This window comes from Symphalangus syndactylus, chromosome 5, assembly GCF_028878055.3.
Source record: "Symphalangus syndactylus isolate Jambi chromosome 5, NHGRI_mSymSyn1-v2.1_pri, whole genome shotgun sequence".
NCBI lineage: Eukaryota > Metazoa > Chordata > Mammalia > Primates > Hylobatidae > Symphalangus > Symphalangus syndactylus.
The window spans coordinates 55,841,126-56,129,483 of NC_072427.2; the positions used below are offsets into that span (position 1 = coordinate 55,841,126).

General features: G+C 41.6%; 1 protein-coding gene and 2 long non-coding RNA genes across 5 annotated transcripts; 2 read left to right on the plus strand and 1 right to left on the minus strand.

Annotated features, from left to right (window-relative positions):
* Positions 1-23,491: 23,491 nt before the first annotated feature.
* LOC129482547 (uncharacterized) lies at positions 23,492-66,143 on the plus strand. Its single transcript, XR_010120739.1, has 6 exons — positions 23,492-23,664; positions 40,699-40,905; positions 41,559-41,644; positions 42,489-42,631; positions 61,075-61,138; positions 63,801-66,143. It is a non-coding gene; the product is annotated as an uncharacterized lncRNA (long non-coding RNA).
* A 9,500-nt stretch (positions 66,144-75,643) lies between these two features.
* On the minus strand, positions 75,644-220,711 carry CHRNA7 (cholinergic receptor nicotinic alpha 7 subunit). 3 transcript variants are annotated; one of them, XM_055278527.2, is made up of 10 exons: positions 220,574-220,711; positions 220,186-220,325; positions 150,041-150,085; positions 139,511-139,620; positions 97,742-97,821; positions 92,835-93,002; positions 91,994-92,188; positions 90,941-91,027; positions 87,246-87,355; positions 75,644-77,894 (listed from the first exon to the last, which is right to left on the minus strand). In XM_055278527.2, the coding sequence occupies exons 1-10, from the start codon at positions 220,626-220,628 to the stop codon at positions 77,376-77,378; spliced, it is 1,509 nt and encodes a 502-aa protein (XP_055134502.1). In that variant the 5' UTR covers positions 220,629-220,711; the 3' UTR covers positions 75,644-77,375. The 3 variants fall into 3 exon arrangements, with proteins under 3 accessions (XP_055134502.1, XP_055134501.1, XP_063495126.1); XM_055278526.2 differs by having other exon boundaries at positions 220,487-220,711; XM_063639056.1 differs by lacking the exons at positions 97,742-97,821; positions 150,041-150,085; positions 220,186-220,325; positions 220,574-220,711 and having other exon boundaries at positions 139,511-139,707.
* Positions 77,903-94,625, plus strand: LOC129482548 (uncharacterized). The gene is made up of 3 exons (XR_008657769.2): positions 77,903-81,050; positions 88,676-88,876; positions 92,699-94,625. It is a non-coding gene; the product is annotated as an uncharacterized lncRNA (long non-coding RNA).
* Positions 220,712-288,358: the final 67,647 nt, after the last annotated feature.

The window sequence follows — 288,358 nt, forward strand, 5'->3', positions numbered from 1 at the left end:
TGACGAGTTAATGGGTGCAGTACACCAACATGGCACATGGATACATATGTAACAAACCTGCACATTGTGCACATGTACCCTAAAACTTAAAGTATAATAATAATAACAAAATAAAAAAAAAAGAAATACAGGGGACTCCATGTTCATAGTGGCGTTATTCGCAATAGCCAAAAAGTGAAGTCACCCAAGTGTCCTTGCGTGGATGAATGGATAAGCAAAATGTGGTCCATGTGTATAATGAAACATTACCCAACCTCAAAAAGGAAGGACATCTTGCTATATGCCAGAACATGGATGAACCTTGAGGACATTATGCTGAGTGAAATAAGCCAGGCACAAAAGAACAGACTCTGTGTGATTCCACTTATATGAGGTGTCTGGAGTGCTCAGTCTCATGGAGACAGAAAATAGGATGGTGGTTGCCAGGGGACAAGGAGTTGGGGATAGCATGTTTGTATTTAATAGGTACAAAATTTCATTTTAAGAAGATGAAAGTTTTATAGATTGTTGGTTGTGATAGTTGCACAAAAAGGTGAATGCATTTAATGCCACTGGACTATATACTTAGAAATTACTAAGATGATGAGTTTTCATGTGTATTCACAACTTAAAAATAATTTTTAAAAAAGAAAGGAAAGGCACTGACCCCAACCCACACACTCAACAGTTTTTGAATCCAGATTTTCTGGAAATGATATAAAATGTCTTTTGATCCAATCACTCAGGAAGGTCAAGAGAAAACCCTGAACTTTTATTGGGAAGAATAGCCTCAAAGCAGGAGCATTGTTTAAAACCTGTCTGTGTGCATCTTCAGTAAACACTTGAGTAATAAATCACTGTTGCACTTGAAGGAAGGTCTCCAGGTTCTGGTGGTAGGTATGGGGTTGGCAAGAGTGCAGCTTTAAGGTGTGAGCTCCGGGATTTCTCACTGAGGATAAGTTCATCTTTCTACCAGTTCTGCACAGTTGAGTCTAAGCACAGGTGGTGGTGGGGAGGTAAACATGGAGATGACCAAGGAAACACACTCTGACCCATCCCTGATTGCAAAATGAAAGGGTGTTGGATCCAGAATGTGATTGGTGCTTGATAGGTGCACTGTCCCTGACCAAAACAGGGCAGAGGGGTGACCTACACACTCCTATTTCTCATCTCCAGTTTGTTCCTTATCAACTACCACTTTCTCTTCCTGCCTCTCCTAAGTCTTGAAGTTTGTAAAGTCTGGTCTGGCTTACTCCTCATAGGTATCCAGCATTTAGTTCTGAAACATATCAACCCTTGTACAAATGGCAGTTAGGGTGACTGTTACAAAAAAGGAAATCTAATACACTGTTCCTCCACTTGAAATCCTCCATGTCTCCCCATTCCCTGAGGCACATGATTGAAGCCCAAAGAACGCATGCCCCACCTGCTCCCTGCCCACTGGTCCAGCTGCCACCCCGACAAGGTCTGGCACCAGATCCATATTCAGCAGTGCTGGCCCTGCAGCCTCCACTAACGGTGCTCACCATCCTGCAGCCTCGGCTCCTCCATACTTACCTGCCCACCACTACCAGCTCAGCCTACAACCTTAGCCAACTCCTTAGCCTCCAGGAAGACCTCCAGGTGGTTCCTCAAGTTAGGTGTCTCTTCTAACCTTAATCCTGGAAGTTGACTTGCTGGTTGCATTATGATTCCGAAGCCCCAGCTGTGGAGGGAGAGTCCCTGGAAGATGGGACAATGTCTTTGCCCCTGAACTTCCATCCCTGGTATAGTGCCAGCTTTTTCATGGCATTCAGTAAGCACTGCATGTGAAATGCATTGTGCCAAGTTCTTTTGCCTCTTGTTTAACTCTTGAAAAGCAGGCTTCTTCTGTGCAGACCAGGCTCAAATCCATGCTTCCAGGTGCCCTGTGAGGTGCCACCACAGTGTATTACACAGACCTGCACGTGCCTACATGGCATTGATTCCAGGCCTTGGTTTCCTCTTTGGGAAGATAAAGTAACTGTACTAAATGCAGAGAGAAATTACTTAACCTTATCACTTGCTTTTAGAATGATTCTTGAAATATGAAGAAAAAATATAAATTTCTGGCTTATTTTGGATTTTCTTTTCCTAGAGTAACTGAATTTTAAAAAATCAAGCAATGCAAGGAGGAATAAAAACAAATTCAGGTTCACATTTATGAGATTGGCAGCACAATACAACTAACCTCTGCTAGTTGGTGACTAACAGTTAGAAATCCATCCTGGAAGTTCCCAAGCACATTGGTGTTGCAGAGGACCTTGAAAGCACAGTAAATGGGTGAGCACACATTATTAAATTTTTATTAGGTTGTCAGCCTTGTGTATCTCTTTCAAAAACATGTAGCTCATAAAAACATTCTTCACTTATCTTCAGCTGATTTGATGCAATTTTCTTCAATGGTGCTTAGTTATATTTAATGCCTGTGCCATACTTACGTCCAAAAAAATGGGAAATAATGCAAAGCAGGCCATATTCTAAAATGAAAAGCGTTAAATTGAGGTTCTAGGTTCCCTCAAAAAGAGCAAAGCAGAGTGGACCTCACCTTATATAGCATCTATCTCTAAACTTTGCATTTTATTTCAAAACTTTGCAAAGCAATAAAAAACTCATTAACTTTTATAGCCAGTCAAAAAGGTAATAGCATCTGTAGCAAGGGAGATGTAATTAGGCTTTTATTTAAATGTGGCAGGGAGTTTGTTCTCATTACAGGAAATAAATGAACAACCACAAATCACCAGTGGATTCATGCTCCCTACAGTGCTGGTGCAAGTGGCCCAGGAACTTGCCCAGTGCTGCTTCCTTATGTGGCAACAGAGCCTGTGAGCCCCAGAGCCAGGGCTGGATGGAAACCAGCTTTCTGCAGGTTGAATAGTCACAGCAATTATATTAATGATTATAATCATGACAGAAAAGATTCTCCGTCCCCATTATTGTGTTAAAACCGAAAAAGAAAAAAAAATTTTGCAGATCATAAATGCAATTCTTAACTTGGTCATAGAAAAACACCAAATTTGATCACCCCCTTGTCTCTGCTGTAGCTAAGCTGCTTTCCTGGCCTCCAATTCCTGTTTCCTTCCCAATACAGCAACTTTCTTCTATCCATATTATCTCCTTGCCCAATTAGATAGCCTCAGAAAAACATGGGGAAGAACCAATTTGAAAAGTCTCAGTGGGTTTCATCAGGTTCCTAACAGATAATAAATGCTGAGCTAAGGGCCCTATGTTCTTCCAAAAAATGATGATATTAAAGCTCTACATCCTCTTTTTGAAAGTATGTAAAACTACTTTAGTGGTTTTGATTCATTTTAATCTTATGTCAGCTATATTATTATGTAAGGGAAATTCAAAGATGAGGATAGAAATTTACTCAGAAAAAGCATAAATTGATTTCTTCTTAAAGATGATTTTGCTTAATCTCATCTCTCAAAACCCACAAATATGTATGTATTACTGGGTATATATATATGCACACATGTGCATGTACATTTTTTGTTGTTGATTTGTTTGTGTATATGTATGTGAATGTATACACATATGTATATATACACACATATTTATACACTCATGTACATACACACAAATCAACAATAAAAAATAGAGGGCAAAAAATCCAATTTATGTATAACAAGAAAATGGCTACACTCATCTTGACTGGAGCTCGAGAGCAAATAAAAAGTTGATCTCTGCCACCTGAGACCTTGGGCCAGCATAGATGTGCTCTTAAAAGGACAGGTTCCGTGTTCACTTGTATGTTCCAGCCCCAGCTGCTTTCCCTAATGGAAGGGGGCCAGAGGGACACAGTGGGAAAGTGGAGAAGCTGGAAGGGCTTAAGAGTCTAAGTCTGGGAAAGGTGAATGAGTGTCCCCAGGGTGAAGAAAGAGCAGGTTTGTTGGAGGGCACTCAAGAACACACCCACGTGAAAGCCATAGATGGGCTTTCCCTATCCCACATCCCGCCAAACTCCCATCCCACCCCTCGGCAGTACTAGCACAGTCCCTTTTCCAAGATGAGTCATATTGAGAAGAACGGCCTGGGCCCATGGAGAACAACTGCCATCAAACAATCAATTGGCAGCATCCATCAAATACCTGATGGAGGGAAAAAAGGAAAGACAGAGGCACATCGGGACAGATACCACAAAAGACAGTTTTCAAGGACACAGAGAGGGATTCTCACCAACAGTGCTTCATTCTGCCCAAAGATTATATGCAGCAGGCAGCATTTTCTGCACCTGAAATGAGAACTATCATGGAAGAGTCAGAATATTCAAGTAAGAGGCTGTGTAACAGTGGGAGAGGATGTGAACAGAGCTGTCAGAGTCCATTAGGACATGGAAAGGAGGAAGAACACTGCAGAAATAAAAAAATCATATGAAGCGACAACAAAGGAAAAACAAGACAGATGATATCATCAGGTCTTGACAAATAGACCTGGGAAAATCTCATAAACTACGTATTAAAGAGAACCACAGAACTTAAAAATGCTTTTAACAAAACGATGGCCAGGAGAGGGCAAGATAGACAAGGACAGCACGGCTCTGAGTAGGTGCTTCTAACCCTCTCACTGTCTCCGCCGCGAGCCCTGGGGGAAGAAAACTGTGTTTTTGTTTTTGTTTTTACTACAGATTCTTAATTATTTTAAATTTTGGACCATAGATATATGTTTCCATTTTAGCATTAATCAATAAAATGGCTGTTGGAAACTCAGTGAAGAACAATACAAGAAATGTGATAAACCCCGCAACGTTTGGGTATACGGCCATCTTTCATCAATTTTACAGCTGCTACTGCTCACCCCTCAGTGCCCGTCAGTCTCTCACAGGAATGCACCAAGAGAAGAGAATCTCCAGCAGGAGGCCCAGAGGTGGAAGAAGCAAGGACGCAAAGAAGCAGAGGAGGCCGGAAGGAACTGGGCAAGAAGTGGGGACAGCGGGAGCGTAAGTGAGAGCCAGTGAGGCTGCTCACGCAGGGCACCCAGCCAGGTGAAAACCTTTAGAATTTGCTTCAAAAGTCAGTGAAGTGCTCTAAGCAGCACAGTGTCAAAATCAGATTTAAAGTTGTCAAAGGGCATTCTTAATGCAAAAAGCAACAGACTTGGCAAAAGTGTTTTTAATATGTATAACCAAAAAAGAGAGTTAAAAACTAGTGTTTTTTTCAAAATGTTTCCAGAAATAACATAAATAAAATTAGTTAGAAAACAAACCAGGCAATTAAAAGAAAAAGAGATACAATTAGTTGATAAATCTATGAAAAGATGGTCACTGTATTGTAAGGCCTGAAATTTCATTTCCCACCTTAACACCTTCGACCCTCACAAGGCCCCAAGGGTCTAATCCTAAGTCCCTATGCTCACACCAGACGTTTATCCCTGCCAGTGGGAAAGGCTACTTGCCTGGCCAGTTCCACATTAGCTGGACTAGTTTCACTTAACCTGATCTTCACTCTAACGGGCTTCACTTCCCTGCCAGCTCGTGAAATTATTTAAAAAAGCTAGTCACATCCTCACATGGGGCCTGGGGGCACCTCAGCATCTTGTTAGTTGAAAGCCTGCCTCCTTTTCAGTAGAGTCCCTTCAGGCTCTCTCTGTTCCCATGTGCAAGTCCCTTATGGCCCTGTGTAAAATGCAATGTCCTCCTCCCCAAGGCCTTGAGCATATGTAAGCAACAAACCGCTATGAGCTTATCTGTCCAGTCCCACAGGGTGGATGCAAGTGGTCAGAACAGTCACCTCATTTGTAATCAGAGAAACATCAACTGAAACAGCAAGGATACGGAATATTTTTACCCAATGGATTCATAAAATTACGAACAAGTATTAACTACCTGTGTTGGCAGTGGTTTGCATGGGAATATATATTGGTGGTTTTTCAGGGGATATCTATTAAAATATACAAATCCTGTGACCTCTAATTTACCTTCTAGAAACATTTACTTAGATGCACTGTTGGTAAGAGAGAAAAAATTGGATAGAGCTTAAATAGCCACTAAAAAACAATAGTTAAATGAGTTTTGATATGATAACTGATAGGCAATTTTGTGGACTGGCTCATCATCATCATTTCCAATCTTCTTCCCTTGTGTCTCCCTGGACTGCAGAGACCAGAAAGCCAGAAACTACATTTGCTAAGCTCCCTGGATTACAGGCAGGACTTAGCTCTGCCAATGAGATGTACTTATGTGTGATTTGACTTTGGATCTGTTTTAAGTGAGGTAGAAATAGCATAAAGCAGTGTTTTAAAAAATACTTTATTGTTTAGAATGGTGTTAAATTTACAGAAAATTGTGAAGCTACAGAGATCTTCCATATGCCAGCATAACCTTTTCCCCCTATTATTAACATCTTACATTCTTAAAGTTAATGGATCAATAGTGATATATGATTGTTATTAAGTAAATACCACAGTTTATTCAGATTTCCATTTATTTATTTAGAGACAGAGTTTTGCTCTTGTTGCCCAGGCTGGAGTGCAATGGCACGATCTTGGCTCACTGCAACCTCTGCCTCCCAGGTTCAAGAAATTCTCCTTCCTCAGTCTTCTGAGTAGCTGGGATTACAGGCATGCACCACCATGCCGGGCTAATTTTGTATTTTTAGTAGAGACAGAGTTTCTCCCTGTTGGTCAGGCTGGTCTCGAACTCCCAACCTCAGATGATCCGCCCGCCTCGGCCTCCCAAATTGCTGGGATTACAGGCATGAGCCACCGCACCTGGCCCAGATTTCCTTATTTTTTGTAGAACGTCTTTTTCTGTTCCAGGTTCCCGTTCATAACTCCACACTGCTCTTACCTCTCATGGCTCCTTAGGCTCTCTTGGTGGTGACAGATTCTCAAACTTTTCTTGTTTTTGATGACACTGATAAATTTGAGGAGTAATGGTCATACTTCGTAAGATGTCCCTCAAATGGAATTGATGTGAATTTTTTCTCTGATTAGGCGGGGGCTATGGGTTACTCGGGATGACCACTGAGGTCATGTGCCATTGTCATCACATCACGTCAAGAGTACACGTGCTGCCAGCATGGCCCACCACTGCTGATGTGGACCTTGGTCACCTGGCTCAGGGAGTGTTTGTCAGGCTTCTTCACATAAAGTTGCTCTTTTTTTCCCACTTTCCACACTGTACTCTTTGGAACGAAGCACCTTGTGCTTAATGAGTGGGGATTTAAGCCCACTAGGATAGTTTCAGCACTCAAAAAACTTGTGCTTTCAGAAAGACAAGCATCACATGTTTTCACTTATTTGTGGGACCTAAAAATCAAAACACATGGAGATAGAGAGTAGAAGGATGGTTACCAGAGGCTGGGAAGGGGAGTGGGGTGGGGGGCGGAGGGGAAGTGGTGAAAGTTAATGGATACGAAAAATAGAATAAATGAATAAGGCCTAGCATCCGATAGCACAACAGGGTGACTATAATCAATAATTCAATTGTACATTTTAAAATAACTAAAATAGTATAACTGGATTGTGTGTAACACAAAGGATAAATTCTTGAGGGGATGGATACCCCATTCCCCATGATGCCATTGTTATTTATTGCATGCCTGTATCAAAACATCTCATACACCTCATAAATATATATACCTACTATGTACCAACAAAAATAAAAAATAAAAATCCTGTGCTTTACCTGTTTACCCCTACCATCCCCCCTGGCAACAACTGACTGTTTTTACTGACTCTATAGTTTTGCATTTCTTTGAACCCCATATAGCTGGAATCAAATGGTATGTAGCCTTTTCAAATTGGCTTCTTTTACTTAGTAATATGTATTTAAAATTTAACCATGTCTTTTCATGGCTTGATGGCTCATTTCTTTTTATGGCTGAATAACAGTCCCTTGTGTGGATGCTCTCTAGTTTGTTTACCTAGGTTGCTTTCAGTTTTGTAGTTTATGAATGAAGCTGCTAAAACACACTTTCATGCAGCTTTTTGTGAGAATATAAGTTTTCAAATCAATTCTTACTAGGAACTTGATTGCTAGATCACATAGTAAGACTATGTTTAGCTTTGCAAGAAACTGCCAAACTATCTTCCAATGACTGCACCATTTTTCATTCACACCAGCAGCAAAAGAGAGTTCCTCCATACTGAATCCTCTCCTGCATGTGGTGGTGCAATTTTTGCAGATTTTATCTACTCTAATGCATGTCTACTGGTATGTGGTTTCAATTTGCAATTCCCAATTGAGAAATGATTTCAAAAATTATTTTAGGTTGCCATTTGTATATTTTCATTGCTGAGTTTTCTGTTCAGATCTTTTAACTTCGTTTTAATTGAGTTGTTTGCTTTCTTATTGTTTAACTGTAAAAGTTCTTTGTAAGCTTCAGATGTAAGTTCTTTATCAGACATATGTTTTGCAAATATTTTCTTCAAGTCTGAGGCTTATTTTTTTATTTTTTATTATCTTGTAATGTCTTTGGCAGAGCATAAGCTTTTAATTTTAATAAAGTTTAACTTACCTATTTTTCTTTCATCCATCATGTTTTTGATGTTGTGTTGAAAAACTCATTGCTAAACCCAAGGTTACCTACATTTTCTTCTCTATTTTCCTCTAAAAGTTTCAAAGTGTTGCTATTTACATTTAGGTTTATGATTCATTTTGAGTTACTTTTTTTCTTTCTTTCAGCTATATTGAACTATAACTGACAAATAAAAATCATATCTATTCAAGATGTACAATGTTATGTACATATACTATACAGGTTCATTGTGTAATGGTTACCACCATCAAATTAATCAACCTATCCATCACCACAGAGTTACCCTTTGTGTGTGTGTGTTGTGATAACACTTGATACTTTTTCTTAGCAAATTTCTAGTAAATAATATAATATTAACTATAATTATCATGTTGTGCATTAGATACTCAGCAATTATTTATCTTATAACTGAAAGTGTGTACCCTTAAATCAACATCTCCCCATTTTTCCCACCCCTCAGACACTGGCATGCACTGTTCCACTCCTTGCTTCTATGAGTTGCACTTTTTAGATTCATATATAAGACAGATCATATAGTATTTGCCTTTCTGTGTCTGGCTTATTCCACATAGCATAATGTCTTCCAGATTCATTTATGTTGTCACAAATGGCAGGATTTTCTTCTTTTATTATGGCTGGATAATATTTCATTGTATATATGTGTGTATATATACATCATATATATGTATATACATACATCATATATATGTGTATATATACATTATATATGTATATATACACATTGTATATATGTGTGTATATATACATTATATATATGTGTATATATACACATATGTATGTGAATATAGACAATAGTTTCTTGATCCACTCATCTGTCAATGGACACAGGTTATTCCATGTCTTCCCTATTGTAAATAATGCTGCAATAAACATGAGGGTGTGGATAGCACTTCAAGATATTTTATTTCCTTTTCATATCCTTTTCCTTTTCTTTGGATATGTACCTAGGTGTAGGATTGTTGGATTATATAGTAGTTCTATTTTTAATAGTTTGCAGAACAATGTTTTCTATATAAATTGACTCTATCCATTTATATACCCACTGACAGTGTACAAGGATTCTCTTTTCTCCACATCCGCACCAACACCTGTTAGTTCTTGTCTTTTGGATAATACCCATCCTTACAGGTGTGAGGTGATGTCTCAGTCTCACTGTGGTTCTGAGTTGCATTTCCCTGATGATTCATGATGTTGAGCAGCTTTTCATACACCTGTTGGACAGTTGTATGTCTTCTTTGAAAAAATGTCTGTTCAGGTCATTTGCCCATTTTTTAATATGTTACTATCATCATCGTCATTATTATTAATTTGCTATTGAGTTGTATGTGTATTCAGTATTTTGAATATTAACCCATTATCAGATATATAGTTTGTAAATATGTTCTCCTATTCTGTAGCTTGGCTTTTTGTTTTGTTGATTGTTTTCTTTGCTGTGCACAAGATTTTTAGTGTGATGTATTCCCATTTATTTATTTTTGCTTTCATGCTATGTGCTTTTGGTGTTATATCCAAAAAATATTGCCAAGGCCAATGTACAGAAACTTTTTCTCTCTTTTTTCTTCTAGGAATTTTATGGTTTCAGGTCTTACATATAAGTTTTTTGTTTGTTTGTTTTTGTTTTTTTTGAGATGAAGTTTCCCTCTTGTTGCCCAGGCTGGAGTGCCATCGTGCGATCTCGGCTCACCACAACCTCTGCCTCCCAGGTTCAAGTGATTCTCTTGCCTCAGCCTCCTGAGTAGCGGGGATTACAGGCATTACAGGCATGCACCACCATGCCTGGCTAATTTTGTTTTTTTTTTTTTTTTTCAGTAGAGATGGGGTTTCACCATGTTGGTCAGGCTAGTCTCGAACTTCCGACCTCAGGTGATCCACCCGCCTCGGCCTCCCAAGATGCTGGGATTACAGGCATGAGCCACTGCACATGGCCCATATAAATTTTTAATCCTATTTCAAGTTAACTTTTGCATTTGATATAAAATAATGGTTCAATTTTATTCTTTTGCATGTGGCTATAGAGTTTTCCCATCATTTATTAAAGAGAGTATCCTTTACCCATCGTGTATTCTTAGGACTCTTCTCAAAGGCATTTAATTTGGGGCTCTCTATTCTGTTCTAAGGGCCTGTTTTTATGCTAGTATCATACTGTTTTTATTAGTGTACCTTGGCAATATAGTTTGAAATCAGGAAGTATAATTCTTAACAGCTTTGTTGCTCATTCTCAAAATTGCTTTGCCTATTCAGAGTCTTCTGTGATCCTGTACAAATTTTAGGATTGTTTCTTCTATTTCTGTGAGAAATGTCATTGGATTTTTGATAGAGATTACATCAAATCTATATATCACTTTGGGTAGTATGGATCTATTTGCGATATTAATTCTTTCAATTAGTGAACATGAGCTATCTTTCCAGTTATGTGTGTCTCCTTTAATTTCTTTCATCAGTGTTTTACACATTTCAGCAAACATATCTAGATATTTCACATGCATGATTAAATGTATTTCTAACTATTTTATCATTTTTGATGCTATTGTAAATGGGACTGTTTTCTTAATTTTTTGGATAGTTGGTTGTTGATGTATAGAAAACTCACTGATTTTTGTATGTTGATTTTGTATCCTGAAATTTTACTGAATTTAGTTATTAGTTCTAGCAGTTTTTTCATGGAGTCTTTGGAGTTTTCAATATTTAAGATCATGTCATCTTCAAACCGAGACAATTTAATGTCTTTCTTTCCAATTTGTGTTCCTTTTACTTACGTTTCTTTCTTAATTGCTGTGGCTAAGACTTCCAGTACTATGTTGAACAGAAGTGGCAAGAGTGGGCATCTTTTTCTTGTACCTGAGCTTAGAAGAAAAGCTTTCAGCTATCATCACTGAGTATGATGTTAGCTGTGGGATGGTCATATAGGGCCTTTCTTGTATTGAGGTACAGTTCTTCTACATGTAATTTGTGAAGTTTATATCATGAAATTATGTTGAATTTTGTAAAATGCTTTTATTGAATCTATGGAGGTGATCATATGATTGTTATCCTTTATTTTGTTAATGTGGTATATCATGATTATTGTTTTGCACATTATGAAACATCCTTGCATCCCAGGATAAATCCTACTTGATTGTTGAATTTGGTTTGCTAGCATTTTGTTGAGGAGTTTTGCATCTATGTTCATCAGTATTTTGTCCTGTAATGTTCTTTTCTTATAGTGTTCTTAGTTAGCTTTGGTATAAAGATAATGCTGGCCTGATAAAATTAGTTTGGAAGTCCTTCCCACTCTTCAATTTCTTGGAAGATTTTGAGGAGAATTGTCATGAATTCTTCTTTAAATATTTGATAGAATTCACCTTGAAGCCATCTAGTCCTGAGATTTTCTTTTCTTTGAGGTTTTAGATTACAGGTTTAATCTCCTTTCTCATTATTGTTCTGTTCGTATTTTCTGTTTCTTCATGATTAAGTTTTTGCAGGTTGTATGTTTCTAGGAATTTATCCATTTCTTCTAGTTTATTCAATTTGTTGGTGTATAGTTGTTCATAGTGGTCTCTTATAATCCTTTGTATTTCTGTGGTATCAGTGGTAATGCCTCCTCTTTCATTACATTTTCTTTATTGTGAGCCATCTCTTTTGTTCTTGGTTACTCTAACTACAGTTTTCTCAACTTTGCTTATCTTTTCAAAAACACAACTTTAGTTTTGTCGATATTTCCTATCGTGTTTCTAGTCTCTATTTTATTTCTTTCTGTTCTAATATAGATTTTTTAATTTTCTGACTTTGGACTGAGTTTGTGCTGCTTTTCTTTTTTTGGGGCTAAGTAACTTGTATATTTGAGATTATACTTATTTCTTAATGTAGGCATTTATTGCTATAATGTTTGTTCTTAAAACTGCGTTTCCTGCATCCTATACGTTTTGGTATGTTGTGTCTCTATTTTCACTTGTCTCAAGATATTTTAAATTTCTCTTTTGATTTCTTCTTTGAGCCATTGATTTCAGGAGTATGCTGTTTAATTTGTACATATTTGTGAATTTCCCAAAATCTCTTGTGTTATTGATTTCTAATTTCATACAACTGTGGTCAGAAAAGATACTTGATATGATTTCAACACTCTTAAATTTGCTAAGAATTGTCTTATATCCCAGCATACGATCTATCTTAAAGAATGTTCCATGTGTTCTGGAGAAGAGTAAGTATGCTACTGCTGTTAAACAGAAGGTCAAGACCTTCTGTTGGGTCCCTAGGCTAATGGGATTACTTCTGAGATTGCTGTCAAGTGGAGTCAGAGCTGAGTTACAACTGTTGCTGGGCCCACAGTGGGGACCATGTTTAGTGGGCCTCTTCCCAGGTGCTCAAGCTGGCATGGATTATACCTCCATGACTTTGGTCAGTAGGGCTGGTGATGTGACAAGTGTCTATCTACTCAGGGTCCACAGTTGATTGTTACCAGGTGTGTATACAGGTGCAGATCCTTCTAGGTCCTTGGGATAGCTCCACCTGGGTCACTGGGTAAGTCCCTGGGCAGGCATGACTTGCACAGGTAAGAGTGGCTGGAGAAGAGTTACAGGGCCATTTTGGAGTCTACTGTGGTATCAAGGTAAACAAGCCTGCCTCCCTGGGTGTGAAAGATTGAGCATGCCTCCTGGGGGGTCTTTGAGTGGGAAAAACTGCTCTCAGATCACAGATGAGAAGGCCTAGAGCCAAGTTATAAAACTATTACAGGACCTTCTGTGGGTCTGAGATTGGTAGACCTTCTCTGAATGCACAGATAGATGTATCTCCTGGCAAGACTGTGCCTGGGCAAGAATGCTCTCAAAACACAATTGAGAGGGTCTATGGCTGAGTTACAGGACTGCTTCAGAGTCCACTGCCCAGGCTGAGGTCAGCGAGCCCATCACCAGAGGGATCAGTGCCCGTGACTCCACCCCAGTCCTTTGGCAGATGATTGTGGTGGCAGGATTAAGGCTAAACAGGCTTGTAGCAGAGCCCACAAGGAGATGAGGCTGATTCCAGGCCTATTGCCTGCACCAACAGTCAGCAAGCCTGCCACCTAGATGCAGGCCTCCCCTTTCCTCAACCTCCTAGGTTTTAAGCCAGACCAGGGTTTCACAACCTCCCACCTGGATCCCAAAGGCTCTTTTGTCTAAATAAAGTTCTCAATGTATTTAAATCTTCTTTGATTCCTGTCATCAGAGTTTAGGAGTTTCCTGAATATAGATTTTGTACATATTATGTTAGCTTTTTACCTAAGAATGTCATTTTTGGTGCTATTGTAAATGTTTTTTTGAGTATAATTTCGAATTCCAAATGCCCATAGTTGGTGTATGAAAAACAAATGACTGTTGCATATTGACCTTTTATCCTGTGATCTTGCTATAATCACATCAATACCAGGACTTTGTTTTGACCATTTCTTAGGATTTTATACGTAAATAATCATGTCATCTATGTATGCAATAGACTGAATAATAATTACCAAAGCTAACCAAGTCCTAATATTTGGAACCAGTGAACATTATGTTACATGGCAAAAGGGATATTGCACATGTGGTTAAAAGATGGGGAGATTATCTTAGATTGTCCAGAGTGCCTGAAATATAATTGCAAGTGTCCTTATAAAAGGGGTGCAGAAGTAGCTTTGATTATGGGTAGGAGAAGGCAATGTGATGAGAGAAATGGGGATTGGAGAAATGTGGCCACACTTCAGGGGATGCAAACAGCCACCAGAAGCAGAAAGAAGCAAGGAACAGACTCCACTCTGCAAGTGACCAACCCCAATAACACCTTGATTTTAGTCCTATGTCTTAGTCTGTTTTGGGTTGCTATAATAAAATACCATAAACTGAGTAATTTATAAAGAACAGAAATTATATTTCTCACAGTTCTGGATGCTTGGAAGTACAATATCAAGGTGACAGTGTCTGGTAAGGGCCTTCTGGCTATGTCACCCATGGCAGAAGGCAAAAGGTGAGAGATGGTGAGAGAGCTAAGAGGAAGGCCAAACTCATCATTTCATCAGGAACCCACTCCCACAATAACTAACCCACTCCCACAATAATGGCACTAATTCATTCATAAGGGAAGAGCCCTCATGACCTAATCACCTCCTAAAGTTCCCACCTCTCAGCATTGTTGCATTGGGGAATAAGTTTCCAACACATGAACTTTGGGGTACACATTCAAGTCATGACATCCTATATGACTAATTTTGGACTTTTAGCCTCCAGAAATGTAATAGAATAAGGATGTATCATTTTAAACCGTGAACTTTGTGATAATTTGCTACATCAGCAATAAGAAACTAACACAATCAATAAAGACAGATTTATTTCTTCCCTCTGTACCTACACAATTTTTACTTCCTTTCTTGTCTTATTGTATTAGCTATGACTTATAGTATAATGTTAAATGGGAGTGGAGGGAAAAGATCTCCCTGCCTTGTCTCTGAACTTAGGGGGAAAGCTTCCAGTTTCTTACCACTAAGTAGTATGATGTTAGCTGTAGGTTTTTTGCAGATGTTCCTTGTCAAGTTGAAGATGTTATCCTCTATTCCTATTTGCTGAAAGTTTATATCAAGGATGGGTACTGGACTTTGTCTAGTGCTTTTTCTGCATCAATAGATATTGTATTAGTTCATTCACACACTGCTATAAAGAACTACCTTAGACTGGGTAATTTATGAAGAAAAGAGATTTCGTTGACTCACAGTTCTGCAGGCCTAACAGAAAGCATGGCTGGGAGGCCTCAGGAAACTTAAAAACATGGCAGAAGGAGAAGAGGAAGCAGGCACGTCTTACCATGGCAACCCTATGATCCAATCACTATCAGGCCCCTCCTCCAATTTGACATGAGATTTGGGCAGGGACACAAATCCAAACCCTATTATTCTGCCCCTGGCCCCTCCCAAATCTCATGTCCTTTTCACATTTCAAAATACAATTATCCCTTCTCAACAGTCCCCCAGTATTAACTTATTTCAACATTAACTCAAAAGTACGACGTCCAAAGTCTCATCTGAGACAAGGTAAGTCCTTTCCACCTATGAGCCTGTAAAAATAAAATAAAATAATTAGTTACTTCCAAGATACAATGAGGGTACAGGCATTGGGTAAATTCTCCCATTCCAAATGGGAGATATTGGCCAAAACAAAGGGGCTACAGGCCTTATGCAAGTCCAAAACCCAGCAGGGTAGTCATTAAATCTTGAAACTCCAAAATAATCTCCTTGGACTCCATGTCTCACATCCAGGATACACTGATGCAAGGGGTGGGTTCCCAAAGCCTTGGGCAGTTCCACCCCTGGGGAGGAGCTGTGCAGGGTACAGCCTCTGTGGCTGCTTTCATGGGCTGGTGTTGAGGGCCTTTGGTTTTCATAGGTGCACAGTGCAAGCTGTTGGTAGAGCTATCATTCTGGGATCTGGAGGATGGTGGCCCTATTCTCACAACTCCACTAGGCAGTGCCCCAGTGGGGACTCTGTGTAAGGGCTCCAACCCCACATTTCCCCTCTGCACTGCCCCAGTGGAGATTCTCCATGAGGATTCCACCTCTGCAGCAGACTTCTGCCTGCACACCAGGTGTTTCCATACATCCTCTGAAATCGAGGCAAATGTTCTCAAACCTCAATTCTTGTCTTTGGCACACATGCAGGCTCGATACCACATGGAAGCTGCCAAGGCTTGGGGTTTGCACCTTCTGAAGCCACTGCCTGAGTTGTGCCTTGGTCCCTTTTAGCCATGGCTGGAGCTGGAGTGGCTGGGATGCAGGGTTCCATGTCCCAAGGCTGCACAGAGAAGCTAGGCCCTGGGCCTGGCCCATTAAATCATTTTTCCCTTCTAGGCCTCCAGGCCTGTGATGGGAGGGGTTGCTGTAAAGGTCTCTGAAATGCCTTGGAGACATTTTCCCCATTCTTGGCTATTAACATTTGGCTCCTCTTTACATATGCAAATTTCTGCAGCAGGCTTGAATTTCTCCCCAGAAAATGGGTTTTTCTTTTCTATCACATGGTCAGTCTGCAAATTTTACAAACTTCTGTGCTGTTTCCCTTTTAAATGTAAGTTCCAGTTTCAAATAATCTCTTTGTTCATGCATATGACTGCACATGTTTAGAAACAGCCAGGTCACCTCTTGAATGCTTTGCTGCTTAGAAATTTCTTCCACCAGATACCCTAAATCATCTCTCTCAAGTTCAAAGTTCCACAGGTCTCTAGAGAAGGGGCAAAATACCACCAGTCTCTTTGCTAAAGCATAGCAACAGTGACCTTTACTCCAGTTCCCAATAAGTTCTTCATCTCCATGTGAGATCACCTCCACCTCGACTTCATTGTTCATATCACTATCAGCATTTTGGTCAAAACCATTCAACAAGTCTCTAGGAAGTTCCAAACCTTCCCACATCTTCCTTTCTTCTTCTGAGCCCTTCAAACTGTTCCAACCTCTGCTCTTTACCCAGTTCCAAAGCCACTTCCACATTTTCAGGTATCTTTATAGCAATGCCCCACTCCTAGTACCAATTTTCTGTATTAGTCTGTTCTCACACTGCTATAAAGAACTACCTGAGACTGGGTAATTTATGAAGACAAGAAGTTTAATTGACTCACAGTTCTGCAGGCTTAACAGGAAGCATGGTAAGGAGGCCTCAGGAAACTTATAATCATGGCAGAAGGCCAAGGGGAAGAAAGCATGTCTTACCGTGGTGACGGGAGAGACAGAGAGAGAGCAAAGGGGAAAGTGCCACACACCCCTAGACCATCAGATCTCATGAGAACTCACTTTTATCACAAAACAAGCATGGGGGAAATCTGCCCCCATGATCCAATCACCTCCCACCAGGCCCCTCCTCAAATTTGACATGTGATTTGAGTAGGGACACAAATCCAAACCATATCAGATATGGTCATATAAATGTTATTTTTTCACCTGTTGATGTGGTAGATAGCATTGTTTTCCAGGGTTGAACCAGCTTTGCATATCTGAAATAAATTGGTTGTGGAATACAACTCTTTTATACCTTGTTGGATTCAAGTTACAAATATTTTTTTGAGGATTTGCGTATTTGTTCCTGAGAGATATTAGTCTATAGTTTTTGTTACTCTTACTAATAATGATTTATCTGATTTTAGTATCAGAGAAGTGCTGGCCTCATAGAATGCGTTAGAAAGTGTTCCCTCTGCTTCTATTTTCCAGAAGAGATTGTAGAGAATTATTATATTTTCTGTCTTAAATGTGTGATACAATGCACCAGTGAAACTATCTGATCCTTCTGACGTTCTTGGAAGGTTATTAACTCCTGATTTATTTTTTATACATATTGACCTGTAATGATTATCTATTTCTTCTTCTATGAGTTTGGTAGTTTGCATTTTGCAAGTAATTGGCCCATTTCATATAAGTTATCAAATTTGGGGTCATGGAGTTATTCATCATATTATTTTACTATCTTTTCACAACCAAGGAATTCCTGCTGATGACATATCTTAAATGTCTGATATTAATAATTTTGGTCTTCTCTGTATTTTTCTTAGTCTGACTAGAAGTTTATCAATTATATTGATCTCTTTAAAGAACTAGCTTCTGATTTTGTTTATTTTCTCTTGTTTTCCAGTTTTTATGTTCATTGACTTCTGCTCTAATTTTGCTTATTTGTTTGCTTTAGGCTTAAGTTTTTTTTTTTCTGTTCATAGTTCCCAAATGTGGAAGCTTAGATTATTGATTTTAAATCTTCTTCCTTTGTAATATATGCATTTAATGCTATAAATTTTTCTCTAAGTATTATTTTCACTGCATTCTACATTTTTTTTTTTTTTTTTTGAGACAGAGTCTCGCTCTGTTGCCCATGCTGGAGTGCAGTGGCGTGATCTCGGCTCACTGCAAGCTCCGCCTCCCGGGTTCACGCCATTCTCCTGCCTCAGCCTCTCCGAGTAGCTGGGACTACAGGCGCCCGCCACCATGCCCGGCTAATTTTTTGTATTTTTAGTAGAGACGGGGTTTCACTATGGTCTCGATCTCCTGACCTCGTGATCCACCCGCCTCGGCCTCCCAAAGTGCTGGGATTACAAGCGTGAGCCACTGCGCCGGGCCTAAATGATATTTTTCTTTCTTTTTTTTTTTTTTTTTTTTTTGGTTGGAGTCTCGCTCTGTTGCCCAGGCTGGAGTGCAGTGGCGTGATCTCGGCTCACTGCAAGCTCCGCCTCCCGGGTTCACGCCATTCTCCTGCCTCAGCCTCTCCGAGTAGCTGGGACTACAAGCACCCGCCACCATGCCCGGCTAATTTTTTGTATTTTTAGTAGAGACGGGGTTTCACCGTGGTCTGGATCTCCTGACCTCGTGATCCGCCCACCTCGGCCTCCCAAAGTGCTGGGATTACAAGCGTGAGCCACCGTGCCCGGCCCATTCTACATATTTTGATAATTTGAATTCTTATTTTCAGTTAGGTCAAAATATTTTCTAAAAATTTTTCTTGAGGCTCCTCCTTGACCCATGTGTTATTTGAGGTTAATTTATAAGCATTTTAAGATTTTTGTGGTATATTTCTGTTGTTAATTTCTATTTTAATTCTATTGTCATTTGAGTTTATATTTTATATTTAATTTCTATTTAAACAAATATGTTAAATATATTAAGGTGTGTTTTATGGCCAAACATGTGGTCTTTGTGAGTGTTTCAATGTGAGCTTGAGAAGAATGTATATTCTTCTCAATTCTGCTGTCATTCAATGAATTATTCTACAAATGTTAATTAGATTCAGTTGATTGATGGTTCAGTTCAGTTCAACTTACATCTTGTTGGAGAATTAGCCTCATCAATCTTTATGTAAGTCTCTGCTTTATCCCTGCTAATTTTTTTCTTCTGAAGCCTGCTTTGTCTTAAGTTAATAGCTGCCCTGAGAGCATCCTGAAAGTTGGAATGGGTATGTGGGGCAAGACTCTGATGAAGCTGGGATCGTTAAGCCCCTACATTCTGATGAATCTTCTTTGTCAGTAGAAACAACTCTCCAGCCCAGTGGGAATGGCCATGATGAACCTATTTGGGGCAATTAACACTGCATAGCCTGAGGTGACTGCAATGGGCCCCCTGAGGTAGTTGCCATGCAAAACACTGCTGATTTTTTTCAGGACCCACCCCGTAACTACATTCACATCACAACAGGCTGTAAAGGCGAGGTAGAAAGTGTGACCCATGAAGAGGCATGACACACTCCAAGGGAATTAGTTGTGTTTTCTTATTTATACAGACAAAAATCCAGGCTATATGTGCAGAAATGGATAGTAAGTGTGTGGGCTAATGAGACAAAGTTAGATCAGGGTAAGTTTATTGATATGGGCCCACTAAGCAGAGACTCTGCATTTAATATTGTAGCTTGGGAAGTCAGAAAGGACTCTAACAGTTTGGTTGGTGGACCCAAACAGGGATCAAAAGGTGGCCCACAGCAAGGGAGTTATAATATAAATGCCAGGTGTGCCTTGGTTTAATGTCAAAGAAGGGATTAAAGGCTTAAAGACATTGGGATGTTAGAGTGGATTTTCCATTCAAGACCTACTTATATGCCCTGGGAGGCTTCAAAAGACATACCTTTCACCAAAATGGTGAGAAATAAATTTTTGAGGAGAGCCTCAGCATCCTTGACGTGTTTGTTCTCTACAGGCAAGATCTTTTAGTGGAAACTAGAGTCACTGAATTGGGAAAACTAAATGTAATGGGAGTAACTGGATCCCAGGGTGGCAGGAGCCAAGTACCAGCCACCAAAATCCAGGTGGGCCTAGCTGACATAGTGGACAGCAATGTCACAGCAGCCACTAGAATAGTCTCACTCGTGTAGACCTATGGCATTGGCCAGTTGATCATGGTGCTCCTAGAAGTGAAATAGATAGGAAGCCAACTGAATTCTTACTTGATCTGTATAAGCAGAAAAAGTTGTAGGTCAGGTGAATAAAAGTCTAACTCTAATACTAAAAAACAGAGAATCATGGTCCCTCAATCAATTATCAGGGGCAAAGTAAGGCCTTTATTCTTCCTGTAAGGGATAAAGGCCAAGTCCCCTTGAGGAAGAAGCCCATGACACTGCCAAAAATTTATAATGTTAATCTCTTTCTCAGCCTTCCCCAGAGGAGCTATGGCCTTTTAACAAGATGACTAAGCATTAGGGAAAAGTAAATAATCAGACATTTTGGTGACTGCTGGACACTGGCTCTGAATTGACTCTAATTCCTGGTGGCACTGAATACCACTGTGGCTCAACAGTCAGAGTAGGGGTTATGCAGATCAGGTGATCAGTGGAGTTTTAGCTCATCTTACAGTAGATACAGGTAATCTCTGAACCCATCCTGTGGTTATTTCCCAGTTCCAGAGTGCGTAATTGGAATGGACATATTCAGCAACTATCAGAATCCCCACATTGGTTCTCTGACCTGTGGAGTGAGGGCCATTATCATAGGAACTGCCTGTACCTAAACAGTGTAAACCAAAACCATACTGCATTCTTGGAGAGATTACAGAGATTAGTGCTACTGTCAAGGACTTGAAAGATGCAGGGGTGGCAGTTGCTACCATATCCACATTCAATTGTGCTATTTGGACTGTGCAGAAGACAGATGGACCTTAGAGAGTGACAGTGGATTCATGAGCTTAATCAAGTATTAACTTTAATTGTAGCTGCTTTAGCAGATGTGGTTTCATTACTTAAGCAAATTAACACATCCCCTGGTACCTGGTATCTGAGATTGATCTGGCAAATGCCTTTTTTTTTTCTGTATCTGTTTTGAAAGGCCATTAGAAGCAGTTTGCTTTCAACCTGCAAGGCCAACAATACAAATTGAGTGTCCTGTCCCAGGGGTATATCAGCTCTCCAGCCCTGTGTCATAAATTCAGTTCATACAGAACTTGAGGCCTTTTCCTTCCACCAGATACCATGCTGTTCCATTACCTTAATGACATTATACTGATTTAACCTAGTGAGTGTGAAGTAGCAACCACTCTGAACTTATTGGTAAGACATTTGCATGTCAGAGGGTAGGAAATAAATCCAACTAAAATGCAAGCGCATTCTACCTCAGTGAAGTTTCTAGGGGCCTAGTGCTATGGGGTGTGTCAAAATATCCCTTGTAAGGTGGAAGAGAGTTGCAAATATCCTGTCCCTCCTATAACCAAGAAAGAGGCTCAAGGCCTAGAGGCCTCTTAGTATTTTGGAGGCAACGTATTCCTCATTTGGGTGCTCCAACCCATTTACAAAGTGAACTAAAAAGCTGCGAGTTTTGAGTGGAGCCTAGAAAAGAGAAGGTTCTGCAAAAGGCCTATGTTACTGTGCAGCTGCTGTGCCCCTTGAGCCACATGAGCCATCAGATCCAATGGTACTTGAAGTGTCAGTGGCTGGGAGAAGCACTGTGTGGAGCCTTTGGCAGGCCCTTTTAAGTGAATCGCAGTGCAGACATAGGACTCTGGAGAAAGGCTCTGCCATCCTCTGTGAATACTGTCTTTCTGAGGAACAGCTTTTGGCCTATTGCTGGGTCCTTTTAGAGCCTGAACACTTAATCCTGGTCCATCAAATTACCATGCAAGCTGAGCTGGCCATTATGAACTGGATATTTTCTTACCCACCAAGAGTTAGATGTGCACAATAACAATCTATCATCAAATGGAAGTAGTATATGTAAGATTGAGCGTGAGCAGGCCCTAATAGCACAGTTAAGTTACATGAAGAAATGACACAAGTGTCCATGCCTTCTGTAGAAGGCCTGAGCCTATGGCCTCATGAAGAGTTCCCTATGATCAATTGTAGAGGAAAAGAATCTCAAGCTTGGTTTACAGATAGTTCTGCAGAATATGCAGACACTACCCAAAAGTGGACAGCTGCAGCACTGCAGCCCCTCTCTGGATCATTCCTGAAGAACACTGATAAAGAAAAAGTCCTCTCCATGGGCAAAACTTCAAGCAGCACACCTGGTTGTTCACTTCATTTACAAGGAGAAATGGCCAGCAATGAGATTCTATACTGATTTATGAGCTGTGGCAAATGGTTTGGCTTAATGATCAGGTCCTTGGAAGGAACAATATAGGAGTATTGGTGAAAACGAAGTATGGAGAAGAGTTGTGTGAACAGACCTCTTTGAATGGGAGAAAAACATGAAGATATCTGTGTCCCATGTGAATGCTTACGAAGACTTTAGTAATAAAATGGATAGAATGACTCATTCTGTGGATACAGTCAGTTTCTTTCCCCATCAACATTTGTCATAGTCCAATGGGCTCTTTGCCATTTTGGCAAAGATGGGGATTATGCATGGGCTTAGCAACACAGACTTTCACTCACCAAGGTTGACCTGACTATGACCACTGTTGAATGCTCAATCAGCCAGCAGAAGAAACAGCACTGATTACTTGATACAGGATCATTCTTCAAGATGATCAGTCAGTAACCTGGGGCGGGTTGATTACATTCTATTGCTTCCATTATGGGAAAAGCAGGGTTTTGTTTCTACTAGACGAGGCACTTACCCTGAATATGTATTTTCCTTCCTTGCATGCAATGCTTCTACTAAGACTACAATCTGTGGACTTACAGAACGCATTAGTCACTGTTACGTTATTCCACACAGCATTGTTGCTGATCAAGGAACTCACTTCACAACAAACAAAGTGCAGCAACGGGCTCATGCTCATGGAATTCATTGGCCTTACTATGTTCCCCACCATCCTAAGAAAGCAGGCTTGATAAGATAGTGGAATGGCTCTTTGAAGACTCAGTCACAGTGTCAGCTAGATGGCAATACCTTGCATGGCTGGGACAAAGTTCTCCAGAAGGCTGAATATGCTTTGAATCAGTGTCTAATATATGGTTCTGTTTCTCCCATGGCCAAATTCATAGGTCCAAGAATCAAGGGGTAGATATGGGAGTGACACCACTCACCATTACCCCTAGTGACCACTAGTGGAATGTTTGCTTCCTGTTCCCATGACTTTATACTCTGCTGGCCTAGGGGTCTTAGTTCCAAAGGGAGGAATACTTCCACCAGGAAACAAAATGATTCCATTGAACTTGAAGTTAAGAGTGCCACCCAGTCATTTGGGGCTCCTCATGCCTCTAAATTAACTGCCAAAGAAAGTTATCATGCTGGCTTGAATGGTTGATACTGGTCTGGCTGGATTATCAAGGAGAAATTAGACTGCTACTCCACAATGGAGGTAAGGAAAAGTATATCTAGAATTCAGAAGATCCCTTAGGGAATCTCTTAGTATTACCATGCCCTGTGATTAAAATCAGAAGAAAACTACAACCCAATCTAATGTTTCAGATGACTCTCCAGGAATGAATGTTTGAGTCATCCCCCCCAAAAAAAGAGCTACAACCAGTTGTGCTTGCTGAAGGCAAAGTAATACAGAATCGGTAGTGGAGGAAGGTAGCTATAAACACTAGCTACGACCACATGACCAGTTATAGAAACAAGGACTGTAAGGACTGTAATTGTCATGAGTATTTCTTTTCTTTTTCTTTTCTTTTTTTTTTTTTTTTGAGACAGAGTCCCACTCTGTAGCTCAGGCTGGAGTGCAGTGGCACAATCTAGGCTCACTGCAACCTCCGCCTCCCAGGTTCAAGCAGTTCTCCTGCCTCAGCCTCCTGAGTAGCCAGGATTACAGGTGTGCGCTGCCATGCCCGGCTAATTTTTGTACTTTTAGTAGAGTTCCACTATGTTGGCCAGGCTGGTCTTGAACTCCTGACATCAGGTGATCCACCCGCCTGGGTCTTCCAAAGTGCTGGGATTATAGGCATAAGCCACCATGCCTGGCTGAGTATTTCTTTCTTAATTTGTTATTTATATATCTGTGTGTGTCTCTGTGTGTGTGTGTATATCTTTTGTTCTCTCTCTTATTCCCTTATTATGTAACATAACAAGTATTGACTTTTTTTTTTTTTTTTGAGATGGAGTCTTGCTCTGTCGCCCAGGCTAGAGTGCAGTGGCGCGATCTCCCTTCACTGCAAGTTCCACCTCCCGGGTTCATGCCATTCTCCTGCCTCAGCCTCCCGAGTAGCTGGCACTACAGGCACCCACCACCACGCCTGGCTAATTTTTTATATTTTTAGTAGAGATGAGGTTTCACCATGTTAGCCAGGATGGTCTCAATCTCCTGACCTCATGATCCGCCCGCCTCAGCCTCCCAAAGTGCTGGGATTACAGGCATGAGCCACCGCGCCTGGCCAACTTTCTTTCATAGTAGTTAAATATTGTAATTTTACAACATGATATTTAAGTTTTGGGATATAAACGAAAAATATAAACATCATCCAATTATTTTGCTTATTTTTCTGGGGAAATATTTAGTGTGTTTTTGGTTGTACACAGGATGTTTGCACCATGTTAGGCAGAAGTATGACCTTGTTATTATCTCTGCAAGATGTACATGGTTGTCAAGTTGATAAGGGATGCTTATGATGATTAATTTTGTATCAACTTAACTGGGCCATAGGGTGCCCAGATAATAATAATTAAACATTATTCTGGGTGTTTCTATGAGGGTGTTTGGAGATGACAGTTAACATTTCAATTGGTAAAGTGTATTGCCCTCCATAATGTAGTTGGGCCTCATCGAATCATTTGAATTCCTGAACAAAAGGCAAACCATCCCTTGAGTAACGGATAATTTTCCAAAAGAGTGCTTTTGGGCTTCATCTGTACCATCCATTCTCCTGGATCTTACTTCAGATTTGAACTTTGAACTTGCCAGTTTCCAAAATTGTGCAAGCCAAATCCTTATTACGTATAACATATGTAATATATTGTATATTATACACACACACATATATGTGTGTGTATTTTATGTGTATTTCTCTCTCTCTCTCTCTATATATATATATATGCATAGCAAACAACGACAAACATCAAAAGGCATACAAAGGAGGAGAGTATGGCCTATTCACACACAAAAAAGAAAAAACAGAAACCATCAAATATATATATATATAGAGAGAGAGGGAGAGAGAGAGAGAGAGAAAGAGAGAGAGAGACAGAGAGAGAGAGATGTGTGTAATACTCTTGGGAGAACTGTGACTAATACAAGTGGCCTAATGTTAAGTCCAAAGAAGCAACTCTCCTGGGCTTTTAGTGGTGCAGGCTGTCTTTGGGTGTCATTTCTAGACATTAAATCCAGCTGTCTCAGTCCTGTCATGGATTAAGCAATTTAATGCCTTGTGCAAAGTCCTTCTCTGCTTAAATTAGTTAGCCAGGAGCCTTTTATCTGTGAATACATTTTCACTGACACACAGAGGGATTATCATGAAGTCATTACAAATATTGTGATTGGTTCATGTCCTTCAACACATAGTAAGTGGCAAGAAATGGGCTGCAAAAACATTACATATATAATGATAAGAATAAAGGGAAAAATAAAATTAAAATTACATATTATAAGAATGTGTTTGTGTGTATATATATATAATCTATGTATATCTCCGATCCTCCCTCTGACCTATGTACTATTTTTATACACTATAATTTTACATATGCTTTAGACACAAAATCTGTTATTATTTTTGCTTTAAATAGTAAGACTTTAGAGAAATCAAAAATGGGAAAGCCAATAAATTTTATGTTACCTTTGTTCATTTCTACTGCTCTTCATTTTAAAAGATTAGGAGTGTGGTTACACGATAGGGCTAGTTAAGTAGGGAGCTCCAAGAATTGGTTCCTCCACTGAAGCCACCATTAATCTTAGAAAAACTGGCAGAATCCACTTTTACTAAAACTCTGCAATCTAATTCAACACTTACAATAATCAGAGAGTATCTATTGAAAAAAGAGAAAGCTGGATTTTAGTAAGAAAAAATTGTGGCTTTTTTCTGACCCACTGACAATTCTTGATTCCCTAGATCAGCAGTGGCCCTGGGAATCACAACATGAATTTATGATGTAGCTTGCTGGTGCCACTGCCTGGGTGGTAGGTGGCAGAATATAGACCTTGTTCTGAAAATAAATTGTAGTTGCAGGTTTTGACTTATGTGGCAGTTCCCTGAGAGACCAGCACAGAGGCTGACCATTGTTTCTTCTTTCTGCTGGAGTGGCCTTTCAGGTATCATCTCATGAAAGTGTTTGGAGTGCTACCCATAGCCACCTAAGACAAGTGATGGAGGATGGAGCAGATACCAGATGGGCCTAAAGGTCTGGGAATGAGGTGGCTACTGAGGTAGACTCTTGAGGAAGTACAGGCACTGCACATAATGAGTAACCCGGAGTGTAAAGTCTATGCCCAAAGATAAATACATTCTCATAAAAAGAACCGACAGTGCCCTAGACTTGCAACTCTGGGTATCTTTGGGCATGGAGCTTCATGAAAGCTAAGGCTGAGTTATAGGTGGCCCGTCTAAACAATAAAGTACTGTACCAGCTCAGGGCCAATATGAAAAGACCAAAATCTTTTTTTTGTTGTTTTTTGTTTTGGCTCCAGGCATTTAAGGAAATTTCTGTCAGGTCACAGGTCAAATGAGGAAATAATGAAACAGATTGCAAGACTATGTACAATAAAGAATGCAGTCTTCATAAAAATAGTTTGCAAAAATCAAAAAGAATGCAGTTCTTTACTATCACCATCAACAAACCGTGGGGAGAGGGAAGGATCTGATTATCATAGTTACAATATTTAATATTCACAGTGTCAAATTTTCAACATCAACAACAAACATCAAAGGCATACAAAGGAGGAAAGTATGGCCTATTCACACACAAAAAAGAAAAAACAGACAGAAACCATCAATGATAAAGCCCTAACATTGGATTCATTAAACAAAGAAATTAAATTAACCATCTAAAATATGCTCAAAGAGCTAAAGTAAATTGTGAACAAAGGAAACTGTGAACAGGAGAATTACATATGAAAAAATAGAGAATAGCAACAAAGCAATAGATATTATAAAAAATGAATGAAGTAGACATTCTGAGCCTGAAAAGCGTGATAACTGAAATAAATAATTAACTTGGAGAGGTTCACTAGTAGATTTGAGCAGGCATGAGAGAATCAGTGAATTTGAAGCTAGGACAATTGAAATTATCCAGTCTGGAGAGCAGAAAGAAAAAATAATAAAGAAAAATTAATAGAACCTAAGGGATAAGAAATTGTGGAGGGCAAAATGCAGTGGGATGACATATCTAAAGAGCTTAAAATAAAATTAAACTGTCAACCAAGAATTCTATGTCCAGCAAGCTATCATTCTCAAAGAAATGAGACATTAATACTTTCCCACATAAACAAAAGCTGAGGAAGTGTATCACTAGGAGGCCTGACCTATAAGAAACGCTGAATAGAATCCTTCAGGCTGAAATAAAAGGAAACTAGGCAGGAATTTGAACACATATGAAGAAATAAGAGCTCTGGTAAAGGTAACTATACAGGTAAATATATAAGCCAGTATTATTAAATTTTTGATGTATATCTCCTCTTTTTATTTTCTATTTTATTTTAAAAACAAATGCATAAATAGTACTTATTTTTAACATAAATGTGTTAATAATCATGCAATGTTTAAAAATGTTATTTGTGACAACATTAAGGGGGATACTGAACTGTACAAGAACAGAGTTTTTACATGCTCGAAGCTAATTTGATATCAATTCACACTAGATTATTTTAAATTTCAGATTTAAATGTAATCCCCATGGTAACCACTAAGAAAATATCTAAAAATATACATAAAAGGAAATGAGGTGGGAATTAAAATGACAAACTAGAAAAAAAATCAATCTAACACAAAAGAAAGCAGTATTGGAGGTTATCAGTGAGCAAAGAGATACAAGACATGCAAGAACTAAATTAAAAAATGGCAGAAGTAAACTTTTTCTCACCAGTAATCACTTTAAAGGCAAACGGATTGAACCCACTAGTTAAAAGACAGAGACTGGCAGAATAGATTTTGTTTAAATGGTCCAGCTACATGCTGTCTAAAAGAGACTCATTTTAAAGCCAAAGACACAAATATTATAGGTTGAAAATGAAAGGATATAAGAAGATAGTCCATGCAAATAGAGCTAGAGTGGCTACATTAATATTTGATAAAACAGACTTTAATTCAAAAATTGTTGCAAGAGACAAAAAGGTATTAAATATTGATTTAAAAGATCAATTCACCAAGGAGATATAACAATTGAAAATACATAGGTACCAAACAATAGAGCCCCAAAAGATATGAAACAAATATTGACAGAATTAAGGGAAGAAATAGACAGTTCTACAAAAATAGTTGGAGACTTTGTACTAGTTTTCTAGGGCTGCTATAACAAGCTGTTTTGAATTGAGTGGCTTAAAACAAAATAAATTTATTATCTCTCAGTTCTAAAGACGAGAAGTCTGAAATCAAATTGTTGGCAGGTCCATGCTCCCTCTGAAGTTCCTAGAGAAGAATTATTTCTTGCCTCCTCCAATTCCTGATGGTTGAAAGCCATCCTTAACATTCCCTGCTTTGTAGCACCATGACTCCAATCTCTGCCTCCATCTTTACATGGCCTTCTTTCCTGTTTATGTCTTCACATTTCTCTCATCTTATAAGAACAAAAGTTTTTGGATTTAGGGATTTAGGATTTGGATTTTAATACAGTAAAAACTCATCTTAGTTTAATTATATCGAGTTATGGCTTCAACATATTTTTGGTGGGACACAATTCAACCAACAACTGTGGTAATAGACATGTAAAATATGGTGAATGCATGATACTGACAAGGTGTGCACACAGCAACAAGGATATCTTAAAAACACTTATCTGAGGGAAAAAGGAAGAAGCAAAATTGCATTTACGTAATTTAAAATGTATGCATACAAAACAGGTCTACACATTTTATGATGTCATCTACAAGGAAAGAATGCATACCAACTATTACATTAAATTAAATTAAAATGAAACCTGTGCTCAGGGGTAGAATGAAGCAGGAGATGGGGACTGATAAGGTTTGGATCTGTGTCTCTGCCCAAACCTCATGTCGAACTGTAATTCCCAATGTCGGAGGTGAGGCCTGCGGGAAGGTGATTGGATCATGGGGGTGGTTGCTCATGAATGGTTTAGCACTCTCCCCTTGGTGCTGTTCCTATGACAGTGAGTGAGTACTTGCAAGATCTGGTTGTTGAAAACTGTATGGCACCTCCCCCTTCACTCTCTCTCTCTTCTTCCTGCTCTGGCCATGTGATGTGCCTGCTTCCCCTTCACCACCTGCCGTGATTTTAAGTTGCCTTAGGCTTCCCCGGAAGCTGAGCAGATGCTCAGCTATGTACTCAGCACCATGCCTTCTGCACAGCCTGCAGAACGGTGAGCCAATTAAACCACTTTTCTTTATAAATTACCCAGCCTCAGGTATTTCTTCATAGCAACGGGAGAACAGAATAATACAGGAACAAAACATATAAAATGAAAGAGAGGCTGTTCTCAAGTTAATGAGGAGCCTTGATCTGAGTGGTGTGCTTGAGTCCTGTGCACCTGAGATCCAAAAAAGAATTGATAATAAAATAAACACATAGAAATAATAGTCAACACTTTTTTAGCACTTACCGTGTGTCAGGTACTGTGCTAGCTCTTACAGACATACAAAGTAGGTACTAGAAATACCTCCAGTTTACAAATGAGGAAACTGAGGCTCAAAATGGGAAGGCAAGTCATCCTAGGCAAGGCCACACAGCTGGTGCAGCCAGGAATTGAATTTAAAAATCTGGCTCCAGAGCCCTATTCTCAGCCATGCATGAGAAAGTTATCATGCATGCTATATGTCTATATGTTTATATACAGTCCTGCATTATTTAATCATGAGGAGACATTCTGATAAATGCAATGTTAGGCAATTTTGTCATTGTGTGAATGTCACAGAGTGTACTTACACAAACCTAGATGATGTATATGCATATTATTATATGTATTATATATATTTATAATATTATATACTTATAATATATATTTATAATATTATATACTTATTATATATATATATTTATTTTCATATGGAAAATCATATGAAAATGGTTTCCCAGCATCATTACTAAATATCATTACTAAATATCAGTCATTTCCCCTACTTGATGTGCAATGCCAATAACAAGTGCCATAAGTTAGGTTTCTATATATGCTCCATTATAATCTTATGGGACCACCATCATATATGTGGTCCATTGTTGGTTGAAATGTTGTTATGTGGTACATGTCTATATATTCTATCTATCTATCTATCTACCTATCTATCTATCTATCTATCTATCATCTATCTATCTAATCAATGTCTAACTAACACAGTAAAAGTATTCTTAACAACTTTATTTCTTGTTTGAGCTCTTAAATGGTATGTTGAAATGTTGTAATATCAATCAATATAAACTTATAGAAATATTAATCATTGAGATTAAAGCAAACCAAGTCTCTAGGCCAAATCCCTAGCAATCTCTTTAAGAAGAATATCTGATGGTGGTTTGTTCTGCATTTGTGATTATCTTAAAGTAGTATGTAATGTAATATAGGAGAGAAAAATCATGAGTATTGAGTTTTCCTTTTGTTTGGAAAATGGCTAAATTGTATCTTATTGAAACCTGATACTATAGATTGATTCCCTTTTCAAATTCCCTTGGATATGGATTTTGTTTGATCTTGATTCTACATTCTCAATACTTAAAGTTTTCTTTGATGCCAGACATCTGGGGGTCATTTAACGAATGAAACAGCAGGGACTCATTTAAGTACCCAAACCTACCTTAGGTCCTAGAGATTGCAGCTGCCCCAGATCTGTATAAATCTGAAGGCACAGAATAAGGACTGCAAGATTATCAACAAAAGAATTAAAGTAGGTATGGATTTTACTCACTGCCACTTGACTTCCTTAGAGAGAGATGGCTTGTAGGAGATGTGGCATTTTCTATCTGTCCCCAGAGACACAGTGGGGACTCTGTTTAGTCCTCGAAGGGCACTGTTGATAATATGAAAATGTGTTTCTAGGAAGATTTCCTGTGGCTACCACTTTTTCAGATGACCTGGTGCCATATTAATAAAATGTTAAACCCACAAACTCCTGATGAGTCAATAAATAATGCAGGCTAAAATCACTAAATATTATGTCTCTGGGGGTTGTTCCATTGAAATGTACTGATTCAACACTTTTCTGAGGAAGTTCTGCCTCATTCAGCATTCCTGCTGTGGAGTTTGCCAATCTGAATACCAAGGCCCTGGAAGGCTGCTGTCACCTTTCTCAGCACATAAATGATGGGGATGTAAGGCTGGTGCTCATGGAATTGCAATTGCCTCTTGTCTTTAAAGGCAGTTCATTTCTTCCAGTTTCTGAGTCTGTGGAAGGAAAGCAGACAAGGTCTCTGCTTGACTAGTAGATTTTGCTCTTCCCCACCCTCATCATAAAGTTCAAAGGCACAAACTGAAAAGATTTTGAAAGCTGACTCAAAGCCTTTTTCTTCTGTTAACAAAAAGTTAGAGTATTTTGCTTGGGAGGATCAGTTTCATAATTGTATCAGTGCTCCTATTCTAGAATTTCTAGAGCCAATTCTTCAGTAATGGACATCTCAAGCAAGCACATGCAAGTTGTATGTTTATTAACAATTTTTTTTTAAACTGGCAGCGCTTCTCATGTTCCCTTACAGAGGGAGGAAGTCATATCTGGAGAGACTGTGCAAAGAGCAGGAGAAAACATAAACCGATTGCACCCACAGAGCAATTGCTGATGGAACATGAAGGATGCTTTAGGGAAAGCACCCTGATGTTTCACATTCAAATTGCCTCATCATGTGTTTTTAAGGTGCTGCCTGTCTCCAGGCACAGAGGTGCCTGGAACTAAAACCTTAGTGTTTGTCCTCTCTGTATTATCCTTAGCTCCAGAGCAAGGAGAGAGTTCCAGGACAGGTGTGTACAGTGTTTGCAGGTGAATCTGCATGTTGGTCTGTGCACTCATTTCTCCTTTCCACCCCAGCAGTCAGTGGTGATTTATAAGCATCCTTCTGCATGCCCTTGTGATGCGAGGGAAAGAGCAGAAACATTTGGTTTAGAAAATAAATGGAGTCTAAGTAAGACCTTGAGCCTTTAGTGGGTTAGTTGTCAGCTTTTGGGCAGATCCCTTTACCTTCTTACCCTTAGCTTTCTCCCCTATGAAATGGGGCCATGATCTTGTAAAAGGATGAAAATGACATGAGTAATTGCAAATAATTATAAACATCAGGGAAAATTCAATCTACATCTACTACGACTTCCATTCCTTTTCAACTATGTTACATATTTCTTTTAACTTTAGCTATTCTTGGTGCAAGGGATCTTCCAGATCCCTAGGAAGCGAATTCAAAGACTGACATTAGAAAGCTTTATAGAAAAAAAAATTAAAGAGTTGCAGGCATGGGTGCAAAGAGCAACATAGCTGCTAAAGGAAGCTTGAAATCTTTGTCTAGTCCTGGGGACCCAGTTGGAGTTGTCAGGAATCAGCAGAGCAGGTGTTAAGCTGAGGTTTGGAAGAATTCTTAGCTCATTGAAATACTTTATGGGACGGGCATGGTGGCTCACACCTGTAATCCCAGCACTTTGGGAGGCCAAGGTGGGTGGATCACGAGGTCAGGAGATCAAGACCATCCTGGCTAACATGATGAAACCTTGTTGCTACTAAAAAATACAAAAAGATTAGCTGGGCATGGTGGCGGGCACCTGTAGTCCCAGCTACTCGGAAGGCTGAGGCAGGAGAATGGCATGAACCTGGGAGGCGGAGCTTGCAGTGAGCCGAGATCGCGCCACTGCACTCCAGCCTGGGCAACAGAGCGAGACTCCATCTCAAAAAACAAAGCAAAACAAAAAAACTTTATAAAGGCCGGACACGGCGGCTTACGCCTGTAATCCCAGCATTTTGGAAGGCTGAGGTGGGCGGATCACTTGAGGTCAGGAGTTCAAGACCAGCCTGGCCAACATGACAAAACCCTGTCTCTACTAAAAATACAAAAGTTAGCCGGGCATGGTGGCGGGCACCTGTAATCCCAGCTACCTGGGAAGCTGAGGCAGGAGAATCTGGTGAGCCTGGGAGGCGAAGGTGGCAGCGAGCTGAGATCACACCACTGCCCTCCAGCCTGGGCAATAAAGCGAAACGCTGTCTCAAAAAAAAAAAAACTTCATAAAAATGCTAAAATATTTATCCAGAATGCTAATTTATTTCTAGGATGAGGTTTACGCATTTCATCATGCAAAAAGTTCTGTTCAGGTCAGGACTAGAACAAATATTAATATATATTTACAAATGTTTGCAATGTACAAAAGGCTCTGTTAGTGATCTGCTGTAAAGAAAAAGAAAGGCTTCATCAGCCTTTGAAGTTTTGTTTGCCTTTGAAGCTGGAGGAAGTCATATTGCCTGAGTGCTGCTCTTCACATTAAGAAGGTAGGGCCACTTGAGGGACAGCACCCAACAGGCTGCAATCTAGGAGAGACCTACAGGGTTCAAAAGGCTCAGTGTGCTAATTTCTGAAACAGGATAGAACCACCCATCACCTCAGAGCAATGGGAGGACAGGCAGGCCTTGGCGAGCCTCACTTCATCTCCACCCTCTTCATGAAGCCCCTGACTTTTAGTTCTCTGCCTAACAGTCCAGAAGGGACTGGCCATTTCCAGCTAAAGGTCAGGCTATCTTAGGCATAGTTGAAGTAACGGAATCATCCTCATTGCTGGTTGCATATTTCACTTTTATTTCTTTATTTCCTCTTCTCTTGGGGCTTTAGAGGCACATTTTGGTGAGAGAAAATAAGTCTAAACATTTACAGATTAGAAATATTGGCTTCTGGCATCCTTGTGCCGATTGTGTGGGAATCTATTTCTTAATAAGATCACAATTTAGGAGCAGGGTTGCAGATTGTGACTGTGTTTACAGGGGCCACTGAACTTGGCCTGTAAATAATGAACAAAGTCATAAAAACTATCCAGAGGATAAAAGGTGCATCCTACAATGAAGCCCTAAGAGACCCTAGTCCCCAGGCTGGCTGGAGAGCAGCACAGTAGCCATTCTGCTGCAGCGGGAAGGGTTTGAGGAGATGTCACAGAGTCTGAGTGGCAGGGCTAGGGCCAGATCCAGCCCAGGAGGTCACAGGCTGAGGAGTTTCTCAGTTTCGGAGCCACAGGCACAGCCCAACCCCAGGACTGAAAAATGCCAGTTACTCATCCAGTCCCCAAGGAGTTCCTGCCGCTGATCTTTGAGAGAGAAGACCCCAGGGAACAAGCCTTTCACCAGAAGGGGGAAACTGGAGCTTGAGTAGCTGACATTAAATACTCATGTTGTCTTTGGTTATAGATTTAATCTCCCTGACTCTGTTTACTTTTCGTTTTTGTCTTTCATCACGAGTATGTGGTCCTAAAGCAGTGAATCTCAAACTATGTTTCTAAAGCATCTGAACCTGCTGGGAAATGAAAAGTTATCCACTATTTAATATAAATATACATGCATATACACATACACGTACAAATGCATATACAAATACATATGCAAATACATGCACAAGTGCATATACATGAGCATATATCCATGCATATCATACACATGTACACATACACATACATACATATACACGTATAGACACATGCATATACATAGACAAAAGTATAGCTGTTTTGGCTGAAGCTCTGGCCTCACTCACTCCCTCACACTCACCCTCTCCCTCATCTGGCCTTCATAGTGACACCTAAGCACCCTCACAAAAAGCCTAGGCTCTGCCCAACTCCACTTTAAAACCACTGAGCTTTGATTCAGTCAAAAGTATGTCCCCACCAACCAGCTTGCCAGTGAATCTGAAAATGGGGAACTTTGAGCGAGTCAGTGCTTTCTGACATCAAAATCTCTTGAAGAGGATCGTTCCTCTGTTTTAAAGATTGAATTTGGCAAAAAATAAAAAAAAAAAAAAGAACTTTGTTTAAGGAACAGGACACTTCAGTGAGCTCTCTATGGGAAAATCGCTTAACTTCCATAAGCCTGTTTCCAAAAGCCTCAGTTTTCTATAAGTAAAATGAGAATAAGGATAACCCTTCTCTCACGAGGTCTCAGTGAGGATTAAATGGTGGAAATGATGCATGACAAGTACTTAGTGCAGGGTCTGGAGCCTAGTAAGGACTTATCGTGTGTCCTCATCTTTGCAATTACGGGTAGCAGCTCTTGCAATTGTAGAACTAATGCTAGCAGCAGCAGTAAGAATCACAGTACATAGCAATAAGAATATTTGGGGGAAAAGCAAATATGACTTAGTAACTTATCAACTTTAGTGGGAAAAGGAGAAAGAAGTAAGAATTTCAAACCAGATGGAAAAAATCTTTAGGGCTAAACAAAATCTCATAAAATGAATGGGGAGGAATTAAGCATAAACTATGTGATTTTAATGGGTTAGAGATGTGCAGAAGTTTAGGGAAGATATTATACATGAGCAGAACATTTAGAGATTGATGGGTTTCTGGATAAGTGGAGGGAAGCAGTGTAGGAGGAAAAAGCCATGGGTAAAATCAAAGTTCCTGATGATCACAGATGTCACAGGATGGGAGGAGTTTGTGCTATAAAGGGGAGAGGGCTTGTAGTTGAGATAATGAGAAGATGAGAGAGACTCGTAGGAGCCTCATTATGGAATCTACGGAGGGCTGATAAGGGCGGGGCTGATCGTGTCACTCAGATAGGATGTAGAACGCTACCTCTGAGTGGGACAAGAACTCCGCCAGGCTGGTTCAGGACCGGGTGAGTGACGGTGAGGTCTTGCTCAGCATTTGCAATGAGTGGGCCAATCAGTGGCTCTATGAAAATGGTAGAGATTCCTTCCTTGTTCCCTGTTGGATAGTCACCTGGTAAAATTGATGCTAATTTCTGACACCTGCTCATGAAATATGCCTGCGTTTTCCCATGCCAAACATTTGCAAACCCTCTATTCGAAAAGTTTAAATGGACACTGTTAACTGAAAAAAAAAATCCACAATTTTTAAATTTAGAAACAGAAAGGAGACTTTATTTCTTATAAAGGGTTACATCCTGCAAGGTGGCCATCCTGCAGGCTGGGAAGCATGCCTCTGGCTGAAGCCCGGAGACAGGCACTTTGAAGGAGAAGGGGTTGCGTTGTAAAAGCTTCATTCTGAATAGGTTGACTAAACACGTATATTCAACAAGTTACAGGAGGAGCTATAAATATTCATGAAGGTGGTCCTGACACATGCCTAGTGAACAAACATGCATGTAACATACAACCCATATTCACCTTGGGGTGGAGACTTACCGTTTAAATTTGTTACAGTTGAGCCCTATATGTCAATGGGTTTTATCAGGAGACAAAGGCACTTAAGTGCACAACCTCTGTAAACCAGCCAGAACCAGTCCATGATTGGTGGGCTCTTATCAGGAGAAAGTTACTGAAATCAGTCTCTTGTCTGATCGAAGCTGTAACTGTGGCTGGTGGAACAGGAGTTTAGTGAGTGAGTGTCTGTCTGTGAGCTGGATGGACTGTGATTGTTTTAGTATTGCTTACCTTGAGGCTAGGGCTTGTTTAGCTGCTAGAGAAAAAGAAAAAGCTGTGAGAACATAGTTTATCCTTTCAGTGTAGGGGTGTGTGACTTACCTCTTGCCTGGCATGGTAGGTCCTGTTTATAATTTGGTATCTTATGTTGGTATCTTATGGCCACAAAGAGTCTGTTCTGTCATTCTTACGGTCTCTGTTTTAACATTAATGCTGGCTGTTGTGACTAAACCATAAAAGGGAGGGGGCGTAACAAGGCATGTCTGACGTCCCATACTGTAACGGCCGGGAACTCAGTTTTCAGGTTTCTCTGGGATCTCCTTGGCCACAAGGGGGTCTGTTCAATAGGTGGGAGATTCTGGATTTTATATTTATTTATTTAGACAGAATCTCTGTCTGTCACCTAGGCTGGAGTGCAGTGGCATGATCTCGGCTCACTGCAACCTTCGCCTCCCCAGTTCAAGCGATCCTCGTGCCTCAGCCTCCCAAGTTGCTGGGACTACAGGTGTGAACCACAACACCTAGGTTTTTTTTTTTTAAGTATTTTTAGTAGAAATGAGGTTTCCCCATGTTGGTTAGGCTGGTCTCAAACTCCTCAGGTGATCCTCAGGTGATCCACCTGCCTCGGCCTCCCAAAGTGTTGGGATTACAGGTGTGAGCCACTGTGCCCAGCTTGGATTTTATTTTTAGTTTACAACATGCATGCCCACACATGCACATATATGCACACGTGTGTACACGCATATTTATAAGGAAGGAAATATGGCTAGCTGCTACAGTCTTCATTTCTGGCCACAGTATCTTAGCTAATATTTAACTCAACTAGTTGGGGATCCTTTTTCTGGTCGAGTGACCCAAACCTTAATTCCCGAAGGACCTGAGTCCTTAGCAGTCCTGCCTTTGTGGGGTTGCTATTATTGTCCATATCTATTTCCAAAGGCTGACAAAATAAATTACCACAAACTGGGTAGTGGCTTAAAAAACAAACTGATTTTGTCACAGTTCTAGAGGCTGGAAGTCCAAAATCAAGATGTCAGCAGAATGCATTCCTTCTGGAGGTTCTGAAAGAAAAGCCACCCTAGGCCCCTCTCCTAGCTCTGATGCTGCTGGCATGTCCTGGTCATTTCTTGGCTTGTTGCTTCATCATTCCAGTCTCTGCCTCCATTGTCACATGGCACTCTTTCTGTGTGTGTCTGTGTCTCTTCTCTGTTTCTTTCTTTCTTTTTTTTTAAGACGGAGTCTCGCTGTCTCCCAGGCTGGAGTGCAGTGGTGCGATCTCCGCTCACTGCAAGCTCCACCTCCTGGGTTCACGCCATTCTCCTGCCTCAGCCTCCTGAGTAGCTGGGACCATAGGCGCCTGCCACCACACCTGGATAATTTTTTGTATTTTTAATAGAGAAGGGGTTTCACCGTGTTAGCCAGGATGGTCTTGATCTCCTGACCTCGTGATCCGCCCGCCTTGGTCTCCCAAAGTGCTGGGATTACAGGCGTGAGCCATCGCGCCCGGCCTTCTCTGTTTCTTATAAGGACGATAGTCACACAGACTAGAGCCCACCCTTATCCAGCTCATCTACACTTGATTACATTTGCAAAGACTGTACTCCCAAATAACATCACGTTCACAGGTATTGGGGGTTAGGACTTCAACATAGCTTTTTCGGGGGACACAATCTAGCCCACAAAATTGTCCACTAACATTTTCTATTATACATGGCAGAGCCAAGAGGCACTCAAGAGCATCCCCTGGGTTTTTAGGGGGACATGGTCCTTCCTACCTCCCTTGTGAGCAGAAACCCAATTTCTGCTTAGGGATCAGCCAGGACAGTTACTCTATTCTTTATAGTGGAATAAGAAGCCTCAAATGACAGAATAAAGCCTCAGTATCCCATTCAATGGATACAGCCTTATTTTCTCCAGCAGAAGCACTTCTCCCTTTGGAACTAGAATCTCCAAACCAGCAAAGCACAAGATTCTGGAGGGAGAAGCAAAAATCCTGCAGAAGGAATATGAGAAGAGCCATTTCCAATTATGCCTCTTTGATTTCCAGACTCCTGTATTCTGTTGATTGATTGCTGCTTCAAAGCATATACCACTTCCAGAATGCTGTCACTTGATCGGCACTGTAACTGAGTATTCTCAGGCCATTGTACCATTATATCAGGACAAGGCAGAAATTGGTGGAGATCAGTGTTGCAATCTGCTTGCCGTATCATGTAGCTGAGTGGTTCCCCTGGGAAGTTAATGCTGCTGAACCCTTGAGTGGCTTCTACCACCACTTCCTTAGCCACTTTGTACCTGGACCTATTGAGCAAACACCCCAGAGCCTTCCAGCACACCCACTGAATGTGTCATCAGATCCCCCTGATCTCCTGTGTAGCAGATGACCTTCAGGGAACATTCACATGGGACACCGGTATGCCCCACCCTGTGTCCCTTCTGAGAAGTCTGTTTACACATCTCTTCTTCAGTCTGTCACTAGTTATTCAATGCCATTCTTTCCCAGTCTCTGAGCATCTACTCAAAGCACCGCACATGAATTTGTGTAGATCTGTACTTCTGGCCATCTGTTATGCAGACAAAATGAAAACCTAACTTTACTGCTTCAAGTTTTGTCCACTGGGAAGCTATCCTTTTCCCTTTGTTCTTCAGCGCTACCCTTGAGTGAGACAGTAGCATTGGCAGCAATCCACTTATGGCTGATGCCAGCATATCAGAACCATCTGCAAACCAGCCGCCATAGGCAACTCCCAATGAGGTCCTAAGTGTACATTATGGGAAGAAAAGATGGAGAAGAAGGAAAAGAAGCAATCGGAGTCCTTGGCAGTCACCTGCTCATGAAACCTGTTTCTGGACTTGCCGAATCTTATTCTCCTCCCACCTTATGGCCTAGTGTGTCGGTGTATAGCCAATTCATGATGAACAGTGGTCATGGAGTTCTCATTTTGTCTTGACAAAGCTCAGTAGCATAGCAAGATAAGAGTTGATTCTTAAAATAATAATTATATGCAGAATAGAACATGGCTTTTCTCCAAAGCCCTAGATATTTGCATTGCGATTCTCATTTGGGCTTGCCAGAAGCTCCTGAAAACAGATCTTCAATTATGCTTTTATGTATGTATGTATGTATTTATTTATTTATTTTGAGATGGAGTCTCACTCTGTTGCCCAAGCTGGAATGCAGTGGTGAGATCTCAGCTCACTGCAACCTCTGCCTCCTGTGTTCAAGCGATTCTCCTCCCTCAGCCTCCCAAGTAGCTGGGACTACTGGCACCCACCATCAGGCCTGATTAATTTTTGTATTTTTAGTAGAGATGGGGTTTCACTATATTGGCCAGGCTGGTCTTGAACTCCTGACCTTGTGATCCACCTGCCTTGGCCTCCCAAAGTGCTGGGATTACAGTTGTGAGCCACCATGCCCTGCCTTCAATTATGCTTTTATGTGTATCCACATGGCCCCAGACGCTTACCTTGGAGCTTTTTTGGTTACTTAATAAATGGGTTGGGACAGCACTCTCAAATGTGGTATTTGTTGCCTCCAAAGACATTTTCTCAACACCGTGCCCATTTTTTAGTGGTAGGTAATAGATGAAATAACAACTTCTCTTTCACTTTGAAAGAAATGCCCAAACATGCTTCAGACCACAGGGCCAGGAGAAACCTTCCCAAGGCATGGGCCTCAAGATTTCATGGGGTTTATTGTTCACTCTTTGCCACACATGTGTCTCATTAAGACATTTAGGGTTCTTGCTGTGCTCGCTCACCAGGTTCAACCAAGATGGTGTCCTGGGTATAGTGGAAGAGGATGTTCTCTGGGATGCAGAGATTTCCCTGAACAAGTCCATCACAGAGAGCAGGAGAGTCTGGCCTCTTCAGATGTGAGCCATCATTAAGTTCAAATTCACTCCACCATCCACGCAAACTGTGAGAGCTGCTCCATGGTGCCCAGATCAGCACATTCAGCTAGAATCTCTGTAAGTGCTCTCACATGGATGGGGTCAGCCTTATTTAGTGTTGAACTCTGTGCTCTGTGGTGTAATGTTCTTAGGATTCATGCACTACATTTACCCATGTTTCTGGTACTTTGAATTGGTGAGTATTGCCCTTTTTATCATTTTTCTTCCCTCTCTCTTTTTTTTCTGTCTCTCCTATAAGCCATGTCCTTCTGGATTGGACTTTGCCTTTCTCCCTGTGGAACATACTTGACATTTGTGACCCTAATTATGGGTCTTATGCACTAACAGGTGATGGGAGTGAGCCCTGAGAGTCTTAGATATCACCTTACCAGGGAGCTCAAGCATGTGAAGTTATTGAAAGGTCTTCAAATAAGGGAAGATTCTACAGGCAGGGAGAGGAGGCTGCTTCCTCCAGCAAGGATGGCTCAGAGAGACTTTGGGTGTAAATTTCCCAGCTTTTCTTGAATCCACACAGATAACCCAATTCCAAGTCTTGGAGAGCCCCCTGCTACAATCAAAGCCTAACTTTTACACAAATGTATTGGTGAGTCTGAGGATTGAACTTACACTGTAATTTTGTACCTACTCAATTAAATTCTGCATCTATTTTATACAGCTCTATCTGCCTTGCTGCTTGTAAGTAAAACAAAGATGTTTTGCCTTTGTTTTAGTGTCACTGGAGAAGCTGTCTGATTCTCTGAACATGACGCAAGCCTTGCAGTCACCACCACCATGAAGGTCAGATACAGCACCCAAGGTACTTGCTGCAATAGGCCTTTCTTCCCCTGAAACTGAGGTGATAATTGAATCATAAAACCACTGCACGCCTTGGGTTATAGGAATCCCATTTCCCACTCAGCATTGCATTCAAGACAAAGGACATACCAAGTCAACCCTAACATCTCACATCAGATGTTCATAAATGGCTCACATTGTCTGTACTTTATGCATATTTTTTTACTCATAAAAGAGTCAAGGGGAAACAGCTTTGAAGAAGGAGCCCAAACGATATTAGAGTTCATACGTATTTTTAGACTTCAAAAAGATAGGTATCTAAACACTACTTACTGGATAAATGTAGGGGTATATTTTAGCCATTGTAGATTTCCTAACAGTAATTATTAACTATACAACCATACAAACTCATTATTAAGTACTTAGTGTGCTTTTGACATCAGCCCCATCTCGATGTCTTTGAATTGCATGAGCTGTTTTGTAGGACAGTACACATCTGTCCTGGAAGTGTCCCAGAGAGCCAGCAAACCCCTCACCTGCTGGATTGTGGCTGTGTTGGGAACCTGTCTATGTTTAAAACTCCAGTGCTTTTACTGAGTGGTATTGGCTGGATAAAATCTGTGGTCTTTGTGAGCTCTACAAGGGCAAAGCTGGTTAACTTGTTCATTTCAAAGGAGTAATCTTAACATTGTTAATGTGGCTTGTGGCATCAATGTTATTAGAATTTAAGGACTTAATAGATTTCTCCATCTACTACATCAATGGTAATTGCAGAAATTAGCTAAAATGCACTACTGCTTAAATGCAATGGAAAAATATTTTTCTTCCTTTCAAGACCTTAAGAGTTCTGAAATGTTTTTGTCCAGGCCCTTGCACCTCTGCCACCACCGTGAGAAGTACGTATCCTGGCCAGCCTGCTGACTCAGGAGGTTGAGAATCAGGTGCAGCATACCAGAGCACTGCTTCAGTGTCAGGGTAGAGCTGCTCCATGACCCAGAGATTCATAAGAGTAAGTTATTTTTCTCAAGACCAGTGAGTTTGTTAAACAACAGAATTGTGGCCATACCCAACCAATACACAGCATGAATCTTTTCCATTATGTTACTATACAATTATGCAATTGATCATTCTATATGCATTGTTTTGTTAAACTGCATGTCTTAGGGATCCTCCAAGGTTAGTACCTATAAGCCAAACTTACTCTTTTTAATGGCTGCAGAGTATTCTGCAGTATGGCTATAGTAAAACTTATTTATTCATTCCCCTGTTGATGAATATCTAACTTCCCAATCTCTCCTTAAATCAACAAGGCTAAAATGAACATTTTTATGTATATATGACTTTTCACACTTGGGCATCATATTTAAGATAGATTCCTGGTGTAAAGTTTATGAATCAAAATATGTACATATTTAAATTTTGAGAATTACTGCCACTTTTTCTGAAAGGCTACACATTTGGACTCCCAAAAATGGTGAATGAGAACATTGATTACCCTGCGTCTTCTAAATTAATCCCAGTCTAATAGATGAGGAAAAAGTCTCATGGTTGTAACATACTATGTCTTGATTTTTGAGTAAGTTTAACACATTTTCATATGCTTACTATGTTTGACTCTTCTGAGAGTGTATGTTCATGGTCTAAATTTTTCTATTAAAATGTTTTTCTTTCTTATCAATTTTAGGATCTCTTTATATATTATTGATATTCATCCGTATTGATTAAATATGTTACAAATATTATCTACCGATCTACCACTTGCCTATTAACTTTACAGTGTTTTGTTTTTTCACTAAAGAAGATTTTAGGTTTTTATGAAGACAAATGTTTCATTAGATTTACGTAGGACTTTTGATTTTTGCACATTGCTTAGAAATACTTGTACTTCACTTCAATGTAATGAAACCACTCTGTATATTTTCTTTTACTAAATTTACAATCTTAACTTTTATCTGACATTTATACCACTGCAATATTATGAAAACACTCCATAATGTTTTCTCCTAATAAGTTTACAGTTCTGTTTTATATCTGAACATTTTTTATAATGTAAGAAAAAATTTTTCCTATAGATATCTAATTATCTCCAAATTATTTATTGAATGAGCTATTCATTTACTATTGACTTTAAACACCATTATCTTTCTCATAAGCTACTATCTCATTAACAGAAGAGTATGTTAATTTTTAAAGAGTTTTAAAAATTTTATAGCAAAAACACATAAAAATTTACATCTTAATTGTTTTTAAGTGTACCGTTTAGTAGTATTAAGTACATTCACATTGTTGTGCAATCGTGACCAACATCTATCTCTAGAACTTTTTTAATTTGCAAAACTGAACCATGTACCCATTAAAAAATAACTCATCATTTCACCCTCAAAAGGGTGAAAAGCCTGGAAAGCCTGGAAACTGCCAGTTTACTTTCTGTCTCCATGAGTTTGACTACTCTAGGTATCTCATATAAGTAAAATCATGCAGCATTCTTTTTTTTTTTTTTAGCAGTTCTAGTATTATTTTTATTTTTACATTATCTTTATGTAAAACTCAAATGTATATTTAAAGTCTTCAGTCAGTGGTGGTAGAATTACATATTTTTTTCACACCTTAGATAAAATTCAGGACATAAAATGTGATGATATTGATAATCAAAATGCTCGAAATAAAGAAAAGAGGGTTTCTATAAAGCAAGGGGAACTTTACAATTCATTCAGAAATTACATAATGCAATTGTAACTTTTAGGTATATGGTACACTATGATGAGTTATACTCAAATTGTCAGAAACAGAAGCAGTTATGAATAAGGCAGGAAAACAATGGGCTGATTTTTTCCTTCATAGCTTAGGATCTGAATGGTGTGTGCTTAGATGCTTTACATATTAATAGTAAGTGTTCATATTAGTAAAGTTTACTAAAGAGCGGTCATAAAACCAATTAATATGGTTTAAATATTTGTCCCTGCCCAAATCTCATGTTGAATTGTAATCCCCAATGTTGGAGGTGGGGCCTGATGGGAGGTGTTTGGGTCATATCCATCATGGCTTGGTGCTGTCCTCTTGATAGAGAGTTCTTGCAAGATCTGGTCATTTAAAAGTGTGTGGCACCTTCCACCCTGCCTTGCTTCTGCTCTGCCAAGTGAGATGCTGGCTCCTCCTCTGCCTTCTGCCATGAGTAAATACTTCCTGAGGCCCCACCAGAAACCAAGCAGATGTCAGTACCATTCTTTCGGTACAACCTGAAGAACTATAAGCCAATTAAACCTCCTTTCTTTATAAATTGCCCAGTCCCAGGTGTTTCTTTATAGCAATGCAAGAAAAGCAGTACCAGAAGTGAAGTGGGGTATTGCAATAAAGATACTTGAAAATGTGGAAGCAGCTTTGGAATTGGATAATGGACAAAGGTTGGAGGAGTTTGGAGGGCTTACAAGAAGAGAGAAAGATGAGAGAAAGTTTGGAACTTCTTAGAGACTGGTTAAATGGTTGTGACCAGTACACTGATAGTAATATGGACAGTGAAGTCCAGACTGATGAGACCTCAGATGGAAATGAGGCTCTTATTGGGAACAAGAGCAAAGGTCATCTTTGTTATGCTTTAGCAAAGAGCTTGGTTGTATTGTGTCCATGCCCTAGTGATTTGTGGGAGTTTGCACATGAGAGTGATGATCTAGAGTATCTGGCAGAAGAAATTTCTAAGCAGCAAAGCATTCCAGATTTGGCCTGGCTGCTTCTGACAGCCTAAGAAATGACTTAAAGTTGGAACTTACATTTAAACGGGAAGCAGAGTGTAAAAGTTTGGAAAATTTGCAGCCTACCATGTGGCAATAAAAGAAAAAGCGTTTCAAGCCAGAAATTCAAGCAAGCTGTGGAGGAACCACTTGCTAGAGATATTGGCATAACTAAAAGGGAGCCAGGTGCTAACATCCAAGACAAAGGGAAAAGGACCTCAAAGGCATTTTGGAGACCTTTGCAGCAGCCCCTCTCATTACACGTTCAGAGGTCTAAGAGGGATAAATGGTTTTGTGGGCCAGGACCAGGGCCCCACTGCCCTGTGCAGCCTCAGGACACTGCTCCCCACATCCCTACTGCTCCAGCTCTAGCCATGGCTCAAAGGGGCCCAGGTACACCTCCAGCTGCTACTTAAGAGAATGCAAGCCATAAGCTTGGGCAGCTTCCATGTGTCATTAAGCCTGCAGGTGCTTAACTGTGGGTACCAGAGTGAAGGTTTAGCAGCTTCTGCCTGGATTTCAGAGGATGTATGAGAAAGCCTGAGTGCCCAGGCAGAAGCCTGCAGCATTCTTTTTATGACCAGCTTCTTTCACTTAGCATAGTGGCTTCAAGATTTATCCATGTTGTAGCATGTGACAGGATTTCCTTCCTTTTTTAAGGGTGAGTAATAGTAAGGATGTATTTCTAAAACCTTGAGCCTGTTTATCTGCTTTATTTTTCTACTTTGGTACAATACTACAATGTTTTAAATACAACAGATCTATAGTGATAAGAAAAAGCTGGTATAGTTGGATATTTGTCCCCTCCAGATCTCATGCCGAATTTGATCTCCAGTGTTGGAGGTGGGGGCTAGTGGAAGGTGCTTGGGTCACGAGGGCAGATCCCTCGTAAATGGCTTGGTGATATCTGCTTGGCAGTGAGTGAGACCTTTTTCTAATAGTTCATGAGAGAGTTGGTTGATTAAAAGAGCCTGAGACCCCTTTCCCTCTCTCACCCTCTCTCTCGCTCTCTCTCTCACCACAACATAAACCTGCTCCCCTTCACCTTCCACTGGCGGTGGAAGCAGCCTGAAGCCCTCACCAGAAGCAAATGCTGACACCATGCTTCTTGTACAGCCTGCAGAACCATGAGCCAAAGAAACTGCTTTTCTTTATAAATTACCCAGCCCTAGGTATTCCTTTATGGGAACACAAAATGGAATGAAATACAAGTAAATTTGCCATCTTATTGTTCTCTTTGTAAAAATGAATTAGACATTCTCCACTGCTGTGGTCTGAATGTGTCCCCCAAAATTCATATGTTGGAAACATAATGCCCAATGCAACAGTGTTGGGACATGGGGCATTTTGAGAGATGTTTAGGTTTCTTCAAATTGATATCATTATAAAAGGGCTTGAAGGAGAAAGTCTGGCCCCATTTCACCCTTCCTTCCTGATATGGTTTGGCTGTGTCCCCACCTGAATCTCATCTTGAATTCCCATATACTGTGAGAGGGAACCGGTGGGAGGTAATTGAATCATGGAGGCAGATCTTTTCCGTGCTGTTCTCGTGATAGTGACTAAGTCTCACGAGATCTGATGGTTTTAAAAATGGGAGTCTCCCTGCAAAAGCCTCTTCTAGTCTGCTGCCGTGTGAGACATGCATTTCACCTTCTGCCATAATTGTGAGGCCTCCCCAGCCATGTGAAACCGTAAGTCGAGTAAACCTCTTTATTTTGTAAATTGCCCAGTCTCGGATATGCCTTTGTCAGCAGCATGGAAACCGACTAATACACTTTTCTTCTGCCATGTGAGGACACAGCATTTGTCCCTTCTGGAAGATGCAGCATCCAAGGCACCACCTTGGAAGCAGAGAACAGCCGTTACCTGATAGTTAAGCCAGCCAGCACCTCAGTTGGACTTAGGCTGTAGAACGGTCAGAGATAAATTTCTGTTCTGTATTAATTACCTAGTCTCAGATATTCAGTTATAGCAGCACAAAACTGACCAAAACATCTGCCATATGAATTTTGAAAACCTTTTATCAAGTTCGTAAAACTTTCAGTTAAATTGAAAATTTTCTTTTTTTTGGGGGGGGTTTATTATTTTATTATTTTTATTTTTTTATTATACTTTAAGTTTTAGAGTACATGTGCACAATGTGCAGGTTTGTTACATATGTATACATGTGCCATGTTGGTGTGCTGCACCCAGTAACTCGTCATTTAATATTAGGTATATCTCCAAATGCTATCCTTCCCCACTCCCCCTACCCCACAACAGGCCCCGGTGTGTGATGTTCCCCTTCCTGTGTCCATGTGTTCTCATTGTTCAATTCCCACCTATGAGTGAGAACATGTGGTGTTTGGTTTTTTGTCCTTGTGATAGTTTGCTGAGAATGATAGTTTCCACCTTCGTCCATGTCCCTACAAAGGACATGAACTCATCATTTTTTATAGCTGCATAGTATCCCACGGTGTATATGTGCCAGATTTTCTTAATCCAGTCTATCATTGTTGGACATTTGGGTTGGTTCCAAGTCTTTGCTTTGTGAATAGTGCCGCAATAAACATACGTGTGCATGTGTCTTTATAGCAGCATGATTTATAATCCTTTGGGTATATACCCAGTAATGGGATGGCTGGGTCAAATGGTATTTCTAGTTCTAGATCCCTGAGGAATCACCACACTGACTTCCACAATGGTTGAACTAGTTTACAGTCCCACCAACAGTGTAAAAGTGTTCCTATTTCTCCACATCCTCTCCAGCACCTGTTGTTTCCTGACTTTTTAATGATCGCCATTCTAACTGGTGTGAGATGGTATCTCATTGTGGTTTTGATTTGCATTTCTCTGATGGCCAGTGATGATGAGCATTTTTTCATGTGTCTTTTGGCTGCATAAATGTCTTCTTTTGAGAAGTGTCTGTTCATATCCTTTGCCTACTTTTTGATGGGGTTGTTTGTTTTTTTCTTGTAAATTTGCTTGAGTTCATTGTAGATTTTGGATATTAGCCCTTTGTCAGATGAGTAGACTGAAAACATTTTCTCCTATTCTGTAGGTTGCCTGTTCACTCTGATGGTAGTTTCTTTTGCTGTGCAGAAGCTGTTTAGTTTAATTAGATCCCATTTGTCAATTTTGGCTTTTGTTGCCATTGCTTTTGGTGTTTTAGTCATGAAGTCCTTGTCCATGCCTATGTCCTGAATGGTATTGCGTAGGTTTTATTCTAGGGTTTTTATGGCTTTGGGTCTAACATTTAAGTCTTTAATCCATCTTGAATTAATTTTTGTATAAGGGGTAAGGAAGGGATCCAGTTTTTCATGAGATGTATAGATTAACCTGGAGATAATTTACATTTTCCATGACTGTATCTTTCAGTGTAGGTATAGGGTATGTCTCCTCTTACTTATTTTTTTTAACATTCTTCAACAAAGTTTACAATTTTATTCACATCAGGCTTGTATACTCTTTTTCAGGTTTATGGTAGAATTTGCTGGCAACTCTTCAAAATTTAATCAACCTTTTCTTTGTGCAAGCAGTTAGATTCCCTTCCAGCTTCCCTTGCAATTAGTTGGGGTCATATGACTGAGGTCATAGCTAGTGGAATTTGAGCAGAAGGGATGGATGTTACTTCCAAGCCAGGACCTTAAAACCATCCCACACTTTGTCTAAGCTCTCTTTCCTTCCTGCCTTGGATGACAGCTCCCAGGGTGATCTTGGGAGAAATCTGTGGAAGGTGACAGAACCCCTGCATCCCTGAATGATGCAGTGGAGCAGAGTCCCAACCACCCTCTCTGGACTGCTGCCCTGGGCTGTTAGATGAGTGAAACATGAACTGCTCTTGGATGGAGTTGTTACATGTTTGAGTCTGTTACCACAGCTCGTTCTACCCTAATCAGTATCAAACCAGTGATCTTAAGAAGGTGTGATGCCATAGATGGGCCCTGAAATACATGGCCTAATGTAGTGGTTGGGCAATGGGCACTACACTAAAGAAGAGCTGGAAACAGGGAGGCCTGCCTTAGTCCAATCAGGCTGCTATCACAAAAATATCACAAACTGAGTGCCTTATCAACAACAGAAATTTGCTTCTCACAGTTCTGTAGGCGAAGTCCAAAATCAGTGTGCCCACATATTCAGTGTCTGGTGAGGGCCTGATTGCTGATTCATAGATGGCCTTTTCCCCATAACCTCACATGGTGGAAGCAGGAAGGGGTCTCTGGGCTGTCTTTTTCTAAGGGCAATAATCATAAAATGAGGGCTCCAGCTTCATGACTTAATCACTTCTCAAAGGCCCCACTTCCTAATACCATCCCAGTTGGGAATTAGGTTTCAACATATTAATTTGGGGTGGACATGAAGATTCAGTCTAGAGAAGGGCCCCAGCCACACAGGGTCAGACATTTGGACAGGCTCTCCATGATAACTTTAGGGTTGGCAAATCTGCCAAATAAAAAAATATAGTACATCTCATTAAATATAAATTTCAGATAAACAATGAATAGGTTTTACAAGTATGTGTACGCTTGTTGGCATGTAAAATTCACTACTAGACAATGGATAAGCATCCTACTAAGTTTTTGAGGAAATCGTATTACCAAAGAATGCATAAACCTAAGAAAACCTGAAGATGTACAAAAAGCTTTGGGCTCCTAAATTGACAACAGCAGGAAAACTGCTACAAAAACCATATAGCCCTCCCCATGCCTGCCATATTCTCTAATGCTCACTTCAAATAGTGTCATGAAGGAAAATGGAGAGAAAACGTCTCCCCAAAGGGAGGATCCAGATGTAACTGAGAAATGTGGGCAAAGCAGATTCTCCTGGAGCTCAGATTCAATGTCTAATCAAAGCCCTTCTTCCAAGATTCTGGCCCAGCTAGCTGGTCCTGGTACCCTATAGGTAGGGACAGGTGATTGCTGTGTGTGTCCTGGTATTTCCTGCTGGACAACTCCTTCTGAATGGTAGGTTTTACCGGGGTTACTCTTAGGCCTTCTCCGCCAGGGCAGGTCATTCACAGCAGCTGCATGATGAGGATCCATATCCACCAGGTTGGAGAAGACAGGCCAACACCCAAAGATCCCAGACTTTGAGCCAGTTGAGACTCGGGGTCTATCTCCAGGGGAAGGGCTTGAGTGAGCTCCATAGATGGGAAGGAGGATGCAGACAGTTTTTCATCCCTTGGGGAGATTATGACAGAGATGCCTGACTGTTAAAAATCTATTCCCCCTTTGTTTCCAAGCCCCTCTTGCAATTACTTGTGCAAACTGCAACACACAATTTCAATGTTTCCTGTAGTTAGGTGGAGTTGATAATTTACTTGTGGCCATGCGATTGAGGGCTTACCAGTGGAACATGAATGCCACTTCCAGGCCACCCCATAACAACCTTCCATACACACTCTTCCATGCTTTCCTCCTCTCTGGCTAACCAGGATTGCAACTCCACAATGGCCTTGGAAGCAATGTATAAAAGATGCTAGAGTCGCTGCTCACCTGTGCACCCAGAGCCTCCACACCTGCCTGGAACCACCTGGAACCTCTCATTGCCAAGGGAGTTGTTAGATATTGGGGTCTCTGTAATGCTAGAAGAGGTTCCATTTAGATAATAAAAGTTCTTCCTTGGGATGTTGTGTGCATTTAAACAATTGGTAATGGCATTTGTTTCTTTCTATCATGTTTTCTAATTGGTTATTGTTAGTAAGCATTTTTAAATGTTTATATCAGACCACCTTACTAGTTAATATAGTTTATCAGTTAATTTTGTGAAATTTTGGGGTAGATTATCAGATAAAACTTTTTAAATGGCAGTTTTGTCTTTTCTTCATGCTGTCTGTACAGTTTTTCTGTATTTATTGCTAAGATTTCTTATTCACTGTTGCATAAAAGTGGTGCTAGTAGGTGTCCTTTTCTTGAGTATAATTTTAACATGAATATTTATATTTTGCCATTAGCCATGATGTTTGCTCCAGTTTTCTAGATCTCTCTTATACAAAGTTAAGAAAGTTTTCTTTTATTTCTAACTTCACTGTTTTGCTTTGTTTACATTTTTATCAGAAATATAATCAGGATGTTGATTTTAGCAAATGCTTTCTTGATATTGATTGAGATGATCTTGTTTTCCTCTTTTAATCTGAAGACATACAGAACTGAATTAATAGATTTTGAAACTGTTGAATCATGTTTGCATATCTAAGTCTTGATTTTACAAGACACACACATTTTTAAAAGTCATTATTCTGTGAAATTTGCTAAGTTTTTTTGGGTTTAATTTCTATACCTCTCTGTGTTAGTGAGATTGGCTGATCTCATTTAGTTTTGTGTCAGTTTTGTCTAGTTGTGGTGTTAGTTTTATACTAGCCTCACAGAATAAGGTGGCAGGCTTCCCATATTGTTTTATGCTACAGCGAAGTCTGTATTGCACAGGGATAATCTAATCTATGAGCTAAAGTTTCATAAAATTTATTAACTCAAGAAAATCCCTGAACTTGGTTTCATTATTATGGATAGATTTTTTCTTTTTATCTTCTTTTAAATTTGGTTTAGATGCTTTTGACTGTTTGAATTTTGTTTCTTATGAAGTTAAAAATGATAATTTATAGTTTTCTCAAAAATTGTCCATTTAATCTAAACATTGAAATACACTAATATATTTTAAATATCTTCTTATATTTTAAATATATTTATATATTTATACCAACTTTCTTTTAAAATTATACTTGTATTTACATTATATTACAAAATATTTTTAAATATCTGCTCTTTTCATTGCAAAGAACTGTCTTTATTTTAGTGATGAAATCTGTGAATTTTAGTTAGCTGCTAAATCATTTTGTTTAAATCTTATTATATTGCTTCTACTTTCTTTAGGTTCTTTTTTCTTTGATTTGATTACATTTTTCAATTATGGAAAATTTTCAGCTGTTAGCTCAAAATACTTCCTTCTCTCCATTCTTTCTCTCCTAGAACTCTTACAGATTGTGCATTCTATCATTAATTCCTCCTAAATGATCATTTACAGTCGCCATTTTTTATATATCTGCTGTAATCTAAGTGATTTCTCAGTGCTAATGTCTACCTCACTGATTCTCTCTGTTGCTATTTCTATCTAATCTATTGAAAACTGCATCTATTGATAAATTATTTTCTTTTTTGCTATCCTTTCATTATTTTTAGTTTCTTTGTTTTATGGAAGGAAATATGGCTTGTATCATTTTTGCTTTTAGGAATGTGCATAGCTTCTCTTTGCAGCCAGACACATAATCTATTTTTGTGCCTATCTGGGTAGGGAGGATTTCAAAAGCACCTAGAGGCAAGAATAGGGAGCATTAACTGCCTTAAAACCAGGATCAGTCCTGGCTTCCCAGGGGCTCAGCTCATTGGCTCCAGACAAGAGTTCTGGTCTGAACATCTGAGTTAAGAAAAAAGACCTCATGTGTCTTCCTGCACCATCCTGCTGGAGCAAGAGCCAGGAGACCTACAGGAGCACTGCTTCCTCCTCCCTTTTATGCACTTGTCTCAAGTCTCTTTTGGAGGTCATTGCGAAGGTGCTGCCTGCCTGCAGGAGCCAGCCCTCTGGGCATGTGGAGGGAAGGGCACACTGACTAAGCTGCCCACAGGAGGGAAGCGGGACCAAGGAAGTGAGAGGAAGCTCACATGGTAACTATGGGGCATAAGGCATTTTGAGAAAAGCAAGACTTTGAGGAGGAATTTTTAGGACTAAAGAATAGCATGAGTGTCTGGAAATCCTAGGGTAGAAGAGCAACTCATAAGGAGAAAAAGAAGGGTGGGAGAGCTCTGAGGCAAAAGTCTATCCTTACCTGTGCCCTGGACTGGCCCTTCCCTACCCCATTTCCTAGACACTGAGATAGAATTTCATGCTGCTCACAGTGTCTGGACTGCAACACACACTTTCTGTGTTTCCTGTAGTTAGGTGGAGTTGATAATTTAAGTAACAGACAAAACGAAGATACCCCCTGGCCCGTCTCAGGCAGCAAGCACAGTGTGTGCCCTTTATTATTTTATTTTATTTATTTATGTTTTTTGAGAAGGAGTCTCACTGTGTCACCCAGGCTGGAGTGCAGTGGTGGGATCTCGGCTCACTGCAAGCTCTGCCTCCCGGGTTCATGCCACTCTCCTGCCTCAGCCTCCTGAGTAGCTAGGACTACAGGCACCCCCCACCACGCCCAGCTAATTTTTTTTTTTTTTAGTAGAGACAGGGTTTCACTGTGTTAGCCAGGATGGCCTCGATCTCCTGACCTCGTGATCCACCCTCCTCAGCCTCTGAAAGTGCTGAGATTACAGGCGTGAGCCACCGCGCCTGGCCGTGTGTGCCTTTATACTAGTAATAGGCACATGTGAATTTTGTCCACACTTACGCAGAAATGGAGAAAGAAGAGCTGCAGTAAACATATAAGAAACAGCAATCAGAAAGGTTGTGGGCAAAGCTCGATATTCAGATGTGTCCTGGACTCCCCTCCAGGATCATTTTAATTACTAATCATCCATATGGAAACCTGGAGACTGTTTTAACTTTCCTTTTCAGTTTTTAGTTATATCTTACATCTTATATCATTTTCTAAAATTGAATAACCTGGAGATTAATTTATTTGCTTGTCACTTTTCCATTAGAAGCTTGAATTCATTTCTGTTTTCATTACCAGTACACAGTGGCTTGTCCCAAATTATCTTCACCCAAATCCTACCTGGATGAACTTACAGCATTTTAATAAAAATGGTTATTTGCTCTGGGAGAAAATTGTAATGGGTAAAATAAATCTCCTTATCTTTGAAGTAGTTTGAATGTGAGATCACAGTATGTCCTTTCTGTTAATACTTGGCTGCAGGATAATCCATGATTCCTTCTTTAAAAAAATTCAATACTAAAGTTGTTATGCAACATTTTATTAGAAGATAAAGTGCTCCCATTCTTCATATATACTCCATAAACTGCTGAGATGTCAAAGTGCTCCATAAATAATACAAGCTTCTTGCCCATCATTAACAAAAGATGCTGCTAAGTGGACAGAAAATTCAGTAATTCCCTTTTATGGAGATCATAGTACATAGACTTAGCCCAATTTGCTGACCCCGCCATCAAAAATTACTGTCTGCAGAAACCCTGGCCTGGATTTTTTCACACTGAAAAATGGAGAGCTGGGGATTCTAATGGAAGATGCTGAACACTGGTTAAAATTCTGCCTTCAATTGAGAACTGGTCCACTGAGAAAAAATTGTAACTATTGCTTCCCTTCCACTGAGGACACACTCTTCTAGCAAAGGCATTCTGAGCCAGGAATCTGAGCTCTTTCAAGAAATCAGCTTATAGTAAGGCCAAATGAACTGCTAAGTCAGATCTCAGTGTGATGATACGCATATTCTCATTTATGATATGTCATGAATCATGGCTCATGCCTCTTGATTGCACTGTGATAAATACGCCACTCAAGCAGGTTCATCGTACATCAGAGCCAGGGAAGGCAGCTTGGGAAATGCACAGGGTAACAGGCAACTTGGAAAGTGTGCAAATCCAGACAAGGCAGGTGCCTGCAGGACAAATCAGCCAAAGCCAACCAGATGTCTGGGCACCTGGTATGGACATGCTCTCCCCTAGCCCAGATTTAGTTTCAATGCATCATGTCTCTGTGTTCCAAGCAGCAAATAACCTCAAGTCTGCACTAACGTCTGTGGTGAGTTTACGGCCTCTGGTTCCTGTCTACTCTCTGATTTAGGATATTCTTCCGCAGCAGGTTGATCCTACATTCTGGCAAGTGCAGTTACATGGATCGTAATGTGCAAGTCCCATGACCCCTCAGTCTTACTTTCCAGCTGATGCACAAGTTAGACTCTAGTCCTCTTCAGAGGTTTCATCTCACAATATGAAATCCACCTTTCACTTGTTTCTCTCACACAAATCAGAGCCAGATTACCAAACTTCTTCACCTGACCTAATCGGCCAAAAAACCAGAAAGCAGTATTTGCTGTTTTCCAATGATGTGGTCCACCATGATTAACTTCCATAACACACAAACATGTTCTTCAAAACGAAAGGCCAATGCTACATTCTAGAGAAAATGTATTACCCCTTGATATGGTTTGACTCTGTGTCCCCACCCAAATCTCATCTCGAATTGTAATCCCCACGTGTCGAGGGAGAGAGGTGATTGGATCACTTCCAGTGCTGTTCTTGTGATAGTGAGTGAGTTCTCATGAGATCTGATTTTAAAAGTGGCAGTTTCCCCTGTGCTCTCTCTCTCCTGCTGCCTTGTGAAGAAGGTGCTTACTTCCCCTTTGCTTTCTGCAGAATTTTAAGTTTCCTGAGGCCTCCCCAGCCATGTGGAACTGTGAGTCAATTAAACCCCTTTTGTTTATAAATTACCCAGTCTCAGGTAGTATCTTTACAGCAGTGTGAGAAAGAATGAATGCACCCCTCTCACCCTTTCTTTCCTGTTAAATTGTTTCAAATCTAGCTTTGGGGCATGTTAAAAATGTAGATGCGCCAGGCAGGTAACTCACACCTGTAATCCCAGCACTTTGGGAGGGTGAATCACCAGGTCAGGAGATCGAGACCATCCTGGCTAACACAGTGAAACCCCATCTGTATTAAAAATACAAAAAGTTAGCTGGACATGGTGGCATGCACCTGTAGTCCCAGCTACTGGGGGGCTGAGGTGGGAGAATCACTTGAACCTAGAGGCGGAGGTTTCAGTGAGCTGAGATCGCACCACTGTACTCCAGCCTGGGTGATGGAGCAAGATTCCGTGTCACAAAAAAAAAAAAAAAAATGATGCCTGGGCCTCACTGCAGACCTATTAAATTAAAATTTCTGGGAAGGGGGCTTACAGACTTTTGTTTTTTTATAAGCAGCCAGATAGTTCTGTGCATTGTAGTTTGAGAAGTTATTTGGGGTAGGTTTTCTCTGAGATGCCTTTCTGCCCTGATATTGTGTAGTTCTAGAAGCATTCAAAGAAAACTGTCAGTGCACACCCCAAAGGCACACCCATGGGTCTCCTGCAGCACCAGCCACCATTCTCAAACCACTGCAGGACTGTGCAGAGGGAGTGATGGACAGGGCAAAATGGGACAGGGAAGAGCTAAGGGTTGGAAATCACAGGTCTGCTTTAAACTTCAATACCTTTACTTCTGACTCTGCAGTCTTAGATCAATTACATGACCTCACTAATTTCAGGTTTTCTAATTTCCAAGACCTGCAGTCTTAGATCAATTACATGACCTCACTATTTCAGGTTTTCTACTTTCAAAATAGGAGTAAAAACAGATACTTCCCAGAGGGCAGGAGGGTCAAATGAAGCAATAATGGGGCTGTATATAGCAGTGTTTAACTAAAATTTGAATTCTTTAAATCTGTAAATGTTAGTTTTCTTCCCAATTTCCCATTTGTAAATGATCCCTGGTTTGTGGGTTATTCTGAAGATCACCTTAGATGTATATGAGAGAGACTCTCTATGGATGATGTTGTGAAGAGCAGAGACCCTGAATCCCTTTACCTGTCAGGGAAGAGGGACAGACAAGGCCACCAGTTCAATCTGAGAAAAGGGCAGTGTGGTTCACTGAATGGCGGCCCCCCAGGACATCCACCATCTGGTCCCTGGAACCTGTGATATGTTAACTTGGAGGGCAAAAGGGATTCTGCAGATGTGATTAAGTTAAGAACTTTGAGTTGGGGAGATTATCTTGGGCCATCCAGGGGGGCCCTAAATGTAATAATAAATTTTCATATAAGAGAAAGGCACAGGGGACTTGATGCCCGTGGGGAAAGGGCAGTATGATGACACAGTCAGGGGAAAGGTGATGTGATGCAAGGAAGGGGCCAGGAGCCACGGAACGCAGGCGGCTCTGGAAGCTGAAAAGGGAAGGAAGTGATTCTCCCTTAGAGCCTCAGGTAGAACCAGCCCTGCCCTGCAGACTCCTCGGTTTTGTCCCCATAAGACTCAGTTTAGACTTCTGACTACCACAACTATGAGGGAATAGATTCCCACTGTTTGAAGCCACCGAGTTCGTGGTAACTTTTACAGTAGCCATAGTAAAGGAATGCAGGTATATGTAAAAGCAACACTACTGCTAAGAAAGTAAGGAGCACATTTTCATAATTTACAGATGACAAGTATCTGAAACTTCAAGGGTAGTTTGAACTCACATGTTTCCCCCACCAGCACTTACAGGGCACTCACTCAGTGCCTGGCCTTGTGCAGCTCTGTATCAGTCTGACAACCTAAAGTTTAGGCTGCTCCAGCCACTTTGCCCCACCTGAAGCATCTCAGGGGTGGGGGTTTGGGATGCTAAATTCTTCTCCATGCTGCAGGCCCAGGGTGCACTCAAGCTGGCACCGTGTTCCCCAGAGCTGGTCTCAGTATCTCCAGAGTGGGCAACCTGGAATCCTCTCAGCCTGGGAGGTTCTCAGGGTGGCTCGAGCAGCCCTGTCCTCCCAGGGCCTGCCCAGGTCAGGAGACCCATGGAGGGAAGGGTAGGGACTTTCCTCCCAATCCCTAGAAGTCACTCCACCCACTGTCCCAACCTTGCTTCCTTTTGGCCCCATTTGTCCTCTTGTCCTCACTTTGTCTGCCAGAATCATACTTCTGACCTATTGTAAAGGGTGGTTTTGCAGTAAAAATGAAGCTGATACAACCAGTTCAATGCACAGAGGCCCCTGGGCTAAGAATAGGACGAGTGTGTAATTTCTCATCCACACGGCGACACTGCTGGACTTGGCAAGCTCCCACCACAGACGGCACAGCCACGAACCACAGGACTCAGGCCAGGGCAGGGAAAATAAGAGGAGGCAGGCCCCTCTGTCAACCTCCATCTTCCCTTATCCACAACGGGTGCTGCAGGCCTGCAGCTGCAGTAGGCTTCCAGGAGAGCCCTCCAGAAGATGCAATGGCTGAGCAGAGTCCTCCGGGTGGAGGAGCAGGACACAGGCCTTTTATTTCCCTTTTCTTCCAGAACACCACCTGGATTAGAGAGAGCCACCTTTCCCAGGCGGGGCATTTGGCTCCATTGACTGGCCCAGACTCATGATTATTCAAGGCTCTTGCCTGTAACTAGATCTTCCTAAGGAATCAGCGACTCTCTAGAACCCATCAGCAGAGGATCTTCTGCCATGTACACTGTTATCCATGTCTCTTTTAGCCATCCATGAAGTTTCTATTTTCCAAGAGAGATGCCCAAGGCCTCCAAGCCACTTGCAGGGCAGTCAGGAATCACACACTTTGGATCCTATTACAGAGCAAGCCTTCCTTAATGTAGAACACCCTTTCCCCTGCCCAGCTTTTCAGGTTCTTTTGTGATGACCTTCCCACTCTACTTCCTCTCAGGTGGGCAGATAACACTGGATACACAGTGACAATTTTGAATTTCAAATAAGCAACTTAAGTTTTTTAGTTTCTTTCTTTTTTAAAAATACCTATTGCCCTACCTTTTCCCAAGCCCCTCCACCAAATCTGAAGAACATAGTTTCCAGAACCCTATCACAATTTTATCATATCAAAAATACACACTTAAAGGCTTTTTAAATTTATTGACGTGTGAAGTAGTTAAAGTGGCAATTATATAATTACACAATAATTTGGTGGAGATGATATTTCAAATTATAGGATGCATAAAGGAAAGGTAATAATAGGGTCTTAGGCTAAAGGCCTTCAAATTTGTCATATACAAAGAGCGCAGACCACAGCCATGAAGTCCAGGAGGGCCGGATCTTGCACTGGTAGAAAGTGCACAATCAGGCTGGGCGTGGTGGCTCACGCCTTTGGGAGACTGAGGTGGGCGGATCACCTGAGGTCAGGAGTTTGAGACCAGCCTGGCCAACATGGTGAAACCCCATCTGTACTAAAAGTACAAAAAATTTGCTGGGTGTGGTGGTGGGCACCTGAAATCCCAGCTACTCGGGAGGCTGAGGCAGGAGAATCATTTGAACTTGGGAGGCGGAGGTTGCAGTGAGCCAAGATCGTGCCACTATACTCCAGCCTGGGTGACAGAGTGAGACTGTCTCAAAAAGAAAGAAAGAAAGTGCATGCTCAGATGATGTCTCCTCCCAGCCTCACACTCTCAGGAAGGAAAAACAGAACAGCTGTGCAGATCCCACAGTCTCTTCCTGAAGCTTCCCTAACTCCAGCACCAGTTCTAGATGGGACAGCCCGTAGGCTGCTCAGGCAGTGTGTGTCAAAGGCTCACCTGATGTGCCAAGGCTTTCTGGCTTGGAAGCCCCTTTCAGTGCCATTTTGTTAAAACTCTGTAACCAGAAATTTAGAGTAAATTTTACCTATTTATTTATTATTTTGTTTTATGCTAATATGCATGTGAAGTTAACAATTTTGGGGCCGTTCTATGAACATACGAGTGGTAAATACCCCTTATAATGTCTCTTTTTGTTTTCTGAAAAATGTTCTTTCAATGCAGATAAATAGTCATTGAAAATCAGTAGAGTGTGTGTCTTTTGGTCAAACAGCAGGAGAGCTGGGAAGGGAAGTTGAAAGGCCTGGGTAGTTTTCATTTGTCACTAGTGAAATCATCAGATTAATGAATGAAGAATGCATGATTTCCACCTTCATGAAGTCACTGCTAGTCTTAACCAGACACCACAAAAAACGCAAGGATGTTCTGAGCTGGAAAGTTAAAATCCTGAGTGTTCCAGAATCATAGACTTTAAATCCTGGGGTTTAATCCTGACGTTATGCCATCAGGAGCCTGGTGGCCAGGTAAGGTGGAAAATGTAAACTATTTTACCAATTTCAAAAGAGCTCTGGAAATTAGCACCTGAATCCTATAAGTGAAAATGTCCTCCAGCCAAAGACCTCAGGATCAGGCCTGTAGTTGAACGAGTTGGATTTACTATTTGTTAGAGGGACACCCCAGCAGGAACTGTGGGGTGTCTCAGGCAGAGGGGGTTTGCCAGGACTCATTACAGAACTGGGGCATGTTGGGTGATCTGGGGAGAGCATTCAGGGAAGTGGGGCTTTGCTCTAGATTTGGTGGTGTTTGGAAGAAGGGGATGCTATGCGACGCATGGGTTAATCTTATCTGGAAGAAGACAGACCAGAGCCAGGCAGCAGGCTTTTAACTATAAAGCAGCAGCACTCACTAGCATGAGCTGGGAGAGGGGGATATGAAGTCATTTTTATGGTTTGAACCATGTTCTTGCCTTGTCTGTGTTCAGAGCTAATGACATAGTGGTCTTGTTCTTTTTTTTGAGACAGTCTCACTCTGTCGCCCAGGCTGGAGTGCAGTGGCATGATCTCAGCTCACTGCAAGCTCCGCCTCCCAGGTTCATGCCATTCTCCTGCCTCAGCCTCCCGAGTAGCTGGGACTACAGGCGCCCACCACCACACCCAGCTAATTTTTTTGTAATTTTAGTAGAGATGGGGTTTCACCGTGTTAGGCAGGATGGTCTCGATCTCCTGACCTTGTGATCCACCCGCCTCGGCCTCCCAAAGTACTGGGATTACAGATGTGAGCCGCCGCACCCAGCCAGTCTTGTTCTTGTCTTAATCCATCACACTCACCAAGTGGCTTCCCTGACCGTTCATGTTCAGTGAACTCTTTATGTTCATCAGGAGAGACCAAGGCCCAGCTGTGGGCACCGGGCCAGCTCTTGCATATCAGGGGCCACCTTTGTCTTTCTTAAAACAGAGCAATAATAACTGATGAACACCAGGACTAAGTTAGCACTGTGTGTTCTTGTTTACTGTGGGCTTTTACTGAATAATGTTTCATTACATTTCTTTCTCCAGAAATGCTGGGAAGGAATAATTTGGTGGAGACAATATTTCATATTATAGGATGCATAAAGGAAAGGTAATAAAAGGGTCTTGGGCTAAAGGCATTCAAGTCTTGCAGTATTCAAGTGTGCAATGATGTGTTGTAGCCACTGAGCCAAATCCTGCGAGACCACAGGAGGCTGATTGTGTCTGTCCCCATCGGTATCCAGGAAACTCACTTCCCCCAAACACACCTACAGCGAAGTAGTTCCCTAAGTTAGGCAGCCTCTATCCACAAGCTGCACCTGTATCTCTCCAGTACCTGAACACTTCCTTCATTCCACAAGCATTTCCAGACAGCCCACCTTCCCCTCACACTGCATCCTTCTCCTCAGGGACACAGAAATCCGCTCTCACTACTGGTCCCAATTAGATGGGCAGGCCCCTCCCTGCTGCTCAAAGCATGACCAGAAACTGGGCTCAGAGGCAACCAGAACTCCGAAAGGTGTTCAGAGGAAGGCGGGCTGGTTTGGGGACCCCAGGGGGAGAAGGAAGGCACAGCAACAGGGTGCTTTATGGCCCCAAGACCAACAGAAGGTGACCCCAGCCCAGCACCCATGGCGGCCAGCTAGGCTTGCTCCCGCTCTGATGGAACAGGGCCCTCTGGCAATACCAGGCCAGCCTGACACCACCTGACGGAGGAGGGACCTGAAGCCCTGTCCGCATAAGTGGCCCCAGGGTGGCTCCCCTCCTTGTGTACTGACAGCCCCTCCTCCCCACCCAGAAATATCTAGTTGGTGGGCACCTGCAGGGGATTCAAGCCTCTTCTTCAGACAGCCTGAGCCTTGGGCCCCACTGGGAGACACTCAGGGCACAGCCTGGGGAAACTCCATCTGCCCCTCAGACTGCATCAGGAGGGATCCTGAGAGCCACAAGGACCCTAGATAAACCAAGCAGGAGAAAACAACACAGCAGCGACTCTGGAAATTAGATGCCAGTAGAACCACAGCCTGCATGGACCCACATGCCAAACCTAAAGAGTTCTAAAGCAAAAGAGTCACAGGGGACCCAGGCCACCTAACATGACAGGCAGAACGTCCACCAAACAACTGAAAACTCACTATCCTTCCAAGAGTGCAGAGATCACCACCAGCATGAGAACCATGATCAGCTGCTGCCAAGACCCAAGTATCAGATGTTGGAATTATCTGACAAGGGCTCTAAAGTATCTGCCATTAAAAATGCTTCAGCAATGACAGGTTCTCTTGAAATAAACAATGGAAAATCTCAGCCCTTTCCTCACTGCCCCAGGGCTGGCAGCCACTTGCCATGGTTGCCTGTTACACCTGATAGCCCTCTTTGACTTTTTAGGGGCGGGTGCCTTTGCCGGTGTAACCACTGTTCATAGGAAAGTGTCCCCATTCACATGACTCCAGTGGTTTCTGCCACCCGTCTGCACCGACTGAGTGACTGAAGGGCTCTGCAGGACTAGCAAACATTCACCTGGGGTGATAGAGAAGATACTTTAGATCATACTCTCCTGGAAAATGCCTTGAAACCCTCTTTCAACATTTCTTCTTCCTAGTCCTTCTGTCCCAGGCTTTGATCAGGTTATTCCCTCATCAGCCACGTCCTGTCGGCTGCCATTTTCCGTCTCATATCTGACCTATAAATCACATCCTACATCTCACCTTAAGACTGGAGGGAGATCCAGCTCCCACTGCCACACCTGGTCAGCCTCCCAGCATATAGGACTCAACAAAGTTTAGGGCAGAAGTAGAAAGAATATGCTGTAGCTCCCAGCTCTTTTTCCAGAATCTAAAGACAACTGAATTATACCACTCTCTGGCCCAGAGCCTTCAGTCGCCCCTCCCGCTCTTAGGGAAAGCACTAGGGAATCCCGAAGACCCCCATCTCCCATCCCAGACAGTGCCATCTCCCACCCTCACTCCTCCTGCCCACCGCCGCCCTGCCCACCCTGGCCCTCTCTGGTGTTCCTCTCACGCATACCTCTCAAGGTGCACCAGGCGGCTGCCTCTGGGTACTTGCCCAGTCCTGTCCCCTCTGCTCCCCTCTCGCAGGCCATCCCACCACACTCATCCCACCCGGCTTGCATCAATGTTCCATTACTAGTTCACCAGCTGCCCACGCACCTCCAGCTCCACATCATGAGTGTTTCTCTCCCTTCTCATCTCATGTCCTAAAAGCATTCAACAAATACTTACTCGGTAAATGGTCTCTGCCGCTTTCCATGTGTAATGACTCCTCCCTAATGACCTCACCAGATGCCTCCTGGACCCACTGCCAAAGCCCCTGTATTTCTTTCTATTTATTTATTTATTTATTTATTTATTTATTTATATTATTTTGAGACATAGTCTCGCTCTGTTGCCCAGGCTGGAGTGCAATGGCACAATCTTGGCTCACAGCAACCTCCGCCTCCTGGGTTTAAGTGATTCCCCTGCCTCGGCCTCCCAAGTAGCTGGGATTACAGGGATGTACCACAATGCCTGGCTAATTTTTGTATTTTTAGTAGAGATGGGGTTTGTCCGTGTTGTCCAGGCTGGTCTCGAACTCCTGACCTCAGGTGATCTGCCCACCTCAGCCTCTCAAAGTGTTGGGATTACAGGCGTGAGCCACTGCGCCCGGCCTAGGCCTTGTGTTTCTGAGGTGTGCTTTTTGGTATTTGGGTCCTGGGAAATATCACTTAGGAAGAGATAACTGACAATGTCTTTCTAAACTTTCCTTTTTCTCACCAGAGAATGTGTTGCTAGACGTCATTGTCATGGTGGCAGGAGGAATTTGTTAAACTTCAAAGGAATGCCTGTTTGTCATAAAGCCTTTAAAACAAGATGGCATCTCCTATGTGGGAGGAGTGAGGTTTGATCCTGTGGAAAATAAACTTAGCTGACATTTTCAAGTGCTTCTTGTGTTCTTGGCTGTCCTTGAGACAGTGTCTTGGCAGGTAGTACTATAATCACTCCATGAACATGGGGACACCCGAGTTTGGATAAGGTGAGCAGTGTGCTCGAGGTCAGTCGGCAGAGGGCAGAGTTGGATTTGAAGGTGAGGTCGTGTTTGTGGGGCCACTATTTTTAATCACTGTACTAGAGGCACCACAGAGAGTGTAGAGAAAACAGAACTGCAAGGCCTGAGTGCCTTAAAGAGAGGTTTTCAGAATCAGGACCCAGCACGCTTATTCTTGCTGCAGTGCCTTAACACAGCGGTAAAACATCCCATGGGAAACTGTGACTGCAAGACCCGGGGGATGTTCCTTCTCAGCCCATGCCCTGCCCATGCCCCAAGTAAAAGCAGTTTTAGGGAAGACTAGTGTCCCAGGAATCATGGTATTAAAGAGTTGTTGGGCGTGGTGGCTCATGCCTGTAATCCCAGCTGCTCTGGAGGCTGAGGCAGGAGAATCGCTGGAACCCAGGAGGCAGAGGTTGCGGTGAGCCGAGATCGTGCCATTGCACTCCAGCCTGGACAACAAGAGCCAAATTCCATCTCAAAAAAAAAAAAAAAAAAAAAAATTAACCTTTCAAAGCAAGATGGTTTTAGCCATAAATTTTCATAGCAACAGAGGACAGCACATACCAGTGACAGAACCGATACTTTGAATCAAGCCAGCCAGAGGGGTCTACACCCCCTTCCACTGCAGACACCAAAACACAGGACGCCATTCTCCATTTCCTGCCATTTCCAAAGAAGAATGGACAAAGTAAGCTTGAGGTTAATGAAAGCAGCCTCAGGACGTTGAGTTCCTAGTCTCAGTTCAAACAGCTATTTGTGTGAGGCTGGGCAAGTCGCTGGGGTGGGCCTCAATCCCCTCATCTGATTTTACCTGAGGTGCCACCAACTCTAGGAAGTCTCCCATGATTGTCCAAAGCTGGGATCCCTCCCTGTGTGGCCCTTACTATCTATTTACCTAATTCCCTTCCTGAGAACGAGCTCCTTCCAGCTAAGAGAAGCTTTCTCATGACTGTGCCACCTGTGTCTGGCAGAGGGGACAGCACCTGACAGATGCCTGTCTTAGTGGCTGGGGCTGCCACAACAAAGAATCACAGCCTGGGGGGCTTAAACACAGACATGCATTTCCTCACAGTTCTGGAGGCTGGAAGTCTAAGATCAAGGTGGGCAGGGCTGGCTTCTCCTGCGGCCTCTCTCTTCGGCTCGTAGACGGCTGTCTTTTCCCTGTGCCTCAGACACTCACCCCTCTGACTGTGTCTGTAACGTAACTTCATCTTCTTATAAGGACACCAGTCAGAATGGATTAAGGTTCACCCTCATGGCCTCATTTTAACTCAATTACCTCTTTAAAGGCCCTCTCCAAATAAGATCACAGTCTGAGGTACGGTGGTTGGGCTTCAACATATAAATTTGAAGAATCTTAATTTAGACCACAAGGGGGTCTCACATGTTTCAGGTGAATGGACTGAATCTCAGCCTGCAGTTCAATGGGGTCACATCGATGTGAAAGATGAATTTCAGCTGTGGGTTGGCCTCAGCTAGTTGGCTTTGGCTCTCCTCTGCCCACTTATTTCCAAGAGTCTGGAAGAATCTCAGGAGAGCTCAGGGAACCTGGAACAAACACCTACTGCTGGCCCCCACTGCTGCCACTCCTGCTCCCTCCTGATGGCAGGGTCCCCGTCTCCCCCAGTCATAGACACGCGGATGAGCCCCCATCTCCCTGGCTGACCCACTGCCTCCTGAGCCCAAGTCTCTTTGGCTGAGGCCCCAGTACATACCAACAGCATTTTCAAAATGACTCCTTCACAATTTCTCTTTAACGCCAGACACCAAAGTCCCCCAGACCTGTCTCTGGAACAAATACTCTTACCTTTTCTACTTGAACTAAACTTTCAAAAAAAAAAAAAAAAAAAAATTTGGAACCTGATGCCATAGACAAGCTCTGAGCTTCTGTATATTTGGAAATTCTGAATCTAATTGAATAGCATGAACTTGTCTTTTCCACAAAGGATTTGAGGCACTGTGTTTTTAAGTGACTAAGCCCACGTCCCTCTCCAGACACCACCTGGGGCTTGGCAATGAGGATGCTGGTGGGGGTTTAATATGGTCACACAGAAGCCAGAGAACCAACAAGGTTGACCAGGGCACAGGGGCATGCTGAAGTATGGCTGGGACTACAGAAAATTCTAATTCCAAGTGGATGGTAATTTCTTGAGCATTATGATGTTTGAAAAATACAACAGAAGTCTATTTTGTAATGTATTGCCTTCTTATCCACAGGGATATGTTCCAAGACCCACAGTAGATGCTTGAAACCTTGGGTAGTAGTGAACCCTACATATGTTTTTTCTCTGATATATACATACCTATGATAAAATTTAATTTATAAATTAGGCACAGTAAGAAATTAACAGCAGTTACTAACAAGAAAATAGGATAACCATAACCATATACTGTAATGAAAGTTATGTGAACGTGGTCTCTGTCACAAAACATCTTATTGTCTTCGCCTAATTTTCTGACTGTGGTTGACCACAGATAACTGAAGCCGCAGAAACGAACACCACAGGACGGGTGCGGTGGCTCACGCCTGTAATCCCAGCACTTTGGGAGGCTGAGCTGGGTGGATCATCTGAGGTCAGGAGTTTGAGACCAGCCTGGCCAACATGGTGAAACCCCAGCTCTACTAAAAATATAAAAATTAGCTGGGCGTGGTGGCAGGCACCTGTAGTCCCAGCTACTTGGGAGGCTGAGGCAGGAGAATGGCGTGAACCCAGGAGTCAGAGCTTGCAGTGAGCCGAGATCGCGCCACTGCACTCCAGCCTGGGTGACGGAGCAAGACTGTCTAAAAAAGAGAAAAGAAAAGAAAGTAACGCCACAGATGGGGGTGGCTGTATGGTAATTACCAAAATGTGCAGGAGAAAAGCATTATACTCACTTTAACCCTGACATATTGATTTCACCAAGACTATCTTTATCTTAAATGACAGCTTAAAATAATGGGTTTGAAAAACAACTACACTATTAATACAAAGATACTAAATGGTGAATTCTTGGCCATTTTCATTTACCACAGAAAGAAAAGGGGGCAAATATAGTTGGAAAAAGATTAAACTCTGCAGCTTCATAAGGTCCTTTAATGTAAAGATGAATAGCTTCAACATGAAGTGAAAAGCATCTGCCGCAATCTTCTAAAATCACTGGGAATATAATTTACCAGCAGCCTTGGTGCTGAGACGTAACACACTCTCTCCATTGTTACCCATTGCCCTGAATATGTGGTCGGTGACTATCAACGCGTTGCGAGTGGAGGAAGGCAGGATCAGAGATGTCGCTGCCCAAAAGAGCAACAATAGCAAACAGCAGCAGCAACTCAGAATGATGGAGCCTCCTGCCACACTCTTCAAAGCGCTGCAGCCAGGAGGACACAGAGAAGAAGGTGGTGTGGACCTGCAAAGGACAGACTCTGAATCAGTGCGACCCACCTCGCGTGTTCCTCCAACCCAAATAGCGGATCCCTCTCCCCACCCTATGCTGCCAGTCTCGAGTGAGGCTCATTGAGAAGGGAAGTTTTAAGTTGGAGGGAAAAAGTTTTAAGAGAGCCCATGAGTGCAGAAGCCCTGTCTCTCACCAAGGATCTCAGCAGATGCAGGAAAGCCATGGGCAGGAGGTCTTCAGGTGTCTTCCCTATGGGCAGGAAGGAAAGGGGATGTGACTATAACCAAATTCCTGCTCCCACCAGCCCTCCAACTACCAGCTCTAACAGCCAAATCCATGGACATTTTATCTGTCCTGACTGGAGGTTGAAGGGTGTAAGGAGAGAGGTTGGGAAATTTCACCAGGAGTACGTGGCTAACTGAGAAAGCTGAATAAGAGCTCTCTTACCCCGAAGACCCAGAATTTCATGAATTAGAGCAGTAAATAATGATATAAATCTCCTCCCAGGGCAATGCCTAAAATGTAATGGAGCACCAACAGACCAACATCAACAGCAACAAGGTAAAGACAAAAACGCCCAGGCTGTCCATCCTAGGGGCTGGCCTTCCTCTCAGAACCCCAGGCCAGGAAAGCAGGAAGAAGGGGGAGCACAGAGTCTGAAAGGGGCTGAGACCGGCTCCTTCAGAGGAATTTAAATATCCACATGGAGCTGCCCTAATTAAGCAAAAGAGTAAAATAAATGGCAAGGCATTCCTGCAAACACACTGCAGGAGAACAGTGAACACAGTGTGGACCATGGTCTGTAAAGAAAGACAAAGATTTCATTCTACAGCAAAATATATAACTGAATCCATGCAAGAAAGTTCTCCAAAATGTTGTGTAAGAAGTTAGTAAGAAATTGATTTCAATAAAAAAGAGCTAAAAGATAGAAAAGCAAAATGAAAGCTAAATTGCAGAGTTTTGGAAACAAATTGAACAGCAAAAACTTATTTCAGAACAGGAAAAAAAAAAAAAAACCCCACCCAAACTGTAAATAGCAGGAATCAGAATAGACAATGCCAAAAATAACAAAGCTACCATCATAGAGGAAGAATTTCAGATCTCCAAAGGGAATAAGAGGAATAAAACACATCATTGCATATTCAAGCCAAAATGAGGAAAAAGAAGGAAAATTCATTTTGCATAAATAAATATACCATGTATGTGATGGCAGGAAATTAATTTCAGAAACTAAATGTTATAACTCGTGAATTTGTAAAAATAACAAAGATAATTGCACTATGAAAATTAGGTAAAAGGGAAGATTACCACAAAATGAATGAATTGCCCATCCTATTAAACATCTTTCAATTTTCCCTCAATAGTAGTCAACAGATACTCTTCTGAATTGATAAATATTAAAACATATCACAGAGTGTTGTATAAGGAACCTGCAGAAAACCTAAAAACAAGAAGATAACTAATGATATATTGGGGTTTGAAGTGAGAAGTGGAGAATTAATAGAAACTGTCAGGTTGATAAATCATGAACTATAGGTTGAATTGTGTAAAATTATATAGGTAACCACTTAAACATATAAAAGCAATAAATCTTTCATTTTAACAAAAGGATTGCATATAATCAGAAGGAAAGGGGAAATAAAATCCAAAAGGGAATGCAAAAGAAATATTAATTACAGATATTGAAAAAATATTAAACCAAATACATCAGCAATATGTATTAAAAATATAAGTGCAGATCCAAGATAAATAAACCTAAAACAAAGTGCCTCAAAAAGGTTAAACATAAAATTGAGTATAAAATAATAAGAAATACATATTGGTCTGTGTCTCCAGTTTCTGACACAGAGCTCCTAATACCCTTGTGATTTCCTGAGTGATGGGGTAGTGGGATCATCTTTTGTTCTAATATTGGTTGGGAGCATCTTTGGGTTCCTGGTACAGAGCTTCCAATCCCTTGGAATTTCCTGGGTGATAGGAGCATCTTTTGTTCTAATGAATGACTCTTGGTGGAATCCTAGATGAGGGCTGGTCACCAGCAAGACCAACCCATGGTTAGAAGCTTGGAACTTTCAGCCCCACACCCCATCCTCTAGGGAGGAAAGAGGAGTTGGAGACTGAATCAATACTCAATCATGCCTACATGATGAAGCCTCCTTAAAAATTCCTAAGTACAGGTGCGGGAGCTTCAGGGTTGGGGAACATGTGGTGGTGCTCCTGGAGAGGCCATGGCAGCTCCATACCCACCCCCACCATATCTTTTCTTATATTTCTCTCCCATTTGGCTGTATTCTTTATAGTAAGTGGATAAACATAGTAAAGTGTCGCCCTGGGTTCTCTGAGCTGTTCCACCAAATGACTGGACCTAAGAAGGGGGTCGTGGGAACCTCCGATTTATAGTCAAGTTGGACAGAAGCTGTGGGTGACCTGCAGACCCTCCACTTACAAATGGCATCTGGAGCAGGGCAGTCCTGGGATCTAAGCCCCTCCCCTGTGGGGCTGGCGCTAACTCCAGTTAGTGTCAGAGTTGAGCTGAACTGTAGGACACCCAGCTGATGCTGGAGAATGGGTTGGTGTGGGGAAAAAACCCCACACATGTGGAGACGGGAGGTGTTGCGTGAGTGTAAGAACGAACGAGGGAGGCATCTCAGCATAAGAAATCAGTGGGGCTGATTTTAAAAGCAGACAAATGTGAATTCAAGGTAAGTATTGAAAATAGAATGAAAATCAGGTATTAATCATTAAACATCCTGTGGTAAATTGAAGGATGATTGAAAGAGGAATGCTGCTGACAGGGAGCGAGGCCCCAGCCAGGCCAGTGAGCAAAGCCACGGGTGGAACTCCCAGACACCCACCCAGGTCGTTCTCAGAGAGGGACCCATTCACAGGCACTGATCATACAAACCCCTCAAAAACACCTCAGCACATTACAAATATTAGAAATAGAACAAAAGGCATTTTGCTTAAAGCATAAGGTGATGTAACTAGAAATTAATTTTTAAGTTAAAAAATGTGGAAATTTTAAAACACTCAACAAAACTCAGTTCGGGCTAGTCTGAGTGCAGTGGGGTGTACAAGGAATTTATTACAACAGTTACAGCTTTCTTTGCTCCTTTTCCATTTCCACTGCTGCTTCACTTGACTAGCCTTTATTAAAAAAGCCAGTTTGAAGAAGGTACAACAATTCAACTTATAGAATATCCAGAAAATACAAATGAAAACATTGCATATAAAGACGTATGGACTGCTGTTAAAGCTTTGATCGGAATAAAATGCAGAGCCGAAAATACTTATCTGATTAAATAAAAATAATTGGAAACACATGAATTAGGCATCTACTGAGTAACTTAGAAAAACAACAACAAAATAAAAGTAGAAGAGAACAGGCTGGGCGCGGTGGTGGCTCATGCTGGTAATCCCAGCACTTTGGGAGGCTGAGGCGGGTAGATCAACTGAGGTCAGGAGTTTGAGACCAGCCTGGCCAACACGGTGAAACCTCTAATAAAAAAAAAAAAAAAAAAAATTAGCCAGGAGTGGTAGCGGGTGCCTGTAATCCCAGCTACTCAGGAGGCTAAGGCAGGAGAATTGCTTGAACTCGGGAGGTGGAGGTTGCAGTGAGCCAAGATGATGCCATTGCACTCCAGCCTGGGCAACAGTGCGAGACTTCCTCTCAAAAAAAAAAAAAAAAAGTAAAAGGATCATGGCTGAATCCTGAGGATATCTCATTTCATGTTAAGTGAAATAAGTCAGTCACAAAAGGACAAATACTATATGAATCCACTTGTATCAGGTACCTAGCCAAATTTATAAAGACCAAAAGGAGGCCAGGTGTGGTGGCTCATGCCTGTAATCCCAGCACTTTGGGAGGCGGAGGCAGGCAGATCACTTGAGGCCAGGAGTTTGAGGCCAGCCTGGCCAACATGCTGAAACCCCATCTCTACTAAAAATATAAAAAATTAGCTGGGATTGATGGTGCGCTCTGGTAATCCCAGCGACTCTGGAGGCTGAGGCACGAGAATCGCTTGAACCCAGGAGGCAGAGGTTGCAGTGAGCAGAGATTGCACCACTGCACTCTAGCCTGGGCGATAGAATGAGACTCTGTCTCAAAAAAAAGAAAAAAAAAAAAAAAAAAGGACCAAAACAAGAATGGTTGATGTTTGATAGAGACAGGGTTTCAATTTGGGAAGATGAAAAGAGTTCTGGGAATATATGGTTGTGAAGATTGTACAACAAAGTGAATGTATTTAATGCCACTGAATGGTACACTTAAAACTGGTTAAAATGATAAATTTTACGTTATGTATATTTTACCAAAATTTTAAAATATACAATAATTTTTAAAAAGTAAAATAGAATGAAAATATTAAAAATAAAAGCAGAAAACTAAGAATTACAAAACATACCTGCAGAATTTGTTGATGGGAAGTATTAATCAGAAGGTGAACACACAGAACTGTAACACAGCAGCAGAGGAAATGGTAGGAAGGCCATTGGCAGAAAAAAAGGAAATTTAGAAAGCAGTGCAAAATGTTACATGTGACTGTGGAGAGAAGACAAGAAAGAGCGTAGAACTGCAGCGCTGCAGAAAGGTGGCATTCCCGAAACGGACTGTGTGCAGACACGGGGGCGTCTCGTCACAAAGAGTTTGAGAAAGACAGAATCTGTGGGCCACATCCCCAGGGGCAATAACTTCGAGACCCTTTCTCCAACTCAGGACAAGCTATGGCATTAGAAGGTCAAACGCATACGAAGTAAACAGTAATTAGAAAAGGAGCCATCCATGGTGAGGTCAGAAACACTTTGATGGATGAAGGTCTAGGGAGGCTGGGAAGGGTTTGTGCCACATAAAAAATGAAGGAATGAGAAAAAGTTAAATTACGTAAGAGTTCCTTCCTGAGGCGTGCACCTCCAGGGCGCTCTGCTTAAATCTTCTGTCAGTCTTTTCTCCAACTCACTGGGGTCCCCGTGAGTGCAATGACCAGCTACATCTAACCCCCCCGTGCTGCCTTGACTAGTTTGTCCCACAGGCTCCCAGGGCCCAGGGGAAGAAGGGCTGAACAGTGTCTTGGGCCCAGCACTGGCTGGAGAAGCACCTGCAACAACTGTGGCTTGTGCTGTGCTGGCCCACTGCTGTCACCTGGCAGAGCTGGGTCAGTGCAGGGACCCCCAAGACCCTGCAGACAGGTCCTCAGACTGCAAAGTCTAAGGGTCCGATGTCTAAAAATATAAACCAATAAAACTCATGGCAAGCTAAATCAATAGGCACAGGAGAAAGGAGAAATGCACACAATTACAAATGGAAAAAGGAGAAAAAACCACAAATACAGAGGAAAGAAAACACCTGAAGTGCCTATATTACAAAACTACGCAACTATGTTGAAAAGTGGATGGAATTAATTTTATTTTTAAAAATGTCATTAAAATGGACTCTAGAAGGGCTCGAGGACCTAACCTGCCTGATGAGCAAAATCCAGAAATATACCACAGCAGGCCCAGACAGCCCCAGCTAGTTCTTCTACACTTAAGCAGAAAATAATTCAAAACCAATAGATGGTTGTAGAATATAGAGGTTTTTGTTTTATAATATTTCTTTAAGTCAGCATAAAGTTAAATCTGGACAAAAAAATACATAAAAGCAAGCTGTAGAATGATGAATCTTAATTATAAATATTGATAACCAAAGTCATGATACTAATAAGTAAAGAACATCTCAGGAATACACTAATGATTTGGTCTTAAGTATTCTATCAATATAGTTAAACATACTACTAGAGCAAAGGAAAAGACCTTCTGATAATCCCTCTGGACGCTGAGAAGACTTTGACAGAAATCTAACATCTACGTTTTCCCCAGAGAGTCTTAATAGTTTGAGAACACACAGATACTTTTTTATTATGGCAAGGAAAATACATGTCTTCATACAAGTTAAACGTTGAGACATTAAAACGTCCCACTGATGTCACGAACAAGATAAGCATGCCACCTGAATCACTGTGACTCAACACTGATCTCAAATCAACTAGATACAAGAAAGAAATAAGAGACACATTGGAAAGGAGAAGTCAAAAGTAAATCTTAGAAACAAGTAGGAATCACAATTTGTGGCTGATTATAACATTCATACATAAAAACCAACTACTTTCTTATACAATGGGATAAAATAGAAAATAAAGTGGAATAAATCATTCCATTGAAAATGATAGCCAAATGATAAAACATCTAGAAATAAACAACTATAAATTCAAAGCACCTTAGTGAACAAAATCATAAAACACTAAGTTACATAAAATTAGACTTAAACACAAGATTTCATGCTTTTGAATAGGAAGACTCAATCTGTAAATTCATTGTGACTCTAATTGAAAAAAGATTCATATGAGACAGATTCAGAGTTGAAGGGAGTGTTGACTTGAAAATACTGATATTAGTAGGAATAATGCTTTAGAAATTAAAGGCATTCATAGAGAGATAAATAGAACAGAAATAGAACCAAACACTTAAAGAAATTTAGTTTACAAATAAGGCTGCATTTTGAACAACTGGGGAAAACACTGCGACTGTATTTTCGAAATGCATTATTACATATTTATTGATACCACTGCCCACCATTTCAAGGAAAAAGTATGGATTTTTCCCTCATGTCCTGCAACAAATGAATTCCAGAGAGTCCGAAGATGTGCAGGTAAACCAATAAAACCATAAAGTTTCAGAAGAAAATGCGAGCAAGTTTATTTGTAATCTCAGAATGAGGAAGGCTTTTAAAAACTGGAAACAAATCCCACGATCGACAAAGAAAAATACTCACAAATTGACAACATAAAAATTTAAACTCTATGCCAATAAATAAGGAAATCAACAAGTAACATCGAAAGACAAATGATAAAAATATTTTAAAGACGTAAGACAAAAATGTCCCAAAGTGCATGAGCAAATTAATTAAGAAAAAGCCAAATAACGCAATTAGGAACTGGGTAAAATATATAAATGTATCAAAATTAAAATTACAAAAAAATTTTAAAAGATGTCCCATTTTATACACAAACCAAAATCAGAGTAATATTTTAAATATCATGTTTCACCAATTATATTGGGAAAAACATTAAGTTTGAAAATACCCAGTGCTATTATAGAAAGCTGAGAAATTGGGCCTTTTATTGTACTCTTGATAGAGTTCATCCTTCAATCAGTTTCTAGAAGATAATCTGGCAATAGCTATCAAAATTTTAAATGTAACCTTAAACCCAGCAATTCCATTTCTAAGTTGGAATTTATACCGTTTCAGTCACAAAACTATGTCAAGATGTATGTACAAGTATGCCAATTATAGATTTGTATATAAAAATAAAAACTGGAAATATCCATATGTTCACCAATAAAAGGCTATTCAAATAAATGATAGTCCGCTGAGACAATGGAATGCTAAGCAGCTATGAGGGGGAATGAGGTAGATCTTTATATGTTATTATGGGACGACCTCTAAGACAAAACACCACGTGAAGAATGCAAGGTGCAGCGCCCTTCACAGAGCGTTAGTGCTGGAAAGGGAACGTCTCTCTCCATAACCCCCGTCCCTCCTTCTTTGGCCTCTTATCTTCTTTTCTTCCTTTCTAGAAATGCCCTTAGAAGCTCATTAGTGGTCCCCTCTGAGATAGAAAACAGGCAGTATGGGAGGCTGTTGTTTTTAACCACTCATACTTCTCTATGTGCACATCTATTCCTTATTTTTACTTTATTAAAGGACAGAGTAGTTATTTGAGAGTCCAAAATATGCACAACTTCTGTTTGCATTTTATGTGTTCCTGTATAAATACAAAACCAAAAAGGTTTCTTTTTAAAGCAAAAATGTGGGAGGGATCAATTTCGGGACAATGAAAAGAAATGAAGCATTCCTTTTATATATCAAAACACTTCTACTTGTTTCTAAAGACACTGTAACAGAAAAAAAAAATGAAAATCTTGTGCATGGTTCATCCATAGCATGTGGAAGGAGTGCCTGTTGAGGAATGATCCTGCTCCAAGCTGCCTGAGGCTGGAATGTCCTGATCCACCAACTTTCTCATAAGTGAGGTCTCTTCTCTTGTCACACAAAAGGTACCTCACACTTAAACACACACACACACACTGAACACACGCAAGCTTCCATCTTCCTCCAGTGCAAACAAAGTCATGTGCATTACCCAGAAATGAGTAAGCCAGATGGCTGGAAAAGCACATACAATTTATTTAACTCTGAAAATCAAATCTTCCCTCATGACGTTCCCATCTCAGGGATTAAAAGCAAATTAAAAATCTCTAGGGGCTCAGAAGACTTCTACAATTTTGAGCTCTGAGCAGTTGTTGGATGACACAATGGAACAGGAGAGGTCCTTCTTAGTGAATTACCCTCTGATCTCATTAAAGAATAAGAATGAGACCATCCTGGCTAACATGATGAAACCCTATCTCTACTAAAAATACAAAAAATTAGCCGGGCATGGTGGCGGGCGCCTGTATTCCCAGCTACTTGGGGGGAGGCTGAGGCAGAAGAATGGCGTGAACCCAGGAGGTGGAGCTTGCAGTGAGCTGAGATCATGCCACTGCACTCCAGCCTGGGCGATAATCTAAGGGAAGAGCTGTATCATCACTTAGGTTTAAAAATTAAAGTTTCTCTTGTTTTAAGTTGCCCATCTCCAGTGAATCCACCCAAGGACTTTGAGCCAGCTTTCGGGGCTGCAGCTGGGATGGACGGGCTTGGAGCCGGCAGACTCCCAAAGGCCAGAACCCAGAATTGCTGGCTTGTCAGTCACTGAGGGTTGGCCAGCTCCTCCCTGCTGCCTGCCACTGGCCAGGTATCCAGAGAAGGGATGGGCCACACCATCCCCTCCCTGGCGCCTGCCATACTGGGGACCAGAAAAGTTCCCAGCCCCTACTTCCTGGCCCTGACACATGCAGAAAGGGCCTAGCAATATGTTCACTTTATGTTGTGCATTTGTATGGATGCACACATTTCTAAGACTAGTTAACTCCAGTGCATGTGAATCAGCTAACACATTATTTTTTTAAAGCCCGCATAAGTGGCTTCACTTAGCTTTAGCTACTCTTTTGGGCTGTTAATTCTAGTAGAACTCTTATTTGTCCTGTGGGTTCTGCAGAATAGAACAGATTTGCTCAACTCCTCAATGTCTGAGAGCAGCACCTAGGAGTTATCTGGGATCCACCAAAGACACTCCGTGGGGCCCGGCCCTTGTTCAGAATAAACAGAAACCTGTGTCCCTTTGATCTCCTTGACAGGGTAGGTTTGCAGAAGTCAGGCAGACTGGTAAAAACATCCTTAGTAAGACCAACAGTCCGTCTTTTGTTTTTTGTTTTTTTTTTTAATGTAGAAACAGCATCAAGCTGCTTCTCTCTACCGTCTTTGATAGAAAAAAATAAAAAGCTGAATTGCAGAAAAGCTAACAGATAGGTTTTTAGTTTTAGTTTTTTGTTTTCCTTCCACCAGTCAATTATCGGAATGGATTTAGTGAGTCTGGTTTATTTTAGCTTCAATCTGGGTTTGTACACAAGCAAAAAGCAAATGTTGAATTTTCAGGTAGACCTTCATGCAGACATGCAAAACCAACTGTCCCGGCGGTGAGGAGCCACTGGGAGCTCTCCGAAGGGCTTTCCAGGCAGTGGGCTAATGGGCAAAATGATTTCTCAGTGGCCCTGCTGACCGACAGTACGGATGTGCCAAGGATATCTATCAATCAGCCCATCTGAGAGTATGAAACAAAGTGCTGAGATCCTACTACCTAAAGTAACAAAGAAACCGTAAGCAACACGACTGACAGCCAGAAGGGAACACTGGAGTTGTGGCGTTTAATGCTGTCCTGGATTAGCAACCCCAAATCTCGCCAAGCCAAAGGCCTTGCCCATCTGTGAGTTTTCCACATGTACAGAACCAGGTGTGGTTACGCAAAGTCTTTGGACACGGCCTCCACGAAGTTGGGAGCCGACATCAGGATGCCGATGGTGCAGATGATGGTGAAGACGGAGAAGGCCATGAGGCACAGGCGGTCCACCACGCAGGCGGCGAACTTCCACTCGCTGCAGACCGCCTCGCTTTCGTCCTGGCAGCGGAAGCGGTTGGCGATGTAGCGGACCTCCTCCAGGATCTTGGCCAGGTCCGGGTCCCCCTCGGGGGGCTGCCCACCGTGCAGGAGGTGCTCATCGTGCGTGGGGGAGCAGGCCATGCGGCCACACACCACCCCGGAGTCGGGGGTCGGGGCGCAGTGCACGCTGTCCAGGCCGCGGAAGCCGATGTACAGCAGGTTCCCGTTGCTGGCAGGCGGCGGCGCCACGGCGCTCATCTCCACGCTGGCCAGGCTGCAGCGCCGCTGCTTGTGCTGGCAGGCCGGGCGCACCTTGTCCTCCCCGGGCCTCTTCATGCGCAGGAACCACGCGCACCAGTTCAGAAGGATGACTCTGGTCTGGGGAGACAACACAACGTTAAGAGCAGCCCTGAGGCGGGCATCGGCTGATCCCAACAGCAGTGAGATCCTACAATACAAACCCTATTCATTGGTCCTGGGGGTAGCAGGCTCCACTGCCTCCCGGATGATTTTAGCAGGCAAGCAGTGCTTGCGCATGACAAGCAGTTGAGTTCAACGTGAGGCGAGACTAAAACTGATGCACCCTGGGAACAAGCTAAATTGTTCTCCTGGGCAGGCACACTGCTATCTCAGGGAAGACAGCTTCGTGGAAGGGGAAGGTTATCTGAGCTGTGTAAAGAGGGAAAGTCAATTTCCCTCTCTGATCCTTCCTCATCTGTAACCCGGGGGACCTTCAGACCTAACTCTGGCTCCCACACTACCTGTTAGGTGCCCTGGAAGGCCACTGCAAATTCGCAAAGAGTGCCTGGGAGGTTGTACATTTTCAAATGCAATCCCAGGACATCCATGAGACACCAGGTGAACTTGAAGCTTGAAGCAGTTCAGGCTTCCAACATCAGATTACCACATCTCTTGTGATGATGTGACCACTTTGCAAAGCTGTTTTTCAGAGTACCCTGATAAAAAGCAAACACCAAGGAACTTCATGTGAAACAGAAACTAGGTTAGTGGTCTCCAATCTGATCCCAAGATTTGAGAGGTGGTGCTGTGCCCCATAGGTGTTACATTGTTAAGGCATAAATACGTATTAAAGTGTTTTGATCTATTTAAAAAGAGAGGCTTGGGTATTATTTCTTTTGGCGAGGGGCTCTGTGAAAAATTTCCTGAGATACTAACGTGCTACGAACCAAGGAAGTTTCGGAACCTCTAACCTAACTCAGTAGGCTTCAATGAAGACCGAATAAGATGATGTCTGGGAGAGTACTTCGAAAAGTTGAAGGCAGAAGTTGGCAAACTTTCTGTAAAGGGCCAGGCAACTACTCACTTCTGTTGATGTAGCATGCATTGAAGGCGTCAAATGGATGGGCATGTTTGCTAAAATAACTTATTTACAAAAACAGTTGGTGGACTGGATTTGGCCACCTAGGTCATAGTTTGCTAACTTCTGGTCTAAAGTGTGTCCTAGAGTGCATGAAAGAAGCTGGAGAAAAATCACCATGGAGTTTAATCCTGGTTTTGCCTCTCATGGAAAGAAGAGAGACAACTAAAGCCTCAATCCAGGTAAAGAAGCATTCTTGCAAGTCCATCCATGTAAGTATGTGAAAAGTGGGCCCTTTCCCTGAAATTATCCAGATCCTGATTTCATTTACATTTTGTTTTATGATTTTGGGGAAATTCCATCAGTAACCTAGCAGGTTTATTTCCTATCTTTAGGAAATATACAGATAGTAAATTGTGCAGTTCGTATCTGCAGAGCTTTCATTCTTGGTCATCTTTTTATAACATCTTATCAAAGATAACTGCAACAAACAGGTCTGGGGACAAGAACAGGGAAGCATAAGACCAGTTTCATTGCAGCTATAAAAATAACCCTTTGTTTCCCATTGTACTTTGCAAGCAGGCGGCACTCTGCATGTCCTGGAAAGGTTGGGTCTGCTGACCTTGGAGGGTTTTTTATGATCAGTAAGGAGCAGGGACATATATGGCCCCCGGTGAAACCTTGGGTGAGCTGGGCCCTCCATACAAGGCTCATGAGACAAGTCATCTCACTTGGGCCTTGCAGGGTCCGGTGAAATGAGTGTAATCCCCCCACTTTACAGACCAACAAACTGAGGTTCAAAGAGGCTAATAAACTGGCCCAAGGACGTACAATGAGTAAGTGGTTATGTCACTTCACATGTTTAGCCTTTCCCAGTATCATCTGTCAAAGGGTCTACAAGATTCTCTTCAAAACTTGCACAACCCCACCCCTCTGGGAAGGCACCAGAAAGCCTGAGCCAGCTCTCCTGGGAAGCTGCAGGACACTGAGTGTGCCTGCATCCAGTGGCAGCAGTGCACAGGGTGAGCGAGCAGCACCAGGCACTTCTCCCTCCATGGCAGGGTCTACACGTCCCCCAGTGCACATCTCAAGCTCATACGATACACACTGCCAAGTCCATTTTGAATTCCATGGCCTGAATCATTAACTTTCAAAGCCAAAGCATTTAAAAGATAAAATTATCCTCTTGGCACTTCTCCAACTGCGCTCTTGACCTCCTCTGTTAGGCTACAGTTTTGTTTCTGGCTGTGCAAATGTCACATAATGCCACTGCACCCGGCAGTATCTTCCTCATAGCAACAGATCATAATAAAAGTCCCTCGGAGGCTGTTTGTGTTTCAAATACACATGGAATGAAAGAAAAATGCAGTGTGCTATATAAAGCGAGAGAAATGCATAAGCTTCATCTTTCATTTGCAGCCAATTTGTTTTAATAAGCTTTTATGCTGAGAGGTGAATAATTAGCATATGTTCTTAATTAAGATTGTTCTAGAGGAGTAGAGTGCTCCAGGTCATTAAAAATGGTTTTGTGTCTCAATGTCTTAATTCTCTTATCCTCTCATCAGTCAAAATACTTACAAGAAATGAGAATAGGTGTTTAGATTTTTGTATTTGCATAAATAAATATTGGAAGGAAAAATAAGGAATTCATTAAAATGGTTATCAGCACTGATGGTAGACGCAGGGTAAAGGGGAAGGAATGGGATCAGGATTTCCTTATGTATAATTTTAATTTTGACTTTAGAAACAGGTAAATGTATTACCTGCTTCAAACTGATGGATGGATAGACAGAAAGAGCAGCAAACCAACAAGCCTGCAGCTCTCAGGCCTCCCACCTCTGGCCTTGCATTTTCTTAAGTGTGTCAGGGTTATAAGGAAATCAGACAAAAATACAGGTAAATGTGTGCAGATGCTCCCCCATGTTTTAAGGGGGGCCCTTCACAAAATAAGCCTCAGGGAACGTAGTGATGTGGTCTGTGTGTGAGACGTCACCATGTAGGCTGAGCTGACATTACCCTTGTGTAATGAGCTACAAGTGAGTCTTTTTTTTTTTTTTTTTTTTAGAGATGGAGTTTTGCTCTGTCACCCAGGCTGGAGGGCAATGACACCATCATGGGTCACTGGAGCCTGGAGCTCCTGGGCTCACATGATCCTTCCACCTCAGCCTCCCAGGGAGCTGGGACTACAGGCACACACCAATATGGTGGGCTCACAAGTAAGTCTTTACTAAATAGTGTGTAAGGGGAATGGGTCATGTGGGTGAAACTCTGAGAAGAAACAGTAATTTTGTAAAGCATTTTTTTTTCTTTTTTTATTATTATTATACCTTAAGTTCTAGGGTACATGTGCACAATGTGCAGGTTTGTTACATATGTATCCATGTGCCATGGTGGTGTGCTACACCCATTAACTCATCATTTAGCATTAGGTATATCTCCTAATGCTGTCCCTCCCCCCTCCCCCCACCCCACAACAGTCCCCAGAGTGTGATGTTCCCCTTCCTGTGTCCATGTGTTCTCACTGTTCAATTCCCACCTATGAGTGAGAACATGCGATGTTTGGTTTTTTGTCCTTGCGATAGTTTACTGAGAATGATGGTTTCCAGTTTCATCTATGTCCCTACAAAGGACATGAACTCATTATTTTTTATGGCTGCATAGTATTCCATGGTGTATATGTGCCACATTTTCTTAATCCAGTCTATCGTTGTTGGACATTTGGGTTGGTTCCAACTCTTTGCTATTGTGAATAGTGCCGCAATAAACATACGTGTGCATGTGTCTTTATAGCAGCATGATTTATAGTCCTTTGGGTATATACCCAGTAATGGGATGGCTGGGTCAAATGGTATTTCTAGTTCTAGATCCCTGAGGAATTGCCACACTGACTTCCACAATGGTTGAACTAGTTTACAGTCCCACCAACAGTGTAAAAGTGTTCCTATTTCTCCACATCCTCTCCAGCACCTGTTGTTTCCTGACTTTTTAATGATCGCCATTCTAACTGGTGTGAGATGGTATCTCATTGTGGTTTTGATTTGCATTTCTCTGATGGCCAGTGATGATGAGCATTTTTCATGTGTTTTTTGGCTGCATAAATGTCTTCTTTTGAGAAGTGCCTGTTCATGTCCTTTGCCCACTTTTTGATGGGGTTGTTTGTTTTTTTCTTGTAAATTTGTTTGAGTTCATTGTAGATTCTGGATATTAGCCCTTTGTCAGATGAGTAGGTTGCAAAAATTTTCTCCCATTTTGTAGGTTGCCTGTTCACTCTGATGGTAGTTTCTTTTGCTGTGCAGAAGCTCTTTAGTTTAATGAGATCCCATTTGTCAATTTTGGCTTTTGTTGCCATTGCTTTTGGTGTTTTAGACATGAAGTCCTTCCCCATGCCTATGTCCTGAATGGTATTGCCTAGGTTTTCTTCTAGGGTTTTTATGGTTTTAGGTCGAACATATAAGTCTTTAATCCATCTTGAATTAATTTTTGTATAAGGTGTAAGGAAGGGATCCAGTTTCAGCTTTCTACATATGGCTAGCCAGTTTTCCCAGCACCATTTATTAAATAGGGAATCCTTTTCCAATTGCTTGTTTTTGTCAGGTTTGTCAAAGACCAGATAGTTGTAGATATGTGGCATTATTTCTGAGGGCTCTGTTCTGTTCCATTGATCTATGTCTCTGTTGTGGTACCAGTACCATGCTGTTTTGCTTACTGTAGCCTTGTAGTATAGTTTGAAGTCAGGTAGTGTGATGCCTCCAGCTTTGTTCTTTTGGCTTAGGATTGACTGGGCGATGTGGGCTCTTTTTTGGTTCCATATGAACTTTAAAGTAGTTTTTTCCAATTCTGTGAAGAAAGTCATTGGTAGCTTGATGGGGATGGCATTGAATCTATAAATTACCTTGGGCAGTATGGCCATTTTCACAATATTGATTCTTCCAACCCATGAGCATGGAATGTTCTTCCATTTGTTTGTATCCTCTTTTATTTCATTGAGCAGTGGTTTGTAGTTCTCCTTGAAGAGGTCCTTCACATCCCTTGTAACTTGGATTCCTAGGTATTTTATTCTGTTTGAAGCAATTGTGAATGGGAGTTCACTCACGATTTGGCTCTCTGTTTGTCTGTGATTGGTGTACAAGAATGCTTGTGATTTTTGTACATTGATTTTGTATCCTGAGACTTTGCTGAAGTTGCTTATCAGCTTAAGGAGATTTTGGGCTGAGACAATGGGGTTTTCTAGATATACAATCATATCATCTGCAAACAGGGACAATTTGACTTCTTCTTTTCCTAATTGAATACCCTTTATTTCCTTCTCCTGCCTGATTGCCCTGGCCAGAACTTCCAGCACTATGTTGAATAGGAGTGGTGAGAGAGGGCATCCCTGTCTTGTGCCAGTTTTCAAAGGGAATGCTTCCAGTTTTTGCCCATTCAGTATGATATTGTCTGTGGGTTTGTCATAGATAGCTCTTATTATTTTGAGATATGTCCCATCAATACCTAATTTATTGAGAGTTTTTAGCATGAAGGTTGTTGAATTTTGTCAAAGGCCTTTTCTGCATCTATTGAGATAATCATGTGGTTTTTGTCTTTGGTTCTGTTTATATGCTGGATTACATTTATTGATTTGCATATGTTGAACCAGCCTTCCATCCCAGGGATGAAGCCCACTTGATCATGGTGGATAAGCTTTTTGATGTGCTGCTGGATTCAGTTTGCCAGTATTTTATTGAGGATTTTTGCATCAATGTTCATCAAGGATATTGGTCTGAAATTCTCTTTTATGGTTGTGTCTCTGCCAGGCTTTGGTATCAGGATGATGCTGGCCTCATAAAATGATTTAGGGAGGATTCCCTCTTTTTCTATTGATTGGAATAGTTTCAGAAGGAATGGTACCAGTTCCTCCTTGTACCTCTGGTAGAATTCGGCTGTGAATCCATCAGGTCCTGGACTCTTTTTGATTGGTAAGCTATTGATTATTGCCACAATTTCACACCCTGTTATTGGTCTATTCAGAGATTCAACTTCTTCCTGGTTTAGTCTTGGGAGGATGTATTTGTCGAGGAATTTATCTATTTCTTCTAGATTTTCTAGTTTATTTGCGTAGAGGTGTTGGTAGTATTCTCTGATGGTAGATTGTATTTCTGTGGGATCGGTGGTGACATCCCCTTTATCATTTTTTATTGCATCTATTTGATTTTTCTCTCTTTTCTTCTTTATTAGTCTTGCTAGTGGTCTATCAATTTTGTTGATCTTTTCAAAAAACCAGCTCCTGGATTCATTAATTTTTTGAAGGGCTTTTTGTGTCTCTATTTCCTTCAGTTCTGCTCTGATTTTAGTTATTTCTTGCCTTCTGCTAGCTTTTGAATGTGTTTGCTCTTGCATTTCTAGTTCTTTTAATTGTGATGTTAGGGTGTCAATTTTGGATCTTTCCTGCTTTCTCTTGTGGGCATTTAGTGCTATAAATTTCCCTCTACACACTGCTTTGAATGTGTCCCAGAGATTCTGGTATGTTGTGTCTTTGTTCTCGTTGGTTTCAAAGAACATCTTTATTTCTGCCTTCATTTCATTATGTACCCAATAGTCATTCAGGAGCAGGTTGTTCAGTTTCCATGTAGTTGAGTGGTTTTGAGTGAGTTTCTTAATCCTGAGTTCTAGTTTGATTGCACTGTGGTCTGAGAGACAGTTTGTTATAATTTCTGTTCTTTTACATTTGCTGAGGAGAGCTTTACTTCCAACTATGTGGTCAATTTTGGAATAGGTGTGGTGTGGTGCTGAAAAAAATGTATATTCTGTTGATTTGGGGTGGAGAGTTCTGTAGATGTCTATTTGGTCCACTTGGTGCAGAGCTGAGTTCAATTCCTGGGTATCCTTGTTAACTTTCTGTCTCGTTGATCTGTCTAATGTTGACAGTGGGGTGTTAAAATCTCCCATTATTATTGTGTGGGAGTTTAAGTCTCTTTGTAGGTCACTCAGGACTTGCTTTATGAATCTGGGTGCTCCTGTGTTGGGTGCATATATATTTAGGATAGTTAGCTCTTCTTGTTGAATTGATCCCTTTACCATTATGTAATGGCTTTGTCTCTTTTGATCTTTGTTGGTTTAAAGTCTATCTTATCAGAGACTAGGATTGCAACCCCTGCCTTTTTTTGTTTCCCATTTGCTTGGTAGATCTTCCTCCATCCCTTTATTTTGAGGCTATGTGTGTCTCTGCACGTGAGATGGGCTTCCTGAATACAGCACACTGATGGGTCTTGACTCCTTATCCAATTTGCCAGTCTGTGTCTTTTAATTGGAGAATTTAGCCCATTTACATTTAAAGTTAATATTGTTATGTGTGAATTTGATCCTGTCATTATGATGTTAGTTGGTTATTTTGCTCGTTAGTTGATGCAGTTTCTTCCTAGCCTCGATGGTCTTTACAATTTGGCATGTTTTTGCAGTGGCTGGTACTGGTTGTTCCTTGCAAGGCCGGTGGACCCCGCCCCGCCCCCTGGTGGGGACGGGGGGGGGGCCGCCGGGGGCCTCCCACTTATTCTACACCTCTCATGTCTCTTCACCGTGCCAGACTTGAGTCAAGCTCAACAGGGTCTTCTTTCCCCACTGATTCCACCAAGCCCGTTCCCTTGGCTGTGGTTTCGCTGGATAGTAGGTAGAGACAGTGGGAATCTTGTTCATCCATTCATGCGCGTCACTAGATGAGGAGGCATTTGGCTACCTTAACAGAGTCATAGTTACTCCCGCCGTTTACCCGCGCTTCATTGAATTTCTTCACTTTGACATTCAGAGCACTGGGCAGAAATCACATCGCGTCAACACCTGCCGGGGGTCTTCGCGATGCTTTGTTTTAATTAAACAGTCGGATTCCCCTGGTCCGCACCAGTTCTAAGTTGACTGCTAGGCGCTGGCTGAGGGGAGGCGCCGCGCGGAACCGCGGCACCGGGGGCGGACCCGGCGGGGGGGACTGGCCCGCGGCCCCGCCGCCGCCGCCGCCGCCACGGCGAGGAGAGGGGAGAAGGGGTTTGTTTTTTTTTTAAATTTTATTTTATTATTATACTTTAAGTTTTAGGGTACATGTATTTTTTAAGTAGTCTTTGCTAAGTGAGCATTCGGGTAACTAAACTACTGCACAATGAATGCTTCAGGAGGCCCAGCAATCTCCTATTCCTGGAGGGTACCTGAGGGCATCTCACCCCCTACAGCTGCATTTAGCTTGTTGGTGATTCCTAGATTCCCTTCTGAACTGGGACACAAGTGCTCTCCAAAGACAGACAGCTTTTGGGATGTGGGGGCCTTTTTAGCTCCCCAAATCCTTAGGCCAGGCTCTCTGGACAGGAGGACAGGGAAGCTTTACAAAGCCCACATGAAGGGGGGAAGAAGCTCAGGCCGTCCCTAGGCCCTCATCAAGGTTTCCTGACTGCCAGGCGAGGGTGGATGCAGAGCTCCGGACACCAGATCCTGCAGGAGAGGATCCCTGGGTGGGTGAGCATCTGCAGATGTGGCTGGGCACGGTGCCAGCAGCTGGGGCAGGAGTGGTATGGCCCAGGCTAAGCTGACAGGCTGTGGGATGCAATCGTTTCTGTTTTCTTCCATTTCCTTTTATCCCTTTCCCCTTCTGCGCTGGTGACGATTAGTCTTTGTTTCATAGACTTCTGGTTGGATGATATCCCTATACGTACTGAACGTACATATTTGTACATAGCTGATTCTGTTTCTTACTCTTTGCTCCTCATTCTGTTGTGAAGCCTCAACCATGTTGCTACGCATCTGTCTCATCTGTCGCTTCCAACTGCAGCACAGTGCTTCACGGCATGCATCAAAAAACAAACTAGCTTCTCAAAACACCGTGCTGATAGAACACACAGGGCAGCCAGTTTGAGAGCCTTATTCTGCAGAGTCAGATCAGACAGCAGTGCCACAGGGCATCTGGGAACATGCGCACCATGACTGCACACTACACAAAGACACGTCAATAGGTGACGAAATACAAAAACAAAGCTATTTCTGGCTGGGCACGATGGCTCACACCTGTAATCCCAGCACTTTGAGAGGCTGAGGTGGGCAGATCACGAGGTCAGGAGTTCGAGACCAGCCTGGCCAACATAGTGAAACCCTATCTCTACTAAAAATACAAAAAATTGGCCTGGTGTGGTGGCAGATGCCTGTAGTCCCAGCTACTTGGGAGGCTGAGGCAGGAGAATCACTTGAATCCAGGAGGTGGAGGTTGCAGTGAGCCGAGATTACGCCACTGCACTCCAGCCTGGGTGACAGAGTGAGACTGTCTCAAAAAACTAACAAACAAAAAACCCAAAGCTATTTCTTTAGGAATGCCCGTTTTTTGTGTGATTTTAAAAATAAACCCTAGGAGGAGCCTCCTTCAGGGAGGGGCTCCGACTCCATCGGGAGTGGGAGGAACGTACCCACTTGGGCATCTTGCCCCCGTCGGGGTCGTGGTGGTGGTACTGCAGCACGATCACCGTCACCACCACCGAGAGGCCCACGATGATCATGGTGCTGGCGAAGTACTGGGCTGTGGAGAGAACAGATGCAGGGTGAGACCCGGGGCTCCCACGGCACTGAACGTCACAGGACAGGCACACCCTGACCAGGTTCTCTGACCGTCAGGGCCTCAGGGTGCCGTGATGCCCATGTGCTGGGCAGATGGCCTCCTGCCACCAGCCAGGCCTGCAGCCCATATTCTGGGTGGGCAAAACCAGCCAGCATGGTCTGACTTCCCGCCCACGGAGTGGCCTTCCCTCACTTCATTGCACTTCCATGCACTCTGGCCTCCTTGTCAGTCAATAAGAGCTAGCATCTCCTGGTAGGATGGTGATAAGGTTGTTCCTGTGAGTAAATACTGGATGTGAGGGCATGGGAACCATCCAGTGTTTACAATGCAGGCCTCTACTGTGCTCCAGGGGCATAATGAGGGCAAACCTGCACACCACCTGGCTGCCAGCTGTCCAGCCTGAGGAAGGGGTCAGTGGCAGGGACTTTTCAGGACGAGAACTTCAGTCTCAGCTTTGGCTCTAATGGGCCATGGGTGTCCTTCCACGTGGGCCCAGCTGAGAGGCAGCATGGAGCATCTGAGTGCTTCCACCCTGGTCCACTAGTTACTGGCTGTGAGTTTGGAGTGGATGCTCAGCCTTTTTGTGCCTCAGCTCTCCAATGGGGGTGGTGCAAAGGATGATGTTTGTGTCCCCACAAAGTCCATGTGTTAAAACCCTAGTCCTAACTGGGATGGTATCTGGAGGTGGGGCTTTGGGAGGTATGAGATTGTGATTTATAATAAGAAATACGTATTTGGTTTTCCTCCCATTTCCTGGCACACAGCTCCTAAAACCTTTGAATCTCTGAAGTCATCAGTGTCTTTTTATATGCTAATGAGATGATTTATGGCTGAGGTTCCTGGATACCCTCAGATGGGGTTTGGCTCCCAGGGGAACCAGCCAAGTAATTAGAGAGTTGGAACCTTCAAGCCCTGTCCTCTCTCCCAACCCTTGACCCCTGGGGAGGAAAGAGGTACTGAGGGTTGAGTTGATCACCAGTGGCCAATGATGTAATCAATCATGCCTATGTAGTGAAGCCTCCATAAAAACCCAAAAGGATGGGGTTCTTTGGAGACATTCCCAGTGCTGAACATGTGGAGGTGTTTGGGGGGTGATGTGCCCATCTCCATGCCCCTTCTCAAATACTTTGCCCTATGCATTTCTTTCATTTGATTGTTCATCTGTGCTTTATAATTAATGAATAAATATCAGTAAAATGTTTCCCTGAGTTTACTAGAGTGAGTCACTCTAGTAAATGGCTGAACTCAAAGATGTGCTTTTCGGAACTCCCCGATTTCCAGACACTTGGTCGGAAGCATCGGAAGCCGGAACTTCTAACTGGCATCTCAAGTGGAAGTGGTCTTGTGCGCCTTAATCTGTGAGTGCTGTGCCAACTCCAGGTGGTGTCAGGACTGAAGTGAACTAACTGTAGGACGCCCAGCTGGTTTCCAAGAATTGGTCGATGTGGGAGAAACGCCCCGCTTTGGTGTCAGAAGTGTTGTGTAAGTAGAGAAATGGTGAGTGATTTTCTCAAGGGCCTTGAACAGGTCCTGAGGGTGCAGCCCTCATGAATGGGATTAGAGTCCTTCATAAAAAGAGGCTAAAGAGCTAATTCACTCTCTTTTTGCCATGCAAGGCCACAGCGAGAAGAGGGCCAGCTGTAAACCAGGGAGTGACCCCTCACCAGAGCCCTGCTGCCACCCTTATCTAGGACTTGCAGCCTTGCAGAACTGTGAGAAATAAATGTCTGTTGTTTAGGCCCCCAGTCTATGGCAATTTGTTACGGTAGCCTCCATTAAAACAGGAACCCCTTCCTTGCAGGATTTGTGCAATGATGAGCAATTACACAGGCCAAGATGTCTAGGAGAAATGAGGGGGCATTCTTTAGTGGGCAGCTCTGATTATTAAACCTTTGGTGTGGCTGTCTGCTCGAGGGGCTGAGCTCTAAGCAGAAAGCATCAGGGTGCAGGAGGCTAAGCATTCAGCTAGCCCTCACTGGCCCTCACGCCAGGAAGGAACTCACTGCCTTCCTACAAAGACCAAGAGGTACCTGGGAGGAGCTTTGCCAGAGGTGGAAGTTCGAGACCTAAAGTTAGCGTCAGGGCCCCTGAGAAAAGGAAGGAGACTGGAGCAAACCGTGACCCTTATGAGCTGAATGATGCTTCCCCCTAGAATTCATATGTTGAAGCCCTAACCCCTAGTACCCTAGAATGTGACTGTACTTGGAGATAGGGTCTTTAGGGAGGTAATTAAGTACAATTAGGTCATCAGGGTAAGCCCTAATCCAATCTGACTGGTGTTCTTTTAATGAAGAAGAGGAAATTTGGACACACAGAGAGACACCAGCGATGCAGGTGCACAGAGGAACTACCAGGCGAGGACAAAGCATTGTGAAAGTGGTTGTCTGCAAGCCAGGGGGAGAGGTCTCAGGTTAAACCATCCCTGATAGCCCCTTGGTCTTGGATTTTCAGCAGTGCAACTGTGAGAAAATAAATTTCTGTTATTTAAGCCCCTAAGTCCACAGTATTTTGTCATGGCAGCCTGAGCAGACCAACCACCTCTGGAGAGATGGGGGTCAAAGGATTGCCCAGACTGAAATTCCATCAACAGAGGGCAGCAAAGCTGATGTGCCTGGGGCCATCAACATCCCATCCTTCTAGATGTGGGCTATGCACCAACCAAGCCTTTCCCAGCGGGTAATCAGTCCAGAGAAGGCCTGACAACTGCCCCAGGAAGGGTGGCTGCAAATCTCTACTGAAAGCAGTGTGCTGGAAGGTAGAAAGAATGGAGTCAGAATCAGGTGGAAAGGTGGTTCTTCCCTGTCTGGAAGGTACGAAGAGAAGAATGATACCCACAAAGCCTTTTCATACCAACAGTTTCTCTGGCCAAGATACTGCACATACAGGGAGTTCCACAAAGAAGGGCCTTTGCTGCTTGATTCCTAAAGCCTGGGGGTATCCAGGTAGGGCTCTCCCTCTAGCCCACCCCCAGGTAGACACAGAATGGATCCTCAAGCAGCAGGGGCCAGCAGGTGTAATGACAGTCTGTATACCTCCTTCCAACCTTCACTGCCCAGTGGGAGTGGAGACTCTTGTTTTTGTTGTCCCTCCCCGGGTAGAGGGTCAAGCCTTATACCTGTGCAAAATATATTTTTCTCATTCATATTTCCCGAAAAACTTTTATTTTATACAGAGACATTGAGTTATCTCAGGACACAGTAACCGTGTGCTTCTCCCATTTTAACAAAGGCTTTGTGGGAAAACATCTTAAGCTAAAATGATGCATCTCTAATGATAAAATATCTGGCTTGAAAGCAAGCATGAGGAGGAGAATTATGAGGGGAAGGGAGGCATTTCTGCAAGTTAAAAGTCAAACCTCAAAGCTGAACATCCCCTTCCCCTTACTTGGGCCCAGGTGACTCTGAATAGTTACAGCAAATCATCACCTTCCAGAGAAAATGGGGGCAGTGCAGCCCTATTTCTTCTAGTTTCATCTGCTGGGAAATCCTGGGCACACGCTAACCCTAACCCCATATCTGCAAGAGAGGAGCCCGACTCTTGACTTACCTATCAACGGTACTGAATCGGATGTGGCGGGCATGATCTCAGCCACGAGCAGCATGAAGACAGTAAGAGAGAGTAAGACTGTTATCCCTAAAACATAAACACACAGCAGTTCCTCAGACAAAAACAGACAAGAAGGCCTCAATTCTGTCGAAAGAGGGCTCCTAACCTGACACTCAAAAGGACTAGGGAGGCGCTGGGGGGAATGTCGTGGAATACACGTTTTCCCTATGTTATGGGCGTGTGTATTTTCCAGGGGACATTCCATGCCACTTGTCAGAGTCCCAAAGGAGTCTCTTACGGAGACAAGTTTAGGACCCAGAATTTTAAAAGCATCAACACAAACTGAAAAATTTAACTTGGCACAATTATCTCTCATATTCTTTGTAAAATATTATTGAGAAGTAGTTTCACATAGCAGGAAAAAGAAAATACGCAGTCAGGAGACCTGGTTTCAGGTCTTAGGTTTGCTACTCAGCTAGCTATGTGACCTTAGATATGACATTCAACCTTTCTGAACCTCATACTCAGAAGATATGGGTTTGGGAATGATTTCTACCATATGCTACATCTGATGTTTAGTAACTCATTAAGACATTGGGAAACTCATTCCGCCATTCAAAATCTTGGTTTCCTTAGCTTCGTATGGGAGTGATCATAAGAATTACACTGGGTACTGTAACATACAAATGCAAGCTGATACTAAGCTAAATTGTTCCCTCGATGACCAGTTGCCATCGAGGAACAGGTGGGGTGGCAGGAGGGAAGAAAGCACAGGCTCCTCGAGGCAGAATGGAGCTGGCCCCTCCCCATGCATCCCCCATCCTCTGAGGGTCCTCCAGTATTCTCAGGATCACACAGCCGTCCAGCACGGAGCCCGAATCAGGGACCTCTGGTGTCCTGGAGCCACCCTGGGCTAGGAGGTCCATGTGGAATGAGCCAGGGAATCCCCAGGAACCCTGATAGAGTCCTGCGCTGTCCGCTGTGAGCCCTCCAGAGCTGACCTCAGCAGAGGGCCTCCAGTCTCAGACTCCCGCCAGACACCGGGGCGCTTACCCAGGGAAATCTTCTCCCCGGAATCTGCAGGAAGCAGGAACACCAGCAGGGCGAGGGCGGAGATGAGCACACAGGGGATCAGCAGGTTGAGGCCATAGTAGAGCGTCCTGCGGCGCATGGTCACTGTGAAGGTGACATCGGGGTAGGGCTCTTTGCAGCACTCATAGAACTTTTCACTCCTCTTGCCAGGGATTCCTCCATAGGGAGGAGGAGAGAAGGAGCCATTGTTAGAATACAATAAGTTACCCTGTTTATTTCAATGTGTATACCACAGCCAAGCACAGCCCTAAAGTTTGCAAAGTGCTAAAAAAAAAAAAAAAAAAAAAAAAAAAAGGGCAGGGGTGTAATTAGCTTGAATAAAACCTTGTTGATTTACTATAAAGAGTATTTTAGTGATAGTTGGCCAAATTGGTAGATATTCTTTTGGTGGATTGGAAACACATGATTATAATAATTATAAATAATACATTACCAATTTTACACTGTTATAAATGCAACCACTGTTTTCCTATTTAAAATAATCAAATATAGGTTCCCATCAACTGAAATTTGCTGTTCAACTTGCTTTTAGAAATGGAGTGGATCTGAATAATGTAGAGATATCTATCCTCACACTGGTTTGTTTAAATGCATCCTCACTACAGTTGCCAGTTCCTCTTGGAAAGCATGGCATATCCTAACTGTTTTCTGTTTCTCCTCCTGTAGCTCTCACTAAATTATGGAGACTACTGCAAAATTCAATAAATGCTCACACTGGAAAGGACAGTGGAAAATCCCAAACTTTTAAAGCTTGCCCAGGAATAGGAAAGCTTTCTTCCAGGCTGTTAGTCTCATGGCTTACCCACTAGGTCCCATTCTCCATTGGGGATATAGCCACTGATATCTGCCTCCTGCATCTGCAGATCCAAGGACCAGCCTCCATAAGACCAGGACCCAAACTTCAGTTTGCAATGCTGCACATCAAAGGGAAACCAGCGTACATCGATGTAGCAGGAACTCTTGAATATGCCTGTGTGGGTGATGGAAACAGAAGACTGAAACGGAAGCTGACTGAGATGTGCTGAAAATACACAGCAGTTCCTTCAGCCGGTTCCGCCCTCCGCACTGCAGCTAACACAGTCCAGAGCAAACTGAATCTTTTTATTTATTCGCAAAATCTGTAAAACAGAATCTCAGCTAAGCTTCACTGTCTTTTAAAATCCAAACGTAACACTGACATGCTCTGTCAAAGACTGTTTTGTGGGCTTTTTCTGCAAAGAGTTAGCTCTATAATCTTGCATTTACCATGAGCATCTTCAGACTCTTAAATGATAAAAGTAAAGAATGCAAAACATCTCAGGGAAGTTGATAACACTGACGATGAAGTTAGAAATAGAATCTAAAAGGGGTGTGTGTGTGTGTGTGTGTGTGTGTTTGGTGCGGGGTGAGGTAGGCATTTTCTTTAGGTTAAAAATGGGAAGAACACATGATTATCAAGAAATACAATCTAGAATTCTGGTTAAAGCTAGAATTTTAACTAATTTACATTCTAGATCAAGAACAGAACAAGCTGGGCACAGTGTCTCATGCCCATAATCCCAGTGACTCAAGACACTGAGGTGGGAGAGTCACTTGAGACTAGGAGTTTGAAACCGGACTGGGCGACATAGTGAGACATCTCTAATAAAAAAATTAGCTGGGTGAGGTGACGCATGCCTGTAGTCCCAGCTACTCAGAAGGCTAAGGCAGGAGCATTGCTTGAGCCCAGGAGTTTGAGGCTAAAGTGAAGTGAGCTATGATCGAGCCCCTGCACTCCAGCCTGGGGAACACACCTAGAATCTGTCTGTAAGAAGAAAAAAAGTTGTTAAAAAAAAAAAAAAAAAAAAAAAAAACAAGAACAGATAAGTTTAAGCTGAAGAGATGGTGCTTGAAGGAAGAGTTTCCGCTGAAAAGAGCTATTCCAGGCTAGGACAGGTTGGAAGTGGATTTCCCAGAGGGCCAAGGGGAGGAAACCAGAAGAGGCCACTCCAGTTATTTACACTCATGTGCTCTTCCCTGCCCAGAGGAAGGCTGCATAGCACAAGAAGACAGGCACAGACTCAGTGTCCAAGTGTTCCTGGGGCAGGGCTGGCACTCTGCAAACTTCTGCTACTGAGTTACAGAACGAACACACGCAGGAAGGGCCTCCACGGCCTTGCAGACAAGGACCCCACCTCACAACCGAGTTGGGAAAAGATACACATTTTGTCCCCTGAAGTTCCTTTAAGTATGCTTTGCGTCCTTACATGAAATGTTTATAGGAATCTGGAATCATCACAGACAATCCCCCTCCATTAATAGTTGATCCCCCCAAAACCCACATTGTCTGCCAGTTAGTTAGAAAGCTTTGTAACTTCATGAGCCCATTTCTACGAAATGGCCCGAGACAGAGAATTTCTAGAGACAAAGCAGATCAGTGGTTGCTGGGAGTAGGAATGGGAATTAACTGCAAACAAGCAAAAGGGATCTTTGTGGGGTGATGGGAATGTTCTAAAACTAGACTGTGGTAATGATTGCATAATTCTGTAAATACACTAAAAATTGTTGAATCATGTTCTTAAAATGCATGATATGTAAATTCTCAATAAAGCTGTTAAAAAATAAACACATGAAATGGGGGGGGAAAGTCATGTTATGATCAAGTCTCTATTTCAGAGCTTGAACTCAAAACATTCTTTTCTATCCATGCCCCTCTACAGACAGGGCAGCATCCTGGGACTCGTTCTACACTCCCAGGGAGCAGGCGGGGGTTTCCCAATCCAAGCGGCCCTGGGCTTTTCCTGCCAGCGTAAGGAAGCCCCTCATGGTCACAGGACAACGTGCCCTGTCCTGACCGGAATCCAGGGCCACTGCGGTGGGGACACAGGCCTGGAGCCCCAGAGGGGGCTGCTGCGCTCAGGCAGCTCGAGGCTTGCAGTACTGCTCCTGCAGCTGAAAATAGCCTCAGCCTTCCAAACAACCTGCAGCAGCATATTCTACACTGGTGACTACCGGAGGCTGTTTTCTAAAATAGCCCTCATAACAGAAGCTGCAACACGCAGGCCTGGTGAGAAAGACCTCGGGAGTGATGGAAGGCTCCCCCCACTACCCCTGTCTGCAAGGGTCCTGCTGGTAGGCGGAAATGCCAGGGCTAGCAGGAAAGCGGATGCTTCGAGAAGCCTGAACAGCTGGACTTCTTCAATCTCTTCCAATATTATTGGGAGATGTCTACCATTGACAGGTTCACTCGCTCCTTTGTTCATTCAGGGATAAATGCTAAGGTGAGCAAAGGCTGACTCTGCCCCCAGATGCTTGTCACCTGCTGACAGGGAGGGCACGCAGACAGCAACCCAGAAGGCACAGCCAGTATGTGTGGTATGTGAGTGGTGTGAGTAGTGTATCTGGTTTGAGTGTGCATGTCTGCATGTGTGTGAGTGGTGTGTGTGAGGGTTGAGTCGTGTGTGAGTGGTGTGTATGAGTGGTGTGTGTGAGGGGTGTGTGTTAGTGGTGTCTGAGTGGTGTGTGTGTTAGTGGTGTGAGTGGTTTGTGAGTGGTATGTATGGATTGGTGAGTGGTGTGTGGGTGGTGTATTCGTGTGAGTGGTGTGTGAGTGTTGAGTCGTGTGGGTGGTATGAGTGGTTGTGTGAGTGGTGTGTGTGATTGTGAGTGGTGTGTGTGAGTGGTGTATGTGTGTGGGTGGTGTGTATGAGTGGCATGTGAGTGGTGTGAGTAGTGTGTGTGTTTGGTGTGTGTGAGTGGCGTGTGTGAGTAGTGTGAGTGGTATATGTGTGCATGGTATTTGTGTTTGTGTGTGACTGTGAGTGGTGTGTGTGGCTGGTGTGTATGAGTGGTGTGTGTGAGTAGTGTAGATGTGTGAGTGGTGTGTGTCAGTTGTCTGTGGGTGGTGTGTGTGTGAGTGGTGTTTGTGTGAGCAGTGTGTGTGATTATTAGTGTGTGTGGGTGGTGTGAGTGGTGCATGTGAGTAGTGTGTGGGTGGTGAGTGGTGTCTGTGTGAGTAGTGTGTGATTGTGAGTGGTCTGTGGGTGGTGTGTATTAGTGAGTGGTGTGTGTGAGTGGTGTGTGTGTGTGAGTAGTGTGTGGGTGGTGTGTGAGTGGTGTTTGAGTAGTGTGTGATTGTGAGTGGTGTGTGTAGGTGGTGTGTGAGTGGTGTGTGTGAGTGGTGTGTGTGTGGTAGTGTGTGTGTGACTGAGTGGTGTGTGTGGGTCGTGTGTGAGTGGCGTGTGAGTGGCGTGTGAGTGGTGTGAGTGGCGTGTGTGTGAGTACTGAGTGGTGTGTGTGTGGGAGTGGTGTGTGTGGTGTTAGTGTGTGAATGTGAGTAGTGTGTGGGTGGTGTGTGAGTGGTGTTTGAGTAGTGTGTGATTGTGAGTGGTGTGTGTAGGTGGTGTGTGAGTGGCGTGTGTGAGTGGTGTGTTTGTGGGAGTAGTGTGTGTGTGTGACTGAGTGGTGTGTGTGGGTCATGCGTGAGTGGCGTGTGAGTGGTGTGAGTAGTGTGAGTGGCGTGTGTGTGAGTACTGACTGGTGTGTGTGTGTGGTGTTAGCGAATGTGAGTAGTGTGTGGGTGGTGTGTGTGAGTGGTGTTTGTGTCAGTGGTGTTTGGGTCAGTGGTGTGGGTGGTGTGTGTGTGGTGTTTTAGTGTGTGATTGTGAGTGGTGTGTGTAGGTGGTGTGTGAGTGGTGTGTGTGTGTTTGTGGGAGTAGTGTGTGTGTGACTGAGTGGTGTGTGTGGGTCGTGTGTGAGTGGCGTGTGAGTGGTGTGAGTAGTGTGAGTGGTGTGTGTGTGGGAGTGGTGTGGGTGGTGTGTATTAGTGTGAGTGGTGTGTGTGTGAGTGGTGTGTGTGTGAGTGGTGTGTGTGAGTACTGAGTGGTGTGTGTGTGAGGGGTGAGTGGTGTGTGTGGTATGTGTGAGTGGTTGTAAGTGGTGTGTGTGTGAGTCGTACGTGTGAGTGGTAGTTAGGTGTGCAGGTAAATTGCAGGTTGCCTCTGAGCAGAAAGTTAAACAGTTGCAGTGTGGGAGATCACCCTGGAATAAACACATTAAAAATCCTCTAAAAGATCAAAAACCCCAGCTGTTCATATCAATACGCTAGCACGCACTCTGCATGCACCTCCAGGCCATAAACCCATTTCCCTTGCGCTGTGAATCGACTGAAAAGATGGGCTGGTGGGAGAGAACCAACCCAGGGAGCACTTAGCCTTGGAGGTGAGACACTGCTGGGAAGAAGCCGCGAGAGAGCTCTCCCTTGAAACCACCAGACCTTGCATGTAACCCGCATGTGCTCTTTAGCGCACGCACTCAGGATCCCGGAACTGTCACATCTCACCCCCGGCAGCTGGAGCGCTGCACCTGCCAAGACACTGAGTCCCGCGGGAAGGAAGGAGGATGGCAAGCTGGAACGGAGAAGCAGAGCCTGGAGAGGTGGCTTGCAGGCTGGAAGATGAGGTGGCCACTGCCTGGCAAAGGAGACTTGCTGTACTTGTACATTGGCTTTAAGGCACACATGGCAGAAAATAAGGACATACTGGCAAAGACGGCTTGATTGAGACAAAAGAGGAGGATGGACTTCTGGGGGTAGAAAGCACATAGAAGCACAGAAGAGAAGAGAGAGGAAGAGGTGGGAGTGAGCAAAGGCGAAGCAAAGAGCTCGTCCACCACACGGGGGCACTGGCCAGACTGACACCCAAACTCGCTTCAATCTTCTAACTGGAAGAGGACAAAGGAGGTGCAGCTTACCTGGAGGCAGGTACTGGCAATGCCCGGAAGAATTCACCAACACGTTAGTGTGGAATGTGGCGTCAAAGCGCTCATCAGCACTAGAAACAGGAAAAGGACTGCATGAGCCAGTGCCACCAGGCTGTGGATTTCCCGAAGCCCTGGGGTCCGTCTTCGATGGAGCAGCAGAGACCGTGAGAGGGGCCCCTGTCTGTCCTCACAACCCCACACCCCGCCTGAGAGCACCACTGGGGCTGGCCTGGGAGGTCTTCCCGGGGCACAGCTTGGAAGGGGCCAGTGTCTACCCCCATTTCAATTTTCACACCGAACTGGTGATTTTTCTCACAATGTATATAAAGTCAAGCTCTTAACCAAATGAAACCTGTAAACAACTTTGGGGGACATCGGCAGATGTGACATTTTTATGGTATCTAGAAGAACAGAGGGTGGGTGAGGCACGCTGCCATCCTGTGAGCCTCATGGGGCAGGGTTTTCACTCGCTGTGTGCAAAGCTCTAGTTCCAGCCTCTTGAAGCGGACCCACACTTGGTTCGTGATTCACATATATATCTTTTTTTTTTTTTTTTTTTTTTGAGACAGTCTCGCTGTGTCACTCAGGCTAGAGTGCAGTGGCACGATCTCAGCTCACTGCAAGCTCCACCTCCCGGGTTCACGTCATCCTCCTGCCTCAGCCTCCCAAGTAGCTGGGACTACAGGCGCACTCTGCCATACCCGGTTAATTTTTTGTATTTTTAGTAGAGACGGGGTTTCACTGTGTTAGCCAGGATGGTCTCGATCTTCTGACCTTGTGATCCACCCACCTCAGCCTCCCAAAGTGCTGAGTTTACAGGCATGAGCCACTGCGCCCGGCCCACATATATATCTTGAATGACTGAACTGCAGGTGCAGGAGGGAGCTGGAATCCACAACCCCAGAGGGCTTCCAGCTCCACAGTTAGCGATGAAAAGAAGGAGAGTGGGGGAAGACAACAGAAGTAAGTGTGAGTTTTAGATGGACGCACCTCTGCCCCTCTCTGTCCTGTTCCAGCCTCCTGCAGCCAGGAGTTAACAACTGGGATAAAGGACGCACACCCACACACACATAGCCCCAACAGCAATACACCAACAGCCTGTACTAGCCTTGTCTTCTTATATTTTCTGGATTCTGATGTGTTGACATCTGGGGCTTTGCTGACTCTGGAGGGCCCCTGGAGAGATAGTAAACAACTCTGGCCTTTCAAACACAAATCAATCAATCCAGAACCCATACCCCCACCCAAACACATCCTTTATCAGGCTGTCACATTGGAGTTGACACCAGTCCTGCTCTCATCACTGCAGGACCAGGTAACAGTCAACCAGGAAGAGTCCCTATGCCCCAGGGCCTATTGCAGTTACTCTAAGGAGCTAATCCTAAGCCTAAACCCGCGTGTCCTGCTCCTCCCTTCCCTCCTGCAGAAGCCACAATGAAGGAAGGCCCTTGCTCAGGTTTCCCGCACTCTCTCTGCCTCCCGCATGGCCCTGGTGCCTCCTTGTGTCCCTGCATGTGCTGCATTGCCTTTTTTTTTTGAAATGGAGTCTCACTCTGTTGCCCAGGCTGGAGTGCAGTGGTGCGATCTCGGCTCACTGCAACCTCTGCCTCCTGGGTTCAAGCAATTCTCCTGCCTCAGCCTCCTGAGTAGCTGGGATTACAGGTGTGTGCCACCACTCCCGGCTAATTTTTATATTTTTAGTAGAGACAGGGTTTCACCATGTTGGTTAGGCTGGTCTTGAACTCGTGGCCTCGTGATCCACCCCCACTTAGCCTCTCAAAGTGCTGGGATTACAGGCTGAGCCACCGCACCTAGCCTGTGCTTCTGCTTCTAAGGAACTGTGAGTAAAACTGTTTTCCTTCAGGACAGTCACTTCTGTGTCTAAGTGTCTCACCATGCCTGATTAAAACCAACCCTGGGTACCCTTAAAACACAGCTCTACTGGTAAAGAAAAATAAACCACCTCAAAAAATCACAGGCAGCCAGTCAAAGTACCAGTACCCCAGAGTAAAGCTCCCCTCATTTTGGCCACCATGGCCCTTGCAGGAGCTGCCCATGATTACAGAGCCTCAGGCAGCCTCTCCCATGTCTGAGATTCCTCAAGGGGAAACTCAGAATCACAGATACTGGAGGACAGTCTTCAGCATGCGACACACAATGGAGGATACACACCAAAAAAGATCCAAGAAGAATGAGTCAATGAAAAGAGGGAAAGATCACTTCTTAAAAAAGTAATGTAATGTCCTCACAACATTCAAGAGGATATAGCAATTAGAAAAACAGAGAGAAAAATGGAAATTAAAGGTATGATTTATGAAATAACTTTTTATGAGTAGCTGGGAGGTTTGGCTGATAGAAATCACAGAGATCAAACGTAACACAGAAAGAAGACAGCGTAGAGAACAAGGCCGTGGGAACTCGCCTCACTCACAGAAGCTCCATCAGGGAGAGTGGGAGGGAGAAAATTACTCAAGAAATAACACGAAGACACTTCTCACAGCAGAAAAACCACCCAAGCATGAAGGCAAAAAAAGGGTTTTCAAGAACATTAAAGCCTTGAAGAGCTTGTTCCCTACATGTATTTCCTTGGTCAGCTTTGGAACAATGAGAGTGAAAACTGAGAAGGAAGAAATACACTTTTAGACTAAACCTGGAGATCAATAAAAGAGAGTTAGAGGATGACTTGAGCAGGAGGCCTAGAAAAAGGTGGGTCCAAATCCCAGCAAGACGTTAAAGTACTGAGGACAGAAACAAACGGGTTCAGAGCAAGAAAGAGGAGATATAATGAGCTGAAAAACATCATGGACTTGATTAAGGACACAGTTTTAAGCATTCTTATAAGAAGAAAAAAGGCAACAGAAACTCTAGGAAAAAAGTAGTAATTGTATGAGGAAGCCATGATTTGAATATGAAACAAGCAAAAACGTGATGAAGTTTAAGGGAAGGAAGAAAGGGGGATAAGGGGGGAAACGGGGAGAGTGAGAGAAAGGAGAGAGGGAGAGAAGGCGAGAGCCAAGTTGTCATGAAAGGACATATCCCCCCCCTTACTTCCAAAAACACATAGGGAAAGAGAGAGGAGGAGGTAGGATCAAGATGTAAATATTCTTTGCTCGACCGTAGTCTGTATCTGACTATTAATGAGTCACATTATAAACAGTGATTGGGCACAAAATAGCTGAAAATGTGGACCTGCACAAGCTCACTCTGGATAGTATTGTGATCTTCAAGCTAGGTTCTCTGGAGCCCTGAGATCCTATGGAGGAACCTCAAGGTTTTTGGAAATACTCACCTCCAATATTTTAGTTCTTTTGAATTTGAAAATGGTAATAAAAGTCACACACTCAAATGACTATTAAAATTTTAACTCTTAGAGACTACCATTGTGTTAATTTATGTGTCCTGTTTAACTACTTTTTGCATGGAAGTTAAACTAAAGCCTCTCTGGCCATGAATTTGCACGCATTTGAATCTCTTATAAAGGAGTCACCAAATGAGATTTCAGCTTTGCATTGCTTTTAAAAAATTAAAGTCTCTGCCTCCAATTATGCGGCATCTAACCCGCACCAGACGTGGGACACGTTCCCCCATCAATCACCCTCAGTAGTAGCAACATAGAAAGCATGGTCTATAGTCTGGGCGCGGTGGCCCGCACCTATAATATTGGCACTTTGGGAGGCCCAGAGGGGAGGATCATTTGAAGCCAGAAGTTTGAGACCAGCCTGGGCAACAAAGCAAGACCCCATCTCTACAAAAACAAAACACTGACAAAATTAATCAGTGCGGTGACATAAGCTTATGGTTCCAGCTACTCAGGAGGCTGAGGCAGGAGGATTAGTTGAGCCTAGGAGTTTGAGGCTGCAGTGAGCTATGTTTGCACTACTGCCCTCCAGCCTAGGAGACAGAGTGAGACCCTGTCTCTAATAAAATGAAAAAAAAATAAATGTTTTTGAAATAAAAATAAATTAAAAATTAAGAATAGTGTGGTTTGATGCACGTTATGGGGAACAAAGTTTTGCTTATTTTAAGCTTGGGTTTCTTCCTGTCTGACTTTCATATTTATAATCAAGACTGAGCATCTGTTAGATCAGTGATTCAACTCTGAAAAAAAAAAGTTCCTACAAGCCTTTCTTTCAAGCATTTGGATCAATTTAATTGAAGAGACTCTTGAGATCACAAGGCAAACAGGTAAAAACAAGATAAAAAAACTGTTGCTATTAGCAACAGCTTACCTGTGACTCAGTGATTTGTGACTCAGTGATTTCTGAATGTTTTTCATCCAAACAGAATATTGAGCTACATGAAATTGTAACACATAAATGTTATCAAAATCCGAATCTTAATACCCATGATGGTAGTTTTACGCTTCTTTCCCACAGGCAAATTGATTTTATAAGTACATAGTATAAAAGTAAACTCTTGTAATGGATTTGTGCTAATACTACTTTATCTGTTTTGGGCATTAGGGGTGGAGATAAGATGGGTTTGAAGAAGGGCCCTGTTGCTGAAAACTGAATTTGAAAACAGCGATCTGAGGTGGGAAATGAAGAACCTCAGAAATGTGAGTGGCCAGAACCCCTACAAGGACCTCAGTGGCCACAGCACCGGCACAGCTTCCCCGGGGATGCCCGACGGATGCCAGCAAACAGTGACCCCATCACCAGTGCTGGGCAGCCCTGTGCTGGCAAACATCCATAACGGTAGAAACAGGGGTGGGGCTGCAGGGATTCGTTCTCCTCCTCGCTCCTCTTCTGTGTGTATTTAAACTGTTCTGTATTAAATCGTCTGAAAATGGTCAAATATATTCTTTATTTTGACTACTGGAAGACACAGTACATCCACAGTTTGTAAGGATGCCGGCCTGTGGCCTGTCTTTGCAGGAGCTGCCTTTATCTGGCTGCCTTTGTCCTCCCCCAGCCAGCAATGACTGGGGCTCACTCTTGGTGTGAGGAGAGCTCTGAGCCCTACCCTCACCATGGAGGGGGTGACTGGGGCAAATTTAACTCAAACATGTAGGATGCAAGCTACATGTCCTTAGTGGGGGTAGGAGGAGGAGAGGTGTCTGCATAGGCAGAGCTTTCTAAAGACGGAAACAGATGTGGACAGGCCCCTGGTGGAGGGCATGGTGGGATCACACACTTGGAGATAAACCAGAACGAAGGAGGCTCCAGGAAGATGTGGCTTGCCTGGATCATGGTGTTTGCTTGCACCATGTTGCCCTAAGCAGTGAGGCTGAAAGAGGGCTTGGGAGCAAACCACAGCTTGCCCCCCCAGGCAGGACTCAGAAGCCCAATCCTTATGGGATTACAAGCTGTGCTTTCACATTCACATTCATACGTCAATGGCAGTATAGGCAGGGGGAGCCTGTGGGTCTGAGATCACACCTTTCCTTCCTCCACATCCCCTAGGATCCTCACACACTGGTGCCTGGTCTCATCCCTGCAGAGCTGCTGGCCCTGGAACAAGAGCCCTCTGATCCTAGGCTCAGCCTTGCCTCCTGCCTCAGTCAACTCTGTATCATTGACCTCTACTGCTGAGCACGGGAGCCCTCAACCCTAAGCCGGAAAAGAAGAGAGTGATTGTGCCTCCACAGAGAAGGCATCATCTGACCCAGAAGCCCAGCTCTTAGAGCCTTAAGAGAAAAAGCCAGGGGCCCAGCCATCAAAGAAGTCCAGCAAGACCAACTCCCAATAGGGCACGTGTTCACCAGAATGAGCCTCTGCATTCAGGTAAAGATGAATAATAAGAACAAGAAGAAATCCAGGCACTCTGTCCTGCTGCAAAGAAAATGCTACGCGTGGGTTCAGGATGACCCTAAATAGTAAGGTCTCGTGAAACCAATCGCATTCCCTCTGAGCTCTCGGCAACCTTGAAAGACTGAGAGAGAGAAGGGCAGGAGAGATAAAGATGAAATCTATCCAAAAAGGAAGGGAGGAGGAAGGATGATGCTCATCTATCTGATCTAAGGTGTCATTTACTTTAAATCTCTCAAGAAAGGGGAAAAAAAGCTGCCAATTCCCCAATTCCATGTGAAGACACCACTGATGGAAGCAATGCCCAGATTGCAGAAGGGAAGCAAGGCTGTTGAGAATGGGTGAATTTTCTGAACAGAAGACAGAGGGACGGACATACCCTGTCATAAATCTTTTGATTTAGTTCTATATTTTACTCTAAAATGTTGAGGGTCTGCAACCAGCAATGTGGCCTGTCATAGTCCATGACCAAAAAAGTCTTGAGTAGAATCAAACTTTTATGGTCATTTCTACCTGCCAGAGATTCCAGGAAGCAGAATTCTGAGGTACCAGGAGGCTTCCAGAAAAATGCATTCAAGAATATTTCCTTTTTTTAAAAAAGAAAATATTTACTTATTTATATTATTTATTTATTTATTTATTTATTTTGAGACAGGGTCATGCTCTGTCACCCAGGCTGGAGTGCAGTGGTGTGATCATGGCTCACTGCAGCCTCAAACTCTTGGGCTCAAGCCATCCACTTGCCTCAGCCTCCTGGTAGCCAGGACTGCAGGCACATGCTATCTGTTCATATTTTGATTTTGATTTTAGATTCAGGACATACATGTGCATGTTTGTCACGTGGGTATATCGCACGTGATGCAGAGGTTTAGGGTATAGTTGATTCCATCATCCAGGCAGTAAGCAGAGTATCCAACAGTTTTTCAACCCTGGCTCCCTTCTCCTTTCCCCCTACAGTAGTCTCCAGTGTCTGTTGTTGCCATCTTTATGTCCATGAGTACCCAGTGTTTAGCTCCCACTCAGAAATCTTTTCTTTACCCACTAGTTGGCATATTAAATTGAATGTAACATGGGATATTGTAACAACTAGATATGGCATAGGATGGATTACAGCAAAGCTATAAATAACATGGGAGAAGATTAACACAGCAGATATCCAGTTTCTGGACTCCCTATTTTTGTTCCTTGTGTTACATGTCTATCCCCGACCCAGCAAAACATTATCTTAATCCTTACAGCATTATGAAAGTGTGGCATTTGGCATAGAAAGTCCCCCAACTTGGTTCTTTTTCTTTAAAATTGTCTTACTTTACTATTCTTGCTCATTACTGACCCTTTGCTCATCATTGTAAATTTTAAATTTATTTGTACAGTCTCAAGAAGTCCCTGTTGAGACTTTAGTTGGAATCACATTAAATTTAGTTGGAATCACATTAATCACACTCAATTTGTTTTGGAAAAATTTGGCATCTTTATGGTATTGAGTTTTCCCAGGCATAAACGTGATGCAACTCAACATTTATGTTGTTCTTTCTTAAATTTATTTTTTGGTACTCATTAACACCTGCAGAGATTGAAAATAAAATTTGTGAAATCACATTTTCTAACGGTCTGTTGTAAGAATATAGAAACACATTTGATACTTTGATAGATCTTGTTTTGTATCAGAGATATTTTTTTCTAGACAGTCTCTAGGGATTTTCTATGTAAAAAAACATGATATGGCCTATAAATGATGTAACAGGTTTGTTCCTTTCTTATTCATAAATATTTTATTATTTTACTTGTATTACTATTGAAATTCATATAGTCACTAAGATATTTTTAAAGAGTGATGACACTGATATTCTTATTTTATTCTACGTTTAGAAACTTCTAATGTTTCAGCATTAAGTGAGACCCCTATGTCAGGTTAGGTGAAACTTCTTCCAATTACAAATGGGTTTTAAATAACATCAACTAATTTTTCTCCAACTACCAGAATGATCATTTACTTTTTTCTGCCTCATTCTTTTAATAGAATGAATTATATTAACGGACTTTTTGAAAGTTAAACAAACTGTGCATTCCTAATAGAAGCCTAAACTTGTTAGGATTTGTTTTTAAATTATTGCTAGACTTGTTATGCTGATATTTTAGTTAAGACTTATACATAGGGGTTGCTTCCAAGATGGCCGAATAGGAACAGCTCTGGTGTGCAGCTCCAAGCGAGATTGATGCAGAAGATGGGTAATTTCTCCAACTGAGGTACATGGTTCATCTCACTGGGACTGGTTGGACAGGGGTGCAGCCCACGGAGGGCAAGCCGAAGCAGGGTGGGGCGTCGCCTCACCCAGGAAGTGCAAGGGGTTGGGGGATTTCCCTTTCCTAGCCAAGAGAAGCTGTGACAGACTGTACCTGGAAAAACAGTACACTCCTGCCCAAATGCTGCACTTTTCAATGGTCTTAGCAATCAGCAGACCAGGAGATTCCCTCCTGTGCCTGGCCCAGTGGGTCCCACAGCCACAGAGCCTTGCTCACTGCTAGCACAGCAGTCTGTGATCGACCTGTGAGGCTACAGCCTGGCGGTGGGGAGGGGCGTCTGCCGCTGCTGAGGCTTGAGTAGGTAAACAAAGGGCTGGGAAGCTCAAACTGAGTGGAGCCCACCGCAGCTCAGCAAGGCCTACTGCCTCTACAGACTCCACTTCTGTGGGCAGGGCATAGCTGAACAAAAGGCAGCAGACAACTTCTGCAGACTTAAACATCTCTGTCTGACACCTCTGAAGAGAGCAGTGCTTCTCCCAGCATGGCGTTCAAGCTCTGAGAATGGACAGACTGCCTCCTCAAGTGGGTCCCTGACCCCCGTGTAGCCTGACTGGGAGACATCTCCCAGTAGGGGCCAACAGACACCTCATACAGGTGGGTGCTCCTCTGGAACGAAGCTTCAAGAGGAAGGATCAGGCAGCAATATTTGCTGTTCTGCAGCCTCTGCTGGTGATACCCAGGCAAACAGGGTCTGGAGTGGACCTCCAGCAAACTCTAACAGACCTGCAGCTGAGGGGCCTTACTGTTAAAAGGAGAACTAACAAACAGAAAGGAATAGCATCAACATCAACAAAAGGGACATCCATATCAAAATCTCATCTGTAGGTCACCAACATCAAAGACCAAAGGTAGATAAAAGCACAAAGATGAGAAGAGCAGAAAAGCTGAAAATTCCAAAAACCAGAGCACCTCTTCTCCTCCAAAGGATTGCAGCTCCTTGCCAGCAATGGAACAAAACTGGATGGAGAATGACTTTGATGAGTTGACAGAAGTAGGTTTCAGAAGGTCGGCAATAAGAAACTTCTCCAAGCTAAAAGAGCATGTTTGAATCCATTGCAAGGAAGCTAAAAACCTTGAAAAAAGTTTAGATGGATGGCTAACTAGAATGAATAGTGTAGAGAAGACCCGAAATGACCTGATGGAGCTGAAAACCACAGCATGAGAACTTCATGACACTTGCGCAAGCTTCAATAGCTGATTCGATCAAGTGGAAGAAAGGATATCAGTGTTTGAAGATCAAATTAATGAAATAAAGTGAGAAGACAAGATTAGAGAAAAAACAGTAAAATGAAACAAACAAAGCCTCCAAGAAATATGGGACTATGTGAAAAGACAAAATCTATCTTTGATTGGTGTACCTGAAAGTGATGGGGAGAATGGAACCAAGTTGGACCACACCCTTCAGGATATTACCCAGGAGAACTTCCCCAACCTGGCAAGGCAGGCCAACATTCAAATTCAGGAAATACAGAGAACACCACAAAGATACTCCTCAAGAATAGCAACCCCAAGACACATCATTGTCAGATTCACCAAGGTTGAAATGAAGGGAAAAAGTGTTAATGGCAGCCAGAGAGAAAAGTCAGGTTACCCACAAAGGGAAGCCCATCAGCCTAACAGTGGATCTCTCGGCAGAAACTCTACAAGCCAGAAGAGAGTGGGGGCCAATATTCAACATTCTTAAAGAATTTTCAACCCAGAATTTCATATCCAGCCAAACTAAGCTTCATAAGTGAAGCAGAAATAAAATCCTTTACAGACAAGCAAATGCTGAGAGATTTTTGTCACACCACCAGGCCTGCCCTAAAAGAGCTCCTGAAGGAAGCACTAAACATGGAAAGGAACAACCAGTACCAGCCACTGCAAAAACACGCCAAATGGTAAAGACCATTGACGCTATGAAGAAACTACATCAATTAACGGGCAAAATAATCAGCTAGCATCATAATGACAGGATCAAATTCACACATAACAATATTAACCTTAAACGCAAATGGGTTAAATGCCCCAATTAAAAGAAACAGACTGGAATATTGGATAAAGAGTCAAGACCCATCAGTGTGCTGTATTCAGGAGACCCATCTCACATGCAGAGACACACATAGGCTCAAAATAAAGGGATGGAGGAAGATCCACCAAGCAAATGGAAAACAAAAAAAAGCAGGGGTTGCAATCCTAGTCTCTGATAAAACAGACTTTAAACCAACAAAGATAAAAAGAGACAAAGAAGGCCATTATATAATGGTAAAGGGATCAATTCAACAAGAAGAGCTAACTATCCTAAATATATATGCACCTAATACAGGAGAACCAAGATTCATAAAGCAAGTCCTTAGAGACCTACAAAGAGACTTAGACTCCCACACAATAATAATGGGAGACTTTAACACCCCACTGTCAATATTAGATCAACAAGACAGAAGGTTAACAAGAATACCCAGGATTTGAACTCAGCTCTGCACCAAGTGAACCTAATAGATATCTACAGAACTCTCCACCCCAATCAACAGAATATGCATTCTTCTCAGCACCACACTGCACTTATTCTAAAATTGACCAGATAATTGGAAGTAAAACACTCCTCAGCAAATGTAAAAGAACAGAAATCACAAGAAACTGTCTCTCAGACCACAGTGCAGTCAAATTAGAACTCAGGATTAAGAAACTCACTCAAAACCACACAACTACATGGAAACTGAACAACGGGCTCCTGAATGACTACTGGGCAAATAACGAAATGAAGGCAGAAATAAAGATATTCTTTGAAACCAATGAGAACAAAGACACAACGTACCAGAATCTCTGGGACACATTCAAAGCAGTGTGTAGAGGGAAATTTATAGCACTAAATGCCCACAAGAGAAATCAAGAAAGATCTAAAATTGACACCCTAACATCACGATTAAAAGAACTACAGAAGCAAGAGCAAATAAATTCAAAAGCTAGCTGAAGGAAAGAAATAACTAAGATCAGAGCAGAACTGAAGGAGATAGAGACATAAAAAACCCTTCAAAGAATCAATGAATCCAGGAGTAGGTTTTTTGAAAAGATCAACAAAATAGATAGACTCCTAGCAAGACTAATAAAGAAGAAAAGAGAGAAGAATCAAATAGACGCAATAAAAAATGATAAAGGGGATATCACCACTGATCCCACAGAAATACAAAATACTGTCCGAGAATACTATAAACATCTCTATGCAAATAAACTAGAAAATCTAGAAGAAATGGATAAATTCCTGGACTCATAACCCTCCCAAGACTAAACTAGGAAGAAGTTGAATCTCTGAATAGACTAACAACAGGTTCTGAAATTGAGGCAATAATTAATAGCCTAGCAACCCAAAAAAGTCCAGGACCAGACAAATTCACAGCCGAATTCTGCCAGAGGTACAAACAGGAGCCAGTACCATTCCTTCTAAAACTATTCCAACCAATAGAAAAAGAGGGAATCCTCCCTAACTCATTTTATTAGGCCAGCATCATCCTGATACCAAAGCCTGGCAGAGACACAACAAAAAAAGAGAATTTTAGACCAATATCCCTGATGAACATTGATGCAAAAATCCTCAATAAAATACTGGCAAACAGAATCCAGCAGCACATCAAAAGCTTATCCACCACGATCAAGTAGGCTTCATCCCTGGGATGCAAGGCTGGTTCAACATATGCAAATCAATACATGTAATCCATCACATAAACAGAACCAACAACAAAAACCACATGATTATATCAATAGATGCAGAAAAGGCCTTTGACAAAATTCAACAGCCCCTCATGCTAAAAACTCTCAATAAACTAGGTATTGATGGAACACATCTCAAAATAATAAGAGCTATTTATGGCAAACCCCCAGCCAATATCATACTGAATGGACAAAAACTGGAATCATTCCCTTTGAAAACTGGCACAAGGATGCCCTCTCTTACCACTCCTATTCAACATAGTGTTGGAAGTTCTGGCCAGGGCAATCAGGCAAGAGAAAGAAATAAAGGGTATTCAAATAGGAAAAGAGGAAGTCAAATTGTCCCTGTTTGCAGATGACATGATTGTATATTTAGAAAACCCCATTGTCTCAGCCAAAAATCTCCTTAATCTGATAAGCAACTTCAGCAAAGTCTCAGGATACAAAATCAATGTGCAAAAATCACAAGCATTCCTATACACCAATAACAGACAACAGAGAGCCAAATCATGAGTGAACTCCCATTCACAATTGCTACAAAGAGATAAAATACCTAGGAATCCAATTTACAAGGGATGTGAAGGACCTCTTCAAGGAGAACTACAGACTACTGCTCAATGAAATACAAGAGGACACAAACAAATGAAAGAGTATTCCATGCTCATGGATAGGAAGAATCAATGTCATGAAAATGGCCATACTGCTCAAGGTAATTTACAGATTCAATGCCATCCCCATCAAGCTACCAATGACTTTCTTCACAGAATTGGAAAAAACTACTTTAAAGTTCATATGGAAACAAAAAAGAGCCTGCATAGCCAAGACAATCCTAAGCAAAAAGAACAAAGCTGGAGGCATCATGCTACCTGACTTCAAACTACACTACAAGGCTACAGTAACCAAAACAGCATGGTACTGGTACCAAAACAGAGATAAAGACCAATGGAAGAGAACAGAGGCCTTAGAAATAACACCACACATCTACAACCATCCAATCTTTGACAAACCTGACAAAAACAAGAAATGGGGAGAGGATTTCCTGTTTAATAAATAGTACTGGGAAAACTGGCTAGCCATATGTATAAAGCTGAAACTGGATCCCTTCCTTACACCTTATACAAAAATTAATTCAAGATGGATTAAAGACTTAAATGTTAGACCTAAAACCATAAAAACCCTAGAAGAAAACCTAGGCAATACCATTTAGGACATAGGCATGGGCAAAGACTTCATGGCTAAAACACCAAAAGCAATGGCAACAAAAGCCAAAATATACAAATAGGATTTAATTAAACTAAAGAGCTTCTGCACAGCAAAAGAAACTATCATCAGAGTGAACAGGCAACCTAGAGAATGGAAGAAAATTTTTGCCATGTACCCATCTGACAAAGGGCTAATATTCCAGAATCTACAAATAACTTAAACAAATTTACAAAAAAAAAAAAAAACAACCCCATCAAAAAGTGGGCAAAGGATATGAACAGACACTTCTCAAAAGAAGACATTTATGCAGCCAAAAGACACATGAAAAAATGCTCATCATCACTGGCCATCAGACAAATGCAAATCAAAACCACAATGAGATACCATCTTACACCAGTTAGAATGGTGATCATTAAAAAGTCAGGAAACAACAGGTGCTGGACAGGATGTGGAGAAATAGAAACACTTTTACACTGTTGGTGGGACTGTAAACTAGTTCAACCATTGTGGAAGTCAGTGTGGCAATTCCTCAGGGATCTAGAACTAGAAATACCATTTGACCCAGCAATCCCATTACTGGGTATATACCCAAAGGATTATATATCACGCTACTATAAAGACACATGCACACGTATATTTATTGTGGCACTATTCACAATAGCAAAGACTTGGAACCAACCCAAATGTCCATCAATGACAGACTGGATTAAGAAAATGTGGCACATATACACCATGGAGTACTATGCAGCCATAAAAAAGGATGAGTTCATGTCCTTTGCAGGAACATGGATGAAGCTGGAAACCATCATTCTCAGCAAACCATCACAAGGACAGAAAACCAAACACCGCATGTTCTCATTCATAGACGGGAATTGAACAATGAGAACACATGGACATAGGGCAGGGAACATCACACACCGGGGCCTGTTGGGGGGTTGGGGGCTGGGGGTGGGATAGCATTAGGAGAAACATCTAATGTAAATGACCAGTTAATGGGTGCAGCAAGCCAACATGGCACATGTATACCTAAGGCAACAAACCTGCACATTGTGCACATGTACCCTAGAACTTGAAGTATAATAATAAAAAAGACTTATACATTTATGTTTATAATGATATTTTATGCTGGGTGGAACTTGCCTGTAAACCTACCTTTTTGAATTTCTTTTTTAAAAACACACTGATCAAAAGAATGAAAAGATGATCTACAGATTGGGAGAAAATATTTGCAAAAGACACATCTAATAATGAACTGTAATCCAAAATATAGAAAGAACTCTTAAACTCAGCAATAAGAAAACAAACAATCCAATTAAAATAATGGGCCAAAGACCTTAACAGACACCTGAGCAAAGACAATATAAGACAAGATGGCAAATAAGCACATGGAAATATGTTCCACATTGTCATCCGTGAAATACAAATTAAAAAAAAAAAACTGAGATACCACTACACATCTATTAGAATGACCAAAATCCAGAACACTGACAACATCAAATGCTGACAAGGATGCAGAGCAACAGGAACTCTCATACATTGCTGGTGGGCATGAAAAATGGTGCAGTCACTTTGGAAGGCAGTTTGGCAGTTTCCTACAAAACGAAGCATACTCTTTCCATGTGATCCAACAATTGCCTTTCCTTGTATTTATCCAAAGGAGCAGAAAACGTGTGTTCACACAGAAGCCTACACACATATGTTGATAGCAGCTTTATTCATAATTGCTAAAACTTGGAAGCAACCTTCAGTAGGTGAAATGGATAAACTAACTGTGCTATATCCAAACAATGGATTATTATTCAGTGCTAAAAAGAAATGGGCTATCAAGCCATGAAAAAACACGGAGGAACCTTAAATGCATATTACCAAATGAAATAAGTCAATCTGAAAAGATTAGACTGTAAGATTCCAACTATATGATATTCTAGGAAAAGTAAAGCAATGGAGACAGCAAAACAGATCAGGCCGGGCGCAGTGGCTCACGCCTGTAATCCCTGCACTTTGAGAGGCTGAGGCAGGTAGATCACCTGAGGTCGGGAGTTTGAGACCAGCTTGGCCAACATGAGGAAACCCTGTCTCTACTAAAAATATAAAAATTAGCCGGGCGTGGTGGCGTGTACCTGTAATCCCAGCTACTCAGGAGGCTGAGGCAGGAGAATCGCTTGAACCCGGGAGGCGGAGGTTGCAGTGAGCCAAGATCGCACCACTGCACTCCAGCCTGGGCAACAGAGCGATACACTATCTCAAACAAAACAAAACAAAACAAACAAAACAAAACATAACAGGTCAATGGCTGCCATGGATTGCAGAGAGAGTGAGGGATGAATAGGTGGAGCACTGAGGATTTTTAGGGCAGTGAAACTATTCTATATGATATTATAACAGTAGATACAGGTCATTATACATTTGTGCAAACCCACAGAACCCATACAACACCAAGAGAGAACCCTGATGTAAACTATGGACTCTGGGTGGTAATGATGTGTCTGCATCAGTTCATCTATTACAAGTGTACGGCCTGGTTGGGATGTTGATGATGGGGGAGGCTGTGCTTGGGTGGGGGTTGGGAGGGGACATGGGAACTTGTACCTTCCACACAGTTATGCTATGAACCTCAAATTGCTTTAAAAAATAAAGTCTATTTTTTTGCTAGTCTATTCCCTTTTTGGTCTATTTTTCTAGAAAATATTAAATCTATCTAAGTTTCCAAATTTTTGGCATAAAGTTGTATCATAATATTCTATTTTTAAGTCTTTTTGTGTAGTTAAAAACCCCTTTTATATCCAGTAAATGTTTGTTTGTGCCTTCTTTGTTTTCTTGGTAATTATTTCCTGAGGTATGTTGATTTTATTAGTTCTTTTTTAAAATCAATTTGTCCTTTGTTGATCTCTATTTTAGTTTTCTTATTTAATGCATTTCTAGGTTTATCTTTATTCCTCCTTTTTTTCATTGGATTTAATGTTATGTTTTATAACTTCTTGAGTTTGGTAATTAACTCACACATTTTCCCAAAAAGGATATTAAAAGCCTTTAGGGTTTCCTAAAAAAGATGTCTATGCTGCTATCAACATATGTGTGTAGGTTTCTGTGTGAACACAGGTTTTCAGCTCCTTTGGGTAAATACCGAGGAGGACAATTGTTGGATCATATGGTAAAGATGCTTAGACAAGTATCTTTTCTAACATAGCATTTAAAGGCTATGTATGTCTGCCTACATTCCTATACATATGTGAGTGCATGTGTGCACACATACGTACACATGCAAACTCACACCACACATGCTAAAGGTTTTTATTCACATTTAGATATCTAGTTTTTCATATATTTATTTTCTAGTGGAATGAGGATGCATTTTTTTCTATATCTGTATCTATATCTATATATTGCATAAGGCTTGTTAACTATGTTGTTCAAAACTCCTACATACTTACATTTTTTTCCCTTGTTACACTATCAGTTTCTAAAAGAGGTACATTAAAATTTTCTACTGTAATTGTGGACTTATCCAGTAAACTTTAAATTCTACCAATTTTTCTTCAAAGCAATTTTATTAGATGTATATATGTAAGATTTGTTATATATCCTTAGTTTTAAAAATCATTATCACTTGACCTTATTTAACCTTAATTATACTTGTTTTTCTTACTGTGTTTGTGTGTGGGGGGGTGTTGTAAACATAGCCATTCACATTTTATTTTTGTTCCTGTTTTTGTTTTTCCTTTTTTGTTTTCATCTTTTACGTACACATGGTTTAGTTTCATCTAAACAGTCTATCGTTCGATTTAAATGCATAGAGACACACTGGGGAGATCTGTGTTTTAACCAGCTGGCTACCCCATTTACTTTTATCTTGTCTACTGTAATATTTGTTTTCATTTCTACCATCTAATGTTATGCTTTTGACTTCTTTCTCCTTGGACTGCATTTAGGTTTCTCCCGTTTTCTTCATCCCTTCCCCATTCGACCCCTACTTGTTTGAAGTTAAATATAGTATTCTTAATGTGTCTGGTCTGGTGGTTATTCTCACATTTTAACCTTGTATATTTTACTTAAAGCTGATGTCTCCATGGCCTTCCAGAGTAATATAGGGACACCTGAGAGTTTTACCTCCAAGCACTGTCCAAGTTACTATTTCATGCTACATTTTCCAATATTTTAATTCCACCTTTTTTTTTTCTTTTTGAGATGGAGTCTTGCTCTGTCGCCCAGGTTCCAGGTTGGGGTGCAGTGGTGCTATCTCGGCTCACTGCAACCTCTGCCTCCTGGGTTCAAGTGATCCTCCTGCCTCACCCTCCCAAGTAGCTGGGACTACAGGCACATGCCACCACGCCTGGCTAATTTTTGTATTTTTAGTAGAGATGGGGTTTCACCATGTTGGCCAGGCTGGTCTTGAACTCCTGACCTCAGGTGATCTACTTGCCTTGGCCTCCCAAAGTGCTGGGATTACAGGCATGAACCCCTGCGCCCTGCCCCACTTTGTTTTTAATATACTCAAATTCATCATTATTATTTTATATAACCAAATCTGTTTACATGTACCTGAATCTTTGCCAATTGCTTCGCTCACTGCTTCTCATGCATAGTTCCTAAATGGCTTCTGGTAGTTTTTTAAAATAGTAGCATAGCCCCTGCACGGTAAACTCCTTTAGTATCTGTTTTCCCGAGAATGCCTTGATTTTGCCCCCCAGGTAAAGAATGGTTTAGCTCAGGATAAAACTCTAGGTTGACAATTATTTCCTTTCATACTTAAAAGACGTTATTTTCGTTTATTTTTCTGGCTTCTACTGTTGCCTTTAAAAGGTCTGCAGTCAGTCTAATTGCCATCTCTTTGTTAGCAAGCTATCTATTTTTCTCTCATCGCTTCTAGGATCTTTTTTTAGCTTTGGACATTCCTGCAGCTTTTTTGCACAATATGTCTTGGGCTCATTTCCTATCACATATCTTTCCTCAGACTTTTATCTCCTGAATCTGAGGATGTATGTTTTTCATCAATATTATTACATTCTCAGCTGTTCTTTTGGGACATGGCTTCTGTTGAAAAAAATCATTGTATTTCAATGGAAAACGATGAGTCCCCTACAGCACATAGATCTCACTTAGCAAGTCTCGCCCTGTTCACTGTCTGAGCTGCTTTGCCACTGTGCGTGGACTGCAAGCAGCTGATAGATGTGGAAGTTCTCAGCCGCCCAGTAGTGATTTAATTGGTAGTGCCTTGACTTTCTGCCCCTTTAGATAAACAAGTTTTGTGTCCATTTAGAATTCATCTCGAAATTCCTTTACTCTATATAAATTTGTACTAGTTTGACTTTCCCATTGAACTGAGGAGAACATCTGCTTTGTTTCCTCATGCGATACGAGTAAAATAGATTCTTTAACGTGCTCATTTTTATATCTGTGAGTCATAACTTTACCTGTTTTCTGAAAATAATCTTTTAACATTTCTCCCACATGCTGTTTGTTATTGCCTTCTACTATTCTAGCCAGTGTGTGTGGGAGCACCTATCCCTGACATGAGAGGAAGCAGCCCTCCTTGTCAGGCACAGCCTCTCCTGGTGGGTGCAGGCTTCCAGACCTGCTTTCTGCATGACCTTGGCCACAGTGTGCTCCGGCTGCCATATCTGAAAATTATCACGGCGCTTTCCTCAGAAGGTTGTTAATATATATAAAGCATTTGAAACAGGGCCTGGCGCACAGAAGCACTACAGAAGTGTTAGATATTATTGCAACGACCGTAAATCATCTTTACTATTTTCCATCTATTTAGCTTTCTATGATTCACACAGGAAATTGCCTCTGCTCCTTCAACTGTGTCTCATCTGACATTCTATGCCTCCAATGTCTTTAATTTTGATGGCTATTTCTCATCTCTCTTAATTTTACTTGATTCTTTTCAAAGCTGCTTTCTAAAGGTTTCCTCTCGTTTGTGTTTTTAATTCTTACTTGAGTGTAATTATTTTCAAATCATTTGTTAGTTTCTATTGTCTTAAGTGTTTAAGAGTCCAAACCTGCCTTTTGCTATGTTTGTGAATGCTTGCTAAAAGTGAGACGTTTCTGTATGTGTTTTAATTTGATTTTCATTTTTAGCTGATTTTTAAAAATTGAGTTTCCATATTATTTCTTATAGTGTTTCATTCTTCATAGAATTTTCATCTGTAATGTTCTCTTAAAAAAATTAATGAAGGCTAAATGGCACAAGAGCTTAAAAATACAGATATAGGCCAGGTGTGGTGGCTCACGCCTGAATCCTAGGAGTTTGGGAGGCCAAGGCAGGCAGATCACCTGAGGTCAGGAGTTCGAGACCAGCCTGGCCAACATGGTGAAACCCCATCTCTACTAAAAACACAAAAATTAGCTGGGAATGGTGGTGGGCACCCGTAATCCCAGCTACTCAGGAGGCTAAGGCACAAGAATTGTTTGAACTTGGGAAGTGAAGGTTGCAGTGAGCTGAGATTGCACCACTGCACTCTAGCCTGGGAGACAGAGCCAGACTCAGTCTCAGAAAAAACAAACAAACAAACAAACAAAAAACACATGTAGTCACAGGGGTGGGACAGCATGGATGTAGAGGGAGGAGGACGCAGGAGAGAAAGGGGCAGAGTCCTTGGCTGCCCTCTCACAGCATTGCCTGCACACCTGGCCTCACACCTGGACACTCATCAGAGCATGGAATATTTGTCAGGCTGCAGAAAACCCAAGTCTCAAACCCCAATCACCATCTGCAGAGCACGTTCATGGCACATGAAGCTTGCTGACTGGACAGACTGGAATGAATCCCCAACCTGTGTTGCTACCGTGTCTATGGGGATCCTGTGGACCTGGCTGGAGGGGGACTTCTCTCCAGGTGCCCTGCACTCCATTCTGCCAGGTGCCCAGAGCCTCACAGATCAGACCACTTTTCATGCCACTACAATTGGTGCTGGAATTTCCTGGGTTCTGCTGGACATATCAAACCAGCACCAGAAGGCACCCCTTCCCTTATCTGTTGTGAATTCCCATGGAAGACTTTGAGCCCTGACCGAGCACAGCCTAAAATAGTCATCTTCTTGCACTGGATGGTAGATTTTATTCTTTTCAATTCCAACTTCTCGGGGAGAATGCAGCATTTTGAAGGTCCTGGCCTTCTCAGTTCCAACCCACCTCGTACAGGGCAAGAGGGCAGAAGCACGAGTTTTACTCCCACCTTCTTGGGTAATGACTTTTGCGACCCAGGATGGTTGACTGAACTCCCCAGGGCCTCGTGTGGGAGAAAGCTGGGCTCCACGGGCCCCACCCTCCTGCCTGCTCATAGCTTGTAGCCTGGGCATTCCTTCTAACAGTTTTACGTAGCCTAGATAAATGGACATGAAGGAGCTCATGAAATTTTTAAAAAAGTATGTCCATTTCTAAACTATGTGACCTGTTATGCCTTTTCTGGCTCCAGATGTATGAAACAAAAGAAAAAAGGAAGCTAATTATCCCCAGCAGTGGAAGGAGATGTTCTGACAGTGGGGTTACTATGCACACAAAGACTATTCATCATGGGTGGAAATTTATCCCTATGAGGAAAGGGTCACTTGGAGACACAAAGGTGAAGGGAACAACATTGTGCCCTGCCAGCTCATCCCCCAGTGACAATGCTGACCGGGCAAACAGCCAGCCTTGAGAGCCTCCTACACAATCGGATGCCCAAAGTCCACATCTGAGGTTCATTGAAAAATGACCAGGCTGATTTTTTAAAGAGCTTTTCCTTTAGATCTAGAGTGAAGAAATTGACCAACCTTAATCTGAATAAATATAAAGTCTAAATAAACTAAGCATATGCTTTCGGAAAAGTGCCACTTGCTATGACAGCATAAATACAAGAAAAATGATAAGGAGGTAATATGGCTAAAAAGGATAAGCAAGAGCTGACCAGGGTTAAATCAGGTCACAGGGGTAGGGCCCTATTCTGATAGGACTGGTGGCCTTATAGGAAGAGGGAAGCCAGCACGTGACCCTCTCTCTCCTCTCCCACTCCCTCTCTCTTTCTCTCTGCCATGTGAGGACACAATGAGAAGGAAGCCATAAACCAGAGAGAGTTCTCATCAGGGAACCAAATCCAGACCCTTGATCTTGAACTCCTCAGCTCCCAGAATTGTGTGAAAATAAATTTCTGTTATTTAAAGCCTCCCAGTCTATGCTTTTGTTATGGCAGCCTGACCTGAGTAATCATTATTACTCTTGCTAAATATGACAAAGAAGTCTGAACATAATCTGTAAATAAACATAAGAAGGCTGTCATCAGTTCAGAGAAGAAGGCAGAAGGGATCACACCTTTGTGACAGGCAGAACGGCATGGTGCTGACATCCCTAGGTTTACTATTTATCTTACCTATTCCAAACTGGGTTCTGGAGAAGAATGCACCAAAAAACCCCAACAGGTGCAGATCAAAGAAGTCCTGAGGAAAGCTTGCCCTCTCTCACCAAATGGTCAGGAGACAAGCAGCCTGACAGCCGGACCATGTCTAGCCAAGAGCCCTGACCCAGGGAAACACCAAAGGAAAAAGCTGGACTCCACCAGCAGCCTCATCAGCAAAGTCCCAGTGAGCATTCTAGATTCAAACATCCCCAGGCAAAAGGGATATGCGCTTCCCCATACTTGCATGAGGTGATGTTAGAGAAGGCCAAGCAGCGACTTCATCTTGACCCAGCCGCCTCCTGCTGTTTCAGTGGAGAACACTTGGGGAGCCTGGACTTCCACTCCTGCCTAGCAGTACCAAGGTCCCCATCCCTCCCAGGTGTCAACAGAGGCTGAGTGGGGGGCCTGGACCACACAACAGCAGGGGTGGTGTCCTCCCTCCTCTGCTAGCACAGTGTCAGAGGAGGCCTAGTGAAAAGGAAGACTGAAATAAGACTTGGAGTCTCAAACAATAATACCCAAAATGTCCAGGATATAATTTTAAAAATCACCTATAATACCAAAATCAAGAAAAAACCTCAACTTTAATGAGAAGAGAAAATTAGCAGATGCCAAAACAGATAATTCAGAAAGTTAGAATTCTCTGGATTTTAAAACCTCAATCATAATAATGCTTTGGTAGGCAATTAAGAACATGTTTGAAACCAGTGAAAAAATAGAAAGTCTCAACAAATAAATAGAAGATATAAAGAAAAACTAAATGAAAATTTAGAACTGAAAAATACAATAACTGGGATTACAAACATGTGGGCTGGGCTCAATAGTAGAGTGGAGACAGCAAAGGAAAGAATCTGACTTGAAGACAGAATAGAAATTATTCAATCGGAGCAACAAAGGTAAAATAGACCAAAAGAAATAAAATCGACACAGCCTCCAGGGGTGTGAAGCCATAACAAAATCTGATATTTGTGTCATGAGAGTCTCAGAAAAAGAAGAGAAAGAAAATGAGAATGAAAAACGTGTTTTAACAAATTATTAAAAATTTTCCAAATTTAGCAAAAGATGTACATCTACAGATTCAAGAAGCTGAGTAAAACCCAAAACAGATAAATACAAAAAAATTAATGCCGAGAATCATCATAATCAAACATCTAAAAATTAAACATAAAGAGAAAATCTTGAAAGCAGCCAGAGAAAAATGATCCGTAAGGGGGAAAAACAAAACTAAACAACTACAACAAATTTAAATGACAGCAGAATTTTAACAGTAACCACAGAGACCAGCAGGAGGTGGTATGACAGTTTTCAAATGCTGAAATAACTTACCTGTAAACTCAAAATTCTAAATCCAGTTAAAATATCTTTCAGGAATAATGAAGAAATGTCAAGACATTTTCAGATGAAGAAAAAACTAAGAGAACTAGTGACCAGCAGAATTACCCAAGAAGCATGGGTCAAGGAAGTTCTTGAAAGAGAGAAAAAAACAATAAAAGAAAGAAGAGAAAATTTATCTACTTTACTTGAACCAGCAAGATATTTACACCAGTAGTCAGTAATGTAATAGTAAGTTACATACATAAAATGTAATATCAAGAGCAACCATGAAATAGGTGTACAAAGAGACATACTCAAAAACACTATAAACAAAAAAGAGATTCTAAAAATTCTAAAATAGAAATTCTAAAAAAATGTTAAGTACACCATAGAAAGGTAGGAAAAAGAAGAAATGAAGAATATATATTATATAATATATAATTATATTATATATTATATATTATATAATATATACAATATATTATATAATTATATATTATAATATATATATAATATATATATATATCACAGACACACATACCCTGCAAACATTACTCAAGAAACACAAGAGTAACTATATTATTATCAGATAAAGCAGATCTTAGAGAAAATTATGAAAGACAGATGTAAATTTACATAATGATAAAAGCCCAATCTACCAAGAAGACGCAGCAATCATAAATCCTTTCTCAAACAAGAAAGCTTCAAAATACATGACCCCAGAACTGATGGAAATTTTCAAAAGATATAGACAAGTTCATAACCATATTTGGAGATTTCAACACTCCTCTCTCAATAATTCATGACAGGACAACTAGACAGAAAATCAGCAAGGATATAAAAGAACTTACACCATCAAACAACAGGACTTAACTGGCATTTAGGAAACTGTCTACCAACAAGTACTCATGGAGCATATACCAAGATAGACCATATCCTGAGCCTAAGAAAAACCTCAATACATTTAAAAGAAGTGAAATCACACAAAGTGTGATATTTGCCCACAATGGAATCAAACTAGACATGAATAGCATTAAGATGACAAGAAAATCTCCAAACACTTGGAAACTGAATGCCAAATTGCTAAATAATCCATGAGTCAAAGAGAAAGTCTCAAGGAAATGGAAAAAAAATACACTGAACTGAATAAAAATGCAATGTATCAATATGTATGACATGCTGGTAGTGCTAAGAATAAATGTATAGTACTGCTTATTTTAAGAAATAGAAAAAGATTCAAGTCTATATCTATGCTCACTCGGGAAGAAACTAGAAAAGAGAAGACAAGCCCCACAAGTAGAAGGAAGTAAATAATAAATATAAAAGTATAAAATCACTGACACGGAGAAGAGAAAAAAAAGAAAAAAATCAATGAAATGAAACTCTTCTTTGAAAATATCAATAAAATTGACAAACTAATACCACAAATGTATCCTATGTGTCACTACACAGACATTGTAGACATCAAAAGAATGATGAGGAAAGCTATGAACAACTCTTTACATAGAAATTAACACATACATTTAGCAACTTAAATGAAATGCACCAATTCCTTGAAAAGTACAAACTACCAAAACTCAACCAATAGGCTATAAATAAGCTGAAGATCCCTAAAACAATTAAACACATTGAGTCCATAATTTTAAATGTTTTTTAAAAAGATATCTCCACATCCTGAATGGCTCCACTGGAGAATTTTAACAAACATTTAAGGAAGAATTAATGTCAATTCTATAACTGTCTCCCAGTAAATAAAAAAGGATAAAACACGTAGAGGCTTTTATTAACCTCATAACCAAAACTAGACAAAGACAGTAGAAAAAATTTATAAAATGCAAAACAAAAACTACAGACCACATTCTCTCATAAATATATATAAACCACCCTTAATAAAATATTGGCAATACAACTTAGCAGTATATATAAGGAATTACACACATGACCAAGTAGAGTTTGTTCCATGAGTGTAAAGCTAGTTCAGTAACTGAAAACTGATCAATGTAATCTACCATATTAAGAAGCCAAGGAAGAAAAATCATATGATTATATCAATTGATGCAAAAAAGCAAGTAACAACACTCACCACTCATCCATATTAAAAAGTCTCAGAAAACTGGAATAGAGGGGAACTTCCTCATCCTGATAAAAGAAATTCCACAAAAAACCTACAGCTAGCATCATACTTAACAGTGAAAGACTGGATGCTTTCCCCATAAGATCAGAAACAAGATAAAGTTGTTCACTTTTAACATTCTAATTCAGCATAATACTAGAAATCCTAGCCAGGAAAGTAAAGGAAGTAAGAGGCCTAGAAATCAGAAAGAAATTTTAAAAGTTCCTATTTTCAGGTGACATGATGGTCTATGTGGAAAATCCAAAGGAATGTCAAAACAAAACAATTAAAAAAAAACTGCTAGACCTAATGAGTAAGTTCAGCAAGGTCAGAAATACAAGATCAACATAACATAATTAATTGCTATACTAACAATAAACATGTGGATACTGAAAATGCAGTATCATTTACAACTGGTCAAAAACGAAACAAATATAAATTTAACAAAACAAGCATAAATCTTACATGTTGAAAACTACAAAATACTGATGGAAAAATCATAGAAGATTGAAATAAGAGGGACATACCATGATCATGGATTGGAAGATTCAACATAATTGTCCCTACGAGAACCTGCAGGCTTAACAAAATTCCCATTAAAAACCCAGCAAGAGTTTTGTACATATGGATACACAAAGTCAGTCTGAAAGTTATATAAACAAAGAAACTAAAATAGCTAAAACAATTTTGAAAAAGAACAATAAAATGGGAAGAAACACTCTACTCAATGTTAAGCCTTACTATACAATGAAAGCAAAAGACTGTAATAGAGGAAGAGATATCTAGATTAATAAAACAGAATTGAGAACCCAATAGTAGACCCACACAAATATACACAACTGATTTTTTCAAATCAATTCAGAAGAGGAACATAGTCTTCTCAATGAGTGGAGCTAGAATAACTGAAAATCCACAGGCAAAAGGATAAACTTTGATGTAAATCTCAGATATCATACCAAAAATTGACATCAACTTAAAATAAATAACAGACTTAAATATAAGACTTAAAAATGTGAAACTTTTAGAACAAAACATAGGAGGAAATCTTCAGGAATCTAGGCTACGAGTTCTAAGACTGACATCAAAAACACAACCATCAAAGTAAAATTTGATAAACAACTTCACTATAATTTTTAAAGAGAACATGTTTACTCTGTGAAAGACCTTGTGAAGAAGATGAAGAGATAAACTACAGAAAGACAAACTATATTTTCAAAACACATATCTGACAAAAGGCATATCTAGAATAAAGAACTCTTAAATCTCAAGAGTAAAAATACAACAAACAAAACCCCACACAATCTAACTAGAAAATGGGCAAACAGACATGAACATATATTTCAATGAAGAGGATATACAGGTGACGAACCAACACATAGTAAGATGTCCAACATCATTAGCCACTAGGAGAATGTAAATTAAAAATACAATGGGTTATCACTACACACCTACTAGCATGGCTAAAATAAAAAAAATAGTGTTAACACCAAATTCTGGGGAGGATGCGGAATAACTTGATCACTTCTGGTGGGAACGGCCACTCTGGAAAAGAGATGGCAGTTTCTTATAAAATGAAGCATCTGCTTATTATACAACCTAAGAATTGCATGCTTATGCAATTTATACCAGATGAATGGAAACATCTTCAAAAACAAACAAACATGGACATGGATGTTATAGAAGCTATGACGGCAATAGCGAAAAACTGAAAACATCTCAGATATCTCTTAATGGATTAATAGTTACACAAATTGTGGCACATCCATACCACAGACCACTATCCAGCCAATCTCAAAAGGTTACAAACTATATTAGTCTACATATGTAATATTCTTGAAATGCCACAATGACAGAGATGGATTAGTGTTTGCCAGGAGTTAGGGACAACGGGGATGTGGCTATAAGGGGATAGTACAAGAGATCTTTACAGTCGTGGAACAGTTCTTTATCTTAATTTGTTGGTGGCTACATGAATCAATACATGTGATGAAATTGCTTAGAATTATATATATATATATATATATATATATATATATATATACACAAAAATGCATGAATGTAAAACTGGTGAAATCTAAATAAACTTTGTGGAGTATACCAATGTTAATTTCTTGGCTTTGATATTACATTAGAGTTATTTAAGGTGTTACTGCTGGGGAATATTAGGAGGAATATGAAAATTTACCTCCCCATAATTTTTTTTCCATTTTTTGTGACCTATAATTATTAATATGTTAGAAATGTACTAAATCCAACAATGGTGAACTATAAAGTATCATCTCCATGAATTATGTCACTATTAAAATGATGACGAGAAAAACCCATGGAAAATAGGATGAGTGAAAAATGCAGTCAGTCTAATCACATAAAATATATTAAGTAGGTGGACTGAAGGAAGATATATAAAATGAAATTTAGCCGTTTAGGGAAAGAGGAACAGAAATTAAGCAATTTGACTGTGTTGTGGCTATTCATCTTGTTCTTTTGAATACGAAGGCTTCTTTCTTTGCCTTGCCCTCAACCTGAAGTCAGCTTTCATAATAAATGAGGCAGAGTTCAACAAAGCCAAGATAAAGAGATTGTGTCAATGTAGACTTAAAAGTCAGAAATAAATGCAAACTACAAACTCAGATGCTACCTACCACAGGTCTTTATGAAGTCATGAACCCACCGGTAGGGACAAAACATTTAACTAGCTCACAGTCATAACCTTTAGAGGCACCATCTGGAAGTCAATAAAGTGGAATCCATACTATGTTCTGCTTACTAAGAACATCAAAGGAGCTATGTTACAGACACAACTTATTTTCCCTAGTAACTACAAAATGCATAAATAATTCTGTAGTGATTCACTAAAGTTCTCTAGCATTAATGAATCCCTGGGAAAATGAGAAGCACAAACTAGGTATCAGGGAGAAGCATTCATTTGTCAAAATCAAGTTCTGGATCATTTTTTTTTTTTTTGCCATCAGCCACCAATGGTGAGAGCACCATTCATCATTCGGTTGGTTTTCTCTGGACAGCAGGAGGGTGACAAGCATGTAATTGAAGTAAGCGTATGGGCTGAAATTCATGACGTCCAGCCACCAAATACCTCCTAGTTTCCATCTAATTAAAGGAATGCAAGCTGGCATTCATGCCCAGCAGGACAGAGTCTTTCACAAGTGATCCAGGGGGCCCACGTATGACCAATTCCTGAGCTGTACTCCACACCTGCTGTATCAGACCCTGAGGAGGTAAAGATGCAGTTTCCATTGTTAACAATCACTCGGCAGCTTCTTAGCCAGAGCAGGTATTGGAACACTGAATCAGAAGAGCAAACCAGGCAAGCAGGATCTAGATCCCCCACATGGAGCCCAAAGCACTATCTAAGAACTCCCTGAGCAGCCCGAGAGTTTTTAAAGCTCTTCCTGATTGTCCCCTCTTGACCCCAGGAAGACTGCAGCGGAGCGTCTCTAGAGTCTCCTAGGCAGCCCGGGCACAGCAGTTTTAAGGCCTTGACTCTGGGACCCCAGGCAGCAACCCTGCTGCTACTCCAGGCTTCCAACACATGGCCCAGCTGCAGGGGAAGGAGAGCGGGCAGACCCCACGTGCTGCTTCCTGACTCTTTCACTCTTTCAGGTGCTTTGGTGAATTTTTATCGTTTTCCTCAGAAGGGTTTGGTGCATGGGTCCCAGGTTGATTCTTTGGTATTGTATGGTTATCATCATGAGTGTAAATGAGGTCTTTTCTTTCCATTTCACTTCACTGTTCTTCACTCACACCTAGCTCAGCTATTGTCTTCTTTCTTAAATCGTTTATTAGTTCAAAGTTTGTCAGCTGCGTCTGCCTTTAGGTGACTAATCAACTGGAAGTAATGATAGTGTTTTTTCTTCCTTGTAATATTTAGATATCTTTTTTTAACTTGCTGTCATAGGGCTCCGGCTAGCGCATCCACCTGGCAGTTGAAAGCAGCGATAGCTGTTGTCTTAGTCAGTTCTGGCTGCTATAACAGACTGCCATAGATGCGGGGCTTAAACAACAAACATTTATCTTCCACAGTTCTGGAGACTGTAAGTCCAAGATCAAAGCATCCACAGATCTGATGTCTGGGGAGGGCAACTGTCCTGGTTTGCAGATACACATCTTCTCCTTGTGTCCTCAGATGGCCAAATAAGCAGAGACAGAAAGAAAGCCCTTGTGTCTCTTCTTATAAGGACACTAATCCCATTCATGAAACTCCACCTTTATGACCCAATCCCCTCCTAGAGGCCCCACCTTCTAATTCCATCACCTTGGGGGTTAGGATTTCAACATACTAATTCTCGAGGGGACACAATCATTCAGTCCCTAACATTTATCATCTTTGCCTTATCTCTGACTTTGAGGTGGATTCACCTGACTTTTCAACAGTCAGCTTTGTTTGCCAGTTTTCTTCTGAGTAATATTTATCTGCTTATGAATTTTCTTCCAGTCTTAGTTTATTTTTTGTGAATATTACTACTTTTGGGAAATATTTGTTAGATACAAATCTTTCTATATATCTTCTGGGTTAGTTTTATCAACTGTTTTATTTCATTCCATCTAAGCATACTTACCTTTCTTGAGATCCTGGTTTTTGTTAATTTCTCCTTTGACTTTCATCAGCATTGATTGTATTTTTTTGCAGTCACACTGCAACATAATTATTCATGAGCACTTTGTTTTCTCAATAAATTTTCCTTTAATCAATATAAAACATTTTGTCCCTTTTTATGTATTTTGTCTTTCATCTATATTTGTGAAATAAGAACAATGCTAAATCTGTTTCTTCTTATGGCATTTGGCACACATGGTTTTCCAATCCTTTTAATTTCCACCTTTTGGATTATGTGATTAAAATCTACCTTCTGTATATACAACATAGTTGGATTTTGATTTTTTGAAACCAATCTAGGAGTCTGTTTTGGTTTGAGAACTGTTATTGGATTTAAATCCATTTGAATTTTTGTGATCAGTGATTGTTTTAACTTGTTTCTGCTAGTAGGTTTGTTTTCTGGCTTTTTGTAGGCTGCTTTTTTTTTTTTTTTTTTTTTTTTTGGCCAGATTTTCTCATGTTAGGGAAGAAATGCTCTTCCTCTACCCTTATAGATTCTTTTGGGGGGTGGGGGGCTTAGGAATTAAACTGACAAAAGACAGATGAGCAAGAGAAAACTGACTTTTATGCCCACATGTGCACGGGGGCACAAAGAAAAATTAACTCTTTAAACAGCTAAAGATGAGATTATATACTTCACAGGGGAGAGGAAGGGCTTCTATGAAAAGAACAAATCTGTTTCTAGGGGAGCAAATGGGAGATAAGAAGGTCTGTGGGAAGTTTTGTTTATGCAGGTGCAACTGGTCTTTTCCATCTTCTTTCCAGCCAGTAAAAACTCCCCTAGAAAGCAGATTTATTCCAGGCTCGCTCCCAGAAGTTTCTGCCTGTAGTCAGATAAGTAAGCTCTGAAAAAGCTTCTTTCCCTATCTGTTTAATCTCAAACGTCTTCAGTTTAAAATAATGTTCATACCCATGCCAGGGATCCATGAGAGACCCCATACTTACACTGTTTCTCAGTTTTCTGTTCTTGCATTAAAGGTACCGACTTCAGGTTTTGGTCCCTTATTTTATGTCTAGTGGTTTGGAAGTTATGATACTATTTCTGTTACTTTGATAGCTATTCAAATACTTAACATACATATTTACTTGTACTTTTTTTCATTTTGTGCATTTAATGAGGGTTATCTTTATCATGCATGAACCAAAGAAGGCCGACACCAAACGTCTGCTGTTACTTCTTCTACTTCTTAGTCCCCTGCCAACAAAAACCATTTAACAACATCATCAAATAATTAGACTGAACTATGCCTTTTAGTGATTCCATCACTCCCCAATGCTGACTATATTCCAGGTTTGCCTCTTTCTTGGTTTCTTTTCATTTTGCTGAAATACAACTCTGAGTAATTCTTTCAGACTTGAGTCTTACATACTCAAAACTGCTTTCATTTTTGCCCAGAAAGTTCATTTCAGCAAAATATTTTATTTTAAAAATAGTTGCTCTTCAATATTTGAAAGTAGTCCTCTACTAGGCTACTGTTTCTTGCTACTGTGATTTTTTTTTGCTTTGAGAGCTTATAAGGGTTTTGCCTTTATCATGAGTGTTTTAAAATCGCAGCAAGATATTCAAGACGTATGTCTCTTTTTATTCACCCTGCTCAGCTCTCAGTACGGTACTGGCACACGCATAAATGAATATAGCCATCCCACTTCAATTCCATGGGGAGAAAGATGCATTGCTCAATAAGTGCTGTTAGAATTATTTTCTATCCCTTAAAGAAAAATAAAGTTAGACCCTTACCTCATAGCATACACAAACATTTTAGGGAAAAAAACCACACATAATAAAAAACAAACTATATAGTTTACCAAAAATTATTAGAAGAAACTATGGTAGAATAAATGGATAGTCTCCTGGTCTGGGACCCCCAAAGCCATAAAGGATCCATAAAGAAAACAACACAAAAATGTGATTAGCTAAGGATGTAAAATTTATATTAAAAAAAGACCGCAAATAATGTGAAAAGATCACCAGAGTAATTTCAAATGGATAATCTTTCAAGACAGATTGGTATGGGTAGTGGAGGAGAAAGGAGAATAATTTCTAGACTAATTTGCTTCTCAGGATAGGACCCATACCCTACATCCCCGCCCCACACAATCAGAACTTACTTATTTTTAATGTAAGGGTGCTAGAAGATGGCTCTCTTGATCCAGAGAGCCTGAGTTCCAAGTGCTACTGCCCAGGTTCTTGCCTCCAGCAACTCTCTCCTGGAACAGGGTAGTGGCCCCGCTAGTCCCTCACCCACTGCAATGGGATGCTTGCCATGTGCTACTTGTCACACTAACTTGGGGGGATTAAAAAATGTGAATAGAACGTGGTTGCTCCCAAGGAGCTCACTGGACAGTGGGGAAAAACAAGAGTATCAAACTCACATCCGCAGCATCGTGTGATGTTTACAAAGAGTCCTCCAAGGTACACAGCAGCCCAGAGTAGGCAACTGTGGCCAGGAGTCAGGGACAGATTTCCAGAGAAGTCCATTTGGGCTGGTGGCGATTCCTTAGATTACAGCTAGTCCCTGACCTGATTATCCTGTTCTTTTCCCTCTCCCTTTCATTCCAAGCATATGCATTGAGGGTTCTTCCACATTTAGTCCCTTCCAAGGTGCTCACTCTCCATCCCTAAGGGCCCTGTGCCATATGACCTAACTTACATGTCTTTCCATGAAGTGCCCCATCTTAAAAGTGAAAAAAGCCACCATTAACAGCAGTGCCAGGATCTCAGGCACAAACCAGGGCTGTCCGAGACAGACCAAGACGTATGGCCACCTTGCCGTGAACAGCTGCCCATGCCCTCCCACAGGATGAGGCTCTCTCTCTTCCAGATCTTTCTAAGATGTTATGTCCCTGACATATGTCATCTTCTGCTCTGCAAGATGCACTTTGTGCCCTTGTCTTACAGCCACAAAGAGCCTGTCAAGGATTGGGAAAGGCATGAGGATTTGGAGTCAAGGCCTCAGAACTGCGTCAACAAGCCATTTAATTTCAGAAGCCATTTCCTCAATTGTGAAGCAGACTAATTTTAGATGACTTCATTGAAGGACACAAAATTACATCAGATGAGACCACCGACGGTAAAGTGATTTGCTACTGATTACACATGCCTCAAGGGCAGTGAATGTGCGTCTTCCTAGAAGCACAGTATCTTACACAGAGTAGGTCCCCAGAAAATACCACCCAGCCGACTGACAGCATCAGCTCCACCAACCCTGTGGCCCTGGCCCACAAGGAAAGCCTGTTTCTCCAGGTTTTGATACAAGTGATGGGGCACATCCAGCTCGGGCCCCACACCCTGCACCGCTGAGGTCTTAGCATGCTGGGGAGGCCCAGCTGCCTTCTGATGCCTCACACACAACTTCGTAAGTCTCCTCCTGTGCAGACAGCTGAAGAGCGCATCTCTGGTGGGCAGTGGACACGCGCAGGGACCCCACAGCAGGCTCGGGAAAGGGTGGGGTGGTGGCGGACCCTGGCCCTCACCTGGCTGCCTGCCCTGCTCCCTCAGGCAGCTCATGATGAAGACTGAACCGCCCATTGAGTTCCTGTCTCACGTATTTATCACACAGCCCTTACGACCGTGCTGGCTCTGTGTTCCACATCACAAAGATCAATAAGCTCATCTCCAAAAGCTGTGCTCTTGGGCACGATTAGCTTCAGGGCCCTTGGGGGTGCAGGGGGTTGGGGAGCTGCTCCGTGGACTGGCCCGTTGCCACATGCCAGAAGGCACCCTCACCCAGGCCACCTCAATGCAACATCATCCCCACAAAATTCTGTTCACTGCAGCACCTGTCCTCTGCTTGAAATTCTGCTCAAACTCTTGCACAGCAGTTGGGTTCTGTCATTCCACGCTCTGCTGTGGCACTGCTCTGTGGCCCACACTGGCTGGCAGGAGATTTGGTCAAAGAAAAGAAAATGTCAGATGCTGAGTGAAACCAGTCAAGAAGCGACAGTAAACCCCACAGCAGCTTCAGAAAAAAAAAGAAAGAAAGAAAGAAAACCCCACAGCAGCTTCAGAGAAAACAAACTCACTCTTTTTAGGAAGTAGAAGGCTGAGCCTGGCAGAGCAGCCTAGAGCAGGTGCGAAAGTGGAGCCGGCTCAGAGGGAGGGAGAGGGGATCTCTCTGCTTTTTAACTTTAGAAAATAAAGCACAAGAGACCGAGCTCTTTCCTGATGTGAAGAGAGACTGGCCAGTAATGAGTCAGACTATGGAGTCAGGCAGACCCAGCTGGGTGACCTTGGGCAAGTGGCTGAACCTCTCTGAGCACCAGCTTCCCGCCCTGAGGTTTGTGGATGCTCAAACAGACTTCATAAAGTCCAGCAAGAAGGCATAAAGCCACAGTTTCCTGGCTATCATTTGCTGGCACTGGGCGAGTGCCCAGTAAAGGGGGCTTGGCTCCAGGGTGCTGAAGACCAGGAGCTGTGGGCAAGTAGGCTGAACGCAGCACATGGGACCTTCAGTAAGCACCAGATGAGGCAGGCAGTATTAACAGTCAGCCAGCGACAGTCCACTCACTCTGGTGCAGACAGGTGGGCTCCAAGTTAGCCCGAGGCAAACAGCTGGGCCGTCAGAGGCTGATTAAGGACACACATGCACTTGCCCGTCCTCCCTTCCTCTTGCTGAGATGCTAGAAGAAACAACAAAAGCAAAACCTGCCCACTGCCACAGGCTGGGAGGAGTATACAAGCAGAAAAGAACAGATAATAACTTTTGGACAAAATCTCCTGATGGGAATCAATTGCTAACAAGTCGAGAATATGAATAAATATTTTTTTTAAATTTTCAAAGCAAAAAGGAACTGAAACAAAAATTCTATCAAAGGTATCAGGGCCTCTCCTGTCTCACTCACAGTCAAAGCCAAGGCCTCCACGACTTGGTCCCCAGCTCCCCCCATCATGTCTCTGACCCTCTCTCTGAACCCTGGCTTCCCCATCCACCAATTCTCTCCAGCCACAGCACCTGAATTTGCTCCTAGGACAGACCTGGACAGCATGTTCCTGCCTCAGGGCAATTGACGGATTTTTTAAAAGATAAAATCATGACACTTGCACAAATATAAAGTGATCATGTGTCAAAGACTACTTAAGTCATTAATGAAGGAAGGAACCAGGAAAATGTTAAAACCAATTCTGCAGAGCATCCTAAAAGCAGACACATACAAAGACAACCAGGCACACTGATCTGAGTCTGTTGACAGGGGAATTGGTCCACCAGCAAAACCCATTTGCTTCTCTGTGGACTAGAATAATTGGTTTTGCCATCAGTTTTCTAGAAGTTAGAGTTGAAAACTAGTTTGAAGACCATGACAGGCACAGTCCACTACAGACTCAGATGACTAGGAAGGTGCCTGTGACCATGCCTAGTATTCCATAGGAACCCAGGTGTCTTTTTTTCTCTTCTCTCACTATTTTTTTGCATTTCGAAGTCTTTCACAAGCCTTCTTGACAGGGCCCCTGCACTGGCTGTTCCTTCTGTCAGGAACACTCTCCACTCGATATCACAGGGCCTGTTCCTTCGCAGCCCTCTAGTCTGTCTCCTGGTCTCTCCCTGACCTCTGGCTCAGTCCTCACTATTCCCTTTCCTGCTTCATTTTTCTGGGAGCACCCACACTGTGGCCCAAGCCCCCCACCTCTCTTCCCCATCTCTGTTTCTCTGGTGGGTTTGGGTCTGGTTGGATCACTGCTGAATCCTTAGTTCCTAGAACAGTGTGTGATTATGCTGCGGGAGCCTTCACTAAATATTGGTTGAATGAATGAACAAATTAAAAACAAACAGCAAGAGTGACCATGATGAGACCTGGGAGAGTGAGATGGACAGCTCGGAGGATGACTTTGAAGATGCAAACACAGGTTGGCTGGCTCCACTCACTGCTTTAAAACAAGCTTCTGTTCCCTCTCTTCCCACCACACATGATTTAGAAACAGCCTCCCTCCAGCTCAGGTGCGAATATCTGATTAATACAGAAGCTGTAACAGCACATCCTCAAAACTCCTTCTCTCAGATCTCCAGCAGCAAAATTACCTCTGCTCACCTGGAACTACTACTGTCTTAGTTTGTTTTCTGTTGCTTATAACAGGATGCCTGAAACTGGGTAATTTATAAAGAAAAGAATTCATTTCTTATAGTATGGATGCTGGGAGTCCAAGGTCAAGGAGCTGCATCTGGTGAGGGCTCCTTGCTGGTGGGGACTCTGTGTAGTGCCAAGGTGGTACCAGGCATCGAATGGGGAGGGGCCTGAAGGTGCTGGCTCAGGCCTTTCTTCCTCTTATCAAGCTACCAGTTTCATTCCCATGATATCCTATTGATCCATTAATCCATGAATAGATTAAAGCATTCATGAGGGCAGAGCCCTCATGACCCAGTTGCCCTTCAAAGGTCCCACCTCTCAATACTGTCATATTGGGGGTTAAATTTTAACACAAATTTTGGAGAGGACAGATATTCAAATATTTGCAAAGGACAAATATTCAAACTATAGCAACCATATCACCTTCCAGTGATGCCCTTGGGCCCTCCAAGAGCCTGGCCATGACTGCATTATGAGCCTTTGAGCACCAGCAGGCCAACCTTGGTTAGGCTGAGGGATACCACAATTTCAGGAGCTATTAACCATGACAACACTACATCTCACAGATTCACTCCCTAAGATGCCATTCCATGTGTGCACTGCCATGACTCCGTAATAGACACATCACAGCCCACGTGGAGCAGGCACCCCTTGCTGGGATGCAGGCTTGGGCTCTTATTTAGTCCAGTGAAATTTGCCGCCTGCCTGCCTCCTCTGCTCTGGCTGAGAACACCCTCACCCCTAGGACCCTCAAGTCCTAGGACTCTCTCCCTTCCACCCATATTGTTGCTATGCTCCCCACAAGAAGCTAAGATTGGATCTACAATCACAGCAGGGTGAAAGCAACTAGAACTTGAGTGGATGGCTCATCTGCGCTGTAGCAGACCATGTTGACAATCATCCTCCCATGCCCAAGGCCCTGACAGCTGCCTGCTGCAAGCATCTGCAGCTCTGCACTCGATCCACACACGGGGCAGGCAAGCCAGAGGTGCCAGGGAGGTGCCAGGGAAGCAGCTCTCGGCCTATGATGGAAGGCAGCTGGCAGATAAGCATCCCAGTCCTACACAGTCTCCCAGAGCTCCCCAGTAGGAAAGGCTCTGTTTGCACGCAGTACGATTTGCTTTTCAATGCTCATTCCAATGGCTTGCCTGCCCTTCCTATCTCACTCCCCCTCCCCTCATCCTGCTCCCCAGGATCCCTTCCCAAACAAGCTACATGCTCAGGAATCCTTGTCCTGGGTTGGCTCCCCCAGGTTCCCTAAGACGCCTGGCAACAATGATAAGCACAATTACGAGCGCTTGCAGGCTTGGCCACACTGCTCTCAAGTATGTCCTGCATACAAGCCCCCTCCCCAGGCTCTGCTATCAGCCACAGGGTCAGGAAAATGAGTGAAAGAAAGACACAAGCCTGCAGATGACAAATGCAGCTTTGCACACTCAATGAAAATGGATGGCTGACACCCCATGCTGTTCTAAACTTTCAGAGCCAACAAAAACATCTTTAAATATCTTCATCAAAAAAGATTTCCATTATTGCAATAGAATTTCCTGACCGAGCAACTCAGAAACAGAGAAGCCCAGAGAAGGTGAGGCTGTTGCCTGTCTCTGCACGGTGCAGGGGCATCCGCGGAGATGTGGGATTCAGACTGTCCTTCTGCAAGCCAACTGCTGATCCCAGCAAGGCCTTTAATTCCATCCAAAGGGGAAAATCACAGCAAGCCATCCATAATTGCTACCCAGTTTAGGCAAGATGGTGTTCAGAAAACTCCTTGAGGTGCAGGCTTAAAGTAAAGCAAAATAAAGCAACAAAGAAATGACTGGGATCAGCACCAGACAGAGACGCTTTTATTCGTGCCCATCCTCTCCTCAGAGCGACCTGGCCAGCTGGCTGGCAGCAGCACGACTTGTTCCCCATCCATCAAGGAAATATAGCAGCCCATTCCAGAAATGATGCAGAGATGGCTGTTTTGCAGTGACCCAGCCACTTTAAAGCATGGAAAGTGCATTATATCTCAAAAAGCAATAGTGACTCACGAGGGGACTCCAATATCAAACCAGAATAGAGTGAGAAATAGGACAGACATGTTTGGGAGGCTTCACCTGAGCTACATCAACACTGCTTTCAAAACTGGGGCTTACACAGGATGCATTAAACCCCCTCCTTTAGGAAAAGCCCCTCGACACCATTCAGACAATAATGAACTAACAGATGAGTCTACAAAGCAGAACATATTATTTCCCATGCCTGGAAGCTGGCAGAAAGCGTTAAACTCCGTATCTCTCAAAATCCCCAATAACAGAATATCAGAGGGTTATTACTAGTGAAGCCTATTTTTGCTATTTCCTGTGTCAATTTTTGGACTCAGTCTCAGTTGAATGTTTTCTACGTTGCCTACATGATTTCTTTCCTTTGCTTTCTTTCTTCTCTGGCTGTTCTTAGCCGCACTGTATTACACTGATCCATCTTCTTCGCTCCTCCTCCTAATAATTCCTGCACCCTCCCTTCCTCTCTCCATCTTGTCTTTGCATAAATTTGTATCAAGTGCCCTGCTAGGTGCCCCTAAGACGTAGCAGACCCTAAGTGCCATCGTGGACAGGAATCCTTTTCTACGTGACGAGAAATGTGTTTCTAGACTTGGCGGGGGTGAGGGTGTCAGGGAGGTTTCCCTGGCTGACTGAGAGTTAAGGGGTGGGCATTCCTCGCCCCGCAAGAAGCTCATATAAATGCTCTGCCTGGAAGCATTGGTGCATCAATGAGCCAAAGGACAAACAGTAGGGCTGGAGAGTGGACGAGGCTACAGGGCAGGGGTAGGCTGGTCAGCACATACCTGGGGGCTGCACAGTGTGTCCAAGCAGGAAGGGGAAGCCAGCCAGTAAGGGCAGGCAGGGATGACAAGATCTGTCTTGTTTGGAAGCTCTCTCCTCCTGCCTGCTTCTCCTCCCACATTGCCAATATCAGCGGGGACACGGCGGAGTGTGCCTTCCCCTTCACGATGCACGCCTCTTCTGGTCTTTCTGTTTCCCAGGGCTTTACTTTGACCCTTGCAGTTTCACCATTTTCCTTCCTTAGCTGTGATCAATAGCGTCCCCAGAGTGCCCTGTGGCCTCCCTCCCACCCTTCTTGCCCTAGATGCGGGTGCTGATTTCCCCTTTCTTGACTCCAAACTGGGCTCCTGCCTACTCTGACCAACAGAATGTGGAGAAGGGCTGTTGCGGGACCCCCACACTCAGTCCTTAAGAGTCCCAGCAGCCTCTCCTTCCTTCCTGTCAGAGCACTGCCGGCCACCAAGCTGGGGGACACCGAGCCTTGCGGAAAAGGCCCAGAAGGGGTGGGTGTACAGCCCTCAGCTGAATGGCTGAGCTTCCTGCCAGGGCCGGCGTCCCCACCAGCTCAGCCCAGTCCTGCCCCGCTGTGGAAGTGCACCCCTCGGCACGCCGGCCCAGTGGAGCCCCAGCCCATGGCTGTGCCCAATGCCATGTGAAAGAGACAACCAGCCACATGGGCCTGGACAGCCCACAGCGTCATGAGGAATAATCTGAGTTGTTTGCTTCAAGTCACTCAGTTCTGAGTAGTTTGTTCTGTAGCAATAGATAAGTGTCTATGAGTGGTTTAAATATTCTCTGAAATCTATTCATTCCACGTTGGGTTCATGTGGACCTGTGGGCCATATATTTAGCAGTTACTTCAAAATATATTTCGTAGTTACTTCAAAAAGAAAGTCCTACATTCCATGTCTCAGGAAAACAAAAGCAGAAATTGAAGCAGCCTCTACATCCTCCGTGATGAAGCCTGGTGGGCGTGGTCTATGTCCACCACGGGAAAGAGGAGTGAGCAGGATCCTTCGGTAGAGCTCAACAGATGTGTGAGTGATGGGGTTCTGCACGGTCAGCTGGGTCAGGCATGTGGAGGGGGGAATCGTTTCTGAGGGCCTGGACCCTGGTGACATTTGTCAGGTAGAGACTGCTCTATCTTTGCTCCTTGAAATTCAATTAAAACTTGGAAATTCCTCATTAGCCAGAGCATTTGGAATCATCAAACATTTTACATTTTGGAGTTAAAGATCTTACACATAGGCCATATAAACTGCCTCTTGTAACCTTGTTAATAAGATTCCACCAACATATTATACATATAATATGGTGGGGTGCTCTCTCTCTCTCTCTCTCTCTCTCTCTCTATATATATATATATATATATATATATATATATATATATATTTGGAGATAGCATCTCACTCTGTCACCCAGGCTGGCATGCAGTGATACAATCAAAGCTCACTGCTGGGCTCAAGGGATCCTTCTACCTCAGCCTCCTGAGTAGCTGGCACTACAGGGGCAGGTCACCATGCCCAGCTAATTTTGTTGTTGTTGTTGTTATTGTTGTTAGAGATGGGGGACTTGTACATTGCTCAGGCCGAATGTTATAAAATTTATTCTTGATTTCAAACCTAAAAAATCTGAATTGGACAATGAAAAACATTGATTTTTTTTTCTAAATTGTTAAATTACCATCTTGTTCTAAAAGCAGGAATCTTCATCATTCTGCCTGTAAACACACAACTGCCTTTATGGAATGTGTGCTCTTTTCCAAGTGCTAGACTAAGTGTGCTACACACATCCACAGAGTGATCCTCCAAGCTCTGTGAAGCTGGCACTTCCCCCGTTTTTCAAAGGAGAAATCTGAGACTCAAAGGTTATACAGACTGTAAATATTACAGCTAAAATTAACACTGAGACTTCTTCAACCCTGACCCTTTGCCCTCAAAAAGTCAGATACAATGCCCTCATTATGGAGTGAGTTGCATCCCCCTCAAACTCACATGTTGAAATCCTAATACCTGGTGCCTCAGAGTGTGGCTCTATTTGAAGACAGAACCTTTAAAAAGGTAATTAAAGTAAAAGGGGGTCATGGGCGTGGGGCCCTACACTAATGTGACTGGAGTGCTTACAGGAAGAGGAGACTAGGGCACGACAGGAACAAGGGAAGGTCACGTGAACCCAGTGAGATGGCAGCCATCTACCAGCCAAGGAGAGAGGCTCAGAAGAAGCCAGCCCTGACAACACCTTCATTCAGACTTCTGGCCTCCACAACTGTGACAGGGTAACTTCTATTGTTTAAGGCTCCAAGTCTGTAGCACTTTGTTACAGCAGCCTTGGCAAACTAATACAGCCCCCCAAGAAATAGAAGACCCAAAGTCCAGGCATGGAAAGGCACGTGTTTGATCCATTCAACAGGGGACCACTTACTCCTGTTTTAGACGTTTTTCAAAGCTCAGTCGTCTGAACTAATTTAAGAAGCAGAAAAGTGGCAGCAAATGAGAAGAGGATACTCTTCTAGAAACAGGCCCAATGATTCAAGTGAAATGTGGCCCCCAGAAGCAAAGACAGAGGCAGAATGAAAAGTCAATACAAGAAATAGCATTGCCCAGCCTTCTGGAAGTAGCCATGTAGGACAACACATTGCTTGTCCAGCGGGATCACTGAGTGACCATCGAGGGCAATTTGGTCACACTGTTCCCTGCATCAGGAAAGCCTGGGTTTCCTTCTTCATTCAGCTGGGACCAAAGGTAGCAGTCATGATTAGGAAATAACCTTCTTTTCATGATGCTATTTATGAGATCTGACACCTTATTAGTAAGAAATGTTCTGGGATTCCTTATTTGACTATGCAGTTTAACGAGAAATTTTACTGCTTCTAGAAATGTACCTTGCCTGAATAATTGCCTTTTAGGCATGTGGTCTGCAAGTCAGACTGCCTTGGTTTACCGATGTGTCCCTTATTTCCTGACCTCAGGAGAAAGACTATTAGAACACAGGTATATACCCTGCAGGGGAAGTTTCTGCATGCAGCTAGAGATGACAGTCCTCACGCTCACCTGCAGCCATCTCTGCCACAGAACTCTCCAGTGCACAACGGGGAACATAGATGAGGATGTGGGTCCAAACTGTGGGCTCCAGCAGTGCATCCCATAGGCCAGCACTTTCTGCTGTTGATCATAACTGCTGCCATTCAGAGAACAAAGGTACTGCCTTACGCAAGAATATTCCATGTGCCAGTATGCACAAAAACAACACTAGGCCCCGAGAACATACAGCTTCATGGGCATCTTAAGCAGCAGGCTAGCCAGCGTGTGCACATGTGCATGCCAAACCAGGGAATGCTGGCTGACAGGGACAGAGCTGCTTCTCAAAGGCTTGGCCACTCGGAAAGCTGTGTAGGGAGCAGTGGCCCCAGATCATAGATAACATATCCAGCATCTCTGTGAAATATTCAAATATACGTGATAGCTACATGTATGCAAGCATAAAATCATTTTTTTTCCTTTGCTCAATATGCTTACCTGTTATAGAGAAGAATGTCTGGTTTCCAAATCTGGCCATCTGGGAAACGAACAGTCTTCACCCCTGGATATTCTGATACATTCCACTGTAAATAGTGATCTGTCCAAGACTGACACACACAATGACGTTAGCAGCACTTCACTTCCTTGGCTACTAATATTTCTCATAAGTGATTATTAGGTAAGTGCAAAACCAAAGAGAATTCCAGACATTTATTATAACTGAATTGCTATTTATAAAATATAATGAAAACAGGAATTCAATAATCCTTTCCAAAATGACTGTGAAGAGCATAAAACTCACATTTAAGGTTCTGCTGTCACCATGAACACATTCAGATGGTATCATTAAAGTTAATTCCAACCCTCTGCATGTCCCCGAGCCTTCTCCTCCTGCAGTGGATGGGTTACTTCTAGCCAAATGAATAACTGTTTTGCCTTCAAAGTTTTCACTGTAAGAATACTTCGAAAAAAAGGAATTCACTTATTTCCACTGGAATAAGAACCGGGCTGGAGAAATGTGGAATATTTATTTCCATAAAGCAATACTGTGCAGCTGCATGGGAACCTCTCAGAATTTCTAAAGGAATGTTTTCAGATTTGAATTTTTATTTTGTCACAGGGATAGTGCTTCCAACACCCGACAATGCAAATCCTGAGCCCTGATGGTGAAACACAGAGTCAGGACGAAAGGAGGCAGGTGAAGACTCAGGAAGCACTCACACAAGCTGACGGCCAGGCCTTAACTGAGGTTATCGAGTGACTTTTGCCAGAGGAATACCCACGTCTGGGGTCCTCCCTCCCAGGATCAGGTGCTAAACAGCCCTTCCTGGAGCCCACAAGCTCTGCAGAGGATGCTTGGGTGGGATCCCACCTGCAGCTGCCACATAACCAGCGCCACCCCACAGGAGGCTCAGGGCTAACAAGTGTGAACTCCGAAGCTCCTATAATTGCACCATTATCCTGTATTCTGTCCCCCTGGTACCACCCATGCTCTGGAGCTCAGGCTTTCCAAGATCCGGAAAGGTATGTGATGCACCACCCCAACCTGGGACCAGGGTGGCTCCTCACAATCAAACACATGGTAGTTGCTGCAGCAAAACATGCCTATTTGTACTAAGGGAGACAAATAAATGCCTCAATTCACATAGATTTCAATTTGATTTTAGACCAAAACAGTTTGATGCAAAGTTACGAAAACAACATCAAAGGAGGGGGGAAAATTTTCAGAGCTGCTGAGATTTGGGAATTGCAGATGAGGGTCTGTGGGCCTAGAGCTGTTGATACAACAAGGGAGTCAAAGGGCATGTCCCAGACCAACCATCCTCTGAGGAGGGCAGGCAGCATCCAGAAAGATGGTCCCAGGTCTGGAAGGATCTAATCCGACATCAGAGGAGAGAAACTATCCAGGTGAGTGGCATCATTCTGCAGCCAAGGACCTCCAGGAATGAGGATGTGTTAATGGGTGATGTGCAGAAGTATCCTCTGGGGCATTCAGGATCGACAGCTGCCTGCTGGGGTCTCTAATGAGATGGAAGTGGTTGGGAAGGGGACAGGAGAGGCACACCCAGGAAGGGTGGGTCTTGTCCTAGTTGTCTTCCAGGAATGCCTGGGCACCAACCAAGCCATGCTTCCTGCAGCTTGCTCTGACTTGGCACCTCTGCCCTCTGCTTCCCTTCATTTCTCTCCCTTGCCCTGGGCATGAGGCCCCGGCATAGCCAACACCTGTGCTTTCTGTGCCACAGTCTTGCATCTCACCCTGGGATGCTTCTCTGGGTTGGTCACTAATTATCACAGAGCCAGTCACGTTCACCATTATTACCACACAGGTCAGGGCCACAAGGTTCCATGAACTGCCCTGGAAAGCGGGCATGGAAGGCCAAGGCACTTCTCTCCTTCTCCCCTGCCTGCTGAATGATGGCCAGAGAGGGAGGGGAGACAGGAACTGCGAATGGGAATGGGAGGACTGCTTGGATGGTCAAACCCAGACCTCGTCCAAGGCATAGCCAGAGCTGCATGCTGCCTCCCCACACCCTACACACCCCACTGCGTGAACCATGGGCTCATCCCCTCCCCAGCCAGATCACAGCCTTTATGCTAGTCCAGTGTCCTGTGTATGTCCAGACTCACCATAGTTCAGGGGGGAGTCAGTGATATGACTGCTCCCATTTACAAGAGGAAGCCAGGGTTCAGAAAGCCAGGATGTTTTAGTCAGTCACTGGGTCAGGGCTTACCTGTGTTATTTGACTTTAAGCAAACTGATCTTTGGGCTCTAGCAGAGCTGGTTCTTCTGGCTCAATCTCCCTGATGTGGCTGCCCATCTGCTGTTTTCCCTTGCCCCAAACCAGGATGGCCATTGTGTCAGAGGCATTTAAACCAGGGAAACTCCATCTTAAATAGGAGCTGGGTAAAGCAGGGCTGAAACCTCCTACTGGGCTGCATTCCCAGATGGTTAGGCATTCTAAGTCACAGGATGAGACAGGAGGTCAGCACAAGATACAGGTCATAAAGACCTTGCTGATAAAACAGGATGCAGTAAAGAAGCCAGCTGAATCCCACCAAAACCAAGATGGCCACGAGACTGACCTCTGGTCATCCTCACGGCTACACTCCCACCAGCTCCATGACCGTTTAGAAATGCCAAGGCAACATCAGGAAGTTACCTTACATGGTCTAAAAACAGGAGGCATGAATAATCCACCCCTTGTTCAGCCTATCAAGAAATAACCATAAAAATGGGCAACCAGCAGCCTTCAGGGCTGCTCTCTCTATGGAGTAGCCATTCTTTTATTCCTCTACTTTCCTAATAAACTTGCTTTCACGTCCTGAATTCTTTCTCGCACGAGATCCAAGAACCCTCTCTTGGGGTCTGGATCGGAACCCTTTTCGGGTAACAGCAGTGGCAGAAAAGGTGGGGGGAGCTGCAGAAAGCATCCACATCAGACAGACCTGGGTTTGCACCAAGAGTCTGGCAGAGACTAGCGGTGCGAGCTTGTTCAGGTAAATCATTGTCTCTGAACTGCAGTTTCCTTGCATGTACCCTGCCTCACAGGATGAGATGAGATCATGTGTGCAGCAGCAGATTAAAGTCATACGACCCTGGCAGGCAAGTGATGAATGACAGCTTAAAAAAAGAGAGAGAGATTTCCCCATTTTACAAAATCCTGCTGGACTTGGGAGCTGTAATAACAGTCATAACGTAGCTGCAGCCAAGGGTGGGGAAGAGTGAGTGCCAACGTGGAATGGGAACCTCATGCTGTGTGCCCTAGAGCCCAGGTCCACACTCCTGAGCCCGGGGGCCGCACCAGCAACCCCCACAGGCTCCCATGAAGGTTTCCCAAGAATGGATACGGAATAAGGCCCTATAAACAACAAACTTCTAGAAAAAACGTTGTTCTCTGAAAGCACTTTGTTCCTAGGTCCCTCTGGAACAGGGGGCATCAGGCAAAACCTTTGTAGACAGCACCTGGCACATTTTCCACAGAGTGGGGATCTGAAAAGAAGCGTCAATGAACCTAGACTCCCAGACAATCACATTTAGAGGAGTGTGTGCTCTTCCTTCTCTCCCTCTTTCTGTGAGATTCCTTCTCATTAAATCTTCAAAAGAAGAGTGTGTGGAGTTGTGAGGGTACACTGAAGGGAGGAAGGGGCCATTGATCTAAAAGGCACTGGGGGAATCCCAATTCTTCCATGCCTCTGGCACCTGGGCCCCATTTGTGCTACTTCGAGCCCACATGAAACTCTAAATGTGTGTGGATGCTATCGGCATGGAAGCATTGAGGGAGGGCGGAGGAGGGGAAAGGGATGAGAGAGGGGAAGGGAGGGAGGAAAAAGGAAGGTTATCTTTCATTTAAAAAAATACATTATGGTATAATAAGAAAATAGATTTGGTTTTCCTGGCACAGAGCTTCTAAAGCCCTGGGAATTTCCTGAGTGAGAGGAGTGTCTGTTGTGATTCATACAGAGCCCCTTCTGACCATGCCTGAGGCCTGAGTTTACGCTGATGAGGTGACTTAGGGTTGGGCAGCTAGATAGCTTTCATGGGGGCTGGTCACCTAGTGACTGGAGGAAAGAGCTTTTCACCCACTGCACTCACAGCTCTGGGGAGGGGTGAGAAAGGGGCTGGAGACAGGGTTATAAATACTCTTGGTCAGCACATCCACTTGCAGGGAAGGTGGCCGCTGGGGAGAAGTTATGACAACGGCTCTGCGCACCCTTCCAGCCACCACGCCCTGTCCTCTGCGTCCTTCCACTTGGTGGTTCCTGAGCTGCCTCCTTTAGAATAAACCAATAAACACAAGTCATGGGTTTTTCCCTTCCCGAGTTTCCTCTTGCCGAATTCCTGTTCTGAAACTCTGAATCCATGTAATCTTTCCTCCAGGGTATTTTATATAAGTAGATATTAAATATTTATTTAATAAATATATTTTATTTATAAGTATATTAAATAAGTTTGTATATTATTTAAAATTTTATTAAGTAAGCAAAGTATTTTCCTGAGCTCTGTCAGCCATCTTAGAAAGTTATTGAACCTGGGGGAGAAAGGTACGGGAACCCTCGAATTTTCAGTCACCTGCTAGATGTGTGGGTAGCCTGGGTACACCATTTGCAGTTGGTATCTGAAGTGAGACTGAGCCCTTTAACCTGTGGGATCTGATGCGAACTCCAGGTAGATAATGTGAGAAATGAACTGAATTGGTGGACCCCCAGTTGCTGGTGGAAAATTGGTTGTTGGTGCTGGAAAAGACATCACACGTTTGATGTCAGAAAACACTTATCTTTTCAAAATTCTTCCCGTCCATTATTTTGTTAGTGGACGAAAGCAGCCTTCTTTCCAGCCCCCTGACCCTGACACTTTCTTCTCTTGGTGAGATGTAATGATTGAAACATCGCTCTTCACCTTGAGATGCTGTCACAGCCCTAAGCAAGCCACTAGCTGGCTTGTCTGTGAACAGGAAGCATGACATTTCCATGTGTCAGAGATCAAGTGATAATGAATGCAGAAGTTAAAAAGGTAAACATTTTAGAAAAAATAACGGCTTAAAATCTTATCATCCATGGTGTGAATGCTATTAGTACCATAATTAGAATTAGGAGGTTAAAGTTAGAGAATGACCCAGGAAGGCTGGGACATCAAATGCCAGGAGAATGGTCACAATTGCAAAATAAGAGAAGACAGATGTTTTAAAAGCAAATGTAAGTCTCTGGATGGTTCAAATGTCTTCAGAAACTGAAATGGCTTCTGTCATTTTTTTCTCACAGATTAAATCAGATTATGTCTGACAAGCCTCTCAAAATGATCAAAACTAATCTACAGAGAAAACCGGCTGCAGAGGAACCAGCTGCTTCCTCCTCGGAACATGAAGAGGTGAACAGAGAGATGAAGCCTCTCTCTCCTCCCTCACGTTTCTAAATGATCGAAATCAAGGGCAACTGAGAGAAAGAATAACAAAACCAACAAACTGGAGGTCAAGGAGAGTTTTTTTCATTTTTTTACTTTTCTGCCTTTTCCATTTTTAATGCATAGAAAATGTATCATTTGCAGAGCTTAAATACCCTAGATAAAAGATTACATGGATTCAGATTTTCTGGACAGGAATTCAGCAACATGAAACTCGGGAGGAGAAAAACCCATTGCTAGAGCGGTTTTTGTGGCTCTCCGCCCCCGGCCCACATTTGCACTCCCCTCAGAACCCTGGCCCAGAGAGCCTTCAGTATCCAGCTTCACTTGTGCATGTCCATTATCGTGCTGGGTCAAGCCAGGCTGGTCCCCAGCCAGGGAACACAAGAACAGCAATCAATGGAAGGTTGCTTAGAAGTGGCCTCTGGGCAGCATCCAAGCTTGCTCTGGTGACTCCTGAGTTCCTCATGTCCATGCTGTGGACACGAATAGGAATGCCATGGCTTCCAGACTGAAACACTGGGTGGGGGTGGGGGCAGAGAGACACAGGCACTGGCTAGATGACTCTTAAGGTTTGTTTTTAACCCAGGATTCTTGTGAGCCCTTAACAATTCAGCTGGGAGGCAGTGTTACAACTGCTAGATCATCTACACGTGCTGCTTTCCAGATAAATGTTATCACCCAGCTTTATGAGGGCACACATTCTAAGGGAATCCAGCATGTTTCTCAATCGGTAGGCATCTAAAAGTAAACATTAATGACAAAATGCCCAGAAATGCCAGTGCTCCCAGATCTTCACATTTAGGAGAATTTGTGCCTCTCCTTCTCTCCCGTTTCTTTAAAGCAGAGATTTCTCCCACATCTGGCCTCTACTATCTGACCACCAGCTGTCGTCTGTAATATCCCTAGGGAAATACTTGTTCTTGCTATTTTAATTTCCTCCTCCCTCCTCTTTTTTTCCTCCTCCTCCTCTTCCTTTCCTCCTCCTCTTCCTCCTTCTCCTCGCCTCCTCTTCTTTTCCTTCTCCTCCTCCTCCACCTCCTCCTCCATTTTTCCTTTCTTCCTCCTCCTCCTCTTTTCCTCCTTTTTTCTTCCTCCTTTTTTCCTCCTACTCTTTTCCTCTTCCTTTCATCCTTCTCCTTTTTCCTCCTCCTCTTTTCCTTCTTCTCCTCTGCCTCCTTCTTCTAAACGTGTTAATTACACAGCCTGATCATAAATGGCTTAAAGGTAGAAACTGGGTTATGTATTTCTGGGTCCCCTCACCTGGCCCAGTTTAATACCTTCCACAGAGTAGGTTGCTCCAAAAGAGGAGGTGGGTTAAAAGGTGAGTTTTCAAACAAATGAAGCTGCAGATGCTTCTGCAAATGTAAGCCTTAATTAAAATTAGCTGTGCTTGAAATAAATTTAGAGGTCTCTGGTGACACCCTCTGAAGCAAGGATGTTTATTTATGGAGCATCTGAATTCCATACTGGAAGTAATAATCCAGTTACATTTTTCTTGGAAACCACCATCCTTTAAATAAAATTGCCAAATCATATACATTGCTGAAGACCAGTCACTTACTGAGGGCTAAGGAAGATAGGCACCAGGGAGAGAGACCTTTCCATAACATGCGTTTCTCTCTGTAAGAAAAATGTCAATAGCAGCATTGTTCCTTAGAGGGCATGGCAAACGTCCAACTTTAATTAAAAAGGGAAGCACTTGCCTCATTCTCCTGAGCCTGACCTTACACACACAGTATGAAACTGCTGCACGGCCATTCAGAAGATGGCTTTATGTTGTGTCACACTACCTAAGCACCTCAAGGTTCACCTTGAGTTTTTGCTTCATTCTCTCATTCAGCAAAAGTTCTTTGGTGCCTGCTACAGGTGAGACAGTGAACTAGGGGCTGTGGGTACGGCAGTGACTGAATGCACCTGGAGCCCTGTCCCCCACACCGTGCACACATTCTAAGGGTGATGAAGACTCAGAACCAATGAACAGATAGACGAGTGAACACAAAGTGGGTTACATGGTGAGAAACCTTTGGGAGAAAAATGAAACAGGATAAAGAGAACAGAGTAGGCTGAGGTGGAGGGGAGGGTTTGGGACAGTACATCGGAGCTCAAGGAAGACTCAATGAAGAGGTGACCTTTAGGAAGAGATCAGTGAGAAGTAAGGGGGAAATCAAGTGGTTCTTAGGGACGAGTCTTCCTGGCAGGGAGAGCAGCCAGTGCAAAGGCCCTGAGGGGGCCATGTGCTCGGGTGACGTGTGTGTCACCCAACAAGTGGACAGTGAGTGCAGCCAGGAAGCAAAGGACAGAGGGGAAGGGAGAGGAAAAAGGAACCAGGCAGGGAGGGAATTGAATCCACCACTTCGAGGACTTCAGCTCCTATGCTGCCCGGGGAGACAGGGGCCCCTGGAGGATCTGTGCCAAGAAGGTATATGCTGGCTGCTATGTTGAGGACAAGACACCACCAGAAGAGGCAACGCTGAAGCAGGAAGGCTGGATGGGGACTCCTAATAATGGAGGTGAGAGATGACGCCCATGTAGACCAGGGTGAAAGCATCATGGTTGATGGCCAGGAGTTAGATCCTGGATCGGTTTTGCGGTCAAGCTGCCAGGATTTGTTGATGTATCAGAGGTGAGGCGTGCGAGACAAGAGTAGAGGGTGACTTCAAGGTTTTTGGTTTGAGCCAATGGATCCATGGCTTTAACATTTATCCAAATGAAAAGTCTGTGGGAGGGACAAGAGTGAGAATGACCCACGGACACTATTTTGATGGTACTGGCAGTGAGGACAATCATTAATGCCGGGCTCTCAGCAGGGGCCAGGAGATGAGTCTGTCCATGGGAAGAAGGCCTGGGCCTTCCAGGAGAGCACAGATCATGTGTCCTGGGCAAAAGGAGGGAAGCTAGAGTAGGTGGCACAGGAAAGGGCAGGGATGTGCTCACTGAAGTATGCTGCTTTAAATCCTGCAGGGGAGTATCTCAAGGGCTCTCACCTGACTAATGTTAGGTTCTGCAGGGGTCTTACATGTAGCTATGGGTGCACCTTGGACACCTAACAATGGCTTTAGGCAGATCCACTTTCTTTTTCTTTTCTTTTCTTTTTTTTTTTTGAGATTGAGTCTTGCTCTGTTCCCCAGGCTGGAGTGCAGTGGCGCAATCTCAGCTCACTGCAACCTCTGCCTTCCAGGTTCAAGCAATTCTCCTGGCTCAGCTTCCTGAGTAGCTGGGATTACAGGTGTGCATCACCACGTCCAGCTAAGTTTTGTATTTTTAGTAGAGACAGGGTTGCACCATGTTGGCCAGGCTGGATGCAGATCCATTTTCTATCCCTCAACTCCACATGTATTCGCAGGATAACTCACCTGCCCCAGAACCACATGGGACTATCCTTTGCCTCCATTTTCACTTCTCCCATTCAACTTTACAAAGAAGGGCACATTTCTCTTATCTTACCTCAACTCCCATCTTGGGACACTGACCCAAGAACCAAACAAAGGGTCAATTCAAGTATCGGCGTCTGTGTCCGTGTGAATTACCTTAGAAATTGGGTGGCAAATACTTTCAAAGGTCAGGTGGGTTTAAATTCTTTTAATTCTTTGTTTTCAACAAAATTGAAGGAGAAACTAATCAAGCTGTCAGCTGATACATCTGATAAAAACTACATTTTTTTGGCATATAACCTAGAAGAAGTTCAAAGATTGAGTAACATTGCTTTAACAAAGTGGCTTTCATGTCCAACTACTCATGTTACTACACCTAGTTAAAAAACAGCAACAGAATTGATGTGAAAACTGTCATTCTCTCCAAGTAATAAAAAGTCATCTGTGGATACATGAACTAATTTAAAACAAACTCATCTTGGGCAGAGATATAAATTGCCAATAAAAATTTATGTTTTATAATTACTTAAAAATTTTAATTTATGTCACCTTGATGAATTATAATACCAATAACAATAGCAAACTTAATTCAAAAGAAACAAAATTTAATACTTACGGTGTAAAGAAATAATTCTTGTGTAAATATTTACATTTGAAAAAACCAAGGCACAGTGATTAATAAAAGACTTTCAGCCCTGCGCAGTGGCTCATGCCTGTAATCCCAGCACTTTGGGAGGCTGAGATGGGTGGATCACCTGAAGTCAGGAGTTCAAGACCAGCCTGGCCAACATGAAGAAACCCTGTCTCTACTAAAAAATACAAAAACTAGCCGGGTGTAATTCTAGCTACTTGGGAGTCTTAGGCAGGAGAATCACTTGAACCTGGGAGGCAGAGGTTGCAGTAAGCCAAGATTGTGCTACTGCACTGCACTCCAGCCTGGATGACAGAACAAGACTCTGTCTCAAAAAAAAACAAAAAAACAAAAAAGAGACTTTCAAACATAAAATTATATTACATTAGGATAAAATTCCGTATAGAAAGTAGAATAGAAATGCATGTGCAAAAAGAAAAAAGGGACTATGTTAAATATCTGACAGTTTAAAAAAAGGCTTGTTCATATGGTGTTTGAATGAGATGGGCATCAAATTATTATGGTATTTTGATTCCATTTAAAATAGAGACTGACCGTTTTGTTTTTCAGTGTTAATATTTACAATTGGATGTTAAGTGGCATCATTTGCAATTAATTAAATTTAGATTAGTATTGCAGATGTCAAGTTAAAAATCTACAAATGATAGCATTTCAAGATTCTTATAAGCATTGCTAGAGCACAAAGTACGAGGGCCTCTGGTTTCAGAACACTCCACCTGATTCAAACATGCAGCTCTGGAGGCCACAGAGGGCAGGGATGGAGCTTCTGTGTCCTGGGGACTGGCTGTGGTGCAGGTTGTGGACATCTACACGCAACCCTGTATCTTCTTGTCTTGCCTGAAGTGCTTCTGAAGTGTCCCCACATTACCTTGTCCTATGTGTTGATCTTGTGCATGTGTTGAGCACTGCAGACTATAGTGTCATACACCCAACATTCATTGTTGGCAGGTGTGGAGTTGGTGTGACAGCCATGGCTTTTTTTTTTTTTTTTTTTTTCTCCTAAATAGGACCTCTCAGAAGCAAGCATCTCAGATATCAGGACAAGAATCTTGGGTGCAAGATCTTGCAGGCCCATGGGAGAGATTGTCATTCTCTTAACTTACCATTTGCAGCCAAATGTTCGTGGTTAAAACTTGGTTCTTCTCATCCTTCAAAAAAAAAAAAAAAAAAAAAGCAGCAGCATAAATAATATGGTTTACAAAAGAAAGAATGAGACAATTATTCACATGGGGATCTGACTGTTGAGATCATTGTTGTGTGTGGAAATTAGAATGCACCAAGCACTTCCAATATATGCAAGCAGCATTTCCCTAGAGTTAAGCTTTTCTATTTATTCCAAAGTAAGACACATTTATTATACAGCACTTAAAAAAGATGGAAAAGCATAAAGAAGAAAATTAAAACTCTGCAACCTTACCATCCAGAAATGATGCCTGCTAATGATTTAGCTATTTATCTTTGTATTTTTAAATAATTTATATGCTTAAAAAAACATAAAAGTAGGTGAAAATCTAAGTTTTTAAAGTCAGATTTATTTCCAAAATATATACACTTTTAAACAAATACAAGTATGTTATGCCTCCCTCCCCCAGGAAAGGGGCCATGGCCCTGTGTGGAGCTGCTGCACCCTGTGTGAGTGGTGCCATGTGGGCCATGACTCTGCCTTGTCCCTGCAGATCTGGGCTTTTCTCTCATCCTCTAACTTCTAGGAGGCACATCAGGCTCTTGAAAGACACCTGAAGGTAAAGCCTACCCAGGTAATAAACTAAAGGTGAGAAAGATGAGGTGACTTTAGAAGCAGCCATTCAAACTTGGATCTTTCTGACTCCAGAGCCTGTTTTCCTACATTTCCAAAACACCTCCCTGAGTTCTGCCTCCAGCTAAGTCTATGTGCTAACCAGGGAGCTTGGATAGTGTACCAGCTGTGACTTTGCTCCAGCACAGGACATATAGAGAAGAGACCCGTCAAGACTGGCCTTTCCAAATGGGAGGCAACTCGCGTTTTAGTACGGCTGACCAAGCCCAGTGAAAGGAAGCAAATGAGTGAATTCTGTACAATAGTTATACTGAGAATGTTGTGATTCAGCATGAAATAATCAACTCCAACCTAAAAGACTCTGTGAATTAGCAACTGACACCCTCTCCAGGGAAAATATTAATTAATGCCCCTGTGAAGATGTGCCCAGAAGCTGAAACCTCAAGCTCCCACAATAGAATCTACTTGGCCTGTTTCACCGATGGGCAGTTTCAAAAAAAAAAAAGACCCAAAGGCAGAAAGAACGTGGCATCTGCTGGGGCATGTCAGTGGGCAGGGATGCAAATGAAAAACGAGTGCTGCCTCTCATTAAAATGAAAATGCGTTGAGCATGTAAGCAGCTGGCAGGGACATCAGTGCCCCAGCCCAGTTGCTCACATGTTGGGCACCTCTGGGGTGAGATGGGCCAGGTGGGGCAAATCCCACAGAGAGGAGAGGGCTGCCTGGGGAGGAACATGGGATGATGTCTCAGGGGACCCCAGGCCAGAGGCAATGTCCAGAAGACGCTGAACATTTATTCAGTTATAGGAAAAAATATATCCCATTTTCCTAATAAAATGTGCCGGGAGTTTTTGGTGGGAAAAGCTGTAGAGCTAACATGTCTCTGTACACTGCACTAAGCAAATGATCCCCAAGAGAGCTATCCATTTAAGTGGCTGGAGCACTCCAGTTCCAGTTCAAGCTCCAATATTATTGGGAAGCACAGTTAAACTCTTCATAATGTGTATCTGTTGCCTCAACTTATTAAGGAGTTGTTGTTTTTAATGGACTTAAAATTAGCAAAGGTTCCATTTAGGTGCCTTTCCTTCTTTTAATTGCATTTGTGTCTTCATCTGCTGAGAGAAAGGCTTCTGTGGTTTGGGAGCTCAATTACTACCAATCTAATTAAAAGGCTTTCTTCTTTCCAACATTCGTAACAGAAACCCCATCAGAGGAACACTGAATTTCAGCGGTGTGTGGCAGCTTGGGACCAAGTACGGCTTTTCAAACTGTAATCAACAAGCAGCAGCCACCACCACCTAAGTATGCAGGGATGCTCGTTAGGGGAGCCCCCCACAAAGACTCAAGAGGGAGAGAGGAGGGCATGAGGAACCATGCTCCCAGAACAATCTCCCTCCTCCTGGCACCTGTCCGGGCCACACATGGTCTGAGTCTCTTGGCTCTCTGTTTGCAGTGACAAACACCTCACCTCCTTCCCATTCCCACTGTGCAGCCTGGTGTCCCTATGCACATGCAGGTGCACACACACAGAGGCTGTCCTCTACTCATCTTCAGACCGGACTTTCTGACCACCAATATGATCAGATCACCCTCCTCCAACTGACTGCCCAAAGGATCAAGTCAAAAATCTTGAGTAAAGTGCACAAGCCATTGCTACAAGCCATGGTCCAGCCGAGTTTTCATTCATTCATTCATTCATGCATGCATGCAACATTTATGGAACACCTCCTGTCCCCAGCATTATGCTTGCCCGATGTGTGCAGTGGAAATTAATATTGCTCCTGAGCTCCTAGAATAAAAATTGTTTGTGTGTGTGTGTGCGTGTGCATGTGTGTGTGTGTTGGTGGGGGGGGGTGAGGTAGGATTATACAACACAATAATGATACACTTATAACAACCTATAACAACAAATGGTAACAAGGGTCATGGAGGGAGGGAACAGGGTCCCTACAAGGAGGAAGACAGGGACATGGACTTCACCCAGAGTGACAAGGGGTGGCGTCCTGGGGCTGAGCCTCTGCTTTAACCACCTGTGATCCTGCAATACCACAGTATGTGGATCCCCTCACATCCACCATGTGCACCCAGCCCTGAGCCTTTGTCCCTCGGCCCCCACCACCAGCTCTGCTTTCCAAGGCTCTATCCAGGCATTACTGTCTCCAGGCCCCCATGCCTGTGACCACAGATGAGAGGCGGTGGCTGCAGGCCTCAGTCTCCTCATTCGCAAAATGGCTCCTGACTGACCCCTTTCCCCCTTCTCAAAGAGGTTCTGTGGGACTCTGGCAGCAATAAGTCTGCAGGTGCCGTGTCTTCTCCTATAAGACCTTGACCGGCTGGCAAGAAAAGCCCTCCCTCCCCAGGGGTTGCTCCAAAAGCAGGTTCAGAGTCCATCTGTCCCCTCCCCTCTCCCCACAGCCTTTTGCTTCCTCCATCCTTGGCAAGCATGTCCCGACCCTGCTGCACTAGAGCTGAGCTCAGCCCCCTGCTTCCTGACAGGCTTCTGCACAGAGGACCTGGGGGAGGACTTCAGCTCTGCACTCAACTTCCTTGCCTCGGGGTTTGCACTTGGCCACACAGGCTGCAGGTCAACTGGGAGACCTGGGGATGGTGGCCACAGCTCTGACTGTGGAAAGTCCCCAGATGGGATTATAGTTCCCACATGGCCCTCTGGCCCCCAGCAGAAGGACATTCAGGCCAGGTATGCAGGGGCTCCACTCTCACTGCCCAGAATTTACCTAGGGACAAGATCCAGTTCCTCACCCCAGGAGGGAAGTTTCCTTCTCTTTCACCCAAATATCCTCCACTGCTGCCAGAGCCCTCAGCCTGCCATGCAGCACTTGAGCCTGAAACCATGAATCAGCAGGCAGAGCTGCCTACAGCAGTCACTCCTTCCCAAGTTGGAGGCCACCCTGGTCAAACAAGGGGGTTCCTGCAAGAGAGAGGACAGAAACATCCAACCCTGGCCCAGAGGCCTGTGAATAAATATACATATTTAGTCTCCCGAAGAACAGTATTCCACAGGAACCTAGGGGCCTGCAATTAAGTAGCACAGACTCTATGTTTTATTCCGTTTAGATGCTTATAACAAAATATCATACACTGGATAGCTTATAAAAAATAGAAGTTTGTTTCTCACAGTTCTGGAGGCTGGAAGTCCGTGATTAACCTGCCACTATGGTTGAACCCTGGTGTCTGGTGGGGGCTGGCTTCCCAGATCATAGGCAGCCAACTTTTCACTGTGTCCTTGCATGGTGGAAGGGGCGAGGGAGGTCTCTGGGGCCTTGTACATAAGGGGACCATCTGTCATGACTGCACCCTCATGGACTAATCACCTCCTAATACCATCGCCTTGGGGATTCAGATCTCAACATATGCATTTAGTGGGGGAAAAAACATTCAGACAATTGCACTGTGAAAGCGGGTTTCAGCAATTCCAGATCCTCAAGCTGCCCCCTTGGCTATTCCTGCCCTCCCCAACTGAGCAGGAGGGCATGGAGGAGCAGAGTCCACACAGGCAAAGACCCTGGGGGCTCCCGACTCAGCAGGCAATTGGCTTCTGTGCATTTCAATGTTCTCTCCTCCGAAACAGGGATGCAAACAGCTGCCCTGTCTGCTACAGCAGGTGGGAAGAGGAGCATGCTGCAATCTGTGCCATGTCACTCAGTGCCAGTGGCTGTCACCACGTGGCTACTCACACACACGGCTCTCCTGCAAGATCTACACTCCCTTCTCCCTCTGGGATGAAGACAGGAGGAGGCAGGGTCCCCAGCCCGCCACAGAATCCCAGAAGGCCGGTGTGGCAAGGCACCCTCGAGTCAACGTGCCTAACTCCCTTCATTCTTTTTCCATCTGAGCTCTTCAGTTGAGAGCACGCTTTGATTTAAGTGATCGCGCTTTTTAAAATCAATCTCTCTGAATAATCGTCTGTCTGGTTTAGAGTACAACTGTCGTGGTAATGCGTAATGTGCTATCTTGCATTTCTGCAGCAATTATTCTTTTGTGAATTACTGGGTAACATCATTCAATGCGATTTTACAGAGCTCCCATCACATTATTTTTTTTCCTTTGTGTAGATGCTGAGAAAAAAAAAAAGCAAAAACGTAACAACAAACCTAACCACCACCATTTCTAAATTCTTGTTTGCAGAGAAAATAGCTGGATAATATAAATTCATATTTGTGTAGCACTCTAAAGTTTATAACAATGGTGACTTTTATCTAATTTAATCTTTACGCCAACCAAATTTTTTTTAGTTTTACAGCATAACAAACTGAGGTTTTCCCTGAGTCAGCAAGATACTAGGTCTCACAAAAGACTCATATCCAGAATAAGAAATAAACTCCTAAAAATCCATCAGAAAAGGGCAGGCAATCCAATAGAAAAATGGGCAAAACATGAACAAGTACTTTACCAAGAGGATATCAATAAATGTCAGGTATCAGGTATCAACGATACCTGAAAATAACAAAGCTAACCCTTAAATAAAGTTTGCATTTCTAAATGTCACATGCACATGCAAACAACGCATTTTGGCTTCACGACAATAATCCAGCAAAATAAATACTATTATTTTTCTCATTTAATAATGGAGATTATGGGAGACCCCCCAAATTTAATATCATATGTCTCTTTTCTGTGCCATGAACATGTATTTGCTATGAACATGTATTACCTTTATAATCAAAGGAGAAGAGGAATGCATAAATATATCAATTATGAAACAAACAAGCTCCTGGCCCTAGGTCACACAGCTAAGTACAGAAACCTGTTTAAAAGGTTAGGGGGTTGGATTTCAGTTTTGTAAAGTTTAGTTTTCAACACTTGTGTTTTGAACCATGATGTCATTCTGCCCTCCTTGTTGTAACAGCAAACACTATGATTACAATCATGGAAAATAATTCCCTTTGGTAATTGTACAAGACAGAAGTTTTCAAAGCATGGTCTTGGAACCCCTGGGTTTCTGAGATGCTTTCAGAGGACCAGTGAGTCAAATCTTTTTTCATAATGGTTAGACATTATTTTCCTCTTTCATCCCCCTTTTCCCTTGAGTCCTCCATAGAGCTTTGCAGAGGCTACAGGACACAGGGAACAGCAGCAGAATGAATGCAGAAGCTGGTCAGAGAGTCCAGATGTCCTCTATTACATGAGGCATTAAGGAGATTTGCAACAATAAAAAGCAACACCACCCTTCCCACTGATTTCTTGGGTGAAAATATGCTTATTTTCCATAAAATGCTATTTAGGTTAACATCATGCTATTTATGGAATGGCCTTATTATATTAAGTGAACTAATGAACTTTAAAATGCTTCTTAGCTTTTATCTCCAATGTGGTAAATATTGATAGATATAATCACATAAACAAAACTTAAGAGGATCCTTCATAAACTTAAGGAGAGCAAAGGGGTCCTGAAGCCTGGATGTCTGAGAGCCGCTGATGGGGAGCTTGGCATTTCTAGGACCATCCTGGTCCTCATACCACAGGGCCTGGCTCTCTCTGGATACAGAGCTTGGCTCTACCTCTGCTCACATTTTGAGATTGCTCAGGGTCTGTTTGTTGGGGACACAATGTGAAAAATACAGATATCACAGGCTGTGGGCTCTGCTATTCACTAGCCATGTGGGCTAGGGGTAGTCCCATCCCCTGAACTTTTCTGAGACTCACTTCCCTTATGTGTGAAAACAAGGGTAATGGCTGTCAACTGCTCTCTCTCCAGCATGTTGCAAGGACTGAATAGGTAGCACGAAGAAAAGTGCCTAAGAGCCGGGTGCAGTGGCTCACGCCTGTAATCCCAGCACTTTGGGAGGCCAAGGCAGGCGGATCACGAGGTCAGGAGATCAAGACCACGGTGAAACCCCGTCTCTACTAAAAATACAAAAAAATTAGCCGGATGTGGTAGCGGGCGCCTGTAGTCCCAGCTACTTGGGAGGCTGAGGCAGGAGAATGGCGTGAACCCGGGAGGCGGAGCTTGCAGTGAGCCGAGATTGCGCCACTGCACTCCAGCCTGGGCGACAGAGCGAGACTTTGTCTCGAAAAGAAAAAAAAAAAGGAAAAAAAGAAAAGTGCCTAAAATATAGCAAAATTCTCCACTGTTAAATTATTGGAAAAAAGTTCCTTTGATAGAAAGGTACTGAAAAGGCTAAGAAAATTGGCCCGAACTGGCAATATCTCCTCACTATCTGCGGCTGCCTATTTTTAGGGGTGGCACATAATTACTGGTTGGTTTTCTGTTTCTAATTTAACTGTGTAATAATTTGTTTTGGTTCTCAGTTTATTCATTTAGCTCTGCAATGTTCCTTTTATTCTGTTATTTTATTGGCTCATCTTTGAAACCTGGTTGGTTTGGTTCCCACTGAAATTAAGGCTTAGGACAATTAAGTGTCTAGAGGTCAGCATTTAATATTCCCAGTGGATTCATGGTTATTCTGCGATGCATCGATGTGCAGATGAGAATCTTTTTAAAAAGTGTGCGCAACCTGACTTCCTTCAAGCCTTGGATCCTGGCCTCATGCACCAGCTAGCCACCTTGGCAAAGGGTTAAGCTAAGGAACTTCACTATTTCTAGGATTCTGGAGCTTCTTAATCACAGCCGAACTGTTTACAGATATATGCTTATTTCTGACGGTACCGTTAAACCTGACAAATAGAGGAAATGCATTATGCTTTAAAACACAGCACCCCGAAGGTCCTGAGATTGGAGACGTTGCTACAAAGAGCCACTGAGGCAGAGACTGTAGTCTTTGGAAAAACTTCTGCCTCTAGAACTCCCCCAGCAGAGTGATTCTGAACTCTTTGATTCTATTTTTAACTACCAAAGTTAATCCTGCACAGTTCGAGAACACTGATTTCAAGAACAATGCAAAGTATAAGGTTTAAGGGATTTAAAAAATCAGACCACAGTATAATACGTGTATATTTTTATATATATATATATTTTTTTTTTTTTCCTCCCAATAGGTCAGCGTATAATTCCTTGAGACATAATCCCAGGAAAGACCCATGATGACAAGATGGAAAACTGGCTGATCAGCCTGGCTCCTTTAGGGAGAATAAATGCCAGGTGAACAGATGCAGGCGGGTTTCCTGAGCTTAGGCCCTGGATCCAGGCAACACCACTGACTTTTGTTCCCCTGTGAAATCCAGATCCAATCTGCCCAATGCCAGATTGAAGGGAGCATGGCAAACCAAGGTGTTCAGCTGCCTGTGTGTGCAGGAATAAGAGAGCTTGCCCGGGGGAGGTGAGCCCCACCCAACCTGATGTCCACTTGGTTCTCGCTGGGTGGACTTCCATCCCCAGAGCTGCCCCATCCTTCTCAGGGAGGGAGGAAGAGTTCAAGCATGCACTTTTCACTGCAACTGAAAGATTTCCTTTCTTTATATGAGGAAGGGCCCCCTATCTCCCTCAAAGGACCTACCACTTGGGGAATGAAGCCTGGAAGGTGGATCATGAGAGCAGAATCTAACAGAGAAAGAATCGATCTTGAATTAGCAGAGCTGACAATGGGTAGTGATAGGAAGACTGTGGAGTAGAGGAGAAAGAGGAAGAGAGATGCTGGGTTTCCAGCACACTGAGTGGAGCAGGAATCAAACTTCATCTGAACTATCCTTGAACAGAAAGGATACATCTCCCTTTAAGTTTAAGCCATCATCCCAACTGAATCAGTTTTCAGGAATTTCCTTGAGTGTTTACAAGTTGTATCTCTCTGGACTAAAAGCAAACACCTATACACACACACAGCCAGATTCCCACAAATGCCTTGGTTACAAAATTTCTGTAATTTCAATATCAGGCTTTTTCAATGAATTGTCAAAAAGCTAGCTGCAACAAATCTTCTCACAATTGGGGTCCTCTAAAGAACTGAGTTAGAGATAAGGAGACCCCAACAGAGCCCTTGGTATGGAACCAGCGCAAAGTGGGTTCGAAAGGCCAACAGAAAGGGAAGAGGATAAGATGAATGAATGGAAGTTAGGAACAGGATTTAGAAGCAGTCATTTATTTTTGTTTTTTTTTTTTGTTATTTTATATTTCCAATACTTCTACAAATAATATAGGTTAATTGGCTTAATAAAGACAAAAATAAATCGGGCCACGAATCAGGAAAGTATAATATAAAAATAATGCATCTCTATTACATCACAGAAAATACGAATGAGGCATGGGCCAGATGAAAACAAATTGGAATGACAGCCACGAGAAGGAAGTATAAGTATGAATGAATGAATGATTAAATATATACATAAATAAAAATTTTTAAATGACAAGCACAAAGAAGAAAGGCAGCCAGGCATACACACACAACTAATATACAAAGTAGCCTGCAAAAAAGCCCAAATAAGAAGGGCATGCTTCTCATGAGTTCTTTATATTATACTATATAAGTCTTGGATCAAATTAAGCATGATTTCAAAGATGAGCTAATAAAATAACAGAATAAAAGGAACATTGCAGAGCTAAACAAACAAACTGAGAACCAAAACAAGTTATTACATAGTTAGATGAGAAACAGAAAGGAACAAAACAGACACAGCTAAAAAATTAAGTTACTGGCATGAAGGCATGGCATGAGATAATCAGGGTGTCTGCAGAGCAAACACACCAAGAGATTACATCCATTACAGAAGTTGGAAATGGAAGTGAAACAAAGAAGCCATAGCTAGAGCTGAAATGGTGACTACAACACAGAGAAACTAGTTAAGTATGCTGGGATAATACATGGGGGACCTGCTTCTGGTCCTAGCAAAACAGAAGACTCTATAATGTTAATACTATCCTGCTACAAACACCTGGAAATTCTGGAGAAAATCAAACAAATGTCTTTTTAAATGCTGATTTTGGCTCACAAGAAAGCACAAGAAATCCTTCAAAACAACAACAAAAAAATCCAAGAGGAAATTGAAAAGAACATTGTAAGTACGTGAGCTGACAGCATAGCAGAGTGCATGAGTGTGGAGACCGGTGGCCAGTGTTATTCACAGAGAGCCTAAACAATGCCGAAGTGGTACTATAGAAAAGATTCTCTTTCGTAGGTGGAGGGCTGAACCAAACCCCCCACCTACTTCCACCAGCATGGTCCAGGAAATTTGAAGAGACCTCTGGCCAAGAAACAAGCAAGTCAGTCTGTGTCATTCTGGGCTGAAAGTGGAGAAGTAGGGTGTACTCTATTTCCTGAAAATGTATCGGCCTTCTTTCTGATGGAGAATTCAAATGTAACCAATTCACGATGCCTAGGAACTTTGCAAGTCATGGAATTAGCTTAGAAGTTAAAAAGGCATGATGATCCATGCAAAGTTGTTCCAGGCCAGTAAAACTTGAGGACCCAGACAGATGCAATGAGAGCAAACAAATTAGCAAACCACAAAAAAGATAAAAGAAAGAAAATAATAATAACAAAAAATTGTTGCATAGAAAACACAATGATTATACCCTCCTGATCAAAAATACAAAATACATAAAGTATAAAATTTTCCATGAGTGAAAGAGAGAAAACCAAGTCAGGAGGAATAAGCTCCCAAAAATATAGACAAGAGAAATATCAGAGGGGTAATACTGAATAAATATGTTTAACGTGATTAAATGCACTAAAGAAATCAAAAACATAGTAAAAGAATAAGATATTCTAGGGGTAAAAACGCAGATTTGGAAGAAAACAAAAGTAAGAGCTTTACAAAATGAAAAATTTAGTAACTGAAATAAAAGCTCAATGGGTGGGTTAAACAATGAATTAGAAAGAACAGAAATGATAATTAGTAAGCTGAAGACAGACTCAACAAAATGACCTAAAATGTAACTCAGAAAGATAAAGAGACGGAAAATGCTAATGCTTGAAAGACTTGAAGGGCACAATGAAAAGATTCAATATGTGTATAAAATAGTTTCATAAAAGAAAGGTTAAAGAAATAATGGCCGAGAAATTTCCAGAATTGGCCAACTTATCCTCAGATTAAGGAAGTATGAGTTCCTTAAAAATGTAAGTATAAATCAAAGACTAATTCAAACCTCCATCATTTTTTAGCTCTGGCATGTAAATAGCTTAGAATTAATCACTCTCATACTTAACAACAGAAAAAAAAATGAATGAAATGAAAAATCAATGACATTTATTGGACTCAGGAGGGACTGACGCTGCAGGGTAAGTACCACACTGAAATATGGAGAGACATGACATTCAGGGCACAGCCAAGATCTGCTCACTCAAAGCAGAAGCCACTGGACCTATGAACTTGTGGTAATGCTTAAATGGTAATTTCAGTGAATCTCTGGTTGCTGAGTGTGAACCAGCAATGAATGAGAGTGAGAAGCCCCCAGACAGCCACAGCCTTGTTGAGGCCTCTACAATTTCATGGGTTTTATGTCTAGAAGCTCCACCAGGTTCTCATGGTAAATGTGCAAGGAAGATCTCCTTGTGGCTCCAGCAAGAGAAGGGGAGAAGTAACCACTGGGAAATAGGTCACCTAGAGCCTTCTCCACAAAAAAGCCTACTCTCCAGGGTTTCTCAGAGCTTATCCCTGCTAGGGAAATTACACTGGTCCCACTCCAGCAGCCTGTAGTCTTTCTGTCTTACCTAAGGGGGGAAAAAGCTATACCGCTACTATACCACTAGAGAAACACTTGTGAAGGTCAGAGCCCAGACACACAGGCCTACTACAATGCTACCATGTAACATAGGATTACAGAACACTTCTTCCCCTCACCCCCACTTATCACCCCACCAAGAGGGGTCCAGTATAACTACTGTGAACTACAGTCCAAAAAGCTGTAGATTCTTTGAGAAAGAGTACTTAATTAAAGAAGACAGACATCAAGAGGGAAGACAAAAACAAGAAAACTAGAAGAACCTGAAGGCTCTGGCAGTTAAAGCTAAAGGCTCTGGAAGTTAAAGTTTATTTGATAGCAAGCATCAAATAAAGCCCAACTGCTACCTGTCACATGAATTCGCACACTAAAAAGGTACTTATCTAAATTCATAATGTCATGACCATTTCTGGTTTATTACAGAAAAATTACAAGGCAATTAAAAGACAAGAAAAAACAGTCTGCAGAGACAAAGCAAACATCAGAACAGGACTTAGATATGATACAAATGTTGAAATTATCATATAAGAAATTTAAAATAACGTGATAAATATGCTAAAGGTGCTAAAGGAAAAATAAACAACATGCAAAAGCAGTTGGGTAACATCAGCAGAAAGAAACTCTCAGAAAGAATTGCAAGGAAATACTAGGAATCAAAACCAGTGTAACAGAAATTAAGAATGCCTGTACGCAATTTGAACATGTTGTGTCAAAAATGCAAGTTAAATGAAATTTAAGCCTTTTAAAGTTTCAAAAGAAAAAAGAAAGAAAGCGTTTGATGGCCTCATGAGGAGCCTGGACACAGCCAAGCAAGGAATCAGTGAGCTGGATAATATGTCAACAGAAACTTCCAAAACTGAATTGCAAAAAGAAAAAAAAAACAGATTATTCAAAAATTGTGGAACAATTTTGAAAGGTATAACACATATACAGTTGAATCACCAGAAGGGAGAGCAGAGCAGAAAGAATAGCTGAAATAATAATGGCTGAGAACTTCCCAACACCATTGACAGACACAAATCATAGATCCAAGAAGCTCAGTAGACATCAAGTAAAATAAATGTCTAAAAAAATTCAACATAGATCTTATGCTTATCACAGAAATTAAATCAAAATGTATCATAAGCCTACATGTAAAATATAAAATTCTAATACTAGAAGAAAATACAGGATTAAACATACGTGACTTTGGGTTTGGTGATTATGGTTTTTGATACAACAGCAAAGGCATGATGATCCATGCAAAGAAAAAATTAGTAAGTTGGACTTTATTAAAATTAAAAACTGCCCTGTGGAAGATAGTGTTACAAGAATGAAAAGAAAGACTACAGACTGGGATAAAATTTTACAAAATGTGTCTCTGATAAAGAACTTATATTCAAAATATAGGAAAGAAACCAGCAATACATAAACAAACAACCTAACTAAAAAATGGCCAAACGATATGAACAGACAACTCACCAAAGAAGATGTACAGATAACAAACAAACATATGAAAAGATGCTCCACATCATGTTATCACGGAAATGTAAATTATAACAATGCAATACCACCGTACACCTATCAGAAAGACTAAAATCTGAAAAGTTCACATTACCAATTGCTGGGAGGATGGGGAGCAACAGGAAGGCTCACTCATTGCTGGTAAGAATGCAAAATGGTATGACCACTTTGGAAGACAATTTGGCGGTTTCTTACAAAACTAAACCTAGTGTTACCATATGATACAACAACTATATTCCTAGATATTTACCCAATGATTCAAAAACACTTATCTACAGAAATCCTGCACATGAATGTTTATAGCAGCCTAATGCATAATCACAAAAACTGGATGCAATCAAGATGTCTTATAATAGGTGAATGGAAAAACAAACCATGGCACATCCACACAATGGAATATTATTCAAGTATAAAATGAAATGAGCTATCAAGCCATGAAAGATATAGGTGATTCTTAAATACATAGTGCTAAGTGAAAGAAGCCAGGCTGAAAAGGCTACGTATTGTATCATTCCAATAAAAAGACATTCTACAAAAGGCAAAACTTTAGAGACTGTAAATTTATCAGTGGTTGCCAGTGGTGGGGGTTAGGAACAGATAAATGGAGCACTGAGTACTTTTAGGGCAGAGAATTCCGTATCATATTGTAATGGTGAGTACAAGACATTAAGCATTGTCAAAACTCATAGAACTTTATAATACAAAGAGTAACCCAAAATGAATGCAAAATACAAAACAAATATTTAGGAGATTTGGTGATCCAGGATGGAATGCAAAATGTAACAAAAGGATTCAAATGCATTACAAAAGTATAAAACAACCTTACTGACATGACTGGGAGAAAAAGGTGCTGGTCTAAGTAACTTTGAAACTGGGTGTATTCTGCAAGGAACTGTATATCAGCATTGCACTCTAGTTGATGAAGTTGTTCCTCACAGAGTTATAAGTTACCAATTCTGAAACTACTGTACATGTATATTGCAATCGAACAGTTAAGAAAATGGATGCCATGTGCAGAAATCAGTTTTCTCACTTTAGAGTGAGAGCTGGAGACTTAAGCATGAATTCACGTTTAGCTTAATAAGGATACATATGGTTACATATACAAATACTTATAGATATTTGTGTATATATGATATTTGTGTACATATTTGTGTATATATGAGCTACTATATCCACATATAACTCTTTGCTCTGTCAGAAAGGGCCTAGAAATGATGACACCCCAATGGCAATGAACCCACCTAGCACCCAAACCTTGCTTTCTAATCATTCACCAATACAAGGAGGCAGGAGTTCGGGAGAAAGGGCTGATTCCAGGTGTTGGGCAGCAAATATACCAGATGAACCTGGAACATACTGTAGAGCCAGAAAGAAGGAAAATGAGTGAAAAAATAAAATAACACCAATGCTGTTAAGCCAGAGGGATACTGCAGCAAATTTAACAAGTACCTAGTGGTAAAAACTAGTAAACAATTTGAACAACAAAATAAGGTAATATTGGATTACAATCCAAAAGATAAAATAAATACTGCTGAGTCCACAGTAACATAAATAAATGATTAAATAAATAAATGGGGTGAAGGAAGCAAACTCTCCATGAAGAAGAATTTCAATTTATATAGACACTTTGCCTTCATGGAGGTGAAACACTACTTTCCACTCCCTAATTTGGGCTGTGCATAGTGACTTCCTTCCAAAGAGTACTGTATATAAATAGGGGAAAAAGAGTAACTTTACAGTCGAGGGACCTGACGAATACCATTTTAAGCCATTTGATTAAGGCTCACAGCAACAATAAGTCATACTGATATTATGCACCCTGGATATGATATGATAACATATAATACTCAGCTGTCTGTCTACCCCAAAACACATTACCCCATTCTAACTTGGATAAAAACATGCAACAAATCCCAATGGAGAGACATGTTACAAAATATCTGACCAGTGCCCTACTCAAAACTGTCAAGATCATCAAAAATAAGGAAAGGCTGAAAAACTGTTACAATGAAGAGGAGCCTAAAAAGACACAAGGACTAAATGCAACATGGAGTCCTGGATGGGATTGTAGAACAGAAAGAGGAAATGGGATTTAAAAAAGCCAAGAAAATGTGAATAAAGTACGGACCTCAGTTTAAAATATCTATGAATATCCAATTACTAATTGTAACAAAAAGCATCATACTGATGCAAGAGGATACTCACACGGGAACCTGTGTGGCCTCCAGGGAAACTCCCTGCAGTACCTTCAAGTTTTCTTTAAAGATAACTGTTAAAGTGAACTTGAAAAATAAAAGTGTTTATCTTTTTTTTTTTTTTTTTTTGAGACGGAGTCTCGCTCTGTCATCCAGGCTGAGTGCAGTGGCGCAATCTTGGCTCACTGCAACCTCCGCCTCCCGAGTTCACACCATTCTCCTGCCTCAGGCTCCCGAGTAGCTGGGACTACAGGCACCCCCCACCACGCCCAGCTAATTTTTTGTATTTTTAGTAGAGACGGGGTTTCACCATGTTAGCCAGGATGGTCTCGATCTCCTGACCTCATGATCTGCCCGCCTTGGCCGCCCAAAGTGCTGGGATTACAGGCGTGAGCCACCGCGTCCGGCCAAAAGTGTTTAAAGAAAACTTGAAGGTACTACAAGGGAGTTTATTTATAATATGTTTATTTATAATTTTAAAATTAAGTAAGTCACATTGTAGTAAAACAATAGAATACGAAAAAGAATATCTTAAAAGTACAGAATCAAATACAGTTTATCTACAGGGTAACAACAACTGGCCAGGGAGCAGATGGCAAGGCACAATAACAGCAGCCAGGAATCAATGAAGTAACATGTTCAAATTATGGAAAGTAATTATGGACTTCAACTTTGGAGTCTAAGACCAGCTACACTGCCATCCAAGAGTAAAGTTAAAAGAAAAACGTCTTTCAGATAAACAAAGACAATGTCATTACTGACACCACTTCATTGAAGTAATTATTATCAGGTGTCCTCCTGGAAGGAGAAACTGAATTCAGAAGAATGGGATACAAAAATTGGAGTCAGCATAATTGAAACTCTGAAAATACTTTTAAATACAAACTCTTTTCAGGTTATTTTTAACATACACTTAAGGGATAATTCCAATTCCATTGTTAATTCTCTAAGCATTTATTCTAGTTTCACATGTCATTCAAATCTAAGATGCTATTCAATTGTAAGACATGCCCAATTTTAAATAAAAAAGTTAAAATGTGAAACTAATGTGCATCTTAGAATGAATGGAATATGGTGTTAAGTTTCTTTGTATGCATAAGGATAAAGATAGAGAAAATATATAAAGTAGCAGAGACGGCTAATGATCTATTACAATGTCAGGCACTCTAATGTTTGAAAAACATTAATTGGGATAAAGGGCCTACATGGGGGGTTTCTGCCAGAATCAACATTTATATTTTTATAAATTATCTCAAAGGCAGGAAACTTTCTAAGTTTGCAGATGCTCCTAAGCTTATTTAAACAGCAAAGACTACTAGAAGTGACCTACAGGGACATGTTGCTGAAATATAAGAATTAGGGGGAGGCCGGGTACAGTGGCTCCCATCTGTAATCCCAGCACTTTGGGAGGCTAAGGCGGGTGGATCACCTGAGGTCAGGAGTTCGAGGCCTGGCCAACATGGTGAGACCCTATCTCTACTAAAAATACAAAAATGCACTGGGTGTGATGGTGGGTGCCTGTAATCCCAGCTACTCAGGAGGCTGAGGCAGGAGAATTACTTGAACCCGGGATGTGGAGGTTGCAGTGAGCTGCGATCATGCCGTTGCACTCCAGCCTGGGCCACAAAAGCAGAATTGCATCTCAAAAAAAAAAAAAAAAAAAGAGTCAGAGGTCAGCCGATGAGCATGGGTATGAGTGCAGGCCATGCAGGCAGCGCCAGCCTGTCCTCATGGCCACCTTCTAATGCACTAGCATGAGCAGTCAGGGAGGCTGCACTCGAGTAAAGTAGCCTGAGGAGTTTCCCAGGGCAGCTGGTCCTAACTGTCTTCCTCTTCAGGACAATTCTTGGACAAAATGTCCACCACTGGTGATTCACATTTATTAAAGACTTGTTCATTTATTAAAAATATCTGACGGAGAGGAAGGAACATTGAGCATGATATGCCAAAGCCTCAGTCCTCTACCGGAGCCGCCAAGGTAAATCCAACCCTGACCTAAAGGGGCGCTGCTCTTTGCCCAAAGTGCATGTTCTGAGACTGTATGTGTTCATGCACATTGCCACCCAGTCAGTCCCCAGTGCTGAACTCCAAACGAGGAACACACTGGTGAGAGAGAATTCACTGGAAGTCCTACCTTGTGAAACCAGGCTGGGGTCACCCTAAATCTATGGTCTAAGAGAGCTCTGTGTAAATTATGGACATTAAACAGAAAGAACTATAACCCCTCCTACCAATTCTTAGTTCATATTGCTGTCACAAGGATTCTAAGAAGTCCTGTAGAATCTGATTAAATTTGCAGTTTTCCAACATGTTTGTTTTTCCATAAAATTTATAAATAGCGAGTTCCATACAGACTTTTAGGCTCGAATCCTTCTCTTATAGACTTGTAGGAAGATAATAAATTACTAGTGCCCAGAAATATCTTGGCAGTTCATTCTAATTAATCAAACAGAGGTTTAACACAAGGAAAACTATACCTCTCCCTTCTTCAGCCCAAAATTCCATTGCCCATCTAATCTAGGGCATATACTAATGAATAGTGAGGTGCTAAAAAATCAAATACAGACCATTCATAAACCCTTTTCTTCTTCTGAAATGGAGAATGAAGTGACTCCTGACTTGAAGCCACTACACCAATTACCAAGAAAAATGTTGCTATCACAAAATCAGGAACCAAATTGCGTTGGAACTTTTTTATAATTTAAGTGATTAAATAGTTTGCATAAATAACCAAAGTAATTCCTTCCTTCATAAATGACCTTTTGTTATATATGAGCCACTTAATATGTCAGGGAAATATTTTTTCATTATAAACCCTGAACTGGCTAGGAATAAATTGCTATGTGTAGATGACATCCAAGTTTGAATCTATATAATAGTTAACAGTTGAATTTCTGTCCCACACCATCCACCCTCCTTATCTCATCCCTTCACATGTAGCCCAAAATAAATTTGCACTAGTTTTTACATTTATTATAACCTAGAACAACAATGTTTCTTTGCAATTTGACCAAGTGTCTTGATCTGTTTTGTGTTGCTATAACAGAATATCATGAAGGGAGTAATTTATAAAGAAATGTATTTCTCACAGTTCTGGAGGCTGGGAAGTCCAATTTCAAAGTGCTGGCATCTGGCAATGGGGCTTCTTGCTACAACATCCCATGATGGAAGACGGAAGGGCTAGAGAGTGCTCGAGAGAGAGCAAGAGGAGACCAAACTCACTTTTTTAACACATCCACTCTTGAGATAATTTGTTATCTCCCCCTCTCACAATACTCACTCCTACAATAACAATATTAATCATTATTAGCTAATCACCTTCTATTAGGCCCATTTCCTAGTACTGTTGCATTAGGAATTAAGATCCCAACATATGAACTTTGGGGGACACATTTAAACCATAGCACCAAGGAATACATTTGCCCTAATTTATATTTTACAAAAAGTCAGGTTATCATGAAAGATCAGGTTGTAAAACAAGGAGAGATTCCCAGGAAAAAAACAGCCCCAAAGCATTTTATAACCTAGTCGAAGAACTTTAACTAAATCTTAAGGATGAGATTGTTCCTACCCTCACCTGTCCCCCAAAGACACATCCCAACCTTCTCATCTACCCTTCCACGTCCTTTTACCTTTCCAAAACTCTCACAATACTCACTCACCCCTCAGGAGGAACTTCCCCAGTGCCATCTCGATTGTGCTGCCTAAAGTTTAAAGGCATCGAGTTCCCAAAGCTCTGCCAGTAGATAGCTCCATCAGAAAGGCAGAGGCACAAGGGGAAGGAAGATAAGACAGAGAACACAATCTTCCCTCCTGCTCTTAGAAACTGAACACAACACACTAAGAATAATGAAAAGCTACTCCAATAAACTCACACCTGAAGAGGGAAGGAATAATACTCCAAAGGTTATGGATATGTATTGTTGCTTTGGGAGAAGGGTGCAAAATAAGGTTTCCAAAAACACATGAATGGGGAGAAAAGTGCCTATCAATGTGTTTGTCTTCTCTCATTTCACTGAATTCTAACATCAAATTTATAAATAATAAGTAAAACTGTAAAATACGGCTACCTTTCTACATTCTAGACTCTCTTCCTCCTCCGGGTATGGGTTCACGATTTTTTCACCACAGATGGTTGGAAATGATCCTGAGAGAATGAAAGACCAATTTGCTTCCTGTGTGGGCTATTTATTTAAATCTTTACTTACACATAAATGTGTACATATAAAATAAACCAAGTCACCATTCAAGTCAATATTTTAAAATAAGACTCACAGCTGATGAGGGTATGGTGAAATAGGCAGTGTCCTACAATGAGTCAACATATATAAACCAGCACATACTTTCTTCAAAGCAACTTATAAGTTGCCTTTAGTAAAGACAGTTTTTTGAAAAACAGTATTAACTTTTGGGGCCACTAATTTTTTTTTTTTTTTTTGAGACAGAGTCTCACTCTGTCACCCAGGCTGGAGTGCAGTGGTGCAATCTCAGCTCACTGCAACCTCTGCCTCCTGGGTTCAAGTGATTCTCATGCCTCAGCCTCCCAAGTAGCTGGGACTACAGGCGTGCACCACCACACAAAGCTGATTTTTGTATTTTTAGTAGAAGACAGCGTTTCATCATGTTGGCCAGGCTGGTCTCGAACTCCTGACCACAAGTGATCCACCTGTCTCGGCCTCCCAAAGTGTTAGTATTACAGGCATGAGCCACTATGCCCAGCCTGAGCTACTAATTTCACATTTAAGAAATTATACTAAAAAACAGTCAGTGATCATTAACAAAAATGGAAACCCAAAGATGTTCATTATAATGTTATTTATAGGGCTTGCAATATTATCAACAAAGTTAACTGCCCAGCAATACATCATTGCTTATACATAAAATGGAATATTATATAATTAGTACGTTTTTTCAAAATAATATAATCATATTAAAAATAAGATATACAGTGGAAAGAAGACATTGCATAAAGTTGTACTAATTGCATCATCCAATTGTTGAAGGAACTAAGTTCTATTCTATGATCCCCATATTTTACATCCTGTATTGTCACAAATATGATCTGATTATTTTCATGCTGAGTTGTTCTCTAAAACATTCTCATCTTACATATAACCTGCTTTACTAAGAATTACAGGTGGAGATTGTGAACACAGATAGAATAGAAATTACTCAATTTGAAAAACAAAGGTAAAATAAACCGAAAAAAAAAGTCAGAGATCTATGGGACTACAAAAAAAAATCTAATAATCATACAATTGGAGTCCTAGATAAAAGAAGAAAGAAGGTGGAATTGAAAAAGTACATGAATAATGACCGACACTTCACAAATTTGATAAAAGACACAGATCTAGAGATTAAAGAAATGAGCAAACCCCAAACAAGATAAATCCAAAGAAACGTCCACCACGACACATCATAGTCAAATTTGTAAAAATTAAGGACCATGCAAAAACCTTAAAAACAGAGAAAGAAAAATGACACATTACCTATACTGCAAAAACAATTCAAATGACAAAAGTATTCTTCATTGGAAACCATAGAGTTCAGAAGGAAGAAAAACAACCTTTTCAAATGCTGAAAAAAAGTTCATCTCAGAATCCTATATGCAGTGAAATATACTGGTCAAAAATGAAAGAAAAATGAAGAAATTCTCAGATTGAGGCAACTAAAAGATTGTGTTGCCACCACATCTACCTTCATAAGAACAGTTAAAGGCACTATTCACAATAGCAAAGACTTGGAACCAACCTAAATGTCCAACAACGATAGACTGGATTAAGAAAATGTGGCACATATACACCATGGAATACTATGCAGCTATAAAAAATGATGAGTTCATGTCCTTTGTAGGGACATGGATGAATCTGGAAACTATCATTCTCAGCAAACTATCGCAAGGACAAAAAACCAAACACCGCATGTTCTCACTCATAGGTGGGAATTGAACAATGAGAACACATGGACACAGGAAGGGGAACATCACACAATGGGGACTGTTGTGGGGTGGGGAGAGAGGGGAGGGATAGCACTAGGAGATATACCTAATGCTAAATGATGAGTTAATGGGTGCAGCATACCAGCATGACACATGTATACATATGTAACCAACCTGCACGTCGTGCACATGTACCCTAAAACTTAAAGTATAATAATAAAAAAAAAAAAAAGAAGGAAGAGTGGAGAGAAAGGAGGGAAAAATACAGCAAGTAAAAATATGGGTAAATATAATGGAATTTTTGTCTCTTGCTGAATATTCTAAATTATGTTTGTTGGTTGAAGGGAAAAGTATAACACTGTCTGAGACGGTTTTAATGTATGTGGATAAAATAGTAAAGGTAACTACAGGAGAGGATAAAGGGAGTTAAAGTTTCTATGCTGCATGCAAACTGGTAAAATAACATTAGTAGACAGGAATAAGCTATTCTTAAATAATATAATACCTAGAAAAACTACTAATATTCAAACAATAGAGTATTACTCATTGGAATAATTTATATAGACACAAAGAGTTTCACTGGGACACACTATGAATAAATCAAATGGAATTCTTAAAAATGTTCAAATAGCCTATAGGAAAGCAGGTAAAACATAAAAAAGATAAACAAAATACAGAAATAAAATGGCACACATAAGCCCCTATCAATAATTACATTAAATGTAAATACTCTAAGTACAGTAATTTTTTTTATTTTTTAAATTTAATTTTATATTTTAAGTTCCAGGATACATGTGCAGGGTTGTTACATAGGTAAACATGTGCCATGGTGGTTTGCTGCATCTATCAACCCATCACCTAGGTATTAAGCCCAGCATGCATTTGCTATTTTTCCTGATGCTCTCCCACTGCCAGGACCCCACCCGAAAGGCCCTGGTGTGTGTTGTTCCCCCCGTACCCCATGTCCATGTGTTCTCATTGTTCAGCTCCCACTTATGAGAATATGCAGTGTTTGCTTTTCTGTTCCTGCATTAGTTTGCTGAGAATAATGGCTTCCAGCTTCATCCATGTCCCTGTAGAGGACATGATCTCATTTCTTTTTATGGCTGTGTAGTATTCCATGGTGTATATGTACCACATTTTCTTTAGGCTATCATTGATAAGCATTTGGGTTGATTCCATGTCTTTACTATTGTGAATAGTGCTGCAATGAACATACACATGCATGTATCTTTATAATAGAATGATTTATATTCCTTTGGGTATATACCCAGTAATGGGACTGCTGGGTGAAATGGTATTTCTGGTTGTAGGTCTTTGAGGAATTGCCACACTGTCTTCCACAATGTTTGAACTAATTTACATTCCCACCAACAGTATACAAGCATTCCTATTTCTCCACAGCCCTGCCAGCATCTGTTGTTTCTTGACTTTTTAATAATCGCCATTCTGACTGGCATGAGTTGGTATCTCATTGTGGTTTCTGACTTGCATTTCTCTATTGATCCACGATGTTGAGCTTTTTTTTCCACATGTTTGTTGGCCACATAAATGTCTTCTTTTGAGAAGTGTCTGTTCTTGTCTTTCGCCCATTTTTTTAATGGGGTTGTGTTTTTCTTGTACATTTGTTTAGTTCATTGTAGATTCTGGATATTAGACCTTTGTCAGATGGACAGACTGTAAAAATTTTCTTTCATTCTATAGGTTGTCTGTTCACTGTGATGACAGTTTCTTTTGCTGTGCAGAAGCTCTTTAGTTAGATCCCATTTGTTAATTTTTGTTTTTGTTGCAATTACTTTTGATGTTTTCAACATGAAATCTTTGCCTGTGCCTACGTCCTGAATGATAGTGCCTACATTTTCTTCTAGGTTTTTAAATTTTAGGGTTTTACATTTAAGTCTTTAATCCACCCTGAGTTAATATTTGTGTATGGTGTAAGGAAAGGATCCAGTTTCAATTTTCTGCATATGGCTAGCCAGTTCTCCTAGCACCATTTATTAAATAGGAAATCCTTTCCCCATTGCTTGTTTTTGTCAGGTATGTAGAAGATCAGATGGTTTTAGATGTGTGGTCTTATTTCTGAATTTTCTATTCTGTTCCATTGGTCTATGTGTCTGTTTTTGTACCAATACCATCCTGTTTTGGTTACTGTAGCACTGTAGTATAGTTTGAAGTCGGGTAGAGTGATGCTGCTCCAGCTTTGTTCTTTTTGCTTAGAATTGCCTTGGCTATAAGGGCCCTTTTTTGGTTCAATATGAATTTTAAAGTAGTTTTTTTTCTAATTTTGTGAAGAATGTCAATGGTAATTTAATGGGAATAGCATTAAATCTGTCTACTTCGGGCAGTATGGCCATTTTCATGATGATTTTTCCTATCCATGAGCATAGAATGCTTTTCCATTTGTTTGTATCCTCTCTGATTTCCTTGAGCAGTGGTTTGTAGTTCTCCTTGAAGAGGTCCTTCACTTCCCTTGTTAGCTGTATTCCTAGGTATTTTATTTGCTTTGTAGCAATTGTGAATGGGAGTTTATTCATGATTTGGCTCTCTGTTTGTCTGTTGTTGTATAGAAATGTTTGTGACTCTTGCACATTGATTTCATGTCCTGAGATTTTGCTGAAGTTGCTTATCAGCTTAAGGAGATTTGAAGCTGAGACAATGGGGTTTTCTAGATATAGGATCATATCATCTGCAAACAGAAACAATTTGACTTCCTCTCTTCCTATTTGAATACCCTTCACTTCTTTCTCTTGCCTGATTTCCCTCGCCAGAATTTCCAAAACTATGTTGAATGGGAGTGGTGGGAGAGGGCATTCTTGTCTTGTGCTAGTTTTCATGGGGAATGCTTCCAGCTTTTGCCCATTCAGTATGATATTGGCTGTGGGTTTGTCATAAATGGCTTATTATTTTGAGGTATGTCCCATCAATACCTAGTTTATTGAGAGTTTTTAACACGAAGGGATGTTTAATTTTATCAAAGTCCTTTTCTGCGTTTATTGAGATAATGAAGTGGCTTTTGTCTTTAGTTCTGTTTATGTGACGAACTACATTTATTGATTTTCATATGTTGAACCAACCTTGCATCCCAGGGATGAAACTGACTTGATCATGGTGGATAAGCTTTGTGATGTGCTGCTGGATTTAGTTTGCCAGTATTTTATTGAGGGTTTTTGCATCGAAGTTCATCAGGGATATTGGCCTGACGTTTTCTTTTTTTGTTGCATCTCTGACAGGTTTTGGTATCAGGATGATGCTGGCCTCATAAAATGAGTTAGGGTGGAGTCCCTCCTTTTCAATTGCTTGGAATAGTTTCAGAAGAAATGGCACTAGGTCCTCTTTGTACCTCTGGTAGAATTAAGCTATAAATCCATCTGGTCCTCGGTTGTTGTTTTTTTTTGTTTTTTTTTTTTTTTTTTGGTTGGTAGGCCTTTATTACTGCGTCAATTTCAGAACTTGTCATCGGTCTATTCAGGGATTTGACTTTTTCCAGGTTCAGTCTTGGGAGGGTGTGTGTGTCCAGGATTGTAACCATTTCTTCTAGGTTTTCTAGTTTTAAATAACGTAATTTAATACAGGTTGGCAGAGGAGACTAGAAAAACAGGTCCCAATAGTCTTTAAAAGACATGATGCTGAAATAACTCACATCCACATACGAAAAAATAAATGTAGATGCAACCTTACATCCTTCACAAAAATTAACTCAAAATGGATCACAGACCTAAATGTAAAATGCAAAACTATAAAACTAGAAGATAACATAGGAGAAAACCTACATGACTTTGGTATGGTGATGACTTTTTAGATGTAACACCAAAGGATGATCTACGAAAGAAAGAATTGATAGACTGGACTTCATTAAAATTCAAAACTACTCCTCTGCAAAAGAAAATTTCAAGATAATGAGAAGCCAGGTCACAGAATGGGAGAAAATAATTGAAAGAGACAAATCAGATAAAGGACTGTTATACAAAAACATCAAACAATGCTTAAAATTCAACAAAAAGAAAATAAGCAACCCAATTTAAAAATAGGCCAAAGACCTTGCTAGAGTTTGTTTGATCCCTCCAAATCTCATATGGAAAACTGATCCCCAACACTGGAGGTGGCACCTAAGGGGAAGTGTTTGGGTCATGGGGCAAATCCCTCATGAATGGCTTGGTACTATCCTCCTGGTAATGACTTATCACTCTTTTAGTTCCCATAAGAGCCGTGAGTGCTAGTCGTTAAAAAGAGCCTGTCACCTCTTTCTCTTTCTCTCTTCCTTCCTCTCTTATCATGTGATCTCTACACATGCTCTTCCTCCTTCACCTTCTGCTATGAGTAGAAGCAGACAGAAGCCCTCATCAGAAGTAGATGATGGTGCCATACTTCCACAGCCTGTAGAACTGTAAGCCAAATAAAACTCATTGCTTTATAAATTACCCAGCCTCAGGTATTCCTTTATAGGAACACTAAATGGACTAAGACAGATCTTAACCGATACTTCACCAAAGACATAGAGATAAACATACGAAAATATGTTCCACATCATATGTCATCAGGGAAATGCAGAGTAAAACGACAATGAGATACCACTACACATTTATTGAAACAGCCACAATCCAGAACACCGGCAACACCAAATGCTGGCAAGGATGAACAGAAACAGGAATTCTCATTTATTGCTGGTGAGAACAGACAATGGTACAGTCACTTGGAATGACAGTCTAGGATTTTCTTACAAAACTAAACATACTCTTATCATTTAATTCAGCAATTTCCCTCTTTGGTATTTACCCAAAGGATTTGAAAACATACGTCCACACAATACCTACACACAGATGTTTATAGAAGCTTTATTCATAATTGCCCAAAACTGGAAGCAACCAAAATATCATTCAGTAGGTAAATGGGTAATCTGTGGTATATCTGGACAATGGATTATTATTCAACACTAAAAAAAAAAATGAGCTATCAAGCCATAAAAAGACATGGAGGAACTTTAAATGCATATTACTACGTGAAAGAAGTCAATCTGAAAAGGCTACATTCTGTATGCTCCCAACTATGGGACCATACATTCCCAGAGTTGACATTCTGGAAAAGGTAAAATTATAGATACTGTAAAAAGACCAAGGGTTGTTAAGAGTTGGGTGGAGCGAGGGATGACTAGGTGGAGCAGAGAAGACTTGGGGGTCAGTGAAACTATTCTGAATGATATTATAATGGTAGATACAGGTCATTATACATTTACCCTAACCTACAGAATGTACAACACCAAGAACAAACACTAACGTAAACTATGAATTTTGGGTGACAATGGTGTGTCAGTGTAGGTTTTTCAATCGTAACAACGTACCACTCTGGTCAGGGATGTTAATAATGAGAGAGATTATGCATGTGGGGTGACACAGGATATATGGGAAATCTTTGTACTTTCGTTCAATTTTGCTGTAAACCTAAAACTGCTCTAAAAATAAAATCTACTAAAAACAGCAACAAAAAAGCATGACCAAACTATAAGCTGTCTACAAGAAACTTAAATAATACACACGATTTGAAAATAAAACAACGGAACAAAATATAGCATGTAAACCTTAATCTAAATAAATCTGTTGTGGCCTGATATAATATCAAATAAAGCATTCAGGGCAAAGAAAATTACCATAGATAGGGAGAGACAATATCTGATGATAAACAGGCCAATCTGCCAAGAAAACACAGCAATCTTAATTGTGTGTCATCAAACTTCAAAACACATAGATGACAAAACTTACAAAATTGAAAGGAGAAACAGAAGCATCCACAATTATAGCTGGAGATGTTTATACTTTGTCTCTCCATAATTTGAAAGAGGAAGAGACAGAAAATCAGCAAGGATACAGGCGAACTTAACGATATCAACCAACAAGATATAACTAAAATTTATATATATAACACCCCACTGAACAAAAGCAGAATATACTCTTTTCACGTGGCCATGGAGTACATACCAAAATGTGCCATACTCTGGACCATAAAACTAAAAAATGTAGAATAACTGAAATAACACAAAGTATAATTTGGAATCAAATTAACAATGGAAGAATAATAGGAAAATATCCAAAGGCTAAAACATTGAAAAAACACACATTCTAAGTAACCTGTAGGTCAAAAAGAATCACGATAATTTTTTAAAAAATATTTTGAATATGAAAATACAACATATTAAAATTTGTGAGATAGAAAGCAAGCAATGCTGAAGGAAATTTGTAATAATAAATGCATATATGAGAAAAAAGGAAAAGACTCAAAAATAATATAAGCTCCTATCTGAAGAACCTACAAAAAGAGAAAAAGAAATTTCCCAGAGAGCAAGAAGAATGAAGGAAAAAAATAGAGGTAAGAGCAGAAATCAATGACATTGAAAGCAAGCAATAGAGAAAATCAATGATACAAAGAGCTGGTTCTCTAAAAAGATCAGTAACATTGAAAAACCTTTAGCAAGACTAATAAAGAAAAAAAAGAGAAGATTTAAATAACCAGTATCAGGCCTAAAATAGAGGATATGAATATAGATCCTGCAGATATCAAAGGATAATAAGAGAGTACTATGAAGAATTTTACACTCATAAATTGGATGATTTAGATGAAATGGAATAAATCCCTCAAAAAAGACAAATGATTACAACTCACTTAATATAAAATAAATAATTTTAAAAGTCCTATAATATTAAAGATGCTGGAACTGCAATTTTAAAACTCTTAAAAATAAAGTATCTAAGCCCAGACGATTTCACTGTATCAAATGTTTAAAGAATAATTTTAACACCAATTCTACACCACTGCTTCCACAATATGAAAGAGGAAACACTTCTCGATTCATTTATTAAGCTAGTATTACCCTGCTTACAGAAACAGACAAAGAAAGTATAAAAAAGAAAATATAGATGAATATCTCTCATAGACACAAAAATCCATCATAAGTGTTAGCACACTGAATTCAGCAATATATACAAAAAATTATGTTCCATGAACAAACCAGGGTTATTCCAGGGATTTAAGGCTGTTTAATATTTGAAAATCAATCAATATAAAACTTAAATAGAAAAGGCAGAAGAAGAAAAACTACACAAAAAATTCATATCAAATAATGTGATTCCAGTCAGCCACGGTGGCACATGCCTGTAATCCTAGCACTTTGGGAGGCCGAGGCGGGTGGATCACCTGAGGTCAGGAGTTCAAGACTAGCCTGGCCGACATGGTGAAACCTCATCTTTAATGAAACTACAAAAAATTGGCTGGGTGTGGTGGCGGACGCCTGTAATCCCAACTAATCGGGAGCCTGAGAATCACTTGAACCCGGGAGACAGAGGTTGCAGTGAGCCGAGATCATGCCACTGCACTCCAGCCTGGGCAACAAGAGGGAGACTCCGTCTCAAAAATAATGATAATAATAATAATAATGTGATTCATATCAAGAGCTGCAGAAAAAACCATCTGATGAAATTCAAGACCCATTCATTATAAAACTCAAAAAAGTTAGAATAAAGGCAAACTTCCTCAACTTGATAAACAGCATTTACAAAACAGTTATAGCTACAGTTATATTTAGTAGTAAAATAATCAATAATTTCTTCTTAAAATAGGAAACAAGGCAAAGACGCTTGCTCTCACTATTTTTATTCCATTTTCTTGAACTTATTGCACTGGCTAAAATTTCTAGAACTATGTTATGTTATGTTATACTGTTAGAAGTTTTAGCCAGTGCAGTAAGTTCAAGAAAAGGCAATGAAACATATACAGATGGAAAAGAAAGAAATAACACTGGCTGTTTGCAGAAGACATAATTGTCTGCACAGAAAATCCCAAAGAATCCACAAAAATAAAACAAAAACAGAATAAGTGAGTTCAGCAAAGCTGCAGGATACAAAATTAACATACCAAAAATCAAATTGATTTCTATACACCAGCAATGAGCATATGGACATCAAAATTAAATATACATTAACATTTACAATTTTTAACAATAAGAAGAAGGAAGGAAAGAAGGAAGGGAGAAAATGGGAACAGGAAGAAGGAAGACAATGAAGGAAGGGAGAAAACGGGAACAGGAAGAAGGAAGACAATGAAGGAAGACCAATGTATTAGTCCCTTTTGCATTGGTAAAAAGGAATACCTGAGACTGGGTAATTTATAAAGGAAAGAGATTTATTTGGTTTCTGGTTCTGCAGGTTGCCCAAGAAGCATGGTGCCAGCATCTGCTTCTGGTGGAGCCTCAGGAAGCTTAAAATCATTGTGGAAGGCAAAAAGGGAGCAGGTGTGTCATATGGCAAGAGAGGGAGCAAGATAAAGGGGAAGTGGTGCTAGCCTCTTTTAAACACCCAGTTCTTGCATGAACTTATTACAGTGGGGAGAGCAGCAAGCCATTCATGAAGGATCCACCCCCATGACCAAACACCTTCCACCAGGCCCTGCCTCCAATATTGAGGATAACATTTCAACATGAGATTTAGAGGGAACAAATACCCAAACCATATCATTCTGCATCTGGCCCCCTAAATCTCGTGTCCTTCTCCTATTACAAAATATAATTATCCCTTCCAGATAGTCCCCAAATGTCTTAACTTATTCCAGCATTAACTCAATCAAAAGTCCAAAGTTTCATCTAAGGCTCAAGGCAAATTTCTTTGACCTATGACCCTGTTACATCACAAACAAGTTATTTGCTTTCAAGAAACAATGGTGTACAGGCATTTGGTAAACATTCCCATTCCTAAAGTGAGAAATCAGCCAAATTTAGAAAGGGGCAATAGGCCACACACAAGTCTGAAACCCAGCAGGGCCGGCATTAAACCTTCAAGCTCCAATATAACCTCCTTTGACTCCATGTCCCACATCCTGGGTACACTGTTGTGAGAGGTGAGCTCCCAAGGCCTTGGAAAGCTCTGACCCTGTGGCTTTGGAGAGAGTGCCGTCTCTGTGGCTGCTCTCACAAGTTGGAGTTGACTGCCTGCAGCTTTGCCAGGCTCAGGGTGCAAGCTGACAGTGGCTCTACCATTCATGGGTCTGGTGGATGGTTGCCCCCTTCCTACAGCTCCAGTAGACAGCGACCTGGTGGGGACTCCGTGTGAGGGCTCCAACCCCATCTTTCCCCTCAGCACTACCCTATTAGACGCCCTCCATGGTAGCTCCACCCCTGCAGTAGGCTTCCACCTGGGCACCCAGTGTTTTCCATACATCCTCTGAAATCTAGGTAAAAGCTGCCAAGCTTCCTTCAATTTTGCATTCTGTGCACCTGCAGACTTAGCACCACATGGTACCACCAAAGCTTATGGCTTATGTTCTCTGAAGCAGTGGCTCAAGCTGTACCTGGAGCCCTTTGTGCCATGACTGGAGCCAAAGCTTCCAGGATCACGGATGCAGTGTCCTAAGGCTGTGCAGGGCAGCAGGGCCTCAGGTCTGGCCTCAGGAACCAGTCTTTCCTCCTAGGCCTCTGGACCTGTGATGGGAAGTTCTGTCCCAAAGATTTCTGAGACCCCTTCAAGGCCTTTTCCCCATTCTCTTGGCTATTAGTGCTTGCCTCCCTTTTAGTCATGCAAATCTCTTTTGGGAGAAGTTGCTCCACTAGTGCTTGCAGTCCTCTCCTGACACAATCTGCTTATTGTTCTCTCCTGAAAATGCTTTTTCCTTCACATAGCCAGGCTGCAAATTTTCTAACTTTTACACTCTGCTTCCCTTTTAAATGTAAGTTTGAACTCTGAGTCATTTCTTCACTCCTGCATCTGATAGTAGGCTGTTAGAAGCAGCCATGTCACCTCTTAAATGCTTTGCTGCTTAGAAATGTCCTTTGCCAGGCCGGGCATGGTGGCTCACGCTTGTAATCCCAGCACTTTGGGAGGCCGAGGCGGGCAGATCACGAGGTCAGGAGATCGCGACCACGGTGAAACCCGGTCTCTACTAAAAATACAAAAAATTAGCCGAGCGTGGTGGCGGACACCTGTAGTCCCAGCTACTCGGAGAGGCTGAGGCAGGAGAATGGCGTGAACCCGGGAGGCGGAGCTTGCAGTGAGCCGAGATTGCGCCACTGCACTCCAGCCTGGGCGACAGAGCGAGACTCCATCTCAAAAAAAAAAAAAAAAGAAATGTCCTTTGCCAGATGCCCTAGGTTATCACTCTTAAGTTCAACTTTCCATAAATCCCTAGAACATGAATACAATGCAGCCAAGTTATCTGCTAGGGTGTAACAGGAGTGCCCTTACTCCAGTTTTTAATAAATTCCTCATTTCTATCTGAGACTTCATCAGCCTGGTTTTCACTGTCCATATTGCCATCACCATTCTGGTCACAACTATTTAACCAGTCTCTAAGAAGTTCCAAACTTTCCCTAATCTTCCTGTCTTCTAAGTCCTCCAAACTCTTCCAAACTCTGCCCATACCCAGTTCCAAAATTAACCCCACATCTTCAAGTATCTTTTATAGCAACACCCTACTCCTCAGTGCCAATTTACTGTGTTAGTCCATTTTGTGTTGCTATAAAGGCATACCTGAGACTGACTAATTTACTGAAAAAAAAAAAAAAAAAAAAGAGGCTTATTTGGCTCACAGTTCTGCAGGCTATACAAGAAGCATAGTGCCAGCATCTGTTTCTGGTGAAGCCTCAGGAAGCTTATAATCATGGTGGAAGGTGAAGAGGAGCAGGTGTGTCACGTGGTGAAAGAGGGAGCAAGAGAGAGAGGAGGAGGTGCCAGGCTCTTTTGAACAACCGGCTCTTGTATAAACTCATTATACTGGGGAGGATAGCAAGCCATTCATGAGTGATCTGCTCCCATCATCCAAACACCTCCCACCAGGCCCCACCTCCAATACTGGGGATCACATTTCAACATGAGATCTGGAGGAGACAGTCCATATCAAATGGCTTAGGTGTAAATCTAACAAAGTGTGTACTTGACTTGTATATTGAAAACTACAAACACCAATGACAGGAATCAAAGGAGAAATAAACAGACATATTCACAAAATGAAATATTCAATATAATAAATATGCTAATATTCCTCAAATTGGTATCGAGGTTTAATGTAATTCATATCAAAATCCCTGTAAGATATTTGTTGATATACACATGATAGTTCTAAAATGTATATGGAAAGACAAAAGGACAAGAGTAGCTGAAACAACTTTGAAAGAGAAGGAATATAAGCAATCATCCTACCAGATTTGAAGATTTACAGTGATCTAGACTATGTGGTATTAGTTGAGGGATTAATACACAGATAAATGAAACAGAATAAAGACTGTAGAAATAGACCTCCTGAAGTGGAGCCTAATAATTATGACAGATGTGCAAAAGCAATTCATTGGATAATAAAGGGCAATCTTTTCAACAAATGGGGCTGCTGCAATTGGACATTGATATAAAAAAAGGAACTAGGCTGGGCACGGTAGCTCACGCCTGTAATCCCAGCACTCTGGGAGGCTGAGATGGGCGGATCATGAAGTCAGGAGATCAAGACCATCCTGGCTAACACAGTGAAACCCTATCTCTACTAAAAATACAAAAAAAAATAGCTGGGCATGGTGGTGGGTGCCTGTAGTCCCAGCTACTCAGGAGGCTGAGGCAGAAGAACGGCATGAATTACTTGGGAGGCTGAGGCAGGAGAATGGCGTGAATCCGGGAGGCACAGTTTGCAGTGAGCCAAGATCGCACCACTGCACTCCAGCCTGGGCGACAGAGCAAGACTCTGTCTCAGAAAAAAAAAAAAAAAAAAAAAAGCAACTAAACCTCACATGTTCTACAAAAATAAACTCAAAATAGATTGCAGACTTAAATGTAAATGTTAAACTATAAACCTTTTTAAGAAAACAGGAAAAAATCTTCAGGGTCCTGGGCTTAGTGAAATACTCTTGGACATGACACTAAAAACATGAGCTGTAAAAGAAAAATAAAATTAGACTGCATGAAAATTAAAATTTTTTTTTTTTTTGCTGGAAAATACCTTGTTAAGAATATTGGAAACCACTCTTATGGACAAGGAGAAAATATTTAGAGTCCACATATCTGACAAAGTACTTATCTCTGGAATACATAAAGAACTCTCAAAATTCAACATTTAAAAAAATCCAATTAAATAGTGAGCAAAATAATCCATAGTGACAAATCAGATTAGTGGTTGCCTGGAGGTTAGAGGAAGCTGAGGTGTAAGGGAGGAACTGCAGAGGGGCAAAAAACAAAACAAAACAAAACACAGCCTATTACAAATGATGGAAATGTTCTTTATATTGTCGGAATGGTTTCATGAGTTACAAACTTGTCTCAACCTATCAACCTGTATACTTAAACTATATAGTTTTTGTATGTCAATTACAGCTTCAACAAAGCTGGTTTATTTTTTAAAAAGGTTTACAATTCTTCTAAATAGACATCTATTAAGAAGCCACAATAAATACTTCACCAATTGAGACAAATCTGGTGGGCGGGGGAAAAAAATCAGATAAAAAATGATTATAAAAATAGCATACGTAGTACTTTCAAGTTAAGTGCTCAGAGTGCGTTTCAAGTTCTGGTGTTTTGCTGATTTCCAAAATCTACGTTTGCTAACACAATATTCACAGCAGACAATTCAGGAAGCTTTGTTTAAAAAAAAGCAACATAGATCTCTTTTCACACTGAACAATCTAAGATACAAGAAGGTTTGGACACAAGCATTTATACTTAAAAATGAGCTATAATTAATGTATGATAAAATTATCTTTTTAAAGTACAGAATTCAGTGGAGTTTTCTGTTTTTTGTTTTTGTTTTCTGAGATGGGGTTTTGGTCCGTCACCCAGGCTGGAGTGCAGTGTTATAATCATAGCTCACTGCTGCCTCGACCTCCTGTGCTCAAGTGATCCTCCTGCCTCAGCCTCCTGAGGAGTTGGGACTACAGCCATTCACTACTGCATCCAGCTAATTTTTAAATTTTTTTTATAGTGATTGGGTCTTGATGGGTTGCCCGGGCTGGTCTCCAACTCCTGGCCTCAAGTGATCCTCCTGCTGACTCAGCCTCCCAAAATGCTAGGACTACAGGTTTCGGCCATCAGGCCCAGCCTCAGTGGGTTTTACTATTGCCTTGAATAAATGTCTACTCATTTAGTATTTCATTGGATACATGTCCTTTGATCTTTCTTAAATTAGGCTGTATTTTTGTTGAGTTGTAAGAGTTTCTTTAACATATGCTGGATACTTGACCCTTAGGAAATACATTATTTCATATATTATCTCACATTCTGTGAGTTGTCTTTTCATTTTCTGTGGAGTGTCCTATAGATGTGTCTATTAGGCCTAATTTAAGCCTAATGGTTATTAACTCTATTATTAAGTCTAATGTCAGTTAGATTTTAATTATTGCTTTATGTAGTTGTTTTAAAATTATGCACAAGAAACAAGGGTATCACAAAAAAGGTGTCCATTAGCTAGGAGACGAAAGGCATTCAAGTCTTCCATTTATTTTCTGTCTAGTGTTTCTATCATTATTGAAAGAGGGGTATTGAAGTCTTTAACTATTTTTGTTGAATTGTCTATTACTCCCCTTTAATTCTGTCTCTTTTTGCTTCATGTATTTGAGGGCCCCATTGATAGGTCATATGTATTTATAATTGTGATATATTCCTGACCAATTGACTTTTTATTATGATGAAATGCTCTTTTTAGTCTGTAGTAACACTTTTTTCTTTTTTTTTCTCCCCGAGACAGAGTCTTGCTCTGCCACCCAGGCGAGTGCAGTGGTGTGATCTCGGCTCACTGCAACCTCTGCCGCCTGGGTTCAAACAATTCTCCTGCCTCAGCCTCCCTGTGTAGCTGGGATTACAGGCACCCACCACCACACCCAGCTAATTTTTGAATTTTTAGTAGAGATGTAGTAACACTTTGAAGTCTATTTTGTCTGATATTGGTATCACCACTCTAGCTCTAGCTTCACTACTGTTTGCATGGTATTATCTTTTTGCATCTATTTCTTTTCAACCTATTTGTGCCTTTGAATCTAAAATATATCTCTTGCATATACAGCCAAATTATTTTTATTTATTCCGTCAATCTCTGTATTTTCATTGGAGTGTCTAATCCACCTAATTTCATGTGCAATCTGATAAAGTAGAGTTTACAGCTAACATGTTGCTCCTTCCTTCCTCAGGGTCTCACTCTGTTACCCAGGCTAGAGTGCAGTGTAATCACAGTTCACTGTGGCCTCAAACTCACGCACTCAAGCAATCCTCCCACATCAGCCTCCTGAGTAGCTAGGACTACAGATGTGAGTCACCATGCCTACCTAATTTTTCTTTTTTGTAAAGATAGGGCCTCACTCTGTAACCCAGGCTAGCCTGCAACGATAGGCCTCAAGCAATCCTCCTGTCTCAGCCTCCCAAAGGGCTTAAAATACAGGTGTGAGCCACTGTGCCCAGTTTGCTATTTTCTATATGTCTTAGGTGCTATTTATTATTTTCTACATGCCTTGTGTGCTTCCCCCAATCCTTCCCTACTGCCTTCTAATTTGTTAAGCAGATGTTCTCCAGTGTACCATTTTCATTTCCTTGTCACTTCACTTACTTTTTGTAAAGCTGTTTTTCCTGGGAATTACAATTAACATCTTGACTTCTAACAATCTTGTCTGGATTGATACTAACTTAAAGCAATAGTGTACAAAAACTTTTCCCCTATATAACTCTTTCTCCTCCTTTGTGTGGTTGTTGCATTAAAAATTACATTTGTATACACCGTAAGCACATCAACACATATTTATAATTATTGCTTTATGCAGTTGCATCTCCAATCAGAGATGAGAAAAAAAGAGTTATGAACACAAAATACATTTACAGTGTCTTTTATGTTTACCTAGGTAGTTACTTACTGATATTCTTTATCTCTTTATGGATCCCAACTACTGTATACCCCCCTTTCATTTCACCTAAAGTACTCCTCAGTATTTTCTCATAGGGAAAATTTTCCAGCAATGGATCGTCTCAGCTTTTCTAAAATCGGAAAATGCATTAATTGCTCCTTCAGTTTTGAAAGATATTTTTACTGGGTATAGAATTCTTAAAGTCTTTTCTTCCAGCACTTAGAAAATATCCTTTTCCACTGCTTTCTATCTTCCACAGTTTCTGTTGAGAAATCAGCTGTTCATCTGATTAAGACTACTTTGCATGTGATGAGCTGGTTCTCTCCTGCTGCTTTCAAGATTCTCTCTTTGTCTTTCAACAGTTTGATTATGATGTATCTAGGTGTGGATCTTTGGTTTTATCCTTCCTGTAGTTTGTTAAGCTTTATGGATGTGTACATCAATGTTTTTCACCCAATTTGGGAAGCTTTTACTCCCTTTGGCTTCAAATATCCCTTCTGCCCCTTTCTCTCCTCTTTCCTTCTAGGACAACTCTTTTGCATATGTTGCTATAATTGTTTTCTCACAGGTTTCTGATGCTTAGTTCATTTTTCCCCATTTTTTTTCTCAGTTATTCAGATGGGATAAACTCAGTTGATCTGTCTTTAAGTTCCTTCTTTATTCCACTTGTTCGAATCTTTTACTGAAACTCATTAGTTAATATTTCATTTTCATTACTGGAATTTTTAACTCCAGAATCAAACTTTTTATGTCTATACATCTTTACTGGCATTATTTATTTGGTGAGATATTCTTACACTTTCCTTTAGTGTTTTAGACAGTGTTTACTGCATTGAACATATATAAAATAACTGGTTTAAAGTGTTTTGCTAGTAAAGTCAACATCTGGGCTTTCTTAGGACAATTCCTATTGACGCTGTTTTGTTTTTCCCTATGTATATGCCATGTGCTTTTTTTTTTCACTGCATGTCTCATACATATATTTTTTGAAAACTGGACATTTTAAATACTATAATGTGGCTGGGTGTGGTGGCTCATGCCTGTAATCCCAGTACTTTGGGAGGCCGAGGCAGGCAGATCACGAGGTCAAGAGATCGAGACCATCCTGGCCAACATGGTGAAACCCTGTCTCTACTAAAAATACAAAAATTAGCTGGGCATGGTGGCACACGCCTGTAATCCCAGCTACTTGGGAGGCTGAGGCAGGAGAATGGCTTGAACCCAGGAGGTGGAGGTTGCAGTGAGTGGACATCGCGCCATTGCACTCCAGCCTGGGCAACAGAGCGAGACTCCATCTCAAAAAAATAAAAATACTATAATGTGAAAAATCTGGAAAGTATATCCTCCAACCCTAGGTTTGTTGTTGCTGCTATTTGTTTATTCAGTAACTTTTCTCAATTAATTCTGTAAAGTCTGTATCTTTTGTTGTGTATACTCACTAAAGTCTTTCCTTTGTTAGATGAGTTGCCAGCTATTCAGGAAACTGAGATTTCCTTCAGTGATTGGCATCCATGAATCCCCAGTGTTGGCAATGGGCTGTGTTGTGTGCTGGGGCACACCTTCGGCACACAGCCAGGCAGCTGACAGCTCTGCCCCCAGTGTTTGCAGTAGGCTGTGTCTGTGTGCTGGGGCACACCTTCGGCACACAGCCAGGCAGCTGACAGCTCTGCCCCCAGTGTTTGCAGTGGGCTTGGGCTGTGTCTGTGTGCTGGGGCACACCTTCGGCACACAGCCAGGCAGCTGACAGCTCTGCCCCCAGTGTTTGCAGTGGGCTTGGGCTGTGTCTGTGTGCTGGGGCACACCTTCCGCATACAGCCAGGCAGCTGACAGCTCTGCCCCAGTGTTTGCAGTGGGCTGTGTTGTGTGCTGGGGCGCACCTTCTGCACACAGCCAGGTAGCTGACAGCCCTGCTTTAGCCTTCACTTCCTGCCTGTGCATGGTCTCAAGGTCAGTCAGAGGTGAGAGGCTAAGGCCTTCTCAGATTTTTCCTGAGCATGTACACAGCCTTACATGTGTTTTTTGGAGCTTTTCAAAGAACTTGTGGACATCGAATTCCCCAGCCTTTCCTTTTCATCTTTTTATAGTTTATTATCTTCCTCAATTGATACCTACTGCCTCAGGCAGCCCCAAGGTTAAGCAATTACTTCTAAATTTTCAACCCAACAACCCAGGGAAAAGGCTTTCTGGACTGAGAAAGCTCTGGATTTGGTCAAGTAAAAATAGTCCTGCAAGTGGGGTCTTCTACTGAACCGCCAGACAGACCAAATATTGACAATTCTCCAACAGTGAGACTCTGAGGAGCTTTAACTCTGTTCTCTCCACTTTGGTGACAGATAGGCTGATGGTTTCATCATGATTGCAGCCTGAATTGCAGATTCAAGGCTACCAGGGAGCTGGAGATGGGAGAAGGAAATAGGGCAGGTTAAAATGTCACAAAAGTCACTGTTCTTACCAAGATTTGGCCTATTTTTATAAAAAATAAATGCTCCCCAGATTGCTGCTAGCTTTGGTCTCATTTTAGTTTATTTCTGAAGTTTTGAAAAACTTACTTTTGGCAAATGTTGGCAGTTTCCTTCTTTCTGATTTTATGGAGGAAATAATTTTCAGAGGCCATTCTGCTATTTTCACATACATACCTCAACACTCATATTTTAAAAGTTCTTCATAGGCTCTGTTGCATATTCATTTTAAGAACCACAATGCACAAGTGGCAACTGCGCCTCTTGGCCCTGGCATAATATTAGCATTTTATTCTCAGAAGAGGAAATATCAGAAGAACTCTGTATGATGAGCATAGGTAAACCAAGAGCACGGGTGCATACTGACAACAGAGGTGGGTTAAGAATGAATGACCCTCAGCACCTCCCTTGTTTTGGTTTCCAGAGCTCTGACTTCCAGGCATATACTGCCCAGGTAGCATACCAGAAAAATTTTCTCTGGGAAACATGGTCCACCCAAGAGAAAAGACTTAATCATATTAAGGTCCCTAAAATACCTTGCCATCCAAATCATGCTATGATGAAGCCCACTTCCCCAACACCACCACCACTACCACACAGACATATGGGAACCCCGTCTGCACACACACCACACACACACACACACACAGACATGCACATATACACACACTACACACACACACACACACAGCTTCTACCAAAGATCACCTACCATTATGAGAAAGGCTCTAATATGACAAATAGAGACCAAAATAAACAACAGATAAAGGGACTTTGAGGATGCAGACAATACAGGAAGTAGAAGAAAAATTCCATAAAAAGTGAAAGCAAGAAGTAGAAGGATCAACGAGCAGGAAGAAAATGAAGCAGCAGCAGAAGCAGAAGAAAGAAAGAAGAAGGAGAAGGGGAAGGGAAAGGGTCACGGGGAGGAAGAAAGAAGTAAGAAAGAAGGAGGAAGACGAGGACAACTTCGGTACTATAACAGAGCAATGGCATTGCTTTAAAAATACTAACAAAAATCACATACTTCCAACAAGAAACATTCAGAGAGCAAAACAAAGTTATTGGGAACTGGAACATTGGAAGAAGAAACAACAAAATTCTAAGAAAAAGTATTCAACTTATTCCTAGCCACACTATTCATCAAGTGTAAGGGTAAAAATAAGGTCTTCAAAATCCTACTATGCTCCCTTTCCCAAACTGTAATAAAGGACGCCATCCATCAACTGAGAAGATAAACCAGGAAAGAGGACCCGGATCCATAAATGGAGAATGGCAAGGGAAATTCTCTAGTTGATAGCTATTGGAATAATACAAAGTAGCTATTTGGTCTTTGTCCATGGTTCCTGACACAGAGCTTCAAAAACTCTTAGTGACAGAAATTCCTTGTTATGCTAATGAAGTGGCTCATGGAAGGGGTCCCCCAAGTGGTTTCAGGATGGAGGCTGGTTGCCAGAGAAACCAACCATGTGATTGGAGAACTGGAACTTGAGGCTTAACCTCCAAGAAGGGGAGGGGTGCTGAAAATTTAGCTCAATCATGTGGTCAAAAGTTTAATCAATCATGCATACAAAATGAAACTCCATCAGTAACTCCAGACAGCAAGGCTTGGGGAAACTACCTGGTTGGTGAACATATCAATGTATGAAGAGGATGGCACTGCTGGTCTCCACAGAGACAGAAGACCCTGTGCTTAGGACTTCCTAGACTTTGTCCTATGTAACTTTTCACCTGGAGGCTTATTTGCATTTTTATAATAAAACGATAATCACAAGGACAATTATGTGTCACATAATGACATTTCAGGGAGCTATGGACAGCGTATCTGAAAGTGGTCCCATAGGATTATAATGGCTAAAACATTCCTATTGCTTAGTGATGTCATAGCTGTCATAATATCACAGTGCAATTACTTTTAAATTTAGTGTAGTCTAAGTGTACAGTGTTTACAAAGTCTACAGTGGCACATAGTAATGTCCCAGGCCATCACATAATACTCACTACTCACTCACTGACTTACCACAGCAACTTCCAGTCCTGCAAGCTGCACTCATGGTAACCACCCTGTATAGGTATATCATTCTTTTATCTTTTACTCTGTATTTTTACTACACCTTTTCTATGTTTAGATACACAAATACTTACAATTGCATTACAATTGCCTACACTATTCAGTACAGCACCATGCTGTACAGGTTTATAGCCTAGGAACAACAGGCTCTACCATACAGCTTAAGTGTGTAGTATGCTATAATACCTAGGTCTGTGTAAGTAGACTCTTATGTTTGTACAAGAACGAAATCACCTAATAATGCGTTTCTCAGAACGCATCCTCATCATCAAATGACAAATGACTATTTAGCACTGAGTTCTGGGAGTTTTTGTAGCAAATTAACAAATGTGAGGAAGTTGTAGGAAGCCCCAAATGTGTAGATGGCCAGGCAGAAGTGCAAGGTAGTGTCTGAATCGAACTGGATTGTAGAACACTCAGTTGATGTCAGAAAGCTGTTGACAAAAGGCAATCATAAAAGAAAATATCAGTCTGACAGCTGCAGAACAGGGCTAGGAAACAATCAATTTACGTTCAAGCAGGAGGATAAAATGCTTCAAAAGATGTCTCTAACAACATGGAAGACACAGATCCACGTGTCTGAACACGGGGAGAGAAATTTACATGTCTACTGGAGAGTTTGGGGATAGAATACTGATCATTACATGAAAAATTCAACAACCAGCCAAAGATAATAGTATTAACTCTAAGGAAAAGGAATATAGCCTATTGCATGGCTCAGCTGTGAATCATGAGTTTACAAATTTTAATATAAACATTATATATTAATTTAAACAAAAACGATTATGTAATTTCATTAGGTAAATGTGATACATGAAGGGAAGTGTGTTAATTATGTGTGGCAGTGGAGGTAGAGAGTGAACAGAGAACTAAGTCCTCACCTTCAGTATTGTGAGGTTCTTCATTGTTCAACAGAACTAAAGCAAAAAGTGATAATATAAGCATTTTATTTCAAGATATGCACATAAATCTCAAAGAAACAGCTAAAAGAGTTAGAATTGGTTGTCTATGAGAAATGTAAATGGAAGCAGAGGAACAATAATCCTCACAGCTTTAAACTATGGGCAAGAGTTATATTACCAAAATGTTAATTTTTTGAAAGTATCACCAATCATAAGAGTATTGTGACGATATCACAGGAATTATTATTACTTTAAAGAACAGAATGTAAGAGGTGTGATAGCTTTCCCAAGCTCACATAATTACTGAGGGTCTCATCTTATTTGTTTTGTTGTTTTTTGTTTGTTGTTGTTGTTGTTGCGTTTTAGATGAAGTCTCACTCTGTCACCCAGGCTGGAGGGCAGTGATGCGATCTCAGCTCACTGCAACCTCCGCCTCCCGAGTTCAAGCGATTCTCCTGCCTCAGCATCCCCAGTAGCTGGGACTACAGGTGCCTGCCACCACGCCCAGCTAATTTCTGTATTTTTAGTAGACATGGGGTTTCATCATGTTGGCCAGGCTGGTCTCAAATTCCTTACCTCAAGTGATTCACTCGCCTCGGCCTCCCAAAGGGCTGGAATTGCAGACGTGAGCCACTGTACCCGGCCTTATCTCATTTTTAAATGTTGTTCTTGTGAATTCAAATCTTTTGTCTCTCTCTGAATTGTCCCAATAGCCACATATAAATAAGTAAAGTATTTCAGTATTGTGGGAGTTAATTCTGATGGGAAGGGATCTAGAAGTCTCTTTATGGACACCTCCATTTGAACCAGACCTTGAGCAATCTTAGGCTATTCTTTCCACGCAGGAAATGTGCCTGGATGACTTTCCTTCCTCCTCTTCTGTTGCCACTACCTGGCTTCCTCCCAGGTCTGGGCTGGGTGAGGCTGGCACTTAAGTGAAGGGGTTTCCCGAGCCTCCACTGTTTGGCAGCTGTCTAGTCCCGCTGAGCATGGTGGTTCCACTACTACAAGCACCACGAATCTGGGCCAGCATTGGGTATCCAATCAACAACATCGGGAGAATGACAGTACATCCAATGGGCTTGCCACAAGGACTGAGTGAGATAACACGCTTATTGTGAAACAGGGCTGCCATGCATCTCTTGCTCTTTTGATGAATCCAAAGCTCTCCTGGCCCACAATGCTCCTCGGGTATATCAGCCCTTGGGGGGTGTGCTCATCCTGCGGCTACGTGCTCTGTCCTCCTCTCGAACTCTGATGCCTGCTTCAGCAGCCAACAATGCCATCGCATCTCAGTGAAGACACACCCTCCCGCCGCAGATGGTTTTCCTCAATTAGCCCCCATTACAGCAAGACATAGTTCTGTAACCACTGTTAACATCTGCTTACTGCAGCTTTTCCCCATCTCCATTTGCCTATCTGCCTATTTACTTATTTTTGTCTGAGAATTTGTGATTTAAGTCTATCTCTTGAAAGTGGCCATAGCTGGAACATTTTCAACTGAAAATGGTTTCAACTGAAAATGTCCAATTCACAACATGGTGATTAAGGATAAGACTGGGTTTCTGTTGTCATAATATGTTGCCTGTTTACCAGAATTTTCTTGTGTTTTCTTAAAGCATTTCTTAGTTTTATTGGATTGTTCAATTTTCTTTGTTCCATTATTGCCCTTCAAGGTTTGAAAACTTTATATCCTATTTCTGTTCTTACAGTGGTTATTTACAAGTTTATGTGAAAGTTATGTGAAAATGCATAACTTATTTTTTCTATATATGCCTTCATAAATCAGTCCATATGTGTGCATATGCACGCACACACAAACACAGGTATGTATATACAGGTATACATATAAAAAATATATAGATATAGAGAAGTATCTTAGAATGCATTCCTTCTCTGCTTTTTCCACCTCTGAAATATACTACCCTCACTCCTCCAGGACCGTTTGTAGAGTGAATTCTGAAGTTTCAGTTATAGATTGCTGTTGATGTTTCATGGGATGTTTGACAACTGACAATTGGGCTTAACGCCAAATTTTCTGGACTCTTAACTGCTTGGATTTATTATATCTCACTTATTCTGCTTAGAGTTTGATTTTGGTTTTGCATAACCGGAAGACATTATTCCAGCAATTCTTTCAGATAATTTGTGGGTGGTAAACTTTGAATCCTCGCATACATGAAAACACTTTTTTTTTTTTTTTGCTTTTCTACTTGGCATTTCAGAGATCTTAGGATACTAATCAGTTTCTCATCTGAGCTTGGGTGTCATAGCCCTCTGTAATGTCCTAAATAGTCTTTTTTTCCTTACATTTGATGTACTGGAATTGAAGGATACAGTGGGTCTGCTGCTTCTAAGTATGTGTTTGTGTCTTCCCTCAACTCTAGAAGCTTTTAGAAAACAAACAAAACAATTCAACAAGAAGAGCTAACTATCCTAAATATACATGCACCCAACACAGGAGCACCCAGATTCATAAAGCAAGTCCTGAGTGACCTACAAAGGGACATAAACTCCCACACAATAATAATGGGAGATTTTAACACCCCACTGTCAACATTAGACAGATCAACGAGACAGAAAGTTAACAAGGATATCCAGGAATTGAACTCAGCTCTACACAAAGTGGACCTAATAGACATCTACAGAACTCTCCACCCCAAATCAACAGAATATACATTTTTTTCAGCACCACACCACACCTATTCCAAAATGGACCACATAGTTGGAAGTAAAGCTCTCCTCAGCAAATGTAAAAGAACAGAAATTATAACAAACTGTCTCTCAGACCACAGTGCAATCAAACTAGAACTCAGGATTAAGAAACTCACTCAAAACCGCTCAACTACATGGAAACTGAACAACCTGCTCCTGAATGACTATTGGGTACATAATGAAATGAAGGCAGAAATAAAGATGTTCTTTGAAACCAATGAGAACAAAGACACAACATACCAGAATCTCTGGGACACGTTCAAAGCAGTGTGTAGAGGGAAATTTATAGCACTAAATGCCCACAAGAGAAAGCAGGAAAGATCCAGAATTGACACCCTAACATCACAATTAAAAGCAAGAGCAAACACATTCAAAAGCTAGCAGAAGGCTAGAAATAACTAAAATCAGAGCAGAACTGAAGGAAATAGAGACACAAAAAACCCTTCAAAAAATTAATGAATCCAGGAGCTGGTTTTTTGAAAAGATCAACAAAATTGATAGACCGCTAGCAAGACTAATAAAGAAGAAAAGAGAGAAGAATCAAATAGATGCAATAAAAAATGAAAAAGGGGATATCACCACCGATCCCACAGAAATACAATCTACCATCAGAGAATACTACAAACACCTCTATGCCAATAAACTAGAAAATCTAGAAGAAATGGATAAATTCCTCGACAAATACACCCTCCCAAGACTAAATCAGGAAGAAGTTGAATCTCTGAATAGAGCAATAACAGGTTCTGAAATTGTGGCAATAATCAATAGCTTACCAACCAAAAAGAGTCCAGGACCTGATGGATTCACAGCTGAATTCTACCAGAGGTACAAGGAGGAACTGGTACCATTCCTTCTGAAACTATTCCAATCGATAGAAAAAGAGGGAATCCTCCCTAACACATTTTATGAAGCCAGCATCGTCCTGATACCAAAGCCTGGCAGAGACATAACCAAAAAAGAGAATTTCAGACCAATATCCTTGATGAACATTGATGCAAAAATCCTCAATAAAATACTGGCAAACCGAATCCAGCAGCACATCAAAAAGCTTATCCACCATAATCAAGTGGGCTTCATCCCTGGGATGCAAGGCTGGTTCAACATATGCAAATCAATAAATGTAATCCAGCATATAAACAGAACCAAAGACAAAAACCACATGATTATCTCAATAGATGCAGAAAAGGCCTTTGACAAAATTCAACAACCCTTCATGCTAAAAACTCTCAATAAATTAGGTATTGATGGGACATATCTCAAAATAGTAAGAGCTATCTACAACAAACCCACAGCCAATATCATAGTGAATGGGCAAAAACTGGAAGCATTCCCTTTGAAAACTGGCACAAGACAGGGATGCCCTCTCTCACCACTCCTATTCAACATAGTGCTGGAAGTTCTGGCCAGAGCAATCAGGCAGGAGAAGGAAATAAAGGGTATTCAATTAGGAAAAGAGGAAGTCAAACTGTCCCTGTTTGCAGATGACATGATTGTGTATCTAGAAAACCCCATTGTGTCAGCCCAAAATCTCCTTAAGCTGATTAGCAACTTCAGCAAAGTCTCAGGATACAAAATCAATGTACAAAAATCACAAGCATTCTTGTACACCAATAACAGACAAACAGAGAGCCAAATCATGAGTGAACTCCCATTCACAATTGCTTCAAAGAGAATAAAATACCTAGGAATCCAACTTACAAGGGATGTGAAGGACCTCTTCAAGGAGAACTACAAAACACTGCTCAATGAAATAAAAGAGGATACAAACAAATGGAAGAACATTCCATGCTCATGGGTTGGAAGAATCAATATCGTGAAAATGGCCATACTGCCTAAGGTAATTTATAGATTCAATGCCATCCTCATCAAGCTACCAATGACTTTCTTCACAGAATTGGAAAAAACTACTTTAAAGTTCATTGGAACCAAAAAAGAGCCCACATCGCCCAGTCAATCCTAAGCCAAAAGAACAAAGCTGGAGGCATCACGCTACCTGACTTCAAACTATACTACAAGGCTACAGTAACCAAAACAGCATGGTACTGGTACCACAACAGAGACATAGATCAATGGAACAGAACAGAGCCCTCAGAAATGATGCCGCATAGCTACAACTATCTGATCTTTGACAAACCTGACAAAAACAAGAAATGGGGAAAGGATTCCCTATTTAATAAATGGTGCTGGGAAAACTGGCTAGCCATATGTAGAAAGCTGAAACTGTATCCCTTCCTTACACCTTATACAAAAATTAATTCAAGATGGATTAAAGACTTAAATGTTAGACCTAAAACCATTAAAATCCTACAAGAAAACCTAGGCAATACCATTCAGGACATAGGCGTGGGCAAGGACTTCATGTCTAAAACACCAAAAGCAATGGCAACAAAAGCCAAAATTGACAAATGGGATCTCATTAAACTAAAGAGCTTCTGCATAGCAAAAGAAACTACCATCAGAGTGAACAGGCAAACTACAGAATGGGAGAAAAGTTTTGCAACCTACTCATCTGACAAAGGGCTAATATCCAGAATCTACAAAGAACTCAAACAAATTTACAAGAAAAAAACAAACAACCCCATCAAAAAGTGGGCAAAGGACATGAACAGACACTTCTCAAAAGAAGACATTTATGCAGCCAAAAAACACATGAAGAAATGCTCCTCATCACTGGCCATCAGAGAAATGCAAATCAAAACCACAGTGAGATACCATCTCACACCAGTTAGAATGGCCATCATTAAAAAAGCAGGAAACAACAGGTGCTGGAGAGGATGTGGAGAAATAGGAACACTTTTACACTGTTGGTGGGACTGTAAACTAGTTCAACCATTGTGGAAGTCAGTGTGGCGATTCCTCAGGGATCTAGAACTAGAAATACCATTTGACCCAGCCATCCCATTACTGGATATATACCCAAAGGACTATAAATCATGCTGCTATAAAGACACATGCACACGTATGTTTATTGTGGCACTATTCACAATAGCAAAGAGTTGGAACCAACCTAAATGTCCAACAACGATAGACTGGATTAAGAAAATGTGGCACATATACACCATGGAATACTATGCAGCCATAAAAAATGAGGAGTTTGTGTCCTTTGTAGGGACATGGATGAAACTGGAAACCATCATTCTCAGTAAACTATCGCAAGGACAAAAAACCAAATACCGCATGTTCTCACTCATAGGTGGGAATTGAACAATGAGAACTCATGGACACAGGAAGGGGAACATCACACTCCGGGGACTGTTGTGGGGTGGGGGCAGCGGGGAGGGATAGCATTAGGAGATATACCTAATGCTAAATGACGAGTTAATGGGTACAGGAAATCAACATGGCACATGGATACATATGTAACAAACCTGCACATTGTGCACATGTACCCTAAAACCTAAATTATAATAATAAAAAAAAAAGAAAACAAACAAAACAAAAAAAATCCTTTCTCTATATCTGTACTTTCCATTCGCTCAGTTGTCTCTTTCTGAGATATCTGTTAGACTCAAGTTGGAATTTCTTCCAATACCTGCTGTCAGTCTGTGGCTTCTAAATTTAATTTCCTACTGTAAGGCTCCTTAGCAAAGGCAGATTCCAGTCTGTGCTGGGAGGTACACACAGTGAGCCTGGGACACCTTATTTTATTTTCTGCCAGGAAATAGAAGAAATGATTAAGGATCACAGTGACCAAAGCAAAACAATGCAGGAGCCAATCTGACAGTTCAAGCATCAGAAAGAATAACTGCAATGGAGTAAAACATATCAAATGCCAAAAAAATCAATAATTCAAACTGAAAATAAAATCTCACTGGTCACCTATTTCAATTATCTTGGCTACTACATAATCCATTCATTTAATGAGCAAATAAACAGAAATATCCTGAAAACAAAAAAAATACAGCACTTTAGAAGGCCAAGGCGGGCACATCACCTGAGGTCAGGAGTTCGAGACCAGCCTGGCCAACACGGTAAAACCCTATCTCTACTAATAATACAAAAATTTGCTAGGCATGGTGGTGTGCACCTGTAGTCTCAGCTACTCGGGAGACTGAGGCACGAGAATTGCTTGAACCCAGGAGGTGGAGGTTGCAGTGAGCCAAGATCATGCCACTGCACTCCAGCCTGGGCAACAGAATAAGACTCTGTCTCAAAAAGAAAAAAAAAAAAATACAAAGAAGACCTGGATTCACGCCCCAAAATGTTCTCTGCCTAGACAGGTACAGTCATTAAGAACACCATTTCACACGATCATCAAAGAGACAAACATCAGTGAAAGTGCTTTAAAAACGTTAGTTCTTTAAAGTTATATACATATAGATGATGTTGCTTTAGGGCTTTTTTTCAAATACACACAGTGATATATGCATCCAAAGTCACACAACCAAAGCCACCTATTAGGAGGCCCTGAATACCAGCCCACTGTAGTTCTATCCCCACAGCCCTTTCCAGATTTCCTGGCAGATTTAACAATAAAGTAAGGAGGAAACTAATTCTCCTCGAAAAGAGTGGCATTTCTGAAGTAAGTACAGTATTCCCAATCCAAACAATGCCACATTATGTATCCTACTCTGAGTTCATTTCCTCTATTTGAGACTAAGTTTCGAGCACTTTTTTTTTTTTTTTTTTTTTTTTTTTTTTTTTTTTTTTGAGACGGAGTCTCGCTCTGTCACCCAGGCTGGAGTGCAGTGGCGCAATCTCAGCTCACTGCAAGCTCCGCCTCCCGGGTTCACGCCATTCTCCTGTCTCAGCCTCTCCGAGTAGCTGGGACTACAGGCGCCCGCCACCACGCCCGGCTAATTTTTTGTATTTTTAGTAGAGACGGGGTTTCATCGTGGTCTCGATCTCCTGACCTCGTGATCCGCCCGCCTCGGCCTCCCAAAGTGCTGGGATTACAAGCGTGAGCCACCGCGCCCGGCCGAGCACTTTAACACTAAGTTTCAAGCACTAATTCAGTGGGCTTTCCAAGTGACATCTGGAAAAATCCAGGAAGCCAGTGGAAATCCAGGAAGCTGCCTTGTGCTGACACATCAATGACCAGCTGCTTCCCGCTGTTGCAAAACACCCCCGGAAAAGGAAAATTTCCTGTCATGAATATTCCTTTTCAGTTTTTACTTTAATCTAATGCCCATAATTGTCCCTGTCAGAAACAATGAAGGTACCATCTGTACACTGCTGTTTTAATGCATGACTGATGGTTACTGTCAAAGGATTGTCTCGGACCATGGAATTTGCATTAACTGCTTTGTGCATGGAAGAGGATGGAGGGTCCGAACAACCCTGCATGTTTCAGAGGGAAAGGAGGCAAGGAGGTGCACCCTGCAGCCACACATCATCTTCAGCAGCATGATAGTCAATCCTAGAGTGCAGAAAGCAGAATTAAAAGCCTACTGCTCCTGGGACCATGAGTCAGTATAGATCACTCCTCGGCCTAATCACTAAGACAAAGGCCTCTGATACAGTTACTGTTTAGTCTGAAGTTGTAAAATGCAAGACCGGTAATATAAAGAACAGGGAAGCCTCCAGGACAGATCTGTCTGAAATTTACCTAACTTACATGTATATCCTGACTTCCAGTTGTCTACAGGATGTGGCCCTGAAGAGTTACTACAAACACCTGAATGTTTGCAAGTATCAGGATTCTATGGATGTTGTCCATTTTTATCAACATATCTGTTATCTTTTCATTTTTAATCAAGAAATTTTCTTGATCTTTAACCTACAGATATTTTAGGCAAATTTAAAATATTGTCCTAAATGATTCAGTCACAAAGTTGAGGAGTATCAACATTTGATCAAAGGCTTAAAAAGTAGCACTTTTTATTTTTAAAGGAAAACTCTGCAAGAAAGTTTGTAAATGTTGTTTTTAAAAAGAATGTTTTTAAAGGTTTTGACCAATTGATTTTCAAAACCCAAAATATATTTCAGTGAATATATTAGCTATGGCTATAAAGTTGGGGTTTTCCAAGTTAACACACCAAAATGTTCATTACCTAATTACAGCCTATCTTTAAAATCAGTCAGTGTAGAAGGCTTTTGATTTGCTAAGAAACTTAGGGAAACTTTTTTCTTTTCCTTCAGAGTCAGATAAGCGTCCAAACCAAAACAAACAAAGAAACCCATCTCTATCTCAATCATTAGCCAACAACCTTCATCATCAGATCCTGATTTGAGGGACACACTGTCATTCCTAATAAACAAACTGCTAAATGAAATAAGCAGGAGGCCACTGGCTTGAGACTATCTCCCATCTTTGAGTTCCTACTTAACAAAGGCAACCTAATTTATTAAGTACACAAACCAAAACCTAACTTAGGACTACAACGGCAGAGTTTCAGCTAATCACGAACAGCTAGATTTCAGCCAATCACAGGCAGCCAGTTCATCACCCCATGCCAAATAAGACAAGTGCCTAGTGGTAGCCAATCAGATTATCTAATTTGCTTCTGTGTTCAGCCTATAAAAGCTGGTTGCTCACACTACTGGGTCGAGCTCTCTGAACCTCTTCTGGTCCTGAGTGCTGCTTGATTCATGAATTGTTCTTTGCTCATATAACGTCTGCTAAATTGAATTTGCCTAATGTTTTTTTATTAACAAAATCCCTCCTAAAAATAAGCATATCCATACTGAAGATATTTAATTAAAGGCATTTTAATTTCAGTAGAGGTCCAGAGAATTTAATATTTTAATCAATCAAGAAATAGAAACATAAGCAGAATATTAAAATAGGAGTGATGACCTGAAACAGAGCCTGTTAAAAGTACCTGTCTTAGGATGGTGATGGGAAATCTGGGGCCAGGGACCACGGCTTCTCATAAGCCCTTCTTTACTACTGACATTGTAAATAATGTGTGTGATGTCAACATTTTTAAATATTAAAAATTTCCATAACCCATACATTATTTTCATATCATACACACATTAAATAATTAAAATGTCCATTAGGGCACAGGCATGGTGGACAATACAATGTCCAAATGTGATACAGTTAAACAATCATGCATTCATTCCACTAACAACCCTTTCACAACTCTTGAAAAACAAAATAAATTAGTCACCAGTCTAATTTCCATAAAGCTGCTTAAAAGTGATACACTTTATATACAAAAATCAATTCTAGGTGAGTTATAAACATAAACATGAGAGGTAAAACAGTAACAAAAATTCACTAAGACAACAATGGAAAGCTTCTAAAAAATATAGAAAAGTATCTTCATGAACTTGGGGAAGGGAAAGACTTTTAAAATATGACACTATAAGCACTAAACGTAGAAGAAAGAATTTCTAAACTAGGCCACACTAAAATTAAGAATTTCTGTTCACCAAAAGACACCGTTAATCTGTAAGCATGTCATACTTCAATTGAAAGTTTACAAAAGGAGAAAAGAATGAATGTCAAAAAGTAAAACAATAAGCCAAAGAGTCTAAGATACCTGCAAAACATATAACTGCAATGGTTTTTGTTTTGTTTTGTTTTGTTTTGTTTTTTTTGATACAGAGTCTCGCTCTGTCGCCCAGGCTGGAGTGCAGTGGTGCAATCTCGGCTCACTGCAAGCTCCGCCTCCCGGGTTCATGCCATTCTCCTCCCTTGGCCTCCTAAGTAGCTGGGACTACAGGCGCCCGCTACCACACCCGGCTAATTTTTTGTATTTTTAGTAGAGACAGGGTTTCACTGTGTTAGCCAGGATGGTCTCGATCTCCTGACCTCGTGATCCACCCGCCTCAGCCTCCCAAAGTACTGGGATTACAGGCGTGAGCCACCGCGCCTGGCCAACTGCAGTAGTTTGAATGCTTGACCCCTCCAAAACTCATGCTGAAATTTAATTTCCACTAGGATGGTATTGGGAGACGGGACCTATTAAGAGATGCTTAGGTCATGAAGGCCCCACCCTCCCAAATGGACTAATGCAGTTACCGTGGGAGTGGGTTCATTATGAAGGGAGTGGGTTTAACCCTCTTGCTCTCTCTCTCTCTCTCACACCCACTCTTTGCCCTTCTGCCATGTGATGCCTTCCACCATGTTATGAAGCAGCAAGAGGACCTATGCCAGATACTGGTACCTTGATATCAGACTTTCCCATCCCCAGAACTATGAGAAATAAATTTCTATTTTTAATAAATTACCCAGTCTCCAGTCTGTTACAACAGCACAAAACAAAGACAATGACTACGGGTTTATATCTGTAATACAGAAAAACTCATACAAATCAATAAAGAAAAAACAAACCAACACAAAACAAAAAAAGGAGAGAGAGAAATAGTAAAGAGACACGATTAGACACTTCTCAAAATAATACATCAAAATGGAAAAAAAAAAAATGAAAGTCTCCTCAACCTTAGCTGTAATCAGGGAAATGCTAATTAAAATCACAAGAAAATGTCACTCCACACCCACTAGAATGGTAAATTTAATAGACTAAAAATGCCAAGCGTTGGTGAGTATGTAGAGCAACAAGAATTTTCATACACTGCTGGTGGGAATGTTAATTGGTATAACCATTTTGAAAATTGTTTAGCATCATCCAGAAAAGTTAAAAACACGCTGCCCTATGGCCCCGCTAATCTACTTTTACGTCTGTATCAGAGAGAAATGCATACTCCTGTCCATCAAAAGACATGTAACACATTCCTTGAAGTGTTCTTCAAAACAGACAAAATCTAGAAGAAATCTAAATAGCCATCAATATAATAATACATGTTGTTATATTCATACAATAAAAATGAAAGAAGAGCTACAGACAACAACTTGGGTGGCTCACAAAAATAAAAATGAACCAAAAAAGCCAGATCCCAAAGAACGCATGCTGTGTGCTTAGGTGATTCCTCTTATACAGAGTTCCAGAGAAGGGCAAAACTAGACTCTGGTGTTTGATGTAAGGCAAATAGTTTAGCTCTGGAGGAGCGAAGATCTGTACTGGGTGGTGACAGCTTAAGTGGGTTCACTTTGTGGTAACGCACTGAATTGGTTTCGATATCGTGCCACATTAGTGTATATCTATTCTACTACAATTTAAAGTTTTAAAATAGGGTTAAAGAATAACTTCCAAAATAAAATGTGTGTCTCTCTATGAGCTAGCCAGGGTGTTAAAGGTTACTTCAAATGACAATAAAACTTCTTAATGGAGAACTGAAACAAACTGTTTCCTGACTAGTGATTTCAATTGTAAATTTCATCCATTTGCACTTAATGAAATATACTTTGGCAATCAGTGAGCAGCCTTACCCTAATTTGCTTAATCTAAATCCCTGATCATAATATCTTCTCTGTGTGAGCTTCTTAAAATGGATACTTTAGATTATAAACTCATTTAACAATCCTGAAATTTGAAACCAACTAAAGAGTTAGCCTAACACGTGCCTTCTCTCCACAAAATAAAGCAAATAAGTTCTCCTCCTTCTCTAAGTCCTCTCCCCAGAGTATAGACACCACCTCTTTTACCCAAGACAGGAATATTTACAGACAATTCACTTCCAATGATGCAAGAGTAAATTTCCCATGCTGAGAATCTCTCACAGGTGGCATTCATTAACCATGACAACTACAATTTCCTACTCCTCGTCCACTGCCACCTACAGTTTAGACAGGTCAGCTCCTACACCTACGAGCTGACGCAGAGCCAGTAGTCAGCCACACATCCAGGCCTTTCCCACAGCCCATTCTTCTGCACTAATTTTTAACCCATAATACAAGATTTCGTACAATTCATTGCTTCATTTCATATTAGTTTCAGTCCATTATTTTGGCTACCTGGGAGCTGTGACTCCAAGGCTTCTGCTATATCTTCAAGCTTTAGATCTTGGAAACTTAATTAGCATAGTACATGATGCCTTGTCTTGAGATATCAAAAATAAAATCAACAAGGAGAGCTAAGGATAACAGGGGTGTGTGTGACTGAGTGTGCATTTACACACACAAAAATATGCCCAAGTATATACTATTCTACAATACTTTTTGAATTTCTTTGGCTACAACAGTTTATAACTGATGTTGACGGAGTAAGGAAATCACTGAAATTAAGGGCATGGGAACTGCAATTAGAAGATGCCAAATGACTTCCCTCTTCTCTGAGGAGGAGTAAAACACTACCTAATCCTGATGGTAAAAATAAATCAATAAGGCAGCAGAGATTTTCACTGGCCTTCCTCCATGACAAGACTATTTCTCTTCCTTTAACAGCATGTCAAGGATGAAACGAGAAGCTCTGAGAGAGCTGAACCCGTCAGGGAATATCTTCAGTGGTAGCCTTGAAAGGCAACATTTACAAGAAAGATTCCTTTAGTAAAAGTGCTTACAACTCTCAGTCTATACAGATTAAAAGAATTTTGTGGGTTTATCTCCCACAGCCCTCTTTAGAGCTGTCTCCTAAACCTCTTCAGGTTTTAGGAGACAAAATTTCTACCATAATAAATTGGTATCAACTATAAAGGTGCATTACATATTTTTTTATTTATATCTAATAGCTGTACATATTTTGGAGGTACCTGTGATATTTTGATACCCACAGACAATGTGTAAGATGAAATCGGTATCATTGGGGTATCCACCACCTCAAACATTTATCTTTTATGTTGGGAAAATTACAAGTCTGCTCTTCTAATTATTTTGAAATACACAATAAATTATTGTTAACTATAATTTCTCTACTATACTATCAAATACTAGAACTTACTCCTTCTATCTAACTATATCTTTCATCTAACTTTTTAAAATTTAATTTTATTTATTTATTTATTTTGAGACGGAGTCTCGCTCTGTCACCAGGCTGGAGTGCAGTGGCGTGATCTTGGCTCACTGCAACCTCCGCCTCCCGGGTTCAAGGGATTCTCCTGCCTCAGCCTCCCGAGTAGCTGGGACTACAGGCATGCGCCACCACCCCCAGCTAATTTTTGTATTTTTAGTAGAAATGGGGTTTCACCATGTTGGCCAGGATGGTCTCGATCTCTTGACCTTGTGATCTACCCTCTTTGGCCTCCCAAACTGCTGGGATTACAAGTGTGAGCCAACGCACCTGGCCTCTTCCATCTTACTCCCTTTAACCAACTTGTCTTCATCATCCTCTCCTCACTGTCTTCGCAGCCCCTGGTAACCACCATTACACTCTCTACTTCTGTGAGATCCACTTTCTTAGCTTCCACGAATTAGAGAGCACATGTGATATGTATGTCCACTTAGAATTTCTGTTCTGCTATTCAGTGATGATGAACTAGGTGGTTCTCACCAACTCTCCAGTGAGAACAATTAGAATAGCTTGGGGGAAAAAAAAAAAAGAAAAATCATGCTTGAGGGCACCAGAATACTAATAGAGCAGTAAGGAATTGCAGGGACAAGTCCAGGAAGGGAGGGGAGCCCTGAGAGAACACCAAGATTTGAAGCCACCTTTCCAGAGCCTGTGGTGATTATTTAATAATGCTTAAGAGGCTAAAATTTTGAGCAAACCTTAACAAACTTAAGAGAAAACGGGAAAAATTTGAGCTCAAGACTCACTGAAGAGAGGGCCAGGTGCGGTGGCTCATGCCTGCAATCCCAGCACTTTGGGAAGCCAAGGCGGGCAGATCATTTGAGGTCAGGAGTTCAAGACCACCCTGGGGAATGTCTTGAAACCCTGTCTCTACTAAAAATAGAAAAATCAGCCAGGCATGGTGGCGCATGCCTGTAATACCAGCTACTTGGGAGGCTGAGGCAGGAGAATCACTGGAACCCGGGAGACGGAGGTTGCAGTGAGCCGAGACTGAGCCACTGTATGCCTGGGTGACAAAGTGAGACTCCGTCTCAAAAAAAAAAAAAAAAAAAAAAAAACTTATCGAAGAGAGAGAAGACTCTAGTAAATTCTCTGTATTTATGCCCTAGAATGTATATGCAAGAACCAGAAACAAACCAGCGCTTAAAGGGACTGAAGCCCATCTTCACATCTTCTCAATCCCTAATCTAATTAAGGTTATGTGTGGTTGCTGGTGCCCATGGGGTAGCTGTTGTCAGAGGCAAATATTAACAAGAGTAAAAGTGTTCTCCGTTCTGTCATCTCTACCATTTTTCTCATACACCGTCTGGGACAAACTACAAACACAACCAGGCTCAGAAGGAGCACAGACCATGTAACAGAAAAGCAAAAAGAACCATCACTAATAAAAACAGAGACACAAAGTGTCTTAAGAATGGAATTATCAGACAGGGACTATAAAAATAGTCTTATTAATACATGTGAAGAAACTTAGAACTAGCTTGAGAGCTAGAAAATTTCGTAAGAACCAAAAGGAAACTCTAACACTAAAGCATGCAATATCTGAAATTTTAAAAAGGAGTCAATAAATGGGACTAACAACAGACACAATGAGAGAATTCAAGGACTGAATATTGAATATATGTCAACAGAAAACAGACTGGATGAAGCATGGAGAGACAAAGTAATGGGAATTATAGCAAAGAATAGGAGGCATATGGAATAAAGCAGGCTTCTCCATCTCAGCACTGTTGACATTGGGGGCCAGATAATTCTTTTTCTTGAGGAGTCATCCTACGCACTATAGGTCATTTAGCAGCATCCCTAGCCTCCTCCCTGTAAGTGTCAGTAGCATCCTTCTCCCCAGCTGGGGCAACTGGAATTTTTTCAAGATAATGCCAAATATTCCCTGGGGAGAGACATTGCCCCTGGTTGAGAATCACTGAGATAAAGTGAAAGCTGTGGTGAACATGTAATCATTGTCCCAAAAACAGAAGGCAGAAAAAATAGAACAGAAGCCATATCTAAAGAAATATTAGGCTGGGCGCAGTGGCTCATGCCTGTAATCCCAGCATTTTGGGAGGCTGAGGCAGGCGGATTATGAGGTCAGAAGTTCGAGACCAGCCTGGCCAATATGGTGAAAACCTGTCTCTACTAAAAATACAAAAATTAGCCAGGCGTGGTGGTGTGCACCTGTAGTTCCAGCTACTCGGGAGGCTGAGGCAGAAGAATTGCTTGAACCCAGGAGGCAGAGGTTGTAGTGAGCCAAGATCGTGCCATTGCACTCCAGCCTGGGCAACACAGCGAGACTCCATCCCCAAGGAAGGAAGGAAGGAAGGGAGGGAGGGAGGGAGGGAGGGAGGGAGGGAGGGAAGGAAGGAAGGAAGGAAGGAAGGAAGGAAGGAAAAAAGGATCGATCGATCTGGCAACAATTGTCCAAAACTTGTGAATGAAACCAAGGAACAGATTTAATAAGTCATTCTGAATCCCAAGCAGGTAAAACAAAAGAGCAAAAACATATTCTTATCATAGCAAAACTGTTGAAAATCAAAGACAAAGAATAAAATTTAAAAGTGACCAAAGAAAACAAGAACAGAGAAGCAACAGTAAGGCATACAGCTGACCTCTTAAGTACTGAAGTCAGAAAACACTAGGGTAATAGACTATAGACACTATGCTGTATATAAAAGTGCTGTAACTAACTGGCAACACGAAGTGTGCATTTCTGAATTAGCACACAAAAATTAGGCAATATAAATAAGTTTTGAAACAAACATGGAGAAATTATCCTACTTCCAAACTCTCATGAAAGAGAAGTCTAAAGGACAGAAGGAAAATTATCTCAGATGAAAGTTAGAAGATACAGGGAGGAATTAAAGTAACAAAAAAGGTAAATATATGAGTAAATCTAAAAGAATACTGACTGCAAAAAAAAATTATAATCTTATAAGGTTTAAATACATTTATAGAAATAAAATATATGACAATAACAGTAGATAAATTGGAATTATGGAATTAAAGTGTTGTAAAGTCCTCACATTGTACAGAAAGGTTGATGACTTTCACTAGACTTTACTTAGTCATGGATTCCTATTGTAATCTCCAGATCAACCACTGTAAAACAAAAAGAAAGAAATATGACTAACAAACTAATAGAAGAGAAAATTAGAATAATATAAAATGAGCAATTAATCCAGAAAAGTGTAAGAGAAAAGAGGACAAAAAGAACATAGAAGAGACAAGGGTAAGGGGAAGTAAATAGTGAAGGATAGATTTAAAACCAAATAGATCAGTAATCACATGAAGGATAACTAAAATACAAAGATTATCAAATTCAATTTTTTTAAAAACCCAACTATGTGTTACTTATAAGTATCATCATAAATCATTTAAACACATTTTTAAAAATGGTTTTTAAATTACAAAAGGAATATAGATTGAATATGCAGTGATGGTAAGAGTTAATGAAAAAAACATAAATGTATTTTAAAATCTGTATTTCTTTACTAATGGGCCTAAGTGTACCACTTTAAAATCAATGCCTGTTAATACTGCTTAAGACACCATACATCATGTTTATACCTTTTAACTTTTAAATATTTAAATATTTCTCTACACACCTGTAAACATAAAGAAAAGATAGCATGAACTCCGCCAGAATGCTGTGTGTGCTGATTTTTACCCCCTTGATTTTCGACTTCTTGATTCTTTTTTTGGTTTAATTTAGCTCCTGTACAAACACATATTACTTTTGTCATTTTAAGAAATGTATCTTATAAAAACATTATTAGATCCAGTTCCTGGTTCCTGATGCAAGAAGCTCAGAAGTTACAACTTTGTCCTAACAAGCAAAAAGGTGAACACACTAAAAAAAACAACAGCTCTTCTTGGAGCCAAACTAAGAGGGGAACACACAGGATGAACTTCTGCTCTCAAGATTAGAGGGACAAACAGGGGATACAGAGAGCCAGGACTTTCCAGAGCAGAGACTAATCAGCAAAAACACCACAGGAACCAGCAGCAGAGTAAGAAAACCTGAACTGGAATTGGCAAATTCCTGGAGGCTCAGTGCATACAACTTTGAAAGTTAAAAATTCCAAAAGGATTCAGTCATAGGGGGTTCCCAAATATCATGAGATTTACCTCCAGAAGCTCTACCAGGTTCCCACAGGAAATACTGAAGAAATGTTCCCTCATCCTTCCACCAGAGGGAAGTGAAAGAAACCATTTGGAAATGTGCCAGAATTTTCTGTGTTTTTAATAAAGCCTGCCATCAGGAGAAATGAATTAACCAGAGTCTAACCCTCTAGGGTATTATCAGAGCTTACCTGACCCAAGAGAAGGGAAATACTGAACTCCACCCACTCTAGCCATCCTATCGCACTCAAGTGGGGAGAAACAAACTGAGAAACACCTATGAAGTTCGTGTCCAGAGAGAAGGGCTCGCTAAAAAACTGAGACCTAATCATAGGAGTATAGAATGCTTCCCCTCCCTCCACACCTTACCACTACATTAGTAACTTACTAATTTACAGCAGTTCCTTTTACCTGGTACATCATGGCCACCAATCAAGAAAAAATTACAAAGCATACTAAAAGGCAAAAACCAGACAAACAAAAAAACACAATTTGAAGAGACAGAACATGCATTAGTACCAGACATAGCAGCAGTATTGGAATTATCAGATCAGAATTTACAACAACTATGATTAATATGCTAAAGGCTCTAATGGAAAAAGCAGACATCATGCAAGAACAGTTAAACGATGTAAGCAGAGATGGAACTCCTAAGACATAACCAAAAAGAAATTCCAGCAATCAAAAATAATGTAACAAAAATAAAGAATATATTTGATGGGTTTACTAGTAGGTTGGATACAGCTGAGGAAAGAATCCCTAGTATGAGGAATATCAATCGAAATTTTGAAAACCGAAAAGCAAAGAGAACAAAGACTGAAAATAACAGAATAGAATATCCAAGGATTGTGGGACAATTACAAATGGTGTAACATATGTGTGATGGGAATGTGAGAAGGAGAAGAAGTAGAGCAGGGCTCCCCAACCCCCAGGCCACAGGCCAGTACCTGTCCCTGGACTGTTAGGAACTGGGTCACACAGCAGGAGGTGAGGGGCAGGTCAGGGAGCATTACTGCCTGAGCTACGCCTCCGGTCAGATCAGTGGCAGCGTGACATTCTTACAGGAACACAAACCCTATTGTGAATTTCACATGCAAGGGATCTAGGTTGCGCGCTCCTTATGAGAATCTAACGAAGGCCTGACAATCTGAGGTGGAACAGTTTCATCCCAAAACCACGGCCCCCGACAGTCTATGGAAAAATTGTCTTCCACAAAACAGGTCCCTGGTGTCAAAAAGGTTGGGGACTGTTGAAGTAGAGAAAGGAACAGAAGTATTTGAAACAATGATTGAGAATTTCCCCAAATTAGTGTCAAACACCAAACCACACATCCAGGAATCTCAGAAAACAGCAAGCTGATACATGTGGGGGAAAAAAATCCAACACCTAGGTATATCATTTCAAACTATAAACAATTAAGACAAAATCCTGAAGGAAGCCAAAGGGGGACAAAAAACCCTTCCCTTTAGAGGACCAAAAAGGTAAGAATTACACCTGACTTATATGAAACCATGCAATCAAAAAGAGAGTAGAGTAAAATAACTAGTGCTGAGAGAGGAAGTCACAAATCTAGAATTATTGAAATCATCCTTCAAAAGATAAGGAAAAAAAATACATTCTCAGGCAAAAATTGAAGAAATTTGTTGCAAGCAGACCTGCCTTGAAAAAACGTTAAAAGAAGTTCTTTAAAAAAGGGAAATGATACAGGTTGAAAGTTATATCTAAATTAAAGAAAGAACCACTGAAGAAAGAAAAAGTGAAGGCAAAATAAAAACTTTTGTTTTTCTTATTAATTTATCTAACAGATAATAGTTTGTTCAAAGTAACAATAGCAACAATGTATTTTATTATACTTATGTGTATACATCATATATACATATATAATACACACACACACACACGCGCGCGCACCTTAAAAGAAAGTAATGGTACAAGGGACAGGAGGAAGAAATTCATGTTATTTTGCATTATAAAGTACTCACATTACCCATGAAGTGGTGTAATGTAACATGAAAGGTGACTTGGGTTAGTTGTAAATGTACATTGCAAACTCTACGGCAACCACTAAAACAGTAAAAAAAGAACTATAACTGATACACCAAGAAAGGAGGGAAAACATAACCATATAAAATGCCCAACTAAACCATAAAAGTCAGAGTGGAAAACAAAAACTGAAATAAGGAACAAGGACAACAAAAAATCAGTAACAAATATGATAGTTATTGATCCAACTATATCAACAATCACTTTGAGTGGTCTAAATGCACCAATTTAAAGAGACTGTAAGAGCAGATCAAAAAACAAGACCCAACTGTATGTGCCTACAAAAAACCCACTCTAAATATAAAGACACATATAAATTAAAAATGTCTTATGGATGGAGAAAAATATACCATGCTAACACTAATCCAAGAAAGCAGGAATCGCTATGTAAATTTCAGATAGAGCATACTTCAAAGCAAGGAAAGTTTCCAGGGATAAAAAAGGATATTACCTAATGATAAAAAGATCAATTCTACAAAAAGACATAACAGTCCTTAATGTGTATGTGCCCAAAAACACAGCATCAAACTAATGAGGCAAAAACTATTAGACCTACAAGGATAAATAGGTAAATCCATTATCACAGTTGGAAACTTCAACACCCCTCTACCAGAAATTGAAAGAACCAGCAAGCAGAAAACCAGTATGAACATGGTTGAACTCAAAACATTGTCCATCAATTGGATATAAGCAATATCTATAGACTACTTTATCCAACAACAGCAGAATACACATTCTTCTCAAGCTCACATGGAATATTCCCCATATTTGTGCCATAAAATGAGCCTTAACAAATTTAAAAGAATAGAAATTACACATTGCCTGCTATCAGAATACAAAGAAATTAAACTAGAAATCAGTAACAGAAAGATTACTGAAAAATCCAAAAATACGTGGAGATTAAACAATATGCCTTTAAATAATATATGTCTCAAAGAAGAATTCTCGAGACATTGAAATATTTTAACTGAAATGAAAATGAAAACACAACTTATCAAAATTTGTGGGATGCAGCAAAAGAAGTGCTTAAGGGAAAATCTATAGCCCTGAATACAGTATTAAAATGTACAGAAATGAAAGATCTAAAAATCAGTATTCTAAGCTTCTACTTTAGGAAACTGAAATAAAGAGCAAATTAAATCCAAAATAAGCAGAGAAATATTAAAAATTAGAGCAGAAATCAACAAAATTTTAAACAGAAAATCAATAGAGGAAATGAACAAAAACAAAATCTGTTTTTTGAAAAATGATCAATAAAATCAATAAGCATCTAGCAGGCTAAATAAGAAAAAAAAGAGAAAGGACAAAAATTACTAATATCAGAAGTAGAAGACATCATTACAGATCCCATGGGCATTAAAAGGATAACAAATAAATACTATGAACAATTCTATGCTCACAAATTTTATAACCTAGATAAAATGGACTACTCCTCGAAAGACAAAATTTCTCAAAACTCAAACAAGATGAAATAAACAATCTGAATGGGCCTATATCTATTGGAGCAATTGAATCAAATAATAATAACCTTCCAAAACAGAAAGCAACAGGCCCAGTTTCTTTAAAAAAGAAATTATACCAATTATCTACAGTCTCTTTCAGAGTACACAAGCAGAGGATATACTTCCTAAAACATTCTATGAGGCCTGCATTACCCTAATACAAATGGCAGATAAAGACATTCTAAGAAAAGATAACCACAAACCAATATCACTGATGAACATAGATTCAAAAATGCTCAACAAAATATTAGCACGTTGTGGTGGCTCAGCCTCCAATCCCAGCACTTTAGGAGGCTGAGACAGGCAGATCAACTGAGCTCAGGAGTCCGAGACCAGCCTGAGCAACATAATGAAACCCTGTCTCAACCAAAAATTTAAAAATTAGCAAACTGATCTCAACAATGTACAAAAAGAATTATACATCATGATCAAGTGGGATTTATTCCGGATATTCAAGGCTGGCTCAACATTAAAAAATTAATATAATCCATTACATCAACAGGCTACAAAAGAAAAATCATATGATTATATCAATAGATGAAAACAATTTTGACATAATCCAACTCCTATTCATCACAAAAACTTTCAGTAAACGGAATAGGGGAGAACTTCCTCAATTCAATAAATATATATATGATTAAGTATGATGTTAGCTGTAGGATTTTTGTATATGTGTGTATATACATATTTTTCATATGTATATATAAAATGTGTATATGTATATATACAAAATATATGTATATGTTTATATAAATGTAAATATACAAATATACAAAATGTACATACATATATAAATGTAAATATGTACATATATTTTATATACACACAAAATATATGTACATATGTATATTTTATATATATATATACATATCCAAAAAACCTATAGCTAACATCATACTTAATGATAAGAAAACTGAACCTTTCCCACTAAGATTAGGAACAAGTCAAGGATGTCCCCTCTCCCACTCCTTTCAATAGCACACTGGAAGTACTAGCTAATACAAAAGGACAAGAAAAAGGAAATAAAAAGTATATAGACTGGGAAAAAAGAAATAAAGCTGTTTTTGATCGCAGACGACATGATCATTCATGTAGAAAACCCAAAATAATTGACCAAAAAAAAAATCTCCAGGAGCTAATAAACAATTACAGCAACTTTGCAGAAGACACGGTTAACATGTAAAAGTAAATCGCTTTCCCATATTTCGGCAATTAACAAGTAGAATTTGACATTGAAATCAAAATACCATTTAACCCCCCAAAAATTAAGCACTTGGGTATAAATCTAGTAAAGTATTTACAAGATCTATATGAGTAAAACTACAAAATTCTTACAAACAAAATAAAGGAAGAACTAACTAAAGAGCTATTCTATTTTCATGAATAGAAAAACTCAATATTGTCAATATGTCAGTTCTTCTCAACTTGATCTATAGATTCAATGCAATCCCAAACAAATCCCAGAGGTTATTTTGTGGGTATCGATAAAGCAATTATAAGATTTGCAGAGAGAGGCAAAAGACCCAGAATAGCCAACACGATGTTGAAGAAGAACAACAAAGTTGGAGGACTGATACTACCAAACTTCAAGACTTAGGATAAAGCTATAGTAATCAAGACTGTGTTATTGATGAAAGAATAGACAAAGAGATCGATAAAACACAACAGAGAACCCAGAAAGAGACCCACATAAATATAATCAACTGATCTTTGACAAAGATGCAAAGGCAATAAAACGGAGCAAAGATCGTCTTTTCAACAAATGGTCCTACAATAACTGGACAATCACATGCAAAAAGATAAATTTTTTTAGACACAGACCTTACACCCTTCATAAAAATTAACTCAAAATGGACCACAGACCTAAATGTAAAGTGCAAGACTATAAAACTCCTAGAAGATAATAGTGGAAAACCTGTATGACCTTGGATATTGCAATAACTTTTTAGATACAATACCAGAGGCACAATCCATAAAAGAAATAATTTAAAAGATGGGTTTCACTGAAGTTAAAAATGTATGTTCTGTGAAATACAATGTAAAGAGAATGAGAAAACAAGATACTGACTGGGAAAAATATTTGCAAAAGACATACCTGATAAAGGACTGTCATCAAAAATATACACAAACTCTTAAATTCAGCAATAAGAAAAAAAAAACACTTAAAACTTGGCCAAAGACCTTGACACCTTACCAAAGAAGACCTACAGATGGCAATAAGCTTCTGAAAAAATGCTCCACATCATATGTCATCAGGGAAATGCAAATATAAAACAATGTGATACCACTACACACCTATTAGAATGCTTAAAACCCAGAACACTGACAACACCAAATGCTGACACGGATATAGAGCAACAGGGGCTCTCATTCATTGCTGGTGAGAATGTAAAATGGTACATCCTCTTTGGGAGATAGTCTGTGATTTCCTTAGAAAATTAAACATACTCTTAGCATACAAACCAGCAAGTGCCCTTGTTGGTATTTACACAAGTGATTGAAACCTTATGTTCACATAAAAATCTGCACAAGATGCTTATAGCAGCTTTACTCATAATTGCCAAAACTTGGAGGCAACCAAGATGTTCTTCCAGAGGTGAATGGATAAATAAACTGTGCTACATCCAGACCACTGGCATATTATTCAGTGCTAAAAAGGAGTGAGCTATCAAGCCATGAAAGAGTATGGAGAGAGCATAAATGCATATTACTAAGTGAAATAAGTCCACCTGAAAAGGCTACAGACTGTATGATTCCAACCATACGACATTGTGGAAGAGGTTCAACTATGGAGACAATAAAAGGTCAGTGGCTGCCAAGAGTTGTGGTGAAGGTAGTGATAGGCAGGCAGAGCACAAAGAAATTTCAGGAGAGTAAAAATACTCTGTATGATACCATCATGATGTATTACACATTATGCCATTATACATTTGCCCAAACCCATAGATGATACAAAACCAAGAGGGAACCCTCTTATAAACTATGCATTTGGGGTGATTATGATGGGTCAATATAAGTTCATCAGCTGTAACCAATATACTACTCTAGTGGGGAATGTTGATAATTGAGGAAGCTGTGGGAAATCTCTGTACCTTCCTCTTCATTTTGCTGTGAAGCTAAAACTGCTCAAAAAAGTAAAGATTTTTTTAAATGATAAAGATCAATACCTGATTATACCTTCAGCATTTCTTTTTACAATATATTCTAGGTATGTGGGTTTTATAATATTTGATAGTATTTTGTTGGAGTTGTAGCATTTTAAATAGTGGCTAATGAATGTAAAATCATACATTTTGCAAACCTACACAGAGGGCCCCCCAAAGGAATTTAGATAACACATAAGCCCATAGGATACTGGGCTCCACAGCCCTGCCTGCCATCTTCAGTGCCAAAGCGTTAAGTGCATGACCACTTAGTTCTACTGTCTTGTGACTAAAGCTTCCAAAAAGCTGAATCTGCATTTCAAATCAATAAAATACCAAAATAATCAATCTTGTATAATTATGTGTTTTACATTTGTATATAATTACATGTTGGTTCATATTATTCATTTTAACAAACTTGACTTCTGGACATGCTTCATAACCAATGCATATTTATTTTATGCAAGTCACTTAGAATGGCCTTTAGACGCATGTGCTCAGGTGACTGACTAAACAGCACAAATAAAGGAGAAACATTACGGAAACTTGGCAGATTAGCACCTTACATATGCATTACTTCAAAATCATTTCTTATGTATTATCTCATTCCCAGCCCAGTTACAAGCCCAGGAAGTAAATTAATAATCACCACAAGTCAGTGTATGCATATAAGAATAATTTAGGCACTTTCACTTAGCAAATTTATTGATGTATATTCATGTTTATATACACAGTTATAGATCATGGACAATATATCCAAAACATCTCTTAAATCTGCCCCCCTCTCCACATTCCCACAGTGGCCATCCTAGTTTCAACCTCCTTGTCCCTTACCTTTCTCTCCTCTCTAACCCATCTCACACTCACTGCTCTCAGCATCTTCTGCTTAAGCAGAGATTTGGTTACTTCCCTCCCCTGTTTAACAACCCACCATATCTTCCTCCTCTACCTAGTGCTTCATGAAGGAGCCTGTTGAATAACAGCAGGTCAAGCAATTCCTTTGAGGACTCATGTTGTGCCTCTAAATTGTATGCAAAGTTTTTTCACTCCAATCTATAATTTATACTTGAATTTAATACGAATATCATGGTTTGGACTATTTCCATTCCTAGGAAAATATGCTATGGCAGGCTGGTCTTACAGCTTCACAAAACCCCTGGCACACTGCCTCCTCATGCCCTCAGAGGTGCCTAGACTAGGGCCAGGTGAAATGCAAACTTGCAGATGAACTCAGGACGCCTCACACACTGCAACCTTACTGTCCCCACACTCATCTAGCACCTCCTACCAAAGAAAAATCATAGCCTCCCCCTTGTAAGGTGTGCTTTTAAAGCATAATTCTTACAAAAGTGTCTGTAAAACTATCAGTAGTTTGGTCAGTACTATATTGGTCTTTCAGAATGTCTCAAAAAACATAGCATAAATTTTCTGAGAAGTCTTGCAGCAAAACTTGTAGTAAAGATCAACAGGTTGCCAGTGTCCCACAAAACACACCTTTCTGAAGGTGAGCTGTCCTCCAATGCAGTTTCAGTCTTTTCTCAGCCTGTTCCCATTACCTGGAAAAGATTTCCTACTTTCAGTGGCAAACTCCTTCTCATTTTTAGAACTCTAACCACCAACTCTTTGAAGCCACTCTCAGCTGCTCTAGTTGAACACAATGTTTTCTAGCACTTTGTATAGATATTATGTTAAATTTCATCACATGTAGTAATTTTGAATTTACTTGTTAATCTCCCTAGCCAGCTCATGAGATCTCTGAAAGGAAAAATAATCCCTCATTTTTCTGTTAATTCTCAGAATTTGTCAAAGTCTACAATAGGAGCTCAATAGCATGTGTGGAATAAATTGATTAAAGAGTAAATGATCTTTCACAAAAATAAAATATGTAACATCATATGGTGTCTTCCTATCACTCCAGTTGGGAATCTCTGCTGACAAAAAAAGGAATCAATAACAATATTTGGGAGTAGGAAAACCAACTACTATGGTCTCTAGAACAGCCCAGTTAAAATGGGCAACACATGTGTAAAGAGAATCTATACCAGCCAAGATTTTGGCATGTGAAGCCTTTATGAGAACCACTGTGTCTCTGTCCAGAGTGCTGAGATTTCAGCTGGAGAGACCTGGCTCCACTTCAAAAACCGGGCAGAGCCAAGTAAGGCTGGAATACAAATGTTTGCATATTTTGTTATGTCTGATAGAGACTTCGGCTTTATCCAGGATCTCAGGAAAGTCACATTAAATTAGTTACAATTCATCCAGTTTAAATAAATTAAATGACTTTGTTCTGCCGAAGTTACCAAGTCTAAAGGAAGCAGCAGATGAAAGACAAAGGACTTGCCCAATGTTGGTTTTCCTCATAGCCCTACCACTAATCACAGAGTGACCTTGGGCATGTGACCACACCTTTCTAGGCATGGACTTCTTGATCTCTGAGTTGAGTAGTTACATAATTAAGATGGAGCAGACCTTCAGTGAATCACCAGTGTTGGCAAGCACTTTCTCTTATTTAATCCTCTCAAAACCCTCTGAAGCAGGTATTATTATTCTCATTTAACACATGAGAAAACAGGGCTTAGAAAGGTAAGTGAGTTTGCTCAAGGCCACTCCATGAACACAGCATTGCCTGGCTAGGAAGTTCAATGTGTTCACAGCCAACACCACGGCTAAGGTGAGAGATAAACTTTCTCCCGCCCCCTTCCCATGACCTCTGGCTGCTGACAGCCTTCTTCACATGCATTTCCTAAGGACACTGGAATGTCATTGACACAAAGTGCCAATTTGCTATTTTTGTGATTTTCTAACATGACAAAAGTTATTTTAAATGTTCATGTAGTGTAACACTAACTTATGCCTAAACTTATCCTAAGACTCAGAGCTCCTCATAATAACTTGGTTTCTAAAGAGTCTCTTAAAGAAGCAGAAGTTCCCAGAAAAAAGCCTGCAGCTTCTCCGCGAGTGGTCTCTTCTCCAAAAGGGGTTGCCGCAGCCTTTGCAACCTCAGGAGCCTGTTCTACTGACTTCCTTCTGTTCCTCCACTGAGGGGCTACTGCACCATCACCCCCATCCAGGCAATACAGGGTCACCCACTCCAAGGGAGACAGCTGTGGAGCAGACACAAACAGTGTGACAGCCTGGCTGGAGGTGACCCTGGACAAATGGGGGAAGAGGGGGCTACCATCCCTTTCTCACCCTGTCACAAACCACTTGCGGGGTGTGTTAGCTCTGATGCCTGGTCCTTTTTCATATGGTTTCTGCATGAAAATGACCATAATCACATATCTAGCTTTAAGGTCTCTTCAAGTTGTTTCCATATTCTTTAGCTGATCACAATGACTGACGAGGTACTACAGTGTGCATTTTATTAGCCGGAAAGCCAAGGCTCAAGATGCTTAAGAAACTTACCCAACAGCAGCCATCCAGAAACCAACACAGCCAGAACCCACCGAAGATTCCAAGTACAAATCCTGACCTCTTTAAAGTAACTGAGGAGCTGCTCCATAAACAGCAACTTTTGCTGTTCTACAACCCATGAGACTGAACCTGCCTTCCCCTACAGCTCTTCTCTCATGGTAACTTTTCCACATCATCACATATGCATTCAATATTTTAAAGCATGATTCTGTCCGTAGGAGGAAGAACACATTTGAGGCGAGTGTAGTGTTGGAAAGGAGGCAACGTATCACGGCAATTTTAACTAGGTTAAGCGATATACCATTCATCAACATGATAGTGCGGGTAACTGTTTATTTGTAGGATTATGAAATATCACCTCTTATCTTTTTCCACTTTGCCAGGTAGCTCTTAGCACTATTTCTTTTTTAACCAGGAATTGTGGCTATTCTCTCACCTCTTTCCCATCATGCTCTCCCTCCCAACGAACATTATTATCCCTGTGCCCCACCCTGCCACACTCCAGGGTGCTCCACCATAGAATATGATACTCTGTATAGACAAGACACCAAACCTATTTACAATGAATTAAACACTTGTGTGAAGTATTTGTACTGTATGGAGAATATATCATAAATATTGAATATCCAAAGCAGCATAGAGGAACAATAGGCAAGTTTACACCGATTGGCCAACTGAAGTGGGCACTAGCAAGGCTGCAAGGCGAGAGGCCCATGGAACTGGTGGCAGCTGCCTGGAGGGACGGACACGTGTATTCCTGATGGGGAACCCTGAGTCCTCGGAGCAGGACTCCCGGTACCTGTTCTCACCAGGAAGGCAAAGCATGCCCATTCCTAAGACGGGGTCACAATGAAAGTTCACAGCTGGCCCTCTTGCCCTCTGCCTGGATAGATTCGCCAGCTGCAAAGCTCAGGGCCAAGCCCCCACCAAAGACGTTACATACTATAGGCGGCAGACAAGTCTAGAAGTGGCTAAATTGACAATGCTGGACTGCGTGTCAACACTTACACCATAAGGGAGACTAAAAAGTGAACTTCACCTGTTCTTGCTACTGAGTCCAAGTTCAGCATGCTTGAGTTTCTAAACTGAGGGAAAAGTACCCACGCACAGGTGGCCGGGATGATGGAAGAAGCTTTACCAGGTCCCTCCTTGGCGGGAGGGGAGACCGAGAACTTAGGAGAGAGCAGGCTGGGGACAGACTCGGAGCATGGCCCTGCCTCGCCTGGGGCCAACTAGAGTGTCCCAGCCGAGCTCCACCGCCTGGCCGCCCGACGCTTTCTAAAAAGCCCCTCGGAGCCCAGGGAGGGGAGAGGGCAGCCCTGTAGCCAGGTGGGACTCACCACGTCCATGATCTGCAGGAGGCTCAGGGAGAAGTAGACGGTGAGCGGCTGCGAGTCATTGGCCACGGGCCTCTCCAAGGGGTTGTAGTTCTTGACCAGCTCCTTGTAAAGCTTCCTCTGGAACTCGCCTTGCAGGGACACTTAAGGAGAAGAGACCCGGGCAGGGGGCTCAGGGCAGGCCGGCGGGGGTACGCCCGACTCCCTCCTGCCCGCGTCCCCCGCCGCCCACCCGGTGCAGCCCAGACAAGCAGCCCCCGCAGCGCCCCCGCTGCCCCTCCCCGGCGGCGGGGAGATCCCAAACCTGGCCCAGGCGCGGTGCGCACAGAGGAGCCCTGGATGTGCCCGGGATCCCACGGAGGAGTGGAGGGCGGGGAGGCAGCGGCTTTACCGTGCAGTAGCGACGCGGCCAGCGCCAGCCAGACGCCTCCCGGCGAGCAGCGCATGTTGCGTCCCGGAGCTGCAGCGAGCCGGCGCGCCCCACGTCTCGGCTGTCGCCCGGGCCTGCGCCTGCGGCCACAGAGCCACCTCTCGGCTCGGCTCGCGCGCCTTTAAGGAGCCGGGCGCGCGCCCCCGCCCCGCCCGCCCCCGCGCGCCTCTCCACGTGACGAGCCCCGCCCCCGCCCCCGTCCCCGCCCCCCATCCCTCCAGCCCGGGCCAGCGTCTCGGCGGCCACCCAGGGAACTGCAGCCCGGGGTGTGAGCGGGAGGTACTCCCGGCGCTGGGTACGCTCCGGGCACCTCCACCCCCCCAGTCTCCACCGAGCGGGCTCTCGGCCTCGCGCCTCCGGCCAGGCCAGGGGCTGCCCAAGGCCGGGCTCTGCCTCTCCCTTGCGTTCTTTGTCCCCACTCAGCCCGCTCCCGCTCTCAGCCAGAAGCTGCGCCGGGCACTCAGGAGAAAGCCGGGACAATTCTGGGGTCCAGTCTTCCCGGACTCCCTCCTCCACGCCAGCGACCGGGTGGCGGCGATGGGGAACCAGGCTTCGGAAGTCTTGCCAACCAGACAAAACAGACCCGAGGAAGCCCCCCTCCTCCCGCTTTCCGTGAGCCCCGGTTTGCTTTCCGCACCGTTTTGCTGGGCGCCAGCAGCCAGACTCTTGGCTGGGATCTGAAGTGCTGGAGGCACCCTGTCGGAGAGGAGAGATGCCGCCAATGTGTGTGATGGGATTCCCAGTGGTTACCCTAATGTATGGCTCATTCTTTTTTAAAGGAGATTAAAAAGATCGAAAAGTTAACTCCTAACTCTTTGCTGGAAGGACAGCCAGAACTTGGTGTTCTTAGCTAGGCTCTTCTGAGCCAGCGCATTGGAAAGAGTAAATGAGAAGGAGAGGCTCAGAGAGGTCCAGGGAGTGCGGAGAGTTCTTGATGTTGAAGAGGAGGCTTGATTTTGGAAAGAGGAAGGGAGGGAGGAAGGCGCCAAGGGGCGGCTTCCAGGGTGACTGAAGCTCCATCCCATTTACTCCCTTCTGCTGAGCACAGCAGCGCCCTGCTTCCGCGTAGGGGGCGCTGCCACCTTCTTTCCTGCAGCTCCCGTGCATCTGAGCTCCACCAGAGCAACTCCCGTGGACCACGCAGCGGCAATGCCTAGGTTTCTGAACTGCCGAAAACCACGGGATTCTTTTAAGACTCCAAGAACTAGGGAAAGGCTCACCAAAAGGTGACTGAACTTGACTGTACCCCAGTAGCAGGAATGGGGGACTGAGCCCAACTACTTGATTTGGAAGAATAATGCAGTGCATTGCCCTTGCGATGAAGTGTCTTAAGTGTATTCCTGTTAATGGACACATGTTTAAACAAATGGTCAGCATAGGCTTTCATAACTGCGTAAGAGCCTAGAAGAAGGATTAGCTGTTTTTGGAGGGGGGTTCATAGAAGAGGTGACAGCTGAACTGGATTCACCTCAAAGGATAGCAGTCGCCCTGCCAGGAAAAAGGGACGCCAGGGGTCCCTGGAGAGCAGACAGGCGTGTCCTTAGCTTCATCTGGCTCTTGAGTACCCCTACCACTTCTAGCAGTCCGGACACCACAAAGCAGGCACTTGATGAATTATCTACAAGGGATTAGTTGTTGGTAAAGGGGGAATTAGAAGAAGGGAAATAAAACCCAGTGGCAGAACAGAGAAAGCCCATGAAGCATTAGTGAAAAGATTCTCACTGGCACATCCCCTGCACTGGTCATGGGACTGTAACAACACTCTTCTACAAGCGCTGAAAGTACCTAAGAGCCCTGTCTTCCCTTCTAGAAGAGCATGAGCCCATGGGGCCAAGGGAATTTATTTTTTCTTGAGTCTGGCTATCAGGATCACATTCCTGAAACCAGAACTGCTTCCTTACCGCCATTGCACCCCATAATATAAGAAACCTAGAAATAAACCATTTTCAGGTGGGACAAGCAATTCGTAAATATTTATTTGTCCTCTGTTCTCTGCTAGGCACCTGGAGGACCTGCAAGCGCAATCCACTCACTCAGCTTACAATGTAGGAGTGCTGGAAGTTAGCGAATAAAACATAGCAGGATGTGAATACATGCCTGGGCATACCAAAAATATGGATTCTATGGGTAAGAGGGAAATTTTAACACACTCTCAGGAGGTAAGGTGACCTTGGGCTTGGGGCCTATGAGAGGTGGGGAGCTGGAACGGAGATATTCACATAAATCCAGAAATTGGTATAATCTCCTTTCCAGTGTAAAAAAGACCAGGAAACCTCAACCATTAGCCAGGGAAGTGGAAGGAAGCATGTTTTCTGCTTGGGCTCCGGATAGGGGGAAAAAGATAATTACACATTTAAAAACCAAAAAGTGCATTAGGCTTAGGTGTGGAGTCCAAATGTGTATTATACGGTTTAGAATTCAAGAATTCCTCTGGAGGAAGATTTAGTAACTTTACACACATGGGACTCCAAAAAAATGCCCCCAAATTGCAATATCCTTGAAAATAAGTTCAAAATAAAAAATATAAACCATTCAAGGAAACAAATGCTACATCATCCTAGGCCATCGTCAATTAGGCAAAGTCAGTAGGCAGAGTAAACAGGAAAATGTGTGCCTCACAGTTTGAGATAATAGGACACTGAAAAATAAACTATAAAATTTGTGGCGGGGCGCAGTGGCTCACGCCTGTAATCCCACCACTTTGGGAGGCTGAGGCAGGTGGATCACCTGAGGTCACAAGTTCAAGACCAACCTGGCCAACGTGGCCAAACCCTGTCTCTACTGAAAATACAAATATTAATCGAGCATGTTGGCAGGCACTTTAATCCCAGCTACTTGGGAGGCTGAGGCAGGAGAATCGCTTGAACCCGGGAGGCAGAGGTTGTGGTGAGCTGAGATCATGCCATTGCACACTAGCAGGATAAGGGAGCGAGACTCCATCTCAAAATAAATAAATAAATAAAAATAATGAAAATAAATAAAATTTGTACGTTTAAAATGGTAAAGCTAGTTATCATAGTGGGTGATGTCTGTTGCAGTGATAATCCTCAATTCTCATTGGCTTACCACAGTGAAAGTTTCTTTCTCCCGCACACCACAATCAAAAAGTTCAGATGACTTTGCTGGGTGGCTACCCTCCTCCCCAGGTCTTTCAGATATAAAAGATCCTTTCATTAAATGGAGAGTGAATGTAAGACAAAAGCACTACTCAAAGAATAAATTCTGAGAACTTTTCAATATTGACAAAAGACATCAAACCACAAATTCACTTGGTCATGGATTTGATTACTGTTGAATTTAATTTCTTAGTAGATTTTAAAAGAATTTTCTATGTATATCCATGGAGGATATTGCTCTATCATTTTCATTTCTTGTAATTTTATCATCTAATTTTGGTAGAAGATCTTATGCTTCCTCCTCCTCTACTTTCCGAAATAGTTTGTGCAAGATATAATTTGTTTCTTAAATGTTTGATGAAACTAACTAGTGAAACTATCTGTGTCTGGAGTTTTTGTGGACAGATTATTTTCTTAATGTTAACCCAATTTTTAATAGATATGTAGTACAATTCAGTTTCTATTTCTTCTTGGGAAAAACTTACTAAATTGTATTTTTTTTACAAATTTGTCTATTTCGTTTAAGTTATTGCATTTATTGACAAAGTTGTTTATTATGTGCCTTTATTACCTTATTTGTATATATATATATAGGCTATGTGGTGATACCTCCTCTTCATTACTGTTTCAAGGAATTTATGTTTTCTCCTGTTTGTTCTTGATTACACTTACTAGGGTTTAGCAATATTACTAATCTTTTCATGGTACAACTTTTTGCTTTAATTTTCTCAATTTTATTTTTTTAAATTTCACTGATTTCTATTCTTGTGTTTCTTATTACCTTCTACTTATTTGGGGTTTAATTTGCTCATTTTTTACAAACTTCTTAAAGTGTAAACTGAGGTTGCTGATTTTAGATTCTTTTCAAATGTAAGCATTTAAATATGCAAATTTCCATCTGAACACTACTTTAGTTGCCTCCTCCTAATTTTGATATGTTCTATATTCATAACCTCCAGTTCAAAATATTTTCTAACATCTTTGTGATTTCTTCTTTGACCAATGGTTTACTTCAAATTGTGCTTTTCTGTTTCCAAAACAGCACAGTTTTTTCTAGATATATACTATTCTTAGATATTGTCAATCTCTCAAAATATTTGTTCTAATTACACTCCCAGCACAATGTATGAGTGATCTAATTGCCTCACATAATTCATCCACTTGTCTTTGACTTAATTTCAGAATTTTGGCTTATGGGTAATTTGATCTCAATGTGGCTTTTAATTTGCATTTCCCTGATGACTAAAGAAGTGGAGCAGCTTTTCATGTGTTTATTATTATTTTGGATATCCTTTGTGAAGTGATTTTTCAGGTCTTTTGTCAATTTTTCTATTGTTTGCCTTTTTCTTATTTATTTGTAGGAATTAATTCTTCATTCAGAATGAGTCCTTTGTCAGACATCTATATTGAACATAATTTTTAGAACTCTGGCTTCATTTAACTTTCTTAATGGTATCTTTTGGTGAATAGATATTCTTAATCTCAGTGTAGTCCAATTTATCAACATTTCCAATCACAGTTTGCATTTTTTGTGTTGTGCGTTAGATCTCTTTGTCTACCCCAAGATCGTGAAGATAACATCCTGTGTTCCTAGAGTTTTATGGTCTTACCTTTCATGTTGAGATTTGTCACCCATCTAGAATTAAATTTTGTGTATGCTATGAAGTATGGTAGGAATAGGGACTTGACTTATATGAATATTAAATTGACTCTATACCACTTAATGAAAAAGTAATCTTTCCCCCTGCATTGCCATGTCACCTTTGTGCATCACATAACAGTGTATATGTGGGTCTAGTCTATTTGCTTAGACTTGCACCAATATCACACTCTCCTAATGACTATAGCATTATAGTAGCTCTTTATACATGGTAGTGTTAATTTTCCACCTTTTTAGTATTTCTTCAAGATTGTCTTGAATATTCTTGACCCTTTTCATTTTAATAGAATAAAATAATTTATTTTATATTAACTTTACTGGGATTCTATCGAATTTTTAGATCAACTTGGGAAGGCACTCTGCTGAAGTTTCACTTATGGTGTAGCTGGTGTTTTTCATCAGCCGTCCTTTGCTAGGAGTTTGGGTCACAATTAAAACTGTCTCAGAGGCTGAGGAATGAGTTACAGACACACTGTTTACCCATTCCTTCCCATTTTGCAATTCTGAAAAGTAACACATTTGGTTATTATTTTTAAAGTATTGTTGAATTTGTTTCGCAATTATCTCCTTAGAACTTTACATTGATCTTTATCAAAGGAAACATGCCTCATATTTTCTTATTTTAATAATAAGCTTTTAAGATTTTGGTACCAAGATTATGCTGGCCTCATAAAATGAGTTGGGAATTATTCCCCATTTTTTATATTTTGAAAGTGTGTAAGCTTTGTGTTATGTATATATTTTCTCCTAAAGTTATTAGAAAAATTAACCAGGGAAGTCATCTAACTTGATATTTCCCCGTCAGAAGGCTTCATTTTGTAATTTTTTCCATGGAAACATATCAACAGAAAAGTCATAAGTTTGAGAAGTTTGCTTATCGGAGCATTTTTTAATACCACTTTGAAGATGTGTTAGATAATGCCAACATCTCATCATTGATGTCTGTTGCTTGTCTTTTCTAATGAAAGTTGAAGGTTTTTTTGTTTTATTCTTCAAATGCAAAATAATTTTGGATTTTATACGGCACATTTTGAATATTATGTTGTGAGACCCTTCTTGTTTAAATTTTGTTCAAATCCTATAAAAAGTGTTAATATTTACGTTTTAGCCTTCTGTAGGCTGTGGTTCCCATATCAGGCAGTTTTCCAAACCTTTCAGTAATATTCACATTTGTCCTAGATCTGTACCACTTAGTGGTCAGTTAGGAAAATGAGCAAAGGTCTACTGGCTCTCTCAGTTCGCAGAGTCTTTAGTATGCTGATTATGATCAGGACTGAATGTACAGGTCAGAGGTGAGTCCTTGAGCTGATAAACAGTGTTATGGAGTCACTTTCCCAAGCTTGCGCTCTGCTATCTCTCCAGTACTTTCTGGTTTCCTGACCTTCTCTTTTTCAGTCCTCTGGCCAAAACCTGCTCGGTTCCATAATTACAGTCTATACCGGGCCCACACAGTGCAGAACAGAAAGAAAAATGGAAACACGTGGGATTGATTCTACCCTCTTGGAACTATAGCCACACCCAATGCTAGAGGGAGATTCAAAGAAAATGGAAACACCTGGGATTGATTCTCCCCTCTTGGAACTATAGCCACACCCAATGCTAGAAGGAGATTCCCTCTCTCAGATCCTTAACTCCTTCAGTTTTTCCATTGCTGGCTATCTTTGCTCTTCCTGCTACCCTCATTATACAATTGCCTGGGGCTAGGGTGCAAAAACTGAGGAAATGGGGAGAAAAAACCGGGGATTTCTCTCTCTTTCTCTACATTTCCCTTTTCTGGTCTTTGAGTCTGAGCTAGAGAGTTTCTGTTGTTTCTATTTCTGCACCACAGTGCTTAGTTCTCGTTTTCTAACTGCGTTGATTTCAGACTGGGAAATACACAAGGAAAAAAAAGATTAAATTCACCAGCAGTTCATGTGTATTTTGAACTCTGATGGTTTCCCTTGATCTGCCTACTGATGTTTATTTTGCAGAGTTCCCAAATTGCTGCCTATGCATTCTGTTCAGGTTTTATAGGTTGTATTCGGTAGGAAAGGAGGTTGGTGTGTGTTTACCCCATTTTCCCTGGAACTAGATCTGGAAAGTTACTTTTCCTTTTTTTTTTTTTGAGATGGAGTCTCAGTCACCCGGGCTAAAATGCAGTGGTGTGATCTCGGCTCACTGAAACCTCCGCCTCCCAGGTTCTAGCACTTCTCCTGCCTTAGCCTCCCAAGTAGCTGGGATTACAGGTGCACACCACAGTGCCCGGCTAATTTTTTGTATTTTACTACGGGCGGGTTTCACCATGTTGCCCAGGCTGGTTTCAAACTCCTGAGCTCAGGCCATCCACCCACCTTGGCCTCCCAAAGTGTTAGGATTACAGGTGTGAGGCACCGCACCCAGCTGGAAAGTTACTTTTTATACCTGCTATTTACTTAAGATTTCCAATATAATTTATATAGGCATAGTTAATTAATTTTATCAACATATGGTTTCTTAATTCACTCTATTTCCCTCTATGTTTACTCTTTCTATAAACGTGTATCTTTACTTTTTAGTGAGTGTCTTTATATGGTAAGTTCTCTGCCATCATATGCCTATAAATGTCTTTATTTTCCATTTGAATTGTGTATTTTTTGTCAGAATAAAGGAAAACGGAAAACAGTTTAGACCAAGTGTACCACTTAATGAGTTATTACAAAATAAATGTCCCTTTAACTCCACCCATAAATTAGAGAGAACTTGGCAGCAACCACAGAAGGTTCAGGCCACCTTCCCAAGACAAGCACCATCCTCCCCTAACAAGACTAACTCCTGTTCTAGCTTTTATGGAAATACCCTTATTACTCTTTATTATTGTTTTGTTATCTAGTTGAGGAGCCCTAACTCTAGTGAGTTTAGGTTAGCTTGATTTTTAAAAATTTCTCTCTGTATCTTCCTAAACTGAAAGATTTTTTTTTCATTTTAGAAACCAATCCTGTAGAGTCAAGATTTTGCTGATTCTGCTGACTGCATTCCCATGGTAGAGTTTAATGTTTCATGTATCCTCTAGATTTCCTGCAGATTAGTAATTGAATCTATAAACTTAATCTGATTCAGATTTCACTTTGGGGAGGAAGATTACACCATCAGTGCTATTGTGTTCATTGTCAAGAGGCACACAATATATACTTATCTTTCTTTCTTTCTTTTTTTTTGAGACAGAGTTTTGCTCTCGTTGCCCAGGCTGGAGTGCAATGGCACGATCTTGGCTCACTGCAACCTCCACCTCCTGGGTTCAAGTGATTCTCCTGCCTCAGCCTCCCAAGTAACTGGGATTATGGGCACCCATCACCATCCCCAGCTAATTTTTGTATTTTTAGTAGAGATGAGGTTTCACCATGTTGGCCAGGCCAGTCTCAAACTCCTGACCTCAGGTGATCTTCCCACCTTGGCCTCCCAAAGTGCTAGGATTACAGGCATGAGCCACCATGACTGGCCTTATCTTTCTTTTTTTTGTAATTAGTAGCAATAGATTCTTAGAAGCCAGTGCTTAGATTTGTTTAATTTGTAGGTGTTGCAAAGTGGTAATGCTCCAGTTCCATCATTCCCTCTTCCTTTAAAGATATCCACACATCTGCCATTAGCTTCTGAGTGGTAGTTTGCACAGAAAAGGAAGTATACATGTTCCCTTTATTTATGAGATTTTAACACAGATACCTGGTCCCTTAGTGTCCTATAAAGTTAACTAATCAGGTAGGGGTGTGTGTGTGTGTGTCTGTGTGTGTGTGTGTCCAGGTGCCCATGCCAACCGCCAACTTCAGATAGCATACTTCAACAAGAGTCGCAGCTATGGAGCTACAAAATCCATCCCAGTATTTGTGGTAAGACCATGTCTCACAACATCCTGCTTCTTGTTCCCAGGAAGACTGTTCCTAAGAGATGCTGAACTCTGCTGACAACCAGCTTGGGCTCAAGGGCTCCCAATGCTCCTGCTGAACCTTTCTCCCTGGCAGTCCAAGACTCTTCCATGCCACGTTTCCTCCCTCCCTCCTTCACTTGGGATCAGATATACATTGCAGTCTGATAGATCTCCAGACTTCTCTAGCATGCGCCCTACTTTTTTCCCACAGGGTCTTTTCCTTCAATAAAATCCTTTCACATTTAATTCTATATTGGTGGATCTGGACGAATACAGTGTATCATTATGAGCTCACAGAGTCACCTGTTTGGTGTGTTTTGATTACGGTCATTATCCTTACTGATCCTCAAGTTGTCCCATGGTTTGGTGAGTGCCCGTTCTACAGGTTGACTCCCAAGTTCCTTTAGCGCAACCCTACTGGTCTTAGCTGGTGCCCTTGCTCTCTGTTGTACGATGATATTCTGAGCTCCTCTGTTCATTTTCTATATTTCCCACCCCAGACCTAGAATTAGCCATTTCAACTATTTCTCTAAGAAACTCTGGTACCTTTTAGTTCCAAGTGTTATTTTTGGGCCTCGTCAGTGGACAGATTTAGGATATCTATCCATCTATGAAAAATATCCTATGAGTTCAAATTCAGGATTTCAGAGTGCTTAATCTTTTCTACTTCACACTTGCAGCTCCTAAAAGTCCTGGTTCTGAAGGGCCCTGGGGATTCAAATAACACATGTATTGCTTATTTTCTTGTCTCACATTTCAAGCAAAAGGTAAGCAGAGTAGCAATAGCAACATTGTCACCAACACGATTATAGAGAAGCATTTAAAAATTGTTTTGCATATGCTTTTTCCATTTTCTGTTTCCCTTTTTAGAAAATTCTGCTGTCCGCCCATTGTCAAAGCATATAACTATTACATGCTCTACTCTCCCTCACATCTCAGATTTTGTCTTAGCTCTCCATAGAAATATATGTTTAATGCTCAGCCAGTCTTTATGCCACTGTCTCTCCAGTAATGTTCATTATCGAAAACTCATTCTCAGTACATTATGAAGAAAAGGCCCATAGAAAATATTCTGTATGTTATTCCATATTGATGACAGTTTGCTCCCTTTATACTTGAAAGTCAGTTTGTTAGGATATAAAATCCCCAGCTCATTTATTAAAAAGTTAAGTATCTTTATAATATTCCTTTTATTCTGGCACAAAATGCTGCTCTTGAAAGTTTGATAAGCTAATTTTCTCTTTGTTTTACATCACTTTTTTCCTTTTTTTCCCCTAAATATTTAAAAAGAAAGAGAAAGGACATTTCTCTTTCTTTTTAACTGTGTTTTGGTGTTGGTTGTTCTGCGTTGACTTTCCCAGGTATGCAATTTATTATTTCATTGTTTCAAATCTCGTTTATAAAATACTTTTTTCAACAAAATGCCATTCTTAGTACTTGTTTTCTTCCCTTATTTGGGATTTCTTCTTGGACCTGTATGTTGTGTTTTTTTGTGGTTGGGGTGGTAGTCTTTTATATTATCACTTTCACTCAAATTCTTGGCATATCTTTAAATTTTTTTTTTTTTTTTTGAGACAGAGTCTCGCTCTGTCGCCTAGGCTGGAGTGCAGTGGTGCCATCTTGGCTCACTGCAAGTTCCGCCTCCTGGGTTCATGCCATTCTTCTGCCTCAGCCTCCCAAGTAGCTGGGACTACAGGTGCCCGCCACCATACCCAGCTAATTTTTTGTATTTGTAATAGAGATAGGGTTTCACCATGTTAGCCAGGATGGTCTTGATCTCCTGACCTCACGATCCACCTGCCTCGGCCTCCCAAAGTGCTGGGATTACAGGCATGAGCCACTGCGCCTGGCCCCTGAATTATATCATTTAATTTACACTGTTCTTTTGTTTTTTGCATCTATTTTCTTAGACAATTATTTTTAAAGTTATAGGATATAGATTTCTATAAACAATCAAAGTGTATCCCTCTGTTGGTACACTTTTAATCCTTTCATCAAAATGTCTTTCTGGCAAGTATTTAACATTTTTTCCATAAAATGTTTGTATTCCTTTGATTTATTTCCCTGTTACTATCTTTACATGACATTATAGTTCTTCTAAATTTTCAGAATGGAGGCATGATTTAGAAGCGTTTCTTGTATCACAGCTCTTGAGTACTGTGGTAGTTTTGTAATGTGCCTATTTGACAAGGCCAAACTGTTTTTCAGAATTCCCTTCACCGTATTTTTTTGGCTAGAGAGGTTTTTGGGGGAGCTTTGGAAGGAAGACCTGGAACACCAGCCATTTTGAAGCTTACAGGTATTGGAACTGATCTGCTGACTCACTTCCTTGGTGTGAAGCAGTGGCTGGGCTTCATCCTCCACTGGATCTTCCTTCAGCTTCTGCATCTTCTGGGCCAAGCATGTGTTTAGCTCCGTGACACAGAGCCACAGCTTCTGCAGGATACCACTTCCACTAATGTCGGGGGCAGCAAGTCTGACCCAGATGTCAGCCCATCCTCACAAGGTTCCAACATGTGCTTGTGAGTTCCTGCTTGCTGTTGCTCTTCCCCACTGTACAGACATCTTCCCTTCCTGGCTAACTGCCTTGCTGTGAACTCCAGACTGCAGCTCCAGAGGCAAATATAACAGCTTCTCAAAGGCTGGTGAACCAGCTCCTAAGATTTGCTGTTACACAATCATACACACAAATACGCACACAGACACGCTAGTGGTGCTGCTTCTCTGATTGAACTGTGACTGCTGACACAAGTGACCTGTTGTTTTGAGAAAGTGTTAGAAAACATGGCATTTTGCTTTCTAGGAGTGTGACTCTATTCCCCTCCCCAGTCATAACTGGACTTTAATTCCTGTTTTCTCTGTTGTTATCCCCATCCAGTTCAATTTGAACTCTGCCCTTCCAGTTTCCTCCTATTTTGGGGCTTTGTCCTGAAGGGGAGTTTGCTTATTATTACTGAGCATTTTTGGGACCTTGTCTGCTCTGCTGTCCTTACTGAGATCTTCTGGCTCTCCCTGGCTTTAAGAATGAGCAAATCCTTCCCAATTCCAGCTGCTTTCAAAAGTTGGCCTTCTGGGGATTTCCAGAAAGTAGCCATTGGCAGGGTGCATTGGTCAGGGTTCCCTAGAGAGACAGAATTAATAGGATAGATGTATATATGAAGGGGAGTTTATTAAGGAGTATTGATTCACATGATCACAAGGTGAAATCCCACAATGGCCGTCTGCAAGCTGAGGAGCAAAGAAGCCAGTCCTAGTCCCAAAACCTCAAAAGTAGGGAAGCCGACAGTGCAGCCTTCAGTCTGTGGCTGAAGGCCCAAGAGCCCCTGGCAAATCACTGGTGTAAGTCCAAGAGTCGAAAAGCCGAAGTACTTGGAGTCCGATGTTGGGGGGCAGGAAGCATCCAGCACAGGAGAAGGATGAAGGCCAGAAGACTCAGAAAGCTAAGTCCTTTCAAATTCTGCCTGCTTTATTCTAGCTGTGCTAGCAGCCAATTAGATGGTGCCCATGCAGATTGAGGGTACGTGGGTCCACTTCTCCCAGTCCACTGACTCAAATGTTAATCTCTTTTGGCAACACCTTCACAGACACACCCAGGAACAATACTTTGCATCCTTCAATCCAATCGAGTTGACACTCAATATCAACCATCACACAGGGCTTGCCATGTAATTTTGTGAGGCCCAATGCAAAACAAAAATGTAAAACCCTTGTTCAAATTAAGAAAGAAAAAATGTTTTCCCTTTTTTCTGTGATATCTCTCCCAACCTATTCTGGTGACTTTTATTTGCTGTTTAATGTTGTACTCACTTGAGCCCAGGAATACCTGTGGGGTGAGTGCAAATGTTTATAGGCCCCAAAGCCCCAATCCACAGTTCCCTCCATTGGGGTGCACATGCCCAACCCCAGGCCTCCTGGTGCCAGGTCCCCACAGGAGATGAAGCGTGGCTGAGGTGCTTGGGCAGAGGCAGGGAAGCAGAGAGCTGAGAACACGTTATGCGGAGGCAGGGAGGCAGTGAGACCCAGGGCCACACAGGTGCTGAGTCTCCAAACCCCTGGTGCATGCTCCATGTACTATTGGACAAATTTAAAGATGAACTCATTAAGAATTTCTAGACAGCAACTGCTGATCAATCGCTAACCTCCCAGTGAGAGCCCCTTCTGGGCACTGGTGGCAGGGCCTTAAAGCCAGGCCTGTCTTCTAGTCAGGCATACTGAAGGCCTCAGGCCTGTCAGACAACCATTGTTCTCTCCTCTGCCAGAGCCGTGCATGTCTTTTGGAGGTCAGTGGTTCATATCTCTCCTCTTGTGTTTTGAGCTCTTAGGGACACTGGGTTATCTAGCTTTACCGTAGGAGAGGAGATATCTACGGAATCTGTGTTTTGCTATCTCCATTTCTGTGTGTTCATGGGGGCGCCTAGAGAAATTCAAAAACAATACTGCTACTTGTACCATCTTCCAAAAACCCTTGAAAAATTTTTTATCTGTATATAAAATTCTAGTTTGATAGTTGTTTATATTCAGTCCTTTTGAAGATATTATTCCACAATGTTGTGACAATTGCTTTTGCAAACTCTATGACCATTCTCTATCATTCCTAGGTAGCTACTTTATCTTTTCTCTTCAGAAGCTTTTAAGATTTTTTTTTCCATCTTCAGGTTCACTAAGACATGCCTTGGTGTGTATGTTTTTATTTATCTCACTTGATACTCCCAGTCAATTTTAATTTGAAAGCTCCCTTACCTTACAAAATATCTGAATTCTCTGTTGTAAAATTGCTTTTCTGCCATTTCCTTTGGTTTCTTATTCTGAAATTCCAGCCAAATTTATGTTGGAAACTTACTTTTCCTTTGCTTTCTAACCACTGTCCTTTCATTAACTTTTATTTGTCTCTGACTCTGAGGTTGGTGGTGGGTGTGTGGACTGTATTTCCCTATTTGCATGGGACAGTTTGGTCCCTGCATGTTGTCCCTGTGAAATTACTATGGCCTTTTCACTTTCAAAAATTTCCGTTTAGAAGGTCCTCACTATGATCTATGATCGGTGATCCTCACTTTTACTTTGAATTCATTAATCGTCTAAAATGTATTCATTCTGTCCATTGAGGTTTATAAATTGCATTGTCTATATGTTTTCACTTTTATTATTTTTAATTGTTTGAGTCCACTTAATCTTATTTCATTTCCACCTGTTTTGTTTCTAGGTTGCCTCTTTCCTGGTCCTTAGCCAAGGGAAGCAGGCTTTTGTTGAGACTTTTTGTTTTGTCTGTACCTGTTGGCAGTGTCTGGAATATGCAAGGCAGAAATAAATCCCAGGGAGCTCGCTGCTGAGTTATTCTTCTGTCCTGACATCCCTAGTTGGTCTCCCTTTTTCTCTCTCCCCTTCAGCATCTGATGTTTGTTTTCTGTATAATGTTCAGGGCTTAGCTGGAGAAATGGGGAGAACGCTGTCATTCCATTTGCTTCCAGAACTAGTTGCCCCTGCTGCCTATTTTTATGATGTTATTATTTTCATTCGTTTTTTTCAGTGAAAATATGCTTTATTTAATGGCATTTTGTGGGAAGAGGCTAGACTTTCTTAGCATAAGAATTCCTTATGTGTTTGGGAACTTTATTTTGCATGCCCCTCTCCGCCCTATTCCACTATACCTAACAATTTTGCAACTGACAATATCTACATCCTTGGACCCTCAGTCCGAAACCACATTTCATCTTATTGAGTCCAGTGTGTGTTTCTCTGTGAACCTGGGGGCATTGCATGTGCCATCCCCAGGTCAGCAGAGGCCAGGTCCATGTCAAGGTTCAGTGCTCCCCATTGGGGTTCACACTTCCCAGCTGTCCCAGGAAGCAGCAGCTTCTCCCCACTCTCCATGAGCAGGAGGCTGTGGGGGCAGGAGGTCATTTTAAGCACTGAGATGGCTCACTTCCCATTTTTCCTGGGAGCCAGAGGCTTCCATCAGCTCTGCACCTTCTGCTTTTCTAGATTTCTCAGCCACAGATATGCTTTTCCTGTTTTACAGCCTGGTTACACATTTTTAGGTTTTATTCCCATGCATATTTTATCTATGTGATTAGAGAAGAGGGAGCCTTCAGCACAGGCTCTTTCAATGCTGCTTTGACTTGAAGTTGAGATTCCACATTTAGCCCATCAAATAAGGAAAGATGAAGAATTTTGATGAAGGCCAAAGTCTGAGGGGCCTAAGAAAAGGTGCACTCACATGCACGGCTGTTAGGAGAGGAAATGAGAATATACATGAAAATTTGAATTTGCATCCTATTTAACACAATAATTTTATAAATTAGCCTACAGAATACAGTGAGTAATATACACATTTAAGATATATGTTAAAATATTTATTACAGTTTTGTTTACATTAACAAAAAAGAACAACACATTTCCTAAAGCCCATTGATGTGGTTTGAATGTATGTCCCCTCCAGATCTCATGTTGAAATGTAATCCCCAGTGTTGGAGGTGGTGCCTGGTGACAGGTGTTTGGGTCCTGGGAGCAAAACCCTCATGGCTTGATGCTGTCTTCACAATAGTGAGTGAATTCTCGCAGGATCCAAAAGAGTGTAGCATCTCCCCTGCCTCTCTAGCTGCTGCCCTTGCCATGTGAAACACCAGCTTCCCCTTTGCCTTGTGCCATGACTGTAAGCTTCCTGAGGCCTCACCAGAAGCCAAGAAGATGCCAGCACCACACTTCCTGTACAGCCTGCAGAACTGTGAGCCAAATAAACTTCTTTTCTTCATAAATTATCCCGCCTCGGGTATTTGTTTATAGCAATGCAAAAATGGCCTAATGCACCCATCATTAAGAGACGAATGGATAAAGGATGGCATACCCATGAACTAGAATGCTTTGTAACCTTAAAAGAGGGACATAAATATGTACACACAGATAAGTGAATACACACAAAAAACTACATATTAACAAAGTATATGAAACATAGAATATTATCTCATTTGGGTAAAACAGTTCTAAAAGCCAATTAAGTAACTGTTGGCAGTCATTAATTGTAGGGATGGAAATGAGGTAAGAGGCACTTTTACCTTTGTACCCCTTCATAATGTTTGCAGCTTTATTAACATACCCTTAATTGTGCTGTTATATTAAAAACTAGCCCTTATTGCTGGTGGTAATGTAAAATGGCATAGGTACTCTAGAAAACAGTTTGGCAATTTCTTATAAAAGTAAATGTATGATTAGTACAGATACAGCACTTGCACTCCTGGGCATTTATCCCAGATAAATGAACTCATGTTCACACAAAAACCTGTAGACACATGTTCATAGTTACTTTACTTTTAATAGCCCCAAACTGGAAACAACCCAAACATCCATCAATGGGAAAATGGTTAAATATAACTGCGATATATCACTACAGTGGATGACTACTTAGCAATGAAAAAGAATGACATTGATAAACACAAAACAGCTTGGACAGATCTTAAGGGAATTATGCTGAGTTTAAGAAAAAACAATCCTAAAAGACCACATCGTGTATAATTCCATTTACATTTTATCCTTTAGATGACAAAATTATACAAATAGAGAACAGATTAGCAGGTGCCAAGGGCAAGGGACGGAGGTTGGGGGTGGACAGGTGGGTGTGGCTGTAAAAGGACAGCATGGAGGAGCCTTGTGGTGATGGAACTGTCCTGTATCTTGACTGTGGTGGAGGATGCATAACTTACGCATGTGATAAAATTGCACAGAACAAAACACACACACACACACACAAATGAGCACATGCATGTAAAATTGGGGTAATATATACTTTCGAGATGTTACCATTGGGAGAAACTAGGCAAAGGCTACACAACATATCTCCATATTATTTCTTACAATTACATATGAATCTAAAACTATGCCAACATTTTTAAAGTTTAATGAAAAACGAGCAGTTATTTAATAGTGTGATTTTCTTTTCCATACAGATTGCATGAATTTCTTTGTTGGATTTTTCTAAATATTTTATAGATTTTGTTTCTATTGTAAATTAAGTCTTACTGTCTATTACATTTTCTTAACAGTTATTACTGGTTTCAAGGGATACCATTCATTTTTATATGCTGGTCTTTGATCTGGAAATGTCTCTAGATTCTCTTGGTTGTTCTTACAGCTTGTCTGTTGAGTCTCTTTTTCTATGGGTTTTCAATGCAAATAGCATTTAACTGTAAAGATATTTGTAAGAATGCATTGAGAAAAAGCCATGTAAGTTTCTTCTTTATCTGCACTCATGTAAAAAATTACACTGGTAGATTTTTCTGATAATAAAATAATATGATGTTGAATCATTTCTGATGGCATTCTTGCTTTCCTGGTATAAATGTTTCACAATCATTTTGTTTCATTAATTTAAATACACTCGGGTTTAATTAGCCTACTCCATTATTCCATTTCTGATTCTGAGTGTATGTTCACCCGTGAAATCGGTCTGTCATTTTGTTTGTTTGTAATTTACTTGCTCTGTTTTGGTACCAAGGTTATGAACTAACTTCATTAAATGAATTTGGAAGCTTATCTTCAAGTTCTGTTTTCCATAACAGATTATTTAAAATACAGGTTACACATTCTTTGAGAGTTTGATAGAATTTACCCATGTAATACTGTCTGGGTTGGCAGCTTCTGGGCAGGGAGAAAATTTGATCACCATTTAGATATTTTTATTTGTTATTGGCCTTTGTAACATTTTTCTTTCTTTTGGTATCAAATTTGTTATTTTAAGCTTTTTCATAAAATTTTTTACTTCATCTAGTTTTTTTAACTTGGTGTATAATAGTTGGACATATTTTGAGGTACATGTGACATTTTGCACCTGTATACAATGTGTAATGATCAAATCAGGGCAATCGGGACATCCATTACCCCAACCATTTATCTCTTTTGTGCATGTTGTGAGTATTATAAATCTTTAAGTTATTTTGAAATATGTAATAAATTATTGTTAACTATAATTTTTCTACTATACTGTCAAATACTGGAACTTATTTCATCTATCTAACTGTATCTTTGTATCCATTAAGAATTTTATATTTAGTCCTCTATAGCTGTTCATAAAATTATTGTCAAAAATGTTTAAATCAAATTGTTTTTCAAATGTATATAAAATAAATACTTCACTCTCTAAGAGGAGAGTACTTCCAAGCCATTAATAATATCCCATTTTTTCCCCAGATACTCTTCAAATGGAATTCTTAATCTGGTTTACTTGTGCTCTTGTGGCTGAAATGTCCAACTGTCATCCTAGAGTTTTCTCTTTTCATCATCTGGGGATTCTTCTTTGATTGTTTTCTGAAATTTTTTTGGTACCATACTTACCTCTTTCTTCTATTACTGCCACATTTTAGTATAGCAAATACTTCTAAGGAAGCGTGCACAAGAATTGGCAATCACACGCTTTGAGGCCTAGCTGAAAGCACCTTCGCTGCGTCCCCATATGAGATTGACTGACTGTTATACAGAAGTCTGGATTGGAAATATTTTTTCTTTAGTAGGAAGGTCAAGGCATTGTTTATTGTCTGAGGTCATTTCCACGAGTCACCTTTTTTATTCGTCTTTTTAAAATCCATAATGTTGCCCCTTCCCCTCATATTCCAAAATACCACAGTGGTCAGTTTCACGTGATTCCACATTTTACACTGTGTGCAGCGGGACCTTTCAATCTGGAGGCTTATGCCCTGAGAATCTGAGAAACTTTCTAGTATTATTTCATTGTCATTTTTCTTCCTTTTTATCTGTCCTTGCCTTTCAGAACTGTAATTATTTGGATATTGGCCCTTCCAGAGGTATTCTTTTCCCTTATACTTCATTTGTTGTTTTGCTCTAACTTTCTGAGAGAACAATTCCACTCTATCCTCTGGCCCTTCAATCAAATATTTTGTTTTTCCCATCACATTTTTTTATTTCCAAGAATTTTTTTCTGCATGCTTTTTAAAAGCATCCTGCTTTATTCCTTGGCCTCACTCCCCACAGTGGCCTTAGTTTGTAACATTAAGAGATGTTACAAACTTTTAAAAGTGTGAAAGTAAACTAATGGAGCTTCTCACTTTTAAAAGTTTGTAACATTTCTTATGTCACCTTATTTGCTCTGTCCTTTTCCACTGATGCTTTAGTTTTTCTCTTTATTCTGATTTCAGTGAAATTCTAAATATAGGCTTAATCTGTCATGTTTAAAAGAAGTTTCTTATAATTAAAAAAACTAGTACATTTATGTCAATTCCCTTCATTGATATTCCACTTATTTGCATTTTAATTTTGGGGTATAACTTTGCCAGATAGCAATCTACATAATAATCTTCCTTTTAATAACCAGGCTTCATTTTTGTAATAAACTTCTTTAAGGAAAATTGCAACAATGGCTCTAGAAGTTTGTAAATTACTAAACAAATTCTGAAAATAAAGCACAAGTTTGGACAGTTATCCTACCTTAAAATAACACATAGTACAAAACTATTGTAATAAAACATAATGTGCTACTAGAACAGGAGTAACAGGATAGCCTGGGCAGTGCAGGCAGAGCCACACATGTAGGGACACAGTGCTTGACGGTGGCTGCATTACCATTCACGAGAATTGGTGTATTACTGCGTAAATGGTGTTGCATAAACAGACTGAGTGCCCACTGAGAGAAATGAAACTGGATTCCTACCTTACATGTGAACAAAAAATAGTATTGAATAAGTTAAAATTCTATAAAGAAAGTAAATCTGCTAAACTAACGGGCGAAGATGCAGAATACCTTTGTGAACTCAGGTGGATAAATCCTCCTTAACAAGCTCCAAGAATCACACACACTGAAAGGAAGGATTGATGGACATCACTCATTCAGAATTTATTTCTGTGTAGCCAAGGTAAAGTTAACATACAGATAACAGATGGAGGTCTACTCTTTTAGATGCCTAAAACACACAAAGTACTTCTGCAAATCAGTATGGAAAAGACAACCATCCAATAGAAAAAGAATGGACCACGGACATGAGAAAGCTCTTCAGGTGGAAAACCAGACAGAATACCTGCCAAGTGATGCACGTATGCTTAACCTCACTATCTGAGACATGCAACTCCAAACATCATATTGCCGTACTGACATCAGAGTGGCAAAATTAGAAAATTTGATCGTGTTAAATCCTAGTGAGGATGTGGAGAAATGGAAACCTTTGTTTAGTTTGGAAATTGAAAATAGTGAAGCCATTCTGGAGGGGAATCATTAAAAATTATGTATGTATATGCCACCTAACCTGGGAATTCTCCTCCAGGGTGTATCCCACAAAGAAAATCTCAGTGGTAAACACAGAGAGACCACTACAAAGTTATGCATTCAGCCTTGGTTATGAGAGCAAAGAGCTGGGGTTAATCTGAAAGCCTTCCTTATAGAAATGGATAGGGATGTGTGTTGCACTGTTTAGATCTCAACAGTGGTCCATGTAAGGAATTAGATTTATATATATCCACATATGTGTGGCTAATAAAGCATTATTTACATTAATCACATAAACACACAACTACTCTATATCATACATATATTTATGTGAATATATAAAAATGCTTTGAAAAGATTCTCTTTAGATAGAATGTATGTACATTGTGAAGGTCAGGGTAGGGAGTGGAATGGGAAAAGGAATGATGGATTAAATAACAACAGAAAGAAAAGAAGGAAAGAAAAGAAGGAAGGAAAGGAAGGAAGGAGAGAAAGAAAAGAAAGAGAGAGAAAGAAATAGGTGGAGGAGAAGGGAGGGAGGGAGGAAGGAAGGAAGGAAGGGAGGAAGGGAGGGAGGGAAAGAAAGGAAGGAAGAAAAGAAAGAAAAAAGGGAACTTTGTGCAGACTGATGGTAAGTGTGCCATAAACTGAGGCATATAGTCTAGTTAATTTTGTTCATCTGTAATTATTTTTTTTTTGAGACAGAGTCTTGCTCTGTCACCCAGGCTGGCACAATCTCAGCTCACTGCAACCTCTGCCTCCTGGGTTCAAGCAATTCTCCTGTCTCGGCCTCCCAAGTAGCTGGGATTACAGGTGTGCCCCACCATGCCTGCCTAATTTTTGTAATTTTTTAGTAGATACTGGCTGTTACCATGTTGGCACCAGGCTGGTCTCGAACTCCTGATCTCAGGTGATCCACCCTTTCACCCTCCCAAAGTGCTGGGATTACAGGTGTGAGCCACTGCGCCCAGCCCATCTGTAATTTTAGAAAACAAAACCAGTTATAAATTGGATGCTAGTGACTAAAAGTCATCTGTGGAGAAATTCACAGCCCAGTTGGAGAGTTGGATAATACAGCTACAGAGATGACCATTATTCTCAGGACGACAGTAATCTTGCCACCCAATGGAACATTACTATATAATATGACAGAAAATCTATCAGGGGAAAACAAGACTGTGACCTTTTAGTAATCTTCCAGGGAAAAGCGTTTTTCTATATTCCATTAGCCCTGAGATTGATGATCTGGGGTTAAGGCAGAGGATCTCAAATCATGTGCTTGGATTACACAAGAGACTGGAGATTGATGGAGGGCTGCTGGGTGCCGACATCCAACCAGCTTGCGTTCCATCCAAAGTAGAACTGAGAGTTGATTGAAGAGCCTTGTTGTGCTGTGTCATGATGCATCGTGATGGCTGAGGACAAAGAGACAGGAGAATGAAGTGCCTAAGTCCACACTGGAAACTAGTAGTTATGAAGGCCCTATTGTATGCCAGGTGCTTATGGAGACTATATAAATTAATCCTCATGACAAACATAATAGGCAAGCATTCTCATCTGAAATTTTACAGATGGGATCAAGAGAGGTGATGTAAATTGCACAAGGTCTACTGGTAAAAAGAAGCTGAGGTCCAAGCTCAAATATTTTTTACTCTTTTCAATATATAGCACCTTACATTCATCCCTAAAAGGCTAGAGTTGCATTCTGTTATCCACAAGGACTCATCCAGTGCTAAGATTTTATCTTACTAGGCATGCCCATTACAGGGTTTCCCACGGTTGTGCCCGTATAGTCCTTCTAAGAGGACAGCCTTAGGTACTCATGTCATGACCCCTACTCCCAGTTCATAGCTGATGGACTAGAGTCTGGTGATGGGCTGAAGGTAACCACAGTAACAGGGGTCTAAGGTGTGGTCTAGAATGGAAAGATTTTCCCTGGCAGGGTTAGGGATATCAGTTGAGCAAGGTAGGTTCCACCTGTCTGAAATTTGAAGTGAGAAGTTTGGTAGCAGTGAGCTCCTTGGTAGGCAAACAGGAGGTGGCTCCACACAGGGAGGAGTGGACAGACAGCATAGAGCTGAGTGATCTGCCAGCGGAACCCTGGAATGGAGGTCCCAGGACTCCCACTGCTGAGGATGTCAATCCCCAGCATTAACAGTCAGGATGCCATCCCACTCAAATCTCCCTGGTGGCCGCCTGGTCTTCCTGACCTGGAAGTGAAGCTTGGTTGTTCAGCTTTCTCTGAGTTCTTGTGAAGACCCACCCCATGGTTAAGATTCCTGTTTTCCATTTTCTTAAATGAATCCTTAAAATATATTCCCACTTGCGTGAGGTGGGGTGAGAAAATCTGTTCCATGAAGCAAGCAAGCCCCAATGAATTATTGCTTTGATTTCTTAACTTTCTAGAAGGTGGACTCCAGCTTTGATCAAGAAGACTCAGTCAAGCATAAGAACATGTAGCTAGGCCGGGCGCAGTGGCTCACACCTGTAATCCCAGCACTTGGGGAGGCCAAGGCGGGTGGATCACGAGGTCAGGAGATCGAGACCATCCTGGCTAACACGGTGAAACCCCGTCTCTACTAAAAATACAAAAAATTAGCTTGGCGTGGTGGCAGGCGTCTGTAGTTCCAGCTACTTGGGAGGCTGAGGCAGGAGAATGGCGTGAACCTGGGAGGCGGAGCTTGCAGTGAGCCAAGATCGCGCCACTGCATTCCAGCCTGGGCGACAGAGCGAGACTCCATCTCAAAAAAAAAAAAAAACTAAAAAACAGAACATATAGCTAGAGGGAGGGCTTCATGCTTCAATTTTCAAAGGCTATGAGCCACACGTGGTGGGGTAGCCATGTACCCCCTCACATGACTTGTGGAGGTAAAGTTGAGAGCGTGGTTCTGACTTAGGAATGTCAGTGAATTAGGGTGCAGGGGCTGTGTTGTGTAAGTATCAGGAGTGAAGAAGGAGTTGTGTAGGGAGAATGGGAGCTTGTGATGGGTGGGATGACATCTCAGGATATATGTGGGGCATGTACTCAGAGTTCCAAGTGGTTAATCTTGGTAGTGGTTGTTTTATGAGCACTGGTTAGAAGGATAAAGAGAGGACATCTCAAAAAATCTAGTAAGAAAATAACCATAATACTTTGATTCCAAGTAGAGTGACAAACCATCCAGGTTTGTCTGGGACTGCAGGGTTTCCTAGTATGTGGGATTTTCAGAGCTAAAACCAGGAGAGTACTGGGCAAACCAGGATGCTCGGTCAATTCTAGAACTTGCAAGTGACAGAAACCCAACCCTTAAGCAAAAGCAGATGATTTTTTTACTAACAGGGAGGAAAGCCCTGAAACCTAGTTTGTAAAGTTCCATATGGAAAGGATTAAACCATTCAAGGAGCTCCTGCCTTGACCTTCCAGAAATTTCACCGATCAGCATGAGGAGCTTTTGATAATCACCCATTACCGGCCTCCTAGAGATTCTAACCCCATTGTTTTGGGCCTGGGATTCAGTGCTTTTTAAAAACCTCCCTTATGTGATTCATATACGAAATCACTGCTTTTCAGGAATAACAGGAAAAGCCCATTGTTCTCAAACTTTTCTTCCCATTGTAATCAACTGAAGAGCTTAAAAAATGCCCATGTTGGAGTTCCATTCCCCAGAGATTGTGGTTTAACTTGTCTGGATGTGTCCAGGGTTTGGGGAGTTTCTGAAGATCAGCAGGTGATTGTAACTTGCATACCCACAAATTTGGGATCCACTCCTAGACCCTTTCCCAGAATAGCCCCAGAATTCAAGCAGGGGAAGAGTAAGGATGTGTGGGTACTTTAGTCATCCAATAAATCAGCAAAAATCATTTGCAAACCCTATGAGCTAGCTGAAGGTCTGGTCTTGTTATTCTGCCTGAATGGAGCATGGGTACAGGTGATTAGAAGACTTTGCAGGCAGCTGGGATGGGACCCTGGCCAGACAGAGGCTGACTTTTCCATGATCCTCTCACTCTCTCCATGATTTCATGACTGTCAATCAAGGCTTCTGATAGATGTGCAGTTGAAGTCCTAGCTCAGGCACCTATGAACTTACTTGATATCAAATCATCCTCAGCTTTGGTTTCCTCAGTTCTAACATGGGGATAATACTGCATACAGTGGAGGACCTATATGAAGTAGTGATATGTAGCCAACATAGAACAAATTATTAGTATTTCCTTCTCACCACTTTGAATATCTTAGTCCCTCCAGGGACTTCTTTTAGTAATGGAATATGTGTCTGCTATTGTACAATCTCAATCTGACTCTTAATTTCTCAGAATTTATGAATTGGCAGCCGCAGAATGTTTGAATCAAAGCTGAAGTTTTCAAAGAGAATGACTATGGGATTCTGCAGTTTTGATTTTAATATCCTGAAAATGCAAATTGAGGCTTGTGTGCAAACGTAATTTTCAAATACCATGACTCAGCAGATCTCAGATTCCATGATTCTGTAGATATTCAAAACCCATGACTTAGTGATTCTCTGATATGATGGCACCGATTTTCTATTTTGGTGATCAATACACAGAAAACATAAATGTGAACCTCTAGCAACTGTGCAAAGGATGTTCATGCCTAGAGCCAGTCTTAACTTGTTTGTCTGTGAATGAAGAGGGTTGTATCTGCAGCTGCAAGACTCACGTACCTGAGGCTTCCTCAGAGGATTCGATTCTACAATTCCAGCTCATTGAAGAAATAGCATCTATCAGAACAGTTGAAATTTCAAATTGAGATTAATTTTTGTTTGTCCTTTTTAAAGATAATGGATACTGCTTAGGCAATAATCGGTATAGCCAAACATTTGCACAGTGAGCACAGAATAAGGATAAGATAATGATGCTTCTCAGATTGATTCAGAAATTTTCAGATGTAATAACTTGATGGTTTTAAGATTGAATGACTTGGCAATTCTTATAGGCAAACAATAAGATGCTAAAAATAGAGAAAAAAATTAATTTAGCAGTATAGAGAGAGAATTCAGAATATCACAAGGCACAAAGACCCAAAACCACACTCAACAAGGGACAGAACATGCAGGATCTGACCATTGCTCCCTCTACAGTTGAACAAGCTGGAAGCTAGAGAAACTTATTGTGAGGGACTATCCCTGCTGATGGACACCGGGTGGTGGGTGGGGTGGGATGTTATTTGTGCAGAAAAACATAGAGACAGGAGATTCTGCTCCCCGCTCCATATGTATTTTCTTCCCTCAATTTCCAGAACACATGCCCCATTAACTTTTTTCCTTAGATTTATGTATGCGTTAGTTTATTTATTATTTATCTTTTTATTTTAAGATGAAACAGAAACCCAGACCAAAACAAATGTAGAGATTAGTTAATTATGATTATAAGGCAAATGTCTTTGTCACAACTACCCAGGTCAAGAAACAGAACTTTGGCTGGGCACGGTGACTCACGCCTATAATCCCAGCACTTTGGGAGGCCAAGGCGGGTGGATCATGAGGTCAGGAGATCGAGACCATCCTGTGAATGGTGAAACCCTGTCTCCACGAAAAAAATATAAAAAATTAGCCGGGCATGGTGGCGGGCGCCTGTAGTCCCGGCTACTCAAGAGGCTGAGGCAGGAGAATGGCGTGAACCCCGGAGGCGGAGCTTGCAGTGAGCCTAGATCGCGCCACTGCACTCCAGCCTGGGTGACAGAGCCAGACTCCGTCTCAAAACAAAAAACAAAAAACAGAACTTTGCAACAACCCCAAAAGCCCTCCATCATGCCCCATCCAAATTACATTGCTTCCTGTAAATGTAACTATGTTATATTGATTTTTTGTAACAGATACTTCCTAGCCTTTCTTCATAATCTTACCATCCAAGTGAGTATAGCAGTCACTATAGTATAGTTATGTCTATTTTGCCAGCTTGCTATGGTATATACTTATCTTTCAGTCAATCTTGAGATTACTCCTCCATCCTTTTCTTTTTTTAATATACAATTTGTCTGTTGAGTCTGGGCTCTTTTACCTGTAGAGTCTTCTAATGCGTGGATTTCAAACTGGTTATGTAGCTCAGCATGTATCCCTGCCCTATTTTCTACCAACTAACGGTGGGATCCAGAGGCTTGGTCAAACTCAGGGTCAGTCCTTTTGAAAGGTCACTGTTTATGTTGTGGCCTTTCACATTGTGGCTGGTTTTCAGTTTCGATGTCACCAGCTAATGATACCCAGTGCTTGTATCCACTAATTAATTGAGTGCTGTGAAAAGCTAACATAGTTATTGTATCACTTTGTTTTCATTTACTCTTTTAAATTTGCCAAGGTATGTTTTATAGTCCAGAATGTGATCTATTTCATGAATGTAAGCATGTAAGATTGAGGAGACTGTGTATTCTGTCGTTGTTGAATGAAGTATTCTATAAATGTCAGTTAGATCCAGTTGATTGATGGTGTTGTTCAGTTCAACTGTGTTCTTACGGATTTCCTCCCTGCTGGGTCTGTCAATTACTGATAGGAGGATATTTAAGTCTCCACCTATAAGAACAGACCCCCCTATTTGTCCTCAAAATTTAATACTATTTTGCCTCATGTATTTTGACACTTTTGAGGTGCACATACACTAAGAATTGTGATGTTTGGGTGATGTAACCCCTTTATCATGATGTAATGTACATTTTTATCCCTGATTATTTTCCTTGCTCTGAAGTCTGTTCCTTCTGAAATTAATATAGCTACCACAGTTTTCTTTTAATTAGCGTTAGCATGCATATGTTTCTCTACTGTATTACTTTTATCTATATGTGTTTTTATAGTTAAAATGAGTTTCTGGTAGACAACATATAGTTGTATCTTATTTTCTTATTCACTCGGACACTCTATTTTAATTGATGTATTTAGGCCATTGACATTTAAAGGGATTATTGATATAATTGGATTAATATCTAACAAGTTTCTTACTGTTTTCTATTAAATATCTTTGTTTCTGTGTGGTTTTGTTTTGTTTTGTTTTGGTTTGGTTTTTTTTGTCTTCCATTCTTTTTCTGCCTCATCTGGTTTTAGCTGAGCATTTTGTCTGACTCAATTTTTACTCTTTTAAAATGTTTTTTCAGCGATTGCCCTAGAGTTTGCAGCATACATTTACAACAATCCAAGTTCGTCTCCAAATATACTAAATCATTTTAAAGGTTTTAAAATAGAATGTTTACAGTTTCTCCTTCCCACTCGTTATAAAATTGCTGTCATTCATTTCACTTGTCTCTGTGCTACATCCACACAATTCACTGTTTACTATTATTACTTTGAACAAACTATTGTCTGTTAGATCCATTAAGAAAAAGAAAAATGAAAGACTTTATTTCACCTTTATTTATTCCTTCCCTAATACTCTTCCTTTCTTTATTTAGATTAAAGTTTTAAACCTATGTCATTTTCCTTCTCTCTGAAGAACTTTTTAAACATTTCCTGCTAGGCAAACTCCCTCATTTTTGTTTGGCTATAAAAGTTATTTATTTCTCTGTAACTTTTGAAAGATAATTACTCTGAGTGTGGAATCCTAGGCTTTTTCGTTATTCCTATAAACACCTTAAATATTTCACTCCACTGTTTTCTCGCTTGCATGGTTTCTAAAGTCAGATATAATTTTTATCCTTGCTTCCCAATAGATAAGGTGGTTTTTACCCTCTGACTTCTTTCAGTACTTCCCCCTTGTCTTTTAATTTCTGCAGCTTGGGTATGATATGCTTACATGTAGATTTCTCAGCATATATTCTACTTGGAATTCCCTGAGCTTCCTGGATTTGTGGCTTGGTGTCTGACATTAACTTGGGGAATTCTCAGCCATTATAATCTCAAAAATTTTCTCTGTTCTCATCTCTCATTTCTCCTTCTCATATTACCATTATGTATATGTTACATCTTTTGCAGTTGTCCCATAGTTCTTGGATAATTTGTTCCATTGTTTTAATTGCTTTTTCTCTATGCATTTGAATCTTGAAAGTTTCTATTACATTTCTTAAAACTCATTGATTCTTTCCTTGGCTATGCTTAGTCTACTGATGAGTCCATCAAAGGTATTCTGTGTTTCTGTTATAATGATTTTATTTCTTGCATTTACTTTTTTATCTATGTTTATAATTGATGAACAAAAATTATATATATTTATCATTTATAAAACATTTTTATATATGTAGATATTGTGAAATGGCTAAAAATCAAGCTATCTAATATATACTACCTCATATATTTTTATGATTAGCACACTTAAAATCTACTCTCAGCAATTTTCAAGCATATTGTATACTGTTATTAACTGTAGTCACAATAATGTACAAGCGATCTCTTAAACTTATTCCTCCCATCTAACTGAAATTTTGTACCTTTTGACCAACATTTTCTCAGTTCTACCCACACGCCAGCCTCTGATAACCACTATTCTACTCTCTGCTTCTGTGAATCCAACTTTTTAGATTTCATGTATAAGTGAGATCATGCAGTATTTGTCTTTATGTATCTGACTTATTTCACTTTGTATAATATCATCTAGGTTTATTCATGTTGTCACAAATGACAGGATTTATTTATTAGGCCAAACAGTGTTCCATTGTGTACATATCCCACCTTTTCTTTATTCATTCATTCACTGATGAACACTTAGGTTGATTCCATGTCTTGGCTATTGTGCATACTGAGATGAACAGGAGAGTGCAGATATCTCTTCAGCATACTAATTTTATTTCCTTTGGATACATACTCTTGCATTTCCTTTTAATTCTTTCTTAGAGTTTCCACCTCTTTGCTTACATTAGCAATCTGTTCTTACATTTTGTCCACTTTTTCCATTAGAGCCATGGCATACTAATCACAGTTGTAAATTCTCAGTCTGAAAATTCCAAAATCTCTGCTATAACTGAGTTTGGCTCTAATGCTTGCTCTGTCACTCTAGAAGTCCTTTACTATGTCTTGTAATTTGTTTGTTGAGAGCCAGGCATGATATACTGGATGAAAAGAACTGAGGTAAGTAGGCCTTTAATATAAAGTTTTATATTTGTCTGGCTAGGAGTTAGCTGTGTTTTCCATTTGTTTTTGGTATTAGAGGCTATAATTTCCTCTGGTTTCCTTGTTTTTGTCTTCCCTGTTATCTTTGGGTTCCCTGGAGACTTCTTAAATAAGGCCTGAGCTGTGCCATTCTTTCAGTTATAATCCCCTATTATCTCACAGGAGCCCTAATGATAGGGCGGGAAGGTGTGGAGGGAGGGAAGCATTCCATAATCCTGTACTCTTGGAATGTGATCTTCACAAGCATTTGAGTTATTTCTTGTTCACCCTCCCCATATGAGATGGGAAGGATGGGGAAGGGGTGAGGTTGGGTATTTTCTTTTTCCCAAGCCACTTAGGCTCTGATAAAATAGTTTTCATTGAGGCTGTGTTAAGAAGAACAGAATGCTATGGTTATGTTTCAAAAAGGCTGGTTTCTTCTCCCCATGCTAAAAGCACAATGGATTTTTTCTTTAATTCTCACTGTGAGAGCCTGGTAAGTATCTTGGAGGTAAAACTGACAAAACTGGCCCTGCCCCCAGCCACCCTAAGACTGGGCCCTCCTGACATTTTTGACTCTCAAGCTTGCCCACATGGAGCCTCCAACAATTTTTAAATCACAGTATACATTTCTCTACCTTGGTACTGGCTCCAGCAAGTTTCTGCTCCTGGTTTTCTACTCTGATAAGCTGTGGTTCTCCTTATCTGCCTGTCTGTGTTGGCAATTTGGGGGCAGTGGTTTGCCCTGTGACATCAGTTCTCTGATAGATAAGAAGAGTTGTTGATTTTTCAGTTTGTTCAGCTTTTTTCTTGTGAGGATGGGAGTGATAACTTCCAAGTCCCTTATATGCCAGGCAGCTTGAAACTAGAAGTCTTGTTTTCACTTATTAGACTACTTTTATAAGGGACACTTCCCCTCACTTACTGTGTGTTTACCCAGGGTTATAGCTGATATAAGAAATGCAGAATAAATACCTGATTCTTTTTCACTTTTACTTACCCAGGTTCCCAGATAATTGCTTGTTTCCCTGTCATCTACACAAGATGAATTAGTAGTATTTCTGAGATAATTTCAGAGAATAGTTGCAGAAACAGTACAAAGTTACTGCACACCCAGTACAAAATACCTGCCACCCAGCTTCTTGTATGTTATGGTCATTGCTCTTATTTATTTATTTTTTAAATTTTACTTTTAAGTTCGAGGATTCACGTGCAGAACGTGCAGGTTTGTCACATAGGTATATATGTTTCATGGTGGTTTGCTGAACCATCAACCCGCCATCTAGGTTTTAGCCCCGCATGCATTAAGTATTTGTTCTAATGCTCTCCCTCCTCTTGCCCCCACCCCCTGACAGGCACCGGGCGTGTGATGTTCCCCTCCCTGTGTCCATGTGTTCTCATTGTTCAACTCCCACTTATGAGTGAGAACATGTGCTGTTGGTTTTCTGTTCCTGTGTTAGTTTGCTGAGGATGATGGCTTCCAGCTTCATCCATGTCCCTGCAAAGGGCATGATCTCATTCTTTTTCATGACTGCAAGGTCATTGTTCTTTAGGCTTAGAGCCCTTTTAGGTTTACTCCTGTGCTCTTTTGACACTCCCTCAAACCATTTTGCTTTTGCTTTGCTGGCTTAATTTGTTTTGTTTTATTTTAGCACTTCCTTCCTACTGGCACTACAAGATGTTACAGAATCTTTGTGAATCTTCCCTGCTACAGGCCTGGAATCAACCACACCTGCAAAGAACCATGTTCTCCTTTTGTTGGAGAATGGTAATTAGAAACCATGAGCTGAACAGAAGGCATGCTCATTGCCACAGGGGTGTCAGAGCATCTAGTTCCTATCAGTGGATAGGGCTCGGAGATATATATGCTAACTCATGTATACATACATCTACATTTACTTCTTCATCTACTTTCATATATTCACACACACACATACATGCACACTCATGAGTTCATATTGATTCTCAAACTTCAACACAGCATCACTTAATCCATTTTAGACTTACCCCTTTCCTTATTGTAACTTCTTACAATAAGGAAAACCTGGCTTCCATTGTCTCAAATATATTTACTTATTTATTCAACACTACTATACAAATAAAGTGGTTTCAGAATTCTTTTTATTTATTTTTTTACAGACAGGATCTTGCTCGGTCACCCAGGTTAGAGTGCAGTGGCTCAGTCATAGCTCCCTGCAGCTTAGAACTCCTGAGCTCAAGTGATCCTTCAGCCTCAGCCTTCCAAATAGCTGGGACTACAGGCACTGCCACCATACCATGTTAATTATTATTATTTTTTTTGTAGAGTTGAGGTCTTGCTTGCTATGTTGACCAAGCTGGTTTAGAACTCCTGGCCCTAAGCGATCCTCCCACCTCAGGCATGAGCCACAGTGCCCAGCCCAGAATTCTTAATCTGACCCCTCTGGGAAACAAATATGCCAACAAAACCAGTCTTTGTTTATGTTCTTTTTTCCTTTAGTCTTACAGTAACCATTTAAAACACTGCTTTTTGAAATGACTTAGATCAGCTCTTTTCTTCCTCATGCCCTCACTGTGCTTATGTAATTCATTTGTAATACAGTTTAACTCATCATCACAGTCTGGGGACTCAATCTTTTCCCCACATCCTGGTTGCTTTTTAAAAATTTATGTCAATAAAATTCACTTTTTATGGTAAATTGTTCTTTGACAAATGAAAAGAGTCTGTAAAACTGTGTTAGCCACCAAAGTTTTATATAAAACTGTTCCATCATCCTCAAATTTCCCCTTTGCTGCTCCTGTATATAAAACCCCTTGTCCAATCCAAGACAACCACTGATCTTCTTTCCTTCTGACAGTTTTGCCTTTTCCAGCATTACATAAATTGAATCACATGATGCATAGCTTTTGGACCTTTCTTCTTTCACTTAGCAGAATATATTGAAGAATCATCCTTATTGTCACATGCATGCATCATCTGTTTCTTCTTATTGTTGAATAGTATTCTATTATATGGATGTGTCATAGTTTATTTATCCATTTGTCATTTCCAGGGCATTCACATCCCTAAATTTTGATTTATCTTTGGTAGATACAGAGGAATAGAACTCTGGATCATAGATTAGGTGGATGCTTAATTTATATAAAATTGCCAAATTCTTCTCCCCAGTGTAGACGCAGGGACGGCCAGGCAGAAAAGAACAAGACCTGGTCACATCAAGTGATCAGGCTTTGGAAGCCTCTTTGATCCTGTGAGCCCAAAACTCTCCTCTCTCACTCAGAGACACCGAGAAAGACGGGAGGGAACTTAAAGTGAGACCCCTCCCACATCAAGAGACATCTGACTGCCACACGTGGAAAAATAACTTTTTCCCTACAGGCATCACCAGCAGACTACAGTGGGAGCCTTAGGGGCATCGGAAGAATCAAGCAGAGGAAAATAACACTGCAAAGTTTCTGAATGTTAAATTGCCATTGGAACCACAACCCATAAGAGTAGGCTAAGACCCACATGTTGAATTTGAACCGGTTGACAGCATGCTAAAATAAAATATTTAATATTTAAATAGGACCAGCCAGTACAGTGGCTCAGGCCTGTAATCCCAGCACTTTGGGAGGCTGAGGCGGGTGGATCACCTGAGGTCAGGAGTTCCAGACCAGCCTGACCAATATAGTGAAACCCCATCTCTATTAAAAATACAAAAATTAGCTGGGCATGGTGGCAGGCACCTGTAATCACAGCTACTGGAGAGGCTGAGGCAGGAGAATTGCTTGAACCCAGGAGGCAGAGGTTGCAGTGAGCGAGATCATGCCATTGCACTCCAGCCTGGGCAACAGAGCAAGACTCCATCTCAAAATAAAATAAATAAATAAATAAATAAATAAATAAATAAATAAATAGGACTCAAAGTCTCCTGGCCTAACAGATATAATTTTCAGAACACAGTTGAAAATTATATCATAAGAAAAATCACCTTGAATGAGAAACATCAATCAACTGACACCAACAACAAGAAGAAACAGTTATTAGAACTATTTGACAAAGATTTTAAAGCAGTTGTAAAAATATTTCAGCCAACAACTACAGATGCTCTCAAAACAAATAAAAATAAAAACTAGAAAAGTTTAGTAAAATAGCATATGGTATAAAAACGACTAACTTGAAATTATAGAACTGAAAAACATAGTAAGAGAAAGTTTTAAAAGCCCACTGGATGAAATCAATAGTGGAATGGATATGTCAGAGGAAAGAATCAATGAACTTGAAAACATATTAATAGAATTCGCCTAGACTGTACAAAACAGAGAAAATATACCGAAAGAAAATGAACAACCCTTTGGAGACCTGTGGACAATAACAACAGATTCATTCAAAAATAGTACCACCAAGGCCTTAGAAGAAGAAAAGAAAGTGTGGAAGAATGAATATTTGATACAATGATGGTGGAAATTTTTTCCAGTTTTTCGAAAGACAGAAACTTACAGTTTCAAACAATTATTATATGTAAATCTAAAACTAAAATTTTTAAAAAGAAGCAAAAGTTTATTTTCTAATTGTGTATTACTAGTATATAAAAATATAATTGTATTTTGTTTATGGGCCATAATTACTGCAAACTTGTTACATTTATTTATTACTTCTAGCAGTGTTTTTGTAAAATTTATAGGGTTTCTTACGTAAACAATCATTTGTCAGTGAATAGTGTCATTTTTCTTGTATAATGAGACTGGCTAGGTCTTCCATTATTAGTGTTGAATAGAAATATTTCCTAGTTAAAAAAAATCTCCACAAATGCAAAAGAACCAAAATACTGGGTGAATGTGTGTGTTCTCTAACCACAATGAATTTAAACTAGAAGTCAATAATGGGAAGACATCAGAAAAATTTCTATGCAAGTGCAAATTAAAGTACACTCTGAATAATCCATGAGTTAAATAGGAAATCTCAAAGAAAATTTTAAAAGACATACAGTTGAAAAAAAGCAAAAACACACCATATCAAAATACATGGAATGTAGTTACAGCACTACTGGGAAATTTATACTGCTAAATATTTACATTAAAAATTAGAAAATATCTCAGATAAATAACCTATATTACCACTTCAATAACTAGTAAAATAAGATCAAAATAAATGGAAAGTAAGCAGAAAGAAGGAAATAATAAATATAGATCAGAAATCAATGAAATTGAAAACAAAAAATAAAGAAAATAAATTAAACCATCAGCTGGTTCATTGGGGGAAAAAAACCCCAATAACATTAGTAAACCTATAGCAAAACTGGCAAAAATAAAAAGAGAATACTCAAATAAATAATAATAGAAAGAAAACAGGGGGTATTACCACAGATTCTTCAGCTATTAAAAAGATATTATGGGGGATGGTATGAACAATTACTCATAAATTCAAAAACTTGGAAGAAATGGAAAACTTCCAAAAAAGCTCCACAAGCTACAAAAACTCATGCTAGATAAAACAGATACTCTGAGTATCCCTATACCCATTAAAAGCATTGAATTTACAATTTGAAGTTTCTGGAAGAATAAATCTCCAGGCTGATATGGTTCCACCAAGGAATTATAAAGTCATTTGAAGAAAAGACCACCAATTTTATGCAATCTATTTCAGAAAATAACATAGTGAGGAGCATCTTCTGCCTCATTTTTTAAGGCCAGTATTACTGTGACTAACCAGTATAAGACAGTATTTTCAAAAAGAAAACTATAGACAAATATCTCCCATGAGTTTATATGCAAAAATCCTCAAAAGTATTATCAACTGAATTATCAAGTTGGATTTATTCCATGGATGTAAGGCTGGTTTGGCATTTAAAGTCAATCACTGTAATGCACCATGTCATTAAGCTAAAGGAAAAAAACCATATGCTATTATCAATTGATGTAATACGCTTTTGATAATTGATGTAAAATGCAATTGACAAAATCCCACATCCATTCATGATAAAAACTCTCAGCAAGTTGGGAACAAAGACAAATTTTCTCAATTTGATAAAGACCACTTGAAAGATAAAAACAAAGCTCAAGACTATACCTTATATCATATTTAATACTTCTCTCCTCCTTCAAATGGAAACAGGAGGAAAAATCTCAGCAATCATCACTCTTGTACTGGAAGTTCTAACCACTTTAATAAGATTAAAAAAAATAGGCACACTGATCAGAAAGAAAGAAATAAAACTGTTCCTATTTGCAAATGACTTGATTGTCTACGTGGAAATCCCAAAGATTCTACAAGGAAACTCTTATAACTAATAAGTAAGTTCAGCAAAGTCCTAGTTCACAAGGTCGCACACAAATATCAATCCCATTTCCGTATACTAACAGTGAGTATGCAGAAACCACAATAACATTTGCAATCATCCCAAATAAAATTAAATCTTAATTATGGATTTTAACCTCTGTAAGATCTGTATGCCGAAAATTTCTTTCTTCGCAGAAGAAAGAAAGAAATCAGAGAAGAAAGAAAGAAATCAGAGAAGACCTAAATAAATAGGCAGTGTACCATGTTCATGGATTAGAAAACTCAAAAATAGCAAAAATGTCAATTTTCCCAAAATTGATTTATAGGTTTAATGCAATTCCTATTAAAATCTCAGCAAGGATTTTTTGTAAACATAGATAAAATTTGTATTATTTTAAAATTATTATCATAGTGTAATATGTTTATTATATTATTATATTTTATATAGTTGTAATTTGTATTATTCTAAAATTTATATGGAAAGGCACAGACCCTAGAATAGCTAAAACAATCTTGAAAAAGAATAATAAAGTGGGAGGAAACATGGTACTTGGTGTTAAGTATTGCTGTATAGCTGTAGCAATCAAGACATTGTGGTATTGAGGAGAGAGAAACATGGATCAATGAAACAGAATAGAGAATCCAGCAATCGACCCAAACACATATGTCCAATTGATTTTAACAACAGTATAAAAGCAGCTAAATGGAGGAATGATAGTCTTTTCAAAAAATGGTGTAGAAGCAATTGGCCATCCATCGGGTAAGAAAAAAATAAACTTTATATCTTATGTAAAAATTAACTCAAAATGCTTTATAGCCTTAAAGGGAAAATATAAACTATAAAAGTTTTAGAAAAAAATATTTAAAAATCTTCAGAATCTAGGGTAGGCAAAGTTTTCTCAAATTTGATGCCAAAAACAGATAATTTGGAGCTCATGAAAATTAAAAACTTTTGCTCTACAAAATATCCCCTGAAGAGAATAAGTCTATAAGCCAAAGAATGTAAGCAAATATTTCCAAATCACTTATCTAGTAAAGGATTTACAGCTAGGATATATAAAGATTCTCAAGAATTCAATATTAAAAAAATACAACTAGGAAATGAGCAGAAGATATGAACAGATACTGTTTTTTGTTGTTGAGCTGTAGGAATTCTTTATGCATTCTGGATAATAATCCTTTATCGACATATGAGTTGTAAATACTACCTCCCATTCTGTGTGCTGTTTTTTCACTCTTTTGATAGTGTCGTCCAATGTACACAAGTTTTAAATTTGGATGAAGTTCATATTATCTATTTATTATTTTATTGCCTGCTATCAACTTTTTTTAAGTTAGAGTGGCTTCCTTCTTTGTTACCAAATCATCCCTGGCTAAAACACCAAGAAACAGAAGCACCAGGCAGGAGAGAATAAGGGTTCTGAGAAATGAAAACAGATCCACTGGGAGAGTTAAATGCACCAACATGCAGAGAAACACAAGTTCAAGGAGACGGCTTAGGGAAGACTTAATAGCAGGGGCAGAAAATTGGCTTGCCTCCCGCACCTAGCATCTTCTGTGCCACATATGGCCTGGTGTGCAGGTCAAGTTCAAGTTGGAGTCATTTAGGTAGATACCAAGCTGAATGGTAAAACCAGATTAGACACCAATAAATACAGCCATAGCTCAAATGCCATGGGGAGACTCAGTAAGCCCTGGGCCAGCTAGGGTGGGCAGAAAGAGAGATCACAGTAGGTAAAAGGAGATGAAGCATGAGGTAAGGCCAGGTATCTCTGGCACTACTCCATAAACCAGATGACATACCAGGGGTGATTTTTATGTACAAAGAAACATACCTCTCAGCATTAAGAGCATCCTTTCAATGGGGCCACACAGGTTCCCATAACTGAGTCTGCCTGGTATGTACTAAAACAGGTAGAGAAAGGTTAAGTACAGGGTAGGCTAAAGCCAGGAAACAACAACAACAACAACAAAAATGTGTCAATCAAGAGACAGTACTGCACTCACCTGGGCAAGGTGCAAGGGAGACTTACTACCAAAAATGGTCCCACCAGGCAGTTACTATAGAAAGAAGAAAAATCTAAGGCTGAATGTTGAGGTGAGCATAGTTTGATGAAAGGGCTGTGCAAAAAGATGTAAAGAAAGTAAGATGTTGAGTGATCAGCTGTCCTGATTTGCCTGAAACTGAGATATTTCCTGGAACACAAGACCTTCAGTGACAAACTAGTACAGTCCTGGGCAAACCAAGACTGTTGGTTACCTTAGCAAGATGTCAGTGTGAAGTTAGATGGAATGCCCTTGCCTGCAAGGCGTGCAGGGTTCTGCTGAGCAGGATATTTCCACAGCTTGCCCTTCCACCCCTGGTTGCTTGCTGTGTGAATTTTCTACCCCTGCTTCCCACAGGGAATGTGTGTGTTCTCAGGCATAGGAAGCAAAACACTGATAGAGCTAAGAGGTAAGGTAAAAGGCCCACATATAATAAGAACTTAAGAAATGATGAGAAAAGGCTGGACCCAGTGGCTCACGCCTGTAATCCCAGCACTTTGGGAGGCAGAGGCGGGTGGATCATGAGGTCAGGAATTCAAGACCAGCTTGGCTAACATAGTGAAACCCCGTCTCTACTAAAAATACAAAAAAATTAGCCAAGCATGGTGGTGCGTACCTGTAGTCCCAGCTACTCAGGAGCCTGAGGCAGGAGAATTGCTTCAATCTGGGAGGTGGAGGTTGCAGTGAGACGAGATCACGCCACTGCACTCCAGCTTGGGCAACAGAGTGAGACTTCATCTCAAAAAAAAAAAAAAAAAAAAGGATGAGAAAAAAAGACTTGAATAAATATATAAGTTAAAAGTGACAAGAGTTGAGAGAAGGTAGCAGAATATTAAGAGAAGGTAGGGCAAGCAGAAGAAAAACAGTGACAGAAAGAATCTGGAGACAGACCAACAGAGTGGTAGCAATTTGTACATAAGAGACAGCGTGATGGAAGAACCCAGGAGAAGCGACAGGGAAATGAAAGGTGGGCTCACGTAGAAGAAAGATGGATGCAGGGGAAGTGCAGAAAATATACGCAGAGAGAAATGAAGGAAAAAGTTGGAAGAGGCTGAGGAGACATGGAGAAGAATATTCAAACTCTACTTTGATAGAATAAATATTTATCCTTGATTCCTAGGCTTAATTTAAACAGAATAATTTAATTTCAAAGCTTTGCTCAAATCCTATAAAAATGAAGATATATATTTCAAAATAAAGCTTAAGAATGGAAATGGCTCCATATCAGTTTGAATAATAGTTCTTGGTATTATATAAGACATTTTTTCTAAGCTCCCCCCACCATGCCGACCAAAACAAATAGCAATGCATGCGACAGAGAAATCTTTCATGAGAGGAAGAGTCCATCAATGCGGCAAACTTCACAGTTGTCTTATTTTAAGAAATTGCCGTCGGGTGCAGTGGCTCATGCCTGTAATCCCAGCACTCTGGGACGCTGAAGCAGGCAGATTACGAGGTCAGGAGTTCGAGACCAGCCTGGCCAATATGGTGAAAGCCCGTCTCTACTAAAAATACAAAAAATTAGCCGTGCGTGGTGGCACGTGCCTATAGTCCCAGCTACTCAGGAGGCTGAGGCAGGATAATTGCTTGAACCCAGGAGGCGGAGGTTGCAGTGAGCCGAGATTGCACCACTTATTCCAGCCTAGGCGACAGAGTGAGACTCAGTCTCAAAAAAGCAAAAACAAAAAAAGAAAGAAATTGCCACAGCCACCCCAACCTTCAGCAACCACCACCCTGATCAGTCAGCAGCTGTCAAGGGAAGACCCTCCACCAGCAAAAAGATTACAACTCACTGAAGGCTCAGATAATCATTAGCAGTTTTTAGTAACAAAGTACTTTTCAATTAAGAGGTATACATTTTTAAAAACATGCAATTGCACACTTAATAGATTACAGTACAGCAGTCTATTCTGTGAATCACTTTATTGTAACATTCACTTTATTGCGGTGGTCTGGAACCAAACCAAAATCTCTTGGATATGCCTGTAGTAAAATGTGACAGAAGACAGATAAATTGAAGAAGAAATTATCACATCAAAAGAAACAAGAACTTAAAGATTTGGAAAATTCTTAGTCTGTCCACATGGCAAATAAAAAATAAAAATGAGAAAGTGTATCCTGAAGAGAGAACCAAGGGTGTGGCTCAATGAAGGGAATACAAGCAGAAACACCTACACCACTGGCTTACACTGTAGGGGATGAGAGAGGGAAGAAATGAAGGAAGGTGGTGGCACTTCTTAGACTCTGCAGGCGAGGACAATGGTGCTAATTGGCTGTGAACGTGGACTGTTCATCAAGAAAATGGAAGAATGACCTGAAAGGTGTTTCAGAGAACATCAGTGCTGCCTCCTTGTCTTCAAACGGTCAGGCTCAGGCCACCACTTTGGTTTCAGCAGGTAGATGGCCTCCACCAGAAGCACTGGGGTGGGACTGCCCTACAGAGCTGTAGGAGCAGGGCTGCCCCACAAGGCCTAGAGGCAAAGGTGCTGCCCCACTGGATCCAAAGGGTAAGGCACTGAGCCCAAGAGGATTTTCCTCTCAAGCCTTAAGATCTGATGGAGCTTTTCTTGCTGCGTCTGGGACTTGCTTGGAACCTATCGTCCCTTTTTTCTTTCTGACTTCTCCCCTTTGAAATGGGAATGTACATCCTAAGCCTGTCCCACTATTGTAGTTTGGAAGCACAGAATTTGTCTGTTCACAGGTTTACAGCTAGAGAGGACCTCACCCATAGCTGATTTGGATGACATCTAGATGAGAATTTGAACTTAGATTGATTCTGGAATGAATAAGACTTTGGGGGCTGTTGGAATGGTGGTTTGTGTATTTTGTATGTGAGAAAAACATAAATTTGAGAGGCCTGAGAGTGAAATGCTATGGATTGAATTGTGCCCCCCCTCTAATCCATATATTGGAACCCTAAACCCCAGTGTGGCTGTATTCAGAGATAGGGCCTTTAAGAAGATAATTGAGGTTAAATAAGGTCATACAGGTGGGGCCCTAATCCAATAGAACCAGTGTCCTTACAAGAAGAGGAAGAGACATCAGCAATCTGTCTGTCTCTGCACACACACACAGAGGCCAAACGCCGTGTGAGCATACTGTGAGAAGGTGGCTGTCTACAAGCCAGGAGGAGAGCCCTCACCAGAAACCAAGTTTTCTGGTGTTTTCAGCATAGACTTCTAGAACCTAGAATTGTGAGAAATAAATTTCAGTTGTTCATGCTGCCCAGCCTGTGTTATTTTGTTATGGCAGCCTGAGCAGACTGAAGACAGAAGGTATATTTCAGCAGCATGGTACAAACATGAAAATGAATCCAAAGATAAGAAAGAGACAGAATTGTTGATGTAGCCATCAAAACAGTTTGAACATATAGTTTTAGGTATAACTATGTTATAAACATAGTAACAAATTGCATGCAAAATCCAATGTTTTTTAAAAGAACATTTAAATATCAAAGATCAATTATACATTGTTTAAAAAAATCAGACAAATTCCCAAAGATTCCAAAGTATCTTGTGGAGAGGAGTGAGGCAGTTGGAGAGATTCAACATCAAAGGAAGCAAAGGTGAGCAAAATTCTTCTCTGAATATGGAAAAAAATAAAAAGTCACCTTTTTGTAACTTTGCTAGAAAACTTGTGATTAGATAAATATAAATAATTAGGCTTAAGCATGACTTTTTTACATATTCAAAAATAGATCGAGTGCCTGGGATTTTGAATAAGAGGTAGTGTCTGCTCTCCTGGAGCAAACTGGCTAGTGGGGAAAACGAACTAACCAGAAACCAACAACACATGGTGTTAAGGATGGAGAAAGATAGGAGACAATGCCCTGTGCACTGCTGGGCCAGGGAGGCCCTTTCTGCAGGATCGGCTTGTGTGCTGCACCCCGAGAAAGGTGAAGACCCAGCCATGTGAAGAGCGGGGAAATGTGTGTTCCAGGGAGGTATGGAGACTGGAGGGGCCTGAAGTTGGCAAGGAATGAAACACAGGCCAAGCAGCTGAGCAGTTAGTGAGAGGGAACATCCAGCGGGAGGATGGAGGAGGAGGGGGAGACCTGATTAAGCAGCCCACGTGAAGAAGTGAGGATCTCCACTAGAAGCATGAAGCAGGTAGGAGTCCCTGAATTGTGTGTGTGTGTGTGTGTGTGTGTGTGTGTGTGTGTGTGTGAGAGAGAGAGAGAGAGAGAGTGATTAATATATTCAACAAGATTCAAAAATCACATAAAAACACTATCATAAATTATACAGTGGGAAGCTTCACTTCTCTTTCTTGTTGACCTCACCACCCTCACACTCAAGTAAAGATAAATTTTTATTTCTCTCTTTATATAAAAAAGACAGCATACTATAAAATACTGTTTTCAACCTTCTTTTTCATTAACGTATATCCTGGAGATATTTTCATATCGGCATATAGTAGTTGCGTTTGTCATATTGACAGACATTCCCAATTTCCCTGCATTGTGTTCTGTAACATTTTGCATTTTCGCAAGCAGTGGATGAAGCACTTGTTCCTTTAAGCAAAGGAGTGACATAATGGACTTACAATGACAAAAGTCCACTCAAAGAGAGTGCATGGGAGGTAGAGGAGATGACTTACGCCTTGCAATTGACCTTGGAAGAGCTGTGGGTGCAGGGGAATCGGAGAGAAGTGAATAAAGTGATATGCATTTTCTTAGAATCTGCAGGACTTGCTGATGACTTGGTTGCGGGGAGTGAGGGAAAGGAAGAAAAAAGAGTGACTCCTTGGGGTGGGACAGGAGAGCATGTGGGAACAAGAGTGCAATAACCAACCTATTAGGGATGAGTCCCCTATGGGACGTCCGAGCTGAGTTTTCCAGCAGTCAGTCTTGCAGAAGAGAGATTGCACCTGGAGCTGTGGATTGGGGCTGGGATGTAGAGCAACAGACTGTAGATCATGCAGGAAAGATATTTCCTTGTCAGCTAAAGACAGACAAGGAAATATCCCAGGTCCAAGGCTGAAGGCAAACTGACATAGAGAGTGCAGTAGAACAGGGGGTGCCAGCAGGGAGGCAAATGCAGCTCTGGTGTCATAGAAGGAATGAGGGAATAGTTTGGAGAAGGAAGGCATGGTCCCCCAATCCCAAAGCTGCTCAGGGGCTGAGTTGGATGAGGACCACACAAAGTGAATTCACTGGATGGGACAGCAGGGAAGCGCTTGATAAGAGCTTGCAGGGGAGTTCCAGCAACATAAGAACAACTGCCGGCAAGGTGAAGAGACTATCACCTTCCAAATCACAACCGAAAGGAAAAGGGCCTAAAAAGATATCATCATGAAGAAAAATTGAGAAAACGTGAGGAACAGAAAATCGAGAAAACACAAGCAAAACATGCATCGAGATGCTTATGCACACGACAGTTAGGAGCAGTGCTCGGGGTTCACACTCGGTTCCTCGGCTGCCTGCAGGAGGTGAGCTGATCAGCTCCCAGATCCCAGTGTGCTGTGGTTTGCCTGCAGGGTTAGTGTGAGGACTGAGCAGATAGTACCGCACCAGCACATAGGATGTGCTTGGTGACCGTGAGAATTCCACTGGGAAGGTGCAGTGGAGGTAAGTGGATTTAACTCTTGCAAGTTAAAAAGAATTCCGAAATCATAGAGTGTGTGTGTGTGTGTGTGTGTGTATCCTTCATTTTATATGATAACCTAAAATAAAATCACATCCAAGGGATTGAAAAAGAAATCTATCTGCCAATAAGGTAAACAAAATGACGTGCAGAGCTGAGCACAGATGGAAAGAGAAAGCAAAGGTCTCATTACACATGTTATAATCCTGGGCTCCCAGGGAAGTCTGTTAGCACCTCAACCCAGAGATCTAAAAATAAGCCGCTTAGTTGGAAAAATTTGAATAAATTCTGTAGTTTTTATAATAATATTGTATCATTGTTTGTTTCCTGGTTTTGATCATCGCACTGAAGATGTTCACAATTAGGGGATGCTGGGTGAAGGATTTACTGGAATTCTCTCAACTGTTTTGAAATTTTCCCATAAGTCTCATTATTCTAAAATAAAACATTTTTTTTAATGAGCACACCCTGTTTCTCCCCAAACCTCCATCAACTGGTCTGTCTCATTAAAAGGTGTCATTCTTCTCCCAGTTTTCAAACGGGAGACCTCAGATGCATCCCCACCTCCATCTTTCCTTCCTTCCCTCCCCCGCTTCCTGTCTGTTCTGCCCTAGAAACATCCATCACACCTGTCCCTCCCCTCCTGCACAGCTGGGCTCGGACTCAGCCTGGCATCTTCTCTACAAGGTTCCTGACACTCCTGCAAAGACAGCAGCCTGTGCCCTCCCTCCCTGCACTGTGGCCAGAGTCCTTGTTCTAAAAAAGGAAACACATTCTTTTTTTTTTTTTTTTTTCACCACTTCTGTCTTCAACGACTGCTTCCTGTGAGGCTCCCCTTGAAGTCCCTGGGCCTGTCAAGTCTCATGTCCAGACACTTCCCAATCAAGTCATAGCAGTCATGGCCATCTGCCCCCTCTGTCCCAGGCCCCAACTGGTTTGCCCCAAGCTTCAGTCAAAGGCTGCCTCCTGCCTCCAGCATGTCTCAAGCCTATCCACTTCCTGGAAGTATGCCTTGCTCTCTAGTCTGTATTCTCACAATGCCAGATGCCTCCTTTATTGGAGTGACGCTGCGAGATTGCCACCATCCTGATGCGTGTGCCTCCTTTGGCTTTAGATCCTGAGGACACAGCTCGGTTCCCGGTGTATAATAGATTCACAAAGGGGTGTTGTTGCATTGAACATATGCCAGTACTTCATTTATGCCTTGCTTAATCATATCAAAAAAGCCATGGAACTTCAGATGAGCCAGAAATAAGCCATTTTCCACCCTATGAAGCGATGCAGCTCACTACCCCCATCCCTCCTCTATTCAACAGAAAATGGCCAACAATATCAAACTGTAATCTACTTAAATGTTCTTTTCTTCTGAAAAGGATTCCATTCAATAGAACTTCAGGTTGTCCTCAGCTTCCTTAACGAAATTGGAATTAATTCAGCTCACACTGGCAGGCTGGATGGAATGTGCATATCAGTGCAACCCCAATCACGCTGTTCAACAGCCCATGCAGTATTCATCCAGGCAGACAGTGAGAGGGGAAATGCACCCTAAGCAAAGCTGCAGAAGGGCCTGTGGGAATCTGCATCCGCAAGAGGTGCAGTAGAATTCAGGAGGCTGGAGTCTCAGTCCTGACTCTATTTGGCTCATGACATCTTCACCTCAGCTGGACTTCTAGTCCCTCTTGCCTCCCGGGTGAAGGCAGGAGTGTGAGCTTGAGGACCCACCTCCAGCCCTCGACAATCCTCTGATCTGAATTTCATCCTTTATGATGTGTGACAGCTAATGTTATGTGTTAACTTGACCGGGTGAGGGAATGCCCAGACAACTGGTAAACCATCATTTCTGGGTATGTCTGTGAGGGTGTTTCTAGGATAGATTAGTGTTTGAACTGGTGAACTAAGTCAAGAAGAAGACCCTCTCCAATGTGGGTGGGCATCATCTAATTCACTGAGAGCCTGCATGTAACAAAAAGGTGGAGGAGAAAATTTGCTCTCTCTGCTTAAGCTAAAACTCCATCTTCTCCTGTCCTTGGACATCCGCTCTCCTGCTTCTCAGGCTCTTGGACTCAGACTGACTTGCAGCACTAGCTTCCTTGTTCTCCAGATTGCAGACGACAGATTGTGGGACTTCTTGGCCTCCATAACTACATGAGCCAATTTCTATAATGAATCTCTCTTGTGTGTATACACCTGCATTATTCCATTTGCATTGCTATAAACACCTGACGCTGGGTGATGTCTAAAGAAAAGTGGTTTATTTGGCTCGTTGTTCTGCAGGCTGCACAGGAAGCATGGTGCCAGCATCTGCATCTGATAGGAACCTCAAGCTGCTTCCACTCACGGCAGATGGCGAAGAGGAGTCGCTGTGTGCAGAGATCACGAGAAAGGAGGCAAGAGAGAGGTGAGGGAGATGCCAGGCTCTTTGTAGCAACCGGTTCTTGTGGGAAATAATAGAGCAAGGACTCATTACCACAAGAACAGCACCAAGCCATTCATAAGAGATCCACTCCCATGACCCAAACCCCTCCCATTAGGCCACACCTCCAACACTAGAGAGCACATTTCAACATGAGGTTTGGAGGGGTCAGATATCCAAACTACAGCAATGTTCTGTTTGTTCGATTTCCCTGTAGAATCCTGACTGATACATTATTAGGAGATAATCATAAAAACAAGGACACACTTGTCTCCAGCTTCCCGTTCTTCCTCTCAGCCCTGCTGAAGCATGCACACAGCACTACCTCCCATGTGTGCACATACTTGCATATTCACACAGAGCCTTTTTTTATTTTTATTTTTTTTTGAGACGGAGTCTCGCTCTGTCACCCAGGCTGGAGTGCAGTGGCGCGATCTCGGCTCACTGCAAGTCCCGCCTCCCGGGTTCACGCCATTCTCCTGCCTCAGCCTCCCAAGTAGCTGGGATTATAGGTGCCCGCCACCTCGCCTGGCTAATTTTTTTTGTATTTTTAGTAGAGATGGGGTTTCACTGTGTTAACCAGGATGGTCTTGATCTCCTGACCTCATGATCCGCCCGCCTCTGCCTCCCAAAGTGCTGGGATTAAAGGCATGAGCCGCTGCGCCCGGCCAATATACACAGAGCTTTTTAATCAAGCAGCTTTGCTGGGTTCCTTAGCTATTATATTAGGTTATGCATAAAGTGTCTTGAACTCCTCTTTTTTAGGCACCTTCCCTGAGGAGTTGTTTTCCATGGTGATTCACAGGGCCAGGGTCACATGACTTCTGGGATCTGCTCTGGCCAATCCTTACCCTGCATCAGGTCGACAGAGCGCTCCACAAGGAGGAGAACAAATATGGGTGTGGGAGGCCTTGGTATAGCTGCTCCTTAGTCACAGCTTTAGAACTGGTCGAGAGGCTACAGGGAAGCTTGTCCCAGTGGGAAGCGTGCACCTATCTCCTAGACTCACGCCAACAGCATCATGGCTGTAGCTTGGATGTATCAGGAGCAGTGTCTCCTGGCCGGCATGGTGGCTCACACCTGTAATCCTAGCACTTTGGGAGGCCGAGGCGGGTGGATAACCTGAGCTCAGGAGTTTGAGACCAGCCTGGCCAACATGGCGAAACCCCGTCTCTACTAAAAATACAAAAATTAGCCGGGCGTGGTGGTGCAAGCCTGTAATCCCAGCTACTTGGGAGGCTGAGAAAGGAGAATTGCTTGAACCCCGGGGGCGGGGGGGGTTGCAGTGAGCCAAAATCGTGCCACTGTGCCACTGCACTACAGCCTGTGACAGGAGCGAGACTCCATCTCAAAAAAAAAGCAGTGTTTCCTATAAAAAGGAAGAAGCCATGAGCCTAAGGAAAGAGCATACAGACTACAGAAAAGCAAACTGGAGCCTGGAGTTCTCAGGCCACTGGAGAGGGATCCTTTGCTTTTGGACGGAGATATTTATGAGGCCTCTGGGAACAGGTCCTGGGAAACAACCTCAACGTCTTCTGCTTCATTTTTCTATAACCCCATGCTCCCCTGAGACCTTCTCATTTCCAGTTGCTGTACTGTCAGAGAATTACCTCTTTCGGCAGACACAGCCATAGTTCCCCGGGAGGAAAGGCTGTGCGTAGGCCCTCCAGTGAGCATCACACATGGCCCGGTGCAGTGCAGAGCTCCATCTGGGTGTCTAGCATCAGGTGGGCAGAACTGACAGCCTGTTTGCCTGTCCTGGGCACTGGTGTGGGGGCACCATCCACCATGAGTACTCTGTGGTGGTGTTTGTGGTTGATTCACACACCTGGATCTGCAATCTCCTAAGTGAAATCTTGCCAATATTTTCTGCTTATTGTAAATTGGCTGAATTTTATGCCCCTGGATCCTGAACCATCCATAAACATGCACTAGAGAGGAAAGGTCTCCAGGAAGAAGGCATATCTGGAAAGCTCCCTCCTTTTTTTTTTTTTTTTTTTTGAGACAGAGTCTCGCTCTGTCGCCCAGGCTGGAGTGCAGTGGCGCAATCTCGGCTCACTGCAAGCTCCGCCTCCCGGGTTCACGCCATTCTCCTGCCTCAGCCTCTCCGAGTAGCTGGGACTACAGGCGCCCACCACCACGCCTGGCTAATTTTTTTTGTATTTTTAGTAGAGATGGGATTTCACCATGGTCTCGATCTCCTGACCTCGTGATCCGCCCGCCTCGGCCTCCCAAAGTGCTGGGATTACAAGCGTGAGCCACCGCGCCCAGCCAGCTCCCTCCTTTTCATGGGCTGTTTGCCTGAGATGCTCACAGTGTCCAATTTCATCTCTGACATGCTGATTGGTCACCCTTTAAAGACCTTTCTGAGCAGACAGCTAGAAAAATGCCTGATGGCACACTTAGACTGACTTCATTCAATTTCTTGCCTTTTCTCAGCTAATCTTCAACCTGTAATTTCTTAATGGCTTTTCCAGGCACTGTTCTGGATCACTAAAAGACATAGCCAGCCAAGATCCTCTGCATGGGGCTCCTGTTGGGATTTTGTCAGCATTGCTTTCTTAATTATCAACCAGTGTAAGGGTTTCTGGATTTCCAGCATTTCTTTAAGGTGAGCGTTCTCTACCCAGGAATAGGGTTTGGTAGAGACTCCAGGGTACAGGCCTAGAGGAAACTTTGGATGTCCAGTGTTGTAGAGCCCAGAGCCTTCCTGCCCACTCCACAAGGCGCTGGGCTGTCTCTGTTCCCTTCCCCATCATAACCTGCACAGCATAGTTTGGAAGGGACCTACTCAACCAACACACAGCTAGGCTTTCAAATATACAGCCTTCCACTGATCTGTACTTTTTACATCCACTGGCACCTCTCTCCCCTTGACTTTTCCTGTGGGCTTGGTGCTAAGGAAATGCTTCCCAAGTACATTCATTAATGTCATACTATGAAATTGCATAAGTAGTTTATCATCCTAATTGCCCATACTGCATTATTTCCAAGTTAATGAGGTTATAAGCCTGCGGCAGGCATACTATATTCTAATAATAGACTTTAGGACATGCCGTTAAAAAGTCATTACTATTATTATTGTTATTTAATTGGGAGAAGGTCCTCTCGCCCCCTCACCTATAGGCAAAAGATGTCTTAAATAAAAAGACACGTGACCAGATATATGATTCCAAGGTCAACCCTGGACCAGAAAGACATCTGAGCTCTACACTGCTGTCTGCCCCTGCACACTGGGAGTCCCTCTTCCTTTCCCTCCCTCTCCTTGATCAATAAGGAAACACAGTATTCCCATCTGCTCTCCACCCCTGTTTGATGCCTGCCTTATCTTCCACCAGGACAAGTTCTATGGATCCAAATCTATTGCACCCATTGGATCCACCACAGTAATTTCTTCAGGAGTTACCTCTACGATCTTTCCCCAGTTGAACACACATTGGTGTGAATAAGAACAAAAACATCAATTTTGTTTGCAAGTGCTTAAACCCTTCCATAATCCAAACTCTACCAGTCCTTCAGAATCTGTCTCCATTTCACATTGTCCAATCTCTAACCCTCATTCCCCAAATCACCAGGGTTATTACAACTAAATTAAAGCTCAGTCTGGTCTCTGAGCACACCAGGCTCTTCCCATCCCCATACATTGCCACATGTTTCTACTGCGGCATAGAAGGCAAAATCTTCCTTGTCCATCTGTGGCTCCCTAAACCATTCCAAGATACAAAACAAGCTCATTCCATCTGTGAGTATTCCAGGGAGCAAGACACTCTTTCTACATACATGATCCATTGAATGATCATAGCACCAGCATAAAGAAACCAAAACCAGATGATCAGGAAGTAATTAGCATATGCCAAGGACAAAGCAGTAAGACGAAAGGTTGTAATTAAGCCCATCAAAAATTACTAAGAAGTTTACTTCTCATTATTAAGAGTTTACTTAATTTTGCAATACTGAATTTATATGTAAAGCAAGTAAAGTTGAGGATAGCATGAGATGATACAGATCAGAGCATAGAAAAGCAAATTAATCATCTCTGTACAAAAACAGACTGAGAATGATCTATGCAGAAATCATCCCATCCACACAAAGCAACAATCTAAGCAAGATCAAATGCTGGAGGCCTTTTTCCTTCATTGGTGCAGATGGTCACTACAGGTCACAAAGAAGGATCCCTTCTAGAACTAGAAATACCATTTGACCCAGCCATCCCATTACTGGGTATATGCCCAAAGGATTATAAATCATTCTGCTATAAAGACACATGCACATGTATGTTTATTGCAGCACTATTCACAATAGCAAAGATTTGGAACCAACGCAAATGTCCAACAATGATAGACTGGATTAAGAAAATGTGGCACATATACACCATGGAATACTATGCAGCCATAAAAAAATGATGAGTTCGTGTCCTTTGTAGGGACATGGATGAAGCTAGAAATCATCATTCTCAGCAAACTATCACAAGGACAAAAAACCAAACACTGCATATTCTCACTCATAGGTGGAAATTGAATAATGAGAACACATGGACATAGGAAGGGGAACATCACACACTGGGGACTGTTGTGGGGTGGGGGGAGGGGGGAGGGATAGCATTAGGAGATATACCTAATGCTAAATGATGAGTTAAGGGGTGCAGCACACCAACATGGCACATGTATACATATGTAACAAACCTGTACGTTGTGCACATGTACCCTAAAACTTAAAGTATAATAATAATAAAATCAAAAAATAAAAATAAAAAAAAATCCTTTGTGTACTTGAAAAGAAAAACAAAGAAGGAAGGATCCCTGCCCTCAAATGTGCAGAGTATTAGTGAAAAACAGAAAGTGAAGGGGCTTTTCAGAACACACAGTCTCTCAGCACAGATAACACATGGAAGGAATGCAGGTGTCATGTGTGCACACTCTCAGTGCAAGTGACAAAAAAAGGCCCCTAACTTCACCCATATAGATACTCAATACCAAACATCAAAAGATGACAAAATGTCCAAACATTTGCAAACTCTAAGATTACAACTGAAGACCCTGTCATCATGGGAGCACACTGTCAGTACAGATTACACACAAAAGGCGCTATCTTCCCAGGTACACACCCTCAGTACAGAAAAAAAACACCAAAGGCACCTCTCCTCCCAGGTGCATACTCTCATCACAGAAAAAAAAAAAAAAAAAAAAAAAAGAAAAAAAAACACTGAAGGCCCCTGTGCTCCCAGGTACAGACCCTCAGTACAGATCACACCCTGAAGGTCCCTGTCCTCCCAGGTGCAGACCCTCAGTACGGATCACACACTGAAGGACCCTGTCTTCCCAGGTGCAGACCCTCAATACAGATCACACACTGAAGGCCCCTGTCCTCCCAGGTGCAGACCCTTAGTACAGATCACACACTGAAGGACCCTGTCTTCCCAGGTGCAGACTCTCTGTACAGATCACACACTGAAAGCCCCTTGCTCCCAGGTGCAGATCCTCAGTACAGATCATACACTGAAGGCCCCTGTCCTCTCAATGCAGACCCTCAGTACAGATCACACACTGAAGGGCCCTGTCCTCTGAGGTGCAGACCCTGTGTACCGATCACACAGTGAAGGCTTCTGTCTACCCAGGTACAGACTCTCAGTACAGATCACACACTGAAGGCCCCTGTGCTCCCAGGTGCAGATCCTCACTACAGATCATACACAGAAGGCCCCTGCCCTCTCAATGCAGACCTTCAGTACAGAACACACACTGAAGGTCCCTGTCCTCTGAGGTGCAGACCCTCAGTACCGATCACATAGTGAAGGCTTCTGTCCACCCAGGTGCAGACTCTCAGTAGGGATCACACACTGAAAGCCCCTGTCCTCTCAGGTGCAGACCCTCAGTACAGATCACACACCGAAGGACAGTGTCCTCCCAGGTACAGACTCTTTGTGCTGATTGTCCCCAGGACAGGAATCCTGGCTGCAGTGCCCTTGTCATATCCTGGCCACCTAACTTTCACTCTACACCAGTCTTCATTCACCTGTCTATTATTATTGTCTCCTAGAAATCTTCACATCCAATACAGCATCTCATGCTTTTATTTCACCCTGACTTCTTTAAACATTAACTTTCCATCAATTTTAAAAATCAAATTCTCTATTGTTCATCCTTAAGGCATAAAACACCTCTCCAGGAATGCCTAGGGAGTGTGGCCTGGCGTTCTCTCTCAGTTGCTATGAGTGCTGTGGATTTCGTTGTGCTCCATAAAATCCTAAAATGCAGAAAATGTGGGTGCTGATTCTCAGAAAGTAACAATACATTTGATTTCACCAACTTGCTCACAGCAGTCCGATACTGGGGTGCGATCCTCTGTCTTCCACCTCTAGCGGGGGATTTTACAGCCACCTCAAAACCAAGGGCACTAATAGGGCAGCAGATTCTTCTCAGCTGGGCTCTCCAATCTGCTGAGATGCCAGGAGGATCTCTCTTGTGGGATAAGAGGGATTCAAGGACCCCCAGGCCTGTGACTCAGCCTCACAGGATGCATGAAGTCTCAGGTGTGGACCACCCAATTGTCCCCCTCACCCACCGTGGGCTCTAAATCATGAGATATGGGAGGAAAATCATGTAACAGTACTGGAAAGGAGAACAGCATCAGTATAACAGAAATTGGAAAGAGGTTTGAAACACACAAAGGAGACAGGACGGGACAGAAGCTCAGCCTCCAGGAACGCAGCAGCAGGAAAGAACTGCGGGGAGAGGGTGGTGGAAGGGCATCTTTGCAGGTCTCAGCTCCCAGGGAACAGCACTCGCGTTGGGACTGCATTTAGACCAGAGCTGTCCTGGAACCTGCGGGCGGTGGCATATCTGACTCACTTCCTTTCATCCAGGGAGGTCCTGCCCCATGTCCTGTGTCCCCAGGACAAGGGGAACTAAAGAGGTAGCAAGACTAGAAGCCTCAGACCGTCAGGGGGAAACAAATAAAAGCACATTTAAAACCTTAAAAAATTACAGCATCCAATAGCCCGAGGTAAGTAATTTGCTATTAATCGGAACGCACAAGCTTTTCTAAGTGGGTTTTACACTGAGATTGTATTTTTAAAAATTACTCACATTTTTAAAATTCCTTGCTTTTTATGAAATCCGCCGCTTTCTGTTTGCGTAGAGGTTGGGGTTATCTGCAGCTCCTTGTCTTACAGGAGGGATCTGAGGGCGCCCTCAGGCAAAGGTCCCTTGTCCAGCAATCGAAGGGGTGAGGGAGGATCCCGGCGTGGACAGAGGGTGGCTCTGCCCCCTGGTGGCTGCTTCGGGAGACTGCCGCGGCCAGATGCCAGGTGGTAGGAGATGAGCTCTCAGGGCACTTCCCATCCTGGTGCGGGGCTCATGGCGGAGTCAGGACTGGCTGGGCCTGCAGAGCCCCACGCACAGGGCCCGGTGAGCTCCCCAGCGAGGCCTGCCTGAGCCCACCTCCACAAAGGAAGGAAAGCTCCAGCCAGGGCTGGGGATGAGCTGAAGGACAGGAGTCCCCACCTGCTCAGGGGTATCCCCAGTAGAGAGGAGGGACTCCCTTAAGGGCCTCATCCTGTGGGAACTCCCCAAATAAATGGAGAGTGCCTGGGGTGGAAGCTGATCCCTAGAACAGGCTCAACATGGGGAGCTGCCAGGCAGGAGTGTCCCCAGGAAGGAGGGCAACCTGCAGTGGAAGTGAGGGCAGAGACCACGACGGGATCCTCAGCTCTGCTCGAGCAGGTGGTGAGGATGGCCACACAGGGTGTCCTCCCCAACAACAGGGCAGTGCCAGGAGCACAGGTGAGTGTTGGGACTCGGCACAGTGGGGAGCAGACACACGTGCTGGACACACAGCCCAGGACGCACAGAAGTACTCGGTACACAACACAGGGCACACAGCACAGGACACACGGCACAAGACACACAGAGCACACACCCAGGGCTAATAAGAGAGTGCACAGCACAGGACACACACTACAGGGCACACAGCACATGGCACACCACACAGGACACAGCACAGGACACACACTACAGGGCACACAGTGCACGGCACACCACACGGGACACAGCACAGGCCACAAAGTATAGGGCACACAGCACAAGACACACAGAGCACACACACAGGGCTAACAACAGAGCACACAGCACAGGACACAGCACAGGACACAACACAGTCCCACACAGTGGGCACAAAATTCTGGGCACACACTGTCAGCCAAACAATTTGAGGTACACATGCTAGCCACGCAGCACCAGGCACACAGGAGTGGGCACACTTGCCAAGCATACACAGCCACACAAACCATGCTGGGTCACAACACCAGACACAGAAAGAAAGACACACTCTCCAGCCATAGACACTGAAGCTGGGGACACACTGGACACACAACTCTGGGCATACAAGGTGAGGCATACCATGACAGACAAGCTGGCACACCCACTGGGAATACACACTGGCACACACTGGGGACAACACCAGACGCTGCAGGAACACAACATCAGGCACACACCAGGCACAGATGCTACACACAGTCTGGGGACACAGCATCACATACACAATGCACACACGGCAAGAACCCATGCTTGTAACACATGCTGAACACACACACCAAATGCAATGCTGAGCTTCACTGTCGGGCACAAAACCCTGGCACACACCATGCTGGGCACAGAAGCCAGGGTGCAATGCCAGGCACACACAAGTCCAGGCACTAATGCCAGCAGACACTGTGGGAACACAACACTATGCACAAAACCTCAGACAGACGATGCCAAACACATACCACACACACACCAGCAGGCACTCCGGGCCAGGCACTCCAGGAGCACCACACTGAGCTCACAAGGCTGGGTCACATACTAGTCATGTACGCACCAGCCATGTAATTCCACCCACACAACACCAGGCATGCAGTGCAGAAATAGAACTCTGGAACCACAGGGCCAGGAAAACAATGCAGGCGCCCTGTGCTGGACACACACAGTAAGTATACGACAATGAGCATGCAATGCCAGACACACAAAGCCAGACACAACATAGTAGGCGCAGCCTCTGGGACACCGTGCGGGGCACGCAGTGCTGGGCAAACATGCCAGGCACAAAATGCCAGGGAGAAAGCACTGAGCCTGTATGCCAGGCACACTCTGGGCCCACCCAGCTGGATGCACAAACCTGAGCACACAGGGCTGGACACACAATGCAGGCACCCAGGCCGGGCAGACACTCTGGGATCTCAGTACTGGGCACACAGGACCAGGTACACAACACCAGGCACGCAATACTGGGCATGCCCACTAGGCACGAACAAGCAGGGACACAGCGCCAGGTACACAGAGTACCTGCACACACAGCTGGCAAACAACACAGGGCATAAGCTCCAGGATTACACTGCAAGGCTCACAGAGAGGAGCAAACAAACCCGGCATACAATGCAGGGTATGCACAGCCAGGTGCCACACTAGGCATGCAGGGCCGGGCAGATGACAAGAACACAGGCTGGACACAGATGCTGGCTACACGACACTGGGCAAACAAAGTCAGACACACCATGCCTGGTGCATAATACCATGCACATAACTCAATATTGGACACACAGTGACAGGCACACAACACTGGGCGCACAAAGGAGGTATGCATGCTAGGCACTCAGCAGGAACACAGGACACTAGAAGGCACACCCAGTCAGCACACACAATTGGCTTTGAGCAACGAAGTGTGCGCAGACGCAGTGTCACCCACCAGCTTAGGGCTCACTGTGGCCAGCCGTGCTCCCGATGGCGGCCACCCCGCGGTGCAGATCTTGGATGAAGGCGACCTGGAGCGGGGCTATCGCCAGCCACTGGGGCCCAGGGGCACTTGCTGCAGCCACGCAACCTGAGCGCTCCTGGCTGTAACTCTGTGGGATGCACGAGGGTTGCTTCCATCAGTGCCCTCTTTGATGCACATGTGAATCGCTCTGAGTCTCTTAGGATGACAAAAAATTCCGTAGGGTGTGGCACGTGTAAACCCGACTCATATTTCTTGCTAGAGTATCTTTGGCACGGTTTCCTGGGTTACTGGGTCAAAAGTCAAAAGCGGGTGACTTTGCAATTGCCAATTATCTCCGCAGGGCTACACCAGAGTGGGTCAGGGGAAGAATCAGAGATGGTTCGTAGGATTGTATCGTCATTAGGTGCATGTGCCCAGAAAGGAGGAAACAAATCTTCCAAACAACCTCTTTGCCTGCTCTTCAAAAACCCGGCCCCTTCCCACCTCTTCCTCTGTGGGAGGAATCTTTAAGATTTGCAATTTTAACCTTTAGCCGTTAGGTGGCGCCACAAAGTAAGGTATCCACGGGCCGAGGACGCTCAGCGACCCGTTCCTCCGCTGCAAGATTTTTTCTCTTGTTGAAGCTGCAAAAGAAAATCGCAGTTCCCAGATCTGGCAAGTGTAACAACATCTTCAGCAGCTCTGAATGGTTTTTATACAATTCTTTGCTTTACCTAATAGAAGGATCAATAACTGTAGACATATGCAGATCATGATGGTTTGACCTCAGGCCAAAGCAACCTTGCTCCCCACCCCCAACACTTTCCTGTAAGACAGAAATAGTGGTTGGCGAATGCTTGTCAGGTGCATGGCCCTGTGGGTGAAGCTGTTGAATAGGTCCCTTGCCAGTGTCCCCAGCAGCGGCCCTTAACAGCCCTGCTAACGGCCCTCTCCTCTCCAAGCACCCAGGCTTGCAGTGGTCTGGGGCAGGCCTTAGGCCGCTCCCTCCCCTCCCCGGGCATTACAGCCCTATCTCTGTGCCTCCCCTGAGCCCCTGCAATTCCACCAGAGGCCTGATGACTCCCTGTGGGACCTCTTCAAATAACTTCAGTCATTCATGTGGAGCAAGAGAGCCAGACTCCTGGCAAGAAAAAGCCAGACAGGGCCTGGGCTTCAGAAGATGCCTCACAGACCCTGGCAATTGGCCTGACTTCCAGAGGCCCCTCCCTCCCTGCAGGTCCAGGATACACATCACTTTGCAGGGGCGGTTTCAGTCTGCAAGGCCAGCCCAAGTCTCCCAGAGTGGATGGTCCTCCCACCTCACCCTCTCTCTCAGACCAGAGGGGTCACTGGGCCCATGCTCTATTGCAGGCACCAAGCCCGCCCTCCAGGCTAGGGACTCAGCATTTCTAGAATTCCTGGGGTGTGAAGGACATTCACCTGAAAAGCTTTGCTGGAGGATTGCAGACTTCTAGCTCCTAAGGAATTGCCTGGTGACTCTTGGTCTGCCTTTGCCACCACCCCTCCCAACGGCATAGGCAGCACTGAGATAGGCCACTCTGCAAGTGGAAGGAGCCCAAGCCGGAAAACTGGGCCACCAGAATTCAGCCTACAAGCCTCGGCTTCATCCTCTGTGAAACAAAGAAGACAATTTCCCAAGCAGAGAGAAAGGTCCTGGCACTAAGCAGGTGCTGAACAAAGACACGTAGCTGTTCGCTCTACCACGCCCTAGCAGGTGGGTCCCCAGCAGAGGATGAGCCAGAACAGAACAAAGCCATTCAGGGAAGCAAATGACTCGCTCATTCATTCCTTCTGTGAGAGCTTATGCGATCCACTCTCTTTCCGACAGACATAGGAAGCCCCAGGCAAAGGCTGTGCACAGCCCCTTCCTTCTCTTGCTGCTTGGGGACATCTGCAAGGCTGACAAAACACACAGAACCACCTCCTGCTCTGACCAACTAACAACACTACACTTTCCCTCCAGGTGGAAAAGTGGATGAAATATGCTAAACCATTATTTTCAGACTTTGAGCCACAGACAGTGCAGGAGTGTGATCGCTGAAAACAAGCAGAACTTCTGGGACCCAGTGCAGGGAGGGGCTCCATGCAGCACATGGAGGTGGCTGGAGCTGAAGAGACAGAAACCGGACAGGTTGCTGGAGAAGACAGAGCTGCACGCTGAGCCCATGCCTCTTGCATGGCTTGAGTGAAGAAAACCTGCTCTGCGTGGTATGCGGGGCTGTTATATTCACGAAGGCTGCAACCAAGACCCAGGGGGGGCCCTGAACTGCATCTAGCCAGGGCTGGGTCACGTCGTTAACACCTTTAATCAGAGATTGTCTGGATTCGCTGTAGTCCTGATTGGCTTTTACACTCTCCACCTCTGGGCAGGTCTTCTTTGCAGATAGTTTGTAGAAGAGCACGGGTCTCTGAGAGCCCATCGTCGCCTCAGTTGATCTGCTTCTGTAAAGCATTTTAAATGTATGCTGTGGTCTGAATGTTTCTCATGAATGGGATTACTGCCCTTATATAAGGGGCCCTAAGGAGTCAGCAACCCCCTCCAGTATGTGAGGACACAGGGAGAAGGTGCCATCAATGAAACAGTAAGTGGGTCCTCACCAGACACCAGATCTGTCAGTGCCTCGATCTTGGACTTCTCAGCCTACAGAACTGTGAGGAATACATTTCTGTTAAGTCTCCCAGTCTATGGTATTTTGGTTATAGAAACCCAAACAGACCAAGACGCTTTGCAAAATAACGTTTATTTTGAGCACCTACTATGTCCCAGATACTGCGACTATTATATAACTTAATTTAAACTTTTATAACAGCTCTATTATATACATAGCACCATCTCTTTTTACCTTTTTTAAAAATTGTGCAACACATGAATACATTTGTTGGTGAAAAAAAATAAAAGAGAAGTGTATTGACTACAAAGCCAACATCTCCTCACCCGGCCTCCACTTGCAGTCCCACTCCTGTGTCTGAGCATATCCAGTTAAGAGGGGTGTGATTCTGGACAATTCTATATATTCAATCATTTGTCTGTCTTGAGAAGTCCTGCTTGTTTCTTAATGCAGAAGGAGTTACTTATCATTCCTGGCAATGTGGCACAGAATTTCCAGTGCAGCTGGGGAGTCCAGCTGCCCCCATCCAAGCCCACCTCTTCCTGGAGTTAGGTAACTTGACCTTGAGGCTCAACATCGCTGGAACTCAGCGTCATCACCTGTCAAAACAGGGTCAAAGGAGTGTCTGCCTCCAGGGCTGCTGAGTGGCCAGCAAGTGGTGGTGAGAGTGAGGGTGCAGATGGTGAGCACTTTGAAGCTGCATGGATGCCATGAGCAATGCCCAGCTCCCAGCCTCCTCCGTCTGCCACAGAAAATGTGTCTGCCCATGCCTAGGCTGTCCCCAGACCTCCACCCTATCATTGAATGAGGGATGGAAGTTCTCCATGTTGTCTCTCTGTTCCAACACTGTTTACGTACTATGGGTATCACTTCCTTCAAGAAACCAGGTTGTTGTCCAGGTCTAGGACCCGCTGGGGGAGGTGGGGAGCTCTGGAGGGTAAGCAACAGCACAGCAGGGTGGTCACCATCCCAGGCTACGGAGCCAGACCACCTGGACTCTATTTCTTACTTGGAGCCAAACAACCAGTTTCAAGTCCCTACCTGCCACTTAAGAGCTGAGTAAATTCGGGAGGCTACCTTTTGTCTCCTTGCCACACCAAAACCCCCATTAGTAAAATCCAGACCATGGTAGCTTTCACCTCAATAGGTGATAAAAAGGGTCATGTTTTTATTTTGTCTACTGTTTAGTTTTATTTTATTCTATTTGTTTTCTACTTTAATTTTTTTTTTTTTTTTTGAGACGGAGTCTCACTCTGTTGCCCAGGCTGAAGTGCAGTGGCGTGATCTCGGCTCACTGCAAGCTCCGCCTCCCGAGTTCATGCCATTCTCCTGCCTCAGCCTCCCGAGTAGCTGAGATTACAGATGTGCACCACCATGCCCAGCTAATTTTTTGTAGTTCTAGTAGAGATGGGGTTTCACCGTGTTAGCCAGGATGGTCTCGATCTCCTGACCTCGTGATCTGCCCGCCCCGGCCTCCCAAAGTGCTGGGATTACAGGTGTGAGCCACCGCACCCAGCCTCTACTTTAATTTTTAAGGATTTATTCTGTATTTGATACAAAGCAAAAATATACTTAGCATTTATCAAGATATGAAGCATGACCATCAAATCAGTGTTCTCCCATGAACCTACCCCAACTTCATAACAAAGACACACTAAGCAAACCGCTACTCCTACTTGCCCACTATCCTCTCACTCCAACCGGTAGTAGACACTGTTATTATTTTTTTTTGTTCTCCTTTTTTAAAGTGTTTTTACCATGTAGTGTGGATGCCTAGACGATACATTAGTTTTACTCATTTTTTGCTTTACTTAAATATTCCTATATTGTAAACTATCTGTGGCTTTTCACATTTTCACTTACCATTACATTTGTAAGATTTATATATATATAGTCACATCATTATAGACATTAATGTCTGTATAAAACTATTGTGTGGGCATGTCACACACAATGGAATTTTCCATTGATCTGTTTATAAACATTTGAATTGTCCACACATAATCCAAGGCAATGCTGCGATGCACATGCCTGTGTATACTTCCTGAAACAAACTTTTAAAAAAAATTATTTACTTTATTTTATTTTTTTGAGATGGAGTCTCACCCTGTCACCCAGGTTGGAGTGCAGTGGTGAGATCTTGGCTCACTGCAACCTCTCCCTCCCAGGCTCAAGCAATTCTTGTGCCTCAGATTCCCGAGTAGCTGGGATTACAGGTGCATGCCACCACATCTAGCTAATTTTTTTTTTTTTTTTTTTGTATTTTTAGTAGAGACAGTGTTTCATCATGTTGACCAGGCTGGTCTCAAATTCCCAATCTCAGATGATTCACCTGCCTCGGCCTCCCAAAGTGTTGGGATTACAGGTGTGGGCCACCCTGCCTGGCCTTTTCAAACTTTTTTAAAGATATTACCTAGGAGTGGGTTTGGAGGCTGTAGAGTGAGAGGCTGCACAGTACAGTGAACAAGAGAGTAGATAGAATAAGACTGCCTTAGTTTGGATCTTGGCCCACTGCCACTTATTTAAGGTGTTATCTTGGGCAAATATTTAACTCTCTTGCTCCTCAATTTTCTCAACTGCAAAATGGGGCTGATGGTAGTGAGTACTTCAGAGTGTCAGAGGTATTACATGTGCCAACGTCGGAAAAGCACTTAGGATACTGCCTGGCATAAAACAGTGTTCCCTTGTATTGTCTGATCAATTCAAATACAATTTGAAGATTCAAAGTAAATGCCAATGGTTCTCTGAATTGGCTGAACCAATTCATGTAGCAATAGAAGTTCCATCAACATGTATCCTCATCCACTGTGATATTGTCACACTGCCTTTTTAAGGATTTGAATTATAAACGATAACATAATACAATAGTACAGAGTATTGAATTCACAAGATATTATCAAATGTGCTCATTTTATATCAAAGCACAGGAGCTTTTCTTCAAAATGTTATATGTAGAGTTTATATGTATGTATAGGTGGCATGTTTGTACACTGTTAGCAATTCCATAGAGTTTTGAGTTTGCACTTGTTCTGTTAGTTTTGCATCTAAGTACTTCATTTTATTTATAATTGGCATTGCATTTTCTATTTCAGTTTCCACATGTCAATTGCTTGTATATATAAACACAATTGATTTTTATATGTTAACTTTGTATCCTGCAAACTCGTTTATTAATTTTAGAAGTTTATTTTTTAAGCTTCCTTGGGATTTTCTGCCTAGACTACCATAATAGAGACTGTTTTCCTGCCAGCCTTCCTGACTGACTTCCTTCCTTTTTTCCTTCTTGCCTTCCTTTCTTTCTTCCTTCCTTCCTTCCCTCCTATCTTCCTTCCTTCTCTTTCTTCCTTCTTTCCTATCTTCCTTTCTGCCTAGGATCCTGCCTTTCCTTCCTCCTGTTTTCCTTCCCTCCTCCTTCCCTTCTTTCCTGCCTTCCTTTCTTCCTTCCATCCTGCCTTCTTCCCTTCCTTCCTTCCTTTCTTCCTTCCTCTCTTCCTACCTTCCCCCCTTCCTTCCCTATCTTCCTCCCTTCCTTCTTCCCTCCCTCCCTCTCATCCTTCCTTCCTTTCTCCCTCCCTCCCTTCCTGCCTCCCTCCCCTCCCTTTCTTCCTTCCTGCCTTTCCTCCTTTTCTTCCTTCCTTCCTCCCTACCTTCCTTCCTGCCTTCCTTTCTTCCTCCCTTCCCTCCTACCTTCCACCTCTTCTTCCTTCCTTCCCTCCATTTTTTTCCTTCCTGCCTGCCTTCCTTTCTTCCTCCCTCCTATCTTCCTTCCTTCCCTCCATTTTTTTCCTTCCTGCCTGCCTTCCTTTCTTCCTCCCTCCTATCTTCCTTCCTTCCTTCCTCCCTCTGACCCTCCCTTCCTTCCTCCCTCCCTCCCTCCCTCCCTCCCTCTCTCCCTCCCTCCCTTCCTTCCTTCCCTCCCATATGTCTTTGTATTTTCTTCTCCTGCCTTGCTGCACCGGCTAGAGCTTCTGGTACTATACTGAATAGCAATAGTAAGAGTAGACATCCTGGGTTGTCTTCAGTCTTAGGGAAAACTTCATTCTTTCACCATTTAGTATGATGTTGGCTGTAGGACTGTTGTAAATACTTTTTATCAAATTGTGTAAGTTCCCTCTTTTTCTGGATTGCTGAGAGTTTTTGTCATGAATGTGTGTTACAGTTGTCGAATGTTTTTTTCTGCATCATTTGATATAAACTTGTAATTTTTTTCCTTGTTAGCCTGTTAATATGGCACATTATATTGATTGATTTTAATGATTGAATCAGCCTTGCACCCCTGACACAAACTCCACTGCTTTCTGTACATCGATGGATTTGATTGCTAATATTTTATGAGGACATTTGTGTTTATACTTTTTTTTTTTTTTGAGACGAAGCCTCGCTCTGTTGCCCAGGCTGGAGTGCAGTGGCTCAATCTCAGTTCACTGCAAGCTCCGCCTCCCAGGTTCACACCATTCTCCTGCCTCAGCCTCCCGAGTAGCTGGGACTACAGGTGCCCACCACCACACCTGGCTAATTTTTTGTATTTTTAGTAGAGATGGAGTTTCACCACGTTAGCCAGGATGGTCTTGATCTCCTGACCTCGTGATCCGCCCGCATTGGCCTCCCAAAGTGCTGGGATTACAGGTGTGAGCCACCACACCCGGCCTGTGTTTATACTCTTGAAAGATATTGATCTGTATTTTTTTCTCTTTTTGTACTATCATTGTCTGGATTTGGTATCAGGTAATACTGATCTTGTAAAATGAGTTGGGAAGTGCTTCCTCCTCTTCTAATTTATGGAAGATATTTTTTAGACTTAATGTTAATTCAGAATTTTCACAGTAAAACCATCTGGTTCTAAAGATTTATTTTTTGGGGGGGTTTAAAATTACAAATTAAATTTTCTTCATAGTAATAGGATTATTGAAATTCTCTCTTTCATGTTTAGTGAGTTATAGGAATTGTGTTTTTTGAGAAATTGGTCCATTTAATCTAAATTGTCAAGTTTATGTGTGTAGGGTTGTTCACAATATTCCCTTATTATCCTTAAGCCATCTGCATGGTCTATATTGATATCCCACTTCATTCTTGATATTGGTAATTTATGCCTTTTTTCTCTCTTTTAAAAAATTTTCAGTAAAAGCATTTTTATGATGGCTGCCTTAGGATCCTTGTTGGAAAATCCTAACATTGGTGCTACTTCTTTATTGGTGTCCATTGATCACTTTTACTCATTCCATTTGAGATTTTCCTAGTTCTTGGTATGATGAGGGATTGTCAATGATATCTGCACATTTGAGGTATTATGAGACCAAGCCTTATTTAAATTTTTTGTTTTAGCAGGCTTCCTCTGAAGGAAGGAATGGGTAGAGAGGGTTTCACCTCATTACTGCAAGGTGGGGGTCAAACTTCAGATCCCCACTTGGGCTCCATTGGCCCCCAAGAGGAGGGGCTTCTCGTTACTGCTGGGCAGGGGTAAGAGTTCCATGAAAGGCAGGGAGCCTGGCCACAGCTCCCCACTGGTCTCCACTGGCACGGCCAGAGACGGGGCCTCACTAGCACTGGTCAGCAACGGAAGTCCTGACCTCCCACCTGGCCTTCTCTGACATCACCACAGCGTGGGGGAGCAGTTGCTACAGTTTGGCAAGAGTGGTAGTCTAAACTCACCAGGTGGCCTTTGCTACTGGGGTGGGGCTGGGGCAGTGGTTATTTCCATGGAGTCTGGCTGAAGCAGAGTGTGGTTATTGTCTAAAAATGTTCTGTCTTGCTTGGCTGCCCCTTTTCTTGTTCTGTGGCTGCAGAAAGCAGGGTTTTTTGTTTTTGTTTGTTTTCTGGGGGATAAGGGAGACTGTATTTTACTTTTTATTTATTTATTTTTTTTTTGAGACGGAGTCTCGCTCTGTCACCCAGGCTGGAGTGCAGTGGCGCAATCTCGGCTCACTGCAAGCTCCGCCTCCCGGGTTCACGCCATTCTCCTGCCTCAGCCTCTCCGAGTAGCTGGGACTACAGGCGCCTGCCACCAAGCCCAGCTAATTTTTTGTATTTTTAGTAGAGACAGGGTTTCACCGTGGTCTCGATCTCCTGACCTCGTGATCCACCCGCCTCAGCCTCCCAAGTGCTAGGATTACAGGCGTGAGCCACCGCGCCCAGCCTATGTGCCACATTTTCTTAATACAGTCTATCATTGTTGGACTTGGTTGGTTCCAAGTCTTTGCTATTGTGAATAGTGCCACAATAAACATACGTGTGCATGTGTCTTTATAGCAGCATGATTTATAATCCTTTGGGTATATACCCAGTAATGGGATGGCTGGGTCAAATGGTATTTCTAGTTCTAGATCCCTGAGGAATCGCCACACTGACTTCCACAATGGTTGAACTAGTTTACAATCCCACCAACAGAGTAAAAGTGTTCCTATTTCTCCACATCCTCTCGAGCACCTGTTGTTTCCTGACTTTTTAATGATGACCATTCTAACTGTTGTGAGATGGTATGTCATTGTGGTTTTGATTTGCATTTCTCTGATGGCCAGTGACAATGAGCATTTTTTTCATGTGTCTTTTGGCTGCATAAATATCTTCTTTTGACCTTCACCCACTTTTTGATGGGGTTGTTTGTTTTTTTCTTGTAAATTTGTTTGAGTTCATTGTAGATTCTGGATATTAGCCCTTTGTCAGATGAGTAGGTTGCGAAAATTTTCTCCCATTTTGTAGGCTGCCTGTTCACTCTGATGGTAGTTTCTTTTGCTGTGCAGAAGCTCTTTAGTTTAATTAGATCCCATTTGTCAATTTTGGCTTTTGTTGCCATTGCTTTTGGTGTTTTAGACATGAAGTCCTTCCCCATGCCTATGTCCTGAATGGTATTGCCTAGGTTTTCTTCTAGGGTTTTTATGGTTTTAGGTCTAACATTTAAGTCTTTAATCCATCTTGAATTAATTTTTGTATAAGGTGTAAGGAAGGGATCCAGTTTCAGCTTTCTACATATGGCTAGCCAGTTTTCCCAGCACCATTTATTAAATAGGAAATCCTTTCCCCATTGCTTGTTTTTGTCAGGTTTGTCAAAGATCAGATGGTTGTAGATATGCGGCATTATTTATGAGGGCTCTGTTCTGTTCCATTGATCTATATCTCTGTTTTGGTACCAGTACCAAGCTGTTTTAGTTACTGTAGCCTTGTAGCATAGTTTGAAGTCAGGTAGCGTGATGCCTCCAGCTTTGTTCTTTTGGCTTAGGATTGACTTGGCAATGCGGGATCTTTTTGGGTTCCATATGAACTTTAAAGTAGTTTTTTCCAATTCTGTGAAGAAAGTCATTGGTAGCTTGATGGGGATGGCATTGAATCTATAAATTACGTTGGGCAGTATGGCCATTTTCACGATATTGATTCTTCCTACCCATGAGCATGGAATATTCTTCCATTTGTTTGTATCCTCTTTTATTTCATTGAGCAGTGGTTTGTAGTTCTCCTTGAAGAGGTCCTTCACATCCCTTGTAAGTTGGATTCCTAGGTATTTTATTCTCTTTGAAGCAATTGTGAATGGGAATTCATTCATGATTTGGCTGTTTGTCTTATAGAGAATGCTTGTGATTTTTGTACATTGATTTTGTATCCTGAGACTTTGCTGAAGTTGGTTATCAGCTTAAGGAGATTTTGGGCTGAGACAATGGGGTTTTCTAGATATACAATCATGTCATCTGCAAACAGGGACAATTTGACTTCCTCTTTTCCTAATTGAATACCCTTTATTTCCTTCTCCTGCTTGATTGCCCTGGCCAGAACTTCCAACACTATGTTGAATAGGAGTGGTGAGAGAGGGCATCCCTGTCTTGTGCCAGTTTTCAAAGGGAATGCTTCCAGTTTTTGTTCATTCAGTATGATATTGGCTGTGGGTTTGTCACAGATAGCTCTTATTATTTTGAGATACATCCCATCAATACCTAATTTATTGAGAGTTCTTAGCATGAAGGGCTGTTGAATTTTGTCAAAGGCCTTTTCTGCATCTATTGAGATAATCATGTGGTTTTTGTCTTTGGTTCTGTTTATATGCTGGATTACATTTATTGATGCCCACAAGAGAAAGCAGGAAAGATCCAAAATTGACATCCTAAAATCACAATTAAAAGAACTAGAAAAGCAGGAGCAAACACATTCAAAAGCTAGCAGAAGGCAAGAAATAACTAAAATCAGAGCAGAACTGAAGGAAATAGGACACCAAAAACCCTTCAAAAAATTAATGAATCCAGGAGCTGGTTTTTTGAAAAGATCAACAAAATTGATAGACCGCTAGCAAGACTAATAAAGAAGAAAAGAGAGAAGAATCAAATAGACGCAATAAAAAATGATAAAGGGAATGTCACCACCGATCCCACAGAAATACAAACTACCATCAGAGAATACTACAAACACCTCTACACAAATAAACTAGAAAATCTAGAAGAAATGGATAAATTCCTCAACACATACACCCTCCCAAGACTAAACCAGGAAGAAGTTGAATCTCTGAATAGACCAATAACAGGCTCTGAAATTGTGGCAATAATCAATAGCTTACCAACCAAAAAAAGTCCAGGACCAGATGGATTCACAGCCGAATTCTACCAGAGGTACAAGGAGGAGCTGGTACCATTCCTTCTGAAACTATTCCAATCAATAGAAAAAGAGGAAATCCTCCCTAACTCATTTTATGAGGCCAGCATCATCCTGATACCAAAGCCTGGCAGAGACACAACCAAAAAAGAGAATTTTAGACCAATATCCTTGATGAACATTGACGCAAAAATCCTCAATAAAATACTGGCAAACCGAATCCAGCAGCACATCAAAAAGCTTATCCACAATGATCAAGTGGGCTTCATCCCTGGGGTGCTCCCTCTTACCTCGATTGGTGAACCATCACAGAGAGATGGCCACGTTCTCCATTTGCTGATGAAAATCTCGCCAAGGTGAGACTCAGGTTTCATAAAGTGGTCAGTGTGTTGAGGTAAATACCACCTTGTAAGTCGCTGACGAGCAGTTTCCCTTCTCTGGCAACTCCCCAGCCTCACTGGATTCTTTATTTCATGTTTAAATGTGGAGTCCCTCCCTGTATCCTCTAGAGGAAGTGCAAGCACTGCAAGAAAGCTGAACTGTTATTTTCATGTTTAGTATACCAAAATAATAAGAATCAAATGATTTCAAGGGGAATTGTTACATTAGTTCACATGGAGCTTGAAGGAAACTAGCACAAAGATGCTGTAATGCTACATCAAGCATCAAATCAGCTCTGATGTGCTACGTCTGAAAGCAGCAAGCATATTTTGTTGAAATTAGACTAACTGCGCAGCACTTCCAGCCTTGTGCTTTGAAATCATGTTAACGATGATGAGGAGAAAAAAAAACTTGTAAAAACACTGTTTTTCTCAGTGGACAGTAAAAAAAAAATACCAATGCCACGGTTTCCTTGTTCAAATAAATTCTGAATAAATTACAAAGGACCCATATTTTGTGGTTTCAGGAAGCATTTTCAAGGGAGCATTATCTTTGCTGCTTGCACTAGTTTTCCTGAAACAAACAAGAGACTGATGTAGCAAGATGGCAGACAGAGGAGTTCTCAAAGATTAGATTTTAAAGAGTATCATGACTCATCCTGTTGATTTTTTAAAAAATCAAATAAGTGTTTTTCCTTAATGTGTGAGAAAAGGAGTCAGCATCTGTCACTAGTAAAAAGCATCCAAAAAAATAGAATGAGAGTGATTGGCAGAGCAGCAGGGCAAGCCTAAAAGCTTAGAAACACCCCAAATATTATGTCTTTTCTATAAATTACATACCACAAAACACAAATCATAAGACATTTGAAGAAAAACTAACAGCATAAAATAAAAGCATCAAATGAAGTAAACAGACAATGCAGTATTATTTAAATGGCAAAAATTAGAAGTGCACAAAGATGTTTGTTGCAAGATACTAGAAGTTGGAGGAAAAAAATCTGTTTATACAAAGTGTAATAGTTAATAATGAGTAAATTAAGCTGTTCTGATTCTATGTGTTCTGGTTATATATGGATGTATAACAAATGTCCCTAAATCTACCAACTTAATACAATAATGGCAGTATATTTTGCTCAGAATTTGCTATTTGAGTGGGACATGACAGGAACAGCTTATCCCTGCTCTGTGCAACATCAATGGGGGCAGCTTTTCTGTGGCTAGAGGATTCACCTTGAAAACTTATTTCACTAACATGAAAACCAAGTTCATTTATAGGGCTGGCAAATTGGTGCTGACTCT

Bases quoted from the DNA above. Each gene is read 5' to 3' on its own strand.
- CHRNA7 (XM_055278526.2), bottom strand. From the start codon at position 220,628: ATGCGCTGCTCGCCGGGAGGCGTCTGGCTGGCGCTGGCCGCGTCGCTA. The intron at 92,189-92,834 runs GTAAGCCATGAG...CTCCCTATGGAG, and splicing joins TGGAGAATGGGACCTAGTGG to GAATCCCTGGCAAGAGGAGT. The intron at 91,028-91,993 runs GTAAGCGCCCCG...TTTATGTTTTAG, and splicing joins CGGGGAGAAGATTTCCCTGG to GGATAACAGTCTTACTCTCT.